The sequence below is a fragment of the Astyanax mexicanus genome, chromosome 15 (assembly GCF_023375975.1).
Source record: "Astyanax mexicanus isolate ESR-SI-001 chromosome 15, AstMex3_surface, whole genome shotgun sequence".
In the NCBI taxonomy this organism is placed as follows: Eukaryota; Metazoa; Chordata; class Actinopteri; order Characiformes; family Acestrorhamphidae; genus Astyanax; species Astyanax mexicanus.
In genome coordinates this window covers 18,274,594-18,562,951 of record NC_064422.1, presented here as the reverse complement: position 1 = coordinate 18,562,951, position 288,358 = coordinate 18,274,594, and the positions used below count along the sequence as shown (strand labels likewise).

At 39.3% G+C, this 288,358-nt stretch overlaps 4 protein-coding genes across 6 annotated transcripts; 3 read left to right on the top strand and 1 right to left on the bottom strand.

Moving 5' to 3' along the window:
- Positions 1-48,991: 48,991 nt before the first annotated feature.
- Positions 48,992-175,078, top strand: LOC103043993 (C-terminal-binding protein 2). 3 transcript variants are annotated; one of them, XM_022666037.2, is made up of 10 exons: positions 48,992-49,336; positions 114,870-115,055; positions 160,033-160,190; positions 163,612-163,756; positions 164,605-164,811; positions 165,707-165,921; positions 167,516-167,646; positions 168,831-168,958; positions 170,101-170,218; positions 172,665-175,078. In XM_022666037.2, exons 2-10 carry the CDS (start codon positions 114,998-115,000, stop codon positions 172,843-172,845), a joined length of 1,341 nt encoding a protein of 446 aa, XP_022521758.1. In that variant the 5' UTR covers positions 48,992-49,336; positions 114,870-114,997; the 3' UTR covers positions 172,846-175,078. The 3 variants fall into 3 exon arrangements, with proteins under 3 accessions (XP_022521758.1, XP_022521759.1, XP_022521760.1); XM_022666038.2 differs by lacking the exon at positions 48,992-49,336 and adding an exon at positions 107,621-107,871; XM_022666039.2 differs by lacking the exons at positions 48,992-49,336; positions 114,870-115,055 and adding an exon at positions 146,856-146,953.
- A 5,141-nt stretch (positions 175,079-180,219) lies between these two features.
- zranb1a (zinc finger, RAN-binding domain containing 1a) lies at positions 180,220-211,400 on the bottom strand. The gene is made up of 11 exons (XM_049464734.1): positions 211,100-211,400; positions 206,096-206,525; positions 204,547-204,992; positions 190,742-190,929; positions 189,756-189,909; positions 189,196-189,267; positions 187,042-187,240; positions 186,776-186,896; positions 185,938-186,067; positions 183,521-183,750; positions 180,220-182,557 (listed from the first exon to the last, which is right to left on the bottom strand). The coding sequence occupies exons 2-11, from the start codon at positions 206,467-206,469 to the stop codon at positions 182,339-182,341; spliced, it is 2,133 nt and encodes a 710-aa protein (XP_049320691.1). The 5' UTR covers positions 206,470-206,525; positions 211,100-211,400; the 3' UTR covers positions 180,220-182,338.
- A 2,743-nt stretch (positions 211,401-214,143) lies between these two features.
- Positions 214,144-219,775, top strand: hpdl (4-hydroxyphenylpyruvate dioxygenase-like). The gene is made up of 5 exons (XM_022666034.2): positions 214,144-214,790; positions 216,289-216,455; positions 217,859-218,010; positions 218,458-218,579; positions 219,350-219,775. The coding sequence occupies exons 1-5, from the start codon at positions 214,153-214,155 to the stop codon at positions 219,549-219,551; spliced, it is 1,281 nt and encodes a 426-aa protein (XP_022521755.2). The 5' UTR covers positions 214,144-214,152; the 3' UTR covers positions 219,552-219,775.
- A 15,053-nt stretch (positions 219,776-234,828) lies between these two features.
- fam53b (family with sequence similarity 53 member B) lies at positions 234,829-287,289 on the top strand. Its single transcript, XM_007238990.4, has 5 exons — positions 234,829-234,991; positions 264,999-265,235; positions 267,371-267,425; positions 275,231-275,937; positions 283,932-287,289. The coding sequence occupies exons 2-5, from the start codon at positions 265,143-265,145 to the stop codon at positions 284,253-284,255; spliced, it is 1,179 nt and encodes a 392-aa protein (XP_007239052.3). The 5' UTR covers positions 234,829-234,991; positions 264,999-265,142; the 3' UTR covers positions 284,256-287,289.
- The last annotated feature ends 1,069 nt before the right edge of the window (positions 287,290-288,358 follow it).

Sequence of the window (288,358 nt, the reverse complement as noted above, 5' to 3'; positions counted from 1 at the left end):
TGTAGGGGAGTATAGAGAGTGTAGGGTAGTATAGAGAGGAAATGGTAGTATTGGGGGGTGTAGGGGAGTATAGAGAGTGTAGGGTAGTATAGAGAGGAAATGGTAGTATTGGGGAGGGTAAAAAGTATAAAGAGTATAGGGTAGTATAGCGAGGCAATAGTAGTATTGGGGAGTGTAGAAAGTATAAAGCGTATAGGGTAGTATAGAGAGGAAATGATAGTATTAGGGAGTGTAGAAAGTATAAAGAGTATAGGGTAGTATACAGAGGAAATGATAGTATTAGGGAGTGTAGAAAGTATAAAAAGTTTAGGGTAGTATTGAGAGGAAATGGTAGTATATTGTGGTATAAAGAGGAAATGGTAGTATTGGGGAATCTGGGGCAGTGTAGAGGGGTATAGGGAGTAAAGGGTTGTAAAGAGTGAAAATGGTAGTACAGGGTAGAATAGAGAAGAAATGGTAGTATTGGGGAGTATGGGGGTATGTAGGGGAGTATAGAGAGTATAGGGTAGTATAGAGATGAAATGGTGGTATTGGGGAGTGTAGGGGAGTATAGAGAGTATAGGGTAGTATAGGTTAGTATAGAGAGAAAATAGTAGTATTGGGGAGTATGAGGAAGTGTTGGGGAATATGGAGAGCATAGGGTAGTATAAGGTAATAAAGAGAGGAAATGGTAGTATTGGGGAGTATGGGGCAGTGTAGGGGAGTATAGAGAGTATAGGGTAGTAAAGGGTAGTATTGAGAGGGTATAGTATAAAGAGGAAATGGTAGTACTGTGTAATATAGAGAGGAAATGGTTGCATTGGGAAGTGTAGGGGCAGTGTAGGGGAGTATAGAGAGGAAATTGGATATTGGGAGTATAGGGTAGTATAGGATAGTATAGAAAGTATAGGGCAGTAAAGGTTATCATAGAGAGGAAATTGTAGTATTAGGGAGTATGGGGGAGTGTAGGGGAGTATAGAGAGTATAGGGTAGTATAAAGAGGAAATGGTAGTATTAGGGAGTGTAGAGGAGTATAGAGAGGAAATGGTAGAATTGGGGAGTATTGAGTAGTATGAAGAGGAAATGATATTAGGTAGTGTAGGGGAGTATAGAGTATATGGTAGTATAGAGAGGAAATAGGGTATAGAGAGGAAATAGGGTATAGAGAGTATAGGATAGTATAGAGAGTATAGGGCAGTTAAGGTTATTATAGAGAGAAAATGGTAGTGTAGGGGAGTATAGAGAGTATAGGGTAGTATAGAGAGGAAATGGGGTATAGAGAGGAAATAGGGTATAGAGAGTATAGGATAGTATAGAGAGTATAGGGCAGTTAAGGTTATTATAGAGAGAAAATGGTAGTGTAGGAGAGTATAGAGAGTATAGGGTAGTATAGAGAGGAAATAGGGTATAGAGAGGAAATAGGGTATAGAGAGTATAGGATAGTATAGAGAGTATAGGGCAGTTAAGGTTATTATAGAGAGAAAATGGTAGTGTAGGAGAGTATAGAGAGTATAGGGTAGTATAGAGAGGAAATGGTAGTATTAGGGAGTGTAGGGGAGTATAGAGAGGAATTGGTAGAATTGGGGAGTATAGGGTAGTATAGAGGGGAAATTGTAGTATTAGGGAGTATAGGGGAGTATAGAAAGTAGGGATGTATAGGTTAGTATTTGTAGGTTAGTAGGGTTTTTTTATTTTATTTTGGTTTAGTGATTTTCTAACTTTTCCACCTCATTCTAGTGTAAGTTTTTTGTTTAATCATGGGTTTTATGTTTAGGTTTATGTTTAATTAAAAAATCGGATGGATGGTTAAACCTCAGCTTCTAAACATGGTGGAGATAGTATCACACCCAACAAGACCCTGCCCCCCAGCTGTATTTTGCCAAGACTTTTACCTTTTCATTTGTGGTAGATATGTAGTAATATTCTCAATTACTTCTATATTTTTTTTGTAAAAAAACAAACAAACAAACAAAAAATGTTCCTCTAATAATAATATGTAAATCACCTCCATGTTCCTGGAGTAGTGGTTCAGGTGTGATATAAATGCTAGTGTGAACACTGGGTCCAGTAAGAGTGCGATATAAGATCCTTGCGGTCTATTTAAGGGTTTCCATAACAACCGTTATAGAATTAAGAGTAGGGTAGTAATTTACATAATTAGCCTAATCAACTCATAAACAGTGTACGCTGTTAAATAATTCTTTTTCTCATTATAAGGCTACATTTTAATCACGTTCATATGTCACAGCAGACATCTTTTTAATTAAGTCTGTTTTTGATAACCATGCCGTGGCCGCTTCGTCCCCCGATGTATTCTTTCACTGCATCCGGTATGAATTCTCTGGGCTGTAAATTGCCGTGGTTTAAGTGTAATGTGCTATTTTGAGGGAAAGGCAATTTCATTGTTAGATACAGTGATGAGGAGGAGGAAAGGGGTAAGATGCTGGATACAGAGGAGGGGGAAGAATAGCCACTATATTTTAATATCCACAGTATTTTAAACTCTACATATTCACTAAATATTCTGATACATACTTTTCAACACATAACATCATGTTTATAAATATTAATGCTTTATTAATGTTACAAACATTAGGTATACAAACAGTTATAAAGGTACCACTTTAAAAGAAGACTACCTTTATAAAGGGTTTATAAATGGTTTACAATTAGTTTATTAATGGTTGCTAATTAGGTTGTAAATGCCTTAAAAATCATTAATAATCAGTTATAACACTTGAAGAAAAGGTAACAATATAGATGGCTGTGGGTTCACTATTTGGCAGACAACAGGTCATTGTTGCCCTTTCTATGTGTTATATGTGTTATAACTGGTTATTAATGATTTTAAGGCATTTACAACCTAAATAGTAACCATTAATAAACTAATTGTAAACCATTTATAAGCCCTTTATAAAGGTAGTCTTATTTTAAAATGGTACCATTATAAATATTTCACATCATATGAAATATGAAAAAGTAAGAGGAAATATTGCCTAAATTGACCAACTAAGACACATGACATCCTTTATTTGCATATTGGGTGTGTCCCCTCACCTCTAACTCAACATTTGCCTACCAGGGCTACCTTTCTTTGGTTAATCAGTTATATTGATGTCACTACACATGTACATTTAGAAAGTCTACCACTAGAATATTGAATTCACTTGTTCACACCCATACAAATACACCCTCACCACATAAATCGTGTTTATACCATTGCCTGCATTACTCTCTTATGTATGATCTTTTGTTTTGTTTTTTTGACTAAGGTTTTTGCCTATCCTCTGATAATTCCTGCTTGTGTTTGACCTCTGGTCTGAATCTGGTTTATGGTCTGTTTACTCTCCGTTGCTGCAGTATACTGGTGTTGACCCTGAATGCTTTGACTATACCCTGTACCACTACCTTCATTAATAAAACATCTTATTTGTGTCTGAGCCTGTCCAGCCATGCCAATATATAAAAAAAAACTTACTCTAAAAAGCTGTTATACTATTAAATTAATTTAGTAAATTTAGTAAACTACTATTTGTGTATATATATATATATACTGTTTGCAAACAATAAACAATATACATTTTACAGTATATATATGGTCAGTGCAACATTTATTAATTTAATTTCCTAGCTGTTTGAGAATAAATGCAAAAATAAACAAACTAGATGTAAAAACTCATTATTTCTTTTTTTTTAATGTAGTGCCGTGTACAAAAAATAAGTTTCTATCCATTATTCCAATTTAATTAAATTTCTTTTTTTTTTTCATTTCTGCCCAAATTCAAAACATTTCAAAAAGATTAATATTTTCTTTATTTTTTTAATTGTTACATTTTTGCAAGTTGAATTATACTATTGAATTTGTGTTACAATATACAAAAATGGACACATCTAAAAATTGAGAGAAGTTCCAACTTTTCATTTTTCTTGAAATTCGGTTTGCGAAAGGCTGAAATGAAAAAAAAAAAACATTTCTTCTTCATTTCAAATTTAGCTTGATTCAGTCAAAAAAATTTAACCAAACATTTTAGACACATGTCCAGATATGTTTTAGATATAATATTAATTTATTACATAAAATTAAATTGTGAATATTGGGTGGTGTCCCCCTGTTAGAGTACGTGTTGGAGGTGCGGTGGAGCGGAGGTGAGCAGTTTATTCAGAGGACAGACATCAGCTCTGTTTTTTCTTATCTTATTAAAATGAGCAGCGAGGCTTTTTAATTTACTGACTGAATTATTCCATTCTCTGCTGTAATGTTCTCTCTCTCTTCATCACTCTCTCTCTCGCTCTCTCTCTCTCTCTCTCTGTGGCTGCAGTTTTGGATATTAATGGTGCAATAACACAAGGCAAGTCAGAACACAGAATATTTTATTCACCTTTTCGAGCTACTGTGATGACTTCCTGCAGCAGCTGCAGTATTTCAGCTTTATACTTTTTTCTTATTTTCTTAGAACAAAAAAATAATAATAAAAAGGTGAGGATGGACCATATTGTTCATCAGTCTTCGAGTTGTGTTCAGTAGCTTATAAAATAGGTGTGTATTTCTGTGTGTGTGTGTGTGTATTTGTGTTCTGCTGCACAACTTGTTTCAGATCTGCTCACAGATGTTTAACTGTTTTCTAGGTTCGGGGACTGCGAGGATTTTTCTACTATTCTTGTTTACTTATCTAATATATTATTTGTTATTTAGTCTTATACATTTAATTGTTGTTTGCACTACTATATTGTTCAGCAGTGGTGTTTTTTAAATGTGCTCTGGAAATAATAATTTTTTTAATAAATGTATTTGAATTTTTTCTCCCATTTTCTCCTCAATTTACAAGGCAAATTACCCAATCCACTCATTAGAACTCCCCCTATCACTATTAATGCCGTAACACACCAGGAGGGTGAAGACTAGCACATGCCTCCTCCAATACATGTGAAGTCAGCCAATGTCTTTTTTTTTTTTTAACTACTGCTCATGCAGTATTGCCGAGTAGCATCACAGCGCACTCGGAGGAAAGCGCAGCAACTCGGTTTCCGATACATTAGCTCACAGATGCCCTGTGCTGATCGACATCACCCTTTGGAGAGATGAGGGCAGAGAATGCCATCTACTTACCCAGAGAAAGCCGATGGCAAGCTATATGAACAGGATTCGAACCAGCCACGGTGGATTTTTTTTTTTAGGTATGTTTCTAATCATTATCCTGTTGTGCTTCATGCAACATTGGCAATGCCACTGACTGCAACACAATCCGAAAACATGATGCTTCCACCCCCATGCTTCACACATTTGGCGAGGTGTTCTTTTCATGAAATGCAGTTTCTGTTAAATCTTTTAAACATGAACACGCCATGCAGAATGCAAAAATATGAAACCATTGTTTTTAATGGAGGTGTTCACACCAGCACTGTTAACTCACACTGCTTCTGTACAAGTTAATGATGTAACTTCCTGTTTGTATGAAACTCCATTGTGAATGATGGATAAGAAAGGAATGATTACCAAATTTTTCGCACAATCAGATTATAAGACGTACTATTAATGAACGTCTGTTTTCATATATAAGGCACACTGGATTATAAGGCGCATTATGTGACACTAGTAAGGAACAGGGGTTTTCCTTCTAATTTAGCCATGCTTTCCTTCTAATTTAGCTTGGCTTTAGCTAAGCTAAGTAAACAAAACAGTAATTCTTTAAAAAAAATATATATTATTGAGGGCTGGATGTTAATCTACACAGCTATTTCTCCTGAAAACTGTTTATTTGGGAGAGTAAAGACCTTCCGTTTATTTACAGTGAGCTTAGAGTTGCAGATTTCCACTAAGGCTAGCCACAGTTAGCAGCTAATGCCACCCGACAGCCCTACACTGAGGAACCCTGAGTGTTCCTGTAAGCCAGGGTGATATTAGCTAGCGGTTCGTCCCATGTAGCTTGTTTTAACATGGTTAATGCACAGAATATAGCCCAATATACTCGCCTCTGAATGGAGAAAGAGCTAACGCTTAGCACAGCAGCAGTGCTAGCCAGGGTTAACAGTAGGGCACAGGCCGATAATACACACCTCTGAACGTCAAAAGAGCTAGCGCTTAGCGCGGCCGGCGGGTAATGCTAATGCTGATCCAGCAGTGCTAGCTTGGGTTAGGAGCAGTCTACAGTCCTTTAGTTGCTTTAGTGTCTGTTTACATGGACAATTCTAGACAGACACTGCCGGTCACCATCATTACCACCTGGCCTTATCCTGAGTACACTGGCCGCACACTGGTGTTCAGCCTTACTCACAAGATATCACCTCACAACAAATACAGGAGTGCATCCGTAAGGAAACACCTACGTAAACATTTATATACGCAGTAAATAGAAATTCACCACTGGTCAAAAGTTTTTGAATATAGTAGTGTACAGTACCAATCAAAAGTCTGGACACACCTCTTTCTATTCACTTCTTATCATTGAATGTGTTTTCTTTCTTTTTATGATTTTTTAAGTTTAACACTGAAGACTATTTTAAAGCTATACAGGAATACATGCAGAAATATGAACAAAAAATGTTAAACAAACCAGAAACAGCGCAGTTTTATACTTTAGATTATTTTAAGTACCTCATTTATTTTTGAGAACAGATCTGCACACTCTTGATATTTTAATCTTTTTCTTATTATTTATTATTTTAATCTGTCTGTCTATATACAAACAGGAAACACACTAGAATTGGAAACACCTGGGGAAGGGGCGGAGCTACAAATGAGACACGTGGTGGAAAACTACTCACAAGAGACACAGAGGAGCACAGGTCACGTGGGAATAACACACAGAGACATGAGACAAGACCAGGACGTGACACTTCATGAGGGAGAGTCACCTGAAATAGTTTTTTTCAGCATCTTAAAGGAGTTCCTGGAGGTGCTGAGCAGGAGTTTCTGCTTGTTCTTCATGCTGTGAAGCTCCAGATCAGGAAACTGTGAGGAAAAGATCAGGAAACTGTGGAGGAAAAACACTTTTTTATTTTTACGTAATTCCATATGTGTCCCTTAATTGTTTTTGTGTTTTAATAAAAATCTCCAACGTAGAAAATACATTAAATACAGAAATAAAGAAGGAAAAACATTAAATAAGAAGGTGTGTTTAAACTTTTGACTGGAATTGTATGTTTGTGGGTTTATGTAAATAAGCTGTTTTCAGTAGTATTATTACTAAAGTCATGAAGTTGACTTTAATTAAAGGAATCAGGAACACTGAGCCTTAATTAAGGAATATTCATTGAGGCACTGTTCACAAAATCATGACATATGAGACACACACACACATACACACTCACACACACACACACTCGCACACACAGAGGTCTTGTATCGTCAACATAAAACACTTCCTGTGGCTGAAAGTGATGTGTCTGTCTCAGTTTTAAATCGATAAATTTTGCGAGGTTGGAGCTGAGTGTCAGGCCTCGCTTCACCACCTCCGCCCGTATCGATCCGCCGCATGAATCTGCCACACTATCGCAAAACAAATAGGCCCGGTTCCACGCTGACTGTCGCACGGTTTAAGGAGAGCCTCATTGATTTCTGGATAGCAGAGGTGCTTTGATCACTTTGAGAGAGAGAGAGAAAGAGAGAGAGGCACTTCAGACTAGGTCTAATGAACTGCTGTGGTGAAATGTGTGGTCGTGACTATAGGGAATAATTTAGCGAAATGGTCTAATCCTTTTGTTCACAGACTATTATTCTCTCTCTCTTTTTCTCTCGCTCGCCCTCCCTCCTCAACTTTGTCTCTCGCTAACTATGTTTATATGCAAACAGTCTATAGCCTGACAAACTTCTCATTGGACTCCACTGGATTTCCACTGCGTGTCTCAATGGTTACTAAGGTCGGACCATATACCGTTGCGTACTGTGCCCATTGGACCACTGGTTATGATTTTGTTTTCCTTTTACTGGTTGTTAAGCTCTGGAAAAAATTAAGAAACCACTTCAGTTTCTGAATCAGTTCCTCTGATTTTGCTTTTTATAGGTATATGTTTGAGTAAAATAAACATTGTTGTTTTATTCTATAAACTACTGTCCACTTTTCTCCCAAATTTCAAATAAAACTTGTCATTTGGAGCATTTATTTGCAGAAAATGAGAAATTACTGAAATAACAAAAAAAAGGCGCAGAGCTTTCAGACCTCAAATAATGCAAAGAAAACAAGTTCATATTCATAAAGTTCAGAAATCAATATTTGGTGGAATAACCCTGGTTTTCATGCATCTTGGCATGTCCTCCTCCACCAGTCTTACACACTGCTTTTGGATAACTTTATGCCACTCCTGGTGCAAAAAAATGATGGCTTGTAAGGTTTTCAATTTGGTAAAATCAAAGTAACACATTTTTAGGTGGTCATTTTAAAATAGCTTCTGCCCACGTGTCTGCATGACCCTTCTCCTGATTTTTTTTAAGGGTGTAATAATGAGTGTATTAGTAAAGTCGCTGGACAATCTAACCAATCAGATTCATGACTTTCACTCCGGTGGCGGGGCCATGGCTGTCTCTAACCCTCATGCAACTTCTCATGCAATGCTTGTTGTCATTGGATGTGAAGTGTCTCACGTTCTCTGATTTCATGATTAATTTTATTTATTTATTTATTTTTTTCTAATTTTTACCATTTTTTTCCCAATTTACACGGCCAATTACCCAACCCACTCGTTAGGACTCCCCCCCCATCACTAGTAATGCCCCAACACACCAAGAGGGTGAATGCTTCCTCTGATACATATGAAGTCAGCCACCGCTTCTTTTCGAGCTGCTGCTGATGCAGCATTGCTGAGCAGCATCACAGCACAGTCGGAGGAAAGAGCAGCGGCTCGGTTCTGATACATCAGCTCACAGACGCCCTGTGCTGTGAACATCACCCTAGGAGTGATGTGGGGAGAGAGCGCCATCTACCCACCTGGAGGGAGCAGGGGCAATTTTGTTCACTCTGAGCACCGGCAGCTTGATGGCAAAGCTGCATGAGCGGGGGTTTGAACCTGCGACCTCCCGCTCATAGTGGCAGTACTTTAGACCGCTGGACCACTCTGCGCCCATGAATAAATTTTTTAAGGGAAAATTGATGCAAACCAATTTAGCCCTGTGTGAAAAAGTGTTAATTGTGATTAATCACACTTTTTGAAAGCTGAGATTATTTCAGTCAGTGGCGCAGCTGTGTTTTTTCGCTGCCGAGATACGAACGCGCCAGAAATTTACCTGAACACACCTCACTTCCAGACCAACATGACGATCAGTGTATATATATTCCTAAACGTTATTTTAGCGGCAAAGGGCGTGAAAATAGACTGTTGACGGAGTGTGAGATAGGAATGAGCATCGCGACGCGTCTTGCTCAGGGTGTACGATAGAGCCTAGTGTGTTTATTCGCTTCAGTGGGTAAATCTGAGTACGGTGGCGCAAGCCGAGGAAACCGAGCCGTTAATTATTTGAGGTAAAAAACATCAAGGCGGTAAATTAGACGGACGTGCAATCAGGCCTGTTTTCTTATGCGCATCACGGCTTTGTTCAATTATGCATCTTGACCCGGGAGTGTCTGAATTTACGCCCGCTCCGTCAGCGCCAGGCTGGAGAGAGGCCACTGGGCGAGTCGGACCGGATGCCATTATTTCTTCATTAGAGGGGGTGATGTGTTAAGAGTTCTGTATGAAGGACGCGAGCTGCTTGATACCTTTTATGAACGATTAGCTGGAGAGAAACACTTAACTTATTAACAGCCGGTTCTCCAAACATTCTGGTTCAGTCCGGATCGGGTAATTGAATAGATTTACGCTGATATCTTCTTCACAGTGCTCTCTCTCTCTCTCTCTCTGTGTGGGCTCCATTTAATCCCCCCGCTCTCGTCTTTTATGGCGCCCCTCTTGTGGAGGAGAGTGATTTTGTTTAAAACAGACAATGACCTCAGTGGATCGCCGTAGTCGGCCACAAAGAAACGCGGCCATTTGCATGCAGGTGACGTCCTCTCCCACCAAGCCCAGAGAGAAAGGAAGAAAGGAAAGAAAAAAGAAAAGAAAGAGAGAGAGAGAGAGAGAGAGAGTGGGAGAATGAGAAGATGAATCAGAATGGGTTTCTCTAACACTATGACCTAATTATTCTAAACTTTCAGCCCTAGCCACCAGGGATGCACCAAATATTCAGGAACGAAAAATATTCAGCTGAAACGGCAAAAAAGTACTTTAAACTCTTTCCTATAGTTTATAAAGCTTCACACTCTTTGGAGTTAAATTAACACAAAACATTTAACACCTTGCCAGAGCTTGTTTTTAACTCACTTTTGTAATTGTTTAACTCCCTAAAATGTTATGCTACCACTGAAAAGAGTTAAAAAATTAAATTAGAAGAAGATTAGTCAATTGAGTGACTATTTATTAATTTATTTGAATTATTATTAAACATCCCTGCTTATGCCTTGCCAACACTTTGTCACAATTTACAACACAGACGATGGTAACTTGCTCTCATAGCCCACAACAAAATGGCTAGACAAACAATTATTATACACTACCCACCCAATGAAAGGTAGGTTAAATCTCTGTGAAGTCAGCCACCGCGTTTTTTTTTCAACTGCTGCTGATGCAGCATTGCCGAGTAGTATCACAACGAGCTCGGAGGAAAGCGCAGCGACTTGGTTCCGATACATCAGCTCACAGACGCCTTGTGCTGATTGACATCACCCTTTGGAGTGATGTGGGGAGAGAGTGCCATCTACCCACCCAGAGAGAGCAAGGCCAATTGTGCTCTCTCGGGGCTCCAGTAGCCGATGGCAAGTGACATGAACAGGATTCAAACAGGCAATCTTCTGATCATAGTGGCTGGACCACTCAGAGCCCTATCCTACGTAAGGACATTCTTCTTTGGCTTATTGGCGCCTCTCTCTTTAGAACATGGAATTGCATCCACCTTTAATCTGATCATCGCTCTGGGGCAAAGGACAGATGATTGACAGGACAGTGGCTCTTCGGGAGAGGAATGGGCAATCAGTTTTCAGCTGAGGCCAATGCCCATGTGGCCCCACCCCTAAAAGCACCAATGTGCTAAAATGTTGCTAAGGTGTTGCTACAGTGTTCTAAAGGTGTTGATAGGCATACGTGAAGCTTTCACTCTGGTATAGTAATTGCTTTGCTAAGGTGTTGTTAGGCAGATGGTAAGGCATTACTGAGGGGTTGCTATGGCGTGTTGGTTACTAAATGGCTGCCATTGTGTTGCTGTTGATTGTTAAGGGTTGTTAAGGTGTTGCTGCAGGTTACTAAGTTATTACCAGGTGGTTACAATGTCAACTATTGGTGGTTGCTAAGGTGTTGCACTGGGGGTTACTGTGAGTTTGCTAAGTGGTTGTTAAGGGGGTTTCTAAGTGATTGCTAATGAGAAGCTGCTGGTTGCTATGGACTTTGGACTAGGTAGTTTCAATGTGAACAAGGTACTGCACTGGTGGTTGTTTTGGCCTTGTTTAGTGCATGGTAAGGTGTTGCTAGGGTGTTGCAGTGGAAATGTATTGGCGGGGGTTCTGGTACGTTGTCCAGGTCGGAGGACGTTGTTCTAGGTGGTTCTGTATGTGTCTCAGGGCGGGCCGAGCTTTCCCCAGTAAATCACTCATCACAGATAACCTTCATCCAGCCGAGGAGAACATCAGGAGTGTCTGCGGATCGATCACAGAACATCATCTTCATCAGTTAACTGCGGAGTTTCGATTTCGCCTCAGCGACGGCTCGTACGTGCAGTAATTGTCTTCTGTACAGAATGATGTGTGTATCACATTACCAATGCCATATCCTGCACCCCCACCACCCCACCACGCCCCGCCACCCTCCAACACAACACAGGCAATCAGACAAACCCTGATAACAAAACATCATGAGCTACATATAGATCACACACACACACACACACACACACCTGACAGAGCTAAGACTATTACAGCACTGCACACTAGGGGTGGGAATCACAGGCTATATCACAAAATCCTATTATGAAGATATGTTGTCTATAATAACATTGATATCACAATACTGCTCTGAATAAAAAAGAGACCACTTTAGTTTCTCTGATTTTGCATCACAGTTTTTATGCATCTTGGCATCATGTTCTCCTCCACCAGTCTTACACACTGCTTTTGGATAACTTTATGCCTTCACTCCTGGTGCAAGAATTGAAGCAGTTCAGCTTGGTTTGATGGATTGTGATCTTCCATCTTCCTTTGATTATATTCCAGAGGTTTTCAATTTGGTAAAATCGAAAAAACAGCAGCGGTAAACCAGAGTTATAATAACACCTCAGTGTTCTATGCTTTGCCCAGTAATTCAGAGCTAAGAAACACATGGTTAGAATTTGTCTATGGAACATCACCAGCGAAGTACAATTGAGGTAGGTAGGTGTATTTTTAGAACAGTTCTGTTTACACTAGTTAAAAGGAAAAATACACCTCTATGTGTTTCCTTGCCACTGTGTCACCATAAAAATTGCCATCTCTGTGGTGCTGCTCATAAGAGGCATGGACCTGTTTTTCTCTGTAAAGCTGCTTTGTGACAACCTTTGTTTTGAAAAGCACTATATAAATAAAATTCAATTCAATTGAATTTACATATGTTTATATAGGATCTCCGGTGGATTTTGTGTTTTACAGACACTCTAAGACTCAGTGTGTCACGAATGACCCAGGCAGGGAGACGAGGAGGCGGACACAGGTGCAGGTAGGGCGAAATAAATAAATAATTTATTAAATAAATAACAAAGAAACACAAAGAAACAAGTAAACACGTAACAAAGATAATCAACCAAAACAACCGAGGGAGACTAGAGAACATAAACGAACAAGAGATAATAATAATAAAACAGGGAATATATATATATGAGAAGGACTAGAAATAAACAAGGAAATAAACAAGAAGCTAAACTAGACAAGGTGAAACTAAACTAAGCAGGGCAAGGGAAACAAGCTAGGAATAAACACGGAATAAGGGCTTTAGCAACACAGAAACGCAGAGAGACAGACAACAGTGGAAGGTGCAAAGACCGACAGAGACAAAGTGGCACAGGGGATCTATATAAGGAAACAAGAAACACTCTAGAATTGGAAACACCTGGGGAAGGGGCGGAGCTACAAATGAGACACAGGTGGAAATCTACTAAGACGGGAGACACAGGGGAGCACAGGTCACGTGGGGAAGACACACAGAGACACGAGACAGGGCTAAGACCTGACACAGTGGCTGAACTGACCTATGACATTGCAAAGACTGTTACTAGTGTAAAAATGTCTTTATTTTAAAACGTTTTTCACTGTCTTCCGTCTCGTTGGTATCGCAGTGCAGTGAGCCAATCAGAGGTGATATGTTTGCGTGTATGAATATTCATGAGCAAGAGCTGAAATCCTCTCACTTCTTCACCGGACTAAAGCAGGATCATACCGGATCACCTGAAAACTTTTTTTTTTTTTTTTTTTTTTTTTTTTACAAAAAACAGCTAGGCAAGGCAAGGCAAGTTTATTTATATAGCACCTTTCATACACAACAGTCATTCAAAGTGCTTTACAAATTAGAAAATACACAGAGAAGATGAAAAAACATGTAAAAGAATAACAGTAAAAATGGAAAATAAAAACTAAAATAAGAATAAAGCATGATTGATTCAAACATGATTAAAACAAAGAGAAGTAAAATTAAAAACATGTAAAAGAACAACAAGGAATTGGAAATAAAAAATATAAAATAATAATAAAGCATGAATAAAACACAATATAAAAGAGCCGTTACAGAATAATTAGACACCACAACTAGACATTTAAAAATAATTGTCAAAATTATGCAATAAGACCTTTAAGAAAAATATGCACAAGCTAAACTACTGATTAAAACAGTCAGTAGTACTTATTGACTGATAATACTAATTAAACTGAGGGTGAAATGCACCCTAGCTATGTCTTCACTCTGCCAGAGGAAAGTGGTGCAAGTTCAGATTGGGCGTCAGGTTGGGTTTAGAGAATTTAAACTCTACCTAGTATTGAGCTGTAGAAACTGTGCAGTGAAACTGTGATCTCTCAAATGATGGAGTTTTATCCAATACTTTTGGATGGGATGAGTTGAAATGGCAGATTTGATCATCCAACATCAGTACCTGACCTCCTGACCTATCTTGTAAGGCTGAATGCAATCAAATAGTCCCAGAAGAGTAGAGGCTTTTACTACAGTAAAGGTTTGAGGGAAAAAACTCCTCGTTAATCCCCTCGATTTCAGAAGAACTCTGGAGAGAAGGTGTCCACAGAGTGTTCTTTCTAATTTGGAAAGTAAAAATCAGAGTTTTCCCAGAATAAATCACAGTGGTGGGCAGGCAGCGTATATTTACTTCTATATATTTATATATACACATAATGGCCTATCCAGCTGCCACCCAACCTGCTGTCAGATGATTGACAGGATGACAGGTGGTTTCATTGGAAACGCAGCATGACGTCTTCACATTACGAGACATGCTAGAATAAGTCAAATAATTGCAGGGATGCTATTTCAGCACACGATTGGATTTTAAACATAGGGAAGGGTGCCAGCTCCTGATACAATGGGCGTGTATTACCTTTTTACCCTTTTCCCCCCAGGAGAACCGGTTCCTCCGAAGTTCCTTATGGTCAAGATTATAAGTATTAGCTGGTCGTTCATGCTTCTTTACTGCTGGGTGGTTGCTGTGGTGTTTTAGGCAGTTGTTGTAGGATGTTTGTGGGTTGTGAGAAACAACTCAAAAAGATGAAGTCTGTTTTACTCAAAATATCTCATTTATATTGGGTTACATGAACATTTGCGGCAACATACTCTAGTGAAAAAAAAAGTATATTAAAGTATACTTAGCCTATTATTATGCTGTAGTGCACTAAAGTGTTCTTGTGGCCACATTATAATTAATCAGTATATTTAAAGAGTGTTAGAATAGAACAACTTTTTCTGTACTTATAATACTTTAATATAGGGGTGGGAATCGTTTACTATCTCACGATTCGATTCGATTCCGATTTTGGGGGCCACGATTCGATTCAAAATCGATTTTTGATTCAAAACGATTTGATTTATAAAAATTTCTGCTTCTGGCTTATGAATCTTATTGAAAAAAGCCTCCAAAATATACACTGGTCCTGAAGCAGGTAATGTGTTACAAAAACAATAAAATGTGCAGGAATGTGGGTCCTCAGTGACAGAGGAATCACTGGGATATCACAATGACGTTAATGAACAATAAATAAATAATAAATAACACTGCTTTATTACCAGGCTACTAGCGGTGGTGTGTAGGTGACGCTGCTGGGCTGATGTGATGATAGCAGTGGAGCGCTAAAGTTCAGGAGCAGCTGCTGATTAACTAGTTAATTTAAGGTCGTTGTATTTCTTCAGAAAGGGAGCAGGAGGTGGAGAAATTAATTCATATTGTCCATTCCTTAATTCCTCTGTGATGAGGAGCTGAAATTAGCTCTGATTAGCTTATTGTTATTTTTCCGTTCCGCCTTAAATGCTGCAGCCCGCTGCCACCTGTAGCGTTATTTAAGGTGGAACTGGAAAGTTAGCTAGTTAGCTAACAGTTACTGAAACTAACTACTAGCGATCTTTTTTATGCTTGTTATGAAGCATTCTGCCATAAAACATTAAAACTACACGTTAATCTAATGTAATATAGTGCTTGTTCTGCCATCTTACCGGTGATTCTCAAACACCTACGCTCTGTGTGTGTCTGGAAGATCTCCGTTTGAAGGGACAAGCGCTATCCCCAGGGTTGCCAGGTCCAACAAAAATACCCAGCCCAAAATCAGTCTAAAACCCGCCCCTCAGAATCGATTTTGGGACATTTTAAATCGATTCTGAATCGTAGTAAATGAGAATCAAGATTCTTATGTGAATCGATTTTTTGGCACACCTCTACTTTAATAGTATTGTGGCATGGAAGAGGAAGGAAGACCCGTGAGACTCATGCTGAATGCTCAACAGCTCTTTTATTGAACAGGCTTGTCACTCGCTTCCAGTCTTTAACAAGACTAGGAGAGCTAAAACCATTACCCCACAGAGCTCAAACAGCCCAAAGGCCACCAACCCAGCTGTGTGTCTCCCAGATGGCAGATCCAGAGTGGTGCCCATCCTCGCTGCATAACCCCTCCCAAGGGAGATGCCCCACCCCTGTCATCCTCGCACACAGGAGAACAGAACCATGCCTACAGGCAACCACACATACAACCCAGAGCTGCCACATAGCCCCCCTCCCAAGGGTCAGCCGTCCCGGCGACCCCACCAACCCAACACAAACCCCGTGTACAACAAAACATTTTTTTTTTTTTTTTTTACAATCAGTCGCAAACAAAGTCATTAAGGCCTTCGTGCCCGCGGCAGCCTGGAGGGGCCGGGCACGGCACCGCCTGCCAGCGGCTCCGAAGAGCCAGAGTTCAGATCAGGCACGAGTGCAAGGCCGGCAGGTTCCGCACCACCGTCCACAGTGTCCGACAGTCTCGGCCTATAGGGGGCCAGCCTATCACGGTGCACAATCATAGTGCGTCTGCCCCACCGGATCTTATACACCACCTCCCCCAGCCTGGACAGCACCAAGCACGGACCCACCCAGGCCGACTGGAGCTTCGGGCACAGTCCCTTTTTCCGCTGAGGGTTATATAGCCAAACCCTCGCCCCCACCACCAACGGGTCCCCAAAGCAGCGCGTGTCGTACGCACGCTTCTGCTTCTGCCCGGCAGCCGACTGGTTGGAGCGAGCTAGATGGTGCGCTAATTCCAGCGAAGACATAAGGGCCGAGACGAAAGTGGGCGTGTCCGAAGCTTACCCGCCCCCGTCAGGAGGCGCCCCAAAAGCCAGGGAGACCGGCATCCTCAGTTCGCGCCCGAACATAAGCAGAGCCGGCGTGAATCCCGTCGTCTCCTGCACAGCGGAGCGACAGGCCAGCAGCACTACCGGCAGGTGCCTGTCCCAGTCACGCTGGTTCTTGTCCGACACCATGGCCAACTGCGCCGCCAGCGTGCGGTTAAAACGTTCCACCAGTCCGTCACTCTGCGGATGAAGGGGCGTCGTCCTGGTCTTATGGATTCCCAGGATGCGGCAGACCTCCGCCATGACCTCCGACTCGAAATTTCTCCCCTGCTCGCTGTGCAGTTCTTCCGGAAACCCGAATCTGCAAAAGAACTCCCGCACCAGGATATCCGCAGTAGTGACTGCCCCTTGGTCCGGCACCGCGTAGGCCTCCGGCCACTTCGTGAAATAGTCCATCGCCACCAGAACTAAGCGATTTCCAGTGTCCGTCACCGGAAAGGGGCCCAGCACGTCCACGGCCACCTGCTCCATCGGGCTGCCGCACTGGTAAGGGTGAAGTGGGGCGCGGGGCGCCCTCGAGGGGCCCTTCTTGGCAGCGCACATGTCACAGGCGGCTTTTTAGCTCCTCGAATGCCCGCTCCGCCTCATCAGACCAGCGGAATTTCACACTAGGCTTAGTCAGAGCATGAAGCGGCGCTGCCACGTCCGCGAACCCCCTAATAAACCGCCTGTAATACGAGGCGAGCCCCACGAAGCTGCGAACCATTTTTGGACCCTCTACCGTATCACGCACCGAATCACACACATTCCCTCCCACCAGTTCACTTACCCCTAAGCTCTACGGGGAGTCCAGTCACCAGCACCGAGCCCCGTGCACAGTCAATGATAGCTCCGACGTGTGAGAGCAGGTCCTTGCCCAGAATGCACGGGTCGTTGATGCGTCCTACCCAGAACTGTTGTTGAAAGGGCCCCTTGCCGACATCAATCGTCAACTCCGTTAATCCTAGGAGACCTATAGGCTCCCCAGTGACTGAAGAGAGAGCGATGCACTGGCTGTTGTCAGTCACGAACTCGCCCGCTACCTCTGTCGCGAGCTCGGGCCGTATCAGTGAGACTGATGAGCCCGTGTCCACCAGCGCGTTCACCGTCACTCCTTTCAATGTGCATCTCAGGAAGTAGCCGCTGAGTCCGGCAGTTCCGGAAGCAGATCCCGAGGGTAAGCATAGCATTCCTGGGGCCACCGTAACCCTCACTGGGTGGTCCCGGCTCCGTTTCCCGGCCGGCTGCAGTGCGCTCGCTTGTGGCCACGCCCCCCGCAGCGCCAGCACTCCAGTTGGGCATCCAGAGGCTTGAGAGGATGAGTTCGGACCGCTCCGCCACCTCCACCGCGGACTCCAGGGTCTGCGGGTCGGCCAGCCTCACGTGTTTGCGCAGCTCGCTCGGCTCGAGGGCGCGCAGAAAGTGATCCAATGTGAGCCTCCTCTGGGCCGCTCGCAGAAACGTTGGGTAAGCTTGGCGGGTTAGCAGGGCCATCTCCGATGCCAGCACGCCCAGTGTCTCTCCCTGCTGTCGGCGTCTGTCCGCCACTAGCATTTTGGCGGCTGAAACGTGTTCTCAGCACCCGCGTCAGTTCAGGCAGCTTGCAGCGGCACTCGGCGGGGAGCTCGATCAGTACCCTCAGCGCGTCGCCCTGCAGCGCCAGGCAGAGGTTGGCTGCCGTCTCGGCGTCCGTCCAGCCCGCACCGCCCGCCACAATCTCAAGCTGAGCTTCGAAGGCTGTCCAGTCAGCGCTGCCGTCGTAGGGGGTAAGGGTCTCCTTACCCCCTACGACGGGGTAGGGGGTAGGGTCTCCATCCCGGAGACTTGTGCCGCCATCATTGCGCCGTCCGTTCCGCGAGTCGGTGCCGCTGTCCTCGTGCCATCCGCTCCGTGAGCCAGCGCCGCCGTCCTCGCGCCATCCGCTCTGGGAGCCAGCGCCGCCGCCGTCCTCGCGCCATCCGCTCTGAGAGCCAGCGCCGCCGTGCTCGCGTCGTCCTCTCCCCGGCCACGACCTCCGAACAGCCCGCTGGCACCGTCAGGTCCGAGTCCACTCCGCTGGAGAGCCTTGCCTCTAGTCCGTTGATCCGCTGTCTTCCTCCTCAGCCGTTCGATTTCCCCTGCCAGCAGCTCAATATCTTCCAGCAGGGTCACTTCTGACACCAAACATGGCGTGGAAGAGGAAGGAAGACCCGTGAGACTCATGCTGAATGCTCAACAGCTCTTTTATTGAACAGGCTTGCCACTCACTTATAGTCTTTAACAAGACTAGGAGAGCTAAAACCATTACCCCACAGAGCTCAAACAGCCCAAAGGCCACCAACCCAGCTGTGTGTCTCCCAGATGGCAGATCCAGAGTGGTGCCCACCCTCTCTGCATAACCCCTCCCAAGGGAGATGCCCCACCCCTGTCATCCTCGCACACAGGAGAACAGAACCATGCCTACAGGCAACCACACACACAACCCAGAGCCGCCACAGTATAAAAAGTACTAAAGTCTTAGCACTTAAATTGTGCTAAATGTACTTAACTGTACTAAAATGGAACTATTTTAAATATACTTAAGTAACATTTAAACATACTACTTCATGTATGTAAACCCATATTTTATATATTTTATATAAGCTTGAGTATTATAACTGTAACACTATTATACACTGAGTATTATATATTAGAAATGTACTTATAATTGATGTTAAATATATGTGATCTATTTACATTAAAATATAAGTACAAATATGCTTCTTTTTCCTGTCTTTTGTAAGTAGAACACTTTTAGTATACTTCACTGGGTATAAAAATATATTTTAAAATGCTGTACTACAGTTTTTAGCGTTATAAATTTACATATTTTTTTTATTTGACATTTAAATGTTAGATAACACTGTATCCTATGATTTACTTATTTAAATATTTATATTTCCCTAATTATAATTACAGAGCATTGAAATACATTTTAACTGTTATATCAATGCAATACCTACACATATTTCTGAACTATTTTACCAATGTAGTAATTTAATTTACTTTCTAAAAGGTTACATGATACATTGTACTTAAAGTGAACTACTGTAGCAGCAATTATACTTAACATTTTAGGTTCTATTCAGAAATACTTACAACCAAGCTGAGATGTTTTTTAATGATTGCATTTTAATTGACACTACTAATATAAATATAATTATACCACAGTTAGTTCTGACCCTGCAATGTGATTGGCTGACAGGCATTTTATGAGTGACATTATCAGCAGGTAATGCACTGTAACCGAAGCTCTCCATGTATTACTCCGCCACATACAGGTAACCTAGCAACAATGCAGCATGTACTAGCTGTAAGAAACCAACCAGGAGTTTGGATGCAAATGCAGACAGGTTTATTAATCCAAATCAGAAGGCAAAAATCGTAGTCAAAACAGGCAAAGTTCAAAAAGACCAGAAAAGACACGCTAGGCAAAAATCGTAGTCAAGGGAAAGCGGTAGATCAAAAAACCAGGAAAAACAGTAACATTAATAACGCTCGATAAGACACAATGTGGCAATATCTCGCAACTAGGCAGTGCATGAGTCCAGTTTATATAGTCCTGTAGATGAGTGATCTCCCACAGGTGTGTGGGAGAGGAGGAGTCAGCCTCAATACTCAGGAGAGGTGGATCTTAAAGGTGTAGTGCGAGCAGGTGTGACACTAGCCAAACAGCGCAGCTACAAACAGAGCAGTAATGGAACTATTTTAACTTGTAGAGTTTTTATAACCAAACAGATCGTATTTTCTCGTTCTCTTCAACTCAAAATCTTTTAATAAACAGCGACGATGAAACTTGGGACGACCATAGCACAGCAGCACCAATATTACACTTTATAGCACTACCTCTTGTGTATTATTGCTTACATTCATTCTTTTATTTACATTTAAATATCCACTGTAAAAACTTGCGTCTTAAGAAGAATAAGCGTGATTAATCACATATATTAATAATAATATTGTTGTCATTAATCAGATCAAAAGTTTTGAGATTAACTACCTCACATCTGTGTTGTAGGCTGTAAGAGTTTTACACATCTAGATTTCTATGTGAAATTAAATCTATTTGAATAAAAAAAAAAAGTCTATTTTTTTCCCCTGACAATAAAATTCAGTGTAGATTTAATGTGCAAAGCGTTTGATATGGTAAAAAAGCTTAATAAGGTTAAATCAACTTACCGTTCAGGCATACTTCAGGCATTTCCTAAAACTTAAAAAAGTTAATATTTTACTTAATACTCTGCATTAGAGCTAGATAATAGACTTCTAATGACACTTTTTCCAATGGCACAAATTTATATTAGTGTGTGAGTGGCCTTTGTGGCCGTTAACCAGCACATAACCCACTTCCAACAGCAGAGAAACGGTTAACCTGTTCTTATACCCCTCAACTCTGACCCCATGTTGTCAAAGATTACAAAAAAATATATGCACATGCTGTATGAGAGGAGAGAGAGGAGAGCCCAGGGGTGCGACTACACACTGACAGTGAGTATCAGTGACAAGAGGACACACCCATTATGCAAATAGACGGTGCAAAGAGCCAAAGGGAAACTCTTTCCAGAGTTTAAGGAAAGATGGATGAGGCTAAATACAAGGCAATCCTGCAAGAAAACCTGTTAAATTTTGAAAAAGGCTATAAATTGGGAAGAGTAGTTTAGGAGAGGCACTGGGTGATGTATGGGTTTAGAGGCAGTGCAGAAAGGAGAGCTGATTGGCTGAGCTGTCTGATAGCGGTGAGACCCCAAAAATACCAAAGTACACAGACAAATCGTCCATTACCTATAGCACTGTTGAACCTGTGAGGGCACTGCAGAGGCTGAAATTACCACAATAAAAGCACTTTTTAAAGGTTAGGAAATGTTTATAAAAATTTAAGCAGGAATGGTATGTTTCATTTCTTCAAAGATACACATTTCAACTATCAACGGAAAAAAAATATGGTTTGGGCTTCAGTGGCGTTTTAAATGTTATAACAGTCTTTGCAATGTCATATGTTACTTTACAACATGTGCAACGCCCTGCTAAGAGCAGCTCAGCCACTGACCTAGTCTTAGAGTCTCTGTAAAACGCAAAATCCACCGGAGATCCTATGTAAACCTATAGTTTCACACAGCGGTGGGTGGTCCAAGTCCAGGAAGTAAAAATTCACCCTGGTATTTTGTTGGCTGAGCTGGAGCAGAGCCACCGAAGCAGTTGGAACAAAACCCTGGGGTGGATTTTATCTTCTAACTAGTGTAAACATGCACCTACCAATCTCAATTGTACTTCACTGGTGGTGTTCCACAGACAAATTCTAACCATTTGTTCCTTAGCGCTGAATTACTGGGCAAAGTATATAACAGTGATGTGATATTTGCACAAACAACACAGGAACGAATTGACACGGTCGCTGCCTGGCTTCAGCTCTGCTTGTGGGCGGTCGAGAGCCAAGGTGGGCGAGGCTATGAATGCTCATTCACGGGTTGACGTAGACACGGTGCTTTTCCTGAATGGCTCGTACTTCTGAATATTTACTTTTACCAGCTACTGCAGACAATGAAGGCTGAGGAAGAGTTTCATGTGCAGAATCCATATACAACTCAGAGAGACCTATAGTATTTCACAAAGAACAAGAAAAAGTAGATTTTAGCAGAAGTAGACCTTTAAGTTTGTGGTTGTAAGGTGACAAAATGTGAGAAAGTTCAAGCGGAAAGAATCCTTTTACAAGCCACTGCATTTATTGTACTGAGGCTGATTACCTGATAGATCATAATAGAGTAGTCTTGGGGACTTTTGAAGACTATTGCATGTATATGTGGGCGGAGCTAAAGACAGCTTTGCGTAATACTGGAAAACAAGCATTATCATTATTATAGATATTATAACGTGTTTAACAGAAAAACACTGTCCTACGTACTACTGTAGTCATTTTACAGGTGTTTGTTGAGCAGTCTGGTTGCTTCTTCTTTTTTAACTGTTTTTCACGCGTTTTTTTTCCATCTGGAAGCTCCGAGATAGAGAGTGACAGCTGGTTTCTATAGCCTGCAGGATTTGTTGGCTGTTTTTTCTCGGTATAAACCTGTTTCTCTTTTCATCGCTGACAGAAATATCACTCCTCTCCTCCTCCTCCTCCTCTTCCTCTGGCCGGCGGTGGCAATCTCTCCTGGCTGGAGCGTTCTCCGCAGGCTGAGGCGGCGGGTGACTGGAGGAGTTATCGCTCTCTCCATCCTGTTCTTTCTGCTCCGCAGAGCGTGTGCTTTCAGCCTGTGATGTCTCGCCCGCCACTCTTATCAAGCCCCGCCAAAAGACGCTCCGCCACCTTGAGGAACGGCCGGCACTGTCCGCGCTCTGTGACGGAGGGGAGTGGGGGAATAACGGCAAAAGGAGGAGAGGAAGTCATAAAGCAGCCATGCCTCAGCGGAACAGGAGGATGCGAGAGTAAGCTGCTGTGGTGTTGTACACTGTAAGCTTGGAAAAAGTAATGGGCAATGAAAACTTAGAACATCAAGTTTTTACAACTAAAGGGGAAGTTGATTTATTTGTAAGGTAGCTCAGGGTGAATCACTACACACTGATGAGTGTTAGTCAGAAACTATGCAAATAATTTGTGACAGAAGCCAATAGAAAAGAAGCTACCAATGGCAACAGAATAAACTCAATTATTTGGGTTAAGTTGGTTCAACTCAAAGATCTCAGTTTGAATGTATATCTGTGCCCACAAATGTTGGTGATGTAGTTTATTTAAAGCTCCACTAGGTAGGATTGAGATTTTGTGCTCGTGGGCTCCCCCTACATTTGTAGAGTGTAATAAATGTTTCAGGCAGATTAGTTTCTCTGTAAGGGGTCGGCCAGTGCTGCCAACGGCCAGCAGGGGGCGAGCACAAAAACCCCAGAATGCCAGAAGGTAATCAGTGCAAACGAGACACACCTGCTGGCACTGGTATATAAGACCAAGGAAAGCAGCACACTTTTGCCACACCTTTGTAGAGGGGTGACCGGTAACATAGGGTACTGAAGAAAATAAAAGAAAATAAAAAGAAAAGAAAAGGAAAAGAAAAGATCTCATAAAAAAGAGAGGAAAATAAGAGATCTGAAGAGAAAACAAACTTACAAAAGAAACAAAGAAACAAAGAAATAAAGAAATAAGAAATAAAGAAAGAAAGAAAGAAAGAAAGAAAGAAAGAAAGAAAAAGAAAAGAGCTCAAAAGAAATAGACTTCTTTTAGCAAGTCTGTCCTAAGTTTCCTTTTTAGTTTGTTTGCCTTTCCTTTGTTTGAGCAATGCCATGTGGCATCTCCTTTGTTTAGTTTTCCCGCCTTTTTCCCTCCTCAGTTAAGAGGGTGTTATTCCAACAGCTGCCTGTCCTTGCCAGTGGCGCAGGAGTAGAGTGTTGGCCCAGCACTGTCAAGGTTGGGAGTTCGAGCCCAGCATAAAGCAGTCCCTCTCACACCACTTCACATCCATAAATCCTTACATAATCCTTACACAAATATTACTTACCTCTTTGCACTTAGGTCCAGTCCTTAATAGTCCCGTGACATTCTCTTTCTCGTTTTCTGGCTTTCACAGACATATTCCGTCTCTTTCCAGCTTCTGCTAGAGTGTCTGTATGTTAGTTTGTAAAGAATGAACCAGTAGTCCTTGTAGAACTGTTGGAACTAAAGGTCGGAAAGCAGGTCGCAGTTCTCGTGAGCGTTGGTCGTGTGCACCTCAGAAAACTGAAAGTCTGGTTTGAGCTCAGAGGAGCTCCGGCACAGACACGAGAGCACTGCTATTCCTCCTATTACACCTTAATGAAGCGCTGCAGTGAGTTTCAAGCTGTAATTTTACTTCTTTAAAAAGATCAAAAATCAAGGAAATCCTACCTAGTGCTGCATTAAGTATGTTTAGTTATAGAAGTCTTTCATACAAAATTACTTTACAGTGAAGTAACATGAGTCAAATTATTATTAGGATATTAATCATGAAATAATTAAAGTTCTCTAATGTTATTTGAGAAAGTAGTGATGTTAAATTTTTTAAAGTGTGGGTAATATAATAATAACTAATGTAAGGTGGAAAAGATGCCGTAAAGCAGCCAGGCCTCGTTCCTACACGAGGATAAGCGGCAGTGGGGGGTAGAATATTAAAAAAGGAGGACACGGTAATGATAATGACGAAATTAGCCTCTCGGTGCGGTCAGTCATCGGAATGACCGGCCTGGTGCTGATTTGGCCGGATGGCCGTTATTGTGTCCTTCATTATCTTAGAGAGCGTAACCTCGTTATCTGGCCGCCGCAGACCGGACTGTTGTCAGAGCGAGGGTCCGGATCTATTACTGGCCTTTTCTTTAAAAACAAAAAAACAGAGAAAGACTTCTGAAAGTACCCTTTTTAAATACGTACAGATGACGCTAATAATGCTGTTATGAACCTTCGAAGATAAAGGCCTCTCAGACTGGTCTCTTCTGCTACTGTACTGCAGATCTGCACAGTATTATTTCTTTTTTTATAGACACACAATGCCCAACGTGACTCCTCTTCATTATGTCAGTGTTCTGTCTCTCTCTCTCTCTCGCTCTCTTTAATCTCGTAACAGTCATACAAGATCTTCCAAGTGCTCAAAGATCTTCATAGTTCTTTTGTGTGATTTTTTAGAAGAACCACTTTCGTTTCGTTTCGTTTAAAAGCTTCTATGGGTGTTTGCTAAAAAAAATGCAAATTTGGCATAAAAGAAGCAACATCACAGTGTTAGTACACTGAGTTTCATACACACCAGTGTTAATAAAATTTCGTAATTGAAAACTACAATGAAAAATCTTCATTGATGACTTTTTTTCGAGACGAAAACGAGACGAAAATGAAACAAAATAAATAATACTTAAAAAACTAAAACTACAAAATCATAGGTGGAAAAAGTACTGAAAATTTGTAGTTAAGTAAAAAAAGTACCTTTGCTAAAATTCTACTTAAGTAAAAGTAAAAGTACCCATCTAAAAATCTACTCGAGTAAAAGTAAAAAAGTACTCAATTTAAAATGTACTTTGAGTAAAAGTTAAATAGTTACTTTTAATTATTTGATGTAAAAAAAAGTACAACAAATCATAAATGAAATCGTTTTTTATTATACTATTTTTCCACATAATAATTTGGAACCTTTTTTTACCTCAGACAATTGTTTTTTTCCCCAGCTATTTATTTTTTACTCAGTAACGGTTACTTTTCCAATGTAGTGAAGCTAATTACTTGTGTCAAAATGTACTTGAGTAAAAGTAAAATTACCCTTTTTTAGAAACTACTTAAAAAATGACAAATTACTCATAAAATCTACTCAATTACAGTAATGTGAGTAAATGTAATTCATTACTTTCCACCTCTGGACAAAATGTATTACACTTTTTAACAAATAATGAAAACTAAACGAAAATGTCAAAGACTGACGAATGAGGAAAAGATTTCTAATAAATGACATTACTGAGCAGTGATCAGAACACAGCCGCTCTGCACAGCATCCTTATGACTGGTGTTCTGTCGAATTCAGCACCCCCGCCAGAAAAAGCACCCAGTCACGAGAGAAGCTTCAGGTGACATGATTATTTTTTTAAATAATTATTACGACTACTCAGCGTAGTTTAGAACAGCATCTTGGGTATTTTTGTATTTTCTAAGTCAATTTTAAGTCAAGAAGACGGTGTGAGCAGTGCTTTTCCAGGTGGGGGTGCTGAATTCGGCACAACACCGGTTTTAATGTTAGAATTATTTAAATGCAACAAAACTTAAAAGCTGTTATTTTAATAAACATTAGCAGTAAATAATCTCAAAATGAGAACATAAAGGAAAATTAGAAAAACAATAAAATTACGTTATACATACTTTTCATATATGACTAAAATTCATTAGACTAAAACTGATTTTAGTCTGAAAATGTAGTTTGTTTTAATCAACTAAAACTAGACTAGAACTAATAATATCCAAAAGACTAAAATGTGACTTAAACTATTATATATTTTAGTCAAAAGACTAAAACTAAATCTAAATCAAAATCACCTGTCAAAATTTTAATGGGCACTAGATGATGTATGGGTTTAGGGGCGGGGCAGGAGAGCAGTGAGAAGGGTTATGCTGAAGACTGGAGACCCAAATGGGCGAGGACTCGAGACATTAGCCTGTCAATCATGTTTTGCATCAAATAACCAATTAAATCACATTTTGCTTTGACCAGTTGCAGAGCAGAACAACCTTTTTTATCTTTTTTTTTTTGCATTAGCCAATCAAAATGTTGTTAGGTTAGTTTAGGTTCTCCCTGGATATTTTAATATAAACTAACCTAACAACCTGTAGATTGGCTGATGCGAAATAATAATAATAATCCCAGAGGCCATAATCAAAATATTTGGAGATCCCTGGTTTGAATCCTGGTCATGGAGCTTGCCATCAGCTGCCGGAGCCCTGAGAGAGTATAATGGCCGTGCTCTTTCTGGATGGGTAGATAGTGCTCTTTAACCTCATCACTCCAAAGGGTGATGGCGATCAGCTCAAGGCGTCTGTGAGCTGATGTATAGGAACTGAGTCACTGCGCTTTCCTCAACAACAAAAACTAAAAAATAATTAAAAAAAAGAAAATGACATGGTTTTGTTTGCTTTGTTAACTTTCATACACACTAAACTATTCTGTATCTGAACACGTGACACCATGAAGTTTCCTCAAATGTCCAAATCACTTCAAAAGCGTTCAATCTGAATTTGAATATAAGTGAAACATATGCACCCTGACCACATAAAAGGCCTGAAGATTATAAACCCGCCCCCCCCCACCCCCCTACTCAGCCCCTCCGCTCAGCCTGTTTGGTATGTATGAGCTGTGGAAGTGCAGGTTAAAGAAAAAATAACCTGAGGGAGACTCATAAATAACACTCCGCCATCCTTCAGCAGCGTCCAGAACATTCCAAATGCCAGGATCTGACTCTCTCTCTCTCTCTCTCTTTCTTTCTGTCTCTCTGTATCTCTTTCTCTCTCTCTCTCGTTCGCTCTCTACAGTGTTGGCACAAAAACTCATTTGCTCACACTGGCAGACATTTGATATTTTTTATCTTTATTTTGACATTTTGCATTTGGCTGGGAAAGTAAAGAAATATCCCATTAGCGGAATTCCTCTATCTGATATTTTATTATCACCACACGTGGAAATGAAACTCGCTCCGACAAAGACTGAGATGGATAGATGAATATAAATGCAAAACATTACACACACACACACACACACACATACATACAGAATATATACTGTAGGTCTTCCTCATGTGTCACAACAGCTCATCACTTATATCACAGTTTATATTAATATTCTCTGTTGCTATTCCACCAGGTACGAGGAATTGCGACACTAGATATTTTTGCTCATATTTAATCGTAGGTCGTAGGTATGAGGCAGATCAACACAGCAGTGCCGATATTACCTGTTATAGCACAAACTCTGAGTGTATTATTGCCAAGAGGACACGAAAATGTGATCTGTTTGGTTATAAACACTCTGCCTGTTAAAATAGTTCCATTGCTGCTCTGTTTGTAGCTGCGCTGTAAAGGCTGCATTGTTGCTAGGTTAGCGTGGTGGCCTCTATTTTCGGCCATTCCAGTCAAAAATGTGGAAACCTAAGCTAATTTTTTTAGGAGAGAAATCTGTGTAGATTAAAGTCCAGCGCTCGTTTGACTTTGAAAGAAAATGTTTTTTTAGGAATTAATGTTTTGTTTACTTCGGCGCCCCCCGGTGGAAAGACCTGCGGAATTACAAGAGTCTCCTATTTTACATTCAGCTTAAAATACTCTATATTAACTGGAAAATATATACACTTAAGCTTTAAGTTTAATAATAACCGCTCCTAACCTGAGATTGGTGGCTGATAATGTGTGTAATAATGTGTATCTTCGAGTAGCTGGGCTTATTTATTTGCGGGACCGCGTCTTTGTCTGTGCCGCCTATTGAAGACATGGAATTTGAATAATGGTGGTGTATAATGACATTGCACTTGGTTTGTATTTGGTTTGTAAGCGCTGCATGGTTGCTAGGTTACCTGTATGTGGTGGAGTAATACATGGAGAGCTTTGGTTACAGTGCATTACCAGCTAATAATGTCACTTATAAAAGGTTTCTCAGCCAATCACATTACAGGGTTGGAACTAACTGTGGTATAATACACCTTTTAGCATGAACCTAGAGTGTATTATTGCATAATTATACCACCGTTCCATTATAGCTCCATTATTATTAAAAGATTTTAAGTTAAAGAGGACAAGAAAATACGATCTGCGAGTTAAAATAGTTCCATTGCTGCACTGTTTGGTTTGTAAGAGCTGCATTGGTTGAATATCTTTGACAATAAAGCTAACAAGCAAATGTATCATTTGTTCTCATTTTTTATCAGTAGGCAAAACAAAAAAAAACTCTGTAACAGCAGCCAGAGACAGGCGAACTCAACAAAATTTGATATATTCTTTAGATGTTAAGTTAATATCTCTTAATAGAGGATGAAGCTGCCCTGCCCTGCTTGAAAATTAATTCTCAAGCTTACCAAGACATTTTGCAGGAAAATTTTGGACCATCTGTCTGCCAACTGAAGCTCAACAGAGGATGGATGATGCATCAGGACAACGACCCACAACACAGAAGTAAATCAACAACCGAACGGCTTCAACAGAAGAAAATACGCCTTCTGGAGAGTCCTGACCTCAACCCAACTGAGATGCTGAGGCATCATGACCTCAAGAAAGCGATTCACACCAGATATCCCAAGAATATTATAGCTGAACTGAAACAGTTTTGTTAAGAGGAATGATCCAAAATTCCTCCTGACTGTTGATCAGATCTAATTTGCAACTACAGGAAACGATTGGTTGAGGTTTTTGCTGCCAAAGGAGGATCAACCAGTTATTAAATTAACCAAATGTTCACATACTTTTTTCACCCCTCACTGTGAATGTTAACATGTTGTGTTCAATAAAACCATGCAAACATATAATTGTTTTGTGTGTGGTTTCAGTTTAAGCAGACTGTGTTTGTCTATTGTTGTGACTTAAATGAAGGTTATAATACATTTCATGACCAAATTCATGCAGAAATTCAAGTAATCCCAAAGAGTTCACATACTTTTTCTTGCAACTGTATATGATATGGAACAGAGCTAATTGACATATTAAAAAACACAAAAATATTATCAGATTTGTAACAGAAATCAATGATCCAAAATCTCCAGAAATAATACTAATACTAATAATTCACTCCATTAAATATCTCCACATATCCAGGATTAAAGTAAAATAAATGATACTGATCAGATATAATATTTTCTTTAGTAGATATATAATGGGAAATAAGAACAATGTGATTTTTTCTTTTGCTAAAAACAGCAAAAAAGTAGTACCCTGATGTATCAATTGGGGGTAGGATTCTATTCTGAACCTTTAAGAGCAGAAATCAGCCTGGACTCGTGTTCTAAGTAATACACGGAACGTCTTCAGAGCTTCTTAATCAGCGTCTCGTTTGTTTCCTCGTTAGCGTATTTTTGGCTGTCGAGGCGAGGGGGTTATTGGACCGTCGGCAGAAGACACAATTACCAACATTGTGTCCAGGAGTGTTTTTAATTTAATGGAGTGTTTTGTTTACGATTTAATCTGCTGGTGTGTCGCTCTGGTGGGAGACGGTTTAAAGCTTTGGTCCAAGCTTATCAGTGGTTTATTCTGAAAGGGCCAAAGATTCTGTAATAAAACAAATAATGAAATATACCATTTTACTTGACTTACTATCTTTATCTTTAACAGTGTTGTGTAAACTAAGATTTTTCAAATTGATGTTTAATTTCATGATGTCTCTTAATATTAAATTCCTTAATTACGGCAACTTTTAGACTCATTTGCCCTTTGTCTGTGCTAGATCTGCGCACTCTCTCCGCTTTTAGACTTTTTGGCCGTTTTTTTTTTTTGCGCTTAAAAATGCGCACTCTCTCCGCTTTTAGACTCTTTGGCCATTTTTTTGTGCTAGAAATGCACACCCTCTCCACTTTTAGACTCTTTGGCCCGTTTTTTTGTGCTAGAAATGCGCACCCTCTCCACTTTTAGACTCTTTGGTCCGTTATTCTGCGCTAGAAATGCACACTCTCTCCGCTTTTAGACTCTTTGGCCCGTTTCTGACACCTAGCGTTCAAACTTTGAATCTCACATTATAAGTTTGGACGAAGTTTGGACACCCCTGATTTAAGGTACTTTTGGTATTATGAGGATGCTAAAAATACACCTTGTGTAGATCAAATTAATTTTCTTTATTAATCATGGGTGTGTTTTGGTTGTAACATGGATTAAGCCAATTAAGCCAAACATCACAACACACCTTGCGCAGGGTGTAAGGTAGATATCATTGCGTATGGTAGAGATTTTTAGTACTTCAATAGAACTACACTCTTTAAATAGAGTGGTGCTTCTAAACATTTGTGATTTTGTTGTGATTTTAGCACACCAAGAAAAAATTAATTGTTTTAGTATAAATTAGTTTAGTCTTTAGTCTTTTTTTACTTATTTCCTGATCATCAAACGTTCTTTTATGCTTTTCAAATTTTTCATCCAACTACTTTCAGTTGCCAACAATTTGGTACATGCAAAACCTTTAAATGGGATGAGTTGGAGAGTTGGGGATGAGGTGGTGTGCTGATCATCCATCCAACATCCTCACCTCACTAACTCTGAGCTTTACTTGCTAAAAACAACCAAATTCTTACAGCAAATGTTCCAAAATCTGGTAGAGAACCTAAGAGACTCTTTTTAATACTCTTGATTTCTGAATAAAAAAATAAATAAGCAGGAGCCCCAGTACACTGCAGAAAATCCATTGGCAAAAACTAGACAAAATATATGCAATTATATATATATATATATATATATATATATATATATATATATATATATATATATATATATATATATATATATATATATATATATATTAAGCAAAAACATCTGCCAATGGGGTAAGCAACATTTTCTTAGTAAGATTTCTGACGAAAAGCGATGGCAAAGTCTCAAAATGAGTGAAGTAACACCCAAATCAAGCAAAAAAGTCCCTGTTTTTGGACACAAGAATCAGAATAACTCAATTGCTGCTTGATTGTGCTTATTTTGAGTTCAAATTATAAGTACAAATTTTAAGTAAGAATGGTTAAGATAATTGTCCCTAAAATAAGCTCTTATCAGAGAAGAGAATAAGATTTTTTGCCTTGAATTTAGAGAATTTCACTCGCTAAGATTTAGTTTTTTGCAGTGTACTTTTGTCTCTATAGTGTAATATGAATATATATATTGTTTATATAGTGTTTAATTAATCTTCTGATCTCTACATAGCTTCAGTGTAAGTGATTGTTCTCAGTATGGATGCTAGAGATACAGCAGAATTCCTTTAGCTCATCCCGTTTCGCGCTGGAATCTGGTGTATTTTCCCCCAACAGCTCTGCACATGTGGGACCTTCAGGAACATTTATTCATTGATTTGTGTCTCACAGTTTTCCCGCGGGAGTGTGTGCGACAGTGCTGTGTACTAAAACTAGCCAGACTGACCTGGTGCCATGACATAAGTGTCCACAGTTCAAATCTGCCGTCCTCAGAGGCTCCCTGACATTTACTCTCTCTGTCTTTTCCTCCTCCTGCTGCTTCAGTAATGAAGGAATCCCTTTCTCCTACTCCTGACCAATCAGAGAACACCTTACTGCCATGATCCGACCAGTACTGATTGGTTGATGGCCATGACTTACCATGACCAACCTGATCAACCAGTATGCGCAGCAAGACCAAGCATATTCAGCAAGACCAAGCTAGACCACCAGCGTAACTAAGCTGCTGACTGTACATGTTGGTGGATCCCCATAACCTACACAATTAAACTGGTGGACCACAATGAGCAGTGTGACCAAGCTGCTGGGGCAACATAACCTAGCATGAAGATGCTAGTGGACCAGCATGACCTATGTGACCAAGCAGGCTGAGCAGTACACCGAAAAAAAAAATGATGAGTAAATTTTACTTTTTAAAAAGTCAACTTTTTATTGAACTGGTGAACTGAACTTCAGTCAATCCTTTCTCTTAGTAAACTTTACTTAATTTATTTTTGCTTAATCATTTCTTTCTTTTAGTAACCTTTACTTAATTTCTGCATACTATATTACCTAATTACAATTACCTAGTTTATACAATATTGCTCAAATTATTTATGATTATATAATATATTATAATTCCTGAAATTTTAAGACATGGATTGTGTGTAACACATTCTTTTTAGTATATGTGTCTATGTAACATTAAATCTTGAAACCGAGTTGAAGTTACTTCAATTTATCTGAAATTAAATTTACTTAAAAAAAGCAAATGCAGAAAGTTGCAAAACCTTTTTAAAGTAAATTGACGCATATTTTTTTTAGTGTATGACCTAATTGACTAAGCTGGTCAACCAACATGACTAAGCAGGTTAAACAGCAAGACCAGTAAGACCAAGGTAGACCACCAGTATGACCTGCATGAACAAGATGGTCAACCGGCATGACCAAGATCAAATGCAGTATACTACTCTAGACTGCTGGCCAACTTCTGGATAGCCAGCAGTTGTGTTAGTTAGCTAGACCACCAGCAAAAGCGGCATGAAGAATCTGTAAAACCAAGCTAGACCACCAGAACAACTAAGCTGGTTGCCCAGAATGACCAGCATGACTATGCATAGAGTTGGTTGATCCCCTTGACCTATATGGTGGTTGACCACTGTGAGCAGTGTGACTAAGCTGGTGAAACAGCATGGCTAGAGTAAAGAGGCTAGTGGAACCAGCATGACCAAGCCATTGTTAGTCCACTAGCATAACCAAAACTGGTTAACCAGCATGACTAGCATGAATTAAGCTGGTAAACCGGCATGATAACAGGGAGACTGACCAGTGAGGCCAAGCTAGACCACCAGTTTGACCTGCAGGACCAGCATGAGGAATCTGGTGGACCAGAATGACTAGGAAAACCAAACTAAACCACCAACATAACTAAGATGGTTGCTTAGTACGACCAGAATGACTATACATGTTGGTTGATCCCCATGGCCTACATAATCAAACTGCTGGAACACATTTACCAGTGTGACTAAGCTGGGTAACAAGCATGACCAGGATGATTAAGCTGGTTAACCAGTATGACACCAGGGTGATTGACTAACGTGCCAAAGCAAGTTGACCAGTATGACCAGTAAGACCAAGCAGTATACTATAAAATACCCTATACTGGTACAGTTTACCAGTATAGGGTATTTTTTTAGCCTGAATATCCATATTTTCAGCCACCATGACCACCAGAGACCAGCTGAGACCATCTGAAACCAGATACCAGCAGAAACTGGTCTTGAGCAAGATTTGTTGGCATGGTAATGATGGGCTATGTAGGTCTCTGTAATGAACAGGTGTCAGAAAGTCAGAATACAAACCCCGGCTCCTGCTTCTGCTCAGTTTAAATGTGATCACAGATGGCTCGCTGTTCACCAGTCTGTAAACTGGTGTAATATCTGGCGCCCGTGCTGTACGTGTCTGTGGGTGGGCTGTCTCCTGGTGTATTTTGGGATTTAAGGATTGCATTGTGCTTCGTTATCTGAACAACGTCAGAGCCGAGCCGGTGTGTGTAGGACGCTGGATGTGATTTATTTCTGAAACACTGTCCAAAAAAAATCCGATCAGAGGAAGCAGAGGGAAAAAATGGAGAAAGCAGATGTTCTACAGAGACCTTCAGCTCTTCCCGTTTCCATTCAGGACCACTTGACCTTCTGTCCTGACCTTTCGACCCATAAAAGGTCAAGTGGGCCTGAAACACTTGCATTTTTCATCACTGAGAGTACGGCTGCTTAATGTGCGGCGTTCAAAGAACCCCCTGCTAAATTCCACCAGGAGCAGCTGCAGGCCGGGTATCTTCACGCCAATTTAACAGCCTTTTGCAGAGACCTCGTATCTCGTAACATAAAAATCTTCTTATCCTGTAGTGGACGTCAATGCAATAAGATTTAAGTCATTTTTGAGACGTTTCTATTGGTCCATTCATCATCAAATTCAAAAACAACTGTCAGATTCACATTATGGAGAAAATAAAAATATATTATTTAAAACTGATCAAGGCTTAATGGAGTTTTGCACTGTTACTACAAGGCTAATGTTGCTAACAGGTAATGGAAGCCTGTATACAACAATTAGCATCTCAGTTCTTGTATGGACAGATGAAGATGTAAAAAAAAAAACACTTAGTCTCAAATTTTACACTCTTTCTTAAGTAAAGATAAATTGATAAGTACAGTACTGTGCATACGTTTTAGGCATCAAAGCAAATTACACTAATCCATTTATCTCAGCAATATGAGTGTTTTTACCTGAAAAAAAGCACTACATATGATAATATGATAAAAAGTAACAAGGAAGTTTAGTTCCAGATTTCTCTTGGATGCTCTCAGCCAGCATGTGTATATTATGTTCAGTTCCGTCAGCAGCTCACCTGATTTACCAAATTTACCAATTTACCAAATCAGTTGTTGATATTACATTACATTTGGCAGACGCTGATATGATGAGAACTAGACTAGGAATAACTCTATTAAACTCAGATGAGGAGAGATCAGCAGATGTTTTGAGGAAAACTCGCAAAAAAAAATGCTGTTGTATTGTAATGCTAGTGTTTTACTGAGCTAATAAACACTTACTTTACAGATAAAAAGCTTTTTCTTTACCAGAATTCCCACAGGTGCCTAAAACCTTTGCACAATACTTAATATATCTTATTAGAACAACATTTATATTTATTTATTGTATATGTGTAAATCCTGCTATATGTACTATATAGACCTACATAGATTTACAGTTCCCTACAAAAGTATTGGAACAGTGAGTCCGATCCCATTATTTCTTCTGTAGACACAAAAAAATTATATGAGATAAAATATCAACATTTCGACTTTTATTTTCATTTGGTATTTACATTTGGATCTGATACACAGTTCAGAAGATGGCACCTTTTATCTGAACCCACCCAATTTTCTTGTGAGCAAAAGTATTGGAACAGATCAATGTAAAGTAAATTAAAGTGAATAAGACTTAATATTTATCTGCACATTTTTTTCTTGCAGTAACTGCATCATGCCTGTGACTCACTGACATCGCAAACCTTTTGCATTCTTCTTCTGTCAGTTTGGGTGCATCTTTCTTTAAATTCAGAGACTTCTGAGTTCATTGTACATCATTGAAAAGGTGAAAACGAGCCCAACCCAGAAGAAGCTATGCAAGCTTAAGCCATGACACTACCTCCACTGTGTTTCACAGATGAGCTGGTATGTTTGGGATCATAAGCGGATCCTTTCTTTCTCCACACTTTAGCCTTTCAATCTTATTGGTAAAGATTAATCTTTCCATCAAGCCATTATCAATCAATCGGCTTGTATATGTAACTTCCTATTCATCTTGTTAATTAGTGTTTTTATCTGATAGTGAAGCCTCTGTACTTTTGTTCATGAAGTCTTCTGTGAACAGTAGATTGTATTGCTTGTGATAGCCTCACTCCTGCCTTCTGGAGGTTGTTACTGATGTCAATTACAGTTGTTTTAGTCTTTAATTTTTGTCTTCACAGCACTTGCAACGTTTCTGTCATAAACTGCTGTGGATTTCCTTGATCTACCTGTTAAACATCTGTTGCCTAGTAAACCAGTGACGACTTTTTTCTTCAGGATCATTCCAAACAGTTGTGCTGGCTATGGACAATATTTGTGCTTGAATGGGTCTGATTGATTTTCCATCTTCTCTCAGCTTCACAGTTGCTAATTTTTTTTACCTATAGACAGCTCTTTGAATTTCATATTGGTTACTCCTCTCACTATAAAAACACCCAAAACCCAAATCCGAAACTCCAAAGGGTGATGTAGATCAGCACAAGGCGTCTGTGAGCTGATGTATCGGAACCTTAATGTTGCATCAGCAGCAGTTTAAAAAGAGGAGGTGACTGACTTTACATGTATCAAAAGAGGCATGTGCTAGTCTTCTTCCTCCTGGTGTTGTGGTGTCACTCTAGTGATAGGGGGAGTCCTAATGAGTGGGTTGGGTTATTGGCCTTGTAAATTGGGGGGTAAAAGGGATAAAAAAATTAAAGGTAAAAACAAAGGAAGTGCACACATGTTTAAACTGTGCACCGTGGCGCTCCTTCAGGCCGTCTGCAGTAATGTATGCTAATGTATGATCGGGGAGAGAGTATTTTGGAAGCATAAACATGTTTTTAATGTCAGAATAAAAAACTACACAACACAATTTAGAGCCGCGGAGAGTGTCGACACGGGTGCAGAGAGAACGCGGCGGATTAAGAAAAGTTCCCCCCGTGAGGAACGAGACGGAGATAAAAGCCCAGACGAGCTAACGAGGCCTTGTTTTCCTCTTCAGAGTTTAGTCATGTATTAAAAATCAGAGCCGTAAGCTGCCTGACAGACGCTAATGAAGCCCTGTTTACATTTCTGATTCACCGAATATACAAAGATAAGACAAGCAGTCTGTTAAAAAAAGACAAATAAATAAATATATAACGACGCAGCCAGCCGCAATCCAAACACATCCATTCAGTCCGTCACCTGAAGACATGACAGCTTCCTCCCGCCCTAACAACAAGAGCGGCCATTTGCATATTAATAAAAAAGGCAGAGGAAGGGGAGGGGTGGGGGCGGAGTCACGGCAGCTCACTGCTGGATGTTTTGGCACCTGCTGACAAAATCCTACAAATGGGCTCCTAATGACCTAAAGTGAGACACCATCGACATTGCCAGGCTCCAACAGCAACGATGGTTCAGCTACACTGATCATATACTGTAGTATAGGAGAAATTGTAGTTCTATAAACACAGACTGTAGTCCTGTACCTGTGTCTCTACATACCTTAATCTCCTCCTTTCACCCTGTTCTTCAGACACAGCAGTGCTGCTGGAGTTTTTAAACACTGTGAACCTTTGTTAGATGCTCCTGTCTAACTGTTTTCCATTGTAGATGTTGGAGAAATCGGAACTCAGAAGCTCTGAATCTGTTGCTTTACAATTTGTGTTGGTACAGACTAGTAGCTCTCCAGCCCAGAGGTTTGTTGAACCCAATTGCAGAACAGTTGATCTCAAAGCAGGTGAACCCAGGAAGAAAGGAAAAAATAAGTAAATAAACACACCGCTCCTCACGTGGTATGGAAGCCGAGTCTTCAGGGTCGTGGTCCAATACACTACCGCTGCCCCGACTAACACACCACCTGATCTGGACTCTGAACTACTCAAAGACTTCCCAGTTCCCAGCATGCATTCACACTGAACTTCCCTGACTCTGCTGATCACGTGGCGCTGTGGTGTTCTCGTTCCCCCAGTTACTGATTGTTTCCACCTGGCCTGTCCTTTTTAAACACCCCTCAGTTTGCTCTTTTCCTTGTTGAGTATTGAATATAGCTTCCGAGCTCTTCTACAACATGTTTCGTTTGTTCTTTGCTTTTTATTACAGTTTAGTTTTTGTTTTCAAATCTCGATTTTTGCCTTGCCCTCTCTATTGCTTATTCCTTTGCTGACCATTTTTGTATTTTTGACTCCTCTTTTGCCTTTTCCCTCTCCTTGCTGGATATACCATTTATGACCCTACCTGCCCCTAACTACTCCTATAAGCCTACCCTGTGGTGGTCCTGTGAAGTTCTGACCACTGATGAACATAGTAAAAGGAGGATAGTAAAGTATCCAGACAAGCAGAAGTGAGAGAGTGGACAAAGAGGTGGTCATAATGTTATGTCTGATTGGTGTATAATTTTTATGTATGAACAAAATCTCTTGTAGATAGTTGCACACAAAAAGGTTTGTTACATAAAATCCCCCCTTCCCCTCCGGTTTAGAGACAATACTCTCTCTCTCTCTTTTTCTCTGTAACAGGATGTATATCGCGAGCATCCCTGGAGTTGAGGAGTCAGGCATCACTGCAGCTGAAGGGTAAATACACGATTAGCGCTACAGTGCGCCGCAGCCCCAGCTAATCAGAGGGGACAGTTAACATCTGTTAAGAGCAGAGCGCTGTTCGCACCAACATCTCCACTGTCTCACACGCTAACAGCTAACAGGCTACCGTACGCTACCCATCAGCCGAGAACCCACCCGCTCTGTCACCCTGCAGCCATCCGCACTGTTTACAACCTGCTGTTAGAATTAAATATTCACTTCTGTTTACTGTAAACATCATTTCTTATAGACACAGCAGCAGCAGTGCTGGATTTCATCTGTGCAGTTATACACTCTCTCATAAACCCCGTCATTCTGAATTAAACATCTTAATTATTCAATAAGCTCAATAACTAAACACTAAACCCCAACAAAACACACATCCATGTTCTCCAACAAACACCATCATCAGTCTCCACCAAGCATCATTGTTCCTCAGTAAAAACATTTAACTTCATACATCAAGATTCTTTTATAAATAGCATCATTCTGTACTAAACATCATCATTCTCCAACAGATTCTAATTTACTCTACTAAACACCATTATTCTTCACTAAAAAAAACACCATTCTCCACCACAAAAACATAATTCACTAACAGACTTTAATCCACCAAACTCTATCAATCTCTACTAAACACTATCATTCTCCACCAAAAATCTCCATTTTCCACCAAAAACACCATTTACCAACAGACTCTGATTTACCAAACTCTATTATTCTCTACTAAAACACTATCATTCTCTTCCAAAAACCTTCATTCTCCACCAAAAAACACCATTCTCCACCAAAAACCTTCAGTCTCCACCAAAAAACTCCATTTTCCACCAAAAGCACCATTTACCAACAGACTCTAATTTACCAACTCCATCATTCTCTACTAAACACCATGATTATCCAACAGTCTCTAGTCCACCAAACTCCATAATTTCCCAGGTAGCACCATCATACTCCCCCAAACACCATCATTGTCCACAAGACTCTTATCCACCAAACACCATAATTTCCCAACAAACTCTAATCCACCTAACCCCATTATTTTCCACCAAACCCAATCATTCTCCACAAAGCACTATCATTCTCCACCAAACTCCATCATTCTTCACAAAAAAAAAATAATTCTCCAACAGACTCTAATGCACCAAACTTCATCATTCTTCACAAAAACCAATCATTCTCCAACAGACTCTAATCCACCAAACACCATTATTTTCCACCAAACACCATCATTCTCCAACAGATTCTAATCCACCAAACCCAATCATTCTCCACAGAGCACTATCATTCTCCACCAAACACCATCATTATTCAACATACTCTAATCCCCCAAACTCCATCATTCTTCACAAAAAAATTAATTCTCCAACAGACTCTAATCCACCAAACTCCATCATTCTTCTCAAAAAAACATAATTCTCCAACAGACTCTAATCCACCAAACTCCATCATTCTCCGCCAAACACTATCATTTTCCAAACGACTCTAATCCACCAAACTCCATCATTCTTCACCAAAAAACATCATTTTCCACCTAACACCATCATTATCCAACAAACTCCCATCCACCAAACACCATCATTTTCCACCAATCACTATCATTATCCAACAGATTCTAACCTACCAAACTTCATAATTTTTTTTTTACCAAACTCCATCATTCTCCACCAAACACCACAATTCACCAACAGACTGTAATCTACCAAACTCCATCATTCTCCAACAGCCACTAATCCACCAAACTTCATAATTCCCCAGGTAGCACCATCATTCTCTGCCAAACACCATCGTATTACAAAAGACTCTAATCCACCAAACACCATCGTTCTCCAACAAACCCTAATTCACCAAACTCCATCATTCCCCACGTAGCACCATCATTCTCCACCAAACACCATCATCACAATTTTTCTACTTAACACAATACTTCTCTAATATACTTTACTATTCTTCAGCAAACACCACCAATCTCTAATGGACATTAGATTATTTCCCAACAGACAGCTTTGCAATCATTCTTCACCAAACATCATCATCATGCTCTAGTAAACTGCACCATTCTACATCAAACACCATTATTTTTCAGTGGACTGCAGTGGCCTACTGTTATTCCCTCACTGACATCACTGTTCTCCACCTAATACCGTCATTCTCTAACATCTTTAACCAATCAAACCACACTATTCTCTATCAGTCACTATCATTCACCAACAAATTACGTATTTTCCCAACAAAGATGTTTGATCTTTACAAATCTAGTCAGTTCTGCTCTCTAATTACACTGTAAACATCTAACTACTGCTCTGAGCTTGAGTCCTTCAGTTTCCTCCTCACTGTGAAATCTGTCTGTGAGTGAAGAAGGTCATCATCACTTTCTTCAGATCTTCTCTGTGACTTTCGAGGAAGGAGGGAAAGCCCTCCGGAGCTTTTTTTTTTTTTTTTTTCCTCCACTTGACTGGTGGAAGCGTCTCCCCGACATAATCTTCCAGGCTGCCGTGCATGTCATTACTCTCCTAAATTACAAACATCATTAGCGGAATTGATTCCAGTCGGCCTCCTGGGGAACCAGCGCCGCAGCCGAGACTCCGGGGAGTTGGGCTCCGAGTACGTCCGTCCCCTTTCACAAGTTCAAGAACACTCTGCGGGGAACTCTGTTAAACACCCCCCCACCCTCGCACACACCACCACCACTATTACCACTATCATCACCACCCCCCTGAAACACCAGCGCCACCTCCAAACTCTGTTCTTCATCACAGATGAAAAAAGGAGACATACAGTTCCCAGTATTCCCAGTACCAGTGTATTATTGTATCAGTACTACTTTATGAGGTCACTGGGGCTTGATGCCACCTGTAGCTTATAACTACTCAGGAATATTAAAGCATTAAAATTAAAAAAACAATATACAACTATGGAAAAAATTCGGAGAGCACTTCAGTTTCTGAATGAGTTTCTCTAATTTTAATTTATTTATAGGTATGTGTTTGAGTAAAATTCCCTAATTCCAAATTTAGAGTCATTTCGAACATTTATTTGCATAAAATGAGAAATGGCTGAAATAACTAAAAAAGATGCAGAGCTTTCAGACCTCAAATAATGAAATAATGAAAATAAATAAATAAATAAATCATATTCATAAAGTTTTAAGAGTTCAGAAATCAATCAATATTTGGTGGAATAACCCTGGTTTTGCTAGTATTTCCCCACGCCCTTGACTGAAAGAGAAGATAAAGAAAAGATGAGTGAACTCAGATGATTGGGCAGGAGTTCGGGGCAGCTTCGCTGGAAAAGCATGAAGCTGAACCCCCCCCCCCCCCACACACACACACACACACACAAAGAGAAACAGGAGGAGAAAAGAAAAAAATTGAATGAGGAAGATGGGGAGGAGGTGGGTGCGAGGTTGTTCGACATGCAGGTAGAGAGGAAGTGGCGATTTATACAGGTCAGACAGTGGGAGGAGTAAGGGCGTGCATCAAACTCCCAAAATTAAGTTATATAACACAGATTTTAACTTTTAAACACAGATTTATGCATCGTGGCATGTTCTCCTCCACCAGTCTTACACACTGCTTTTTCAAATGCCACTTCCACTAAACTGCAATGTGAAACCAAAACTAACTGGACTAAATATACAGCATACAATGTAACAAACACATCAGCCCTGGTTTGTTCTTTCATCCGGCCTGAAACATGATCAAAGATGACGGAGAGACAACCTGAGAAAATGGGAGAAATAGAAGATTCGGATTCATGCATCGTGGCATGTTCTCCTCCACCAGTCTTACACACTGCTTTTGGATAACTTTATGCCACTTTTAGGAGACAGAATTAAGAGACCACTTCAGTTTCTGAATCTGTTTCTCTGATTTTGCTATTTATAGGTATATCTTTGAGTAAAATGAACATTGTTGTTTTATTCTATAAACTACAGACAACATTTCTCCCAAATTCCAAATAAAAATATTGTCATTTAGAGCATTTATTTGCAGAAATGAATAATGGCTGAAAGAACAAAAAAAGACACAAGTTCATATTCATAAAGTTTAGTTTAGTGTACAGAAATCAATATTTGGTGGAATAACCCTGTTTTTTAATCACTTTTTTCATGCATCTTGGCATGTTTTCCTCCACCAGTCTTACACACTGCTTTTGGATAACATTATGCCACTCCTGGTGCAGGACAATAACAATAACAATAACAATAACAGGACATACTGCACTCAAATGCCACTTCCACTAAACTGCAGTGTGAAACTGAGAAAATGGGAGAAATAGAAGAATGGAGAGAAGGGAAACAGTTATGTTTAATACAGCTCTGGAAAAAATTAAAAGACCACTTCGAAATAACAAAAAAGATGCAGAACTTTCAGACCTCAAATGATGCAAAGAAAAAAAAGTGTTCAGAAATCAATCAATATTTGGTAGAATAACCCTGGATTTTAATCACAGTTTTCATGCATCTTGGCATGTTCTCCTCCACCAGTCTTACACACTGCTTTTGGATAACTTTATGCCTTTACTCCTGGTGATTCAAGGAGTTCAGCTTGGTTTGATGGCTTTTGATCACCCATCTTCCTCTTGATTATATTCTAGAAGTTTTCAATTTGGTAAAATCTATGAAACTCGTCATTTTTAAGTGGTCTCTTTTTTGTTTTCAGAGCTGTATAAGAAATGTGAGTATTTGAGTATTGCATTCTGCATTTTTGTATATAACAAATGATACACTGTGCCTGTAACATGTTTATTTTCATTCCAGTACAGGCATTCCCATTTCTATAGCTGTCAATCAACTGCATTAGAGTGGTGGTGAATGCGGTTGGAGCCTATAGAACCTTGTTTTTATCATGCGACCGCGTTCTGAAAGGCTTTAGATTGCAGGTTTTTGTTGAGTGTCAGAACATCTTCTTCTATACATTCCCCCCCAGATCTATACCTGAACCTCGCCTCTATTCTCAGAGAACAAGAAGATCCTCCAGCGCACAGCCTCGGGGGGGGGGAGGAGTGCTCCATCCAGCCTTTCACTCTTAGATTGAAAGAGGTGGCTCTCAAGGGATCCGTCCGTGGTCTATATACGCTCGGCCTATATGCTCAATGTATGTGTGCACATTGTGAGCAGGGGTCCTTGGAGATGCTCTGTGAAGTCGGCTTGTGAATCTGAGACTATGGAGATGGAGGTCGGAGGTCACGCCGAGAGGGGCGCTCTGAGGCGGTCCGAGCCGAGGCCGGCCCTGACCTTATTTGCAGTAATATAATGAATTCCACCTACTAGATCTCAGCGGAACATTAGAAGCCCCCCACAGGGTCAGCCGGTTAGCATGTGTACAGGATGTAGTGTGGACCAGGAGAAAGGAGGCATCAGCTTCAACTTCAGCATCAACATCAGCACACTCCTTTTAGGCGTTTAGGCGTCCTGAGATCACAGCTGTGACGGGTGAGGAGATGGAGAGGATTATCACTGTTCCCTTCACAGTAGCACTATATAGAACACACCCTTTCATAGGTTAAACACACAGAAATAGTCCCCATATGACTGTTCTCGGCCTGGGGTGATTCTAGAATCAGTGGTTTAGGGGTCCAGTCCATCAAACCCTCAACTTAAAAAGCTCCACCTCTCCCCTTAAAAAAATTTGTGGCCTGTAAATGAAGTTCAGTTCACAGGAGAGTTCAGAGGAGGGGTGAGTGTGTCTTATTAAAAGAAATAAGATCATTTTTACCTTAAATATCATTTTAAAATATTTTTATCAAACAATCCTGGCACAATTGCATTCTCCATTATCTCGTCTAATGAAGTTGCATCATTTATTTTCACTTTATTCTCTTAGCTATCTAAAAAAAGGGCATGGACAACTCATCCTGGAGGTACCAAAAGAACCCAGAACAACATTTAAAGAGCTGCAGGTCTCACTTGCCTCAGTTAAGATCAGTATTAATGATGACCAAAAATAACACAATGGCCCATCTCACATTTACCAAAAAACATCTTGATGATCTCCAGGACTTTGGGTAAATATTCTTTGGACTGAAGAGACAAAAGTGGAGCTTTTTGAAAGGTGTGTGCCATTACATCTGCTGTAAAACCAGAAAAAGTACTGAAAAATTGTAAGTAAAAGTACCTTTACTTTGCTAAAATTTTACTCAAGTAAAAGTAAAAGTACCCATCTAAAAATCTACTCGAGTAAAAGTAAAAAGTACTTAATTTAAAATGTACTTTGAGTAAAAGTTACATAGTTACTTTTAATTATTTGATGCAAAAAAGTAAAAACAAATCATAAATTAAATTGTTTTTAATGAACTATTATTTCACATAATAATTTGGATCTTTCAGGCAGTATTTGTTTAGACCACCCCATAAAACATTTTCAAGAACAAGTGGCCCAGGTTTCTATGATCCATTTTTTTCTTTACTATTAAAAAGTTATGGTAATATAGGAGACTATAAACTGTTATTTTATAGTTTTACAGTTCATTGTTATTTTTTAACTTGCCATTGATATGCTTTAACTGCTATTTACATTTTTTTTAACATTCAAGCAGATTATTTAATGATAAAAATAATTACCACTACATGCTTTCACAGGTTTGATGTGGAAGTTTTGAAAGCTGAACAGCTCTGTCCGGTGGGGCACATTTTGCATTGCATGAGGACGTTATTGCCTCGTTATTCCACGCGCGAGCATCTGTGTTCTATCTATTTTTTTTTAATTCAGACAATTGTTTTTTTTCCTCAGCATTTTATTTTTTACTCAGTAATTGTGAGTTTTCCAGTGTAGCAAAGTAAATTACTTGTGTCAAAATGTAGTTGAGTAAAAGTAAAATTACCTATTTTAAAAACTACTTTAAAAATTACAAATTACTCATAAAATCTACTCAATTACAGTAACTTGAGTAAATGTAATTCATTACTTTCCACCTCTATGTAAAACCAACACATAATGTCAGAAAATAGAACATCATACTGAATGTAAAACATGGTGGTGGTAGTGTGATGGGCCTGGACAGCTTGCCAAAATAGTTGGAACCAGGAATTCTACTGTTTACCAGAAAATCCTGAAAGAGAAGGTCCGGCCATCTGTTTGTGACCTCAAGCTCAGGTGTACTTGGGTTCTGCAGCAGGACAATGATCCAAAGCACACAAACAAGTCCATCTCTGAATGGCTTTAAAAAACAAAAACTAAATAAAGGTTTTGGAGTGTCCTAGTCAAAGTCATGATCTTAAACAGGTGGTTTATGCTGGAAAATCCTCCAATGTGTCTGAATTAAAACAATTCTGTAAAGAAAAGTGGAGCAAAATTTATCTGTAAAGCTTGATTGCAGTGATTGATGAGTGACACAAACAAGTTATAGGTTTAGGGAGCAAATACTTTTTTATACAGCGCTAGATTGGTTGGGATAGTGTTTCTTTCCTATAATAAGCACCGTATACTATATATATATATATATATATATATACAGTATTGAAGAGTATCATACATAACAGGAATAGTCAATACTCAATCACTGATTCCTACATTGGTGCTATAAATAGAGCACTGTTATAAGGAACACTAACAGTTCCCTAATCACTGATCCTTATTTTGACCCACTATAATGTAGCTGTTCCTGTTCCTTTTATTGGATCAGTTCACTGTTCCCTACTTTTGAACACTATATTGATTAGGATTAGTCCTATAAAGAATTCCTTAATGTTATACATTTCAATCATTTTCTCACATTTGCTACAAACTGACGATCCTCTGACCATCATTGCTCCTCAAAGACTAAATCATGGTTATAATCACCTGTTCACATCACCTGTTTGAAATCGCATCATTATTTAGTTAATTTTTGACCTTATTACTAACCAAAGGCAAATAGCCAAATGTGATTATAGTTTACAAAGTATGCAATGCAATTACCGTCATGTACACTCAACTAATCACTGATTATTTGCATTTATTAATCAAACGTAACTGATGAATCGTGACAGCTGTAGTTTAGTGCTCTGTAGAACACTTGTGAATGATGCTTTACTAATGATTGACAATTATGTCATCGTTTGCATTCCGTTATAATGTAGGATCATTATGGGTATTTTGAGCGCGGCGAAGTCGGAGAATTAGCGGGCGACGCCCGGAGGATTCATCACAACACATTAGACGTTACAACAACATGTAAATCACCAGTTTAGGATGAAAGAGAAGATGGCGCGTGACACCCGGGCGATAAATAACATCATCTGCCGGAGTTTTTAATGAATAATTCACCAGAGTCTTCTGTCACTGTTAAACTTTAATGAAGACAGACATCAGCCTAATCCATATTTACACTCCTCCGGGCCTCGCGATAAACCCTCACTCACTCTCTCTCTCTCTCTCACTCACTTTCTCTCCCACTGTCTCTTTCTCTCTCTTTCTCTCTCTCTCTCTCTCTCGTTCTCATCGAACCGTATCGAACTTATGGAGCAGAACAAAACATAGGCTCGCTGTTTGTCCTATTGTCTGTCCTATTTTTTTTTATTCTTTGTTTACTTTAGAGCACATAAACTATTCAAGCATAAAAAAAAGAAATTGTGGAGGTTGGCTCTCAGAAGCTGAAGGTTGGAATAAGCTGAATACCTGTGCTGTGAGATGTTTGAAGCCCGTGTTTTTATACACTCAGAAATGCCATTATACCATGAGCACACTGAGCTCGTTGTGAATGGCTCGTCATCACTCAGCCTCTTTAGAGCCGTTCTAAAGCCTGCAGCTAAATTATTCACAGTCGGTGGTAAACGCTAATCGTTATGTACGCTAGCTGCTTTCTTAAAGACTACTCTCGCTGATGAACGAGTTACCGTGGGTCGCACGAGTGCGCTACGCTCCAGTGTACGTGACACACCGAGCTAGTGTACAGTAAATGTGTTTGTATTAGTGGTGTCAGTTGGTTAAAAAATTTAATCAGGGGTGCCGAGTGGTCCAGCGGTCTAAAGCACTGCCACTGTGAGCGGGAGGTCGCAGGTTCAAATCCCCGCTCATGCAGCTTTGCCATCAAGCTGCCGGCGCTCAGAGGGAGCAAAATTGGCCCTGCTCCCTCCGGGTGGGTAGATGGCGCTCTCTCCCCACATCTCTCCTAGGGTGATGTCCGCAGCACAGGACGTCTGTGAGCTGATGTATCAGAACCGAGCCGCTGCGCTTTAATCTGAGTGCGCTATGATGCTACTCAGCAATGCTGCAGCAGCTCAAAAAGAAGCGGTTGCAGACTTCACATGTATCGGAGAAAGCATGTGTTAGTCTTCACCCTCCTGGTGTGTTGGGGCATCACTAGTGATAGAGGGAGTCCTAATGAGTGGGTTGGGTAATTGGCCGTGTAAATGGGAAAAATTAGAAACAAAATTATTTTAAAAATGTAATCAGATCAATCATAACAATACTCTGTGATTAGCTGGGTTTGCATACTGTGTCATGGGTCTCCCAACAAGACAATGACCCCAAACATACTTCAAAAAGCACCCAGAGATGTATGAAAACAAAATGCTTCTGAAGTCAGAGTTCTGGAGTGGCCAAGCAATGAGACTGGATCTAAATCTCATTGAACGCATAAAGAGAGATCCTAAACTTGCTGGTGGGAGGAGGCATCCTTGAAATATGAGAGACTTCAAGCAGTTTGCAAAAGAAGAGTGGTCCAAAATTCCTGTTTAGATGGTATAAGAAGCTTGTTGCGATTGAAGCAGTTCATTTCCGTAATTTTTTTTCCAGTGGTTTTTTGTGTGTGTTTTTGTAGTATTGTGTGAAATTGTAAACATTTGTTTTTTTTTTTGTTTTTTTTTTGTTGTTCCAGTACAGTACAGTTTCTTCTTTAACTATGTAAAAACGTGTAAAACATCAAGATTTTCCATAAAAAAAGAGAAAAACATAATTTACGAGAAATAAAAATGAAGAAATAGGCAAGAACTGATCTATTGTTTGGCTTGGGGTCAAAGGTCAGGGTTGAGGGCAGCAGCATTTAGACAGTCATACAGAAACAACTGACAAAGATATGAATACACACCAGTGTGTGTGTGTGTGTGTGTGTGTGTAGTGGATATGGGAGGTGGGAGGTGGAGGGGGGGGGGGGCTGTTTCTTTGGGCTTTGTGTCATTGGTTTAGCAGAGCCAAGACCCCGCCTTGATAAAGAAAGGAAGAAGAGTGGAGAGAGAGAGAGAGAGAGAGAGAGAGAGAGAGAGAGAGAGAGAGAGACCAAAAAAAAAACACCACCCCTCTCCAACACTCTCCAACACTGCTACACTGTTTCCCTTCGGCTCGCGCGGCACGAAAACACGCGCGCATCGCCGTTTTCTCGTGATTTTCTTCGCTACAGATTTTCTTCGCCGCGCGCGCCCGCGGCCTCAGACTGGATACAAAGTATCGCGTTAAAGAAGCGAAAGAGGACAGTATCCCCCTCTCCAAAAAGAAGACTACTGTCCTCCTTCTGCCGAGCTGGGATGCTATCCCTGGACGCCTAAAAACATTAGGAGAAACTCCTTCACCGTAACTCGCGCTGACCGCTCTTCACGTTGAGGTACGCTCGCTGTTTCTGTGTTTTCGGATGCGTTTTTGAGGTCGGATATGTGACTGTTTGTGTTTTATTTAGCGTGTTTGGATTTGACCATGTGTTTACGGAGCTGAAGTTGGCTTCTGATTTTGGAATTCCTCCGTTCCACCTTAAATAGGGCAGCATTTCCATTCTGACTCCTTAAGCGCCAAAATGGAACTGCCGCACTGTTTAAGGTGGAACGGAAGAATTCCAAAATCAATTCCAACTTCATGTTTTCGCCTTTTTTGCCATACGAATCTTAACTTAACGGTAATTAGTAGAGGTGTGGACGCGTTACTGTGTTTATTTCGCTTTGACTATGGTCTTAAACCCCATTTTTATGTTTCATTCATCAAAAAAAGGTGGCGTGTACCATTATTTCTGAGGCAATGTTGATTTTCTCAATGTTGCAGAACCAACATATACCCATATATGGCTAGTAATGAATGATATATATAAAATGCTTGTGTGTATATATTATATTGTATTATTATATTATTATTGTATTATTAATATATATATAATATTATATTATATTGTATTATATTATATTTTGTATATATTTATATAATATAATATAGCTTTGAAAAAATTGATCACAAGCCATCAAACCAAGCTGAACTGCTTGAATTTTTGCAACAGCAGTGGCATAAAGTTATCCAAAAGCAGTGTGTAAGACTGGTGGAGGAGAGCATGCTGCCAAGATGCATGAAAACTGTGATTAAAAACCAGGGTTATTCCACCAAATATTGATTTCTAAATTTCCTAAAACTTTTAATATTAACTTGTTTTCTTTGCATTATTTGAGGACAGAAAGCTCTTCATCTTTTTTTGTTATTCTGAGCATTTCTCATTTTTTTCAATTAAATGCTCAACAATGTTTGTTTTACTCAAACATATACCTATAAATAGCAAAATCAGTAACTGAAGTGGTCCCTTCCAGAGCTGTATGTGGTCCCTTTATTTTTCCAGAGCTGTATATACAGTATGACTTATAAATATAATAATATTTATACAATTCGTCCACCTGCAAACCAAATGGTCCAAATGAATGGAGCCAAACGTGCAAAAATATCCCCCACCCCCTGAAAGTTACTTACTCAGATAAGGGGTTAAAAAAGCTTGTAATATATCTATACTGGTGTTTCGATTTATCTAACTGTAGTTTCTCCCAGATGTTAACCGTACATTTATATTTTATGGTTATATATTTTTTTAATGCTAATCTATGGCTATGACATTTACTTTTTTTTGACTATGATGACATATATACTAGTAGACATATTGCTATTTTTATGACCAATTGGTAATATCACAATTTTCATCATACTTTTTAATGCATACCAGGTTTACCATTCATCCACCTGCAAGTGCTTCAAATACCTCAAATGGGTGCAGTGTGTGCAGTAGTTACTATGTCCCATAAAACCTGTTGGTACATTTATTTTTTTCATATTTTGCTGTTTTATGCCCACCCTGAAACCAAGCAAAGAGACTAAATGGGGATTGATAGTAATAATAATAATAATAATAATAATAATAATAATAATAATAATAATAATAATAAAATAGAATCATAAGTGATCTTTTTTTATCTGGATGATATAGACATTTATTTTTCAATATATTTCTTCATTTCAGTCGATAAGTCGAAAGGCCACAGAAACTAACCAATTCATGTAATTCGCTGTAAATAATGTATATTTAAATATCAGAAATGTGTTGACATTGATTGAATGCCAACCCTAGCTTTTTTTCTTGTTATGTTGTGTTGTGGTGTAAGATACATACAAGATCACATCTCTAACAGGTATTTGTAACCTTATCTGGATCTCATTAGTAATCTATTAATTGGTAATGATGAAGAGGGATGGGTGGTTGAGGGGATGGATAGTGTGCTAATTGTTGTCCCAGTGGACCGCATGTCTAATTCTACACAGATCTTTAATCCTCACCCTGTGGTTGAGGGTCTTGTAGAGTGCCAGATCCTCTTACAGAGGGCAGGAATGTGGTTAATGTTGTTTTATCAGCTGGGTTTAATCAGTGTATATAGAGGAGTGCTAATAGAAGTGTTTTTTATGATTTGGACGTGATGCTCTTGGATATCGTGGTTCATTGTTGTAGGTTTTTTTTTTATTTGCTCTGGTTGTTAGATTTGTCAGAGGAATGGTGAGGGCTGTACATTTCTCAGAATTGCTCAAGTGTGTATACACAGTGTAGTGACATGTATTTGTATTTTGACATGTACACATAATATATACACATACATTTACAATAGATATTTATAATACATACCTAATAGGATACATTTAAGTTAAATGTATTTTTTGCACTATAAGATGCACCAGATTATAAGGCACATTATGCGCCCCTAGTAAGGAACAGGCATACCTGTCAAGTCTCCCGTTTTGGCCGGGAAACTACCGTATTTTACTCCTCTTTCCCGCCGTCCTCCCGTATTAGTATTTTACCGTAAATTTCCCGTATTATATTAAAATTAAAAAATATATATATTATTGAGGAGACAGGGAGCTGACTGCTCTGTGTCTCTTAACCAATCGTGGAACCGGTTCAAGGAGAAAGTCCCGCCTTTCAGGAGAAACAGCCAATCAGATGGCAAAGGAGGGTCAGTGTGGGGAAGCCCCCGTCGCTGTGAGTTCAGGCAGCTAGTCGGAGCTGCTGATGTTAAAACATATCTGGATATTCAGCGATTTTTCTAAAAGAAAGGTAATGGTAGGCGGCTAATCATGAAAACTGTGATAAGATTTTTCTGATAGCTGCTAAAAAACACTCGTCTCCGAAATAAAACACACAGATTAAACCTTTTAAAATAAAAAAATTACACCTTGTGACTCAGCTTAACTAGAAATGTGGAGAGGACCGAAATGAACTGAACTGATCAGGGGTGGAGTGATCAAAAGAAAGAAGTACTAACTAAAAATTATTAATTGTGTAGGCCACTTAGGACTAATTTTTACTGATGGAATATATCTGGTCCATGTCCTTTTAGTAAAAGCTCATGATACTATTTTAAGGTCACCTACAGTCATTTTGCAGAATTTGTGCACCCTTTGTTCAATTTTAAATCTATTAAATAAATAAAAAATATATTATATAAAAGAGTGCATTTATGCCAAAAAAGACATGAAATCTTAACTTTTCTTAAATATCTAGAAAAGGGTTTTTAATTTGGCTGTATTAAAAGAATGACATATGTAGGAATGTCCACAACATTTCAGATTCTGATAATCTAATTGTAGTGTGTAAGTGGTTCACATGTGGTTATTTTAGATTTTTTGTAAACTTGTCCTAAAATGTAAGGGATACTGAACCTTCGTTGGGCTGGTGGGACGACTTTAAGAGGACAGAGGAAAATATCCCTTATTTTTAAATCTAAAACTTGACAGGTATGAGGAACAGGGGTGTCGCTATTTTTTCCTTCTAATTCAGCAGATCTTGCCGCTGGGTGGTGGTGGGCGGTGGAACTAACTAAGTTAAGTAAAGCTAAGCAAACAAAACCGTAACACAGATTTTCCCCCTGAAAACTGTTTATTTGGGTGAGTAAAGTGCTTCTGTTTATTTCATCCTGCATCCCGTCCTATATACAGATATACTTGCCTCTGAACAGTGAAAGAGCTAGTGCTTAGTGCGGTTAGCGGCTAATGCTGCTCCAGCAGTGCTAGCCAGGGGGTAAGCAGTAGGCTAACAGCTGATATTTCTAAAATTCATACGTGAGGCAAACAGACGATTTTTGGCAAAATGAAAGGATTTTAAGTGTGCCTTATAGTGTGTGAAAAACAGCATATATATATGTGTGTGTGTGTGCGTGTGTGTGTGTGTGTTTATATGTATACACTGTATATGTATGTCCAATTAGCCATGGTAGCAGCTGTTTCGTGTAGACCCCATGAAGGCTTGGACCCAACCCAAGTTGTCAACATCCTTCAAGATGTCTTCTGTCCACTTGTTAGAATCACTTTGAGTTCTTGCATTTTGATTGGCTTAAAGTGAGTCCTACATGATACTACTCTCTGTAAATATTGGCATGTCAGTTGTACAACACCATAGAGACTAGATACAGCTCTGCACTGTATGATGGATGGATGGATAGATGGATTTGTAAACATGGTACAAAATAGTATATTTAATATATATATATATATATATTTTTTTTTACATTAAGGTTAATTGACGTTTCATTCAGGCTAACATGAGCTTTACAAAACAGCAAGAAATATGGGTATTCTACTTACCCATTCGTAAGTAGAATATGTTTATCTATAAATCTATCTAATAAACTCTAAAGATAATCAATATGTACCAAACAAACACTTTTTTTGTTTGCATCTTTTTGTATGTTCTGTGTGTTATCTGTAAAATTAACTGTGTGAGGGTAATAAAAACATTTAATTTAATTAGTATTTTTTTTTTCTATGTACTTTATGTTTAGTATATTAATTAAGCACATCAAAAAAGTTTCTGTGCTCCAAAAGTAAATACAAATGTTTTTCCTGTATTTTTACACTTTGAAACTGGGCAATTTTACTCGTAATATGACAACACAATTACGCTAAACAAATTCCCCAATTTTAATATTAAAGTCAAAATAAACCAGACGAACTCCAGACGAGAAAAGAAAAATCAAAAAGGAGATCTACTTAATATCTCTGTAGTTTTTTTTAGATAACAATGAGATCAAATAAAAATACTTTTAAGAGACTTTAGCATAAGTCTCCTGCTGCTCAAATTTGTCTCCTGACATAAAGAGCTCAGTATGGTCTCACGTGTGTCTCCTTTTGAGGTTCTCTATAGCTCTTGATGGCAGTGGTGGATCAGCAGTTGGATCAGTTCTTACAGTTGGGTCAGTAGTTACAGCACTGGGCTATTGATTACAAGGTTATGGGTTTGATACCCAGGTTGATACCCACCAACAAATCTCCCCTGTTCTACACACTAAGAAAAGTAAGTACAGATTTGTACTTAAAAGAGTACAAAGCTTGTCGCTGGGGCTGTACATTATACTGAGGTACAAATAATTACCTTTCATTAAAAGTCCTTTCTTTGTACCCATGTTTTTTATGCCAGTAAAAATGATAAAGATTATAAACATTATCATCATATAAATGACAATAAATAAATGTGTTAAGAACTTGATGATACAAAATTGTCTGGCTTTCAAATGTGAAAAAAATGTGCAATTAAAATTAGTTTATTAGTACAGTGATAAAGAATACTGAATTTACCTTTTGACTGGTTAAGTGGTAAAAATCTGTACTTATTTCTTTAAGGAATGAATTTGTACTTCAGAGAGAACACATCTGACCCTCTAAAAAAAATAGTATTCATTTGAGGGTACAGTTATGAAGAGTATACTTTTGAATACAAAAAAGTACTCATATCGTACTAGAGGTGTGCCATATCATATCGTATGCGATAGTATCGCCAACATTTTTTATATCGTGAACAATATTATACCCTGAAATATCGTGCCATTTCACTCACCCCTAATTATCACATCAGGGTACTACTTTTTTTGGCTGTTTTAAGCAAAACAAAAATTCACACTTACCACACATTTACCATTATACATCTACTATAGACAAATTATATCTGTTTAGTATCACTTATTTTACTTTAATCATGGATATATGGTGAAATATATATTAGGGGTGGGCGATATGGCTCTAAAATAATATCACAATATTTCAGGGCATTTTTGCGATAACGATATATACTTGGCGATATAGGAAAACTAAAATATGAGGAATATATAATGATATATATAATATAATAGGAATATAGTATAATAGTATAACAGAATCATAATGTGGCAAAATAAATAATGTAGCATAAAATAATATAATACAGCAAAGAATATTGCAGAATATTTAGTGCATGCATATAAACTGCAAACTAAAACAATTATACAATAAATACACTTAAAGCCTCACAGTGAATAATACTACTTTTAAGACAGAACAGCCCTATTATCACGATATGGATTTTTAATATCATTATATTTCTGTGTCACGATATATTGTATACGATATAATGTTGCCCGCCCCTAATATATATTTTTTATATTTATATTTTGTCATATCTGTTATCGCGATAATACTGTGATGTTAAAAATATCGTGATATTATTTTAGGGCCATATCACCCACCCCTATATCGTACGTTTTTTGTGTACTAGTGTACTATGTGTCTAAAACCACATTCTCAGTTTTGAACCCTTTAACCCCATAAGAAGTGTCTTATGTCTCATTTTTGTCTAATGCTTTTGTCTATTCCTTCTAAGCAATTTTAAAAGAAACCTATGAAACAATGAAACCTGTGAGAAAGTAAGGAAAACTAAATACATCTCCTGAGACATCAAAGTTCAACATTTGAGCAATACAACTTTCCTATGGGTCTGCACTGTTTAATTGTTTAGTTTTTAGTTTCACTGCAGTGTGTTGAGTGTGAAGCTGAGCTCACTGCTGGTCAGGTGACTCGAGCTGAAATGTTGGGACAGTGTTTGGTACAAGAGACCAGGACAAGGGACATAGGGACTTTATGATGAGCTGAGTGGGATAGAAAGTGTCTCTGAAGGAGATGATTGAAGATTGATTGATTGATTGATTGGAGCGAGCTGATTGGGGCTTGCTAAATGGGACCCAGCTTCACCAGCACACTCCAGCACCCGTCCCCGTACAGCAGCAGCAGGAGTGTGGTGTGTGGTGTGGAGGGGTTTAGTGGCAGGGGGGAGGGGTTAGTGGCCCAGGGCTGGACGGTGCTGAGCTACAGATGTGTGTGTTCTGTATTGTGGAGAACCGTAATATGTTGGACGGCTCACTGCAACAATAGAGGCCTTGTTAGAGCAGCCCATAAACAACCTTCAGCCACCAGCAGCAGAAATCTGCTTCCTCCCTTTTATTCCTTCCTCCCTTTTATTCCTTCCTCCCTATATTCATTCCTTTACTTTTTCCTCCCTGACTGCCTTCTGCACTTTCTTTCTTCCTAATCATTCTGTAATTCCTCTTGTTGTACTTCCTTCTGATTATTATTTTTTCCTTCAGGTCTCTTCCCATCTTTAGTCCTTTTCACTGTACTTCATTCCTTCCTTCCTTCGTATTGAGCATTGCAGTGAGGATTTGATGGCTTTTGGACATATAGTGTCTCAGTAGGGCTGGGTTTGAGGTTAAAATAACCTGTAAGAACTAAAAGAACCCACAGGGAGGTTACTTTTCTAAATCCTGAGAGTGCTTCCTCAGGCCTCGTCACGTTTTGCTTGCTTTGAGGCGTAAAGAAAGGTGGGTGGGGGTGGTATTGGCGGTGGAAGGGGGGGTCAATTTGAATGTGCGCTTTAATTGGTCTCTGTAGACCCTCTTCTACCTCCTCACACTTTCCTCGCTCTTCAAAAATGTCTGGAGCGCAACGGCGGCTGTCTCCTCCACACAAGCAGAGCTCCACGCTCATTAGCCGGCGGTTCAGCCGGGATTGATTGGATGGAGGCCGTGGCTAATCGCTGGTGACGCCTCTGCTAAACTGGGAGGTAAGGGAGTAAACTGGGGAAGACAGGCTGCCCTCAGGTTAGCCTTCTGCTAAACATGGAGCATGAAAGGGAGCGAGGGAAGGGAGGGTGGTGGGGGGCTTCACTGTCATCCTCTTTTATTCATTCTTTTTCTCGTTGCCTTTGATTTTCTCTCTTTATTCTAGAAATTTCTCTTTCACACACACACTGGCTCTCTGAACTCTGAGAGCTGTCAGTGTGTGTGTTAGTGTTCAGTGGTTCAACAGATCCTGAGCTACTCTGGTCTGTTGATGGCGGTATCTGATCTCTGTATGATCTCCGTTAGTGTCTGAGCTTCCTCTGTTGGTGCAGAGCAGAAGTTCGGAGGGTTTACTGAAGAAAACTGTCAATAAGCATCAATAAGAAGCTGAGCCGTGTCAAAAATTTTTATAGTTGGTAGACCAGATTGGCTCTTGGCCAATTTCTTCTTGTGAACCACCATGATCATACAGGTTGACTTTTTTCAATCTGGTTGCCCAGTTGCACACTAGTGAACTAGGCAATCTAGTTGGGCTGTTCACACTTGTTGGGTTGTTTGCTACAGCTGGAGAACCAGCAAGGTCTTACTGGTTAGTTTAGTTGGTCAATCTGCTGGTCAACCAATGAGATCAAGCGGGTTAAATAGTTTGATGAGATTTAAATAGAGAGAGAGATTGTGAGAGAATGAGAGAGAGGTGAGGTGTGAGGAAGTGAAAGAGAGGTGAAACATAGTGAAATATTGACTGAAAAAGATTTGAGAGATTGTAAGAGATTTGAGAATGAGAGAGAGAGGTGAGGTATAGTGAGAGAGAGGTGAAGTGAGAGTGAGTAAGGGATTGAGAATGTATGAGATATAACAAGATATAGAGAGAGATAGAGAGAAAGTGAGAGATTAAAGCTGTAGTGAAGGCAAGGTATTGCGAGAGAGAGAGAGGGGGCATGAGAGAGTGAATGAAAGTGAAAAAGTGACAGGATGTGAGAAAATAAGAGAGAGGGGTGAGATATAGTGAGCAGAAGACTGAGTGAGAGAGATGGAGAGAGAGAGAAAGTGAGAGATTAAAGATGTAGTGAAGGCAAGGTATTGCGAGAGAGAGAGAGAGAGGGGGCATGAGAGAGTGAATGAAAGTGAAAAAGTGACAGGATGTGAGAAAATAAGAGAGAGGGGTGAGATATAGTGAGCAGAAGACTGAGTGAGAGAGATGGAGAGAGAGAGAAAGTGAGAGATTTAAGATGTAGTAAAGTGAGTGAGTTATTGTGAGAGAGAGAGTGAGGGGGCACGAGAGTGCAAAAGAGACAGAGAATGTGAGAAAATAAGAGAGAGGTGAGATATAGTGAGGGAAAGATTAAGTGAGGGAGATGGAGAAAGAGAAAGTAAGAGAGATTTAAAATATAGTGAAAGCAAGTTACTGAGAGAGAGAGAGAGCGAGAGAGAGAGAGAGAGTGAGGGGACATGGGAGAGTAAAAAAGAGACAGAGAATGTAAGAAAATAAGAGAGAGGGGTAAGATATATAGTAAGAGAGAGTGAAAGAGACTGAGTGAGAGAGATGGAGAGAGATAGAGAAAGTGAGAGAGATTTAAGATGTAGTGAAAGCAGGTTATTGAGAGAGAGAAAGATTGAGGGGGCATGAGAGAGTGAAAAAGAGAGAGAATGTGAGAAATTAAGAAAAGGGGTAAGATATAGTGAGAAAGATTGAGAGATGACAAGAGAGAGAGAGATAGTGATAGAGATTTAAAATGTAGTGAAAGCGAGTTACTGAGAGAGAGAGAAAAAGTGAGGGGGCATGAGAGAGTGAAAAAGAGAGAGAATGTGAGAAAATACGTGAGAGAGGTAAGATATAGTGAGAGAGATGGAGAGAGAAAGTGAGAGAGATTTAAGATGTAGTGAAAGCGCGTTATTGAGAGAGAGAGAAAGAGTGAGGGGGCATGAGAGAGTGAGAGAGAGTGAAAAAGAGAGAGAATGTGGGAAAATACGTAAGAGGAGTAAGATATAGTGAGAGAGAGAGTAAAATAGAGTGAAAAAGAGACAGATAATGTGAGAAAATAAGAGAGGTCAGATAGTTAGAGAAATTTTGAATGAGAGAGATTGAGATAGAGAGAGACAGTGAGAGAGAAAGAGTGAGATTAAAAAATTGAAAGAGAGGGACAAAGTGAGAGTGAGGTTGAGAGACAGATTATGAGGAAAGAGAGAGTCTTTGAGAGAACAAGAGAGGTGAGGAGGAGTGAGTGAGATATAGTAAAAGCGAGGGAGTGAGCATTCAAAAGAAGAAGAGAGAGACAAAGTGAGATAATGGGAGTAAGATATAACAAGAGAGTGAAGGATGGCGAGTAAAAGGAAAGAAGACCAAGAGAGAGAGAGAGTGCAAGAGAGAAAGTGAGCGAGAGAGGTGAGGAGGGACGAGTAAGGGAAGAGTGATAGCAAGCGCCTCCGGATGTCTCTTTCATGGGAAGACGCTGAGGGCCGTGTAATCATGTTAAAAAACAGGCCTTCTAATCCAGCACCCTGTACCACACACACACACACACTGTAAAGAACAGCCCACGGACTGAATGGTTCACATCCACCAGCAGCTAATGAAACCTGGAGATGATTTAAAATTAGCACTGAGGCAGAATTGAGTGCGAGTGTGTGTTTGTGTTGTCACAATGCATCCCTGCTAGAAGTTATATGCAGGGCTTGGACAATGAAACTGAAACACCTGGTTTTAGACCACAATAATTTATTGTGGCGACGGACAGTTCTGGTGGAAACAGGAAAGTTGAGGTGCACATTGAATTCTGCCGTGATTTGATCAGCCGTGGTTTTATGTTTTTTGGATACAATCCGGGTTAGCACCCGAACATCCCTTTCAGACAGCTTCCTCTTACAGCGTCCACAGTTAATCCTGTTGGATGGGCTTGGTCCTTCTTGGTGGTATGCTGACATTACCCTGGATACCGTGGCTCTTGATACATCACAAAGTCTTGCTGTCTTGGTCACAGATGCGGCAGCAAGACGTGCACCAACAATTTGTCCTCATTTGATCTCTGGTATGTCACCCATAATGTTGTGTGCATTGCAATATTTTGAGCAAAACTGTGCTCTTACCCTGATAGTTGAACCTTCACACTCTGCTCTTACTGGTGCAATGTGCAATTTATGAAGATTGGCCACCAGGTTGGTCCAATTTAGCCATGAATCCTCCCACAATAAAATGACATGTGTTTCAGTTTCACTTACCTGTTCAGAAGGAAATTAGCAGCTCAGCATCCTGTCTTGTAGGGCTGCAACTAATGATTTTGGTAGTTGACTAATCTGATTATCATTTCGATTAGTTGATTAGTCAACGATTATTTCTGCCATTTCCTCTATCTGTCTGTCTGTCTGTCTATCTATCTATCTGTCTATCTGTTACAAATTAACGATTAGTCGACAATAAAAAATTGTAGTTGACAAACTTAAATAATCGACATTGTCGATTATATCAACTAATTGTTGCAGCCCTAGTGTCTTGTAGTCCTTCTGGGCTCTAAGCATTCTCCTTCCACAACAATTGGCGAAAGTTTATATTACTCCATCTCTGTTCATGGAGTTTTTTTTTTTTTCAAAGAATGTTGAGGCTGCAGGACCTGCTGCTGTGCCCCATACCTGGCAACCCAAGGTGTGAAAATAGGACTGGGAAAGGGGCAAGGCAGTGGGTGGAATCAGAGGCTTAAAAACAAACAGATTTCTGCATCATAACAGACAGACAATTCAAAAAAGGACATACTGGGGTCAGGAGATTATTGTTCTAAGGCTTTATGTGTTTACTTAATTATTGATAACACATCCACATCATTTATTCAGATTCTATATAAAATATAAAACAAACTGGCCCATACTCTGAGAGAGGAGCAGATCTGAAGACATATAAACAGGTGCAGAGGAGTGGGGGAGGAGCAGAGTGCTGGGTCATCACTCTGAGAGAGGGGGTGGTGCCCTGTGTGGGATAATAACTGCTGTTTTGTCTGTAATGGTGAAGTGGAGCTGATGTTATCACTGGGGAACACATCCAGCACAACACACACACACACTTTCAATGAAAGTGAAAAAGATTGTGGCCCAAGCAAGCATACTTTGGAGCATTTCTATTAGGACTGCACAATATATCGTTTAAGCATCGTCATCGCAATGTGTGCATGTGCAATAGTCACATCACAGGACGTGCTATGTCACTTAATTCAATTAAGTCAAACACGTAATGTTGCAATGTTTTGATATTTGACACAAAAAGTAGATACACAGCGCTGTCTCTGTGTCTGTGTAAGTGACAGGCTGCTGCTGCCTGAGAAGCTTGAAAGCTGTGCACCTCTGTCCAGCACAGTTTTGCACAGATATTTCCAGTAACAGCTGAATTCACACTTTTAATCCCAGAAAAATGCTCTTATTTACCTTTTAAAAAAAAACATTTAAATGCTTGATTAAAGGGCCGATTACTGTTGTATTGCTAATTTTTCTCGGATTTTGAGAGTCATTGCAGCCTTAATTTCTATAGGTCCATTCATCATGAGATTCTGATAAAGTATGAAGAATAACTGCTAGATTCATATTTGTATAATAATCTGCCACTGTTTCTGACATTGCCATAAGCAAAGCTTGTGTTTAAATTAAAATATTTATTTTTTTATTCCACATATTGATGCAATACCCCTAAAACAATACATTATATTTCAATAGGTGGACAGTATCTTGAGAATGACATATAATAAGACACTAATAAATCAAAGTCATGATTGTACAATATTCCTGACTTTTCTACTGTTGATGAGCAGGACAGCCATCTTGGATTTTAACTCTGGGCTGGTGAGGCTTTCCCAATTTTCCTAGTATGAAATGATTCCTACTTGTTGCAGAATTTCAGTAAAAGTTACTACTTGGATATAGGAAATTCAGATATCTGAGCTTGAACAGAACAGAGCATTAGTTGCTATGGTTCTTATGCTTTGAATGCTTTCACTGTTTTTCAATAATAACCATGCACAGCTGATGGTGGACTATCTAAGAGGGGAAAAACTACACCAGCTGACTTGTTGCAGCAGTGTCTACCTATTACAGTACCATTCTGGAGTATGGGTATGTAATATTGACTTAAAAAAAAACTGAAAATTATTTCTTTAATTTGGACGTAAAATAAACAATATCTAGCATTATTCAAAATTTGTTTGTAAGACTCTTATATTGTACTAGCCTGAGTTTCTTAAAGGATACTAATAATTGCTTAGTAAATATGTGAATATTTATATAGTATATCGGCAGTATACTGGTTCAGGGGGGAAATTGAAAACTGGTATGCATTTTTCACATACGCTCATGTGGCTAGAGACGCTGCAGTGTACTGTGTAGAACAGCACCACCACAGAAGCAGATACAGCTTGCTAAGTAATGCTAGCCTGTTAGCATAACAAGCTAACACGCTGGAGTAATGTGGAGCCAAACATTTCATCCTGCTTGGAGAGAAATGAGAACAGCACTTTATCTGAGGAGCTCCTTCTGCTGTTTTTCATTTTATAAGTGTTTTTTTATCTGAGTAAGATAGAAAAAACAATGATTCTGGGCTTTGAATCTTTGGGAATCCGACAATTCGATTCAGAATCGATTCTTGGGGTCACGATTAGATTTTTTTCAGATTCTTTAAAATCCAAATGATTCGATTCCAAAAAGGATAATTTTCTGATTAAAAAACGATTTTTCAACCTATTGCAATAGTGTAAACACACAAAGGTAAAGACAACAGGTCTGAACAGTTAAAAAGCTCAGCGGGACAGTTAAAAAGCTCCACACGACAGTAGCTAAGCTCCGCTATACAGTTAAAAAGCTGTGCGACAGTTGCACCCGCAAAAAAAAAAAGTTTTTTTGAAAATAAGAATCGATTCTGAGTCGTTCAATGTTGGAAATGTGATTCAAGCTCGAAACCATTTTTTCCTGCACCCCTAAATGATTTCCTCAAAAAAGTGATGAAGGAATTACGCAATCGCAAATGCAATTGATTCACAACTTGGAGAAATGTTTTTCTCATCCTCCAGAAGAGCCCAGAATCAGTCCTGGGTACAAAATCATTTATTCAGCACAAACTTCCTAAAACTCTGGATACTCTGGAAGATAAACTTCAAGTGCACTTTTAAATATATTAGCACAGTAGCTTAAAAATCATTTTTATTTACACTGAATTGAATTTACTTGTCGACTGGAGAACCAAAGGAGTTGCAACTGATAAACCGCTACATAAATATATTGATTCCTTTAAAGGCTTCAATAATAACGTATCTCAACGTAATTTGATACTGAACTTGTGTCTTACTTGTGCAATAGAACAAATTCTTGGGGCTAGGTTTTCTTAATGAATTAAGAGGTGTGTATAATGTCATTATTGTGACGGACTCAGGCATGATGTTTTAAGATGAGATTAATGTGGTGGAACTGTTGGTGTTGTTCTGGAGATGGTGGGACAGTTTGGAAGCCCCTTTCTTGCGCTAATCTGATGTAGCATGTGTGCTAATATCCTGTTAGAGCTGGTGGGTTGCTGGGATTGGGGGTTCTGGTTGCTGGGTGTCCAGTATTTCCTGTTTCTCTCTGAGATTACAGCCATTTTCTCCTTCCAGGCCGGAGCCGGTGGAGCTCCACTCGCTCCTTACATAACGTCTCTGAAATGTAGGGACAGGGGAAGTGGGGCGTGCCAAACCGTGTGGACGACCCCCCCCCTCCAACACCTCCACACCTCCACACACACACACACACACACACACACTCGTGTTCTCTTGGCCCCGTCGAGGCTGGACAGATGGTGCCCCGTGTTCCCAGCACGGTCAGAGCGCCCCTTGCTGAGGAGATGGGTGGGTGTGTGTGTGTGTGTGTGAGTGTGCTGAACCGTATCTGCAGAAACATCTCTTTCACAGTAGCGTTACACCTTCATCAGCTGCTCCTGAGCTGTGCAGTTTCTGTAGCTTCTCCAGGTGAGGGGAGGGGGGTTTGGGGTGAGGGGAGGGGGGGGGGGGGGGGGTTCGGTTATGATGGCACTTTGGAGTGGCTGAGGGTCTGTCTGAAGAAGTGGTGCCAACATTATACTTTGAGATTAAGGAACCAGAACCATAAGCGCTGACCTCATTCTCTTCTCACCTTATCTGAAGGAACATCTGTCCTATTTATGAATCTGAAGTGCTCTGGAGTGTTTGGTTGGGTATTTAATAAATATTAATAGGTATTAAAAGTATTAATAGGTATGGATGTGTGTAAAATGGGCACATTTTCAAAGATGATGGTTGGAATGTACCATATTTTTTCTACACTACAAGGCGCAATTAAAATCCTTACATTTTCCCAAAAATGGCCAGTGCATCTTATGTATGAATTCTACCAGTCAGGTTGTAGGGAGCAGTAAAGCCACTCTACTAAAGTACAGTGTAATACACGAGTTTCAGTTTAGTTCTCCAGCAGCATTAGCATTAGCTGCTAAAATCGCTAAATGCTAACTATTTCGCCGTTCAGAGGTGAGTATTATTGGCTTGTAGTCTGCATGTTTAGAGTGTTAAAACATGCTATGCAGAAAGAAGTGCTAGCTAATATCGCCCTGGTTTACTCAGGGTTCCTCAGAGTAGCGATGTCGGGTGGGATGTACCACGGCTAGTGCTGCAGTTAATGGCTAATGCTAATGCTGCTGCACCCAGGATATCTGGAAATCTAAGCTTACTGTAAATAAACAGAAGCACTCGCCCAAATGAACAGTTTCCAGCAGAGAAATCTGTGTAGATTACCAGCACTCATTTGACTTTTAAAAAAAATATATACATTTTTTTTTTTTTTAGAATTACAGTTTTGTTTATTAAGCTAAGCTTTACAGGTCTCGCCACCCAGCTGTGTTTCAAGTGTGAAAAAAATCTTTTCATTCATTTTCTGTGAGTCAATTGAAATAGACATAAAAGTGACAGAGCCCTTAAACGGCCCACTTTCTAAGGGGCTGAAACTGGCAAGAATAGTTTAGTTGGTGAATAGGTGAATGAGTTATCTTAATGTAAGAGTGATTTTGTGCAAAAAACTTCATAAACATATTTTCTATAGCCCATAGACCAGCGTTTCTCAACCTTTTTTCTATCACGACACCCTTTAAAAGTATGCAAAATCTCAAGGCACCCCAGTTTACAAATGGGGGGGGGGGGGGGGGATTGTTGGCGCAATACTTCAGGTGAGAACGAGGAGAGTTGCTGGCGGAATATTTTATTTCAGGTGAGAAGGGGGGGTGGGGGGGTTATTTACAATTAGCGCGAAACCTGCAGACTTTTGAAACGAGTGAAATACTCTGCTACACTCACTGCTGAACTACCACTGGATGAAGAAGTTAATGGCTCCGATTCAGAGTTATCTGAACCTGCAGTCTTCTTTTAAAAAAACGTTCCATGCGAGCTTGAGCGCTTCACACTACTCTCGCAGTGCATCGCGTGGGGGAAAAACTTTACAGTGTGTCCCAATTTAGGGGCCGCATCCTTCGGAGGCTGTATTCGAAGACAGATTGCGTCACAGCTGCGCAGTAATACACCGCCTATCTCTGTGGGTCGCATCCTCCAGAGTATGCTGCCTGTGAATTGGGACACACCCCGACACGCGCTGACTCTGGAAAGGAAATATGCAGGTGATGCAGGTGATGCCGCGGCACCCTGGTTGAGAAACACTGCCATAGACCTTATTCTAACTTTAATATGATTTAATATGTCCCCTTTCATGGGTATACTATTACTGGTTATGGATGGCATTAATGGTTGTAACCATACCCATACCCACGTTCACACAAATACATACACCCTCACCAATACAATTTAAAGAACCAATTTCACATGAGCTCCATGTTTTTGGACTATAGGAGGAAACCTACATGTATAAGTAGAACATGAATCTCTACCCAGAAAGGGACTTGAACCGAAGACCCATTGCTGGGAGGCATATGGATGTGCTGTGCTGAGGCATTGTATTAGCTGGTTGTATATAGGCATAATAATAATGAGTAGTGTGTATTATAGGTTATAAATTGGGCATGCGTATTTATGCATAAAGATAGATATATAGGTTTTCGTTTTGGGTTAAGATTTAATTGGGAATTTTTTGGTCCTTTGTTTTTGTTGTTGCTATATTGCACTGAACCTAAAGTTCATAAAACTCCTGTTTGATGTGGGTTTAGATCTTCACCACCTATTCAGGCTGTGGAGGAGGTGTGAGGGGCAAGAGGTCAGATACAGGAACAGGAACAGCAGAGTGAGCAGATGTCCTGGTTGCAGTGGACAGTGGTGGCGGTGGAGGCTACAGTGGGCAGTGATGAGGGATGTTTACGGCTGCAGCTCCATTAAACTGGCCTTTTTCCCGCTGATGCGTAATGGCGAGAGCTACCTGCGAGAGAGCTGGAGTCATCTCCCGCTAAATTACGGGTCATTTTCATCCAAACGAAGCCTAATTGTGCTCTACATTAGTGGGGAAGGGGGGTTTGGGAGGGGGGGGGGTGTTGTTGGTGTGACTTGGCAAGGTGACTGCAACAGGCTGGTATGATCATCATCTGTTAGTAAATGGGCCGGGCATGGTGCGGGGGCACTTTGTCTAATAAATGAAGAGGATCTGTGTCCAGCAGAAGGCCTTCCTTCTCCGCACTGACCGTAAACTGGCTACAGATGTCCGTCGCAGTTTGGACACTCCACTGTCCAAGCGCCATATCACACCCACTGTTTCTGAATCACCCTCAATCTGTTTTCTCCTCCACACACACTCCCCCTCCTCCAACAACACACACACACAAACACACTCCATACTGAACATTACAGCTACACACTCACCATCTTCAAGAGGAGAAAATAACATTATTAAAGCGGCATTTTATGCTACTGTTTACTGTGTAACTTACTTTCACTCCACCGCACTTCATACACATCACACTTCTAAAGTGACTTATCTACTTAGTCGGAGTTCATAACCAAATAATTTCTCTGGGTCAAGATGTTCTAGTGTTGGTTTCCTTCCACACAATGGAAAAAGCAGACATATGTTTGTTTGGGTGGATGTTTCCAATTGAACTGCTTCATTTACAGACTCAGCTCCTCTTCTTTGGAAGGTGGTGGATATAAGTTATATAGAGCTTCACTAGCAGTTGTTGTACAAACCTACAGCTACATCCTACAGAGGAGAAACACCCAAACTCCCTGTGAGTAAAAAGCCCAGTTTGGAAGACAGGAAAAAAAGCTTTGGATAGATTGTTGCAGACCTTTGGGAGAAATTGGGAAGAACATGTGGGAGATCCTGTGGGAGAACTGTAGGAGAAATTATGGAGAGTTTGTGGCAGACCTTTGAGAAAAATTAGGGAGAAATTGTATAAGAAGAATGGGAGCACTTGTGCGAGAAATTATAGAGAGTTTGTTGCAGATCTCTTTGAGAAATTGCAAAGAACTTGTGGGAGAACTGTACGAGAAACTACTGAGAATGTGTAGCAGACCTTTTGGGAGAAACTGGAAAGAACTTGTGGAAAGAACCTCTGTGAGAAATGTAGGAGACATTATGGAGAGTTTTGTTGCAGACCTTTAGGAGAAATCGGGAAGAACTTATAGGATAACTGTAGGAGAAATTATGGAGAGTTTGTGGCACTCCTTTAGGAGAAAATGGGAATAACTTGTGGGAGAACTGTAGGAGAAATTATGGAGAGTTTTTGGCAGTCCTTTTGGAGAAATTGGGAATAACTTGTGGGAGAACTGTAGGAGAAATTATGGAGTTTGTTGCAGACCTTTAGGGAAAATATGGGGAGAAATTGTAGTAGAACTGTGGAAGCACTTGTGGAAGAACTGTAGGAGACATTATGGAGAGTTTGTTGCAGACCTTCAGGAGAGATTAGAAAAAAATCCTATGGGAGAACTGTAGGAGACATTATAGAGAATATGTAGCAGACCTTTGTAAAAAAAAAAAAATGGGTAGAAATTGTAGAATAACTGTGGTTAAACTTGTAGGAGAACTGTGGGAGAAATTTTGGAGAATGTTTGGAGAACTGTAAGAGACACTTTGGGGGAGGGGCTTTGAGGCAGTAAGACATCTCCGGAAGAGGCTCTCTGAGAAAGGGCAGCTGCTGGACCCGTGTTTTTCGGAAACCACAGACAATGTGCCATCTGCACCCGGCGGGGATCCGCTGTGACACGGAGCTGAGCGCCGGGAGGAACCACGGCTGTGTTATTGGAGCAGCTCTGACACACGGACCACCATGTTACAGCCCATAGTACACCACCACACTAGAGAGAGGGAGAGAGAAAGAGAGAGAGAGAATGAAGGATGGAGTGATTGTTTGTGGGTGGTGTTGTAGGAAGTGCTGACCTGGTGATGTAGCAAGTTATACAGAACTCTACATCACCCCTCTCTCCTTTATCTGTCTTGTGTTCTGTTTGGAATTTATGTATATCTTTCTTTTTCTCATCTTCTATTTTCCTGACACATTTTAACTCTCTACGTATCTATCCATCTGTTTATCAGTTTGTGTTTTAGTATTCCAGGTGGTTGCTCTTGTATTGCTCTGTGGCTGCTATGGATTCTAATATGATTGTGATGGAATTTCAGGCAGTTACTATTGTATTGCTCAGTGGTGGTAACCGAGTTTTGGCTTCATAGGCCAGTGTGAATAAATACTGTTGCAGAACTAAGGATGCAACGATGTGGGAATTCTGGACATATGCTGAGATAATATTACACATATACAGCTTCATACAAGTTCATGTTCACAAAGATTTAAGAGTTCAGAAATCAATATTAGGTGGAAAAACCCTGGTTTTAAAATCACAGTTTTCATGCATCTTGGCATGTTCTCCTCCACCAGTCTTACACACTGCTTTTGGATAACATTATGGCACTCCTGTTGCACAAATTCAAGCAGTTCAGTTTGGTTTGATGGCTTATGATCATTCATATTCCTCTTTATATTCCAGAGGTTTTCATAATTTTTTTAAGTTTTTGCCAGAGTAGTATGTCTACAATTCTAACAACCTGGTATAATTTTGCAATTTCACAACTGAACAAAATGAAACATTTGTCCAAATACCTTTCTTTCATTCAATAATTCAAGAACATTTATTCATTATGCTGTTTTTGCAAAGTTCACCTTACTGGTTATGATTTGGACTAGTTGTGATTTTTGATTGTCATCTAAAAAAAAAATCATAATCTGGTATAAATGATTGTCTTATGGACTGAATCTTTTTATTTATTTATTTATAGTTACTGAGTGGCGGATTGCTGAGGGACAGATCCATATCTCTCTCTCTCTCTCACACACACACACACACACACACACAGGGTGTGAGAGTGAAATCCAGGCAGCAGTGAGGAAATGCAGCTTACCCATTCACACCATTAGTCCTCATTACCTTTCTTTCTGTCTCTCTTTCTCTCTCTCTCTTTCTCTCTGTCTCTCTGTCAATCATTAATAATCAGTTATAACACATACATAGAAAGGGCAACAATATAGATGGCTGTGGGTTCACTTTTTGGGAAACAACAGGTCATTGTTGCCCTTTCTATGTATGTGTTATAACTGATTATTAATGATTTGTAAGGCATTTACAACCTAATTAGTAACCATTAGTAAACGTATCGTAAACCATTTATAAACCCTTTATAAAGGTAGTCTAATTTTAAAGTGGTACCAAATATTGTATAGTGTGTATTGTAAAAATATTTTTAAATAATGTTTAATAAATATTAAATGTGACCATTTAACCTGGTCTCCATGTGTTTAGACACATTCTCTTTCTCTCTGTCTCTCTGTCTCTCTCTCTCTCTCTCTCTAGCGAGTCTAAGGTGTTTGTTGGGTTAGGCACAAAAAATATATATTTTGTCTCAAAATGTACAAAATGAAACATTCCAAATACCCTTTTTTCATTCATTTTTATTATTGACTTTTTTTAACCACCTGTAGTGTTGATAGTTATTGAGTGGTGGATTACTGAGAGAGAGATTCTCATCCCACACACACACAAACACACACACACACACACACACAGTTTAGGAATGCTGAATGTGTGAGGGAGAGTTAGTGGTGTGGTTAGCGGTTGTTCAGGCTAGCAGTGTGAGAGCACGGTTCATTAGGTGGGATCTGTAAGCAGTGATAATGAAGGTGTAGAGGATAATGATTCTGCATGTCGCTCGTTAACCATTACCACAACTCCCCACTGCAGCTCTGCTCACATCACCAGCTGCAGCCCTGAGAGCACTGAGAGCACGCTGTCATCATCTGATTCCCTCAATCTGACCTAATCTGAACTAGAATCTGATCACTGTAGCTACGCTGATTCTTACTCAGCATTCAGTGAGAGAGTCTATCTGTACACGACACGCTTTGGGCGTGTATGAACCAGACGCTGTTCGTTTTTATCGGCCGATGAACCCTGCTAAAACATCCAGTTCAGGACCGGCTGCTCCTCCGTCTCTGTTTTCTTACAAAGGAGTCTCTTAAAGCACAAAAAAAAATCCCTCCCTATATATATTTTTCATCATAATTCAAACAACCTCATGGGTCAGACGGGTCATAATTTGTGTTATGATTCAGTGCTATATCCTGTATGTGTGTATCTATATATATATATATATACATATACATAGAGAAAGACAGTATATACGTATGTGTGTATGTATATATATATATATATATATATATATATATATATATATATATATATATATATATATATATATATATATATATATATATATAAAAACACTGGCGACGGCCCGGACCTTGGACTGACCGAATTTTCTCCAACCCGACCGTACTGAATTGTAATTAAATACCCCTGGTATAGAGTATGTGAGCTCTTGAGGTGGCAGTAGGACGGCGTCGCTGGTATGTTGAGGACGGAGCTGTAGCGTTCCCGGCGTGGCGTTCCGTGTTTACCTCGAGGAATTGTGCTTGGCAGGTGTTCAGCTGCGGTAATGAATAACGCGTGGTTACAGAGTGTTGTGTATACATCTGAGTTGTTATGAAAACAGAACGCCTGCCAAAGAAAAGGATAGGAGGAAAGTCATGAAAACATCTGCAGCACGCTTCTCTCTTACACACACGCACACGCACACACACGCCGGTCCAGTTGGCTGCGTGGGACTCTGTGGACATGCGTGCTGTGGACAGTAACTCGTGTTTGTTTCAGATGCTCTCCCTCTCGAGTCCATCAGGGGCCACATGTCGGACATGGGTAACGGCACGTTAAATTACCCATAATTCCCCTCTCCTCCCGGACCTGCACCATCTGCCGTCTTCTGTTGAACTCCTTCTCTTTTCTGTTGAATTCTCCGTCCCTTCGAGACAGAGCTCTGACCGAGCCAAGCTGTGGACTCTGGCCTCGTCCCCTGCAGACGAACCTTCACGCACATTAACGCTCATTAAAGCGGTAGTTCAGCGCAAACCCAAATATGTGCATTTTGTTTGGAAAATCTGTTATATTATTATTAAGTAAATTGTGTGTGTTTGTGTTTTGACTCAGTTACACCTAAAAAGAAAAGTCAGCGCAGCTTAGTCTATTATAGTTTTTAATTATACGTTTATTTTCAGTGGAACCAGGCAGACACTGTGCAGTTTATTCCTGTTTTAAAGTGTGATATTTTTTTTTTGTTTTTTGTAGTTGAATAGGGTTAACTGATGACTATTTTAGTCGTCGATTTACCTGCCGATTGTTTGTTCGAATAGTCGCGATTTTATTTTTTGTCATGCCCTCAATTTGGGCTTCCTACTGATGAGAATAGTTAAACATTTGGGCCCCAAGACTAATTTTGCAGTACATTTTCATAGTTTTATGTACCTAAATTAAACAAAAAATTGCAAAGTATACTATAGGAAACACTTTTATGGCTCGCAGGATAAAGGTCCGACGGCTCAGAGCTTCTGCAAACCAACTTATCTTTTATTTTTTAAGAAGATTCTAGGATACTTGTATGTAATTTTTTAATTATTTCTTACTTTTTTACAAATAGATACCTCCCTAAATTATTGTCTAAGAAAATGAAGGTTTGTATTAAAGTCTGTAGTTGCTAAAACATATAACTTATTTTTAATGGATCCACTATTGCTCTGTTCTGATTGGATACTAATACATTGATACAATGCTGTCACCGATACAAGATCCAATATAAGAATTATTTTTTAATATGTTAATATTGATTATTTTAGGGCCTAAACATTATTTTGATAATTGATTAATCTGTCTTATATATTGATTAAATATTAAAAAGGAAGTAAAGCGAAGTTGATTTTCTACAAGGTCTATCACGAGAATTACATATTTGTACAATAAACGGACACAACCTCAGTAATATATGATAATTGTGATATTGTCTATTGTATTAATTTGTATTGTTTGTTCACATTTATACAAGTAAACAGTATTTTAGCAAGTTAGGCAATCATAAACCACTAAACCAATGTTTCAATAACTCCATACACATACACAAAATGTGATTGTCTTTGAAAAAGTAAACGCCCTTGTCATGCTGTTTTATTATCGTTATGTTTAATGGTCTTAAAATGATAAATAATGCATATCTGAATTATTTCTGGAACAATATATCATCCACAAATAAAATAGTATAATTACAGGCCTAATTTCCAGCGTTTGATTGACTACCGCAGTCCTGAGAGAGCACAATTGCTCTTTTTTCTCTCTCTGGGTGGGTAGATGGCACTATTTACCCTCATCACTCCTAGGGTGATGTCAGTCAGCACAAGGCTGCGTCTGTGAGCTGGAGTATCGGAACCGAGTCACTGCACTTTCCTCCGACTGCGCTGTGATGCTACTCTGTAATGCTATATCAGGCCGACCCAACCCGAACCAATAAAAATATAATAAAAAATATAATAAAAAAACAGATGCCTACATCTCAGACTATTTTCTGGAGCCCGACCCGACCCGGCCCGGGGAATGTGGTGGGAAATCTCGGCCCGAACCGACTCGATTCTAAGCTCTAATCTGGATCGAATCTCTTCACTTCACTTAACATGAATGTCTGTCTGAGAGTAGGCTGTGATGCTGATAGTAACAGAAGTGAACACAGCTAACATCATCATCACATCCCGCAGTGTTTCAGGAGAGATCTGTTACAGTCAACAGCCAGTCCTCGGCACTTCCGTTAAAAGCCACTCGTGTTTAATTAAACCAAATACGAGCAAAACTGTCTCACTTCACAGCCCTTCATTACCATAACAAACATGTGCATGCAGAATACACCAGCAAACAAATTACACCGGAAATCAGAGCAGCTAATACGCTCTCAGCCGTCTACACTGTTAAAAATAAAGCAGCTATATAAAGGATTTTTCAGCTGTGGCAATGAATAACCACTTTTGCTACTATACAGAAGTGTGCTCATGGGAAATATTATACATTTTATATTTTACACAATTAAGAACATGTCTATGTTTATGTTTATACAAAACATTCATGAAGTTCTTGGTAAAAAAAAATAAATTACTCTTACATAAAAAAACAACAACCAGCTATTCAATTCTTGCCAGTTTCAACCCCTTTTGGTATGGGACATTTAAGGGCTCTGTCACTTTTATGCAAATAAGCTGTTGCTTATGCTAAATGGCATAACATGAACAAGCTAGTTCATACTTAACTGCGATAGAAGCAGAAAATTCATTATTTGACAGTACTTACATCTCCGTCATATGCCGACTATACCATCACAGGCAGTTGTTACAGATCCCTCCATCAGATGAAGCATGACGAAGTGGCATTTCTTCAGCTGATCTAATGGGTGGGAGCTGTGGTGGTGGTTGTACTATGCAGATTTCAATTTTGTGATGTCACAATAAGAGTCATCACAATCTGACTCCCCCTAGTGTGCAAGCACATCATGTAGCAATGGCCACATGGCCCATGACGTCACTAGCCACGCCCCCATCACTCAAAACCTGAGGCAAACAGCAAAACAACAGTAATCGGCCCTTTAGTCAGGCATTTAAGTGGCTTTTTAAAGGATAAATCGGAGCATTTTTTTGGGGATTAGAAGCGTGAAATCAGCTGTAACTGGAAATATCTGTGCAAAACTGTGCTGGACTGAGCTGCACAGCTTTCGACACGTGCTCACGTTTACAAGCACGTGTGGGAAGCTGTGCAGCTCAGTCCAGCACAGTTTTGCAACCAACCATGTGGATGGAGGCCTTGCGGTTACCTCGTATTTACTCCTCCTGCCTTCCCCCTTGTGCTTCTCGCGCTTCTCAGGCAGCAGCAGCCTTTCACTCACACAGACACAGAGACAGCACTGTGTATCTACTTCTTGTTTCAAGAATTAAAAACAATGCAAAATGACATGTTTGATTTAATTGCGTCCTGTGATGTGACTATATTGTGCATACGCACATCACAATGACGATGTTTAAGCGATATATCGTGCAGCCCTATCGTTGGGGGGAGTTTTGACAGCTTTGTACATTTCTGCAGTGTGTATTTGCATCAGTCAGACATCCTTGAAAAGTCTTCAGCAAAGTTTCCAGAACAATCAGGGTTGTTTTCAGGACAGGGCGGCTCTCCGGCGCTCATCTCGCTTTACTCCAGGCCTCGGCGAGCGGAGAAGAAGAAAAAAAGTCTGCAGGTTAGTTCGCACACGCGGGACTGTCAGCAGCGCTTATGGAGAAAATTTGCTGAAAGCAGAATATTTTAACAAGCGCTCGTCCGTCTACCTCTCGGATTTTCTGGGGAGAGAAGAAGCAGAAAAAAGCCTGCCGTCCCCGGCCGTGAACTCCCCCAGGCTAGAGAACAGAGAGCTTTGCATATATATTTATTTTTATCTGGATCAGAACAAATCGGGAGTTGGCTGAGGAAGTGGAGCCGGACAAGTGGCTTTGGTAAAAATAACCTCGCCTCAGTATCAATATTCATCATAGCGGCTCACACTGAGCCACCTTCAATACCGCTCTCTCCCGTTACCGCGAGAGAAAACAAAAAGCGGCGAAAAAGAAAACTCCGCTCGGTCCCGCGCCGACGCCGCTCGGCTGGAGGAGACTCGGTTTTGACCTCGGGTTTCTCTGCCGAGCTGAATAGTCTCTGATTATGCCAGCCAAGTCCCTGTGTAGATGGAAAGATTTGAAATGGAAAACAAGAATTGGCTGCACTATCAAGAGAGCTGTTTTTCATTTTCACCCCTCGGTCAGACGCACCTCTTTCATAACAATGACTGGAGTGCTTTGTGGAGGAATAATGGGTTGGAACTGCGCTTATGGCTCGCAGGATAAAGGTCCGACGGCTCAGAGCTTCTGCAAACCAACTTATCTTTTGTTTTTTTATGTTTCCTCCCTGTCTTTTTGTTTATGAGCTCCGATCCGAGCACTTTGTTCTCCTTCACCGTGTATCTCTACATAATGAAGGAGCGCTGCCGGTGGTTTACAGGCAGCGTTGGACTGAAAAGTGCTCCAATAGCCAAGAGTATTTACTTTACCTTCACTGCAGTAAATGCAAATCATGCTTTGACAGCTGTACACATGCATTTCTGGACAAGCTGAGCGATCTGGCTCAGGATATGTAGTGCTAGGCCTGAAACAAAATACTCTATACGTGAAATGTAGGTTGTAACTGCAGCTCAAAACTTCTGCAGACCTATATATCTTTTGGTTTTTATGTTTTCTCGCTGTCTTTTTGTTTATGAGCTCCGATCCGAGCACGTTGTTCTCCTTCACTTTTTATATGTGCTTAATAAAGAAGGTCTACTGGAGGTTTACAGGCAGGGTTAGACTTGAAACTGGTCTTTTAACTAAGATTATTCACTTTTACTCCACTGCAGTAAATACAGATCATGCTTTGACAGCTGTAGACATGCATTTCTGGACAAGCTGAGCGATCTGGCTCAGGATATGTAGTGCTAGGCCTGAAACAAAATACTCTATACGTGAAACGTAGGTTGTAACTGCAGCTCAAAACTTCTGCAGACCTATATATCTTTTGTTTTTTATGTTTCCTCACTGTCTTTTTGTTTATGAGCTCTGATCCGAGCACTTTGTTCTCCTTCACCGTATATCTCTACATAATGAAGAAGAAGCACTACCGGAGGTTGACAGGCAGTGCTCCAATAGCCAAGATGATTTACTTTACCTTCACTGCAGTAAATACAGATCACACTTTGACAGCTGTAGACATGCATTTCTGGACAAGCTGAGTGATATGGCTCAGGATATGTAGTGCTAGGCCTGAAACAAAGTACTTTATACACGGAACGTAGGTTGGAACTGCAACTCAGAGCTTCTGCAGACCTATTTATCTTTTTTTATGTTTTTTCACTGTCTTTTTGTTTATGATCTCCAATCTGAGCACTTTGTTCTTCTTCTCTTTGTATATGTGCATAGTAAAGACGCTCCACTGTACGTTTTTAGAGGCAGATTTAGACTGGATATTGCTCTGTTAACCGAGATTATTCACTTTTACTCCACTGCAGTAAATACAAATCATGCTTTGACAGCTGTACACATGCATTTCTGGACAAGCTGAGCGATCTGGTTCGGGATATGTAGGGCTAGGCCTGAAACAAAATACTTGATAAATGGAAGCATAGATTGAAACGTCTTAAACAGCTTCGCCAGCAGCTCAAAGCTTCTGCAAACCAAATTATCTTTTATTTATGTTTCTGTGCTGTCGTTTTTAAGCTTTTTGTTTATATGTTCTCCTTCACTTTGTATATGTGCATAGTAAAGAGGCTCTACTGTGCATTTTTTAAAGGCAGATTTAGACTGAAAAATGCTCTGTTAACTGAGATTATTCACTTTTACTCCACTCTAGTAAATACAAATCATGCTTTGACAGCTGTACACATGCATTTCTGGACAAGCTGAGTCAAAAATAAGTCATGCATGGAAGCATAGGTTGGAACTTCTTAAACAGCTTCCCCAGCAGCTCAAAGCTTCTGCAAACCAACTTATCTTTTGTTTTTGTTTCTGTGCTGTCTTTTTCGTTTATAAGCTTTTTATTTAGGGAAATTGCTCTTTTAACTGAGATTATTCATTTTTACTCCACTGCAGTAAATACAAATCATGCTTTGACAGCTGTACACATTCATTTCTGGACAAGCTGAGTTATATGGTTCGAGATATGCAGAGCTAGGCCTGAAACATACTTCAATGGGTTGTAAATGCTCTTACAGCTTGCAGGATTAGGGTCCCACGGCCAACTATCTTTAGTTTTTTTTCTTATGTTTCTGTACTATCTTTGTTTATAAGATCAGATCTGAGCAATTTGTCCTTTTTTTGCCATGTATCTGAGGATAATGAAATAACTGTGCCCAAGGTTTAGTGAAAAGTGCTTCCTTAGCTGACAAATTAAAATGTTCTCCACTTCAATTAATACAAATCATGCTTTGTTTGAGCACACCTTTATGGACACCTTTTATCTTTTTTTTTATTGTTTCTGGACTCTCTTTTTTTTTTTGTTCATGAGCTCCAATCTGTGCACATTTTTCTCCTTTCTCCATTTTGTATATGTGTATAAAAAAGAAGGTCTACTAGAGGTTTAACCGAGATTATTCACTTTTACTCCACTGCAGTAAATACAAATCATTCTTTGACAGCTGTACACATGCATTTTTGGACAAGCTGAGAGATTTGAATAGGGTTATGTAGTGTTGGGCTGAAACAGATCTGAGATCTGCTGCGAATAAAGTTAGACTTCTGTTTTTGTTCTTGTTTTTATGCTCCTCTTTGTTTAAGAGCTTTGTTCTGAGCACTTTGTACCTCTTTGCTGCATATTTGTGCATAACGAAGAAGCGCTGCACAAGGTTTAGGGGCAGCGTTAGGCTGAAAATTGCACAGATAGCCAAGATGCATCTTTGTATTTATTGCGGCCTTACTTATTCATGAATGGTCTTGTGGGTTGGCCTGTTTCAGGGTTGCGTACAGTGAATGCAAGCGTAAGAGACTCTGTCTCTTGTTAGCAACGGTTCATTTGAAATGACATCAAAACCACTTTCTTAAGCAAACAAGAAAAAAGACTGTAGAAGAAACCTCCGAGATCAGATTCACAGTTAAAGACCGGTGGTAAACTCCCTCTGCGGGTTCTGCTGGTCCTTTGAGGAGAACTTCTCTTTGTTTCGTTGTAAATAAGAGATACTCCTATTTCTCTCTGAGAAAAAATCCATTATCTGGAAGTGGATCTTCCGTAAACATGTGGTTTATGTGCCTGGTCAGAGAATGGGGGCTGCAGCGGTGGGTTTCAGGATGTGTGGATTAGGAGAAACCACTTCCAGAAAGCTCTGGTGCTGAAAAGTGGCCAGGTTCCTGGGTATTCTCACAGTAATGGTTCAGTAGAACTTTGTGTTTTGGCCTAAAAACTGTGCTTTTGTAGTTCAGCCCAAATGTAGTAAATCAGCCAAGATATGGTTGAAGTCTGAAGTTTGCTGCTTTTTAGTTTGAAGCTCTACCAAATGTTGCAGACCCTGTGAAATAGAAACTAGTCGTTAGAACATTGCCATGAGAGTAATTTGATTGCACTTGGCCCTGGAAGTAAAGTTTGCATGTTGGATGACCTAGCTCTACTCTTCCTAAAAAGTAAACGAATGGAGCTCCATCATTACTCCAGAAAATGCAGTTTTATTTCTCAATATTTAAAATAATTTGTAACAATTGTCTAATAGTATACTGAACTTGTTTTGAGATTTAAGACACAGCTCACTAGCTAATGCTAGCTAGTTAGCATAACGAGCTAATACACCGGAGTAATGGTAGCTCAGCTCTGTGGAGTCAAACACTCATTCCTGCCTGGAGAGAAATGAGAACAGCATTTTATCTGAGGAGCTCCTGCTGCTGCTCCTCCTCACTTTATGACTGTCTGTTTTTTATCTGATTAAAATAGAAAAACAACAGCAAACAGCAATTATTCACTCAGAAAAAGAGATGCATGGAATTGCACAATCGATTCAGAGCTTGGAAAAAAGTTTCTCTCATCCCCCAGACGAGCTTAAAATCAATCTTAAGAACAGGATCATTTTTTCAGTGTGATTTTTAAGTGATAACTCTGTTTAAATATATTAAAACTGCAGCATGAAAGATCATTTTAATGCACAGTGAATTGAATTTACTTCTTAACAGGAGAAAAAGGGAATTGTGTTTGATTTTATGATTTTAATACTGTAAGGTGTCTAATGGCTTTAAGAATAACATTGTAAATTGATAATAAACTTCCGTCTTGTCTTGTCTTGTCCATTTTAAGTATTTTAGGACCATTTATTTTTGTGTTTAACATAGATTCCTTATATAAAGTTTTTGGCGTATCTCTTTTAAAGGTCTGTTTTTTTTTTATTCTTCAGCTACTAAAGTCTGATTTATTCATATATTGTGTCATTTTGTGGAACAAAGTAAAGCCAATAGTAATAAAAGCCTTAGTTTAAGGGCTTAGTGTTTTATATTGTATGTACTCCTAACATTAGAGTAAAGTCACAAACCAACATAAAAGCCCAGTCATGCAAAAATAAATAAAAAAATGAATTAATAAAATTAAATAAACTAAAAATACTTTGACATACAGTGAAACTGTCAGAATCTTGAAAAATACAGTGATATACATTTTTGGTCATACCATCCAGCACTAACTCCATGTATCCAGGACTAAAGAAAATTAAATGGTTGGTCCTTCTTGGTTTTATGCTGACATTACTGTGCTCTTACCCTGCAAATTGAACCGTCACACTCTTCACACTCTTGCTCTTACTGGTGCAATGTGCAATTAATGAAGATTGGCCACCAGGCTGCTCCAGTTTAGCCATGAAACCTCCCACAATAAAATGACAGGTGTTTTAGTTTCATTGTCCAACCCCTGTATAATGTCTCTAGTAAATATAATTATTTATGGTAAAAGAGGACAGGAAATGTTCCTTTTGCTACAAACAGCATGATGTTAAATACTCTGATCTAAAATATTGTTGCATACACTATGATATGGCACACCCCTAATACAATTCTCACAACAATGCTTTGTTACCACAGTTACTCTAACAAAAGCAAGAGAAACTTGATTTCAGAAGAAACGTTAGCTGTGTTTTATGAATAATTAAAACACTTCCATTAAAAACATAGAAAAAAAAGGTTGTGTTCCATCCACTACAGTTATGTGACAATAAGCCCTGTGATAGGATACATGCTTATTCATTAGCATTAGTTTCCTAATACCTTTGTTCAAATACTGTATTCTGATTGAAAGCTATCCACTCTAGAAACCCAGGATTAAAACAAAATGTATCTGAAGTTCTCTGGCTGAGCGAAAAATCCTGCTTCATCAGACAGACCGTGCGGCTGAGCTCTGGGGACTGGCATGGCAACTTGATCCAGTGCTGGGAGGAGTGGGACTGTGAAGGAAAGGACTTTGGCCTGTAAATAATGAGAATTTGCTAAATCTCTTGGACGTGAGGGAGTTGGCTTGGAATTTATTAAAAATGGATCAGCCGAGTGTACAATTGCAACACTAAGGCAACTACTAGAGCCGTGCAATTAATTTTCAGGAATTGTGAAATTGTGATTGTGCACTGCAGGCTGTGATTCCATCCACTCCCACATGTACACACACACACACACAGCGTAGAGTTTTTTTTAGTTCTTGCTCAAGAGCAAATCCTATGGAACAATGTGCATGTCAAAAGTTCACTTTTGGTCTTTGCTTCCTGGTGCACTTTGTCGGGGTTGCCGGGTTTTAGTTTTATTGCATATTTTGCTGGATGCCGGTGTATTTTATGATAATGCACAGATTAAATCGGCTTTAAGACACTTGGAGCATAGTTCCAATCCTCGGTCATGCTGCTTGTACATCAGCAGCCAGACTCTGAGATAGCACAATAGGAAATGCTCTCTCCAGGTGGGTAAATGATGCTCTCTGTTGTTCTTATTACCCTAATTTGATGAAGGGACATCTCTGGAATGAACAGTAAATGTTTATTTGTGTAGTAGGTAATATTGATTTATTAAAGTAGAAAATTCCAAAACGAAGTATCAAATATTGATTGACATGGAATTCCCGTCGTAGGGCAGAAACTAGCATTGGCTCCCATTACTTTTGCCATGTTCCATGAAAGCTAAAGAACGTTGCATTTGATCTTTGAAGTATGTGTTTGGTCTTCTGCATTGTATGTGGATGTGGTTTCTACCAGAGACACTTGCCTATTCATATGGACAATTTTAGCCAGACACCGCTGCTCACCATTATTGCTACCTACTGCACTGTGCTGTCCACTGTGGCTGGTAATACTAATACTGCCTTATACAATGTATTGCTGGTACACACGTTACACTGTGGATCAATGACTTCAGAACTAGAACGTCCCATTTGCATTTACCTTGGCCTTGCCATGAGCATGCTGACCAGTATTCAACCTCACTCACAAGAAAACACCTTACAACTTATACAGGTGTGGCCGTTCCCAAGCCACCCTTCTGAGACAAGACTTTGTTAAAAATTCACATATTGTTGTCCTATGCATACCGTTTGTCCCAGTTTTCTCAAATTCTCTGTATCTCATTCTATGATGACTGAAGGTTAGTTAATGGTTGTGATTTAGCTAATGGTTGAATGCATTCAATTCCCAGCAGAGCAGGAGAAAAAGGCCTTGAGTAATTTCTGGGATCACTAATAGCAGCAATACTCCCCTGCAATCTGGCGAGCTCTGAAGGTCAGTCAGCGATGGGGCCACCTTTTTCCGAGTCAACAGGTTTTGGAATGCATTGTCCATCAGGGGAAATTACCAGTGACCATTGAGCAACTCTCTGAAAAGAGCTCTGGTAACAAACTAGCCATGAATCCTAGTGTGTGTTTCTGAAAGCTCTTTGATCACCATTACTCTCGCTGAACCGTGCGAAAGGTATTGTGTTCAACATCGTTTACACAAACGCTGCTTGTCCAATTTTTTTACAAGAACGCCACAAAGCATCCTCTGTCTCTTTTTCATGTAACGTCTCTGTAGCGCTGTGATTCATTCGCCCTCTCCCGCAGGCCTCCTCACCAGCCTTATCCCTTATCTGCCGCTCCGATTACCGCACCGAGGCTGTGCTTTCGCTGCTCTGATCTCTCGACACAGCTCAAACATCTCTATCTGATCTGGAAGCATTGTTGCGTCGGATGTAAGACACGTCCATAGAGTGCCTCAAATGGCTGCAGACCCCCAACAGCGGTTAAGACGGACCGCAAGATCGACTCGTTGCCCCCAGATGCCGTGCAAGCAGCCAAGCATTTCAGAGAGTGTATCAAAAGTAATTGATTTCCAACTCTGGTGGAGAATGCGGGGAGCATACGATTTTATCTGGGAGCTTCTGCAGTGCTTTACAAGCCGCGAGATGAAGTGTTCATCTGTCCGTGATTTGAGTTACAAGTAATAAGAGTCTGCTTGACGGCAACTGTCTCCAGGGCTTAATCTCACGATGCCGGTTCTGTGTTTCGGGCTGTAATGAAGGGTCTGAACATAAGTTTGGCTTACCGTCATCTGTCACCGCATTCTGATGAGTTCCCAAGATGAATATGTATCTTTTTAGGCAGATTGGTCTCAAATAGCACACAACAGATTGCCTGATGAGGTGTCAGATATTCCCCGCGGGGTCTTGTTTGCAGAGATTCGGGTTTGTGCAGGCTGTGCCCCCCGGTCCCTGGAGATGAACCAGTTCTGTCAACAGTTCGGGGAACAGACTCTTCCTGCTCAGACTACACGGACTCACTCAAAACGAAAAGCCATAGACTGAGACGCCTCGAGTTTCCACCTCTATTAATTTTCCCAGCTGCCGGTCCCATCCGACGCTCCTTATTGTTTCTCCTCAGTAATCTACCGCTGGGAAATTGATTTGTTTGTTGGGCGCACACGCAGAGGCCTGTTCATGAAAAATGGATAAATGTCATCTTGTCGGCCTCCTGTAAAGATGAGGACAAATAAAGGAGCGCTGCTGCAGGCCTGGAAAAACCTGTGCTGTGTTTGTCAGCGAGAGCGAGGGACACTGAGACGGCATATCCGTTCTCGTCGAGCAAAACTGTCTTGAGCGGTGATCTCCTGAGAGCGGTGCCGTCACAGCCAGAGGTGGCAAAGCTAGGACCCTGTGACTTCCCATGATGCGAGTAGCACTGATGGAGCCATGGCTTTGAGGCATAATTTTATTTTATGTAGGGGAGCATCAAATATTTGGCAACTGTTTGTAGTTGAGACGAATAAGTAAAAAGGAAGAATACCTTATTTTCACTTGGACAGTGATCTCCTGACTAAAGTGCCTTCACAACCAAAGTTGCATATTCTGAGGGTAATTCTTGCACTTTCAGGCCCAATCCCCTTTCAACCCATTGGCTCTACCCCTCTGTTGTGCACATTTTTGTTTAGGGATGGGGTGTCCCGAAGTGTTGGGGCTACATCGCCCTTCAAATGGAGATTTTTCCATTTTCAGAGGCACACTAAAAACAGATGGGTTTCAGAATAACTGGCAAGGTCACAGGCAACCAAAGAAACAAATGATGATAACCACTATATTACCCATTTTCCAGTAGCCAAAAAAATCACTGCTAGTTTGTCTTGTATCTAGCTAGCTAGTTAGCACTCCTGGTCCAACCTAAATGGTGCAACTGTTTGAGACTGTTGAACTTAGAAGATGTGGATCAAGCCAACCATGCAATGAACTACTTCTTTGATCAGTGACATAAATAATTGTATTTTTTTTACCCAGTGTTCTCCACAATTTAGCTGACCAAAGAACCCACCCACTTCCTAAGACTCCTCAGTCACTGCATTGTTCCTGGCACTAGAAGGTTGAGGGTCTTACCTCAGAAGTTCTATTTCTCTCCTCTAACTGAAGAGATTTTCTGAACTGTATAAATGTTGCGCTATTTTGTAGTTCATCTGTTGTCCTTCTTTTTTATTATTTGTCATACTTTTAACCCACATTTGTGTCCTTATTGTTAATTTTGGTCATTTTGTCTTTCCCATTTTTTCTGTCCCTGTACCGATGAGAAAAATTGGAATTAGCCAGTTTGTTTGCATAGGATTTAAACATTTATTTTTTTTCAAGCTTGCCCCAGGAAAATAAAATTTAAGTTGCCCTGACATGTAAAAGGATAAGCAGACAGGAAGTTGTATTCTTTTAGGGACATAGAACTCCATTTGTATTTTTTTTAGAGTGGGGCAATCCCAATCCCAATTGTTTCCATTTTTGGGTTTTAACATAAAACCATATCAGCAAGTCAAATTATTTTCTTATGATTAATAGTGAGGTTAGCATTGACTGTAGAAATGTCAAAATTGACTGATGAAAATAATCAACATTTAGACCCCAAGCATGTCTTGAATAATCGTCTGCATTTGGGGTAAAAGGTGAAATTGTGTAAATCTGATTTTTTTTAAGGTGTGCAAATTTACACACTCCCCTCCTCCTCTTTGGGTTTCAGTGTTGTTTTAGCCATGCATCCATTACGGCCGCAAACCTCTGCACCATTTGCATAAAATCAACTTGGCCGCCTGTCAGTGCAGTTCTCTGTAATTAACCTCCGCAGGCCCAAAAAGCAGCCCTGTTTGAAAGCATTCATTAACCTGTAGTGGAGAGCGGCTGCCATTGTTCTCTTGCTTCTCTCAGCAGCCCAGCAAAATGCTTTCCCCCCTCCCACCTCCACCAACACCACCACCGCCTCCACCCCCCCCCCCCCCCCCCCCCCCCCAGGTAGACGAAGGGAGAAGCAGGGCTGGCACGGATGACGCCACGGCCAAAGGGCTGAGTGCTGCCGCGGGATAAAGTGGCTCCATATTCTCGCTCAGCTGGAGCATTGTTGACCTGACACAAGGTCGATGGGGGTGGGGTGAGGAGCTTCAAGGGGGCCAGAAATATCTCCTCTGCACCAAGTCATTGTCTTCAACCTGTCCAATTAGCCCGGCCACCCCCCTACACCCTGCCCCCTTTGACGAGGTCACTTGCTTGTCCTTTTAGCTGCGAGCTGCGGCGCGGCAGCCTGGGATCAGCACATTGTACGGACGCTGAAAGCCAACGCCGCTGTCTCCCGCCCGAGAGTTGTTGATTTAGTCACTGATGACTGACTGAACGAGACGTGACTGAGAGAGAGCGTGAGCGACAGTCAAGCCTCAGCGGTCTGTCACTCAGAGCCGAGCTGAGGGACCGCTGAGGCTAAACGCTAGCACTAACTGAACACCGCTAGACCCTGCGCTCTGCTTGGCTGGAGTTACGGCTCTTTCTGCAGAAGCGTTTTACTTAAAGTCATCGCCATCCATAATGTATGATTACTCGGCTGCTGCACTGGGAGTGAGTTGAATCGTTGTCATTTTAATGCTTTTCCTGAGAGATCTGGTGTTGTAGAGTATGCAGGTATAGGTCGTGTCATGCTATGGTTCGTCGTGTCCACACTGTGAATCTGAATGTTGCAGTTCTTGACAACCTAGAATAGCAAATTTGAACACCACACACCAAGCATAAAATGAATTAGTCCGGTAAACTCTGGTTTGATTCTGGCCTAAATGCTTGCATGCTCACATCTGGAGTGGTGATGCTTGTGCTAACACCTCAGTAGCCAAGCAATTCATTTCTAAATTGTTTTCCCCATTTTCTTCCCAGTTTACACTAATTAGGACTCCCCCTATCTCTAGTGATGCCCCAACCCCAGGAGCATGAAGACTAACACATGCCTTCTCCGATACTTCCGAAGTCAGACACTGCCTCTTTTTTTTTCGAACTGCTGCTGATGTAGCATTGCCGAGTAGCATTACAGCACGCTCAGAGGAAAGCACAGCAACTCAGTTTTGATACCTCAGCTCACAGATGCCTCGCGCTGATCGACGTCACCCTTTTGAGTGATGTGGGAAGAGGGAGCGCCATCTACCCACCCAAAGAGAGCAAAGCTAATTGTGCTCTCTCGGGGCTCCAGCAGCTGATGGCAAGCTGCATAAACGGGATTCGAACCAACAATCTCCCAATCATAATGGCAGCGTCTTAGTCCGCTGGAACACTCAGAGCCTGGTATCAGTTTGTAATTATTATATTAAATGTAGAGATTGGTGTCAGGCAGTGGTTCCTTTCATTTTATTGTTTCATTTTATTTAACATAGGATTGAGACTACTGACTGTTTTAGTAGTTGACCTATCTGCTGACAATTACTTTGATTAGTCAATTATTTATTTATTTATTTTTTTGTTCATCCTATTGTTGAAGGTTATGATCCAATGCATGCTTGTGCTCTATACAGATTTTTCGGGACATTTTAATAGGTGATAAACCTATATTAACCTAAAAATGACGAAACAAATCATAGGAGATGGATGTTGATATTTTAAGGAAAATCTTGTACACTTAATATTTACATTGATAATATTTATACGTTTTTAGACTACTTTTTATATTTACCATGACTGCCAAAAAGTGTCTATCTATCTAAAAAAAAAAAAAAAAACTAGAATTTCGGGGACCATCCATCTATCCATCCATCCATCCATCCATCCAGTGCAAATTGTTTAAAACGTCTGTGGCATCCTTAGATATTGGGCTACTTTAAGATTCTGAATGGTGTAGTTTAGACAAACTTTGGGTTGGATTTTTTTTTTTTTTTTTTTTTTTAACCGGACCTGGCAACCCTTTTTTCAGTGAACATCTCAGTTGGAGCTGCAGCTGATGGTTAACTAGCTCTCTGCTTTTCTCTATCATTTCAACCACAGCAGAAGCAAAATAAATGTTGGATTTAAACACTGCGAACATATTTAAATGTATAGTCAGCTGATACAGTGAGTACAGCTGTTATCTTGTCCCTTATCTGCTGAGTTAGATATTTTTTGGAACACACTTTTAATGTATGCTGGAAAACAACCAAGCAATGCTGGCCATGCTACTTTAAAAATCTATTGATTTAAGCTGATTTTTTGCTAGTTTTACAAGATCTATTGATGTATTTAATCTCTTGCAATGCACTGCAACCCTTTAGTACCTTTACTGCACATATATAATCATCATAGTCATTTATTACTCATCTGATTCATGTTTGTTCCAAATAATTTAGTTTTCTGAATGATTAGCAGTGGCATCACCACCGCAATGTAGACAAACAACCCCTGTACCGGTTGCAGCGCCAATGCTTTCAAACACAAATTCACATGAGTGCATCTAAAATGCAGAGTAGTGCTTTGAGAATATGATAATATTTTATTGTATCATAATACATTTGTTATTGTGATAAATGATACACATCTCTGAGTATATTGGTAGCGTGGTAGCTTTTATAAGTGCTTTAAATACACGCTTACACTTACCAAGTGCGCATTTCATTATACATAGTGTAATTAATGCTGTTTAATTGCATGCACAGTGCAGCACAGTTTAAATAGCAATCACTGCTATTTAAACAAAATAACTGTATACTGTTTAATTAGTGTTTTATTAAAGATTCTGACGCTAATGCATTTTGCCTGTGTGTGAGAATATGATGATGAATGTGATTTAAATATTATGATTATTTTTTTTTTCATCATATTGCCCAGCCCTAGCCTAGACTGAGTTCTTTCGAGTCACATTGTCATCTATTAAATATATATGTGATTAAACATATGGGAATGACCCAAATCAGAACTAAAAGTGTCAATCTGTGTTAATATGTTGACATCCTTTAATTAAATGAGCAGGTTTCCCATGCTTTTGGATTCTTAAATTATCCTTTTCCTAAAAGCCCAAGTGCAGCCGACATAAAGACAGACAGAGAGACACAGACATACAGAGCGATAGACAGATTGACAGACCAATCGACAGACAAACCGACCCATCCGACCGACCGTCAAACAGGCCCTCCGACCGACAGTCAGGCTGATAAACCCAGAAAGACCAACAGACAGACAGACAGGCAGGCAGACAGACAGACCAACCAATGGACTGACAGGCCCACAGACAGACAGACAGACCGACTGACCCACAGACAGAGCCACAGACAAACCAACCCATAGACAGACAGTCCCACCGACAGACATACAGACCAACCGACCATCAACCAGGTCGACCCGCCGACAGACCCACAAACTCAAAGACAGACAGACAGCCACAGACAAACCAACCCAAAGACAGACCCACCGACAGACAAACAGACCCACCGACCATCAACCAGGTCAACCCACAGACAGACAGACAAGCAGACTGACAGGCCCACTGACAGACAGACAGAACCACCGACCCACAGACAAACCGCCCCTGCGACCAACAACCGGGTTGACCCACCGACAGACCCGCAGACAGACCGACCCACAACAGACAGGCAGACAAACCCACTGACCAACCGACAGACAGACCCACCGACCGACAGTGAGACCCACAGACAGAGAGACAGATCCACCAACCAAAAGACAGACATACCCACCGAGTCACAGCCAGACCCACTGACCAACAGACAGACCAACCCACCAACAGACAGACACACAAACAGACAGACAGACAGACCCACCAACCCACAGACTAACAGACAGACCCACCGACTCACAACCATGGGTTTACCCAAGCAGATGATCAAACAAGTCCACTTGGCAATTATTTACCTGGGTTAAAGACTTACCCCACAGTAAACACAGTGAAAGAGCAGTGCATCATTCCTGTCCAAAGCTTTCTCTCATCTTATTTGTTTGCATGGACAATTCTAGCCAGATGCTGCCAGTCACCATCATTACCAACCACTGTTCACTGTGGATGGTAATGCCTTTTTTGATGTAGTTTTGCTATACATGTGACACTGTGAAACACGGTATGTTAAAATCCCACTCAACTTCAAAAATGGAATGTTTCATCCATCTGCACCCCCTATCAGTCCTAACTCCAACTCCCATAATTCACCTGGCCTTACCATATGCACACTGGCCAGTGTTTGTTCTCACTCACACAATAACAGCTCAAAACATATACAGGTGTGGCCGTTCCCAAGGCACCCTTTAAGCTAACACCTCATGATTAAATCAAATGATCAGTTTTCAGATTTTAATAATGGTTTGATATTGGGATCAGATCTGTATTCAGTGTTAATATGTTGATGTATTAAACAGCTCATGCTCGGGGTAATTGAGTATGCCTGTAGATGTACAGATTTTTTTTTAATCATTATGAAAAATTGAGGTCATGAGGATGCAGGTAATGTGTTTGATAATGAGTCTGTGGAGCCTGCAGTCTCTGATCATTAACGAGCTCATTTTACATTTCTTCATTTTCCTCATCCTGCTGATGCCTCCATTCATCTCCTCTGTTATCAGCTCTGTTTGTGCAGGAAGCTCCGGGTTTAACATATACAGAGTGAAAATGTTGATTATTACTGATCTGACATCGGTACTGAAGATCAGAATTTGAAACTGAAATTCAGAACAGTTCTGATAATACATGCATATTAATAATAATCATTCCAGAAATTTAATTCCAATTTTAGTGACATTCCAGCACCAATTACAGTAACACATTTCACTGTCAGGTTCAGTGTAACATTTTAGTACCAGGTTTTAGGACCAACTATTAAGCATCAGATTTTGAATATCAAATATCTGTTCCAAATTTCGGTAGTTTCAGTATTACATAGCATTTTATACCAGATATCAGCATAGAGTTTAAGTGTTCCATGTTTCAGTACCACATTTTATTTACAATTATCAAGGTCATATTTCAATGCCAGGTTGTATTTTTAAATGTCAGTACCACATTTTAAAACCATATATTATTATACAATTTCAGTACCAAATTTCAAATTCAGTTTTAAGGCCAGATTTCAGTACCAATTTTATTTAAAAAAAATTAGCCCCAAGTTTTTAGTATGAAATTTTTTGTACCAGAATTTCTATATGAAATTTTGGTACCCGAGTTTAGATATGAAATTTCAGTACCCGATTTTTATATAACATTTCCAAACTTCACCAAACTTCAGTATAGATGTAAGTGCAAAATTTTAATATTCAATTTCAGTACCAAGTTTTTAGATTACATTTCAGAATACTGCCATTTTAAATGAGTAGTGCCATATTAAAATCCAGTACTTTTTTAATTAAAAAAACAGTACCACGTATTTATCAAAAAATAGAGTACCGTGTTTTTAAATGAAAATTCAGTAAAAACATTTTATGTAATGTTTTTATATAAGAATTTAGTACTGTTTTTTATATAAAAATTCAGTACTACATTTTTCTATAATCGATATTTCTATATTTAGTACTACGTTTTTATATTACAATTTATTACTACGTTATTATATAAAAAAAATTCAGTATTACATTTTTTTATATTAAAATACAGTAATACATTTTTTTTATTTAGTACTGTTTATATTTAAAATTCAGTACTACGTTTTTATATTAAAATTCTGTTCCACGTTTTTATATAAAAATTCAGTACCACATTTTTATATTAATATTCAGTACAACTTTTTAATATTAAATTCAGTATGTTTTTATATAAAATTTTTGTATAAATTTTAGTGCCAAATTTCAGTACCAGATTTTCACTAAGAACATTCAGTATCAAACTTTAGTATTAAGTTTCCAAAGAAATTGCTGAAGTTCCAAACTTCACTAGGTATATCAAAACTAAGTTTCATTACCAAAAGTTGTTCTTAAATTCTAATAAAAATAAACAAGGAATGGCTACCATTACCTGTATACCTGTACCATTACCTCTAACCTCATTTCCTTCTTCCCCTCCTTCAGTTCTCTATCCTATTATTTCTTTTGACCTCCTTTAGGCCCTATCTGAAGATGTTTTACCTTTAACTTCGATTAATTTTTTACTTCACTACTGTAAGTCCCTTTGGACAAAAGCGTCTGCCACATGTAATGTATAGTGGATTAGCAGGAAGTGCGTATGATCTCATTTGTTATAAATTTAAACTGTTGGCCCTCAGTCTTCACCAAACTGTTGATAAATCAGAGTTTAGGGCAGTATGTCTGTAATGGATGTCCAACAAGCACACAGCCAGCAAGCGCATGTCTGAGTGCCTTAAAGTGTGTGAGGACAGTGTGAGGAGAGTGTGTCTGTGTGTGTATAATAGCGGGAGTATAGCGTGTGCTAGTCTTGTTTGTTGTCTGATTAGCCTGCGTTGGACGTGGTTAATCGTTGCGGGGATGTGTTGACTGTGTACACACAGTGACTAATGGCTGGAGTTTCTCTCTAATTGAATTCCTGTAGAACTGTAAACAGCTCCACGGCTACATTTGGGCTGCAGTATAATCCATTTTTCACTGTGATAAATGTGTTCCTCAGATCTGTGCTCATCTAGACATCAGAACCCTCTTTCTGACCTGCTGTTAGCCCCCTCAGCAGTGTACTGTACTCAGACCGTCACACTCATTTAAAGTATAACTGCTTTCTAATACTACTATTACTACTACTACTGCTGCTACAGCTGCTGCTAATGTTGCTGCTGTTTCTGGGCTCTGTACATGTAGTCATTAGCCTTCAATGTTTAGCCTTACACTTGTAGCTTATTGTTGAGAAAGTAGGGACTCTCGAAATTTTTTTTCAATTATTTGAACCTTTTTTTGTTATTTTTTTGTCAAAGAAACCTGCTGAAAAAGTAGAATTTGTAATTGATGTTTATAATTTTTTCATGATTATGGTCACTAAAAAAACAAAAAACAATTGTGATAATACAGTATTATTGTAAATCAAAGAGTTTTTCTGCCAGAAATATTTAGATAAATATTAGTGCTGCACGATATTGGAAAAATTTTACATTCCAAATCACTACATATATATCGCAATATTAAACAATGCAGGGCCCATGACGTCACCAGCCCCGCCCCCACTTGCGCTATGTCTTGTGTCTGGGCCAATGAAGGGCTGAGTCTGCACCGAGCACTCAAATCCCAAGGAAAACAGCAAAACAACAGTAATTTAAAAAGGTAAATAAGAGCTACAAAAATTCACTGGAAATATCTGTGCAAAACTGTGCTGGTCTGAGGTGCACAGCTTTCCACACGTATGTTTACAAGCACGTGCCCAACCATGTGGATGGAGTCCATGCGGTTACCTCGTGTTTACTCCTGCCCTCCTCCTCCTCATGCTTCTCAGGCAGCAGCAGCCTGTCACCTACACAGACACAGAGACAGCGCTGTGTATCTACTTCTTGTGTCAAGAATCAAAATATTGCAACATGACATGTTTTTATTTCATTGGCTTGATAAAGTGATATTGCACGACCTGCTATGTGACACTTGCATGTGCACATCGCGATGAGGATGCTTAAATGATATAGTTCAGCCCTAATGAATATAATAACATAATATACATTATGATACTAGATCCTGTCCCATGACTTGTGGCATGTCACTCTAGGCTAAAAATAAATGTGTGCAGTGGCACAGCAGCAAAAACAAGGGATCAGACAGAATACAGTGTATTTTAACATGCCTGGACCTGTCCCAATCTCTACTTTATGGCCAGGAATTTTCTGTCCTGTACTTTCTTTCCACTCCTACCTAGACAGGGGGTCTTTGTGAGGAGGGTGGGGGGGATGTCTTAGCAAATTATGATTTTTTTTTCCCTCCCTTTTTTTTCCTTGTTAAATAAATGATTAACCGAACGGCCTGCTCGGCCTGCCCATTTTCAAAGAGTCCCAAAGCTTTGATCTCCCGGACCCTTTGAACCGATGCATAGAGGGGAGGGGTCTCGGTGTGCATACATGCACAGATATGCCATCAGAGAAGGGCGGAGGAGACAGGTGGTGTCATGGCAACAATGAAGGCACTTGCTATAGCAACCAAGGATCACTTCCTGGATGATGTGATGGCGTGGGTTGTTGTTGAGTGCCACACAGGCGTATAGCGTTTTGGCGCGATTAGCCACCTTAACCCTCAGCGCAAGGAGAACAGAGAATTCATAGGGGTTGTCCTGTAATAAAATAATGCAGTTAAATGGGCCAATGAGGAAATATGGATATACCTATAAACCACCTCAATCCACAGTCATAACCTTTTCCATAGCCATTCCTGTATCCATACCACCAATAACTAATACATCCCTCCAAATCCATTACCATGTTCACCCAAATCATCCAAATCCATATCAATACTGAATACCCATACCAATCTATATCCATAGCCACCCATATCCATCCCCAACCACACCAACTATCTATGCATACTCAGCCTTAATTATTTCTTTAAAACCTTGCCTTAAATATGTCCACCCATGCCGTTATATATGTAGCCATTCATAGCCATAACTACACATATTTGTATTTGTACCCTTCCAAACCACACCCACATATGCCTATGTTCGTATTCACCCATGTCTTTCCAAACCCATTCTGTACTCTCTTATTAACATTCCCATTTCCACACAATTCACTCCATGTTCACTCCATCCCATCTCTATCCTCACCCCATCCTCCATACCTACCCATATCCATCCATACTCATTCTATACTAACTCATCCAAACCCCTATCTGACTTCCATCTCATTTCCAACACCATTCCCCTCCAATCCCTACCCCATTCCCATCCCTACCCTATTCCCATCCCTATATTCATTCTCAACATACTTATCCCCATTCCTACCCTGTTCCCATCAGCATATTCATTCTCATCTGCATCCCATGTCCATCCATACCCATTTTTCATACTTATCCCCATTCCCATCCCAATGGTCCATCCCCATTGCCACCCCATTCCATCCACATACTCATTCCCATACCCATCCTCATAATCATTCTTATCAAAACACATTCCCATCTCCATTCCCATCCCAATGGTCCATCCCCATTGCCACCTCATTCCCATCCCAATTTCTACCCAATTCCCATCCCCAGTTCCCATCCCCATCCCCATACTCTTTCCATCTCGTCCCCATCCTATCTCCATTCCAACCCCATCCTTCATATCCACCCATACCTACCCATACCTTTTCCCCCTTCATAATTCCCACTCATACCGACACATACCCAGGCCTGCATAATGTTTCCATTTCTCCTTCGTAAACAAGAGGGGAGTTGATTCGTGAATCCCATTTTGAGGCCTAAAAGAATCTTCATTTTGTCTTAAACTGGCCTGGTGTTTTATCCTCAGTCATGTCATATGTTTAAGCTGTCTGATATACTTACCATTAATATGGTGTTATGTGTCTGTCTTTCTGATTCTGAGCAGAACATAAGTAAGAATAACAAACTGGCTGGACCTGCAGAGGAGGGTGTAGTTAGTGATGCACGCTGGAAGACTTTCGGATTTGGATAAAAACATGCCAAGTAAATACTCGCCGAGTTTCCACTCCTGGCCTCTAATGAGTCCCTGTAGCTCTGGGCCTTTTCTCCTCGTCTTTTCCTAATTTGACATGCTTCGCTAGGGCTGGGGCTCTCTCGCTCGGCAGATCCAGATCCTTCACAGTGCTCCCTAATGAATGAGCGGCGAGAGGAAAGTAGAAAAAGAGTGAATACAAAACTTCACCTTGGGTTGCAATTAATCTCTGAAGCGTCAGTCAATCATCGCTGTTTACGGCAAACAGAGGCTCGGGATCAAGGCCTAAGTGCAGCGCTCTTATAGATCAAGCCTCTCTCTTTAAACAAGAGTCTGTTTAGACCCTCGTGTCAATTAGTTTACAAGCGTTTAGGGTAGAGGCTGGCCCATGTGCTGCCAGACGAGCGTGGATTGGTTTTGTGCTCTTAGACATGGTCGACTGAGTGAAGACTGATATGCTAAGCTAAAATTCTTTTGCCTCATAGGGAAGAGGCTTGCCCTATATGTTCAAAAAAGAAACATTCCTGTTTCTCTTCCCCATCCATATCCTATTCTCATACCCATTTCCATCTCTATTCCCACCAGTTCCCGTATATACCATTCATATCCCTGCTTTCTATCCATATCCAGTATCTATTCATAGTTTTAATCATCCCCACCCATCCCCATATATTTCGTTCTCAAAGCATTCCCGTTGCCTTCCCTGTTCCCACCCATTCCTATCTATTCCATCCATATCCATGACAACCCATGTCCATCCATTCTCATCCCCATTACCAGCTCTATTCCTGCTTCTTCCTATCCATACCCACCCTTATCCACATCACCTTTACCCGTTTTCACCCATGCCCATCCATATTCTTAATCATCTACAGATTTGAATTTTTCCTATCCTCTTTCCCATTCTTATCCCCATTTTCATCTCTGTTCTATACTCACCCATATCCAATCCTATCCAAGCTTTATAAACTGTCATTATGAGCCAGAACCCGATTTAAACCTGACATTTTTTGAGAGCGTTGAAACGGAGCTTTTTAAAAACATTTTTTTGGGCTGTTTAAATAAGTGAAATATGTTCACAATGATATTAATTGACATTGCAACACTGAAGAAGCATAGACCTATTAAGGAACGTGTTTATTTTATGATCAGCTAAACACAAAGCTGCAAGTCAAATTCTCCTCCAAAGTGGAGGAGCTCATGTTTGCACCCCAGCGAGGCATGATTATAACATTCTAGCTTATGCAGCTAAAAAAATTAAATATAGCATTAAAAAAAGACACCTACATCGCAGTTTTCTTGAGCCCGACTCAACCCGACCCAAGAAAAGTGGTGGGAAATCTCAACGGCTTTGGATTGGGTCGGGTTCAGGCAAAGAATCTAAGCTCTAAATCCTACCTATAGCCATCTATGCATATCTATGCATTTCTATACCCACCCATATATCTTAATACACTTAATCAACCCCACCCTTTTCCATATCTATCCACCCAAATCCCATCCCCATTCCTACCCATTCCTATCTAAACTCATCCATATGTTTGGCCACCCATTATTATACTCACACATACCCACCCAGAGATGCACCTCTGCAGCATATATTTTTCCCCAATATATACAGTATAATTATGTTGAGGGTGTTCAGGTTAGCTGGCCCACGTGACGCCAGGCGAGATTGGTTTTGCACTGTTAAACATGGCCAACTGAGAGGAGATGGATATGCTAAGCTACGGAGTCTATTATCCCATTGGCTTTACCATTAAACTGCAGAAATGAAATGAGCTCTTTGCTGTGAGCAGATGAGCCGGTGGGTAAAAAAAAAAAAAAAAGAAAAAAATCGTGTGCTTGTTTACGAGAGTAATAAATGTCTTCCCAAGCCTCACCTGACAGCTACTGTCCCGTTTGACCTAAGGGTCCATTTATTGGCCCAGTGGTCCACCTGCAGCCCTCGCTAATGGACCTGGCTGTTCCTACTGCTCGTCTACTGCTGGATATTTTTTTTTTCTTTTACTGAAGCACGGTTATGATCTCAATTTACAGCCCTTTTGTTTTCTTTCCTCACATGAGCCGTCCAGCCCCTCTGTCCCTCTGATGTCTCTGAGAGGTTATAAACACCCTGTAATTAAAATCCCCACTCAATTAGCCTGTATTCTTGACCTCTACTGGTGGGTAAAGTCACTCTATCTTAAAAGAATGTAATTACTGAGTGGCTGTTGTCCCCTATATGACTCCCCTTGCTGTACAAGGCAGTGGACCATGTGTACATTCTAAATAAAGTTTTTTTTTCGTGACAGTCCCTTTTACCATACATGTATCACACCATTATACATATGCATGGGGATATTTCTAAAGTTATAAAATGTTTGGTAATGATTTTATGATCTACATTGCCTCCAATATATCCAATATATGTCTTTCTTTTGCAAATTACTATTTCCCTTAAAGGTAAGAACATTTGGTGAACATTTGGTGAACATCTAAAAACAGGGATCCCTAATAGCAATGTATATAATAGTTTATTGACTGACTCTTGCTGCTGGACATTCTGGACATTTAGACTTTTTAATTTGGTCTAAAACCAAAATAGCTAGTTTTAAAGTACTTTGAACCAAAGGTACCATCAGGACCAAAGAGCTGAAATTTGGTCTGGTTCAAGATCAACAGAAACGTAATCTGGTTCTATCTCCTTATAAGGACGTTTTTTTTCCCCAGCCAAGTCCCAATTCCTTAGCCGGGTCAGTGGTACTGCGACCCTGACCGTATGGGTTCGATCCTGCGTGAGGAGTGGTATGTTTAATTTTTTTTTATTATTTATTTATTTATTTTCTCCTGGGTTTACCTGCTTTGAATTGAACTGTTCTGCAATTGGGTTCAACAACCCTCTGGGCTGGAGAGCTACTAGTCTGTAGAACTCCATCCTCTTTAACTCCTATCATTAGGACTCTCCCTATCACTAGTAATGCCCCAAAACACCAGGAGGATGAGGACTAACACATGCGTCCTCCGATACATATGAAGTCAGCCACCGCTTCTTTTTGAGCTGCTGCTGATGCAGCATTGCCTAGTAGCATCACAGCACACTCGGAGGAAAGCACAGCGACTTGATTCTGATACATCAGCTCACAGACGCCCTGTGCTATGGACATCACCCTTTAAGTGATGTGGGGAGAGAGCGCCCTCTACCCACCCGGAGGGAAGCAGGGCCAGTTTTACTCCCTTTGAGCGCTGATGGCAGCTGATGGCAAAGCTGCATGAGCAGGAATTCGAACCTGCAACCTCCTGCTCATAGTGGCAGATATTTGCCTTTTAAAATGGTGCAAGAACCCTGCCTTTATAGGCTCTGCTGTGGGTGAAGGCTTTATTTAGATTACAGTTCTTTCAGATAGGGACTATTAAAGGGACCCTTGCAGGTCCACTTCACTTTTTTGGGTGCGTTGATCTCAGAATTGGTGCTAGAAGTCTAGAGAAATGGAAGAATGCATCCCTGTGCATCCCCTCTCGTTCTCCGCCTGCTGTGGAGTCAGGATTACAGCAGGCTGCGAGGTGATTAATAATATTAATTGCATTACTGACATAACAGGCCTCGTTTAAAATGGCATCGTAGTGCACCATGTATCTTCACTCGCCCGCCCTGCCCGGCCTCACCAGCCACCCCGTATTATTGGGGAATAGTGCATTAACCACAGTCAGCAGTTTTCTCTGCTGCAATCTCATTACATTTACAGCAGAACGAGGGGATGGAGAGGAACGAACAAAAAAAAAAAAGGGTGGGAGGCGTTGGCCGGTGGGGACAGGAGCCGGGCCGGGGTGGGGCGGGATAAATCAGTGCGCCGGACGACAGCTTTATGTTCCTGGAGAGGCAAAAGTGGTTAACTTTAATGGGAGGAGATAGAAATGTTGAGTTACTTTATTTTCCTCCTTTACTTAGCCTGCGCACCCGAGCGGTACCGCCACCTCCACCCCTCCCCCATATCCACCCTGGACCTCCAGCCCCCTGAACTCTTTAGTCCCGCCTGTGATATATAGAGTTAATTCCATTCACTTGCGGGACGTAATTGATGCGTTTCATACGTGTAATGTGCGCTGGTGTGCCGAGTGCTGTGTGGAATTCTTAATGTTCTGCTGGAGATTGCAGGTTCCCTCAGCTGCTCGTCACCCTTTAGCCTCGTTCAAACCCTGCCCCCTCCATCGCTCCTCCTTTGCCCCATCCCCCCTACTTTGGCTCAATCTCTCTTTCTCTTTCTCTCTCTCTCTCTGCCACTTGTAATTTTTTCATTTCACTGTTGGTTAATCTGACTAAAACAAGCTGCAGTGCTCTTTAAAATAAAGGCACAGAAAAAAAGCAATGCGGTGCAAGTTTCTTTACTGATTCCATAAATTACCCTGATTTAAAAGAAAAAAAAACTTGCATGGGTAAAGAACCTTTTAAAGGTTATGGTTCTGTGCTAATTTAAAGGTGCTACACCTTCTAGTGCCCTTTGTAGCTTGTTCTAGAGTATACAGCTCTGGAAAACATCTAGACGAACTGCTTGGATTCTTGCACCAGAAGTGGCATAAAGTTATCCAAAAGCAGTGTGTAAGACTGGTGGAGGAGAACATGCCGAGATGCATGAAAACTGTGATTTAAAAAACATGGTTATTCCACCAAATATTGATTTCTGATCTCTTAAAACTTTATGAATATAAACTTGTTTTCTTTGCATTATTTGAGGTCTGGAAGCTCTGCATCTTTTTTGTTATTTCAGCCATTTCTCATTTTCTGCAAATAAAGGCTCTAAATTTGGGAGAAATGTTGTCTGCAGTTTATAGTATAAATCAATTGTTATTTTACTCAAACATATACCTATAAATAGCAAAATTAGATAAACTGTTTCAGGAACTGAAGTGGTCTCTTAATTTTTTTCCAGAATTGTATGTGTACAGTGTGAATCCTTGTTCTTATAAAGAGAAAATATCAATATAGTCCTTTAGAGATTTCCTCAATCCAACATTATTTTCAGTCAGGTTTTACTGAATCAGGATATATTTTATACATGTTTAACGCCCTAACCAGGAATACATCTTAGAAAGCACATATCAGGTGTGAATGAATGTGACTGAACCAATAAAAATGCTCCAAAGTGATGCAGAATAAAATCTTTTAATGTTTTTCTTCTCCGTTTCCATAATTCCATTTTTGGAGATGCTATTTTTTATGTTTAATCTCCTAGGACCTGGCGTCCACATGCGTGAACATCACATTTTGGGTTGTCTCTACAAGGGCCTGGTGTCCTCTTATGAGGCCATATGAAGAACCAGTTCCAATGAGCCAAATTGTTTAAAGGGGCACAATCAATGTTTCTACTTAAATAAATGTTTTGCAAATCGCTGTGTTCTATTGAAATATAAAACTAAAGTCCTCATATGTGGACATAATTTTTCTCAGAAACGACATCATATAAAAAGATAATTCTTTGTTTTTACGCTAATCAGGTGCAAATTAGCCCGAATAGAAAAGAAAGAAAAAATGCATGCCATGTAAGAGTTCAGGTTTTAGGAGGATAAGGTTGATGAACTGCAGTTCTGAGTAGATGACCGTGTCTGATGTCTGTATCTCGGCCGTGTCCCAGTGTCCCAGTATCAGCAGCTTGGTGCACTTATGAACGTCCTCATTTGTTGGACCGGAGCACAATAAAGCCTGTTGACCGGACGGCTTCTCCTCAGGTCACCGCGGCTCCTCGGACAATAGCCGGCCCCCGTGACCCCGACTTCACTGGGGTCAGAGGCAGTGAGCCACTCAGCCAGAGTGGAGTGCCATCTTTTATTTTGTCCTGCTTTTGTTGCGTGTTAAATCCTAACAGCCAATGTGGGTCTTTATTATTGCTAGCAATTATAATATTCCAAAGATTAATGTGGGAAGAGTTTTAAACAATGGGTGCGGATGTAAGAAAATAGCGATATATCAAAGAATTGCACTAGTAAGTTTTGCGATACAGTATCTGTGTTTTTGTTTCAGAAACACAAAATTAATTGTTCATAGTATTATTAGTGTCGATCTAAAGATTGGTGTCAGAAGGTGGTTTATTTAGTGTCGTGTTTAAACCCCGCCCAATAGATAACAGTGTTGTATTCTGTGTTGTTCAGATCCAATTGTTTTCATTTATCTAAAAAATTTTATGCACATTATGTCATGTTTATGCTTTTTAGACAGTTTACCAAAATAATGTCTTATAAAATATATTAAATCTCACCTTGTTTAAATTAATGCAATGTATGACAATCAGTTGAATTGTAATATTATTGATAGTGATGCTTGATATCTGCAAGCATGCCACAAACAGAGTCGCCTGAGGTGTGCAAAAGCACACCTCAGGCGACTCTGTTTGTGGGGTGCTTGCAGAAATGGCTTCTTTCACATCACTCTCCCATACAGCTTCTCCTTGTGCAAAGTGCGCTGTATTGTTGACCGATGCTAGATGATGCTGCAGCTCTTTGGAGGTGGAGCCCATGATGCCACTCTTCAGAGGAGATTCAAATAGGAGAACAACTTGCAATTGGCCACCTTAAATACCTTATCTCATGATTGGATACACCTGGCTATGAAGTTCAAAGCTCAATGAGGTTACCAAACCAGTTTTGTGCTTCAGTAAGTCAGTAAAAAGTAGTTAGGAGTATTCAAATCAATAAAATGATAAGGGTGCCCATACTTTTGCACCGGTCAAATTTTGGTTTAACGCATATTGCACATTTTCTGTTAGTACAATAAACCTCATTTCAATCCTGAAATATTACTGTGTCCATCAGTTATTAGATATATCAAACTGAAATGGCTGTTGCAAACACCCAAATATTTAGAACTAAAAATAATTAGGATTAATAGGGGTGCCCAAACTTTTTCATATGACTGTAAGTATTAAACTTAAATACTGACCATTAAATAGGATTTTGAAGTAAAGATAAGTCATACTCAAAAGCTAGGTACATCATAAACTACTACAGTGAAGACGTGAATGAAGTAAAGTAGGTAATTTTGATGTCTTTTGCATTTTATACAGTATAGAAAATAATGCAAATAAAGAAAAAAAAGAAGAAGTATAAAGTAGACAGGCAGTGTAGTGCTGTTACTCTTATACAAATAAGCATATATTGTTACTATTATTAAGATGACTATTTGCACTGGCGTACAATTAAATCTTAATTTAATTTTAAACTTGAACTGCAGTGTACCCTAATGACTAGGAACATCTAATTTGCTGGTAAAATATAGCTTACTATATAATTAGAGCCTGGGAAATGTTCTTAGTACTTTTTAGTAATAGTGCACAGTGTTGCTTAGAACTGTGAGCAATAAGTACACACTAATAGATTTGTTTTTTAATTATCGTGTTGAGGTTACAGAGCTCTTAAAAACCTGCCGTTATACTTGGCATTAAATGGTTAAGATTCCACAGTTCAGAAACCCTGCAGTTGCAAAGGGGATTAGCCTGTTAGAATATGAAAGCAGTACTGAACGCAGTGGTCAGTGTGGGCAAATCCGAAGTGGCAGAGCCATTACCATCACTTGTTCCTTTGTTCCGCTCGCGTCGGAGAACCCACATGCCGGCTCCGCTTGTGTTCTTTCTCCAGTCTCTCTCAGCAGGTCCAATTTGGCTCTTTATTTGGAGAGATACAAGCTGAGACGTTGTGACATCCCTGGTGGTGCTTGAACTCTGCAGACTTTTCAGAGAGAAGAGGAAGAGAGGGATGAGCTGAGTGCAGCGAGAGCGATGGCAGAGGAATAAAAGAGAGAGAAGAGTGGAAAACATTTCCCCTCGGGCTCGGAGCAGAGCTTTAGATTAAAATTGAATCTGTCACCTTGAGTCTACACAGAGCGTTTTCCCGCTTGTTCTTTTTAGCATCGCTCCAAACGTTATTTCTTTTCGTGACTCCAGGGGAGGTGAGTCCGGGGGCTTTTTTTTTTTTTTTTTTTAGGGAAGAATAGGAAAGAATGGTGGGGTGTCCTCTCAGGAGTGCACGGACGCGAGGCTGGCTTTGTGTCGGGAGACATTTTGTGCCAGGCAGGAGAAGCTGTGACGAGCCTTTTCACTGCTATAAAAGGCATGTTGACCCAGGCGACCCTCCAAGTTGAAATGGAGGCCACCACAGAGTGTGATGGTCCTGCTGACAAAAAAAAAGCAAGAGCAAGAGTGAAAGATTTCAGTGCCCAGTCCCATTTCTCATTTATACCCTATCTCTTGTTTTCAAATCTTACCCTTAGGACTTGGTTGGAATCCTCTATTAACCCTGCTTGCACGCTAGCAAGCCTCACAGCGAAAAGCAAAAAATCGACTTTATGCGTTTAACTTTCTGCAAATTAATTATTACATGGTGAAGCGTCTAATCTTTTTGGCCAAACAAATTCTTTAGACTAATCGCAGACAAAACAATCAGAGGTCTCCAGGTTTTCCTCTTTGTACTTTGTACTTTCTACCGTTCTTATTCCCTGAAGTGCAGTTCTAATGATTGAAAAAAGGCTCAGAAGTGCTGATTTTGTGTTCCCTTTTTTATTAGATTCATCTTTGCACAGAGACAGGGACAATTTGAAGACATTCTAAGCATAAGTAAGAGGCAACAGGTTCAATAGGTAGCTTGCTAGATTAGCCCATCCACAAGAGACAAACTTGTAAAGTCACGAGAGACTTGTCACCTGCCAGTAAATGTACGGTAAGAAAGTTCAAAAGCTGATACACCATCAAAATTAATAAACAAATAAATAAATGAACACTGTTTCAGTTGCAGCTACTAGTGGTGCTATGCCAGTCTGTTGTAATGCAGAGGAGGTAAGATTTAGTAGCCTAGCTGCTCAAATCCGGTCCCCCTACCCCTTTAGCCCAACAAGATTCGGGATAACTTAACCCTCTATCCCAACGAGAATTGGGAGAACCCAACCCCTCCATTATCCCTAAAAAAATTAAGAAAACCGTCCCTCTCTATCCTAAAAAGAATTAGAAAATCCCTACTACTCACGGGGCATCCCACTTTTCTATCCCAACAAGAATTGGGATAACCCTACTCCTCACTCTTAACAAAATTCACAACAATCCTATCTCTTCTTCCCAATGAGAATTAGGACCCCCTCTATCGCAACAAGAATTGGAACATCCCTACCCCTTTATCCCAACAGGAATTGGGACATCCCTAACCCTTTATCCCAACAAGAATTCGGACCCCCAACCCCTCTATCCCATTAAAAATCAGTATACCCTACCCCTCTATCCCAACAAGAATCAGTATACCCTACTCCTCCATCCCAATATGAATCTGCACACACTACCCCTCTATCGCAACAAGAGTCAATACACTTGATCCATCTATCAACAAGAATCATGACAACCCTACCCTTTATCCCAAGAATTGGGGCAACCCTACCCTCTATCCCAACAAGAATCAGTGTACCCTACCCCCAAAGTGAACATGCAAAGCAGAGGGCTATGGCTAAGTGGTGGGGGCGGGGGGGGGGGATGAAATGGGATTGGGTCCAACAAAAACCTGCTCACATGCTCTTGCAAACAATTCTAGAAGGATCTGCCAGAGAAAACAGAGCATATGATCCGTCGTGTTTTGGGTTGCAGCAGAGTGAAAAGGCAGTGTGTGGAGTGATGTAGCGGGGGGTGGGGGGGGTCTCCTCCTTGGTGGATTTGCACTTGGCATAGTCGGCAGGATTGACCTAAACCCCTAGGCCATTCCAGTGTTTGCAGTGGAGACAGAGTCTCGTGATTCATCTCGCTTTTCAGTGCCTTTCCTGCCCATAGTGTCCAGACAGTCCCTGTCCCGCTGCCACGCTCGCCCATGTGCTGGTCCTCTGCTAGCTGGAAACCACATTGTTGAGGGGCCTTGTGTGGGGGGAGCTTTACGGGATTCTGAGTGCTCTGCTTTTTGCTTTCCCTTGCACAAACTGGGCTATTATTGTTGCGCAGAATAAAGCAAGAGTTAGACTAAGGATCAAGTTTCAGTTTTTACACTCACACTTAATGAAGTTAACTTAAGAGCCAAGACATGTTTGGAGGGTGTGAACATCTTTAGTTCTGTAGATAATTTGCTGAAGTTTTATTCAAGCAATTTTTTTTAAATGCCTAAAACATCAATAAACATGTCTGCATTAAGACATTTCTTTTATTTCCAGAGCATCAACTTTACAGGAGCAGCAAAAAACCTTCTTAGCTTTTAATGGGAGTCAGTTTAACAAGATTTAATTCCAAGTTATTTTGGCGAATTTATATAGGTCCAATTATGATCAAATTCTGAGACAGTAAGTATAACAGCTGCCAGATTTACCTGATATCAAAAGTGAAACATGAGAGGACTTTTGACGGTGACAGCATAAATATATGTCAAACAAAGCATGATTGGTGTAATGGGTAAGCTTTGAGACTTGTCAGTGCTTGATTAATAGGCTTCCCAACATTTTTTGTCCATATAGTTCATTTATTTTTCGCAACCTTAAAAGGATCACTGTTGTCAAAATTTGAAGCCACACACTTTTCTGGTGTTCCATCTGTACCTCTTTCAAGTGGAATTATTTTATTTTGGCCGCACAAAACTGAATTTGCAAGGACCTGCAAATGGATATCATTTGTGAAAATGAGATTACAGGTTACATACTTAATCATCTTACAGAAATGGTCAAAGCTCAGCATTCATTTACTAAGTATTCTGCAGTTCTCTCCATGTCCTAGAGATATGTCTTAACCTTGGCATTGTCCCACCTCCCCTCTCCTCCCAAACTCATCCACTCGCCATCCTTCAGAGGGTTTATCCTCTTGCTAATCAATTTACGGAGTGGTGGTATTATCAATATAAGTGCCACCAGCTTCTCTCAGGGCAATAACTCAGGGAGGTGGTTTGAGCGGTATCTAAGTTTGATCCTGTGCCAGGGTGATGAATAGCTGTTTTTCTTCTTTTGTTGGTGATCAGCACTTTTATTCTGCAGTTAATCCACAAGGCTGCGCTCCGTTATGCCGCTGTAATTTTTCACCCCTTTTCCCCCCACCTCCCATCCTCCCGGTGTTGTACTGCATTATGTTTTAAAGGCACTGTTAAAGGAAATGGGCTCTCGTTCGCAGGAAGTCTCCCTCTCCGCCCTACAGAGGCTGATTTAAGGCCTGCGCTCTCAGCTCGGGCAGCAACGCTGACACCCCACGAACAGGCAGGCAGGATGGGGGTCGTATTTTAGCAGATTCTTCCAGCTGGGTGAAGAGCCACTGTTGGCGTCTCTGGCGTGTCTTGAAAGGATCGTGGTATAGTTGGAGATAACACAGTGCAGAACGTTATTTACTACGTACAGAACAGTATTGTGCAATGTGTTCTATCTTACCTGCTGGCAAATTAACCCCTTACTGCGTTCCTATCAATCACATTGGCTGACAAAGCAACATAGGTAGTGCAGAGGGGGAAAGCCGTGTGAGTAACTGCCATTAGTTAACCCTTTCATATCCTTATATGTTCATTTATAAGGAATGGCAGTAATGTGCCTAAGTCAGATTGACTATTTAACCATAAGTATTTTCTTTCCATTGCCTTTTCTTTATTTTTTTTACTGACTGGAAACGTCAAAACTCCATATATTCCCAGAAAACCTCTTAAATCACATCTTTTACTACTGCATTGTGTTACTACTGAAAAGTCATCTTTTAAAAAAAAATGCATTACCAATTTCCCTTAAAATGCTGATCCACAAAAGAGAGCCAATCCACGCATCATGGGATCATTTACAGACCACTAATGGTGGGATTGTTCAGGATCCGGGAATGGCACCAAACTAAAGCAGCTTTTTGAATGAACAGCTTTTTCCTGGCATGTGTCGGAGTGAAAGTGCATCTCAGCTTGGCCGCGGTTCTGCGTGTACAGGCAGTGGAACCGCCTCGTGGCACTGCTTCAGACCCTCCAGAGATGTGCTCCACATACGAGGGGGAACACGTCCATCCGAGACTTCCTTCATTTATCTCCAAGCTGCCAGGATGGGTTTGTGTGAATAGATGGTGTTTCTGTTCGGTGTTTGCGATGCCCCTGAGCTGGTGGAGTCATTCTTGGACAGATTGTGGATCTTCTGCTTGTTCTAATCCCCATCACTGTGTCACTGAATTTGTTCTCGTGATGAATTTAAAGAAATAGCTGCAATAACTTAAGAGAATACCAGCAAATTCAAACTGCGTTATGCATGTACAGCAACAGATGAAGCTCTTGCTGTAGACTGTGCTCACATGACATAATGAAGCTGGAGGCAGAGCGAGGTAAAGGAAGGCAGAGCAAGATAGAGTGAGGTAGATCATTTAGGGTCTTAATTTATTATGTTTAACATCAGGATATCAAACAGGGGGCTGAGAGGGTGTTGTTTGTCTGTCTGTCTGTCAATCAAGTAATCAGACGTAAGTGATTAAATCATGCTGTTGTGTCAGTCTCAGATTCTTGGACTCTCTGACTCTGCTGTTTGAGGCTCTGGGGCTCAACTGCTTTGGAGGTCTGGAGGTCGAGCTCATGAAAGGCAAAAAGAAGCTTATAGCTGTCATGTGACTGGAACTGGCTTGTGACTGGGTTTGTCTTGTCTGTGTTTGGTGAAAAAGGTAACTAGCTTGCGCAGTTTCTGGTATAAGTACAAAATTCTCAGAGTACAACTTTTGGTCTTGAGTCTTGAGTGGTTTATATTGTATTTTCTCCTTTAGAAGAACACTTTTGGATGTTATACTGAAGAACGGCTGCCAAACAAAAGGCTCAGAGCGAGAGTGAACAGTCTCTGTCTTTTGTCTTTCCTTCGCTGTGCCTCCCCGAGAGGTTTGCCTGGCACAGGATTTGTTGGCAGGCTGAGCAGATGTTACACAAGCTCTGCACGAGTCACTGTTAAAACAGACTGAACTCCTCGGACGGTGGACGTGGGTCGGCCTGCTTTTTCATTCTAATTGAGAATAAATATTTGGACGGGGGATTTCTGGTGCCCCGACTTTAGGGCTGGCGGACATTCTTGTTGCTCTTGCAGGATCTGGCGGCGGGAGTCAAAATTGCAGGCCAAAGGTCACTAATAGTTTGAAGGGGCCTCTAATATAATCCCCCATGGTCTCGGGGGGGGCTCTGTTTCCGAATGGTTTGTTAGATGCCAGACTGAACTAAACTCTGCTTTGTTTCTGCAGGGCCCCTTGTGTTTTTTGTGATATTTATTTTTTAATATTCACTTCTGAATAGTCTGACCTTGTTTTGACTTAGTTTCTTAAAATATCTACTTATAACTGCTTTTTTGAACTTTTGGACACATTGACTTTTTTGTTTTACTTTGTATATTGCAGAATCTTTATGGCATTCAAAGGTAAATGTTTCCTGTGGTCCATGAAATGGAATGTTGTTATTACTTATACATTTTGAGACAGAAAATCTGATTTTTTGGGGGGGATTTTTTAATAAAATTATACATTTTGAAATATTGAGTCAACATTTTGAGAAATAAAATTTTTAGTTTCTGACATTAAATTGGAACTTGCGTTGCTGTTTGGTGGGTGGTTCTGAGTGCAGCTGAATCCCCCCTCCCTTCTTTGTGCTCGTCCCTCAGCCCTGGACTTTATCAACACATTGTTGTGCTTGGCCCATTCCCAGGCTGGGCTGAAACGCGGTGAAAAATTGGCGGGCTCTTCCGTCAGGCCTGAGCTAAGGGGTGTGTGTGTGTGTTTGTGGGGGCACCGTGGGGAGTGGAGCCACCTCGTTCTCCTTTTTCTCCTGGATCAGGAAGTCGTGAATCATGCCTGGTTTTCCTGCAGAGGCCCGGAGGAACTGGTCTCCAGACCCGACCCACGCAGGCCTGGCCGCTGTCTGACACCAGCCTGGTAGGCAGATGCCAGAAAATCAATGTGTGCCTGTGTCTCTCGCTCTTTTCTTCTCTCTCTCTCTCTCGCTTTTTCTCTCTTCGTCCACCCCTTTTGTCCGTATTCTTTCCTCGTCCTTCTTTCTCTCGCTCCAGCTGTGCCGTACAATAGCGGACCCCGGCGCTGACTCCTCTCCAGTCGCCGGTTTGCTCTGTCAGGCGCAGTTTGATGGTGTAATGGTTCCTAATGGCTCTTATTTCACAGTTTAGAAGGGTTGATCTTTGTGTAAACAAACACAGCAGCTGAAAGACTGAGAACCATTTGGCGGGTAAATCAGCTTTCCACCATTTTCCTCTTACCACTAATTTACTCCAGCAGACAAGTAGCAAAAAGCACTTTCATCGGGAGGTTAAAAAGAAGAGAGAGCGGTTTTAGGAGCATCTCAAACTTGTGGAGGCCTGTTATGAAAGAATTACATTTTCTTTTAAAAACAACTTTAAAAAAAGTATCTAACCATTGTCAATAATTTGAAGAAACCTGAACTGTAATCTGAACTTTGATGTGATGTCTGAACATGGTGAGTTACTTTCTCAGTAACTTTGTTTAGTATACTTTTTTACTTTGTATTTGGAAATAATGACTTATATTTCCTCAATTTAAATAGATCTGGGAATACTCACTTATTTTAGACTTTGTCTGTGGACATAATTAATTATCTTCTTCATTTCTAGTTTTTTTTTATATCTTACCTTACTTATTGTTCATTTTTTAAGAAATCTTCTTATAAAGAAATTTAAAAAGAAACATCTCAAATGTCTTGTAATTGCATTTATTGAATTAAATAATTTCTAAAACCAATGACTTAGTTTCTACTTAGTTCTACATAGTTTATAAAATAATGCCTTTTTAAGGTTATGATATAATTTCTCAATCTCTTTATGTATATGTAGAAATTATGACTTAGTTGACTTACCTGTGGAAATAATTAATTCTCTACTTAGTTCTTACTTATCTTTTTAAAATATCTTATTTTCTCAGTTTGGATTATTCTCAAGTATGCAAAGTAATGAAAGCTTATGTAGCCCAATTAGCATGGTGCTAACTGCTGGCCTAAATCATCTCACACTCTCCTCACACTGTGCGGAGGTGTTCAGTAATCTCTAACAGACCTGCTGAAGTGTTTTCTGACACTTTACAGCTCTGTGTTCTCCGCGGTAAGTTTGGCGAATGCTCGGCTGTGGTTCACAGGGTGTTCCATTGTGTTTTTGTGTTGTGTTGTTAGAGCTACTCTTTCAGTCCCGCTCTGACGGACCGTTCCGCAGCTCACCTCCGCTGACCGGGACCTGAATGAAAGCGAGTGCAGGAGCTTCAAAGAACTGAGTGTACGAGCGTGGGTGAGGGGTGCGTTCCTAAGCGACGTTGCACAATGCCGCGAGTGACCCTCGTGTGCGAGTCAGCCCGTGCAGTCGCTCTTACAGTCGTAAGCGCTGGCTCATGGCCTTGACTCGTTTTGGGGAGCTCTGGGATCACACTGGTATTTTTAGGCCTTGATGCCAGACCTGCTCTACCTTCCTGTTTGCCTCGCTCGGATTTCTGTTTTGGCTCGCTGTTGAAAGAGTTACAGATGGAGAGGAGGGAGGGCAGGCCTGAATGTTCGCCTGCAGAAAAAGAAGCAGCTAGTGCTAACAATAACCAGTGGAGGAACTGAAGGAGGAACTGGTGGGAATGTGCTTATTATGCAGCAGGGGGAAGAATTGCTGTTTGGGATGAAACAAAGGATAAAATACTATAGTAAAGGTGGCAGCTAAAATCTTTTGTTTCTGATTAAATTTAATATTTTTGACGCACTTAATAATTTTGTGAAGCATCAAAAATATATTATTTCAGTAATGTACGAAAACCTTTTCATCCAGGATCTTACATGTGGATTTATTCTCCTCTCTTCCTTTTAATGGCTTTTTTCATATAGGTGTGAATGGGGGATTGTGTAGGTAGATGTACAGTATTGGTTATAGAAATGGATAGGATATGGATATGGAGTGGAATGGGAAGGGTGGTTGGCTATTGAGTATGGCCATATGTGGGGATGAGGTTGATGAATGGATAGGTATTGGATCTGGATAAGTTTTTGAGTTTTTGTTATGGGCATATATGGTGATGGGGTTGGTAGATGGGTATTGGGTATGGATGAGTCATGGGTATTGTTATGGAAATGGATGGGGATGTAGTTGGTAGATGGGTATGGGGTATGGATGAGTCATGGGTATTGTCATGGAAATGGTTAGGGATGGGGTTGGTGGATGGGTATTGAGTTTGAATGGGTTCTAGGTAAAAATATGGATGGTTTTATGTACAGATATCGAGGGGAATGGGATTGGTCGGTGGGTATTGTGCATAGATACAGATGGGATGAGGCTGATGGATGAATATTGGATGTGGATGGGTATTGGGTATAAATATATATAGGTAAGGATACAGTGAATGGATATTGGATGGGTATTGGGCATAGAATGTAGGTGGGGTAAGGCTGATGGAAGGATGGAGGGATATTGAGTGTGGATGGGTATTGGACATAGAATATTGGTGGGGTGAGGTTTATGGACAGATGAATGTTGGATATGGATTGCTATTAGGCATATATATATATATATATATATATATATATATATATATTGGGTATTGTGGTATAGTGTGGATGTTTACTATAGTGGAAATTTTTCACCTGTTGAGGAAGAATATAGCCCCAAGTTTAACACACACACACACACCACACACTCTTACATACACAGGTTGAATTGGAGAGTTGGAGAAGTCGTCACCTCCGCACAACAAGACCAGCTGTGCCTGCCAACCTTTAGGCTTTTGGCCTGAATGTCAGGAAATGAATAATTGATGTAAATCTGTGTGTGTGTGTGTGTGTGTGTGTGTGTTAGGTAAACCTGTGTTTTTGGGCTGTATTTTTGTTGTGCTGGTTCTAAATGATAAGCAGCTCATTTTCCCGCTGTCAGAGTCGAGCGTCCGCTATCGCAGCGTCGGAGCAGAATCACAGCATGCAGGTGGCCTGACCTTTTAAATTATTCAGACACAACCACACACACACGCACACTCTTCCTCATCTTTGAGAGATGACGAAGATCCAAAAAGCCTCAGATGAGTGGATGAGTGTTTGATGGTGTGTGTGTGTGTTTAAGTTAAAGGTCAGAGATCACTGGGATCTGATTTTGGGAAATCTGATGCTACAGCAGTAGCGTAGATATGTACACTTTAGAGTTTTTGAGTCACAGTGTGATGATTTAATAATTGCATATATATGTATGTATATTATGCATGTAACAAATATTAAAATAAATGTCCTGTATGCACATTTTTTAAATATTGTTCTAAATAATTAGACACTAGGTCACTACGGTCAAGTTCAATGCATGAATCAAGAGGAGAAAACAATCAGTAATGTGTGATTTAGAACTATTTGCGTAGTAGAAGCTGTAGTTTTGTGTGTGTGTGTGTGTGTGTGTGTGTGTGTTTGCTGCCTTTACTCCACTTCACGCCAAACTCAGCCCCATAATCAGCACCAGCCAATTACCCTCCCAAACCAGGGTTCTGTCCACTAACAGAACCAAATTAGGCCTCTTTCAGTTCAGAGAGGATAATTAATGACATCACAGCGCCTCGTTCTGCCGCTCGCTAACAGGCCGATGGATGACCCACTGCAGCCACATCTCCGCACCTGATCACATTACTGCCCACTTTACCACAGTAACTCAATCCCGGGTTTGGTCGCGGGCTTACAGGCAGCCTGTAAGAGCAGAGGGTGATAGACAGGGGGCGTAGTTTAGTCTGAATGGGAAAAAAATGCCATTAAGCCAATAATGCACTATCCAGTACCTCTCTAAAACACATTTTTTAAAATCCATAATGACTATAATGTTATATTAAAATGTTAATGTTGAAAAAAAAAAAAAATTGCACTGGGTTCCCTGTGTCAGCTCCATGTACTGTATGTCCATTGAAAATGTATGCACTTTAGTACAATGCAAATACATTAAAGTAGCTTAGTTCTTAGAAAATTTGGCTCGCTGGAGTGTGTTGTGACGTGTGCAGGTGTGATGCAGTATTAATAGTATAAACCAATATGGTTTACAGAGATATGTCCCGGGCTACACCAACGATTGTTGACATAGATGATGAGTCCCCCACCTTTGCTTTTCCCGCATGCTTTAGTGTCTCTGTCGGCTCTCACGGTAATGAATCCCCGCAGGTCCACGTTAGCATCCGGTACTAGCCGGGTTAGCCATGTCTCCGTAAACATAAACAAGCTGCTCTCGCGGTAAATCCGCTGGTTGTTCAGTGCAGACAGCTCGTCGATCTTGTTCGGCAGCGAGTTCACATTCCCCATGATAACGGAGGGAACAGATGGTTTGCAGCTCCGCCGATTGTCCGCTAGCTTAGCCTTTAGCTTAACCCCAGCCTTGGAGCCCCTGGGTCTCCGCTTCAGCTCCGCCGGGATGAGATGGCGTATCCCGGCTCGCCCCATTGTTCTCAGCGCCAGCAGCTCCTCTCTCAAATAAGAGAGAAAACTGACTTCTGGTTGCATCTTAGAGTTAAAAATATCCGTGGGATATGTATAAAACACAATATGTCTTCCTTAGAAGAGCAAGAAAGTAGAAAAAAAGTGCAGAAAAGAGGTTATAAAGTTACAAAACTACGGAGCTACTGGAGAGGCAGCCGTCTCTCACAGCGCCAGACTACTGAGCACTGTATGTGGTGTGTTGATGTGTTCAGTGTGTTATTGACGGGTCACTGCTCTCCTCTATTGACATCCTTATTGATTACACCCCACAGGCTTCTGGGAAGTTTGCAGGTATAAAGACAAACAAGCAACTTCTTATTATTATTGAAGGGAAACTTAATTTATACATTGTTAAAACATAAAGTTATGGAGTATTCTCTTCACTTGCGTCCAGTAGTTACAGTTAAAGAGAGAGGAATTGTGTGTGTGTGTGTGTGTGTGTGTGTGGGGTCTGTAAATAGACTTCACATCCCTCTGCTGGAGAGAATCTATCACTGCAGCTCAGTTTCTCTCACTATTAGCTTTAATTAGCTCTTTATTTACTGTATGACCTCACTACACTGCCAGCACTGTTTCCTGTTCTGCAACCAATCCTGGGACTTCCTTACACACTGAATCTGATCTGGACCACCTGGGGTCTCTTCTTCACATGTTCTTTTGGGTGGAAGCATTAATTAAGCACTATTATGGGAATGAACAGTGTAGGGGTTAAAAAGCTCCAGTGTTTGTTCTGGTAAACCTGGTGGTTGCTAGGGTATTGCTGTACAGTTGCTGTGGGGTTTTCCTTGATTTTTAAGAGGAAGATGGATGATCACAAGCCGTCAAACCTGGCTGAACTGCTTAAAGTTTTGCACCAGAAGTGCAGGCCTAAAAAGTTATCCAAAAGCAGTGTGTAAGACTGGTGAAGGAGAATATGCCGGTATGCGTGAACACTTAAAAAACAGGGTTATTCCAACAAATATTGATATCTGAACTCTTAAAACTTTATGAATATGAATTTGTTTTCTTTGCATTATTTAAGGTCTGAAAGCTGCATCTTTTTTGTTATTTCAGCCATTTCTCATTTTCTGCAAATAAATGCTCTAATATGCTCAATATTTTTATTTGGAATTTGGGAGAAATGTTGTTTGTAGTTTATAGAATAAAACAACAATGTTCATTTTACTCAAACATGTACCTATAAAAAGCAAAATCAGAGAAACTGATTTGGAAACCGAAGTGATCTCTTCATTTTTTTAGAGCTATATATAGATATAAAACATAATGTGTTACTATGCCTTTGATATGGCACTTGACTAGGCAGCAGCTAGGTTGGTGACTAAGGTGTTTCGGTGGTTGCCATGGTGGTTGCTATGGTGTTAATAGGTGTTTTTTTTATGGTAGTGGTTGCTAGAGATGCAGAGTTGCTGTGGTGTTAGAGGTGGTTGCTAAAATGTTACTTTGTGAGTGCTGTGGAGTTAGCAACAGTTGCTATGGTCATATTATGCAGCTGGTAGGTTGGTAGCTAAGGGTTTCTAGTTAGTCATGGTTGGTTCTTTGGTTTATAGTAATCATGGTGGTTTATGTGGTGTTGATGTCCAGTTGCTATAGGAGGTTTTAGGTTGCTGCTTAGGTGTTATTAATTGGCCCATGGGATAATCAGTATGGTTTATATGGTGTTATCCTGGGGAGCTGGTGGTCATCCTGGTTTGAATTTGTGTTACATGTGAAGCCGGTATGTGTCCTGTTTTGGTTGCTAAAATGTTCTCAGGTGGACTCTTATGGTGGTTGCTGTGGTGTTGCTAAAGTTGTTAAAGTTGTTAAAGTGTCTCTGTGCTATTGCTATAGCTACTGGGGATTGGTTGCCAAGGTGTTTCAGACAGGTTCATTGCAACAGGGGAGGCAAACCAAGCATTTGCCGCCAGACAACGACTCGTTATGAATGGAATGCAGCGACAAACTGTGTGAGAGGCCATTTAAATTCTGTGACATCAATGCAGGAAAATACAACAACACTGTTGTCAGAATCCCCCTCAAGGAGGCCCCTCTCACTTGTTGCTCACAGTAGAATATAACCAGACTGGAACATGTTCAGCAGTATCCGCGCTGAGCTTTTTAACTGTACCGCGGAGCTCATCTACTGTCGCGTGGAATCGTGACCCCAAGAATCGATTCTGAATCGAATTGTGGGATTCACAGATTCACAGCCCTAATGCACACTAGCTGTTCACTGTCTTTATCACACTAGAACGGATAAAGCTACTGATTAACATACATTAGTTTCACTTTCAATTTGTGGAAACAACCCACCAAAACCTCAACCTATCCTTTACATTTGACAATATCTTTTTAAGATATGGTGGTGCTGTTTGATTTAGCTGTTGAAATGTGATGCTAATAGTTATCCTGGTTTGAATCTGTGGGAAGTTGCCCTGTGCTGAGTGTGTAACAGGTGTGTTCTGTTTTGCAGGTGTTCTGTGGGGTTATGCCCCGTTTAGGGCGGACAGCGCTGTAACTGGAGCCTGAACCAAGCCTTAACCAGGACAGAGAGAGAGAGAGAGAGAGAGAGAGAGAGAGAAAGAGAGACTTTACCACACCATGGCTCTGACTGACAAACACAAAGTCAAGAGGCAGCGACTGGACAGAATCTGTGAAGGTAAGAGCTCAAAATCAGCACATTTACCTACAGTACTGTTTATCATCCTATTCAACTTACAGCAGTTTAGCCCCGCCCACTCACACTGCTGAAGTTTATAAGAAGCGTTCCAGCCTGTACTGCTTTATAAAGCAGGTTAAATAATACAGTGCAGCCAAACAGAACAGTTGTAAATTGGTGATTTTGTGACATTACAATACACAGTACATTCACTTCATTGTACTCAGCCTACAGCAGTTTAGCCCCGCCCCTTCACAATGCTGAAGTTATAAAAAGTGTTTCAGCCTGAACTGCTTTTTGAAGAAAGTAAAATATTACAGTTTAGCAAATTAAAACAGTGGAGTAAAATTAACATTTTTGTTTTATTCTATAAATCACGGACAACTTTTATCCCAAATTCCAATTAATAATAATGTCATTTATAGAGCATTTATTTGCAGAAAATGAGAAATGGCTGAAATAAAAAAACAGATGCAGAGCTTTCAGACCTCTAATAATTATATCCATAAAGTTTTAAGAGTTCAGAAATCAGTAGTTTTATTTTTTTTTGTTACAGTTTTCATGCATGTTCTGGCATTTTCTCCTCCACCAGTCTTACACACTGCTTTTGGATAACTTTATGGCACTTCTGGTGTAAAAATTTAAGCAGTTCAGTTTGGTTTGATGGCTTGTGATCAATCATCTTCCTCTTGATTATATTCCAGAGGATTTTAATTAGGTAAAATTAAAGAAACTCATCTTTTTTAAGTGGTGTCTTATTTTTTTCCAGAGCTGTGTATCGTCCTATTCAGCATACAGCCCTTTTAGCCCCGCCCACTCACACTGCTGAAGTTATAAGAAGTGTTTTAGCCCGGACTGATTTCTGCAGGGTGTTAAATAATACAGCGCAGTCAATCAAAACAGTTTTGAATTGCTAGTCTGGATGATCATAGTCATCATATTCAGTCTGTTTTTATTATATTAGTAGTGTCAATAAAACCAGTAAGTTTACACATATCATCCTATTTAGCATACAGCATTTTAGCCCCGCCCACTTACACTGCTGAAGTTATAAGAAGTGTTTCAGCATGAACTGCTTTTTGAATCCAAATACCACTATGCAGTATAAACAACCATAACAGCAGTGTTCTTCAGGATCGCTGCCCAGTGCCCTACACTTGATCCTGCAGTCTGACAAGCACTCCCACTGGTCTGGATTTAGCCCTGTGTTTGAGGGTGAGAGTCCTGAATAGAGAACATTAATCAGACTTTGGGATGCTGAGATCTCTGCAGGTGCAACACAGCCGTGTATTACTCTTAAATGCCTGTCAAACAGGGTCAACCCGCTTTACTGAAAGTTTAAAAGGTGGCAAGCATATCGTGTGTTGAGTTGTTTGATGTATGATGATGATGAATGCGTGATTGAGGTGAAAAATGGTCAGATGCTGAATCCATTGCCATGGATACTGAATCATTTGTATGAGATGCTGAGTTGTTTCATCCAGAGTATGTATTGCATCTTATAATTGATATTGTGTTCTTCAACTCAATCATTTAGGTAATAATGTACATGTAGGTACCTGGATCATTTAGCAGACACTATATTGCTCACAGTAGATTCATTCATAGTGCTGTTTTCTTATTTACAGTAAATGTAGTAGGCAACGAGTAATAAACAGTAGATGACGAATCATTTAAATAAAATACTACATCTTTCATATTTGACACTGAATGTTTTAGTAAGCCATGCACAGTATTTATTGTTCACAGTAGATGCTGAATTCTTTATAGTTTACATTTAGATGCTGAACTGTTTACAGTAGATGACGTGGAATCATCAATTTACAGTGGAGTCTGAATTCTATGAAGTGTATTATGAATAATTTACAATGAATCCTGAATTGTTTGGAGTAAATTCTGAATCTTTCACTAGTTCGCACTGAATAGTAGTGTTGTAGTACTCGAGTCGAGACCGGTCTTGAGACCAAAATCATTAGAAACTTTAGTTCCCTTCCATTAGTATTTTTACTCGCTCTTTGCTGTAGTTAGCAGCAGGCTAGCTAACTGTAGCAATGAGCTAACTAATATACTAATGCTCTCATGAAGAGAACTAAAGTTTGCAACAAGATAGTTAACCTTAGCTACGAGCTAACTAACCGTACCAACGAGCTAACTAAATTTCTAATGTCCCTGGGGAAAGAACTAAAGCTATCTTACTGATGAGCTAGCTAAAATACTAAAGTTACTTGGGATAGTACTAAAGCTAGTAACGAGCTTGCTAACACTAATGTTACTGGGAAGTAAACTGAAGCTAGTGAAGAGCTAGCTAACCTTAGGGATGAACTAGCTAACCTAAGTGACAAGCTAAATTACACACTCATTTTACCAGGAAGTGAACTAAAGCTAGCAACGAGCTAGCTAACCTTAGCGATGAACTAGCTGACCTTAATGATGAGCTTTTTGAGGGCAAATTGTAATTGTTTTTTTATATTTTAGAATAAAAATGAAAAGGAATTTGAATTTTTATTTTAAAATCTTAATCCGTTCTTGGACTTGGTCTCAGTTTCTCTTGGTCTTGGTCTTGACTCGGACTTGGCATGTCCTGGTTTTGGTCTTGACTCGGACTCTCTGCTCTAGCGGTCTTGACTAAAACACTACTGAACAGTTAACAGTAGATACTAAATAATTTTCAGTGGATGCTGAATTAATGACCATAGTTACATTCACAGCAGAAGCTGAAATATTTACAGTGAGTAGTGAATGCGGAGTTGTTCATAGTGGATGCTGAATCATTTGCAGTAGACAGTGCTGTGTTCAGTGGTTGTATTCACATGTGTTTTTATACTGTGAACACTGAATCATTTACAATAGATGCTGAATTGTTCACATTGGCTGCTGAATCATTCAGAGTAAATGTTGAATATAATGATAAATAACACACAAAAGTGGCTGTTAGAGTTCCAAGAATTTATTGTTGCAGTTATGCACTGATACAACCTCAAGCCCAGTAAAGAGAGAGAGTGTGTATGTGTGTGTGTGTGTGTTAGCAGGTGCAGAAAAAGCTTCTCTTTTGGTCCCTCAGAGACTAGTTAAGCTACTTAAGAATCCTGACCCTGACTTCACTGCCCTCACTACCCTCAGGCAGAGAGAGAGAGAGAGAGAGAGAGAGAGAGAGGGACTGATAGTGATGGACATCCTGAAAGAGCGGTAGAGACAGAGGTAGAGAGAGAGAGAGAGTGATAAAGAGAATAGATAGAGTAAAGGAGTGGAAAATGAAGCGAAACATGTCATAGTTCTCTCAGACTGTGTTTGTTTACTGTGTCACGTCGTTTTGGAGCATCGCAGCTGTGTGTGAAATGAATATCACATGCTATACACCCTGACCCCACACAGCGGGTTGCCATGCACACAGACACACAAACACACACACTAGGGCTGTGGGATAATGTGAGCAATATAAGTTTGTTTTTTTGTTTTTTTTACGATATTCACATCAAACCAGCTGCGATAATGCTTTGAATATGAGCAAACTAATACTGCATTACTTGTGTGCAGCAACAGAGGGAGCTCTTTACACTGCAGAATGAGCTCACAGGACGTTATGAAGCTGGAGGTAGAGTGAGGTAGAGCGAGATGAGTTGGGTAAAGCAAGGTAGAGTTTTTTATTTTTATTATTAACTTTCATTAGACAGAGCAAAAGCCATGGGACACAATACATCATAGGCATAGGAACCAGGGGGAATTGGTGGCACAATTCCCACCACAATTGGTCCCACCCAATATCAGATATAGGTGGATTTTTTTCCCCCTAAAAATGATACCGCAGAAAAAGCAAAAATTGTTTTGAAATAAATATTTATTTTGAAAGTGTGCTGAAATCTGCACTCCTTCCACTGCATTCTCGGCAGCACGTTTTTAATTAAAGTTAAATAAATTATTTAGCAGTGGTCACTAATAGGGGGACCACGGTCCGGGTCCAGACCCAGACGTTGTCCAATGCGGACCCAAACCAATAAACTACAGATAAGGATTTCCTTCTTTGTACATTTAAAACGGCGGAACTTTTCTTGGCTTTGCGGTAAATGTGCTTTGCGGCGCAGTAAACTCACAGACCACTCACGTGTGGTGTAAAATCAACAAACGCTCTCCTCTGCCAAACAGATCTGTGCAGACCGCTGCCCCAGCTAGTGAATTGGGATGCGGCCGGGAAAAACGCCTTAATAAAGAGATAGGGAGCCCGAGAACTGGCGGAAAAACGAGAACAGGTGGAAACTAAAGACAAGCCGAGCGAAAGAGAGACGGGGAAGGAATGTATGGCTAGAATTGACAAAATCAAGCTAGAGAGGCATTTTATTATTATTATTATATATTTTTATCATCATAGTTCAACAACTTAATGGGTCAGATGTTTATATATATATATATATATATATATATATATATATATATATATATATATATATATACTGTCATGGTATATATGGCGACGGTCCGGTCCTTGAACTGACGAAATTTTCTCCAACTGGACCAAACTGAATTCTAATTAAATACCCCTGTTATATAGCTTTTATCAAGGAGACTGTGCGTACGCGTGCATAATGGGGGTGCAGATTTATAACATTATCGTGGGTATTTCCATTTTCTAAGTAAAGTTAAGGCCAAGACGACGTAGGTACGCACTCCCGAGAGGGGGTGCTTTTCCTGGCGGGCGTGCTGAGTTCAGCACAACACCGGATTTACACGCGAGGTCCGTGATGAGAGCAATGAATCGCAACAACGACAATAAACTGCAAAAAAAAAAAACAGCTTTTGGGTAATATGTTGTTCTGCTAAAAGACTGGAAGGGTTTGGGTTATCTAACATTTATATTAACTGCTGCCAAATATCACAATGAAACATGAAAAATTATATTCTTTTAAGAAAAGAACACCCTTGTAAGAAGTGCTCTTAGTAGACAAAAAAAATTAAAACGCAGGACCCAACGCTACTGAGTAAAAAAAAAAAAAAAGAAGAGTGGAGAAAATGTAAACAGAATTTACATGACAATATGTAATATTTAATAATAAGAAAATAATAATAAAAAGAATAAAATCTGTTATTTTATTTTAAATAATAGGTGATAACTGATCATTATTTCGTTTTTTTTTGTGATTAAATGTAATTCTGCAAATGTTGTTCTAAGTCAATATAGGGTGGGCTTTGATTCATTTTAGCAATGTCAAACACATTTACTCTGCTTTACAGCATTTACTCTGCTTGGGGCTTTATGGTCCTCAAGCTCATGCCTGGCATTAGGCATGCTGCCAACAGGTCATAGCTCTAGGAAGTCCTATTATATTGGCAGTAATAAATAGTTGAGTAATTTTGGTGCACTTTTGGTAGGTATGTTTTATATATTATCTTGGCTGCACTGTAAATGATGGTTATTCTCAGGAAAAACTGATTGTTTGTTTGATTGTTGATGGTTGGTTAATAGATTGAAAGGTACTATTTTATGAAAAAGATTCTCTGTATCATCAGAAATGGTTCTTCAGAATATCAGTGTTATGCGAGGGGCTGTACTGCAGTGCTGGGTGCTGCAGATGTACTGCAGACTGGTTTGGCTGGTGTGGAGGCCGGCAGATGGCCCTCGGCGGTGGCGCTCCAGAACACCTTCCAGTGAACCATTGTGAATCTGAAGAAATAAAGACATGCACCTTGCCGCCTCGCTGATCTGTGCGTGGGCCAGAGACACGGGGGCCGGGTCTCCTGTAGCGCTGCTCCGAGCTCCTGCATGTGAAAGATACATTTCTTCTGCTGACAGTGTCATCAGGTTCTGTTTTCTAGAGCCAAAATTTTTTCAATATTTTTATTTTTAATCTAATTTCTGCATCTACAGTATTTAAATGACCAGTAGTAGTAGATGTGACTGGATTTTAACTATAGCTATGTCACTCTCACTCTCAGGATAGGTTAGCCTATGATTTTTAAAACTTGTACGAGTTGTGGTAATGAAATCGTGCCTGGTGACTTAACTTTCTCAATCCTGATTGGGGGTATTTTTTATTCTCTTTTTTTGGGAGGTTTTGGTGAAGTTTTGTTTTTTGATTTTTCAAGTACGGTGCAGTATTTGCAGTTTTTTTATTTGAAGGAATAGGACTACCCTCGCTCTCTGTAGAGTAGACCAGATAATGCTTTTGCCAAGTGGTTGATTTGAGTTGGCTCTTAATGTAGCGTGTAGTAAGATAAAATGGGCTACTTTTTGGTAAATATCTAATACCGAATAATATTTCTATACATTTTCATGGTTCTTTTAAATAATAACTTGTTTGGGAAATGTGAAAAGGTATAATTGTTTTGGAGTTGCAGGAGTTAGGGTATCAGTCAGTTCCCTTTCCCCCTATGGCACAAGATGCAGGTAAGCTGGGCCAGCTGTCCAGCTACAATGAGCTATTGAAATGTCCTTTATTCCCTCTCTCTATAATGGAAAGAAAACAAGATCGTATTCATAAAGTTTTAAGTGTTTTTAATCACAGTTTTCATGCATCTTGGCATGTTCTCTCCACCAGTCTTACACACTGCTTTTGGATAACTTTATGCCTTCACTCCTGGTGCAAAAATTCAAGCAGTTCAACTTGGTTTATGGCTTGGGATCATCCGTCTTCCTCTTGATTATATTTCAGAGGTTCTTAATTTGGTTAAATAAAAAAAAACTCTTAATTTTTAAGTGGTCTTTTTTTTCTAGAGCTGTATATGTTACTATGGTATTTCAAATGAACCTGCAGCCTATCTGATGGGTTGAGTAAAGTCTTTAAGCAGAGTCTTCAAGCTTCTTTTATTTTCCCCTGCTATCTTTTCATTACATGACTGGCTTTTTAGTGTCTGCTGTCACTCACTTTATATCAGTCACTTTTGGGTAATTGCTTGTATGTGAGAGATATTTGAGATGTTTGTGAAATGTTCCTCTTCCTGCAGCCAAGCAGGAATGAAGACATCGGCAGCTCTCAGACGCCTGGTTTAACTGTGGCTATGGAAACCCGTTGGCTATGTGACAGTGATGATTAAATCATTACGCTGGCTGATATGAATTTTGCATAATCTAGCCTCGCTGCATTAAGGTGTTGGAGGGCTGTTCTATCAAGAGCTGTTAGTTAAGATAATCAGAGCGACCGCAGGGAATGACTAGCAGTAGCTTAGCGCTGAGAAATGCGCACTCTCTTTGCTTTTGAACTCTTTGGACGTTTTTTTTGCACTAGAAATGCGCACCCTCTCCGCTTTTAGACTCTTTGGCCTGTCTCTGACACCTAGCGTTCAAATTTTTAATCTCACATTATAAAAACCTGCTTAACAGCGGGCCAACTTTCATTCTATTTCTAAAATACCGTAGTTTAGACACCCCTGCCGTAAACATACTGCATATACCCAGACACTGTGTTTGCTGCTTAAGCCCATTCCAGTAACAAATCAGTGCATCAGCCATATTGTATCAGGAAAAAAATGACTCGGGACAAGTACAAGTAAATGAAGGAACATGTTTAAAACATATTAATAAGTTGTTTTTTTATATTAAAGGGAATTTTGATCTATGTAGGCTATAAAAGAAAAGTTTAGATTCCATTTTATCCAACTATCTTGACAGTGAGAGACAATGATCCTAAAATAATTTCACAATATTTCAGGCTATTTTTGCAATAGTTCCATTTTTGTAGATATTAAAAAACATTGACTTTTTTAAATTAATTCAACAATATATTACTCAAGCAAAATAAATATTAAAGAAGGCATATTAAGCAAAACTGACTTTGTGTGCTTTTTTTATTTGCCCCTATTAAAAAATACATCTATCTGTTTTCTGTGAATCAGTTGAAAGAGTTTGGTGTCATATATGCTTCCATGAGCTGTTTTGATGACTCCCTTATTGTGACGTCAGGATAAGGACACATGCTTAGAATTGCCCTTGCACCACCCCTCACCCGTCAACTAGATCAGTAGAAGAAACACAGACTTCGTCCGACGGAGGGATCTGTACTTACTGTTTGTGGCAAGTTAAGGAGTTTTGTGCTTCTATCTCAGTTGAGTATGAACTAGCTTTTCCGTGTTTATCCATTCAGCACAAGCTAACACTAACGTGTGGAAATTGCTCAGCATATACATGGGGCATGTCTAGCAACAGCTTATTTGCATATAAGTGATGGAGCCCTTAAATGGCTCATTCTGAAAGAAACAGAAACTTAAAGAATAGAGCTGGTAAAAATCTCTTTATGTGAGAGTGATTGTGTGCAAAGAACTTAATGAAAATATTTTGCATAGCCCACATTCCTATTCTAAATTGTGTTAGTAAAAGTAAAATTGTCCCATTTAAACTTTTATTTTAAATAAAAGGAGTTTCATTCATTCAATACAAACAAAATACATCTATAAATGTTTTGGACTGTTCATAAACAGTAACTTACCAAGACCTTGATTTTGTATATAAAAAATAAAGTAACAAAATAAAAATAAAGATAAAATATTGTAACAAAAATCTACCACAAAACTGAAGTCTAGCATATTTAGTGCATGTAAACTGCAAACAAACATAAACGTTACTTTACATTAAAATTTAATACAGTGAATCCCAAAATAAGTACAAAGTAGACTGCTTTTAAGAACATTGCAATATCAGTATTTTTTTACTGTGACAGAATTTTTGGGAATATTTTTCAATTTATTACATCACTTTAAAAGTAAAGAACACGGGATTAAATTGTCCAAAAATGGAAAAAAAAAGTACTATTTTTTTATTATTCAATATGTAATACGTTGTGTTTGGGCACTTTTTTGAGACACAGACTAAGTTCAGAGAAAATTGTGTAAAAAAAAAAAAAAAGCCCGTTACCCATCTCCCATTGTGTTTGTGTCCCCAGCATGTTGCGTAATGTGGTGCAGTAACAAATTAACAATTAGTGGACATTGAAATTTGGAGTTGATGATCATTTTTTGACTAATCGACTGATTGACTAAGCCTTACACAACTTTCCAACTCATCCCATTCAGAAGTATTGAACAGAGCTCCATGATTCCAGAAAACATATTAATGGCATTAGATATGGTGGCAGTATGTTAATGTTAAGTCCTATTCCATTGGCAGTACCTCTGTAAACTTTAGGACGTTTAGTGTGTGTGTGTGTGTGTGTGTGTGAGAGTAGGGGTTTGCTGTTTCAGTTTATAGAAGTGAATCTGTCTTCAGTTAAAGTAAAATAAATTTGGTCTCTACAGGCAGCCTTCTGTAACTCTCTCTCTCTCCGCCCCCTCTCCTTCCTCCGTCTCCTCCTCTTCCTCATCTTTCTCTCTCTCTCTTTCTCTCTCTCTCTCTCCAAAAGCGTGGCACCTCTGCCTCGCCCTTCTGTTGTCCCATCTGTGTTTCAGCGTGGGCCACTGGCCTGGGAACGGCAGGCACACTTCACATGAGGAGGGGGAGAATAACACACACCGCACGACCAACTGAGCTCCACTGATCCCATCCAAGTATGAGATCAGACTCTGAGCGCTGGTCCAGAACTGCGTGTCGCTCTGAGGGCAGTCGCTTATGGGAATGATGGAAATTCCAGACATACTAAATTTAAGTTTGGAGAAAACAGCAGCTTTACAGGCTTAACAGAGCTAAATCTGACGTGTTAAACATTAATATGCATAATTAATGTGAATTTCTGAATATCTGCCATGGAAAATTTGTATTGTACCACCCTTATAATTATAATTATTTATGGAATATTGTGTGTGTTCATGCAACACCTTGACCTCTGATGCTCTTGTTGCTGAGTTCTATCAAATCCTCAAAGCCATTATTAAGGGTGCCTACCTACCTCTTTGTTCCAGACCATGGTTCACACTAGGGCTGCAGCTATCAATTATTTTAGTAATTGAGTACTCTAATGAAAAATTGATTCGATTACACAAGATAAAACAAGACATTTTACTTAATAATAATTGAAAAATTTGCCAATTTAACCAATAAATAAAAAACAAAATAGTCATAAATAAAGTATTTTTTTTTATTATTTACGTTTTACACTACTCAGATCTAATAAATTGACATAACAAAGACCAAATGACATAATACATATAAGTTCATGGCCGTGCATTCCAGCCAAAGTAACTTTAGCTCCGCTAACTTTAACATGTATTTATTTATAAACTTCACAGCGCTGTGTTTACTGATTACATAAAGCCTGGATTAAGTCTAGAACTTTATTAAGTCTTCGTTGTAATAAACTAACCTCACACACATACACATTAGACAGTATTCCTAAAAATAAGCACTCCACAGTGCTGTTGTTATGTTAAGGTACATTTAATGTTAATCTCATTGATTTATTATAAGTTAAATTACTTGATCTCTGCTCCAAAAACCTCTGCCCCCTCCACTTCCTGCTTCCTGTGCGTGGGTGATGTAATGCTAAGTGCGCTTTTTCACAATAAAAGTCAACGCTAAATTCCTTGCTCTGCGTTTTAAAATTATTTAAATGATTCCCCGAGGCACAGAAAATTAATCGATCATTTTTTTTATCGATTAACTCAAATTACTTGAGTAATCGTTTCACCCCTAGTTCACACCCCCTTTAACACCTGCTGCTTTGGTTCAGACCAAACTAAGAAGTCAAAAAGTCCAGAACAAACTAGGTAGGTGTGAAAGCACCCTAAAAGTCTGAATTCTGTTGAGGCATGGACTCCACAAGACCTCTGAAGGTGTACTGTGAGGTCAATGGTACCAAGACTAACATTCAAAGCAGATCCTTAAGGCTCTGTAAATTGTAAAGTGGGCGGAGCTTCCATGAACATCAATGAACCTCGAACGTCCAAGATCAAATTATATGTCCTTTCTTGGACGCTTTTGGTAGGTACTGACCAACGCAAACCTGCCTCGCAAGACCTCCCTGATGTTCTGGAGATGTTCTGACCCATTCATATAAAACATCACAGTTCAGTTCTTGTTCTATTTTCTCAGATTCTTACGCTTTAACACGCCTCAACTTTAAGAACTGACTTTTCTCCCTTGCTGCCTAATAAACACCTCCTCATTTCAGGTGACCATAGAACTGGCTCCTCGTTAATATTCCCCTGACCTCAATGGCGATGGTTTTAATGTTATGGCTAATCACTATGTGTTTCATTGTTGAAACAAAAGCTTTCTTTCAGACTGTAGAGATTCACAGGCTCAGAGCAGATATAGATGTAGAGGATCTCATCAGGACTGAATTAGAAGCATATGTCTCTCTCCAAGGACTCCTGTTAGCCTATAAAGAGCCCTGAGGCTTGTAAAAACTTTTTAATATACTGTACACTCGCTGTAATTGGCTGTAATTTCCAAGTTCCCAGTCATGGACTTTTAATTTACGAAGTCCTATGAAAGTTTAATTGCCCAACAGTTCTTCAGTCAAGGGTGCCTAAATCATCCCCCATGCTCCCCCAGCCGGTGCGCTTGCCAAGTACTGCCAGAAGCGTCCCTTGCCCTAGAAAAGTGGCCCAATTCATGGTTAGGCAACAGTACTATCAGTATTGTTTTCGGCGTGGTGTCAGGCCTGGTCTGTTAGACTCTTGCGGTGTGCAAATCTCTAGTAACTCTTATTTGATCTTTTCATGTTGCTCTTTTTTGCGGTATTCTGTCGCTCGATTGTGAATGCGAGACAGTGGGATGGACGGGTTTGAGTGTTGAGTCGGAGCTGAATAGAGCAGAGAGGTGCTGTACTGTTCCTGCCAGTGGTATCCAAGCAGATGGGCTGGCAAGATCATGTCAGAAAAAGGAGAATTAGCATTCGTCTGTTTTTGCGGTCTTTGTTTTCCTGTGTCGGTGCGTCTTGCCAGCACCTACCTCAGAGTGGGAGTGTTGCTCATGTCCTAAAACAGTGTTTGTGGACACCTCTTCTATTGAATTCATCGAGCCGAGCCCCTTTCACACATGCGCTTTTAAATAAGCCAGAATGTTTCTGGACATTACCTGTGGGAGCTTTAAGTATGAACACAAATGTATCAATATCAACTGTACTGGACATTACCCAGTCTTTATTTTGCAAAACTATGGCGTGTTTTAACATTTTTTGTGTGTAAATGAATTTCTTTTGAGCGCAAATGTGAAGTTTGCAAGCGAAAAAAAGGGAATTGTGTGTGCACTGAATAGAATATTACTCTCGAGCTTCATTTTCCTCCTCTTGGGTGTTTTTTTCCAGAATTCACTGTTCTCCTTGTGCGCTATACGAATTACCTGCGGCTACTGTTTTTGCTCAAGTGAGTTTTTTGCGCTTGAGTTTTGAAAGGGGTGGTTTTGACAGTTTGGGGTGGGGTCAGAGTCAACATCCCTTTCAGACAGCTTCCTCTTACAGCGTCCACAGTTAATCCTCTTGGATGTGGTTCTTCCTTCTTGGTGGTATGCTGACATTACCCTGGATATCGTGGCTCTTGCTACATCACAAAGACTTGCTGTCTTGGTCACAGAAGGACCAGCAAGACGTGCACCAACAATTTGTCCTCTTTTGAACTCTGTAATGTCACCCATAATGTTGTGTGCATTGCAATATTTTGAGCAAAACTGTTCTCTTACCCTGCTAATTGAACCTTCACAATCTTAATGTGCAATTAATGAAGATTGGCCACCAGGCTGCTCAAATTTAGCCATGTAACCTCCCACACTAAAATGACAGGTGTTTCAGTTTTATTGTCCAAGCCCTGTAGCTATGCTAACATCCAAACAACCGGCCGATGATAAAGTCTGATAATGTCTGAGAGAGCTCACTTTAATTAGAAAGGTGATGTCCCATTCCTAATATCCCATGTGTGCATGTGGCCAGCCAATCAGCCATTGATATTGGAATGTTTTTCCAAATAATTTTCAAATATTTTATATTCTTTTCTGCTGGGAAGATAAACAAGTAACTGAACTGTTCCTGTTCCCTGTACATAATTGTTTGTGTGTCTCACCCCTCATTGGGACTCCCCTCAATTTAATTTAATGTACTTTTTTGCAAGGAGCAGTGGTGCTGAGTTCATTGGGTTCTCATTGGGTGTTCCCCACTTAAACTCTGATCCTTGAATCCCCCCTGTGAGACTTGGATGCAACCCTGTGAGCAATTCCTGGTCCAGATTTGGCAACTCAGCAAATAAAAAAGAACTGTAACAGGTCTGCAACTGACGTGGAATGGTACAGCAAGGCCTAAGTAACCATTTTTTTATTTAAAGTCCTGCAGTGAAAAAGAGGTCTATGTTTTGTCGCCTGCACCCCAGTCTCATTGGTAACCCAGCGAGGGTTTGGATGTGGTGTTATTGTTGTCGTTTTCAGCTCCTGTTCTTTTCAAGTCCTCTGACTCATGAATAAAGCGGAGTGGTCTGTCGCTAGACTTCCCTCGCCCCGGGCTGATGGCGAACTGCTTAATGTGTCACTGCCGACCCCTGGAAGTGACCAGTCGGTTCCGATAATGGAACCCGAGAGAAGAAAGACTGCGAGAGGGCGGAAAATAACAGGGGCGCAGAGTGAACTGCGGGGCAGGTCTTGATGCAGCGCCTTGCTGAGGGTTTATGTGGTCCTGCCGTTTTTTTTTTTTATGTGAGACCCACTCAACCCACTCGGCGCGAGTGCCTCTCGCATTAGTCACTGACACATCTTAACTGCTTTTTAAAGCCAGTGCTATAAAGGGTACATATACTCCCTCTCATCTCTTATCCGTTTTATAAACTCCAGAAGAAGAAATGCTTTAAGAATTTTCCACAGATATAGTTCAGACATATCGTAGCTGATGCAGAATCATTACTGTTCTGTACAGGTTAGTGATATCTTCTGTTGGCTGTCAAGACCTTGAGACTTTTCCATCTCAATTTTTGTCATTTTCTAGTGTGAATCTGCCAGTATACTCTATGATGAATGGGCCAACAAGAATTCTCCAAAATGGCTTGGAATTAGGTCTTTTTGCATTGAGTTTCAATGAACTTTAAGAAGGTTTTCTTTCTCCTGTTTCTCCAGTATACAAGCTTTTTCTAAGACATAAAATTACACCCATATCACAGGTGAAGGGGAATTCCTATAAAGTGGCATCTGATTGTTGATGCAGTGCCACCTAAAAGTCATCCATAGTAACATATCGTCGCTGTCCAATGAAAAACAAGTATCTTCAAATAACCAAATAACTTTACAGTAGAGAAAAAAAAACTTCTGAACTTTCAATTGATGTCAATGTAAAAAGACTTTATTTCAGGTCATTTTTAAGTGTTTCAATTGGTCCGTTCATCAAGAAATTTTGGCACAGTGTAAGGGACAGATTGTCTGTTTAAACTGCATAGTAAACTACAAAACGACAAAAATGAAGGTACTTGTTTTCCATTGGACAGCGACGATATGCAAGTAAACTAGGGGTGAAAGATATGGACAAAAAATGCAATGTGTAACTAAGCTGTTGGATATCCTAATGTCTATATGAAACACAATAAATTAATGCTACTGAAATGTATACTACAAATTCCATTAGAAATGCTGCACAATTATTTTTCTTTATTTGATTTGCTTGTATAATCTTTTGTTTTTGATACAGTAAGAAGATTTATTTGGTGATTTACCACCTTTGTGTGCTTCACTTACCACCATTAATGAATGCACTGCGGTTAGAGAAACACTGTGCTAGATGGCTCGGTCAGAACATCTCCAGAACGTTAGACCAATCTTGTGGGTTGTTCTAAGCATGCAGTGGTCACGACTTACCAAAGGAGTCTGCAACTGGTACAATCTTTCAGATATTTGGTCTAAAAAAACAGATACCACAATGTAGGGGAATACCAGTTTAGACTTAGCTTGAAGATACAGCTCATGCTGTCTGTCGTCTGTCCTAAAAGGTGTTGATGGTGCACCAGGGGGCAGTGGTGGCTCAGCTGTTAGAGCACTGAGTTATTAATGACCGGGTTGTGGGTTCGATTCCCAGGTTCAACAAGCTTGAAAAGCTTTTACTTCTACAGTGATGACTACCAACTCACTATTTCACCAACAAGCAAACACGTTTACTAGCTTGTGTGTGGAATACAGGAATTTTTAACAGGTTTTTACCAAAAGTCAGTGACCCATTATTAGTATTTAAAATAATAATAAAAATGCCCACTGTTTTTAAGGATTTGTGTAAAATAAACAATATATAATCAATATATAATCTTGTAAGAGGGACCATTGAGAGCATCCTGAGCAGCTGCATCACTGCCTGGTTTGGGACCTGCACCGTCTCTGACCGCAAGACCCTCCAGCGTATTGTGAGGACAGCTGAGAGGATCATCGGCTTCTCTCTCCCCTCCATCACGGACATTTACACCACCCGCAGCATCCGCAAAGCAACCAGCATTGTGAATGACCCCACTCATCCCTCACACGAACTGTTCTCCCTCCTGCCTTCGGGAAGAAGGTACCGCAGCATCCGATCCAGCACGACCAGATTCTGCAACAGCTTCTACCCCCAAGCCATCAGACTCCTTAACTGCAGAGACTGAACTGATGGTTTTTCTGTACATGCACACACACTCTTACCCCACTTACCCCAGAAAATGGAAAGCACTAAAAACCCTACTACCTCACTGGACTCTATTGCACACTGTGTAATAGAGTAATTACTACCTCACCTGGTCCTTTTTGCACACTGCAAAATTTGCACACTGTCTTGTTATTTATTATTCTTTGTCTGTATTGTGTTGTATTGTCTGTCTGCACTTTTGTACTGTTGCACTATTGTTCTGTCTACACTGTGTTTATGTGCACCATGGTCCTTGGAGGAACGTTGTTTCGTTTCACTGTGTACTCTGTATATAGCTGAAATGACAATAAAAACCACTTTGACTTTGACTAAAGGCATATATAATCTAGTAGCCACTAAGTAGCTTGGCTAATGTCATGGGAAATGGCAAGGAAACCCTGTAGATTTTCCATTTTCAATGATGATGCACAAAAACCTTTGGTTTCATCTCAAAAGAAAGGACAATTCTGTCTCACCAGTGAGGTCTGTAAGATCTTGTCCCTGAACAGTGGACGCCTCCTCCTGTTTTTTTTTTTTTTTTAAGGCGACTGACCTGCTTGTTGTTGAAGCTGTTCTTGACCTACTGAACTGTTATTTTCTTCATGATTGAAAGTGTCCTTTGGTCTTTTATACAGCCTTACATGGTTTCTCAGTTCAACTTCTGAGCCTTTTATTTAGTCCGTTTTCACTTCTTCATAAGGACACAACAGTTGATTCCAAAACACCAGTAGAGACTGACCTATTGATTTTTTGGGCTTTGTGGGGGACGTGGGTTTTGTTTTATTTTTTTAGCAGCAAAATGTCCCTGAGAAATGAAAGGCTTCAGGTTGCGTTCCAAATATTGAGTCCCTAAGTCTAGACTAGGGTAGGGCAAGTCTTCAGTAGACTCTTTCTCAGTAGCCTGTTTGGAAAGCAAATTTATTTGTATAGCAGCTTTGATACACAGTGGGAAATTCAAAGTGATTTACATAAACAGTGATAAAATACAAATAAATAAAATGTACAACACAAGAACTGGTAGGGTTCCACTACTGCAAAGTACCAACTTCTAATAAACACATAAAATGCATAAATATATATATAAATATATACATAAAATATAGTGACTGTGTGTAGACCACACACAAAAAAATACACAGAAACAGTCTAACAAGTAGGGCTGCAACAACCAATCGATTAAAATAGCTTTTAAAATAATATTTTAAAAATAGTTTTTAAAATAGCTGACAACTATTATTTAATAATTGATTATTTGGGCTTACGTTATTCTACACATATGTACAGTTGCAACCCCCAAAATTCCACCTTAAATGTGACCGCTTGACCAGCAGTTCCAAAACAAGCCGTAGTTTTAAGTTAACGTTAGCGACAAGTTCTATTTTTTTATACTCAAAGTTCCTAGAGCCTGCTAGAGTAGTTAAACAAGATGCATCTCATTTTTAGTAAATGTATATCTCAGCGAATTTTCTGTTCCACTTTAAAAATAGTGGCAGTTACAGCCTTTTTTATGGTCTTTTCTAGGGGTGGGCGATATGGCTCTAAAATAATATCACAATATTTAATAGTATTTTCGCGATAAAGATACTCTTGGCAATATAAATAAATGATTTTTTTTTTCAAGAATACACTAAATCAAATCAAATCAAATTTATTTGTATAGTGATTTTAACAACTGGTGTTGGCACAAAGCAGCTTTACAGAAACATGATCACAGGACAAAGAATCAGACAAAACATTAAACATAGATAATACAGAATACAGAACCCCCAGTGAGCCCCCTACTGCAACAAAAATTTTATTTTATTATTGCATACGATTTATGTCACAGCACTACCTGAGATATAAAAAATACAAGAATTTGATCAGATTCGTAATAGAAGTCAATGATCCAGAATGTCATGATGCTAACAATAATGCACTCCAAATATCTCCATATATCCAGGATTAAAGTAAAATAAATGATACTGGACAGATATAATCTGTCTCTAGTAGATATATAATGGACAATGAGAACAGTGTAAATTTTTCTTTTGCTAAAAACATTAAAAAAAGAAAATAGTACCCTGAAGTGATAATTAGGGATAGGTGATGTGGCACGATGTTTTTAGGGTATTATATTGTTCACGATATTCAAAAATGTTGGTGATATTATCACGTACGATACGATATGGCACACCCCTAGTCTTTTCTGACTCTGGTGATGCATGGAAATGTTGGATAATCACAGCCAAGTCTATATGTATTCAAATTACACACACTTATTAAAAATGGTAATAATAAAATGAATGTAAATCTCTGGTTAATTCTTCATGTAAACACTAATATTTATATTAATAGTAAGTTGTTAATTACAATTACAGTTTGATTTATTAAATGAAATGCTGGAAATATTTTTTTTACTATTACTATGTTTTACCAATGAATAGTTAATTGATCAATTAATTGATTTATTGATTATCAAAATAATCAGTAGTTGCTATTAGCTACTAATGAGGCTCAGCAGACATCACCAGAAAGGTGTGGGGCATGCTCTCTTGGAATTGAAGCAGAAAATTAACATTTTAATTTAAGACAAACTTTGTTCTGCAGGCTTCCTTTTTCCTCCATTTACTTTGAATGTGCCCAAAGAGCTGTGAGTAACTGATGATCAGGAAGCATACATCTGTTGCATCTTTTAAATGACTCCTTTAAATGTAATCTGCATTTCTTTGCTGTGTATGAAGTGTGCTTCACTTTGGAGCAACGTCCTTTGACATAGTTCCAAGAAATTCAGTGTTACTCAGCTGCATCCTGTTTAAGTGTGAAACAAAACAAATTAGTCTTTAATTTAAATTAAACAACAAACAGCCAGGACATCTATGGTTACCCAGACTTTTAAAAGCATCAAAAGTACTAATAGCACAGTGGGTAAATAACAGTGGGTTATTGATGACAGATAACCAGTCTGTCATTATTGGGCACTTGAGCAAGGCCCTTAGTCCTCACTGCTCCCTAATGCCTACCTAGTGGCTGCCAACAATCCATGGACTTGAGTTCCCTGTCAACTGTATAAATAGGCTACAGGTGGAAGTCAAGTTCCATCAATGTCCAACACAAATGTGGAACTGTAGTCATTGTGGTCTTGATTTTATTTTTGTTTGTCTTTTGAAACTATTCTGTATGAGTGTCGTGACCTGACTCCGTCTCTGCGGTGCTCTAAAGCACTTCATACTCTCTTTGCGGCATAGATTGCAGGCCTGCGATCAGATCTCTCTGGTAACGAGTGTAACTACCTAGTGTAAACAGAGCAGGCCACACAGAGCAAGTGCATGTTGCACTCTCTCGCTCTCTCTGTGGTTCAAGTGATGTCACAGGAGGCAGTGAAGTTAAGCAGGTTTTATTTTGCCTAATCCCTCGCAGCAATGGCAAGGGCTAGTAAAATGGCCTTGCCAAAGAAAAGGATAAACCCCACTGGATTAGCGTGACCCCTCCTCCAGGCCTTTCATTCTCCCTCGTGTTAGTCCAACACTTTGTTCCACGCGACATACACGCGACAGCCGTATGTGGTAGTCCTAACTGTCTAGAGTATTATGGAATGGAGGCCTCGTAAGGTGCGTGTTGGGTTTTTGTGAGTGTGTAAACTGTGTGCTCGTGTCTGTGTGTTTTGTCTTGTCCCATTTTGCTACCCCCTGCATGCTTATGTTTCCAGGGCTGAATAATTTAGGGACCGCCTGCCAATATGTGGCCACATGATAGCATTGCCTGAGGGGAGGGTAAAAAAAAATGCCTGCTGGAGATCAGGTGAAATGATCCCTTATACTTCATCCCCTTTTTCTCCACCTGCTTCTTTGAAGCGAAACATGAGAGGTGTAATGGAACCCCTGACCTTTTTTTTCTTTCCACACCTCACACCCTCTTTTGTTGTCCCTCCTGTTCCTGAATTGCGTCCTGCTGTTGTAGTCGTTCTCTTGGCAAGGTCTGGTTGGGATGGATTGAGGGGTGGTGGGAGAAAGCTACCTGTCCTCACCACTCAGTCACCATTGCGGGACGAAGGAACTCGGTCTCCTTTGGGAGCGACGGCGAACTTTGGTTTGATCCTCTCCTGCCACCCTGCTCCCTTCTGAATCCTGGAATAGGGCACGATCAAGTGTCATTTGCCTGCCCGGAGGAGTTCTACAGCAGCCCCGAGAGGTATGGTGAATTTTCCTTGTGCGTAAGTCCTCTTCCTGACTTGAGCAACCACTACCTTGGGCAAGAAATGGCTGTGAGGGGCACCGTTCCTCCTCCTGATTACTACCCGTTTGACACTGCATTATCTGCCCAGCCGCCGGAAGATCTGCAGGGCTTTTATAGGGGGAGCCAGCACCTTCTTAACAGATCAGGCTCGCATTATGGGCTGGCTACAGGTGGGGTCAGGTCTGCCTGGGATCAAGGGCAAGCTAGAGCTCCGGCCCCTGCTCCTGCTCCTACGCCTGCCCCTGCTCCACCTCCCCCACCTCCTCCACCGCCTCCTCCTCCCCCTCCACCCCCGCCTCCCACAGCTCATGAGATGAGCCGTCTGTATAGGGATTCACTAGCTGTCAAGATGATCCCAGACAGTCAGCGTATTCGCAGTAGGGCTGCCTCTCCTGCCTGTTTTGGGATTGAGTCTGCCGTGTCCAGGTTTGCGGCCGATCAGGCCTCTCTAGCGAGCCATTCTGTTTACGGCGACATCAACGGCCTTCCTTTGGACCCCTGCCATCCTCCTTCCACCTGCATAGTAGTGGATCCTACAGCTCCTATTGTGGACGGAAGTGTACCCCGAGGTATGTCTGTCTACGGTACCGTGCCTGCTCAAAGGTTGCCCTATGATCCTGCCTACGATCCTGCCACTGCAACTATGTTACCAGCTGCACCAGCTCCACTTACAGCTGGAATCCCATCCCACCACCCTTCAGCAGCTGTTACGATGGACCCAAAGAGGACAGTGGACCTGGCATTCCTGACTCTTCTTCGTACAGAAGGCCTGTCTGAGAACACCATAACCCTGTTGTTGCAGCAAGGCTTTGACTCCACTGCCATGCTGGGCATGATGGAGGACCACGATATCCGCTCTGTGGCTCCCAACCTAGGCCAGGCCAGGGTTCTGTCCAGGGTTGTACTCAACTGCAAGACTGGAGCCACTGGTGCCACAGCAATGCGTACCCGCTCCAACAGCTTCAGCCACCGCAATGACCTCTACACCCAGCCTCAGGGTATAAACATGGATTCCCACCTCATGCAGCAGCCTGCAAGTGCACTGCAGGCCATCTCTCCAAGAATGGGCGAGTTCCTCGGCCGCCGACCGAGCAGTGCACCTTCTCAGCATCTCTTAGAAACTACTACTTATCCAGGAGTACGCCCACTTGGGGGGCTTCCGGTCAGTCCTGGAGCATACAACACTGCTCTGCCTCAACCACGACCACTAACCATGTACAACGCCCATACTGGTCTTGCCATGTCAGCTCTCCCCTTGCAGCAGCAGTCAGGAGTTCCGGGTACCACTGGTCCAGCACCTAAAACATTCTCGGGTACATACACGCCCATGGAGCTAATGAAGAGAGCACCCAGTCTCCCTCATCTGCCCCAATCTGCCCAAAGCCCTCACCACAGCCCCCAGCTGTTGCGGAAAGGAGCTGTCCCTGTGGAAAGTGCTGTCATGCCCGTGGCCTCCTCCACATTCCAGGCTCAGACCCTTAACCCGAATAATAAGATGACAAGACGTACAGGACCTCCGGTCATCGTTTCCACCATGGCTTCACCAGATACAAGTAAACAGCCCTTCCTCTCCTTCCTACTGTTCCATGCTTCTTTTCTGTCTCTGCTTTACCTTCTAGCTTGCACTTTTGTGTATGTTTTTGTTGCACTTTTGAGTGTGGTCCTCAAGGTTCTAGATCTAGGCCCTTCATGGCTAGATCTACGCTTTATGGTCCATCATTAATGCATTAATGCGTTCCCTGCTGTTCTGCCATGCATAAATTATGCCTTTAACATGAAATGGATCTCTTTGTTTGGAGGAGAGGCTTGGTGGGAGGCTTTTCCAATGTTTTTTGTGTTTATGTTTTACAGCGTTTAAAAAGTGACACTTGTGAAAGTCGTGCTAACGGCAAACGTTGAAGTTGGACGTGAAAAGCAGCTTTGCCTAAGAGCTCTGTTTTTAGACTTTAACTCTATTTATACACTCCGTGCAGTGTGAGTTTTGATCCGGGTGCCCTTGGGATTCTGGTTTTAGAGATCTCGGCTGAACTTCCTGAAATGCTTCAGCGGACTCGCTTTACAATTTTATTATGGAAATTGGAAAGCCCCTCTTTAGCGATGGACTGAATATATGTTTGAGTTTTCATCCCTCTTTGTTCATGCGAGTGTGTGTGTGTGAGCTCTATGTGTGTTTCATTTGCATTTGAATGAGAATATAAGAACAAGAAGATCCCGTTCATAGTTCGCGGTTCAGATCTGATGCAACATCTTAGGCCCATCTTCAAAGCTCTGGCAAGCGTATGCTGTTCTATCTTACATGATTTGATGTTTTGTTAATGGTGGAACCGTTTCAAAATGTTAATGTCTCACATTGACTGGAGATCTTTATAACTAATGATGTGCTGCAGCCCAGTATGTATAGAAGACAAGCTGTTGATTTAAGATAGTGTATTTTGTAAAAGCTGTGGCTCGTTATTGTTCAAGAAACTAGCAAAGCTCAATTCTTAGTTCTTGGCCTAATTGCTGCTCTTTTCAGGGCTTCCATGCAAACATTTCTCAGAATAATGCACAATTCTGAAATTTTGGCAGAAATAAAATCTGAAATAGATAATGTTTTCATCCATTGCAGTTTCACAAAGAATTTTAAGATAATGTAAAGTAGGCTAATGTGGTTAAGTGTGACAAAACAAGCAGAATGGAGAAATATATATCTCAGTTGGTCAAGTTGGTCCCTAAACATTTGAGATCGCAAGCAAACAATCACCTGTATTAAACAGTTTATTTAATTTTGCCATAATGAAACCAACCTCTAAAAGTCTTTTTGAGCTTTACACTGTGTGTTGTATAGGGGTTGTATCAGGCTGTAGCCTATGTAAAGAATAAGGACAGTATATAATAATATAGCAGCATAGAGTAGTAAAAGGAGTAGAAGGTAGTATCGGTTAGCACAGGGTTGTATAGGGAGTGTAGGTTAGTATAGTCTAGCATAGGGCAGTATTACGTAGTATTAGAAGTGGATAATATTTATAATTATAGTTAATGTAGGGGATTATAAGGTGATATGATTATGGAGTATAGGGTTGTATAGGAATTATATAACAGCGTAAAGGAGAATGTAAGAGCATAAGGTGATATAGTGGAGTATAAGTGAATTTAGGTATGTATAGGGAGTGTACAGGGTAATGTAGGGAGTATTGATTAGTATATGGTTAAATAGGATAGTATACGTTAATATACAGAGTATAGGGTAGTTAGAGGTGTATAGGGAATAAAGGGGAGTATGGGGTCTGAAATAGGCAGTCTAGGAAACTATAGTGGAGTATAAAGTACTATAAGGAATATTGGGAAGTATAAGGTGGTATAGGGTAGTATAGAGGAGTATAGGTAATATGGGGTAGGGGAGTAATGGACGTTTAGGGCAGTTTACAGAGATTAGGGTATATCATGGAATTTGGAGTACTATAAAGGAGACAAGGGCAGTTTATGGAATGTATGTGAGTTAGAATATAGGGGGAAAATAGGGGAGCATAGTGTATATTGGGGAATTTAGACTACTATAGGAAGTATAGGGAATTTAGGGATCTATATGGAAGTACAGGGTAGTATAAGGCTGTGTGTATCAGGGAATTTCACCTACTATAGGGGAGTATAGGGTAGTATATAGAATATGTATGAGAACTGTATGGGAGTATATAGGGAAGCATAGGGTATATCAAGGAATTTAGGCTTCTGCTGGGCAGTATAGGGACCTATATGGGAGTATATGGTAGTATAAGTGAGCATAGTGTATATCAGGGAATTTAGGCTACTATATGGAAGTTTAGGGAATTTGGAGAGTGCATTGGAGTATAGGGGAGTAAAGTGTAGTGTACACCAGGGAATGTAGGGGGTATAGGGAATATATGGAACTATAACTGTATGGGAGTATAGGGTAGTATAGGAAATTTAGGGAAGTAAAGGGTATGCTAGGGAATTTAGGCTACTATAGGGGAGTATAGGGTATATAGGGAAATATATTGGAGTAAAGGGTAGTATAGGAAATATAGGGAAGCTTAGGGTATGTAAGGGAGTGTAGGCTACTATATGGGAGTATATGGAACTATTTGTGAGTATAGGGAACTATATGGAAGTATAGGGTAGTATATGGAATATAGGGAAGCGTAGGGTATATCAAGAAATTTAGGCAGCTGTTAGGGACAATAAGGAACTGTATAAATGTATAGGGAATGTAGGGAAGCATAGGGTATATCAGGGAACTTAGGCTACAATATACTTAGGGTATATAAGTGACTTTTGGGTATTATATGGGAGTGTAGGAGGGGGGGTCTTTTGCTGTTGCAGAATTCCAATCCCCGCTGGAATTTTGTTTTTAAATATTGTTTTTGATTATGTCAAGCAAATGTTCTGCTTATCTAATTCCCTGACAGCGCAAAGCAAACATTTATGGATTAGAAGCTGTACGACTCTGCATTGTTAGGTCTAATATTAGATGTGTTTTTAGGGATTTGACTGGAGCACTGTCACTCTCTACTTTCCTCCTCTGCTGGCGTAATCAAGTCTTAAACCCTGAAATCCCATTACAGCTAATAGGATACAGAAGGCACTGGTTCTAGGCACAGGCACGTGGGTACACCAGCGCTTAAAGAAGGGAAAGTCTCAGGAAGTGCAGCGGATCTTCTGGGGATTAATGAGGGAAAGACAGATAAGATGTGTTTGGACTCTTAAGAGGTAGAATATATCATTGAAACTATTGGGGCTTTCCAACAAATGACCATATATCATCATTTTTTTTCTTTTGGGAGAAATCATTTCTTTATTATTGGAGGTCATTATTAGTGTCTTTATTAGTGAAGAAATATAAATTTAAATAAAGCACAGAACTTTTTACATTAAAAAACTAAAATGTGCTTTATGTGGATTTTTTTTTCTTATAAAGTAGGTAATACCTAATATGGAGAAATTTATGGTTGTTCATTGGACTGGCTTAAATTGCAACATATTTGGGCAAAATATTGACAGGGTTAAGTAAAACAGTTGTATGTGTTCATTTGCACATTTCTTTTTTTTTGTAATTATATGTTTTATTGTATTATTATATGTATTATTGACTTTTACAAACATTACAGTTGTATCAGAACCTATTTAAAATCTCTTGCCACATCAGTATTAAAGGAGGTTAACATAGTATTTAAACTGAAATAGATAAAAGACAAGTTTAATAAAAAATAATAGTAAGACAGGGCAAAAAAAAAAAAAATATATATATATATATATATACAGTTGTGGTCAAAAGTTTACATACACTTGTAAAAAAACATAATGTTATGGCTGTCTTGAGTTTTCAATAAGTTCTACAACTCTTATTTTTCTGTGATAGAGTGATCGGAACACATACATGTTTGTCACAAAAAACAGTCATAAAATTTGGTTCTTTCATAAATTTATTATGGGTCTGCTGAAAATGTCACCAAATCTGCTGGGTCAAAAATATACATACAGCAACATTAGTATTTGGTTACATGTCCCTTGGCCATTTTCACGGCAACTAGGCGCTTTTGGTAGCCATCCACAAGCTCCTGGCAAGCTTCAGGTCGAATGTTTGACCACTCTTCTTGACAGAATTGGTGCAGTTCAGCTAAATGTGATGGTTTTCTTGCATGAACCCGTTTCTTTAGCACTGTCCACATGTTCTCAATGGGGTTTAAGTCAGGACTTTGGGAAGGCCATTCTAAAACCTTAATTCTAGCCTGGTTTAGCCATTCCTTTACCACTTTTGATGTGTGTTTTGGGTCATTGTCTTGTTGGAACACCCAACTGCGCCCAAGACCCAACCTTCGGGCTGATGGTTTTAAGTTTTCCTGCAGAATTTGGAGGTAATCCTCCTTCTTCATTATCCCATTTACTTTCTGCAAAGAACCAGTTCCACTGGCAGCAAAACATCCCCAGAGCATAATACTACCACCACCATGCTTGACAGTAGGCATGGTGTTCCTGGGATTAAAGGCCTCACCTTTTCTCCTCCAAACATATTGCTGGGTGTTGTGGCCAAACAGCTCAATTTTTGTTTCGTCTGACCAGAGAACTTTCCTCCAGAAGGTTTTATCTTTGTCCATGTGATCAGCAGCAAACTTCAGCCGAGTCTTAAGGTGCCTTTTCTGGAGCAAGGGCTTCTTTCTTGCACGGCAGCCTCTCAGTCCATGGCGATGTAAAACACGCTTGACTGTGGAGACTGACACCTGTGTTCCATCAGCTTCCAAATCCTTGCAGACCTGCTTCTTGGTGATTCTTGGTTGACTCTTGACCATCCTGACCAATCTCCTCTCGGCAGCATGTGACAGCTTGCGTTTTCTTCCTGATTGTGGCAGTGACACAACTGTTCCATGCACTTTATACTTGCGTATAATTGTCTGCACAGTTGCTCTTGGGACCTGTAGCTGCTTTGAAATGGCTCCAAGTGACTTCCCTGACTTGTTCAAGTCAATAATTCGCTTTTTCAGATCCACACTGAGTTCCTTTGACTTTCCCATTGTAGCTTTTGTAGCTGAGTCTAATCACTGGGTCAAATGAGCCCTATTTAAATGGGCTCATGAGAAGTCAACAGCTGTAGTCAATCAGAATCACTTACAAGAAGTGAAGAGGCCATGACATGAAGCTAATTTGATTGACACAACTCGCTACATCACCAAAATTGACAATTTTTGTTGCTGTATGTATATTTTTGACCCAGCAGATTTGGTGACATTTTCAGCAGACCCATAATAAATTTATGAAAGAACCAAATTTTATGACTGTTTTTTGTGACAAACATGTATGTGTTCTGATCACTCTATCAGAGAAAAATAAGAGTTGTAGAACTTATTGAAAACTCAAGACAGCCATAACATTATGTTTTTTTACAAGTGTATGTAAACTTTTGACCACAACTGTATATATATATATATATATATATATATATATATATATATATATATATATATATATATATATCTGATATGATACTAAAGAAAGAATCACAAATTTTAGAGAATTATTTGTGTCTACTGTGGATTTAAAAAGTGAGTTTCTCCAATTGGAGAAAGTTTGATACCTGTCTCAGCCACACATTGAGTGAAGGAACATTTGTGCATTTCTACTTTGTTATAAATTACAGGCTAAAAATAGAAGTAGTTTGTTTGTTACAACAATAGGATCAACTCATAGGACTCTTTCTCCCAGTTCAAAACAAGCTATTATCCATATTTCCAGCTTGGAATTCAGAATTCCTTCAGCTGAATCTTCTCCAAGGAGAAATTGTGGTTTAGTGTTAATCTCTCACACATCATAGTGTTTCTTATTCTGCGTTCATTATGCATGCAGCAGCCGTGCTGAAGGTCAGTGTTCTTCGTCAGAAGAAGGGTGTTAATAATTGATTAGAGCAGTGTATTGTGGGATTGCTGTGTTGTTTTTGTGAGTCTGTTGGCCTGCTTGAAAGAGAGTCAATAGATTTAACAGACTAGTATAAGTATACAGTGATGTGGATAATGAATCATTGTGCTCCAGGTGATTATGGTACAAATAATTTATGTTTTTCTCCTTGGAGATGTTTTCCTTAAACTAGGGATGCGCTGAATACTTGGCAACCCAAAATATTGTAAAAGTAAGTTTAAAGACAGCATAATTTATATTGAACAGTAACATTAGTTTTTTTGTTTCAGCATTGGTTGCAGATGTTGTGTATCAGAGAGCCAACAAACAGCAGGTTTACAGTGGTATGAAAAAGTTTGGGCAACACTGATAATTATCTTTATAAATCATTGATTGTTCAGATCAGCAATTTTTTATATCATATAGCAGAAGAACACAGTGATATTTCAGAAGTGAAATGACGTTTATAGGATTTACAGAGAGTGTGCAATAATTATTTAAACAAAATCAGGCAGGTCCATAAATTTGGGCATCCTTTTCGTTTTATTGATTTGAATACCTTTAGCACTATTTATTGGAACACAAAATTTGTTTGGTAAGCTCAATGACCCTTGACCTACATACACAGTTAAATTCAATTATGAGAAAAGGAAAAGTTTTTCTCCTCTTTGCATCTTCTCTGAAGAGAAGTTTCCACTGTGAGGAACATAGTGAGGAAATGGAAGACCACAGGCACAGTTCTAGTTTAGACCCGAAGTGGCAGACCAAGAAAAATCTCAGATAATCAGAGAAGAAGGATGAAGAGAACAGTCATAGTCAATCCACAGAGCAGCACCAAAGACAAAGCATCACACTTTACACAAGGAGAGTTTGTATGGGAGAATAATGCAGAAGAAGCCTTTTCTGAGCACATGCCACAAACAGAGTCGCTTGAGGTATGCTAAAGCTAAAGCACATTTAGACAAGCCAGCTTCATTTTGGAATAAGGTTCTGTGTGTGGACTGATGAAGCTAAAATTTTGTTATTTGGAGAGTGGTTATTTATGCATGGTGGAAAAAGAACACAGCATTCCAACACAAACACTTTACTGCTCCCCACAATAAAATCTGGTGGTGGTTCATCATGCTGTGGGGCTGTGTGATCAGTGAATTCAATTCAATTCAATTCAATTTTATTTATATAGCGCTTTTTACAACAAAGGTTGTCACAAAAAAAAAAAACTCCCTTTAAGAGGAAGAAACCTTGGAAGGAACCAAGACTCAGTCCGAGGAACCCATCCTACTCGGGTTGACCCGCTCAGTACAAACAAATAACAAACAACAAACAAATAACAGAACAAAACAGTACAGAGATTTAATGTGAACTATGGGTAATATAACAGGTACTAATTTATGAATATAAGAATGTGATGGGCACAAACTATAGAGCTATGGCTAATACAGAAACAGATACTGAGTGTGTTAATGTTAATCAGTGCAGGGCTGCAGAGCCGGAGAACAACACAGCGGGCAGTGGAGAGCCAGGAAGGTACTGGGAATCTTGTTAAAGTTAAGGAGTCACATGGATTTCAGTCAATATCAGCAGATTCTTGAGAACAATGCTCAAGAATCAGTGAAAAAGTTGGGGCTGGATACTTCAACAAGACTACGACCCTAAACACTAAACACTCCTCATAATCTACTAAAGCATTCATGCAGAGGAACAAACAAGTACAACGTTCTGGAATGATCATCTCAGACCCCAGACCTGAATATTATTGAAAGTCTGTGGTGAGATTAAAAGCAGGCTGTTCATGATCAGAAACCATCAAACCTGACTGAACTGGTGATGTTTTGTAAAGAAGAATGATCCAAAATACCTTCAACCAGAAGCCAGACTCTCATTAGAAGCTATAGGAAGAGTTTAGAGGCTGTTATTTCTGCAAAAAGGATTATCTACTAAATATTGATGTAATGTTTCGGTTGAGATGCCCAAATTTACGCACCTGCCTAATTTTAGTTAAAGGATTATTGCACACTTTCTGTAAATCCTATAAACTTCATTTTACTTCTCAAATATCACTGTGTTGATCTGCTATATGATATATTCAACTGAAATTGCTGATCCGAACAACCAATGATTTATAAAGGAAAAACTGCTGTAGACTGAATGGGTGGAGATATGCAAATGTACTATTGTAACCACACAGAATCTAGAAAAAATTGCGGCATAATGTGAATAAATACGGATTGAGGAGTGAAGCTTTAACAGCGTTTTATGTCCCAATAAAAGAAAATACAGAATATTTTCGATATTCCTGGATTCTGCTCATATGCTTTAGCATTGTTAGCATGTGACCATTCCATTTCTGTTAAAGCCCCTTTCCCCTTATCCCCAGTTTCCCATTTCCCATTTCTTCAAGATAGAAGACATTCTTTCATCTCAACAAGCTCATTTGCATATAGCTGACATTTGTTGGTCGTGTACTTCCTGTCTGATAGTGGCGGACTGCTGCTCGCTTCCGTGCCACGCGTGATCCTTAATTGTGTGTTGCTAGGCAGCGAGGTGGTGTGTGTGTGTGTGTGTGTGTGTGTGTGTGTGTGTGAGAGAGAGGTGGGTGGGGGGTGTTGGGGGTGTTGGTTGTAATCAGATGGAGATAATGGGTCTGTTTAGAGACGGATCCGGGCCGAGAGCTGCGGACGCTGCTGGAGATTCTAGACCGTGTGTATGAACGAGTCTGATCTTTAAAGAAAACCTGGTAAAGAGCTGGAGTGTGATCTGTATCTCCCACTCAGTGTGTGTGTGTGTGTGTGTGTGTGTGTGTTTTTAAAAAAGGAGGAATAAAGGTGTGTAAGCAGGTCAGTGTCTCTGTATGTTTAATTTTTTGCACTGTGATTCTTCCTGGGGACTGGACAAAATATTGATATTGCAATACATCGTATCTTTTTTTTTTTTTTTTTGATTTGATACATTATTAATATGTGTCATCAAATATTGATGTTTTTTATTGAAACATAAATACTCAATGTTAAATTATTGACATTTTAAAGCCATTTTATGCTATTAATATAATGATAATCTAATAATTATGCAATTACAATTTATAGAGCAATATGTTTAGCCAATTTAGAGTATTCAGATTGGAAAAGAATAAAAAAAAAACTGTTTTTAAACTGTAATTACACCAGCTCATCCACATTAATTGGCTCTACTTGCAAATAAAAACATGATGGCCAATAACGATAAAATTATTGAGCTCATGTTTACATACTGTACGAAGTTGATAGGAGTAAATATTGTATTAGGCATAGTGATTACAGTAATAATTCATTTACTTTTAATACATATACATTAAAAGCACTTGAACATACACAATGTAGATCATGTGTGTTCTGATTGGCTAATGAGCAGTCTAATGAGTCGAAACATGCCTTATATCTTTGTTGGTTGCCTTCACCAAAACAAAAGCAGAATAGCAGCTGGTCATCTTCAGTGATGAGTCCCACTTTTTTTGTCTTCATAAAGACAATGGAGGAATCCGTGTATGGAGACTAGGGTTGCACGATATATCGCTTAAGCATCGTCATGGCAATTAAAACAAACAGGTCATGTTGCAATGTTTTGATTCGTAATACAAGAAGTTGATACACAGCGCTGTCTCTGTGTCTGTGTGAGTGACATACTGCTGCTGCCTGAGCTAGAAGCACGAGGAGGAGGAGTAAACATGAGGTAACTGTATGGCCTCCATCCACATGGTTGGGCACGTGCTTGTGAACACACGTGTCGAAAGCTGTGCACCTCAGTCTGGCATAGTTTTTGAGCAGATATTTCCAGTTACAGCTGAGTTCACGCTTTTAATCACTGAAAAATGCTCTTATTTACCTTTTAAAAGCCATTTAAATGCCTGATTAAAGCTCTGCACTGACTCTGACAGCTCTTGACTGGTCCCGACGAGAGAGAGCGCACAGGTGGGGGCAGGGCTGGTGACATCATGGAGCCTGCATTGTTTAACATTGTGATATATATAATCAAAAAAAGAACATTTGCAATGTAAATTGTTCCAAAATCGTGCAGCTCTAATGGAGACAGTGTGCCAGAGTCAAATTTGGGCTTTATTAAAGGTGCTTTAACAGCCTGGCATTTCGTTAATAAGGTCCTGCGGATCCAGTGGCCACTATTTCAGCAGGACAGTGCTTGTCCGCATGCTGCTTCCCTCAGCAGATACTATACTGTTGCCACCTGTATCTACAGACCTGTTCTCGATTGAAAATTTGTAGTGTATTGCTATTAGATGCACCATCAAAACTCCTCCCCTACCAGCAGCAACATTTTCAGGAACTGCATGAGATGGATAATCACAGAACACCATTAGAACATCATTAGGAGCTTCTACATCTCCATGCTGAGATGTTTGGCATGTCTTGTTACAAATAGGTTTACACACATTTTTAATGATAAGTGTGTTTGTATGTATGTGAATGCGTGTCTTGTTTCTACAGCAGGTTTTATTACATTATTAACAACACTTAAGGAGGCAAAGGGCAGCGTTACCACGGAAATGCAGCAGTGTGTGTGTGCGTGTGTGTGTAAGGACAGAGTGGGCGGGGCTAGCAGCCTCTGCTGGATTGTCTTGGTTGGCTAAATCTGTAAGTAGGGTATTAACAAAACCGTTAAATGGTCCGAGCTCTGGAGCTCAGCGCCTCACAGCCCTCTACCTGTTCTAAAGAGCACACACACACACTTAGACAGACACACACACACACACACACTCGCAGAGAGAGAGAGAGAGAGGGAGAGACACGCCCACACAAGCTATGGAATTGTCAATCGCTCGGATGGAAAGCGCTGCAGGTCTGTATCACGTGTTTTGTGTGTGTGTGTGTGTGTGTTTGTGTCTATTTGTGTATGTGTGTGTCAGGTGTAAGGGTTCTGATGACACGTGAGATGCTGGATAATCTGAAGGTATGTCCTTAAACTCCTCTCTGGAGAAGATTTAGAGAAGAGAGGGATGAGCGAGCAGGAGAGAGAAAGAGGGAGAGAGAGAGCGAGATTGCCCCTGCAGGTTTGCAAGGCATGCTGGAAAGCCGGTAGTGTGTGTGGGCGGAGCTAATCAGCTTGTTTGCTGGTCTGGGATAAGGTTTGGGTTTATAGAGTGTTTTATTGATCTGTGTACAGAGCTCCTTTAGCTAAGTGTGTGTGTGTGTGTGTGTGTGTGTTATATAAGCTGTAGGAGATCCTAAAGACTCTCAGTAAGAGGTGTGTGTGTGTGGAGTTCAGCCAATGAGAGGCTCTGAGAGGGTCAGTGCCGGTCCAGACGTTCAGCTATGTGGCTGCTCTTAGCCATTCCACACACTGTCAAAGGCTTTTTTTAGATGCAGTTAGCATCATGCTAATTGGATGGTAATGCACAGTCTTCCCTAATTAGCCTTACAGATGCTCTAACTAAAACTCAATTTGAATGAAGGTCATGCTGTGGATGGTGATGCTAAAGCTATTCAACACAATTTTTTGTGCTGAGATCTGCCCCTGTACCCTCCCATACCCATTTATAATCTTCTATACCTATGTCTACATAAACACACACACACATACATGCCCATACTCCATTCATACCCATACCCATCTGTACAGTGGTTTCCATACCCACCATACACATTACCACTCATGGTACTATAGGCCCAAGGTACACAAACCTGGTCTAGTGCCTCTGCTGGCTGGTTACAGTATGCTGTATAGCTCCACCCATCCCCACTCATGTCATTTGCACATCTAAAATGTATTTCCAGTGTCTAATTCCTACAGTTTGTTTACTCTGTGCTAATATTATCAAACGTTTTTACACCTCATTCTATTAAAGAATGTTTTTTGTAATTTAAAAAAAAGAAAAAATGCTCCGGTGATCCGGTATAACCGTGCTTTAGTCCGGTGGAGGATTGACCAGGAAGAAACAGTAGGATTTTGTCTCTTGCTCATGAATATTCGTCATGCAAACATATCTCTTCTGATTGGCTAACAGCACTGACAGACAACAGTTAGAACCATCTTAATATAAAGATATTTTTTACACTAACAACAGTCTTTGCAATGTCAAAGGTTACTTTACAACATGTGTAATGCCCTAGTAATTATCTAGTCTTAGAGTCTCTGTAAAATGTGAAATCCACTGGAGATCCTATGTAAACCAATGTGAACACACAGAGGTGGGAAGTCCAGGTCTAGAAAGTAAAAATCCACCCTGGGGTTTTGTTGACTGAGATGCAGTAGAGCTGCCCAGGCAGTTGATTTTTACTTTTAACTAGTGTAAACAGAACTGTTCTAAAAATACACCTACCTATTTCAATCGTACTTCGCTGGTGGTGTTCCACAGACAAATTCTAACCATTTGTTCCTTAGCTCTGAATTATTGAGCAAAGCATATGACACTGATGTGTAATTTGCACAAATTACACAGGAACGAACTGCCACGCTGTTCCTAACGCTGTTACCTTCTGTCTGTCGAGATGACGTTGCTACATGGCTTCTGCTCTGACTGTGGAAGGTCGTGAGCCAAGGTGGGCGAGGCCATGAATACTAATTTACGAGTTAATGTAGACATGGGTGATTTTCCTGATTGAATCGTTTATATGAATTTTTTTTTTTTTTTTTATTCTAGCTACTGCAGACATTGGAGGCTAAGGAACAGTTTCATATGCAGCATTCATATACAACTCAGAGAGACCTATAGTATTTCACAAAGAAAAGAACATGAAAAAGTGGATTTTAGCAGAACGACACCTTAAGGATTTAAGTTATTGACATTCTTGGCTGAACAGACCCTCTGTATTACATGGAGTAGCTGAGTTGTAGTCGAGCTGTCAGATAGCTAACTAGGTAGTTAACCATACTATTATTGATCATGTGGGGGTGTTATTATGCTATGAGTCACATTCACTGATGCTCTGTATAAAGCTCTTTGTATTTTTTTTTGGCAAGTTTTATGTTAGCATACATTAGTATGCTGCTTGCATGTTAAACTGGTCAGGTACTGTAATTTGATGTAAAGGTAAATGGTTTGGTGATAAAAAAAAAACTGTGCTTTTACTCTTGAAATTACCGGTCAAACTGGGTATACTTGGGGGAAAAAATTACTTTGATACCACATCATCCACCATTTGCATGGGTTAGAGCTAAGTACGCCACAATCTACAAGCTGATGGATACAGTGATGCTGGTGGCAGCCACACCTCCAGTAGATATTATACTGAGAAATCCCCTTAGCAGTAAGGAAAACGCATTTAATATACCAGGTATGAAAAGATGGGTAAAGTTGGTAACCATTTGTGCCTCTAGTCTTGGCTGTGACAGCCAATTTGACAATCTGGCAAACATTTTTCGGGCTTATGTCTATAGAAGAGAAGAGAAGGTTACCATGCCATCCATGCTTATATACACACACAGTTCTAATCAGCTGGAGAAAGTGATATGGAATACTGTTTCCTGTTTCTGTTTATATCAAACCAAAATAAGTATTTTCTCTTGAATTCCTGATTCTGAGAAGATGACTTGAAACAGAATGTTGGTATATAAAATGAGCTGATGCTCTTGTTCAATGTTGTTCCTGTCTTCTGATTGAATTTCTGTGAAAAATATTGTTGGGTATTATTCTCATTATCTCTCGCTGTGCCGTTTTGAATCACTGCTCTTTAGAGTTCGGATCTGTTGATCAGCGCCGAGTTTCAGTAAAAGCAGGCCAGACTCTCTGCGCTAACTGCGCTGATTGGACTGTTGTGTTCTGGAGTGCGGTTCGTTTATTAGCCCATTAGTGAATCTGTAACTCCTCCCCCTCGCTGTTTACGGCCTGTGTTCCAGTTAACGAGAGGCTTTCTTCTTATCCTGGTGGTGCTGTGTCTAAAAGAGTGAGGGAGCGTGTATAAAGTTACGACTTTTAAACAGAAGCAGGAAATGCTGGAATTCATTGAGCTAAGTGGCTTTCAGACGAGCCTGACTGCTTCTGCATTTTGGTGGTCTGTGATCACTGTGGTCTGCATGTGGCTAACAGAGTGAGGAGTTCTTCTTTTACCAGGCCCCTAAATGTGAGTTTGAATATCATTTCTGTTAAATACCTGGTTTACACTGTAAATCTGCTGCATACTGGGGCCTACTGAATCTCTGCTGCATTCTGGGGCCCACAAAGTTCTGTTAAATACCTGGTTTACACTGTAAATCTGCTGCATACTGGGGCCTACTGAATCTCTGCTGCATTCTGGGGCCCACAAAGTTCTGTTAAATATGTGGTTTACACTGTAAATCTGCTGCTTACTGGGGTCTGCTAAATCTCTGCTGCATTCTGGGGCCCACAAAGTTCTGCTGCATACTGGAGTTTAATGTAAATCTACTGCATGCTAGGGTACACTAGGGTACAAGGCATTTATTGCATGCAGTTCACTATAACTTTATACCCGTGACTTCTGGATACTGGAGTAAACTGTGGTTTAGCTGTACTGTACTGTATCTCTATAGTTGTAGAGTTTTGTCTGCATGCTTGGGCTTATTTTATCTGTATGGCAAGGATTCCTTGTTGTAGTTCTGCATACTGGCGCCCACTGTATTTCAGCTGCATACTGGGACTTACTGTGTCTTTTGGACAAAGCCTGCTGCATACTGGGGACCACTTTGTTCCAATGTAGCTCTGCTGCATGCTGGGATATTATATAGCTCTTGGGTTGTTATGCTGTAGTGTCTCTGCCAGGTCAGATGGATTGTGTCCCACAGTAGAGGCGGAGAGAGAGCCAGGAGTGTAGAACACTGCACATCTGGAGCCCACCTGCAGCTGGACCTCTGTTATCCTCTTTCTTTCTCTCTCTCTCTTTCTCTCTCTCTTTCTCTGTCTGTATGTAATATATCACAGATTTTTTGATGGTGACGATATACATACATTTATGCATACATACGCTGAGGTGACAAAGGTCATGGGAAAACAGTATGTCAATTAATCATGAAGACTTACCCCAGGGTAGGACTGCAACGATTAGTCGATATAATCGACAATGTCAACTACAAATTTAACTGTCGACTAATAGGGCTGTAAAGATTAGTCGTTATAATCGACAATATCAACTACAAATTTAACTGTCGACTAATAGGGCTGTAACCATTGGTCGATATAAACGAGAGTGTCAACTACAAATTTAACTGTCGACTAATAGGGCTGTAAAGATTAGTCGTTATAATCGACAATATCAACTACAAATTTAACTGTCGACTAATAGGGCTGTAACCATTAGTCGATATAATCGACAATGTCAACTAAAAATTTAACTGTCAACTAATAGGGCTGCAACGATTAGTCGATATAATCGACAATGTCAACTACAAATTTAACTGTCGACTAATAGGGCTGCAATGATTAGTCATTATATTTGACAATATCAACTACAAATTTAACTGTCGACTAATAGGGCTGTAACCATTGGTCGATATAAACGAGAGTGTCAACTACAAATTTAACTGTCGACTAATAGGGCTGTAAAGATTAGTCGTTATAATCGACAATATCAACTACAAATTTAACTGTCAACTAATAGGGCTGCAACGATTAGTCGATATAATCGACAATGTCAACTACAAATTTAACTGTCGACTAATAGGGCTGCAGCGATTAGTCGTTATAATCGACAATGACTACTACTAATTTAACTGTCGACTAATAGGGCTGTAACGATTGGTCGATATAAACGAGAGTGTCAACTACAAATTTAACTGTCGACTAATAGGGCTGTAACGATTGGTCGATATAAACGAGAGTGTCAACTACAAATTATCTGTCGACTAATAGGGCTGTAACGATTAGTCGTTATATTCGACAATGTCAATTATAAAAAAGCTAGAAACAGGAGCCATAACCACAGCAAGCAGAGATAGAGGACATAGCAAAAATAATAACTGAATAATCGGAAAACTAATCGACAGATTAGTCGACTACCAAAATAATCATTAGTTGCAGTGCTATCGACTAATCATTACTTTGTAACAGTACCACATTACACAAAGTGCTGGGGACATAAACACAATAGGAGATGGGTAAATAAATCACTCAATCACTGAGTGTCTCCAAAAGTGCACAAACTCAACAGATTACATATTTAATCACTAAATATTAGTACTTTCCATGTTTAAACAATATCTAGACATTTAAATGCCTTTTAAATCTCATGTTCAGCTGTTTCTATTGTTTTTATTGATGGAGGACATGGCAGAAAAATAATAAAATAAATAAAATAAAAAAAATAATCATCAGATTAGTCGACTACCCAAATGATCATTAGTTGCAGCCCCACCCTAGAGGATGCCCACATCTGTATATGTTGTGAGGTGTTCTCTTGTGAGTGAGTTGAATTATGGGTGTTAGAGTGAGGACTGATAGTGGGTACAGATGAATGGGATGTAATGATGCATGGTACCCCTACACATGACCATCTAGTTACCTGTAAAGTTCTAAAAGGAAACCAGTGGGTTAGCTCTTGACTCATACTTACCTGGGTGAGTTCATCCTCTGTAGAAGGGGAGGGGTCTAAAGAACATGAAAGAAAGGAAAGGGAACATGTGCATTATTAATTGTGTATATGTGCTAATGTACTAATGAGGTTTTGTAGAACATTTGGAATTTGTTTGATTTTACCTTTGCCCATATTCTTTGTTAATTGTAGCTTTTTTGTGTGTTTTCTCATTATATAACTTACCTGTTGTCAATCATTGTAGATTTGGGGGAGGGGCTTAGAGTAGGAATACTTACCTAAAATAGAGGTTGGGAGAGCTTAAGATTTTTTATGGCTTTTATGACTTTTTTTAGTCTTATACCTTTGATGAGAGGCTCTTTGTTTTCTTTTGTTTGTTTGTTTGTTTGTTTTTCTTGCACTGGTGAAAATATAAATTTAAAACTCAAAAGGATTTCCCTGCCTTCACGCATTTTTCTTTTTTAAGGTCATTTGTCCAAAACTACCCATATAGTTTGTTTTTTTTTGTGTGTGTTTTTTTCTGGAGATCTCTCAGTATTGATAAGGGGCACTTCATCACATGGGACATCTCATTCCTGAAGTTGTGTGGGTATTTTTCATATAGAGAGGGATGTCTACTAGACTTTGGTCTAGATCATTGCTATGAGGATTTGATTCAATTTGGCAACAAGTGTCAGGTCAGGGTGTTGGATGATCACAATTCCATCTCATTCCATCCAAAAGTATTAGCATGAGCTTCATTATTCCAGAGAAAACAGTTCCACTGCTCCACAGATCGATGCTGGGAGCCTGACGTAAGTAAGCACGGTGTCAATAGGCTCATATTGTTGCTCATATCTGTTTCAGTGTCCTATTCTGTTGGCAGTATTTCTCTGAAGGGACTATACACAAGCTGTGTGTTTATTTTTTATGCTAATTCACACATCTGTATCAGCAATGGTACAACTATCTGCTTTTTAGCTGTACTTCAGTCCACAGCGCCCCCTAGTTGACTGACTACATTCTCTCACTAATTCTGAAACCCCAACTATGAGTACACTGGGAGGGAGATGCCGACTAAGTGGTGAGGGGTCCCTGAGGACCAGTTAGAGACACACCAGAGTACACTGTGCTAACCCTAACACACACACACACACACACTCACACACATGCTGCTCAGAACATTTTAACATCTGTTTGCACTCTGGCTCTGTGTAAGTGTCACTGTGTGTGTCTTTGTGTGTGTGTGTGTGTGTGTGTGTGTGTGTGTGTTTGTGTGTGTGTGTTTGTGTGTGTGTGTTTGTGTGTGTGTGTTTGTGTGTTTGTGTGTGTGTGTGTGTGTGTGTGTGTGTTTGTGTGTGTGTGTGTGTGTTAAAGGAAGGATTATCTGCATTGTGAGTTAATGGTGAGAAGAAAGTGAGTGCATGAGCAGAAGGAGTAAGTAAATCTTGACAGAGTTTGTAGAGACAAATATTAAACGATTTGTAGGTGCAAGAATGTATATAATTGATAATTAAGCAATTTGTTATTATGACTATTCCATAGTTCTATTAACGCTGTTCATTAAAAGTTTTTGAGTTAAAGAGAATGAGAGAGAGCATTATTTTGTTTGAATGTAAACACTGCGCAAGTTAAAGTTCCATTGCTGCACTGTTTGGCTTGTAAGCGCTGCCTTGTTGCCTGGTTACCTGTATGTAGAGAAGTAATACATGTAGAGCTTCAGTTACAGTGCATAACCTGCTGATAATGGCACTTATAGAATGCCTCTCAGCCAATCACATTACAGGGTCTTAGCCTCAAGCCCATTTCTATTAACATTAAGCCATGATTGCGTTGTATGTATTTTAAACATCTGTATTTATCTATTTGATGGGGTCCTGTATGTGTTTTATGGAGCAGTGTTTGCAATTTTGAAGTCCTGGGTATGAGGTTATGGATTCATTTAATGCCCTGTATGCATTTTAATCAGTCCAGTATGTGTTTATTTCACTTAGTTGAATTGTGTCTAAGCTATTGAGCTACACTTTAACCCTTTAATTTAGGAAATAATAACCCTTTAATTTAGGAAATTTAATATACACTGAGCTTTATTATATAATTTAGACATGTTAACATTTATGTCATTAGGAAGGGCAAATATGGTCTTACTGTTTGGTTGTGTGGTTAACATGTGGTTAATATGTTTATACTAGATCATGTAGCAAGTTGCGTAATAAGTGAGCCATTAATTAACTATTATTTAGTTTATATGTTTTTAATCAGAGTTTATTTTATAGCAGTGGTTAATGTGGTAGTGCTGGTTGGCGTGGCAACTGCATCCCTGGCCAACCTGTTATCATGGATAGTCACCGGGCAACTGTGGCTTGTAGTTGCTAGGTAACCTGAGACAGCTGTTACAAGAAAGAAAAAACTGGATACGTGGTGTAGGACTGTGTGTGTGTGTGTGTTTTTGTATGTTTGTGTGTGTATTTCTTAACCTTCACTTTTGTTATTTTTATGAGTAGTAATTTTATTAGAAGTAGCAATAGTAGTGGTAGTAGTAGCAGTAATTATTTAATATGTTCTGTAATTGTGTGTAAAATATATTGAAATTCTAAGGAAAGTGTGTGTTGGGCGCTAGATGTTGGGCACTGCTTATTTGCCACAGAATGTCGGACGCTGGATATTGGGCGCTAGAGGTTAGGTCCTGCATGTTTGATGTTTCGTGTTGAAATCTGGGTATTTGGCGCTGGGTGTTGGGAACTGGATGTTTGGCACTGGATGTTTGGCACTGGGTGTTGAGCGCTGGGTGTCTGGCGCTGGGTGTCGGGCGCTGGGTGTCGGGCGCTGGGTGTCGGGCGCTGGGTGTCGGGCGCTGGGTGTCGGGCGCTGGGTGTCGGGCGCTGGATGTCAGGCGGTGGATGTCAGGCGCTAGAGGTAATGTCCTGCGTGTTTGCCACTGCGTGTTTGGTGCTGGATGATGGATGCTGGAGGTTAAGTCCAGCTTGTTGGGCGCTGGAGGTAGGGTGCTTGATGTAGGGTGCTTTGTGTTGGGTGCTGGAAGTTAAGTCAAGCGTGTTGGGCACTGTGTGTTGGGCACTAATTGGTTAAAAAACTAGGTACTGGACAGAAACTGGGAACACTGGCCTTCATCCAGGAGAGCTAACACCTGCACAGGTGTTGGGTGCTGCGTGTTGGGTGCTGATTTGTTAAACTAGATGCTAGGTTCGTGTAGTTTGCCATCAGCTACTGGAGCCCTAAGAGAGCACAATTGGCCTTGCTCTCTCTAGGAGGGTAGATGGCGCTCTCTCCCCATATCACTCCAAAGGGTGATGTAGATCAGCACAATGCGTCTGTGAGCTGATGTATCAGAACCAAGTCACTGCGCTTTTCTCAGAGTGCACTGTGATAGTACTCGGCAATGCTGCATCAGCAACAGTTAGAAAAGAGGCGATAACTGACGATCACTAGTGATGGGGAAAGAGAGAAAAATTGGGATAAAAGAGATAGTGGGCAGTTACTGGGAACACATCTTCATCCAAAGAGCGCTCACGTGCACAGCAATCTCAGTGTGTTGTTTAGTTGTTTATTTGTATGTATGATAGTACACTGGTGAATATACCAATTGTGCACAGCTGTCGACATGCTGGGGCTTCCCAGTAGGAGAGAGAGATGTTTCCATATTACTGGAGTTAAACACTGTTACAGGCTAATTACTGCAGAATAAAAACAATCCCGGTGCACATCTGTACACACACCTGTACACACTCCTGTACACATACACACCTGTACACACATCTGTACACATACACTAGTACACATACATCTGTACACACACATACACCTGTACACATATCTGTACACATACACACCTGTACATACATCTGTACACATACACACCTGTACATTCATCTGTACACATACATCTGTACACACATATTTGCAACAACAAACAGCTCACTGAGTGTGTGTGTGTGTGGTTGTGTTAAACCCACATCATTACAATTAAAGCTGCACTCGTTTCACTCTGAATGAAACTCAAACAGTAATAGACTCTATCGTTGTCTGTCACTCGTTTTCTCTCATGTTCTTTCTCTCTGTCTTTTGCACTCATTCGCTTAGTCTTGTGGTTTCTGGGTTTCTGTGGAATGATGGGTTAATTTTGGAGTCTGTTTCATCACAGTACTATGTGTGGTGGTGGTATTATGTGTGTTTTATGTTTTATGTGAACTAATTCTAGGGTAGCAGTATGAAGTGAACTGATCCTCGAATGACTATATGGAGTGAACTGATCCTAGAGTACCTTTATACTGTGAACTGATCTTAAAATGACTTTATGAAGTAAACTGATCCTAGAGTGCCTTTATGCTGCGTATTCATCTTAAATTAAATACGGAGTGAAAATGTCCTAGAGTGCCTTCATACTGTACTGTGTGTGTGTGTGTGTGTGTGTGTGTGTGTGTGTGTGTTGCATAGCATTTATTGATTCACTCTGACTTATTCATTGACTTACTGAGTGAAGGGATTTTCTCTCTCTCACTCTCTCTCTCTCTCTCTCTCTCTCTCTCTCTCTCTCTCTCTCTTTCTCTCTCTCTCTGTCTCTCTCTCTCTCCTTTTCTCCCTCCCTTATGAATGAAGTATACTTAAGAGCATGTAAAGTATGTTCAAATTAGGTAAAAAAAAATACTACAAATACATTTTCAATTTAATATGCTTTATCAAAATACACATTAAATATACTTTGTCTGTATTTTCATAAAATGTACTATTGTAAAATGTATTAAACAATATGCTTTAAATGAAACGTTGTGTTGATAGAGAATATATATAGTCTTTAAAGTTGTTCCAAAACAGTACATTCAGTATGTATTTAGGTACATATTAATTATAGTTGAAAGTTTGTATTTTTCATGTTAAGTATACTTTAAAATATATATATGTGACTGCACTTGATTTTGCATCGATTTTGCATCCTGCTGTGATTTTACTGTGACTGTATTGATGTTTAAAAACACAGTATCAATATTTAATTATTAGTTTAGATTTCTTTCACTCAGATTTTATAAACAGTTTTTTTTTCTAAAATTTTCTTTATAGAAAAACAATAAATCACCTTGCGTACAGTATCATAATGTATTGTAACATATTGAAACATAACTCCTGTATTGTGAGACATATCTTATTATCAAGTTATTGCTAGTGCACAGCCCTAGGACTCGAGCAGATATTCTTTTTTTTTTTTTTTTTTTTTTTCGTTTTTAATTATAGTCTGTAGTGTTTGGATATCCAGTGTGAACAGAAAAATAGCTCAACACATGTTTCACTTTATTATTTGATGTAGGACTGCATACTATTTAGTTTTTAGCATTGTAAGTTTAGCTCTTTTGCTGCTATATAACCAAACCAGAGACATACTATATCTACCCTGTTTCATTGATCATTTATTTTACTTTAGTCTTGGAAACATGGAGAGTATTTTAATAAAATAAAAGGACATGTTGGATCATTGTGTACTGTTAAAAAATCCTGTTTCTTTTAATTTTGCAATATATGTTGCAGTAAAATGTACATTGCAGTGGCAGTTTCTTCTAATACTCTTCAGCCATAATCTAATGTTTTATAATGACTGGATGTATGAAACTTCAAGATAAAAAAAATCTCTAAAGAACTTTAGAACCTTTAGAACCTCATTCTGATCATCACCTACACGAGCAGAATCTCCCTGTACTGCACACTGATTGGCTTGTAGAATGTTGTCAGTTCAGGGATATGCCTTTTCAGGTGTTGTACCGAATAAGTCGGCAGAATAAGTGCAACACACTTTCCTCCGATTTATCTTATTACTGTGTAAAAATAAAAGAGTTAATCTACAGTTACAGTAGATACAGGAATCAGTCATGATTGTAATCTGTTGTACCCATATTGCTGAATGGCACACTTGCATGGTAAGGCAAATCTCAGTTTGGCACAACATCGCACACATACTTTTTCTTCTTCTGTTGTTTAATGGGTTAAGATAGACTGCCTCAAATTCCTGGAATTTGATTGAAATTAAATAAAACCCATCCAAAAAGGTGTTTTCACGCTGCAAATGAATGATCATGGTTCAGTTAATCTGGATAAAGACCACCTCTTTTGATCAGACCAAATGTAGTCTAAGGGCGCTTTCACGCGTACCTTCTGTGGATTTGGACTTCAGACTTTTCAGCAGAGGTGGGCGATATGGCCCTAAAATAAAATTACGATATTTCATGAAACTTTTGCGATAACGATACTCTTAACGATATGACAAAACACCATTTTTTTTTTTTTAAAGAATACACTACTGCAGCAAAATGAAACTTGTTATTGCATGTTATTATAACATACAGTATGATATGGCACAGCCCAAACTGAGATATTAAAAAATACAAGAATTTTATCAGAGTTTTTACAGAATGTCATGATACTAATAATGCACTCCAAATATCTCTTCATATATCCAGGATTAAAGTAAAATAAATTATTCTTGACAGATATAATCTGTGTCTAGTAGATATATAATGAGATATGAAAACAGTGTGATTTTTTTCTGTAGCTAAAAACAGCAAAAAAGTAGTACCCTGGTGTGACAATTAGGGGTGGGTGATATGGCACGATATTTCAGGGTATAATATCATTCACAGTATTAAAACAGTTTATGTTTTAATATTGTGATATGATATGGCACACCCCTACTTTTTAGCTTGGTCCAAATCAAAATAGTAGATGTGAAAGGGCCTGCTAACCATGGTCTGGTCCAAAGGACCAGAGTTTGTTCCCACCAAAAGAGGTGCTCTCAGTAAGGATCTATTGATAGGTCCAGTTTCTCTACGGTGTAAAAGCACTTTTCTAAATGGTTCAGATTTTTAGACCAGTTACAGGAAGTTGAGTCATTCTTTAAACAAACTAGAGGGTAAAAAAAATTGGTGTTGTGCTGATTGGTGTTGTCCCCTTGGCGTTCGTACACCAACACTTAGACTGGGAATTAATTTACTAACTATAACAGTAGATTAATCCTTATTTATAAATAGAGATCAAAGGAATCTGAGAATCTTTTACACTCATGTTACTGTGGAGCACATCTGTAAGCGAAGGGGAGTCGGATTCTGCCAGAGAGCTAGAAATCGTCACAACACCCCTTGAAATTAATATTAAGTTTAGAGAAACTTTGCCCATGTAGCTACTTACAACAGGATGCAGTAAAGTTTTTTAGACCGCTCACTCAACTCCAGTGGAACCAAATCTAATCAACCTGATCAAATATATACAACGTAACAAAGACACGTGTTAAAAAAAAAAAAAAACACCCTAAAAGTCTTGATCAAACAAGAAAAGGTGTAAAAGAACTATTACATTTTCTAACTATTGCAGATTCCCCAATCCTCATATCTACCAGTGCCCTGAATTAATGATCTGATTAATAATTTTCTTCCTCTCTTCCTTTCTCTGTCTCTGCAGGTATCAGGCCTCAGATCATGAACGGCCCCTCGTTGCACCCTCGCCCCCTGGTGGCGCTGTTGGACGGCCGCGACTGTACAGTGGAGATGCCCATCCTGAAGGATCTGGCAACCGTGGCGTTCTGCGACGCTCAGTCCACACAGGAGATTCACGAAAAGGTACACTCACACTAAGCACTAAGATAAAGACAATTATGATAATTGAATTAAAGATCCTCATTAGTCAGTGTAATGTTTATCAGATTAATTCATCTGACTGTTTGAGGCTAAATTTAAACATAGGAAATTTGGTGTAAACTAAATAGTTTAATAGTTTTTTTTTTTCATTTAGTACAGTAGTACAGTTTTGTATTATGCTATTTACAGCCTGAATTTAAGGACAAATAAATAAATTAATTAATAGTTACCCAATTATTTGATGTGTTCTTGTAATAGAAGTGGATGGATTGTACCCTCAGATATACCACTGTACTACAATGCTATATCTAGGAAGCTAAAGATAAAGCTATAGATTGGTTCTTTTAGTTAAAGGTTGGTTCTTTTAGTTGACAGCTGGGGCTTTATCTATAAACTGACACTATGCTGAGCATTTTAAGTGAAAGCTCAAGTTTTACACCCAATTTTATTTTATTTTTTTATTTATCCTCAAACAGCCCCCCAAAAAAACAACAAAAAAAAAACAGAACTATTAAAAGTTGCACTGATCCTTTACTTAATATAGTTATAAAGTTAATTTGTTGTTTTGTTTTGTTTTTTTTAAATAAAGAAAAAAAAAATTGCACCTTAAGGCACACTATAAATGAACGTCTATTTTCTTGTGTATTTTCTGGTAATACATAAGTTGCACAGGATTATAAGGCACATTATGGGACACTGTTACGTTAACTAAAGCTAAGCTAAATAAACATAACTGTAATTCTTTAAAAAAAACACTTTTTTTCAAAGTGTTTGGCACTGGATGTTAATCTACACAGATTTCTCTCCTGAAAACTGTTTATTTGGGTGAGTAAAGTGCTTCTGTTTATTTACAGTAAGCTTAGATTCCCGAGTTTCTCCAGCACTAGGATTGGACATTAGCATTAGTGGCTAATCGCTAGCGCTTAGCATGGTTAGTGGGTAATGCTAATTCTGCTCCAGGAGGGCTAGTCAGGGTTAGCAGCAGGCTACAGACGAATGATACTCACCTCTGAATGGCAAAAGAGCTAGCGCTAAGCAACTAATGCTAATGCTACTCCAGCCCTGATTCTGGAGAACTAAACTAAAACTCCTGTATAACTATGTACTTCAGCAAAGTGATTTTACTGCTCCTTACAACCTGACTGGTAAATATCACACATAAGGCACAGCGGATTATAAGACGCACTGATGATTTTTGGCAAAATTAAAGGATTTTAAGTATGCCTTATAGTGCGAAAAATACAGTAACCATGTCTATTGCCCAGAGAAGACTAGAGTTCTGAGGATTTGATTTCACTGAGCAAACATATTGGATAGAACACAATTGTATTATTACACTATTAAATTGTGTATACATGAATTAGATAGTTTTCTGTTTACAAATTACAAATAGTATTTTATTTTTATTTATTTATTTATTTATTTATTTGGGATTTAAATATTTTTTATATTGCAGTTCCAGTGTCTGAATATTCCTCTTCCTCTTTATTGCTCTTTAACAGTAATGTATAAATATATAAATTACAGCTATTATATTTTCATTATATTATTGGCATGAAATGCAATTATTTCTGGAACAATATATTGCCCCCACTCAATGCTGGGGGGATTTATATCCCTCTAGACCATCACTGTTGTGAACCACTGGTCTGTGGCATCACTCAGAGAACCGGTACTGCAGCAGGTTTATTTGTAAGAGTGTAAATGCTGATTGTTTCTTTGCTCTCTGAAGTGATTTTAATACAAGAGCGTCTGCTCCTCCTCTGATGGAGGGCGGCTCGGTCTGGCGCGTGGTGCTGTAATTATCTAGCTATAGCGTTAGCATCAGCAGCGCTGTGTTATTGCTCAAAATGCAGTCAGACGCAGGGTCATCGGGAGCGAATGGAGGACAAAGAGATGCTAACTGCTAACCGCTAACTGTTAACTGCACTGATGCTGTTGATATCAGGACCCTGTCCTCGTCTCCGTGTTATTAAACCGTCCCAAATTAAACCAGGCCGTCATAAAGAGGCGTGAGGATGGAGCAAGGGCGAGATAGAGAGATAGAAAGAGAGAGATAGGGATGATGGGATGGAGCAGGCGAGCGAGACGCGAGAGTAATATTTACCAGAGTAATAGCTGCTGGATTTAGATTGGAAAATATGGATAGGTGGGGTGTGTCTGTTTCTGTGTGTGTGTTTTATTAGGCTGCTGATTTTATGAAGGGCTAAATGTCCTCACACTGATGGGCCAACATGGTAATGGTGATATGGGCAACAACTGTGTGCTGGTATCATTAAAATTTGACCGTAACACATAAACAATTAAAAACTTAGAATTAGAATTCTTAGATGGTGTGTCCTTCTGATGTGAAGGACACACCATTCACATCAGAAACCCGTCAAACTTCACTGGAAAGAGAGTTGTGTGTAAAAAAAATAAATAAATAAAAAATACATCTGCTGGAGTTTTTTGCAGTGCATTTGGAAAGCAACAGTAGTGACTGAGGGTTATGATTTATATGATGATGATGATGATATTATTGTGCCTCTCGCAAAATATGCATGTATTAATATGTATTATTTTAATATAATACTAATATATTATTAATATATTACTTTTTTAAGTAGTTGACTAGGAACTATGAAAACTATTAAATTTACTCGGCCAATGAGATCCAGCGGCTCCCAGTGGTGTACATTGACATCGCATTTGGTTTGTATGCGCTGCATCTTTGCTAGGTTACCTGTATGTGGTGGAGTAAAACATGGAGAGCTTTGGTTACAGTGCATTATCAGCTAATAATGTCACTCATAAAACGCCTTTCAGCCAATCACATTGTCAGAACTAACTGTGGTATAATTGTGATTAATCACAGTAATTTATACAGTTCCAGACAAACGTTAAGACACAGCCCTCTCACTGAATGTTTTTTCTTACTTTTATTTATTCTCTACAATGTAGATTAATATTGAAATCCCCAAAACTATGAAGGGAACCTTATGCAATTATTAAGTATATAAAAATATGTTTTTTTTTACTTTAGATTCTTCAAAGTAGCTCCTTTTGCTTTGATTCCAACTTTATCCACTATTGGCTGATTCTTTCAGTCAACTTCATAAGGTAGAAGCTGGAATGGTACTCCAACTGCTTTAAAGGAGTTCTAGAGGTGCTGATCCCTTCTTCACTGCTTTTCCTTCACTCTTGTGTCAGGTGTTTGTGAAGGCCAAACACTTTTTTTGTAGTTTCTAGTACAAATAAAGAGCAAATATTAATGAGAACATATGTTCAAATGTATATACAAACATACTTACAAAATTGGAAAGTTGGTTAAGCTGCTGGGATGATGGAAGGCCTGTAAAAAAAAATCAGCTGTAATAACCAGTTCTGTGTGGTTCTAAGTGTGTGGGGTCTGTGTTTGCAGGTGCTGAATGAAGCAGTCGGAGCCATGATGTATCACACCATCACCCTGACCCGGGAAGACCTGGAGAAGTTCAAAGCCCTACGTATCATCATCCGCATCGGCAGCGGCTACGACAACATCGACATCAAAGCAGCAGGAGAACTCGGTACGACTTCTCACTGTCTGCACTTATCAGAAAAGACCTTCTACTAAATTCTGTTAGAAAGCATTGCTGTAGGGATTTGATTAGATTTAGTGAGGTCAGGAAGTTGGATGATCACCACCCTACCTTATCCCAAACTCCTCAAATCCATCCCATCCAAAAGAACTTAACGAAACTCCATCATTTCAGAGATCACAGTTCCACTGCTCCAGGGCGTTATGCCCCTCTAGCCCACATCTGGCAGTAGAGTTTAGGGTACCAGTAGGTTTATGTTTGTTTATCTGCTTTAGAGAGTTCTATTCTTATGGCAGTTCTTCTCTACAGCGACTATAAACAAGCTGTGTGGGTACAGCTGTTCCAAAATAAAAATTCAAATTCTAATCTAATTTCTCAACAGATACAACACAGAACAAATAGAGTAGCGTAAAAAAATGACTAACGCTGCATATATAAACCCCATTTTATAGAGAGCTTGTTCATGTGGGCTTCCATTTATTATGAAGTTAAAGATAAATCTATAAATCTCCAAAAACTCTTTAGACTGCAGGAGTGCCTTTTTATTGCTTCCTATAAAGTGAAGCATATTAGTTGTCTAGAATTTTAAATCCTGCCACATAATAATAGTAAAAACTGCCACATTTTATTATTTAAAACGACATTATAGTGACACATGAACACATGAACATTGTGGAGCAACCCCACACTGTATGTAATGTATTACAGTCTGTCAGATTGAGTGTGTGAATTATATCAACATTATAGGGCATTGTAGAGCGCCCCCTACCTTTGCATAATAATTGGCTTTGTTGCTTGTTCTCTAATTCATAACTGTGTGTGTGTTTGTGTTACAGGTATTGCAGTGTGTAATATTCCATCAGCGGCGGTGGAGGAGACGGCGGACTCAACACTGTGTCACATCCTGAACCTGTACCGCCGGAACACATGGCTGTACCAGGCTCTCCGGGAGGGCACGCGGGTCCAGAGCGTGGAGCAAATCAGAGAGGTGGCATCAGGAGCCGCAAGGATCAGAGGAGAAACACTCGGACTGATTGGCTTCGGTCAGAACATACAGATACACACACACACACACACACACATACAAACAGGGGTACTGGTTAATTTTAGTAACAGCCTCTACTCTTCTGTCTTTACACTAGTGATTGACCAATATGGGTTTTTTCATGGCCAATGCCGATATTTAGACATCAGTAGTGGCCAATGGCTGATCTGTAAAGCTGCACACACACACTCGCGCCTGCACACACGAACACTCGCATGGGCGAAGGGGGATGAGAGAGGGATGAAAGACAGAGAGAGGAGGTAATGCAGAATCTAAAAGCCACTAAAGTTTATTTCCTAACTCGCGCTGCCTCTGGATTCCTGGGAGAGTTAGCCTTAGCCAGCGCGTCCGACTGGACATACTAAATAATGCTGGGTATCTAGGAGATACGTTCTGTCATTACTAGCCCAACACAAACCATAGGCTTAATATGACTGGTTGTGGTTTGCACTTATTGTTTGCACTATATAAGACCTAGAAAAGTTTTATTTTTATTTTTTATTCTTATTCTTATTTCTATTTCTTATAAAATCTATGTGTAAGAGAAACCAGTCTGTTAAGTTTGTGTTATATGATTTTGTCAAATAAAACTCACAAAAAAAACATTGATTTAACACAGTGATTTAACTTTTGTATAATCTCCCAAATGTAAATTATTATAATTGTAGTATTATTTTGTTAGCAGTGTTTGTGCACGCTGTGGGTCTTTGGTGAAATTATTAATATTTACTCCTCCCCTATTCCCATCATTATAATATAAATGTACACATATTCATTATACATTTGAAATATTAATTTTCCTTCCATGCATTCACACAGTATAAGTAAAGAAATAATGTATAATAAAAGTGAGGGCAACATTGTAATTGCTTGTGTTATGTTGTGGATGTCAGGGCGGTCCGGGCAGGCGGTGGCGGTCCGGGCGAAGGTGTTCGGGTTCAACGTGCTGTTCTATGACCCGTACCTGCAGGACGGGCTGGAGCGCTCGCTCGGCGTACAGAGGGTTTACACCCTGCAGGACCTGCTGTACCAGAGCGACTGCGTGTCCCTACACTGCAACCTAAACGAACACAACCACCACCTGATCAACGACTTTACCATAAAACAGGTATACTCACACATTTACACACATCAGTGTGCATTAATAATGTTAATGAATCCAAATGAATACATTTGGTATTAATCAGGTTAAAATGTAAGTATAAAAGCAGTTAATATTTGATGTTTTTCCAGTTTAAGCATGTTAATAAATTCACATTAATGATAAGTTCATTAATGTTAATTTGTTTACATGCTTAAAATGATAACAAATTAACTGTTCTAATCTCAAATATTAATATTTAACCATTAATGAAGTCACTTAGTGGAAATTAATAAAGCAAATGAATAAGTACTGTAAAAGTGAGTAAAGACTTATGCTGTGAGCTAGGCTTACCATATTTTTCAGACTATAAGGGCATTTAATTTAAAATCTTTTCGCCATGTGTATTAATTCTGGTTGTGCTTTCTTATTTAAAATGAAATTTTATGGGGCACACGGCACTCAAAAGTGTTTGTTTGTTTTGTTTTTTTAAAGAAAAAGAGTTTTGGTTACTTAGACGCCACCCACACAAGGTTTCTCTATCTCTCTTTCTCTCTCTCTCTCTCTCTCTATGTCTCTCTCTCTCTGCGTAAGTGTGTGTATGTGTGTGTGTGTGTGTGTGTGTGTGTGTGTGTGTGTGTGTGAGAGAGAGAGAGAGAGAGAGAGAGAGAGAGAGAGAGGGAGAGAGAGAGAGAGAGAGAGAGAGAGATTCTGTATCTTAAGCTCAGTAAATCTGGAAACAAATTCACTCCTTTGCTCTGTCAAATACAATTAGCACCAGCCCACGGGTACAGCTAACACACACACTCAGAGCACAGCAGGGAGCCGTGTGTGTGTGTGTGTGTGTGTGTGTGTGTGTGTGTGTGTGTGTGTGTGTGTGTCTCTTAGTCTGGGAGAGAAAGCCAGTGATGTGGAATCCTTCTTTCAGCTGCTAGCCTGCACTGCCCCCTATAGGTGATGGAGAAGAACTGCATTATTAATATTATTCATTATAGTCTCTTGCAGGGAGGGGTATTTAGATACATCATGTTTTCATTTTGTTTCATTTGTTTTCGTTTATTAAATAAAAAGGCGTCCTGTGACTTTTGACTCTCCTGGTATATTAAAATCTCGTTATCTAGTATCTAGGCAGTAGGTGTTTATTTACTGAGTAAAAACAAATTTTAGGAGAAAAACTAATAAAATCCAAATAAAATGTGAGTCTTTTCACCACTGTGTTAATTAAAATATTTCTACATCTCTCCTCGTGGAAATACTTCTCGTCATATCAGCACCTGTAGCTCAGTGGATGGTTGGAAATGCCCGCATCTGTGTACGTTGTGAGGAGTTATCTTGTGAGTGAGGCAGAACACTGGCCAGCATGCTCTTGGCAAGGCCAGGTGAATTAAGGTAGTTGGAACTGGGCATTATATTTCTGCAATTGCACAGGTATTTAATATTCCTAGATCAACAGGGTCAGGATCGTACCAGGAATACATCACAGAAGGCATTACCTTCCACAGTGGACAGCTTCCAAATGCCATGAGACATGATACTAGTTTCTGATCAATGACCTTTGACATGTTGGTGAATATTTATGCAGTGCTGAAGTAAAAAGGTGTGTAAAATTGTGTGTGTGTAGATGCGGCAGGGGGCGTTCCTGGTGAACACAGCTCGAGGAGGGCTGGTGGATGAGAAGGCGTTGGCTCAGGCTCTGAAGGAGGGAAGAATACGTGGAGCTGCGCTCGACGTCCACGAGACAGAACCTTTCAGGTTGGTTTTACACTCGCTTACACGTACACACAAGTTCAGAACATAGCACCCGAAAAAAACTTTGTGACCCAAAAAAATTGGGACCCGAAAAAACTTTGTCTCCAAAAATTTTCATACCCGAAAAAATTTTGTCACCAAAAAAAATTGGGACCCGAAAAAACTTGGTCTCCAAACATTTTGGTACCCGAAAAGATTTTTTCACCAACAAATTTGGTACCCGAAAAACTTCGTCTCCAAAAATTTTCGGACCCAAAAAATTTTTGTCACCAAAAAAATTTGGGACCCGAAAAAACTTCAAAAATGTTGGTATCCGAAATGTTTCTAAGGGCATTTTCACACCTGTGGTTGGTTTCTATGGTCCGGATCAGTTGATGATGTCATTTACTTTATGTCATTAAGCGTTTTCTCCCTGTGTTTGGTTTAGTTTCACACAGGCACAAACCTAAACACAGCAAAATGCGCACCAATAAACCACGCGAGCACACACTCTCCTCTGATTGGTCAGAGCTGTCTAACACAGGAGCAAGAAAGTAAATATAGCGAGAAGATTCTGTGTTTCAGGGCTTTCAAGCACAGTGTTTTTACAGTGAACGCAGCACAGACCGGGCGTGTAAACAGCATGGACCGCAGAGAGAGCGTTTGTTTATAGCTGTGGTAATTAGTGATATATGGCTAAAATATCAGATTAAACTGTGTCTTGTCAGCAGTTTAGCTCAAATACATGCAATATATATGATAGCTGGGTCAGATTGAGACCGGATCACATTCTCACCACAAGCAAACCGCTCCAGAGTTTGTCTCTATTTGATTGTTTTGATCCGCACCCGAATGCAATTACTGCTTTCACACCTACTTAGTTTAACCGCATTAGGGGACTAAAATGAACCAGAGCCCGTTTTAACCAGACCAAATAATGCTGGTATGAAAACGCCCTAAAACAGCTCTGACTCCACAAGATCTCTGAAGGTCTTCTGTGGTATCTGTGGAGCCTAGAACTCATGTACTTGTTTCACCTTTTTTTGTCACATAAATAATTTATAATAAATAATTTATAAATTAGCATTAAAACAAACTCTGCTCTGGAATTTTTGTTTTCAGTAGTAATTTCCGCCAATTATACATTATATATATATAATTATACATTATAGTGTATTGTGTTATAACATGTGTGTTTGTGTGTGTAGTTTTGCGCAGGGTCCTCTGAAGGATGCCCCTAATCTGATCTGTACACCACACACAGCCTGGTACAGCGAGCAGGCGTCTCTGGAGATGAGAGAAGCAGCAGCTACAGAGATCCGCAGAGCTATCACTGGTATACACACACACACACACACTCTCTCTCTCACACTAGGGTTGCAATGGTATGAGATTTTCACTAGATGATTTTATGACTGAAATTTCAACTACTTTTAATTACTTCAGTAGTCACAGCCTGATATGCATTCACTGGATGGCTGCTATGCAGTTAAACTGGTAGTTCATTTTTTTCTGTAAAATAGTGTATTTTAGCTGTTTTCCTGAGCAGGATTATTTAGTGATAGTTGTTTATTGTTAGATAGAGTAAGCTTTGGTATTTGCTGTGACATGTACATTATATGCAGGTCTGCAGATGGTTATTCTGAACCTGTGTTATAAAGTCTAGAATAGCGGGTTAGCCCCGATGCTAACAGCCAGACTCATTTGATTACAAATAAATAAATAAATAAAAACCAATGCTATCGGACACAGCAGCTGGCCTTTACAATGTGTTTGTTGCTACGCTAACAACTGGCCTGCAAGCTGATGTGCAAACTGTTTTTCTAAGCTAGATTACTCACTGATAGTTCATGATTGGTTGATAATAAGCAAAACCAGTTACCACTCAAGCTTTAACTCTCACATACACTTTGTTCCAAATTATAATTATATTTTCTCAGATTTTCCTGACAGTCAGTACAATTTCCAAGTCATGACTCCTTGAGTATATATCCAATTTTATTGAACAAACCTCCCAATGATAACTGTTTTTTTTTTTTCAAATTTAAAATTTAAAATGCACTGTTCACAAATCTCTTCACAGTATAATGATCACACTTATACACAGTTTTTGTGAAATATCTAATGTTTTCATAACTTTTCCATGCTTTTTATAGCAGCAGAGAGATATTTTTTTCTTTCCCATATTGCTGAAAACCTGTGGCCTGCATAATAATGTAAAATTGTTATTACTGTTATTATTGGGAGGTTTGTTCAATAAAATTGGATTCCTACTTAACGACTCCTGACTTAAGAAATTAAACTTGCACAATAATTTTCAATGCGTTGTTGAATGCTCCCCACTTACTATTTATTATTTTATTAAGAATATATTAATAAAATATATTTTTTAAAATTATATTAATACTTTTAGACACTTTGAGTAATAGACAATAATAAACCTGTTTCTCTCTCTCTTTTTCTCTCTGTCTCTCATAGGCCGGATCCCGGACAGTCTAAGAAACTGTGTGAATAAGGAGTTTTTTGTTACGACAGCAGCCTGGGGCGTGATGGACCAGCCAGGTGTTCACCCCGAGCTTAATGGTGCCGCCTACAGGTAAACCACTTCTAAACAACATCCACCCACAAACTCTCTAACCTCCACGGAAACATGCGTAACCTTGGCTGCCGCTTTTCTTTTGCATAACATTTTCATCTCAGCATGATGTTTTACAGCTGTGTTTATTATAACTCTGTGTTTATCGTTATAATTATTGTAAGTCTGTGTTTTAATGCTTGTTTGTTGTGCATCACCTCATTCCCTCAATGTTAGAGATTTGTTCAGTCCCAGAATTGCCACAGTCTTTTTTTTTTTTTTTTACATATGTACAGGCTCCAGTTCTGATATTTAAAGGGACAGTATGTACTAAATGACATCAAGAATTCAAAACACTGGAGAGAGTTGTGTGCCCCACCTCCTCCTTCCTTACAAAACAGGAAGCTTAGGCAGGGTTGCCAGGTTGAGGTTTTTGTAAACCTGCATAAATGAGCGCAAAATTAGAATTAGAAAGTTAGAATTATAGCAATGAAAGCATATTAACTGAGAACATACAGAAGAGTGGTTCTCAAAATTCTTTAGTTGGAGACCCTCTTTATGAATTGTTAGGGCCACTGCATCCCCCCCATGGCCCCCAGTCCCTACCCGTTCCCTACCAGTTGATAGCTCTGCATCCGTCTTGTAGTCCTCCTGGGCTCTAGGCTCTCTCAATTTATGAAACCATTTGGTCAAATGATTGTGAAATCCAATTTTTAGCCAGTATGCAGAAAACCTTAGCAACCACATTACCAACAACTTACATCTTATTAACCAACAAGCAGCTTTTACAAATACAATGAATAAATAACAGATAAAGTATAACAACACATTAGCGATCAACTAGCAACTCCTTAGGAACCAGTATTTATACTACTACAACACCTTAGCAACCACCAATGTAAATTTAGGGGTCTATTATTAAGTATATGAATATATATATATATATATATATATATATATATATATATATACTGTGTATATATATATATATATATATATATATATATATATATATATATATATATATATATAATGTTTCGAAGAAGCTGTAACTGTAATCCACAATAAGATCAGTGACCCAGACCCAACCCCCCCCCACCTCTGATTCTCTCTCTCAGCCAAGTGAACCAGACCATGCAGGCCATCACTACTGGTGCCCACCCTGACAAAATCAATGCCTAAATCAGCAGCAGGTAAATACTGTTAAACACGGTCAAACTGTCCACTTAGACCCCTCTCACTGTCGATCACACTCTCTCTGACCCTTCCTTATCTTCCTCTAGAGCTATACACCAAACAATAATGTGTGTATAGGTTTATTTAACCCTATACAGAGTTATAGACCTATCACTAATAATCCCATAGAGCTATATTCCAGGTACCATATACATTATTGTATTATATATAATACTCAGCTTTCCGTTTTCCTTTTATTATTTATCATTTCTTCATGTCTATCTGCTCTTTGTTCTGCATGTCTGCTTTGATTTCTTTGTCTGTGGAGGCACTTTGATGTTATATACAGTCGATTCCCATTAAAAAACTTGCCCACAGAATTGAGCAGAATTCCTTAGAGGTTAGCCAACAGCAGTTTAGCTCCACACATTCATCCTACAGAAAGTTTGCTCCACCCGTTCATCCTACAGCAAACCGCTTAGCCCCACCTGTTCATCAATCAGCACTTTAGCTCCACCCATTCATCCTACAGCACTTGGTTTCGCCACGGCAATTCATTATTCAACTTTTTAGTCCCATCAATTTATCCTGCAGCTTTCTGTTTAGCCCCATCCATTCATCATACAGCAATGTAGCTCCACCCATTCATCCTAAAGCTTTCTGTTTAGCCCCACCCATTAGTATAACAGCAGTTTAGCCCCACCCATTCATCCTTAAGCAATCTGTACATTCAGCATGTTAGCTCCACCCATTTATCCTACAGCACTTTGTTTCAACCCAGCCATTCATGAATCAGCAGTTTAGTCACACCAATTTATCCTACTGCTCTCCGTTTAGCCCCACCCATTCATCACACAGCACTTTAGCTCCACCCATTTATCCTACAGCCCTTTGTTTTGCCCCACTCATTCATCATACAGTACTTTACAAAGAGTCTAAAAGCGGAGAGAGTGCACATTTCTAGCGCAGAAAAACGGGCCAAAGAATCTAAAAGCTACAGCAGTGTTGCTCCACCCATTCATCCTAAAGCCCTCCCTTTAGCCACACCCATTAATAATACAGCAGTTTAGCCCCAGCCATTTATCCTTCAGCAGTGTAGCCCCGCCCATTCACCCTAAAATTTAGCCACACCCATTTAGCCTACAGCAATTGTGTAGCCCCACCCATTTAACCTACAGCAATCAGTGTAGCCCCAGCCATTCAGCTTACAGAAGTTTAGCCCCGCCCATTTAGACTACTTATATGTTCCACTCTGAACATCTCTAATTTTGATGGATCTTTGTTTGTTTAGGTTTCCACCAGGCATGGTTGGGGTGGCGCCGGGGGGTCTCCCAGGAGCGCTAGAGGGCATGGTGCCGGGTGGGGTCCCTGTACCCCACACACTACCATCGGGAACACACCCCTCCCAAGCCCCCTCCCCCAACCAACCATCCAAACATGGAGAGAGCAGAGAACACCTCACCGAGCAATAGCATCTCACACACACACACACACTTACACACATACATATAGGGTCTAATACACATATCTACACACTCATGTAGCACACACACACACACACACACACATCCATAGACAAGTGCACAACCACACACCCACACATCTATACAAACGCACAAACTTACAAACACTTACTGGCAGCCGAATATCCTAGCATCCTTCCAATGAAATCAACAACCTTCTGGGACCAAGAGACTATGATACACACATCTGCATACACACACACACACACACATCTACACACACACACACATCTGCATACACACACACTGCAGCTCATCTCTCGGGACTGCTTCAAAGAAAACTTTATACTCAACTTTTGTCTTTTTTTCCTTTTACTTTATTTTAAAATGTAGTGGTGGGAAATGGGTGTGGCCGGGACATGTTTGGAAGAAACAAAGCCCCACCCCCAACCCACGCCGCATTGGACGACCCGTTTGTCCATCCTCAAGTGCGAGAGCTCTGAGAAACTCAAACTCAAATATGACTTGATATCTCAACTCGATTACTGGATTACCACCCCTCTTTTTCCCCAAAGCCACCCCCCCTTCATAAACCACACCCACTTTCTCCTTAGTTCTCTGTTAGTTTGAAGTGTTTTGTTTTTTGTTTGTTTGAATTTTTTTTTTTTTTTTACTCTAATTCTTATTTTAGGCCCTTTTTCTTCAGAGTGACCGAATGAAATGAAGTGAGACGTGGTTATAAACATATCTATATTATATATATATATATATATTTATCGGACGAGGAAAAAAAATGGAGGACAACACAGATGACGAATCAGCGATCGATCCTGACCACACCCATCCACTTATCCATCCATTTATCCATTTAACCCGTCGAATCTGGCTAAGGAGTGAACGCCCAGGCTGGAGGTTAACATGGGGTGTGTGGTGGCCAAATATTGACCAAAAAAAAAACTTAACCTGGAAATATCCACAGCCTGACCGTATCGCACCAGCTCTCGGACAGAGTGAAGACGTGATGGTCGGATGCTCTTCCTGATCAGCAGTACCGCAGTACTTCTGAACTGTTCTGGACTCTTCAGTTAACCCTGAAGATACGAAGCAGACAGCTCTGGAGATCCTCCTCGTGTTGTGATGCTCCATCAGAAGATTTCCAAAGCTTTTTCTTCATTAATGGACTCGTTAGTGGGGCGTCTTTAAGTGCTTAGTGTGCAGCAAATCAGCCGGGAATTGACCTGTTGACCTTCACAACGATTCCAGGACTGTTAAATCAACTTCCATTGAATTTTTGAACAAAAAAACAAGGACATTTCTTCAGTTCTGCTGGACGTTGGTTTGTTTCACCCACTGTTTTTTTTTTTTTTTGCTTTGTTTTTTTAGTGCTTGTTTTCAGACACATTTTAGTTTTTTGTTTTATTTTAGTCCTTTTTTTCCTTTGTTTTTTTTTTTGTCTTTTTTTTTAGTTTGTTAATTCAGATTGTTGTGGGTTGTTTGTTGATTTTTTTCCACCGTTGGACATGAGAACGAAGAACAGGAAAGGGTTAAAGTGTTAAATGCTAACTTCATTCCACAATGACTCAGGAAAAAAAAAACACACTTTTTTGCAGACAATGTTTTCTTTTTCTTTTTTTCCCTGAAATTTTGTGTGCGAAAAAAAAAAAACATGGAAAAAAAATGTTTTAAAGAAAAAAAGTAAAGATGAATTGAGGTAGTCTGACTGTTTACTCTCCTCCTCTTCCTCATCCCTTCCTACTCCTCTTCCTCTCTTCCCCATTGTGGTATTTTTATAATGCAGACATCACAGTTTTGGGTGTTTGGATAAAAAAAATAAGAATATTAAGAGTTTTTGCAGTCCTGGTAGATTTGTATGGCCTAGCTGATCGTTCCTCCTCCTCCCGTAGTCTGATGTAATTCTCCAGCCTTTCTTTTACTCCTTCCTTCCTTTCTCTCTCTCTCTCTCTTTCTCACTCTCTGCTCTTTCTCTGTTCTGTTCTGTTGTTTGTTGGGGTGATGATGAAGGTCAGGGTTCTGAGAGACAGCAGCAGCAGCAGAACTGCCGTTAGAGCGACGCTAGTGCAGAACCGGTCACCGGTCAACAGTATGACTCTTATTTTGTTTGTTTGTTTGTTTCTTGGTTTTGTTTTTGTTTGTTTTTAGCGTGAGTATTTGTATTTGTTTCTTGTACAAGGTGAACATTTAGCAGTCAGTGCAGTTCAAAATAAAAGATTCAGTTCTGAAATCCTGTGTGCTCATTTCATCTGGTTTATTTATTCAAAGGGTATTTAATCATTTATTATGAGGAATATTTTTTTTAAGTGATAAACAAACACAAGGTATTGCATAAGTGTGAAATGGAATGAAAATGATACATGGTTTTCAAAAATTTTATCAAATAAAAATTTAAAAAAGGTGCAAAAGTATTCAACCTAAAACCTCTAAATAAAATCCAGTGCAGTCAACTGCTTTTAGAAGTCACTTAATCAGTTAATAGAATCCAGCTGTGTGTAATTTAGTCTCAGTATAAATACAGCTGTTCTGTATCGACCTCAGTGGTTTGTTAGAGACGACTAGTGAACAAACAGCATCACCAAGGACAAAGGAACTCACATGACAGGTCAAAAATAAAGTTGTAAAGAAGAAGTTTATAGCAGGGTTAAGTTACTAAAAACATACCCCAAGTTTTCAGCATCCCAAGGATCAATATCCATCATCCAAAAATAGAAAAAGTATTCTACAACTGCTTCTATAAATCTACCAAGACATGGCCAAAGTCCACCTAAACTAAAAGACCAAGCAAGGAGAGCACCAGTCAGAAAAGCAGCCAAGAGGCCCATGGTCAATCTGGAGGAGTTGCAGAAATCCACAGCTCAGGTGGGAGAATCTGTATACAGGACAACTATCATAAGTCATGCTCTCCACAAATATGGCCTTTATGGAAGATAGTCGACAAGAAATCCACTGTTTAAAGAAACAAATGGATTCTTCTTTGCAGTTGCAGCAAACATGTGGAAGAAGTTGCTGTGGTCAGATGAGACCAGTGTTGCTCTTGAACTGCTCATCACCCTGAACACACCATCCCCACTGTGAAACATGGTGGTGGCAGCATCATGCTGTGAGGATGCTTTTCTTTAGCAGGGACAGAGAAGCTGAAAAGCTGGTCAGAGTTAATAGGAAGATGCATGGAGTTAACACACATACAGGGGAATTCTGTAAAAAAAAACCTGTTGAAGGCAACAACAGACTTGAGACTGGGAAGGAGTTTCACCTTCCAACAAGACAATGACCCTAAACATACAGCGCTACAGAGCTACAGTGGAATGGTTTAGATCAGAGAATATTATATTGAATGAAGAATATTAGAATGGCACAGTCTTAAATCGGATTGAGCTTCTGTGGCAAGACATGAAAATTGCTGGTCACAGACACCCTCCATCCAATTTGGCAGAGCTTGAGCTGATTTATAAAGAAGAATGGGGTAAAAATCTCAGTCTCTAGATGTGAAAGCTGGTGGAGACAAACCCCAAAGCAATTACAGCTGTAATTGCAGCGAGTGGTGGCTCTACTAAGTATTAAGATATACTTTTCAGATATTTATTATCATTTTCATTCCACTTCACACTTATGCAGTACTTTGTGCACTTTGTTTCACTTAAAATCTCAAAAAATAGTAGTTCAAGGGATGAATACTATTGCAAGCCACTGTATTTCTATAATTACAGACTTCTTCAATGGGCAGGACCCAACAGGACCACCACAGAGCAGGTAATAGTTGGGCGGTGGGTTCAGCATTCTCAGCAGTGCAGCAACACTGACATGGTGGTGGATTAGTGTGTTTGTATATGTTGTGCAGCCATTAATAAATTAGGTACAGCAGTGCTGAGTTTTTAAACACTTTAGTCTTGGGCAGCATCTTGTGGGCACTGACGAAGGACTAGAGGATGACCAACACAAACTGGAGCAACAGATGAGCTTCTACAACAGGGGTGTCTAAACTTTTCTTGTTGGGGGCCAGAAGGAGAAATAAATGTGCAGTCACTGGCCACAGACTATATAATAAAACAAATAATGAAATATACCACTCATAATAATATATTTTCTTGAGTACTATCATTTACACATCATTTTACTTCTACTATTTTTGACTGTATTGTGTAAACTAAGATTTTTCAAACTGATGTTTCATTTCATTATGTTTTCCTAAACGCTCAGGAACATTAATGTAGGCAGGGTTGCCAGATCCAACAAAAATATCCAGCCCAAAGTCAGTCTAAAACCCGCCCTTCAGAAGCTTAAACTTGCCCAAAATGTATGTCTATCACTTGTTTGAAGCAAATGGCAAAACAACTATGAGTGTAAGTACTATGACTTAGTATTTTGTTTATTGGGGATTTATTATCAACACTGATATTTATATTAAATTAATAATATTGTAACATTAGTGTTTTATTAGTTCTTTTCATAACAGTTTTATATACCAGTCAAAATATTTAATAGTAACACAATTAGAAAATAAACCTGACTTTTGCCTGACTGTTCTTGTCCCGCCTGAACTCCCTCCTCTCCTCTTTTAACATCTTTAACATTTTTCATCATTTTTCACCCACCCTGAATTTTTGCCCAGACTGGATTTTCAAACAAGCCCAATTTGGCGGAAAAAAACGCAAACCTGGCAACTGTTTTTAGATTGGGTTTATGTGGTAGCGACACCTAGCCTTTAAACTTTAAATCTCATCTCGCCTGTAATAAACACAAACGGCCACAAGGCGGTGCATCAGACTGCTAATCCCCTCAGAAACTAATGGTTGAATCCTAAATTTTTTTAACTAAATCGTAAGGGATAAGGGAACGTTCCAGATCTGTTTCAAAATCGTATAAAGAAAGTCGACCATAATATTAGAACCACTGCCAATAATGAGGTGAAGTGAAACACTCATTATCGGGGTGGAATCTATTTAGGTAGCAAGGGAACAGTCAATTATTTAAGTTGAAGTGTTAGAGCAGAAAAAAACAAACAAGAAGAACCAAACTGTGATGTTTTAGACTACTGGGTCAGAACATCTTCAGACCATCAGGCAGATCTTGTGGGATGTTCCTGCAATGCAGTGGACAGTATCTACCAAAAGTGTCCAAGAAAACAAAACCAGTGACCAGTCTGACAACTCAGCTACACATTGTAATCCACACGACTAATCTGTTCCAACACTTCTTCCTAAGTGTAAAACCGCCTTCTTACAATACCGCAGAATCAGGAGTAAAGCTGTCTTTTCTCTGCTGTGGTGTGCCGGGGAGGAAGCATAAAGAAGAGGGACGAGACAAGCTTCTGGACGAGCTGGTCAGGCGTGCGGGGTCCGTGGTTATGGTGGCAGAGAGGAGGACACTGCACAACTTCTCTCCATCTTGGATGATGATGGTCACCCACTGCATTCCACCATCATGGATAATAGGAGCAGTTTCAGTGGCACGTTCTTGTCACAGAGCGGCTCTACAGACAGACTCAGGAGATCCTTTGTTCCGAGAGCCACCAGACTCTTCGACTCCTCCCAGTGGAGCCGGAAGAGAGAAGACAAGTCTCATATGCTTTTTTAAATCACAGCCTATTTTTGTTTGTACTGTAATCATACTTTGTAACATGTACATCTACACCCGGGGACTCTACTGACATTTTACTGTACATCCTGTATATTCACACCTGTGGACACTACACTACTCACTTAACTTAGTAGATTTTTTTTTTGATATGTTAAGTAAAGAAATATAAAATGTTTATGTCTTCAAACTTATACATAATAATTGAAGAATATATTTTGCTTATGTAAATTAATTGAGATTATCTAATTGTGATTAATTTCAATACCCTACATTGGTTAAATTAGAATTATACTGATAGAACAACTGTGTTGTGTGAAAAAAAATCAATAAATATAGTATATATAAAGAATTTATAAAAAAAATCCTGCAAAAATAAACTTCAAGAAACTCAAAAAACATACAAATAAATCAGCAAAAAAAGGGAAAAGTGGACCTAACCTACCCAGGGCCTAAGTACGGAGAGGAGCCCATGAAAATCCTGATCATTTTTCTCTCATGTTCCTTGTGTACTGGCGTGGATAGGGGCCCACTGACACCGACAGTGTACAGGACCCTCAATTTGCTGATACACCCCTGCTCCTCTCTCCCTGGCTCCTCCCCCCTCGTGCTTCTCTCCCGTGTGTTTGAATCGTTTCCCACCCATTTTCATTTTCCAACTGTTTCCGTTTCACCCGTTTTCGAACCCACTTGCTTTGAGATCTACTGTTCTGCAAGCTTTTTCATCAACCTTCTGGGCTGGAGAGCAGCTTGTCTGTAGCACTCCACATGGGCGTGGTAGAGGGGGAAAAGACTCTCCAGGGCCAGAGAAGAAGAGGGGCTCATGAAAAATCCTAACTTTTTATTTTATTTTATTTTTTTTTTATGCTCACGTTTCTTGTGTACTGGCCTGGATAGAAGCCCACTGACATTAAGAGTGTACAGGGCCCAGAATTTGCTGCTACACCCCTGCCTCTCTGTATATGGCAACACTATAATCCTATTTTCAGCGGCTGTTTTTGGGAGGGCCAATTAGATCCAATTAGCTCAACATTTAATTTTTTTTTTTTTTTTCCTATAGAGAACGTCAGACCTTATCTAAATAAAATCTAGATATTCCAAAATCAGATTAGATTTCTTTTTTTTTTTTTTTTTTTTTTTTTGCTGTGCAGACTACAAACATCTAATCTGGATAATCTGGAAACAGGTATGTGCAGGCAGTCTGAACACAGTCTTTGACTGCATTCACCTCATCAGACTTAAGTGATTCAAATCTGACTTTCTGCCTCAGTGTTGCATAAACCTGATTTATTCAGGGCTGTGTGGACTTTGCAAATCCAGTCTTTTCAAATCTGATTCAAGTCACTTTTAATCCGATTTATAGGCGCGTAACAGGAATGTGAACGGTCAGATCACGAAACCTATTTAATATGTCTATTTTTCTGTATGCATGTGCTTTGTGCCAGATCATCTTCCCCATATTCCACCACAGTTTTCTCTCACTTTTATAGAACATGACAAAAAAAGTAATGAGACACAAAACTGGTTCCTGTCCAATGACGTGCATATCAGCAGTGTACATTATCACTTTTACACCACAAATGTGAATCTGTCGGTTGTTCTTTATATTGTTTCAGAATATGATGGTGAATATACCAGTAGAAATGCCCGAAAATTACTTAAAATAAAATAGTTTTACCTTGTCTTCCACTGAAAGTAGAAAAAAAAAATAATGTTTTTGGTTTGTTAAAAAAACCTTAAGAAAGTGAACTCGGCAGTACAGGATGTAACAGAGAGAGTCGGACACTGGGAGAAGTGTGTGTGTGTGTGTGTAGTTTAATGTTTAGCACACTCTGTAGTAGCTGTGTGTATCAGCCATCCCATCCTGGCCCTGCCCCTCCCACAGAGAAGCACCTAAAGTTGTAACATCAAAAATGAGGTACTAGATAAATCACACATTATACAGGTCAGTACATTTATACAGGAGGGCCGAGGAGGGGGGGGGGGCTCTCACCCCAACAGCAAGAACACACACCTCCGTGCAAAGAAACAGGGGGAGAGGGAGAGAGAGCGAATAAGTATGAGATAGATAGAAGGGAGAGAGTGAAAGAAAAAAAAACAAGTGAGAAATAATAAAAAATAAAACAAAAGAAAGACAGAAGAAGTTTAGGTACGTAAAAGAAAAAAAAAAGAGACAAAAAGAGAAAGTGAAAGGGAAAGGGGTGTAAAATAATTCATACAATCGCACTCCTAAACAAATAAATACAGTCAGTCTTTAAAAACGAAACAAACAGAAACACAACCTAAAGGATGAGCGAGGGATGAGAGAGGTGCAAGAAAATAGTGGAAAAAAAAGTCAAAACAAAAAACACTCACAAGAAAAGTCCCACTTCTGTCCTTTCTAACGTTCTTCAGGTATATTTATATGTATGTATGTATGTATGTGTTTATGTATGTATGTATGTATGTATGTATGTGTGTGTGTGTGCTGTTGTATAACAAAACAGCATGCTGTAAATACACGGTTCTCTTTCTCTCTCTTTCTTTCTCAACCAAACCTTCATCACGGCTCCTCCTCTCCTTCTTCCTCCCTGAACTGAATCCGATAAAACTCTAAATCGCAATCAAAGAAAAACAAACAAAAGCCTTACTATGATTATTAATATGAATTAATATTCATTTCGTTTTTAGAACAAACATTATTTGTAAAGTGTGCTTCTGTAAGTGCCGATAACAAACCTATAGAAACGTCCGGCCCGTCTAAACGCTGCTGCTGATGCTGGTATTTGTCATTTTTTCTTCTTTTTTGTCCTCTTATTTATTAGACACCGCCCTAGGAACCGCATGCATCACACCTGCACTGAAGGGTTTTATATATATATATATATGTATATATATTTTTTCGCACTATTTATATATTTATATATGTATATATTTATATAGAAATCACTCTTTTTTTTTCTTTTTTTTGTTTGGAGAGAAAAGGGAAGAAAACGTGTAAATTATAATAAACATGTTTTTTTTCTTCTAACTTCTTCTGCTTGGCAGTTGAAAAACATCCTGGGATAGATTTTAACTTTCTGGAACTGGATGACCAATTTCTTCTCGATCATGGAGGTGCTTTAAAGGTTCTTTCAGCAACAATAGAAGGGGCATAAAGAAGGGGCATAAAGGGGCACGTTAGTAATAGTAGGAAGAGTAAGATTGAGTGTGAGCATAAAAAAAAAATATATCTTTATATGTTCCTAATCAAAATAAAGCTTCTTCACACTCTCATATCACTTTTACAGTCATGATTCGTGCACAGCATTACTCAAAGGAACCACTGTTGGTTCCTTTAAAAAAAGGTGTATTGAGTGCTATAGAAGAACCCTGATTTAAAGGTTCCTTACGAAACACACCTCTATTACAAACATGGTTCCTTTGTAGTATTGCTCAGAAGAACCCCTATTGGTTCCTTTAAAAAAAAAAGTGTTTATTGGAGTGTTGAGGGTTGAGGGTAATTAAAGCTCTTCATACTTCCATGAAATGTTTAAATATATATGGTTATTCTATGGCATTGCTCAAAAGAACCACTTTTTAAAAGGGATCAATAGTGGTTATTTGAGCAAACCTACGCTCATCTCTCCTTCAAATTGTGGTTCTTTTTTTAATGTCATTATTATTTGAAAACCTTCTGAAGCGCCTTCATGTTTAAGAGTGCGTGGTCTCTACTGTTGTGTTATAAGAAATGAAAAGGGGGGGGTGTAGAAATGTTCTTTAATAAAAAACTACTCTTCTTGTGTGTCTGCGTGTGTGTATGTACGTGTGTGTGTGTTTGTTTGAGTGAAATGGCTAAAGGCCTGTCCCTCCCTGATGTGAAAATAAAACTGTTTGAGTGTTTCTGTCCCAACAGTCCATCATCTCCTCCTCCTCCATCTCCTCCTCCTCTTCCTCACTCGTCTTCCTCGTCCTCCTCCTCCTCTCCGTCGGACAGCGTGGGGCAGGGGCGGATCTGCCTGTACCCGTCCAGCCACTTCTCCACCATCTGAGTGACCAGAGGGTGGTTCCTCCTCCTGCAGCTCTTCTGCATGGCGGCCAGCATCCCCCCGTCCGTCACACAGCAGTCCAGCCACTCCCTCAACAGCTTCTCCTGCTGCTCCTCATTCCCCATCTGCCGAACACCACCACACACATATATACACACACTTATTTACCCATATATACTTAAGATATATCATATTTATATACATTTATATACACCCACAAACATTTAATAAACCCACATTCACTCACATATATCAATATACACTCATAAGTCACATTTACTCATATATGCTAATTTTTACACGCATACTCATATATATACATATAAAACTCAGGTACTTTATTATTTATTTATTTAGCGATATATACTAATATAGACATAAAAATCTATATATACTAACATATACACTTCCATGATTTAATATTGTCCCATATTTCTTCCCATTTTTAGCCATATATACTAACATTTACATATAAATCTGGGAAAATATTATTTCATGGGAGTGTATGTTAGTATATATGGCTAAAAATGATTATATATATATATATATATATATATATATATACACTCCCATGAATCAATATTTTCCCAGATTTACTTATAAATATAACCACATACAATTTTTTTCAATAATATTTAATATTCAACAAATAATAATATCTGAATTTGATTGAATAATTCTAAACATTTTTAAAATTATGATTTTTATTATTAACTCCAGGCTCTACATGTGACAAAATCACTAATAATTACACTGTTATATGTAATAATGCAATATAAATACTTTGTTGTCAATGTTTTCATTCAGCATTTAGTTTTATTATAAATGAGGAAAAAATGGTTATCAATATGACATAACGCTCTACATGTGACAAAATCACTAATAATTACACTGTTATATGTAATAATGCAATATAAATACTTTGTTGTCAATGTTTTCATTCAGCATTTAGTTTTATTATAAATGAGGAAAAAATGGTTATCAATATGACATAACGGAGCTCCAAGTCTGTATTAATATAATATAGTGATAAGATTATAATAAATAAATCTAAACGTATGTAAATGCAAATGAGCGTGCTTCTTTACCTCTTGTGCTGACAGGAAGTGAATGTGGAGCAGCTTCCTCTCGCTGTCGACCAATGGGAGGAAGGTTACCGTGACGTCGTCGTCTGTGTTAAGATTGGCGCCTGCGCCGCGATTGTCGTAGCCGTCGGTCTCCATGGCGACCAGCGCAGAGAAGTGACCCCTCGTGTAACCAAGAGCGATAGGGCTTTTCCAGCAAAAGCTCTGTTCCCATAGCAACGGCAAGTAAACACCTACAGGACACACAAACAAGTACATACAGGATACAAAATTACAAATTAGAGCAGTGGATGCTGCCAAAGTAAAACAAAATGAGATTATAATTCATACCTTTAGTATGAATTTTTGTACTTTATTATATGATCAGTGAGTGGAAGCACAGGGAAGGTAGGTGTTTCTATTAAAGTGTCCAGTGAGTGGAAGCACAGGGAAGGAAGGTGTTTCTATTAAAGTGGCCAGTGAGTGGAAGCACAGGGGAGGTAGGTGTTTCTAATAAAGTGTCCAGTGAGTGGAAGCACAGGGAAGGTAGGTGTTTCTATTAAAGTGGCCAGTGAGTGGAAGCACAGGGAAGGAAGGTGTTCTTATTAAAGGAGCCAATAGTATACTATTATAACTGGTCAACTTCAAGATCAAGATACAATTATTCAGGAATAATAAAATAAAAGTTCAATTAAATTAAACTGAAATCAAATGAAACATCTAATTTATTTCAGCACGTCTTCAAATATGTAATTTAATACACTTTAATTTTGTAGGTTAATATTTTTGGACATACATGTTTTTTCAGACTTGCCCTCAATTTTTATTTTCCTCTAATTTAAAAGTAATTTTAATTAATTTATTAATTATTTCCTACTTCTACATCATACACAGAATACAGTTTACATTTACAGTTAGGGCTGGGCAATAGGGGGTTAACAATTATCTGCTGAACCTTATCCAGTTAAACAGGACTAATCACACTGAAGAGTGCAGTGTTCTTTAAGCCCTGATGATATACACAATATATTCAGAAAATACATAGTGTACCGCACTAATTACACCAATTATTACATGATGAAGGATTTATAGTGCCCACCTTTTACCCACAGCCAAAAAACTGTCAATTATAGAAAGGGTAACTTTGTTTGGTAAAGTTTAGATACCAAAAAACAAATATTTTATATATTGTATTACATTTTATTTATTTACAGTTACAAATCAACTAATGTTCACCCAAATCACATCTTTTAACAGTGTAAAACTATCAAGAATAGTTTTTTTTTGGTTTTTTTTGGAACAGAAATCTGGCATCTGTTCCCATTGATTCCTTATGCCTCTCTCTTCCTTTCTTTCTTCCCCTGTTTCTCTTCCATTCTCTCATCCACCTTTCATGTAGTAATCTGATCTGAGCAGAATGGTGCTCCCTCTCTAACCACACGCCACAGTGAAAGCTGAGCGTTCATTCAGCAGCTCCCGGTCCATCTCTTGAGTGGTGAATGAACTGATATTGATCACACTGACGTAAGAGAAAGCAGCAGAGTGGATGACCGGATGGTAAGATAATCAGCGATCTGCAGGGCTGACTCATCAGTAGCTTACCGACTTCAGAGACCTGCAGTTGTTTGTTAAATACTGCCTGAAAAAGTGCTTCAAAATGAGCCTTCAATTTATTAACAGTTACATTACATATTCTGTATTTAGGTCTATTTTGGCTGTTATGCTGTTTTTTTCTTCTTTTTTTAGGAATCCGACATTAAACTACGCAACGTAATGCAGCACCACCGGCTTGGCTGGCATACTCATGTAAGCATTTTAGGGTAATTTTGCATTTTTTGTCAATGTAATTATTTCCAGAATGCTGCTGGATAAGAAAAGGTAGTGTTGGTATCGTGTTGGTTTTAGTTGAATGTAAATCCTGCATGATGCAGCATGGAATGATGACTAATAGAACAGTGAGTGCACGAAGATCTTGAGCACTGGCACCAGTGTGCATACCTCAGTTAAAAGCAGATTTATATCTTTATATTAACCCAAGAACCATTACAATGTTTAAAATTGTGGACTGAATATTTTGTGGACCCTGAAGCAATCCTATATGCTTGGATGGCAGCCAGCCAACACTGAACCTGAGGGGCCTTTGCTTCAATGGAGATATCCAAGCGGACAGATAAAGTGTGTCCTATTATCTAAAAACTATTATCCTAAGTTTTATGTGCTATTATTCAGGGATACGGAGATCCAAGCAGCGCATGGAAAGGATCCAAAAAGACGAGGAGGCTGGCCAGTGTAAAGTTTAGTCCACAGCTAGCCTACACGGTTCTCAAACATGCTTCAGTATTCTTTCCTATGACATCCTTTGACCGCAGGTTCCTGTCACAGAACCTCATTACTGAGACGAAGAAGCCTGAAGGGTAAAGCAGTACAGAAAAGAAGCTCACCTTGAAAGCGAGTGTATCCTAACGTTTCTCCACGGAAACTCTTGTAATACTTCACTCCGTAGACTATGATTGGTCTACGGAGAATGTGTGCAAGAACGAATATATGAGTCTGCTCCAAACTCGCCCCAGGCTGGAGGGAAAAGGAGAGGGAGAGGGGGAGAGGGAGAGAAAGAAAAATTGAAGAGGAGTTAGAAAATGTCAGCATTCAGAATGATCTAAAATCTGTAGAAAAATAAGAGATCACTTAAAATTGATGAGTTTCTTAGATTTTACCAAATTGAAAACCTCTGGAAAATAATCAAGAGGAAGATGGATGATCACAAGCCATCAAACCAAACTGAACTACTTGAATTTTTGAGCCAGGAGTGGCATAAAGTTATCCAAAAGCAGTGTGTAAGACTGGTGGAGGAGCACATGCCAAGATGCATGAAAACCGTGACTAAAAACCAGGGTTATTCTACCTAATATTGATTTTTGAACTCCTAAAACTTTATGAATATGAACTTGTTTTCTTTGCATTATTTGAGGTCTGAAAGCTCTGCATCTTTTTTGTTATTTCAGCCATTTCTCATTTTCTGCAAATAAATGACAATTTTTTTTGTAATTTGTGAGAAATGGTGTCCGTAGTTCATAGAATAAACCAACAATGTTCATTTTACTCAAACATATACCTAAACACATCAAAATCATAGAAACTGATTTTGAAACTAAAGTGGTCTCTTATTTTTTTTTCCACAGCTGTGTATAATAGTAATTAATAAAGATAAGTGTTCAGTGGCCAAGCACAAGGTGGTAGGTGTTTCTAATAGTGTGTGTGTGTGTGGGGGGGGGGGTTTACCTGGCTGGCGAGGGACAGGATGAAGGCCCAGTCTTCCTGCCACTGCTCCTCTCTGAGAGAGAAATGGAGGCCAAAACTCTGCGAATACCACGACTCCCATTCCTTCCACCGAGTATAGAACCTACAAACCACACACATTTAAAGCTGTTGTGTATCTCAGCAATGTCTACCTGCAATTAACTCTATAAAACATTACAATAAACACATATACAAACATAAACCAAGTGTTTTTGTGTGTGAGAGAGGTATTGTTTGTGTTTTCTGACCAGTGTGAACAGTCGTGCAGGCTGTCGTGCAAGGTTTTCCGGAGGACCGAGTCTTTGTCGTAGATTCCCCAGGTGGCCTGTAGAACCGAGTCCAGCAGGCAGTCTCCGGCCGTTCGATTCCACAGAGCGTACAGACGACTGTCCAGACGAGTGCCTAGTTCCAGAGACCAGTTTATGACCGCAGACTCCTCCTCCAGCTCTGCAAAACACACATACATACACATACATGTTAAATGTTATAAATTCTTTATAACTCTACCTAAAAACCTGAGAGCACCAATTTTCTCACAGATCTCACCGACTGGATCATGCCACAAAATTTGTACCACGGTGTAATTTTGTTTTCCATTTAGTTAAACATAAAATAAGAAGATTTTTATTGGGTTTCTCTGGCTACAGTACCAGCATCAAATTACTTAATTACCAGCATGACAGAGGGGGGTGTTTGTAGCACTGGGCTCTACCTCTTCCACTCCATTGTAGCATAGTAAGCTGTAAGTCACCTGTAAGCTTTCTATTGCTCTGGAGGTTTAGCTAGGTGTGTCACGATTCTCTAAATCCTCGATTATATTTCCGATTTTAGGGTCAAGATTCGATTCGATTCTCGATTTTCTTTTTTCTTTTTTTTTTTTACAGCAGAGAGGCCTATGCCAGTTTTAGATTAGTCTATGGTCAGTCATTGGTTTGATTCATCAAATTTACAATATCTTATTTCAAAAGATGGGTTTGATATAAGTGATGCAAAGTGATACAAGTGATCTGTAATACACCACATTAGGCTCTAATGGTCAAATTTAAATAATTTAATTAAGATATATATGTGAGATCATCTAGTGGCTTTTTTTGGTAGCAGCAGTGTGCACTATTAAAACAGCAATGTGCAACATAACAAAATAAATTAAAAAAATACTGAAACAGTCATGTACAAAATAATAGAACAATTAGAGCCTTAACAAACTGAACTCTACTATAACAGTTAAACATGAAAAATAAGACTCAGTCCCTGAGAATGACAAGTTTTTTTCTTTAACAAAGATATATTATTAACTTTATCTGAGAGACAGATGTTCCTTAAGGTACCAAAACTATTAACATATTTGAGGCTAGACAAAACAACTGTTATTTTTATATTTTTAAGTTTTTCTTTAAGAAGATGAGAATGTCCACATTCTCTGGAGAAAGGGCTGCTCTTTGAGCAGTCACAATGTCCGCGGCCTCAGCTACAGGGTGCTGCACCATTTGCGTAGCATGCGTGTGCTTGCGTAGCTTAGAGGGAGGGATCGTCGATCATCTTTCTGACTTCAAGGCTCGAGACCATGACATAATTTCGATCGATTTCGATAAAATATCGAAATCGTGACACCCCTAGTGTTTAGGGGTGTAGAAGATGCCTTGGATAATTCTGGACAATTTTGTTCCATTTATAAAGATATGACACACCCTTAATACTGAACTGTGCACACAAGGTTGGCTCTCAGTCTGGTCTCCGGCACACTCAGCCGTAGCCGCTGTAAACGTATTGCTGTGTTGAATGTTTGCCACGGTCGTATGGATTTCTCGTGCCATAGTTGTTTATACTGTAGCCATTATTATGTGTTAAAGTGAAGCCTAAATGCTCTCATATGTGATTTGAATTGCAGAGTTCATCCTTAATTTAGCAGCCATTATTCAGCTAGCTGCTCGAAACATGCTCAATGCAGCTCTGAATCCAGACATAGATAATTAGCACTTTAACTATATAGTAATTTCACTTTTTAACTTAATATTAATATGTAAATAGCTGGCAATGTATTATATATATATATATATATATATATATATATATATATATATATATATATATATATATATATATATATATATATATATATATATATTCTTACACCCCTTATTACAGCTGGATTGCTTTTAAAATATGATAAATATCCAACAAGAATTATATAGGATGTGTTCTACTGTTTTTGTAATTCGGATTTTTTAGGAAGGGCAAAAAAATTAAGAAATATAAATACATTGCTAAAATACACTGATCAGTAGCATTGCATTCAGTAGAGTATTGTGTGTGTCAGTGCTGTAAACACTGGTTGTTATAGGTGTTGTCAAGTCCAGGTTGTTAGGTTTGATTAATAAGGTCATATTCGGTTGCCAGGTTACCTTTCTGCACATCACGGTCGAGAACTTCATCAAACAGCTTCTCCTGAACTGCAGGAGGCAAGTCTTCAATATCTGAAACAGAAAACAAACAAAAAAAAATAATCTAAATGTTTTTAAACATTTCTGAAAGTGCTGTAAATAATGCATATTTTCCATTTCAACAGGAGTTAAAAGTATAATATGGAAATATTCTCTCTCTTTTTTCCCCATTTTGTCTTTTTTTCTCCATAACAGTCTATCTAACAGAATCTAACAGTAATCTTTACATTTTGTCAGAATTTCAAAATGAATGGATCAATAAAAATAAGATATTTATACACTAACTTCCAGAGCTGGGTGATAAATTGATTTTATCTATTAATTATAATCTACACTTAAGGATGTGTGTTTTTATGAAATTCTATCTATCGTTTTAAATTCCGCCAACTACGCTACCTTTGGGCTTCTGTAGTTAAGAGTGACCCTCCTCCCACACACAACAACAACACAGAGATTAGAGGAAAGCCAGAGCTTGTGTGAATAAAGTAAAAACACAAGTGTTTGTGTGCGTCTGTGAGTACCTGCTGGTAGAGTGAAGGTGACGAGATCGGTGAGAAAGTAACAGGCGAAGTCTCCTTTGCGCTGGTGCAATGAGGCAGCGATTTCCCTGCGGATCTGTTCCGTCAGCTCGGGACACACCATCGCCGGGATACACTTCACTGCCTGCTGAGAAACCTGCCAGAACAGGAGAGAGCAAGAGGGTCAAACACAGTGTTTGGAGAGACCGTACATAAACAATACATATTTAAAGTATATACACAAATTTCCAAATGCTTCTAATAAGATCAAATAAAATCCAATCACCAATTTAAATAAAAATCTTAGTTCTAAATAGCCCGGAGATTACTTAAATGCCTGTGGTGTTTGAGCTCTAAAGGTCAACACAAAGATATTACTAGATATGTTCTTCATTATTATTAGAAACACAAATATTTATTTAGCACAAATAAATCTATAATGCTTCATTTTTGGGTGACACCATAATCACTTTTTTCATGCAGTGGGTGTGTGTGTGTGTGTGTGTGTGTGTTTAATCAGAGTGCATCTCTTGAATCGCTTATATTAGCTCACAGCTAGTAAGCGTCAGACCTCGACCAATCAGAGCTCAGCAGTGCACTAATCCAGTCATGTAATCCTTCATTGACTGTCCAGAGGCCACTCTGCACATGCCCATATGCCTCAGAGAGAGAGAGCAAGAGCGAGAGGGACACACACACACACACACACACACAAATAAATAAACAAACACCAACAGTACTTCACTGTATAATAAATATACAGTGAAATAGAACACGCCAGTATCTAGGAGTGATGTGGGGAGAGAGCGCCATCTACCCACCCGGAGGGAGCAGGGCCAATTGTGCTCCCTCTAAACGCCAGCAGCTTGATGGCAAACCTGCATGAGCGGGGGTTTGAACCGGCGACCTCCCGCTCATAGTGGCAGCGCTTTAGACCGCTGGACCGCTCGGTGCCCCAGTGTACAGTATTGCGGTATTACTGTGGATACCTCAGTCAGCAGGATGGCGAGCATGTCCTGGCGCTGGAAGCGGATGGCGAGGTGGACGAGCGTGAAACCTTCGTCAAAGGCAGACGCTCGGTTCAGCAGACGAACTTCGTCAGCTGTCAGCTGCCGGGCGATGTCTCCACCTGAAGACTTGTAGGCCTCTACCGCCGCCAGATCGCCCTCCACCACACCTGCAGGAAGAGAGAGAGAGAGAAAGAGAGACAGAGAGAGAGAGACATTAACCATCTTAAGATCACAGGTAGGCTTGGCATTGTAAATCTTATCTAATCTAAGGGCATTGTACTCTTGTCCACAATTGCAGATTTCAATTCCAAGAGAGTCCAATTCTGGCAGGGAAACCTTTAAGAAGGCTCTCCTTTCTACAAACCAGTCAGTATCAAGTAAAGGGAAACTGTGCACACATATAAGATGAAATGATCTAGTAAAGTTCTTCAATGTGCTAATCACTAACTAAACTGCAGTGTGAAACCACAACTAACTGGACTAAGGCCCAGTCCAATTTCACCTCATCAGGTTGCAGGGGGAAGTGTTAGGGCTACATGGTCCTTCAAACTTTTTGAGAGGCACTCTTTAAACAGAGGGCAATGAGAATCACTGGCAAGATGGCGAAACAAGCGACCAAAGAAACACATAAATTTGATTGGAATAACCACTGCCATAACCACCATCTTACCATAGTTTATGTGTAATTTCAATGTTTTATGGCCATTTTGTCATAACAAGCATTAAAAAAAAAAAAAAAAAAATCACTAGTAGTTTGGCTCAACAGCTAGCGGGCTAGCTAACGAACCTTCCCATTCCACCTTAAATGGAGCAACAGAGGGCAGAGGCTGCAGCATTTAAGGTGGAACAAAAAACTAAAATAAAAGCTAATAAAAGCACATTTCAGTTCCCCATAACAGCGGAGTAAAGGAATGGGCAATAGTAATTAATTGCTGCACCACCTGCCCCATTTCTGCAAAACATACAAAGTCCTAAAGCTAACTAGTTAACCAGCATCTAGGTAGCTGAATTTTTGAGCGCCACTGCTATATATCTGTATCTTGGAGGGTTGAAGGGTTGTCCCAATTCTTAGGGGAGAGAGGGTTACATTTGAAAACAAGGGGTAGGGATACCAAAGAAAAATGGGATTGGATCTTAATATTAATATAATTTACAATGACCCGAACATTAATATACAATGTAGCAAACATACGAAGATTGGTATTGGCCTGTGACGATATATGTTGTCCTAGAAATTATTGAGATAAATGATATTGTTTGCCTTTAAAGACCCTTAAATGGCACTAATATGATAACATTATATCATAGCAAAGGAATTACACCCTTTTGGAGATCATAAATTACTACACACATATATGGGTCGGCCCCACACCATGACAAATAGCCCCGGACTGCCCCAGCTGGCACACGTTGGACCAGCATAATGAACCTGCCTCAGGCTTCACTCGAGAGATACACTGACAGTTAATTTACTTCCTGTGCCATGGTGGCCACACACACAGTCACAATACATGTATGTGTATTTTATAAGTGCAATTACAATGCCTGATATCATGATTATTAAAATGAGTGTCTAAGAAATCATGTCTATTTATTGAACGATAAGTCGATAATGTAGTTATTGGCCTAGATTGTTATGGACATTAGTCAAGACTTTTTGGTGTTAAAATGCCTTCTAACTAAGCACACAATCTAAACACTAAATCCTGTGTAAAGCAGACTTTTGGAGAAACAATGACTTCAAAATCAGGCATTTTTGAGGATGGGTCTGGTACTTAAAGCTCTGCCTGTACAGCATTTACTGCAGCGAGATCTGGAAAAGTGTTTCTAAAGTCATGACTTCAGATTAAGGATTTATTGTCTTTCCTGTTTGTGTGTGACAAGTTAAACAACCAAACAGATGCACTCTCTTCAGTCTTACAGAGACTGTACTGGATCCAAACCTCCACCCCGCTCGTCCACTGAGATTTACTCAGTGTACTCCACCCACACTAAAGGCAGAGCTCATCACTCTGAAGTGTGAAGGGTCTGATTTCAGGCGAACACTGGAGCGCCGGGTCTCAGACAGCCCTGCATGATTGAGCAATCTGAAGCTTGTGGCCCACGGGTGGAGTTAGAACCCACAAACTGCAGCTGTTCTGACTGAGGGTGTGATTAGACCTGCCATTAACATGCATTTTATATCTGGATAGTATCTAGATCTACTTTGACCAGATTCTGTTTTCACTTGTCATTAAAAAACATCCTCAGTGTAAATCAGATGAAACCTGATATTTGGGCTGCAACACTAATCGTTATGTTACGTAACGTTACGATGGGTTTGCGGTCCAGCACAAACAGCGGACTAGAATCTGGATCAGTTAGTGGATCTGCCTTGTTCATTAGATATCTGATACGTTATTCACGTGATTATTGGACTCAATATCGATATTGGACTGAGGAGACTTGGAGGCAGCTCGTGGCATACTCATGGCAAGCTACATAAACAGGATTTGAACCAGCCATCTCCCAATCAGGGATCTGGCAGCTCATGGCAAGCTACATGAACGGGATTCAAACCAGCGACCACTTGGAGCCCTATAAAACGAACACACTGGTAATGAAAGGTGTGAACCAATGGGTATAAACATTTATGGGAGCTGTAGAGTTTCCAGACCTGTTTAAAGAACACAAAAAACATAACACCAGACTTGTTGTGAAGGTTCTACTACTTTACAAATCACATCCATTTTTTATGTCCTAAAAAAAGGGGCCATTACTTTGTAAAAGCACTATTAAACTTTGGAATATAATATTGTTTATCATAACTATTTATTAGGGCTGGACCCGAATATTCGGGTATTCGGATATTCGTTCGTTGAGTAGGTATTCGGTTTTTAATTTTGGTATTCGGATATTCGTTTTTTTTCTCCTTTCCAGAGTTCCACCTCAGTCTAACCACTTCTGTTCTCGCGGGTCCCGTCAGAATATCTTGCGCGCGGGACAGAACTGAACTGTTATTGGCTGGAGCGGGAGTTTAATCCAGATGATGCGGGAGCAAATTAATAAATAGTTAAGAAAACTGTAATAATTGTAAAAAAAAAAAAAAACCTAAAGAAAACTCTCAACGCGCAGGATGGACCGACACACACGCACACACCGATGGTGTTTGGACTGGGGTAAGGAACGGGACCGCACTATTCAGCGCTGCTGTTTTAATAAATATATAAGTAAATTTGAAGCATTAAATGTAGTTTATTTAATTTATATTAGGAACGTGGGGCGGGAGCGGCAGAAATGTTTATGTGGCGGGCGGGCGCGGGATTAAAAGAAGCAATTTTTTTGCGGAGCGGTAACGAGACAGAAACGCGGGAGCGTGGAAGAGTGGGTTTAAAAATCAGTCTCGCGCAGACCTCTATTATACATGATAAAAAAAACGAAACTGATTTATATCAGTAGGGGCTAAATCGGTTACAAAAGCCTGGCCTACAAAAATGATGTCTGAACGAATTTCCTCTTATCTAATATAATTTAAAATGGTTTAAAAATATAAAATAATTTCTAAGCAAACGAAATATTTAATATTGAGCTTATAGCCCAAGTGCAAAAATACAAAATCAGTAATACGGCTATGCCCTGCACAATCCTTAAACCGAAATAGACCAAGTACAATAACGTCATTAACAATGACTTTCCTCTACTCTAATATAATTTAACATGGTTTAAAAATATAAAATAATTTCTAAACAAACGAAATATTTAATATTGAGCTTATAGCCCAAGTGCAAAAATACAAAATCAGTAATATGCCCTGCACAATCCTTTAACCGAAATAGACCAAGTACAGTTTACAATGACTGTCCTCTAATATAATTAACAATGTTTAAGAATATAAAATACTTCCTGAACAAACGTTTTTTTTGTTTGTTTTTTTAAGCAAATGGCCTAAGTGTGAAAACACAAACAGCAATTTACTGGGCTGGCTTGCGCAGCGGAGAAACCGTGCAGCAGCAGCCTCCTAGCCTGCTTACGCAGCGGATAAGCCGCGGTGTGGGGCAGCAGAAATTCCGGGATGAAAACACAAAGAAATCTGGGCTAAAAACACAGAAAAAATATGGGGTGAAAACACAAAAATCCGGGATAAAAACACCAAAAATCCGGGTGAATATGTCTCGTCGGTCAGAGCAAATTGAACATTTTTCAGTGGATTAAAGGGGCCGTGATTTCCTTTTTTTTTTTTTTTTACCTCTTTTTTTAAAAAAGAATATTCGAATATTCGCTTCGAATCAGTGCCGAATATCCGGAGCTCAAAAAACGCTATTCGGGCCAGCCCTACTATTTATATATCTTAAACTGGTTTTTGTAACAGTTAAAGTGTTACAATTTGCGAATAAACAGTAATTCTCACAGTATGAAGCTGTCGGGTGGCTTTAGCCGCTAACCGTGGCTAGCACTAGTGCTTAGCTGCTAATGTAAGTGCTGCACCCAGCCTTAGTTTAAATCTGTAAATCTAAGCTTACTCTAAATAAACGGAAGCAGTTTACTCACCAAAATAATCAATTTTTAGCAGAGAAACCTTTGTAGATTAACATCCAGGGCTCACTTAATTATTTATTTATTTAGCTTTACAGGTCTCGCCACCCAGTGGTGACACCTGCTGAATTAGAAGCAGAACATGGCGACACCCCTGTGCCTTACCAATGTCACATAATGCGCTTTATACCTTAAAATCCGGTACCCTACAGTGCGAAAAATGCGGTTGTACCTTTAGCTCACTTCAATAAACACAGAACTCCTGGGCCCCTGGGGGTTAGCCATGGGTCAAAAACACAGTAATGAAACTACCTGAGCTTTGACAGGTGCTCAACTGCTCAACCCCAAACTGCACTGCTCTACCTTGACCTCCTGCTCTGTTTGACAGATGTCATAGGTGAGAAGCGGGCATGCTGTCAGACAAGGTTCAGCTGGTTCAGCTTACGACAGGCCTGTGGAGTTTGGTATCTGACCCCCTGGGCAGGTACATTCTTTTCAAAAACGCAGACAATTTAGTCATCATCTTAGAGCTTTACACAGGCGTATTCCAGCAGGTAAAACAGGTACGCATTGGTTCTGCCCAAGTCTCTGTATCTGTGTGTGTGTGTGTGTGTGTGTGTGTGTATAAACACAAGTGGTGCTGGGGAAAGATCCAAGGAAGTGTTATTAGAGCTGGGGCGGAAGATGCCTTAGTCAGGACGTCCCGTACCCTTCACACCCAGCAGATTCGCAGTGAATTGCTGCTGGAGACTGTCCAGGCCTCTGTGCTGCAGGCCTGTGTTGTTAAATGTCAATAATAAGAAAACATAGTCCCACTGTTCTTATGAGCTAAAGAACCTTTCTACAGTACTTTATATAACTTTTCGTATAAATTGCATGAAAATGATGTATTTGTTGTATTTTACTTTATGCATGTGCATGCCAAAAAAGTAGGTTTAATAGTGTTTCCCCTGCTAAAAACACTCTCAGACACTAATTCTGGGTAGTGTACCTCTTGGTGAGAGAACACAGACTGCTTGACCTGCCACTACAACGCACTCAAAGGTGTTCTGCCCAGCTGACAGACTTTTAACTTTTTTTTTTTTTGTCGGTAAGTAGAACTCTTTTTGGCAGGAATAACCGCAAAAATTATATTCTTTATGTATTGTGTATTTTACTATATTTATAATTCATTACTATTTATATGCATTTCTTTGTTTATATACACTGTATGTAGAGCTGGGCGATAAATCGATTTTATCGATTAATTCGAATTTACAGTTAAGGACAACATGTTTTTACGAAACGCGATTTTCTCTGAGTTTTTATTTTCACCACCGATGCTTCCATGTTGGCTCCTGTACTTCAGAATACAGGCTTAGCCCCGCCCCTCTCTCCCACACACACCCCTGCCCCTCTCCCTCCCTCCCTCATTCCCGTGAACACCCCTCGCAAAAAAAGTCTTTGCTTAATAGCATATTAAATTGTACTTGTTTTCTATTTCGTAAGTTTTATCAAAAAGGGCACCATTTTATTTCTTTCTATTCGTTTTTTGAGGGTGGGTTTATTTATTTATTTTTTAAGTTTGAGGGTGCATAGTACCTAAACTATGTTGGGGAAAGCCTTCTAAAAGTTACTAGATGTTCTCACTGTTTACAATAGTTTTTTTGCTTGTTTCTGGTTGCAGTTTAACCACAAAGGGGACATTTAAGTGAAAACTAAATAAATAAAAACTAGTTTTTAACCATTTCTTTATCATCTTTAATTTGATTTTTAGTAGTAATGGAAATCAGATATTTATTTTTTTTAATCGAAGATTTTTTTTTTTTGGGCCATATCGCCCAGCTCTAACTGTATGTTTAATTTTCTTCAAATAGTAAAAACGTCAAAGTAAAGCAATTTAATTGGACAGGAGCTTCTCTTGTCCCTGCTGCAGCAAGGTTGTGGTGTCCTGTTGTTCCTGTCGTCACTAGTAACATAGAGGAGCAGAAGGCTGAAGTAGCTTAATGCATTAGAGTGTCAGCACTCAGACCCAGGCCTGCCAGCAGCAGCAGTAATAATCAGCTATAATCTGATACTGCAACTGCCATTAAACCATTAGACTAGAGCCGTACCACTACAGGAGCAATGTGACAGCCTACAGCTCCGGACAGTTCTGGGTATGGGTATGGATGGGTTTAGAAAATTATGTATTTATGAATGTATAAGACTGATTATGAATACTGGTGGATATGAGATGGTTATAGATTTGCGTATGTTATGGATTTAAATGGGTTGTATGACAATGGGTATGGATTTAAATATGTAAAGGCATAATTATGAATGGGTATGAGGATATGAGGATGGACATGATTGGGACAGCAGAGTTGTCCTGCGTGGTTAGATTCAACTGTTTTGATTGGACAAAAATTAAAAAAAATAAAAAATTATTTAAATTTAAACAAATTTCCTATTACAATGTAGTTCCACCTCATGTACCACATGTGATGCGAATGACAAAGCCTATGTTCAAATTACCAGGCTGAAGTGACTCAAATGTGATTTTTTTTTGCTTAATGTGGATCAGATCTGATTTTTTCATGGCTGTGTAAACGTGCCAAATCTGATTTTTTTCTAATCAGGTTTGAGTCACTTTTATATGTGGTCCTAAATCGGATACGTATCTGATCCATGGACATGCAACATGAATGTGAACGGTCAAATCGAAATTCATGCATCTTTTCTTTCTTTTACGCATGCGCTACGAGCTTCTCTTTCTCGTACACACACACACACACACACACACACACACACACACACACACATACACACACACACACATTCTACCTCTTGTTGCAGCTGTGCAGCTATAGCTGCAAAAACAGCAAAAGCAAACCGCCTGTCCTTTTTCACCTCCATGACCTGAACATGTACTTCAGACCAGCTGTTTGCTCTCCACTCCAGCAAAAGATGCTCCGCATATGAGCTGTTTTTTAAAGCTACGAGTCGTCTCACAAATATAACGTTTTTTTTTTGTTGTTGGTGAAGAAGGCAACATTTATACACGTATCAATGTGCGCATGTGAGGCGTTTCAGGGACAGATTTGTTCACATTACAAACCGATACAGGCCACTTACTTTTGTGAATGGGAACCATCAAGATTTGAGCAATGTGGCTTGTAATGTGAATCTAGCCAAAGTCTCCTAGACTACTTGAATACTTCAAAAAACAAATCACAATAGATCACCTTGCATACAGTATTGCAGTATATTGCAATAAACTGAATCATAACGCCTGTATCGGCAAGTTCTTGACTATACACAGCCCTGTGTTTTTATTAAAAATATATATATAGTATATGTACACAGCTTAATCAAAAATATAGAGGGGTATGATGACAGATATGGATGAGTGAGGATAAACACTGCACAGCGTGCTCATGGTAAGACCAGGTGAATTATTGGATTTGGACTAAGGCCTGATGGTGGGTGCAGATAGAGAAGACATTTAATTTCTGTTCAAGTTCAAGATCAGGTGCAGGTATGTAATATTCCTCCATCCACAGTGTTACATGTGCATCAAGAATACCTCCATAGAAGACATTACCACCCACAGTATACAGTGCAGTGAAACGACAAGTAAGCTCAAGAGAGCCCACACACATATCCCACAGGTCAGTGCAGCAGTCTTTAGCTTCCATGGGACATGACACCAGTTCTTGTCCCATGACTTTACGCATGCCAGTGTGTTACATGTTTCAGACACAAGGTGAAACTCTTCGTCTGCATGCATGTAATCATGTGACCGTCTACAGGCACATGTACCCTCAGGTCTGTAAAGGTCTGACTGTTTACAAGCTGGTGGTTATTTTTTGGTGAGGGGCACATGCCCCACTTATTTATAGCCTCTGTAGGGCAAAGCAGAACAGCTCCCTCCATACACACACACACACACACACACACACACACACACAGCTCAGTTTACTGTCATAATAAATGAATGAGGGTCATTAATGTAACAGCAGGTAGTGCTCTGGTATAAATGAACTGAATGGAGTGTACTAATGTAACTGGAACCATTTCAGTACTGCACCACCAACAGAACCTGACCCACTACACGCTTATATTTACCACACTAAAAAAGATCCTTGTGTCCATAGTACCTTACCCTTATACCTGCAATAGTGCATCACATTTACACCAGTATAACACAACAACAGGTTTAAAATAAGCACACAATCCTAACCTCATCCTCAACTTCACTAACATTGCCTTTTAGGCATTTCCACACTTGAAAGTCCAGACCAGAGTCCAACAAAGTTGATTTGTTGGTTAAATACATATAAGGAAGTATAGGAAAGAGTGTAGAGCATAGCTATCACAATGTGGGCATTTGCAATAGTCACATCACAAGATGCGCAAGATCAGGTAAGGCAAAATTTAATGCTATTCAAATGCTACAACTTTTTTGATATATATATATATATATATATATATATTTATATACTGTTCTTTTCACAGTATATTGGGCACTTAAAATCCTTTAATTTTCCCACAAATCGTCAGTGCTCCTTATAATCCAGTGCAGCTTATGTATGCATTTTTCCTGTCAGGTTGTAAGAAGCAGTAAAGCCACTCCACGGATGTACTGCATTATACAGGAGTTTCAGTTTATTTACAATATTAGCATTAGCAGCTAACCACGCTAAGAGCTTACTCTTTAGCTGTTGAGAGGTGAGTATTAATCGGCCTGTAGCCTGCCGCTAATCCTGGCTAGCACTGCTGGAGCAGCATTAGCATTCGCAGATAACCACGCTAAGGGCTAGCTCTTTAGCCATTCAGAGGTGAGTGTATCAGACAGTAGTCTGCGTGTTTACTGTGTTAAAACAAGCTACGTGGGACAAACCACTTTACTCATTTACAGCACCTTGCACAAGCTATTATCATTCTGACCCAACTAAAAAGCCTAAAGAGTTCAAGCTCAAGAAAGCAAGTGTGAAAGTACCCTAAAGTTACAGTAATACACAGTAAGACTTCCATCTACAGTACGATAGGTAAACATCTCCCATAAAAAACACTGTGAAAGCTGGTTAAGAATCGATTAAGTGAAGAAAAAACACTGCACTGACTTAGGACTTGATAGAACACAGTGGACCAACACCAGCAGATGCAAATTTTGCATTTCATTTGTAAATCAAGGGACCAGAGTCTGGAGGAAGAGTGAAGAGACACACAGTCCAATCTGCTTGAGGTCTAGTGTGAAGTTTCCACAATCAGTGATGGTTTGGAAAGGCCTTGTTGGTAAATACTTTTTTCTTGTGTATGGAGTCACAGTTATTGTAACATGACTGGCTAAAATACTGTTCACTATTATATACAGGTGTTGGACAATGAAACTGAAACACCTGGTTTTAGACCACAATAATTTATTGTCCCGACAGACAGTTCTGGTGGAAACAGGGGAGTTGAGGTGCACATTGAATTCTGCCGTGATTTGGTCAGCCGTGGTTTTATGTTTTTTGGATACAATCCGGTTTAACACCCGAACATCCCTTTCAGACAGCTTCCTCTTGCGTCCACAGTTAATCCTGTTGAATGTGGCTCATCCTTCTTGGTGGTATGCTGACATTACCCTGAACACCGAGGCTCTTGACACATCACAAAGACTTGCTGTCTTGGTCACAGATGCGCCAGCAAGACGTGCACCAACAATCTGTCCTCTTTTGAACTCTGGTATGTCACCCATTATGTTGTGTGCATTGCAATATTTTGAGCAAAACTGTGCTCTTACCCTGCTAACTGAACCTTCACACTCTGCTCTTACTGGTGCAATGTGCAATTACTGAAGATTGGCCACCAGACGGCTCCAATTTAGCCATGAAACCTCCCACGCTAAAATGACAGGTGTTTCAGTTTCATTGTCCAACAAGACGGTTAACAATTATTGATATCCAATAATTGTTCAATAAGTCGATCATGTTAAAATTATCGTGACAAATATGTGTCTAGTTTATTATCTTTTCAACTAACTTTTCAACTTTAATACTAATAAATGATCGATCATTATTGGCCAAAAACAAAAACAATGAATCAGCCAAACAATAACTGATATATATTTATATCAGTTCAGTGTGTGAAAATCATCACAATAATATAAATGTATGTACATTATTAAACTACTTTTTTTTTTTAAATGAAAAAAATCTGTTCAATCCCACACAAAGCTGAAAACATTGTGCTGAACAGACAAGTGAGCAATGTGAGCCCAGACCAAATGTGTGATTTCATCTGGTCAGGACATCCCAGGCTGGTACACTCATACAGAGTCTTCATTCAGACAAGGCTGACAAGCCCGCGGACCAGCACCACACCAGATTACTGATTACAGCAAGAATTCCACCCACAACACACAACAAACAACAGAACACAATGAGCCTGGATCTAAATGAGCCTGGAACAAAAACAACATTAATAAAGCTGGCAGATTCTGTTGGTAAACGCTGAACATATCATTTCCTTTATTAGAACATACCTGCTATCGAGCATGGTGATATTAGGGTCATGTGATCATGGCTGCTTCAGAGTGTCAAATTCGATTGGTCAGTGCTTTTCTATAGAGATTCTTCAAGGTGTGTGTCTAAAGGATTATGGACACACAGGCTGTATTTACTGGGCTACTATTATAAATATATATAAATTAATCCACACTGGTCAAAAACATAAAATAACACACACTGTCACTGTGGAAGAAGAGACAATAAGAGTTCTGTGTATGTCACTGACTGAGAGAGAGAGTGTGGTTATGCTCCAGTCATAGAATAGCACTCACAACATTACATCACACAAAACAGTGCGAGAGAGTGAGGCCTAACAATACTGGAGCTGTTAAACTGATCCATTCACACCAGCTATCACTCCTATTCACACCAACACTGACTGAACTTGGCTAATAAAAGCTGACAATGAAAATCCCATGGTCATCATTTTAGTGGGTTCAGATAAAAAAGGATGCGAACAGATGAACTACAATCTCTATGGCTACATTTATATTAAAACAACATTGCTCAAATTCGATTTTTTTCGACCTCGCACACATTGATACGTGTATAAACGTTGCCTTTTTCACAAACAACAAAAAAAAAAACATATTTGAGAGACGACTCGTAGCTTTATAAAAGGTAAAATGGGTGTGTTAGCAGCTCATATGTGGAGCATCTTTTGCTGGAGTGGAGAGTAAACAGCTGATCTAAACATGCTCAGGTCGAGGAGGTGAAAAAAGGCCAGGCGGTTTGCTTTTGCTGTTTTTTTAGCTATAGCTGCACAGCTGCACCAAGAAATGTGTGGGTACAAGAGTGAAGCACGTAGCGCATGCGTAAAAGCTCAAAGATGCATGAATTGCGATTTGACCGTTCACATTCATGTTGCATAGTCCATAGATCGACTTTGTATCAGATTAAGGACCACATATTGAAGTGGCTTAGATATGATTTGAAAAAATCGAATTTGACACGTTCACACAGCCATGAAAAAACCTAGCCTACCAATGAGAAGTTTTATATCCAAATTAGGGGTGTGCCATATCGTATAGTATGCAATTATATTCCCAACATTTTTGAATATCGTGAACAATATTATACCCTGAAATATTGTGCTATATCACCCATCTCTAATTATTACATAATTTTTTAGCAAAAGAAAAATTCACACTTTTTTATTTTCCATTATATATGTACTAGAAACAAGAGATAACATCTGTCCAGTATTAGTCATTTTACTTCTGGTACAAATCTGTTAACATGTTAAAATTCTCAGTTAGGAGTGTGCCATATCATATTGTATGCAATAATAAAAAAAAATAATAATAATTTTGTTGCAGTAGTGTATAATCGGAAATAATAAAATTAACTCAGTGTTTTGTCATTTTGCAAAAAGTATTATCATGAAAATATCATGAAATATCGTGATATAATTTTTGGGCCATATTGCCCATCCCTAATCCAATCCAATTATTGTTATTATTAGTTACTAACAATTATTGTTAGTTGCAGACCTAGTACTAGAGGTGTGCTATATTATAATTTCAGAGTATCACAATATTTTTTAACTATAAAAAAATAGCATTATTTTGTCTGTGCATGCACTAAATATTCTGCACGTTTAAGCACTAGAATTTCTGTCTTTTTAAACACAGTTGCAGCATTAGTTAGTGGTGTGGTGACATTGTAACAATCAGTACAGTACACCACAAATGACGCAGCATGTTGTCAGCTGCAGAGAGCTGTGCACACACACACACTTACTGTCTTCACCTGTGGAGCTGTGTCTCTGAATTCTGAGTTTGAGTTTAGATCTGATTTTAAAAAGTTAAAAGTAACATGATGCATCCAAGAGTGTGTTTACTCTCCCATGACATGAGGCATTAAGCCCAGTCTCAATTCACGCCCTCTTTTCATATGTAGTGCAGTCTATAGATCATGAAATAACACCACGTTCACCTTGGTTAATGATGTTTTCAAGCAAGCCAACATACATGTGTAGGGAATATATGGAAACCTAATAAGTGGTACTGCTTTACAGTGATGGAGATGAACATGCACCACCCTGCTCTGTTCCAGTCGGTGATCGTCACGTCTCTTCACTTCTAATTTGCATCAAGATAAGTCTTCTGTCACTGACTCCACCTACTTCATGTTTCACTGGAAATCGCTACTGAAAACCGGCCGCTTTCTCGTTTCAAGTCAGAAATGACTGGTTACTATAAAATACAGGGTTTATACATGTTTTAACCAAATTTCCATTATTTTGTCATGTCTTATCCATGCCTTCAAGGCAATTTTTTAATGATCATAGAAGTTTTAAAAACATCAGTGTAGACATGGATAATAAAACCAAAAATCAACTAAAACTATAATTAACACTGATACAATATAGTAGGTCTGAAATTAATCAGATAAAATGTTGGCACACAATCTTTAATAATAAAATGTGTGTCAAATCCTGAGAGCACAACTGTGTAGGGCTAAATTACGGAATTAACTCTGAGCTGATGTATTTTTTAGCTCAAAAAAGATTTTCTCCATTGATAAACTGAAACACAAATATTTGTAGACCAAATTTCCATGACTTTTACAAAACTTTCTGGGTATTTTCACTTTCTGGGTATTTTTCAAAATTTATCCAGGCCTGGGACTTGCTATTTTAAAATTCCATGAAATCTTCAGGTTTTTCATGACCATACCATCTCTGAAAATGGCCAGTGTGTTTTTTATGTACAGTATGTGTGCACTAAGAATTGTTCTAAAACAAACACTCACCTGCACAGGCGTTAAGGAACAGCCAGTCACTCTTCCTCATGCGGTTCTTGATTTGTTTGAGCTTTTTAAAGTCCATCTCCAGCTCCTCCTTGCTGCCCTGAGCTCCGGCAGCCAGTTCGATACACTGTATGTCCTGAATCTGCACCTCTGAGTCTCGTTTCGGCATGGGCGGAGACCGCCGCTGGCCCACAGGTCCACACACGCCTCCGGCCCGTGGGGGGTGCACATGGTCCTGCTCGTTAATGACCGGCGACAGCACGTCCGGCTCAGTCAGCTGGATGGCGTCGTTGGGCCGGGGGTGGTCACACACCACACAGCGAGGGGTCTTAGGCCAGTTCTCGTACGTGCAGGCCGCACAACACCACCGCTGAGCGCGCGTGTTCAGTCGGTTCCTGTCGTTGTATTCCTCACAGGGGTCCACAGGGGGCACCGGTCCGGACCTTAATCTGAAAAGTATAGAACTGGAATTATAGAAAGCTTCAACACGCTCCCAGGAGACTGCTAATCTGTGCAGTAAGGGTTGGTTCATACACTGTTTAACCAATACATTTTCATGACTTTTTCATGCTTTTGCGGCAAATTTGAATGACCATGCAATCTTTAAAACATCAGTACATACATGGAAAGAAACAAAAAACTAAAAATTCATGTCAGAACCGGTTATAGTAGGTCTATATTTACCTAAAATTAATTTAAAACACTTTGAAATGTCAAGTTTTACTAGCTGAATGACATTTATAAATCATAACAATATTTTGCATGTATCTGCCTTATATATGTGTCTGAATGAGGCTAGACAACATTTAATCAGCATTTTCTCTCACTGAATTAATTTACAGTTATAGTTCAAGCGGAAACTCCAGTCTGAATAGGACCCGCGTAGACAGCTAGCTAATGCGAAGAGATGTGGCAATAAAGGGAAACCTATTTTTTTATTCAAAACTTTCTGGGTATTTTTCTTTGACAAAATGTATTCCAGGTTTTTAATGACTGTACAAACCCTGTATACAACAGCCTTACTAACAGCCTCAACACACTCTAAGGAGACTGCTAAGCTGCATAGTAACCGTGGAATGTACACAGGTATTTACTGAGATACTGGTATATAAACAGGATTTCTAACAACACACTCAGAGGAAACTGATAAGCTGTATAGTAATTGTAGAAGGTATACAGATATTTACTGGAAAACAGGTATAAAACGATATAACTGACAGCCTCAACACACTTAGAGGAGACTGTGGGAGGTACACTGGTATTTACAGGGATGCTGGTACACTAACAGCCTTACTAACAGCCTTACTAACAGCCTCAACACACTCAGAGGAGACTGCTAAGCTGCATAGTTATGGTAGGAGATATACTGGTAAATACTGATTTACTACTACATATTCTAATATACTGGTCATCAACAGCATTACTGAAATGTTCAACACAATCAGAGTGGACTGCTTACAGTAGTTGTACAGTAATAGCAGGAGGTATACCAGCACATAAACAGCATTACTAAGGAGATTAGTCAAAAATGCCACAGTATAAATCTGAGTACCTGAGGCCCGAGCCGGAGGTCTGGGGTGTTTCGGTGGGGCTGCAGGCGCGCTGCCTCTGGCACAGACACTGCGTACACCGGACAGCGCGAGGCCAGTTCAAGTAGGTGCACATGTGGCAGGACCACTTCCCGCTGGTCTCGGTGGTCTGAGCCTGGCGGACGCGGGGCCTGGCGCTGGAGTCCGGGCAGATCAGGAGGTTACTGCTGCCCAAATCGCTGTGCGGGGGATCCAGTATTGAGCTGCTCTTGAACGGTTCCTCCGTGATGATGGTGGCGCTGGGCCTCTGAGCGCGACACATGGTGCATTTGATAGCAGACGGCCAGTTCTCGTAGGTGCAGTACTCACAGGCCCATTTCACACCCAACTCCGTCATGGTCTCACACTCACACACACGCTCACGTCACCTACAGAGAGCAGGCAGGCAACAAACTGCAGAAAAAAAGAGAAAAATACAAACAAACAAAGCCGTTAATAACACTCAAAAATATGAGAATAGAAACATAACTGTACTTCTGTAATTTTTTCAGTTTTCCCTTAATAAATCACTGACTGAGTCATTTACTAAAATATAACTAGAAATGTTTGTAGAACAGCATCAGTGTGTAAAAAAAACAGCAAGTAAACCTGAAAGTTTAAATTAGAACCTAATTTTTTGAGTTTGATAAGGTTTTGTATATATAATGTATGTCAAATATCACAATACAGAGGTTATAATTCAACATGTATTACCCTCTGATGGTTGGAGTTTAACACAGAACAAAATGAACCACTGTCTAACATCAATCTTTACATGTAAACTGACAATAAAATGATACTGTGTTTTTGTAAATTGATACACTATCACCAAACAAAATACTGTGATACTTTGATATATCAACATTTGTTTATACCCCTAATGGATACATCAGTCAGTTTCCCCGTCAAAGATTAAGGTCCAATTCTATTATACCCTGTAGCTGTACCACTTAGCCGTACCCCTCTGTTTTTCGTGTGCACATCAAGGGGTAGGATGTCCCGAAGCTTGTTAGGTTGCAGAGGAAGGGGGAAGTGTTATGGCTACATGGCCCTTCAAACTCAAACAGAGGCACACTCAAAACAGAGGGGCTGAGAATAACTGGCAAGATAGTGGCAAAAGAGACTAAAGAAACCCACTGCCTCCATTATGCCCACCAAGTTAACTAGTTAACCTTCAGACAGGTTGCTGAACTTGCTCCAGGTTGCTCCAAAGCAATCACATCCGACCGGCAGGGTTGCCTACAGGTTCCAAGGGAAAAGGTTCCATAGGGATAGGGAAGGGAAAAACATAGGGATAGGGTATATGTGTGAACCAAGACTAGTTGAATTCCCTGTCTAGAAAAATGACCCAAAAAGAGTTTAAAAGAGCTTTATAACCAGCATTTTACCATTTACCATTTTACCAGCATACACATGATAGGTCTGTTTTTGACGACGAGCCAAAAGTCACTTTGACACCAGTGAGTAAACAGAGTGATATAGAGCAAGTGTTTGTGTGTGTGTAAACTTGTAACAGGTCCCATCACTTTTGCCATACCTAATGGAAGCTAAAGAAAGTTTCACCAATCTGTGGCATGTGTGGAGTTTCCTGTATTGATTGTGGATGGAGTTTTGCAGGTCACACTCATTACGACTTACTGTGCTGTGTTGTCCACTGTGGGTGGTAATGCTTGCTATGGTGTAATCCTGTTTCACACCTGACACTGTTTTTTTATTTTGAGAAACGTCAAACACCCAAACTTCAGAAATGAAACAGCCCATCCACTTCTCAATAAAATTACATACTGCTGTACAAAGATATCTTGCATGTCTGTATATATACACATCTACTCAGCTGAGCTCGCAGTGAGGCAGGTGGGGGGGGGCTGTAATCCTATATATGTTGTCCTCTGTCTGTTCTCTGGAAAACTGACACCGGAAAGCCAGCGTTGGCCTTCACACAGCAACTGTAGATACAGAACCCGACCACAGGAGCCCAGAGGGACAGAGGTTCTTAATCAGACACAAACAGGGAAACCCAACAGGAGTCCAGCACAGTCTGGGGGTTTCCCTGCTGAAATCTGTACTGAAAGTTATTAATAGCTATATCCAGGTTCTGGATTTTAGCATAGTATTGCAGATATTGTGCTTAATTAGAGTTGGGGTGACTCGTCAACGTAAACATCATAAATTGCGTCTTATAGATGGGCGCTCTCCAAATGAAAATGGGGTTGTGTCCCAAATCGGACACTTCCACAATAAACAGTGTGTTAAAAATAGTCTGCCACCATCAGAATGCGTTTATTTAGTTTATTTAGTGAGTAAAGTATGGAAGTGTATGTTTTGGGATGCAGGAAATAGCTATGTAAAGCTATCTCGTGTGGACAACATGCTCACAACACAAGTATTCGTACATAGCAGCTGCCTAGCAGTAACTAACAGCGTCAGTGCTGTGTTAGTGATGCGTCTTTTATGAATTCATGGGATACATTCTCGTATAAATATACAATATACAATATTGACTTGGTATCATGAATGAATGACTTATTTTCTAGCGATAATGTCAAGTCTGTGTACAGGTACACAGCGTAAAAAAAGTAACATTCCTCCTCGGCAATGCAATAGACAACAAAGTGCAAACGTGTAAATATTGCTGATAAGGATAGAGACATTTCAGTCTCGGAGTGTGTTTGTGTTTTGAAATATTAAGATCAAATCGTATTATCAGTATCAGATATCAGCTCTTCACGCAGCAAACTGTGCTCACATGACATAAATAGGCTGGAGGCAGAGCGAGGCAGAGGTTCACACTCAATGCTCACACCAAAACACTTCTTATGCTAAGAAAAAAATGAGTGCAGCCAAACCAAGTGCTGAAAAAACCTTCAACAAGCTTAAAGTAGTTTTATTCTTTTCACATCGAAATCTGAATATCTAATACAAAGTTTATCCAATAGTTTCATTGAAATACTTGAAACTGACTTGGTATCAAGAATTTACACTTATTTATCATATTGCCAATACCAAACTGTGACAATTATGTAAATATAAAAAGTCCCCATAAACACCGACATTTGTACCTACAAATTTCTGAAAAACAATTCTGCCAATTCATGTAATGCTCCCATGTAAAAAACATTAGTCAGTAACAGATGCTGTAAATAAAGTATACTAAATTATCTAGGTTTAAAAATAATATCACCTATATTACCTTTTTTAATTTTTAAACATCATGTGACACATGCAGATATAATTTTTAATTAAGTATTTTTTGTAATAATATTAAACATATAATAAATGAAATACTTTATAATAATAATAATAATAATAAGAAGAAGAAGAAGAAGAAGAAGAAGAAGAAGAAGAAGAAGAAGAAGAAGAAGAAGAAGAAGAAGAAGAATTTCATGTGTATAAAATATTAACTCTGACATGAACAATGTATTTTTTCTTTTTAATTTTTTTTCACAACTGTGTTAATAAATAATTAACAGTTGTGATACTCAGCCGACTTCCTTTAGTGTTTTATAATACTGCCTGGTCTTCTCATACTGTACCATAATAATAAGTACGTTTATGAAATACTGACTTAAGATCATTAACTAGTGACTTTTTAGTAACAGAATTGTGACTGCTATAAAGATTTTTTTCTAAGTTTTAGCCAGCTTTGTGTAAGTAAGTTTCTTACTTAAAGACTCAATATTTATTGTGTTTCATAATAATGACTTCCACAGTTTCCTCGTAATATAACTTGTGTTAATGAAATACTGACTGAATTAATTTGATACTGGGTGTTTTTTAAACTTAATTATTATTAGAATAGGACCCATGTTTATGAAATACTAACCAGTTTTCAAGAAATAATTACTTATATTCTCTGCCTTCTGACTATTAACTTTTAATGCATACAGCTTTGAAAACCAGAGACCACTTCAGTTTCTAAATCAGTTCCTCTAATTTTGCTTTTTATAGGTATATGTTTGAGAAAAAATAATATTGTTGTTTTATTCTATAAAATACGGACATTTCTCCCACATTCCAAATAAAATAGTGTCATTTAGAGCTTTTATTTACAGAAATGAGAAACTGACCTTTAAATTATATTAATTGTATTTCATAACGACTTGTATTCGCCTGTTTTCTCGTAATATAACTCGTGTTAATGAAATACTGACTGAATTAATTATTTATTTTCTTATAATTATACCAATGTTTATAAATTACTGACCTGTTCTCACGAAAAAAAATCTTATTTTCTTTGAATTATGGCTATTATTAACAGCTGTGACGCTCAGCTGACTTCTCACACATTTGTTAAAGATTAAATCAATGTTTTTTTCAAAGTTTTGAGAAGAACATGTTTTTCCCAACTCTCTCTCACACAGAGACTAATTAGATTATTAGAAATATATAATTAATCTACGCAATTATATACGTAAAGTTGGGTTTATATATATATATATATATATATATATATATATATATATATATATATATATATATATATATTAGTTTATTAGTTTATATAGCTAGTAACTAGTTAGCTACTCTAGCTAAGTGGTTAGGTGTATTCTGCGCTGTCCTGCTGTTAGCATTAGCTAGCCACAGTGTGTCCACCAAAACAAGCCACTGAGGTAAACAAACCTGGGCTAAAGGCTAGCTAGACAACACAGACAGCTCACTAATTCACTATATTCGCTTATAATAAGAGAAAGTGATGATAAATAAACTTTTAGACTGTGTGTTTATGAATAAATAATGGTGGTAACAGTGTTGGAAATATAACTGCCTCTGCTTTTCTCTACAATTACCTCAGCTAGCTAACCTAGCGTTACCGTGATTAGCATGGCTGCTAGTAGCAGTAGCTGCAGTGCAGGACGGGTTTAATCCCGCTGATCCTTTAAAACGGTCAGAATTAAAACTCACAGCCCTGTTAGACTCTAACTTATGTTATCCAGATAACACTGGATATCTCTCTAAAAACACAAAAAAACAAGAGTAAAACCGCTCACCTTCTCCTGCTCGCCCTCCTCAGTGCTGTTCGCTAGTCTTTCTCTCTCTCTCCCCGAGTCTCCACAGCCGCTCTTCCACCTTTTACCCGATCTTACATTTTATATCCTGATCGATAAACCCCCTCTCTGACTAATCAGAACTGATCACCTGCTGCCCCCCTTAGCCCTAAACACATCTCCGGACCCGCCGCTCCGCAGCTTTAGTGTTATTTAGTGTCCAGTCTTTAATGGCGGAGAGATACGGGAAGCTAAAATAGAGCCTCAGAGGAGGCGAAGCTCAGCGACATGCAGTCATCTGACACACACACACACAATCACACACACACACACACACACACACAATCACACACAGACACACGCTGAGCGGTATACAGTACACACAGCAATACACTGGTAAGGTTGTAGAATAGTACAGTAACATTGAACACAGATTTACAGCAGTGCATCAGTAGAACTGTATACCTATATATATATATATATATATATATATATATATATATATATATATATATATATATATATATATATACATATTAGGGGTGGGCAATATGGCCCTAAAATAGTATCACGATATTTCATGGTATTTTCCCGATACCGATACTCTTGGCGATATGACAGAACACTGAATAGAAAAAATACACTACTGCAACAAAATGAAAATTACACTTTATTATTGCAAACGATATGATATATAATATGGCACACCCCTAACTGAAATATTAAAAAATACAAGAATTTTATAAGATTTGTGACAGAAGTCAATGATCTAGAATGTCATGATACTAATAATAATGCACTCCATATACCTCCATATATCCAGGGTAAAGTAAAATAAATGATACTGGACAGAGGAAATGAGAACAGAGTGAATTTTTCTTTTGCTAAAATCTGCAAAACAAGTAGTACCCTGATGTGATATTTAGTCATGGGTGATATGGCACAATATGTCAGGGTCTAATATTGTTACCATAATAAAAAAATGTTGGTGATATTATTGCGTACGATATGATGTGGCACATCCCTAATATATATATATGAAAGGGTAAATGGGTGGATGAATAAATTAATAAATGAGTAGCTTTATGGATGCATGGAAGGACGCTAAACAGATGAAGGAATGACTAAACAAAGGGGTGGAAAAATGACTGAACTGCAGGAAACTCTGGGAGGGAGTAGAAAGTTTGGTGTATGGTCAGATAGGGTGGAAGTGTGAGTGAATGAATTAATCAGTCAGACTCTAATCTTTACATGAGCAAGACCAAAGAGTTTTCTAAGGATGTCAGGGACAAGATCATAGACCTGGACAAGGCTGAAATGGGCTACAAAACCATAAGTAACACGCTGGGTGAGAAGGAGATAACTGTTATAAAAAGAAAATAGAAGAAATACAAAATGACTGTCAATCGACATCGACCTTAGGCTCCAGGCACCTCACCTCATGGGGTATCCTTGATCATGAGGAAGGTGAGATCAGCCTAAAACTAAATGGGGGAACTTGTTAATGTTCTCAAGGCAGCTGGGACCACAGTCAGCAAGAAAACCATTGGTAGCACATGACGCCGTAATGGAATAAAATCCTGCAGTGCCTGCAAGGTCCCTCTGCTTAAGAAGGCAGATGTGTAGGCTCATCTGAAGTTAGCCAATGAACACCTGGATTATTCTGAGAGTGATTGAAAGAAGGTGCTGGAGAAAGAGAAATGCTGACTATGACCCAAAGAACACTGCCCGCACTGTCAAACATGGAGGTGGAAACATTATGGGTTTTAAGGTTGTTTCTCTGCTAATCCTGTAGCACTACTGTTAAGCACACAGCAATACAGTAGTACAATAATATAATGCTCTCAGCCTTAAATAACTATAACGTAGCTGTATAGCACACAATAGTTAAGTTATATGTAACGCACCATAGTGCTGTAGTACTGTAATATATATCACACACAGCCGTATTACAGTATTACAGCTGTTCATGTTGGATAGATAAGTAAAAGGGCGGGTCGATATATGGAGGAATGAATGGGTATATATGTATAGGTGATATGACATGGGACAAAAAAAGGGTTGGTTGGGTATATGAACTGGTGCAGGGGTTGTTGGACAGATAGACCAAGCAGATATCATTCCCGGATGGACAGATGAATAAATGCATTAAAAGATTGTGGATAGTAGTCTGATAAATGGATGGATGGATGGACGGCTGGATGGATGATTAAATTAATAAAGGAGTAGATTTATGGACGCATGGATGGACAATGAACTGATGAATAATGAGTTAAGATGATGGACGAACAAACAGATGAATGACTAAACAGAGGGATGAGAGATGACTGAACTGATGGACTGACAGGGCAGAAAACTCTGGGATGGAGTAGAAGGGTTGGTGTATGGTTCAATAGGGTGGAAGTTTGGGTGAATGAATGAATGAATAAATAACAGAATGAATGGATGGGTACTGTATATGGTTGGGTTGGATCTGTTGGTTCTGGTTCAGCTCTTGGACCACTCTCCTTTAGATAAATATCCGTTCTAAGTTCCCAGATGCCAAAAGCTGTTGCTAAGATCTTGCTGATTGTTTTTTTTTTTTTTTTGTGGTGTTTTCAGAGAGTTTTTATAATGTTGCTAGGCGGTTTTTATGATGTTTCAGATAGGCTTTACACTAGATGGTGGAACATTGGTGTAAGGATTTGACTGCATTTAGCCAAGAGAGTGAGAGCATCTGTTGATGCTATGGTATTCCAGATAGTTGCTAGGTTGTTGCTAAGATATTCATGACACCAACGTGGTCATTTTGAACTGGTCATTCTGGTCAAGCTCAGTCATACTGGTTGTCTTTTTCAGGTTAATGATGCTTGTTGACCAGCTAAACCATCAAACTCCAACATACTGGTTTGAGAGCTAAGCTGGAGAGTCATAGTTAGTCATAGTTATCTCTCGGTATTGTTTAAATAAATATCAAACACCCAGATAAGTTGTCCTAATGTTTTGGCTTCTGTTTGTTGTCGGCGGGGCGGGGCCCATTCATCGCCCCGCCCCGCCTCTTCGTTACGTCACCAATCATGGCTGCGCGCGTGTGCCGGCTCCATCACGTCTCCCTGCACGTGTCTAACGCTGTACGTGTGGCCGGTGCGCTCGCCTCGCGCTTCCAGTTCGTGGCGGTGGGCGCGCGGGTCACGGCCCGCTCGCGGCAGCTCGCGCTGAGGAAGGGCTCGGCCGTGTTCGTCGTGAACGAGCGGCGCGACACCGGCGTGACCTGGACGGAGGCGGAGGAGAACGGGCAAGGGTACCTGTACGACGTGCGGCCGTGCTACGCGGTGGACAGCGCGTGCAACGTGTGCTTTGAGGTGGAGGATGTGACCGAGTCGTGCGCGCGACTGAGCGACCGGGGCTGCGACGTGCTCGTACCCCCGACGGAGGTGTGCGACCCCGATGGGGGCGGCTCCGTCACCTACTCCGTGATTCGGTCGGTGGTGGGAAACGTGTGCCACACGCTGCTGGACCGGAGCCGTTACCAGGACCAGGGCGGGTTTCTGCCGGGGTTCCAGCGGGTCGGGGACGGAACCGACTCGGAACCGGACTCTCGATGCCCGGTGACTCACTTCGACCACGTGACGTTCGCCTGTCCGAGACGCAGCACCGGAGAGGTGATGAAGTGGTACCAGGAGAACTTTGGGTTCCAGAGGTTCTTCATCGGCAGGTCTGAACCTCAGAATCTCCTGCTGATGCAGGACATGCTGCTAAGATATTGCTTGGTGGTTGCCAAGGTGTAATTAGTGGTTGCTATAGTATTGCTAGGTCATTCCTATGGTGTTTTTGGTGGTTGCATACTTAAAGAGGTAATAGACAGTTAGGTTGTTGCTAGGCTTAAATATTGCAAGGTGGTTGCTATGGCGTTTTAGAGAGGTAAGTTGTTGCTATGCAGTTGCTATGGTATTCTAGGTAGTTGCTGTGGTGCTGCTAGGTAGCTTGCAGGTGTTAAGGTATTAGGCTGGACAATTGCTACAGTGTTGCTATGGTGTACTTGGTGGATGCTAGGGGTATTTCAGATGCTAGCCACCACCGATACTCTCATTGTCTCGGCTGAATACAGTCAAATTCAATGTTCCACCATCTAGATTAAAGCCTGAAAATATTACAGAAACACTCACACAACAGCATAAAACCGGTATTGAAGCACCATAGAAGCCATTCAGCAGGATCTCAGCAACCAACCGGTCCAAGAGCTGAACCAGAACCAACAGTCCAGAGGTTCTTCATCAGCAGGTCAGAACCTCCTGTGGAGACTCTACTCTAGATGTTGAATATGTCATGCAGTTGCTATGGTATTCAAGGTAATTGCTAGGGCGTTGCTAGGATGCTGTTAGGTGTTTATTAAGGTATTTGCTATGGTACTGCTAGGAAGCTGGTAAGTGTTTAGATATTAGGTTTAGCCAGATATTGGTTAATGATTGGCGAGGTGTTTAGATATTGCTACAGGTTTTTCAGATTTCAGTTGCTAGGGCATGTCCAAGTAGCTATTAGGTGGTTTCTATGGCGTTTTAGACATTTGTTGGGGTGTTGCTGGGACATTGGTATGGTGTATTTAGTTTTTTTGTTGTTTATAGGTATATGTTTGAGTAAAATGAACATTTAATATTTTTTTTTTTTTTTTTTTTTTTACAAACTACGGACAACATTTGTCCCATATTCCAAATAATAATATTGTTATTTAAAGCATCTATTTGCAGAAAATGAGAAATAGCTGAAATAAACAAGATGCAAGATGCTTTCAGACCTCAAATAATGCAAAGAAAACAAGTTTATATTCATTAAGTTTTAAAGGTTTAAAAATCAATATTTGGTGGAATAACCCCTGGTTTTCTCCTTCACCAGTCTTACACACTGCTTTTGGATAACTTTATGCCACTCCTGGTGCAAAAATTCAAGCAGTTCAGTTTGGTTTGATGGCTTGTGATCATCCATCTTCCTCTGAATTATGTTTCAGAGGTTTTCAATTTGGTAAAATCAAAGAAACTCATTGTTAAGCAATCTCTTATTTTTTTTCCAGAGATGTATCATATAAAATATTTCATTTTTTTCCAATATGATAAATTCAGTAAATTAATAGTATATTAACAGTTGTATAGTTTTGGGGAGCTGACCGTGCATTCTAACTATTTATTAAAAGTTGTGTGTGTGTTTGTTTATTGGAGCAGTAATGAGGACGTGGATGAGGGCTATGTTCTGAATCAGGATGGGATCGGACTGCGTCTGACGGCGATGGAGTACTGGAAATGCAGTGAAATTGGACTTAGCATTCCATTTAAAGACTCTCAGACGCCGGACTGCAAATTCGTTATTGCAGAATCTCTCCCAGAAAAGGGTATGGCCCACTTCTCCCAGCGCAGATCTTTCTGAATGGTTTCTCTGGTACTTCAGACAGTTGCTAGAGTGTTGCTATATTACAGCACCAACGTTTTCATAAATAGTCATATGAAAAAGTTTGGGCACCCCTATTAATGTTAATTATTTTTAGTTCTAAATATTTGGGTGTTTGCAATAGTCATGTCAGTTTGATATATCTTATAACTGATGGACACAGTAATATGTGCAAAAGCACACCTCAGGCGACTCTGTTTGTGGCGTGCTTGCAGAAATGGCTTCTTTCGCATCACTCTCCCATACAGCTCCTCCTTGTGCAAAGTGCGCTGTATTGTTGACCAATGCATAGTGACACCATCTGCAGCAAGGTGATGCGGCAGCTCTTTGAAAGTGGTCTGTGGATTGTCCTTGACTGTTCTCACCATTCTTCTTCTCTGTCTTTCTGATATTTTTCTTGGCCTGCCACTTCTGGGCTTAACAAGAGCTGTCCCTGTGGTCTTCCATTTCCTTACTATGTTCCTCACAGTGGAAACTGACAGGTTAAATCTCTGAGACAACTTTTTGTATCCTTCCCCTGAACAACTATGTTGAACAATCTTTGTTTTTAGATCATTTGAGAGTTGTTTTGATGAGCCCATGATGCCACTCTTCAGAGGAGATTCAAATAGGAGAACAACTTGCAATTGGCCACCTTAAATATCTTTTCTCATGATTGGATACACCTGGCTATGAATTGTTCAAAGCTCAATGAGGTTACCAAACCAATTTTGTGCTTCAGTAAGTCAGTAAAAAGTAGTTAGGAGTATTCAAATCAATAAAATAAGGGTGCCCATACTTTTGCACCGGTCAAATGTTGGTTTGATGCATATTGCACATTTTCTGTTAGTACAATAAACCTCATTTCGATCCTGAAATATTACTGTGTCCATCAGTTATTAGATATATCAAACTGAAATGGCTGTTGCAAACACCCAAATATTTAGAACTAAAAATGATTAAGATTAATAGGGGTGCCCAAACTTTTTCATATTACTGTATGTTATGGATATTAGGGGTATTGATTTTAAATTATTAGTGAAAAAAATTGGTGTCAGAAGTGGTTAATTTAGTGATGTGTTCAAAACCAAACCACTAGAAAGCAGTGTTGAACTGTCATTAGATTCCACTGTTCTAAACGACAATTTTACTCAGATTTTTCCAAACATTTGATTTAAATAATAGCAGTTGCCCGGCTTTGAATGTCACAGTACATTGCGATATGTTGAATCATAACCACTGTATTGTGAAACATATTGTATCGCAAAGTTCTTGCCAATACACAGCCCTAATACATATGTTGGCGAAAATGAAGTAGGCTAGGCATATCATATTATTGACATTGTGTTTGTGTTGTTTATGGATTAGGTCAAAACCAAGTGGACACGTTTCTGAAGCAGCACAGGGGTCCAGGGATCCAGCACATTGGCCTCTCCACTCAGAACATTGTCTCCACTGCCGAGACGATGGCTCAAGCTGGGGTGGAGTTCTTCACTCCTCCTCCTGCCTACTACACTGAGGTGTTGAGAATATACTAATCAGAATAATTAACTATGTTATCTGCTTGCAACTGAACTCTCAGCCGAATATAAACGATTCATAGCGCTTATGCTGACCTGCAGATGTTTGTGAAATAGCTACAAGAGTCCAATTTCTAAACACTGGATAGAGTTTTTTGCTACACCCATTCTTCCACATACTTGAAGCACACATGGGTGCTTCTGGTGTTGGGGCATCACTAGTGATAGGGGGAGCCCTAATAAGTGGGTTGGGTAATTGGCCTTGCAAATTGGGGAGAAAATGGAATAAAAATTAGAAATAAAAAAAACAAGAACAATTAATATGTTGGAAATATTAATTATTAATGATTAATATTTAGTATTAACTGGAGGCTGAATCGTTCAGGTGCGGGCCTGTGATGATCACATCTCATCTCATCTCATTTTGTGATTCTCTTGGTCTGTTAGGTGGGAAAGCAGCAGGAGATCTTGGAGGCGGGGCATCATCCAAAAGAGCTGAAGCAGCATGGCATCTTACTGGATACTGACCTACGGAACCATGAAGACAGTTCAACTATGCCTAATGGGAGGTAGTGTATAAACCGATTATGTCTTTAAAATTTAGCCCTTTAAAAATTAGTGAATAAATTTAGTTGAATGTTGTTTTAGAACATTTTTATTGGTCCATTGATTGTTTTTTTTTTTTTTTTTTTTTTTTTTGCAAAACAATGACAATATAAAAAACAGTAGTTGTGCATTAAATATGGAAAAACCTATTTGCCTATGCAAAAGTTATGGGAAACCTTCTTATGCGAGTTTCTTCTGAAATTAAACGAATTAAGAATTTTTGAAGGAGCAGGTGTCCCAGTACTTATAAAATATAGTGTACAGCAAAGATTTATTAAGGTACTTTATAGGGTCAAGTAATGTAGCAGCACATAAATGTTTTTTTTTTTAAACGACTCGGCGACTCGGTTCCAATACAACAGCTCACAGATGCCTTGTGCTGATCAACATCACCCTAGGAGTGGTGAGGGTAAAGAGCAATGTCTACCCACCCAGAGAGAGCAAGGCCAATTCTGCTCTTTCAGGGCTCCGGCAGCTGATGGCAAGCTGCATGACTGGGATTCAAACCAGCAATCTCCCGACCATAGTGGCAGCACCTTAGACTGCTGGACCACTCGCTGCCCGAAGTTAAGGTATTATACTCGTGTAGTAAAGTAAAATTGGAAGTAGAAGAAGAAAAAATACTCCAGTAGATACAGATAGAGTATTTTACTACTTAAGTACAGTAGTGAAATAGTTATATGCTGGTATACAGTATTCTGAGCTCTTGCTGTGTGTGCTCTGTGTTGAACAGGTACCTGCTGCAGGTGTTCACTAAGCCCTTATTCTCTGAGGACACGTTCTTCCTGGAGCTGATCGAGCGCAGGGGGGCCACCGGGTTCGGCGAGGGGAACATCCGGGCCCTGTGGAGGTCTGTTCAGTCTTATATGGAGAAAGAGTCCTGCGAACAGAGACTGGACTCAGAGGTCAAAACCAAGCAGACTAGACAGCACTGATGACTAGTCACATGACCTGACATTCAGTTGTACTGTATTACTGTACTGTATTTATCCTCACTGATTTAATTCATTGTGTACTAACACTCCTGACATGCCTGCCTGCGTGTGTGTGTGATGAACTGCGGTATGTGTGTGAGCGGGTGTGAGAAAGGCTTATGTCATGTGTGTATAATATTGAGGAGTAATTAATTAATGATTAAAATCATTGTAAACCAGCATAACTGTGTGTGTTTACACGAATTACTCCCCAGTCCCTTTCATTTGAACCCCTGCAGCGCCCCCTGCTGGGGCAGCTGGTATCTGCAGGAGTAACTGCTGCTATAGGACGGCATATCCTTGACCTCGTTTTATTTTTGGGGAAGTATAATAGATGTGGGCCTCATTTACATATCACACCCAATACTAATGAGGACAAGAAGACCTGATCTTATTTCAGCCATCTATAATAGAACACAAATTATATTATCACTAGCCTGAAGAGGAAACTGATGATAATGACATCACCATTACTTTATCATACAAATACATCAGTGGTGATAACAACTGAATTCATGGACTTATGGAACGTATATATTCAGATTAATGAAAATTATCATTATTATTTTTTTAAATAGATTTTTTCCAAAAGCAAATTTATCCAATTCAAGTTCATAACACATTTTTTTATTTTAATTGTAATAATAATTGTAAAAATACCCTAATAAATATATTAATAAGTGTATTAAGTCAAGGAAAATTTGATAAAACTATCTAATATTCATAGTCAATTTTTTATTTCACCTTTTAAGCATTTTATTAAGCACAGTAGGTAAAGTGACCTTATTAAGATGTGCATAAAGGAGTTGTGTTTGGTACCCAGTGATTGACTGCCATCTTGACCAAGGGGTATTCCTGCCTTTCACCTAATGTTTCCGAGTGTGCTCTGGACGTATGACAGAAATCAATAAAAAAAAAATGGATGGATTTCATGCTGCCAAATTTTGCAACTTTAAATGTGGCTCATTTCATTTTAGGGTATCTAGCAGACTTCTCTTACCCAGAGTGACTTACAAAAGTGCTTTGTTTAGGGCTGCAGCTATCGATTATTTTAGTAATCGACTACTTTACTGAAAAATCGATTCGATTTAATCGAGTAATCGGATAAAACATATTTGTTTGCTTAAAGAGTAATTAAAAATACCCAAGAGTAAACAAGACATTTCACTTAATAATGAATGACCAATTGATTTCCTTTTTTAGATAAGTTATATCTTTAAATTCACAACATACATTTTCAAACTGCAAACACAAATAAAAATAAATAAAGGAATAACAATAATTTAATAATTAGTACTTAAATTAAGTTTAATTATTTTCAACAAGGATTTCTTGTAAGTATTAAAACTATAGGGAATTAATCATTAAAAAAAGGCATAAACATTTGCATTATGTTCTGCATCTTAGTTTCTGAACAGCAGAGCTGTTGCCTCGGCTGAGACGTTGCAGCAGTTTTTTCCCCTCGGTGCCTCAAAATACTTCCTTCTTAACTAAAATCTACGCCGCCTCCTCCTTCTTCCTAAGTGCTAAGTGCGTTGTCACATTAAAAGCGTGAATTACAGCACGCTGAGTTTTTCAATTAAATAAACGATTACTCGAGGCACAGAAAATTACTAATTTTTTTTTAATCGAGTAACTCGAATTACTCTAGTAATCGTTTCACCACTAGCTTTGTTGTTTAATTTAAATATCAATTTCTAGTTTGTAGAGACCAGAATTAAGAGATACACCAAGCTTTGATCGTGTTAGGAACCCTTGAATTGATTTATTTAATTTTTTTATTTAGATTAGTTCAAGAATTTATTGAATAGATGAGTCTTCAGTCAGCGAGTGACTCTCAGAGCTGTTCTGAAACCCAGTGGAAGTTCGTTTCACCACCTTGGTCCTCCAGCACAGAAAAGAGTCGATGTTTGTTTTCTGTGGGTTTTGAGGGATAGTGGTTCGTGCCGAGCCATACTGGAAGCTCTAAGAGCTCTTGGTGCAGATCGGGCTTTGACCATTGCCATCAATTATAAAGAGCTGGTCCGTTTTTGGCTTTGTAGGCCAGCGTCAGAGTTTTGAATTTGATGCGGGCAGTTGGAAAGCCAGTGGAAGGAACGCAGCAAAGAATTCACATGAATGAACTTTCGAAGATTGAAGACAAGTTGTGCTGCCACATTCTAAACTAGTTTCAGGGTTTTGGTGGCTCACAGTGAAAGATCATCCAGCAGAGAGTTGCTGTAGTCAAGTCTTGAGATGACAAAAGACTGCACAAGCACCTGAGTGGCTTCCTGAGAGAGAACCAGTCACATTCTCTGTATGTTATAAAGGAGAAAAATCTGCATAATGGATTCAGATTTGCAAACATGGTTTGAGAATGATAACTGGTGGTCATTCATTGCTACGCCAAGGCTTCACTCTTCTGCAGTTGAACTGACCACTGATTTCTCGAAGGAGATGAAGAGATTGATGAACAGTAGGTCAGTCTGGCAATCTTTACTTAAACTCGGAGTACATTGAGGGTGGCCCTCCTTTACAATGTAGCCGAGCAATTATATAGGGAAGGGACTGAAAAAAAAATGTAAATAGAAAAAAATAAGTAAAAAAAAAAACAGCATTTTAATAAGATATGTAAGATAATTATTAAATAATGATAATAATTTAAAAATATTAAGATATAAAACAAAAAAAGGTAAAAATAAGAATTCAAGAGTAGGAATTATAAAATCACAGGTAAAAAATTCAAAGGAAATAGAACTAATAAAAATTAAACTACAGATGAATAAATAAAACTAAACACAAAGTAAAATATAAATAAGCAATAACTAAAAATAATAAAATAAAAGAAAAAAAGTAAAAAAAAAAAAAAAACAGCAAAAACAAACCAACATTAAAAACTAAAAAGTTACTAAAAAATAAGAAGTGTCATAAAAAGTGCAATAAAAACATACCAAAAATCATAATAAACTAAAATCAGCTAAGACTGTGGCAGGCTGTCTGAAGGTGGCTAGAGACTAGGAGTTTAAAATGATTGCGTGACATCAGCAAGCTGAGCTTTAAAGTTTATTTTTGTAATGAATTTCAACTCACTAGACATCCTATTAAGTGCTATAGATGCGATATAGTTTATATTCCTCACAGGAAATAGAATATAGAATATAGCACATTTCACCTAGGCCAAACAATCAAAACAAGTAAACAAAATACACAGACATGCCCAACGGTCATGGGAAATGAGACAAGTTCCTGTTCCATGACTTTTGCCATGCCAGTGAAATGAGCTATTTAAAGGTTCTAGTTAGAAAAATAAGATTATTCCAGATTTAATGGTACAAGAAAGATGCACAAAGACACAATATGGCACTTGCTTAAAGCACAGATAACTCTTCACTCCGCTCCGTCCGCAATGGGATCAACAGTACCGTCCACTCCAGACAGCCTCGGGGGATTGAGCAGGACTGGACAGTGTTCTGACAGGAGGTGTAGTCATCATCAGAGAGGTCCAGTTTTCCTCTTCAGAACAGATCAGCTTTCACTGGAGGCTCTCGGGAAGCTGGCAGGTGGGCTCTGATTAGAGCGGTCCAGGCTTTGGGTTCTGGCCTTTATCAACAGCCGGCCCTTTGATACACTTTCTCTTTCTATTATATTCCCAAACACACACAAGGGTAAAATTTCTTACGTCCTTAAACTATTCCAAAAATCACTCTTCTCATCTTCTTCTCGTCACAGGTCAGTTCAGGTCAGGTTAAATTTATTTAAAGCTCACATACAAATAGTAATCACTGCTAATACCCAGTTAAAGCTAGAAAATAAAATAAACAAAATAAACAAAAACATAGTTTGACTATTTACTATATTCATTAAAATTTAACAAGAGCAATACATTATTCAAAATATTTAACTGATCTGAGCAACATATATTGAGCTACCTAAGGTTAGGTTACTTAGGTTCCTAATGGTGTCCTGTGAAAGTCCATACCACACAGATCAAATATTCTCACACAGTTTGTGCTGATAAAGTGTTTTTTTTTATCCTTTAATTTCTATTTTATTCATTTCAATTACCCAATCCACTCAGGACTCTCCCTATCACTAATGATACCACAACACCAGGAGGGTGAAGACTAGCACATGCCTCCTCCGATGCGTGTGAAGCCAGCCACCAGCTTTTTTCGAGCAGCCAGCAGGTTCGGAGGAAAACGCAACGACTCGTTTCCGATACGTCAGCTCACAGATACCTTGTGATGCGGACATCACCCTTCGGATTAATGGGGAAAAGAGCTCCATCTACACACCCAGAGAGAGCAAGGCTAATTGTGCTCTCTCAGGGCTCCGGTAGCCGATGACAAGCAACCTTCTGATCATGACTTTTGAGATGGCAGCAGTGTGTGGACAAGCAGTGTCCTGTTGTCCTGCAGGACCTCATTAACGTAATGTTGGGCTGTCAATGTGCATATAAAAACACACACATGGATTCGTTGATCGTCTCCACCAAGACAGTGGTGGGATTCGTCACTGAAGATTATTATCAGTAATAACTGCAGTGTGAGGTGTGTAAACCTCCTCTGCCCAGGTCAGCAGGAGTTTGTGTGAGTACTGTGTGTGTGTCTGTGTGTGTGTGGCTGAACCTGTTTGGGCCTGCTGTCTGGGTTTCAGTGAATAATGATGTTGAACAGTATCAGAGCAGAGTGACTGACTGTGTTTGTTCTGGATAAACTTGATGGACCTCTCTGACTCTGACGTTGTTGATGATCAGATTAACTTAAATAGAGAAGTGTCCTTCGGTTTGACTGCCAGCGTCCAATCAGCTTTGAAGTAAGAGACTCATGACTGTAACTGAGGCTTCAGTACTAAATCTAATAATCAACAACAAGGAAGATTAAAAAAGTGCATTTCAGCAGCTTTTTTTATATATTAATATGACTAGCAACTCTTGTAGGTAGGGATGCACCAAATATTCAGTTACCAAAATTAAATAAGTAAAAAGACCAAATGATTCACAATGAACAATGGCTAATTTAATCACAAGTCATACTGTGTTTTGTTGGTGTGTCTGCTGGGATGTTTAATATGTTTTTTTTTTTAAATAACTATCTGTCTGTGTCTGGCCTTTATACATTACATAAACATTTGTGCCTGCCCATCTTTGTCTGTACCACTTTAAAACAAGACTACCCTTATAAAGGGTTGATAAACGGTTTATAAATTAGATTATTAAGTATTGTTGATTAGGTTATAAATGCCTTAAAACCATTGATAAGCATTAATTGAAAAGACAACAGTGATCCATTGTTTGCTCAGTCATTTAATTCAACTGAGTCATTTAATTTAAAGTAAATAGTTAAATATACTTAGCAATATATTAATATGACCGGTTAATGCTGATCGATGGAAACCACAAAGTATGATCAGTATCTAGAAAGATCTGAGGTTTGACAGTAGAAATGAGTGTGGAATCACTACTTTTTTACATTTTTTAACTAACTGTTGTCATTTCTATCTATATTGTTATTTATTTATTAACTGCTTATTAATGCGTTTTAAAGTATTTGCAGCCTAAGTAATAACCATTAATAATCTCCTTTATAAACAATTTATAACCCCTTTATAAAGTGGTACCACTTTGTCTTTGTAAAAGAAGCAGCCAATCATAACGGAGCTTATTTACATGCACTTGTTTACATGCTTAAATGGCACAATAACATAAAGAAACTGTTAAATTCTAATGTATAAACAAAGGGTGGAATATGTTTAATCAGAAATGATGCAAGCTATGGGGTTTTTAAGTCATCAGTCAGTAAAGCACAGAACATGCAGTGAACCCATGTGGCCAGTAGGTGATGGTAAATTAGCTGTTTAGACTTGGTGATGAGAGATTTCCAGCTTGTCAGAGATGTAGATCTAAACATTGGACTTTTCCACAGAACCTGTAGACCACTGCCCACCACTGTCTATTATCCCATCTCCCCACAGCCATAGTTAGCGCAAATAGCTGTATCAATATCTGAGTGAAAAAAAAGGAAATGCATTTGCTTTTAAAATATGATAATTACATTAAAGTATACATGTCACATAAATAAAAAAGAAATACACAAAATCCAAATAAGGTACACAGATTTATGATACATTTAAAATACATCACAGAACACTGCACCAATGATAAACCAATCCATGTGCAAAATATATGCATATATAAAAGTTATAATTCATAAGTAAAAATCACATCTTGAGGTAGAAAATGTGACAAGATGTCCAATGATAAGTGGAATATACTGTATAAATAAATGATTGCATTAGAACATGCATTCTTCTTGTAGAGCTTGTATATTATATATATTTAGCAAATCAGTTTCTTTAATTTTGCTATTTATAGGTATATGTTTGAGTAAAATAAACATTGTTGTTTTATTCTATAAACTACAAACAACATTCCTATAACATTCCAAATAAAAATATTGTCATTTAGAGCATTTATTTGCAGAAAATGAGAAATGTCTGAAATAACAAAAAAGACGCAGAGCTTTCACACCTCAAATGATGCAAAGCAAAATCAGTATTTGGTGGATTAACCCTGTTTTTTAATCACAGTTTTCATGTATCTGTTCTCCTCCACCAGTCTTTCATACTGCTTTTGGATAACTGTATGTCACTCCTGGTGCTCCTTGTGATCATCCATCTTCCTCTTGATTTTATTCCAGAGGTTTTCAATTTGGTAAAATCAAAGAAACTCATCATTTTAAGTGGTGTCCTTTTTTTTTTTTCTTTTTTTTTTTTTACAGATTTTATTCAAAGCATTGTACACTGGATTTTGTACTACTTCCAGTTTTTGAAGGCACACATACCAAGCCTCATTCCATTACAACAATTTATTTGTGTCATATTTTTTGTCAAAATATATACATGCATACAAAGTAGCATGTTCAGTAAATGGTTGCTGAGTTCAGCATGTATCAGACAGTGTACCGGATATCTCTTGGTCTTTGGCCAGACTTCACCCTCGGCTGACCGCTAAAGCTGCAGTGTTGTTTACACGGCCTGTATACTGATACAGCTATGATATAAGCCTGAGTTAATTAAGCCTGATGAGTGGGTGAGTCAGATCCCATGATGCTCTTAGTGTGCTCAACAGCCCTTCAGCACGCTATCCCAAACCACCTGATCCTCACAGTCACTTCCGCTCACTGCTGCATGCGGCGTCTCTGTGTTACCAGGCCACTGATTCAACTGATCAAGTCTCAAGTCAAGTCCCAAAGTGCAGTGAAGTTTTAAACTACAAATCTTAGTAAAGTCATCAGATGTGAAGCTTTTTTTTAAATATTTAACACCAATAAAGTAACAATAATGTATTAACCCTTTCAGACCCTGCATCCCTTGCAATGCACATCATGTATTTTCTTTATTTTTAAATGTTTTGTTGAACATAACACTATATAAAAGCTGCTGTCTATCAGAATAGACCATGAACTAATGAAACAGTAGCTTGGTCCTATCCAGTGCACTGAAAAAACAGTAGTACTAGAGCCATTGAGGCAAAGTACCAGCTAATTTTTACTAATTTAACTTTACTTAAATTCGTGACTTGAGTGGGACTTAAATGCAAGTAATGGGAATATAGTCTGTACTTAAAGATATTTGTGTGTAGTAAACAATCGATAACAATCTTATTTTTTGTCTCTGATTACAGAGTCAATTCACTACAACAAGAACATGCTCATAATGAAGAGCTAAAAAAGAGCTAAAAAATTTCTGATTTCCTAAAATCTCTCTGAGATTTGCCCCAAATATGTGACCTCTGCTAGAGCTGCCCCAGTCAAACGTAAATGCAATTACTGTGAAACTGAAGGGCCTAGAAGCAACAAAACCTCAGACACAAAGCAGTGGACCACTCACAGGGTAGGAAAGGTCATGTCTGGCATAGAGCAAAAGCTGGTAAAGTGACATTTTGCTATGCTAGAAAAATAATTGTTTTAATTTAGTCAAACCAAGTCAAAAGTAAGACGAGTCAAACTCAAATCCACAAGTCTGGTATATAGTCTATGCCTCTGTGTCACAAGCGGATGGATGAGAGGATAGACGTAAAAGCAGAAATATACATTTAATATAAAGGAACAAGTAACCAAAACAGAAAATGAACACCAGAAATGCAAAATACACAAAAAATAAAATAAACTGGGAAATGAAATAACTAAGACCAGCACAAAAATCAGAACCAAGAAAACACTAATACTTAAATCAAAAACAAATCCTGAAGTATACACAGCAAAGTGGCACAACCCAGTAAGCATGGAGGTATATAAGAAAGGACTTTACTTGTTCAGTTTCAATTTGTTGGGTATTTGGTGGTCCTTCAGAAGTGGTATATATATATGGTGATATATATTTTTTTTACAGTTTCAAATACGTAAACCCAGCATGAGTCTCACTCTCTGTCTGCAAGCAGTCATGCAGATTACCCCCCCCCCCTTTACAGCAGATGCTTCAGTTAGATTAATACACTGCCTACCATATCATACACACACACACACACACAGCAGGAGGCTGCACACACTCTTAAAGCTGTTGAGTCATCAGTATTGTGTTGTATAATTGCTGTTATATTGACCTTGATAACAATCTAATTATTCAATAGTCATTTCACTCCACTAATAAACGTCTCATTCTGAAAAAACTCAGTTTTTAAAAGCTCCCTGTGAGATTTGCCATTAATATGTGACATCAGCTAGAGCTGCCCCAGCCAACCGTAAGTGAAAATACTGCAAAAATTAAAGTGTAACAACAGCTCAGCCACAAAGCAATGGACCACTCAAAGAGATGAACAGGTCATGCCTGACATATAGGGAGAGCTGATGAAGTGACAGGGTGCTAGGCTAAAAGTTAACCATATTAAATGCCACAAATGTCTTCAACTAGCTTTATGCACACTGCACTACTAACCGGTAAGACTCAGAAATAAAAAAAAACCCCACTGTGTTTATGTTAAAAGCTATGCAAGGCTAAGATAGGCTATATAATGTCACATTGACATAAAGCAGTCAATAAAAGCAAAGCTTATCCACGTATAAAGAAAATACTTACCATGTAAAATACTTTGTCATTTGCTAACCCAATGACATGAACCATCTAATCAAAGCAAATTAGTGTGATTAATTCACAGTGTGTTAAAGATGTGCTATGCTAGACTATACTAGAAATCAAGAAATGTTAACACAGTAGAAGGGACAGTTAGTTTGATAAAAATAATGTATTAATCTAGAAATTGACAAAATTTTATATACTTGTCATTGGACAGCGACAATATGCAGTAAATGCCTGGTTGTGTTCCCTAAATGGCTTCATATTTATACAATGAACAACAATTTAAATACTCAATACATGCATTTTGAGACACTTTTTTAGCTATTGGCTGAATAAGCATGTCTCTGAAAGTACAAGAGGTTGTCATGTACCTTTCTATCTCTCTTTTCTATATGTCAGTGCTTGGTTTCCATTTAAAACAATGAAAGACAGCTGTAAACATGAAGGGGAACCCCATGATTTACGCTACTTTCAGTCTCAGAATAAGAACTAAAAACTTTCCAGCATTGTTATTGTTCTCGGAGAGTCCCAAAATATCGCAAACATTCAGTAAACCAGCCAAGAGCCTGTTACCTGCTGTTAAACCTGAGGCTTTTCTGGAACTGAAACCATAACACTGACACTTACTGACAGTTAGTAGTTCAATGATTATTAAAGTTGTAATTAGAAAAAAGACAAATAACAACATGTCCCCAGGACTCACTAAACTAATATATCCATTAAAACCACTGTGCAACTAAATGCAACATATACGTTTGGAATAATTTAGCAGGTAAATGCTAATGCTAGCTTACCAGAGCAGGGCTAACTGTTTGAGTAACCAGTTAACTGGTGAGCAAGTACTAGCTAGGTGCTAGGCTAAAAACAAACCCTAGCTGACCAATACAAACTATTTACCTAAAAAAAATTGATTTTAACATTTTAATATTTTAAATAGAACAATTAATGCTACTTAAAAAAGGTAAAAAAAAATGTAATATATATATTAATATATTTTTCTTTATATTAAACAAACTAGACACTTGCTAAGTTAGCTTTAGCTAGAGTTTAAGGTTGTTTGTTAAGTTCTAAAATAGGAGTGAGCCATATTGTATATATATTGCCAACATTTTTATATATCGTAAACGATATTATACCCTGAAATATCATGCCATATCACCCACCCCTAATAATCACATCAGGGTACTATTTTTATTTTTTATTTTTTGCTGTTTTTATCAATTCACACTGTGCTTATTTACCGTTATACATCTACTAAAGACAGATTATATCTGTCAAGTATCATTTATTTAAATTTAATCCTGTGTATATGGAGATATATGGAGTGCATTATTAGTATCATGACATTCTGGATCACTGACATCTGTTAAAAATCTAAAAAAAATAATTGTATTTTTTAAATATCTCAGTTAGAGGTGTGTCATATCATATCATATGCAAAAATAAAATAAAATTTTCATATATATATTATATTATATATATATATATAGTTTTGTTATCGTGAAAATACAATGAAAAATTGTGATATTATTTTAGGGCCATATCGCCCACCCCTATTCTTAAACACACCATTACTAATCCATACAAATAATTAAGCAGTATATTATATTAATAGGGTGTAATTCTTAATTTATTTAATTGTGATGTATCAAAAACACAATAATACATTGATTTAATAACAAAGATGATAAGGTCTATATTTCTTTTCAGTGTTTCAGTGTACAGAAATTCAGCTCCACTCAAAATGCTAGACTTGAATTTTAACTTGGATATAAGATTTAGATTATATACTTATAGAATGGATTATATACAATGTAATAGCATATGGATATACTGCATAAACTATAGGATAATAAAGATTATACATAATATAATATATAATGTAATATAAAAAGGTATTGATTATATACTAGTTGGATAGGATACAAGTTATATAGTTATAGTAGAGTTAGGTTTAGACTAACAGAACATTATATCAATTATATGCTAGAATGGAATGTCTAGATTCTTGATTATATACTATTATGATATAATCATAAAATATGTTTTGTGCTAACAGATGTCTGTAAAGCTGATTTCTGTGACAACAGTTGTAAGGAGCTATATAAATAATTTTTTTTTAATATTATTTTAATAATGTTCGCTATAGGTTAGGTTAAAGATTATATTCAGATTCTAAAAGATTGCATGATATTAAATCATACATATCAGTTTATTATAAGAGTGTTTAGTCCAGCAGGTGAACAAGAGGGCGGGGATGATGTAAAGTCACTGAGGAGATAACTGCTCTACAGCCTGAGGCTCGGCCTCCAGCACTCCCATACACTCGTCTCAGTATCAGATAAAACCTGATAGGTGTGACAGCAGCCGGTGAGTCAGAGCCGTTACACCTCCCCGATCAGCTCTGTTATCCTCCCCGAATACGAGCCGCAGCCCAGTGTCATCCTCAGGCACCCTACACCCATCACTGACATGATATCTGACATCTACACGGGCAGGGACAGGCGATGCCGTGTGGGCCAGGTAACTGAGAATTTCACATGCTGCTCTGTGGTCGGCACAGTCAGCAGTGCGATGCTTGGTGACTCAGCGATTAAACCCATGCCAAAATTCAACGGAATTTTACACTATGCTACAGAACACAACGGAAATCATCTCATTTTAAAGAGTTAAATTGTTTCACATAACATTTAAGCTGCATGTATAATTCAGGAGGTAATTTATTCATATTTTAAAACATACACCTGTTTTTTATTGGTTTACCAGCTAAAAGATACAAGCTGTACAGGGCTAGGATAGTAATGCTAGCAGCACTGAGCCTTTGTAATGTAAATTTTAATAAACAGGTGATCTACTGTGGATTAAATTGTCTGTATATGGCTTTAATTCAATGTAATACTGAAATGTGGCTGCTGTTAAAGATTTTCACACATACAGAGGAACAAATATATTTTAAACTGTGAACCATAGCTTCAGAACTATTTATGGTGGAATTTTTTTATTCTGTTAGCCAGAAAAGAGTATCAACTTCTGTTTTTGTACCAACACAGTGCTTCCCTTTACTATGATATTTTAAACAAAAGCCCTATCCGGACAGGATTGGTTTCTCAGGGGAACGTCTGCAAAAAATATTTCACACTTCTACTCAGTGATAAAACTCTTCCATCTGAAAATGAAAAAACAGGAGAACCCGTGAGATATTTGGTTTTCTTAGTCACATGGTATTACGTTCAGTAGCTCCTCCATTTATTTATTTTTTATCACATTTTCTCCCAATTTACACAGGACTCCCCCTATTTCTAGTGCTGGCACAACACAAGGAAAGTGAAGAACAGCACATGCCTCCTCCAACACATGTGAAGTCAGCCATCGCCTCTTGCCGATGCAGCATTACTGAGTAGCATCACAGCGCACTCGGAGGAAAGCTTAGCGACTCGGTTCTGATACATCAGCTCACAGAGGCCTTGTGCTAAACGACATTACCCTTTGGAGTGATGTGGGGAGAGAGCGCCATCTACTCACCCAGAGAGATCCAGTAGCTGATGGCAAGCTACATAAACAGGATTTGGACCGGCGATCTCCTGATCATAGTGGCAGCATCTCAGTCTGCTGGACCACTCAGAGCCCCACCCACTATTGTGTTTACATGGATCTCTGTGGAAAGCATGCCCAAAGTGTAATTATGGTGCATGGCAGTGGACAAAAGTAGGCAAAATTCTTACTGGGTGACTTTCATAAAAATATATATGGGACCTTTAATAAAATAATAAAAAACATAATTTGAGTCTGGTTTTGATATGAGACGATATTATAAGTAGTAGTAACAGTCATTAGTGTGGTCAGTACTGTTTAATGATTAATGAGTTATGTGGAAGCGATCACGTCATTGTATCAGTGCTGGCAGGCTGCTGATACACAGCTCACCATTATACAGTCATTTACTTTCATATTATGCAATGTGTTATCATAGCCAGTCACAGTTATCATGCACATTTATTATCTTATAGTGTACGCTGGTTAACTGTTGTTTTCCAATCTACAGAGAATAAGGCCATGAGGGGCCAATTGTCTACAGCTGATTACTTTAATAAGCTGTGTCAGAGTATGCTGAAGCACGTGCAACAGTACTGATTAGCCCAGAGTGATTTTTACAACCTAAGGAGCAACATTTTTGGTGGTATGGTGGTATATATATTATCCAAAAGCAGTGTGTAAGACTGTTGGAGGAGAACATGCCAAGATGCATGAAAACTATGATTAAAAACCAGTTTTTTTCCACCAAATATTGATTTCTGAACTTGTAAAACTTTATGAATATTAACTTGTTTTCTTTACATTATTTGAGGTTCAAAAGCTCTGCATATTTTTGTTATTTCAGTCATTTCCCATTTTCTGCAAATAAATGCTCTAAATGACAATATTTTTATTTGGAATTTGGGAGAAATGTTGTCCGTAGTTTATAGAATAAAACAACAATGTTCATTTTACTCAAACATATACCTATAAATAGCAACATCAGAGAAACTGATTCAGAAACTGAAGTGGGCTCTTAATTTTTTTATTTTTAGATTTAAGATTTAAATATGAGCTTAAAAGCTTATTAAATGCGCATATTATATATTAAATCTTTAAATAAAAGTTTTTTAGCTTGTATTTTAAAATGGAATAATTTTGTTAAGAATTATGTTATGGTTTTTATTACACATCATACTTTATATATTATATTTAAACATTTAAATTTGACCAATTTTAGCTTGTATTAAAATACAAAGATTTAAACATCTCAAGTTAAAGTGTGCCATCACTTTTCCAGCTCTTCCCCTCTTCAGGCCAGCTATACCACTTTAAGAGGGGTGTGTGTAAATTAGGTCTGGTAGTGAACAAAGTACAGCACAAAAAAAACTGAAGAAATGTTGTTTAACTTAAGTTATGAGACGAGTTTTATTCATTGTAACAATAAATAGTATTAGTTTTTAATTATTTCTAGTGTAAACAGGCCGGCCCTTGACCCCCATATACTGGAATGGTTTTGTTCAGAGTGCAGCGTGCACAACGATAGGCAGGCATTCCGGCTCGGTTCAGTGAGTCAAATCAATCGAATCATCTTTTCAAACGGAGGCGACTCTTTTGGCTCTCAAACGACTCTTCATTTATTTAGACATTATTAATTATTAAAATTAATTACAATTATTAATACATTTAATGTTCTAACGTTTATTTGTAGTATAACACAGCAAGGCACAGAATTGAATCTCATTCTGTTGTATGGTGGAGGCCTGTGGTGTACTAAATGCTATGCTATCTATATCCAGGCGTATACAACCAGCCATATAAAACATAAAGAATCACAAACAGAAATGTAGAAAATGCCTATATTTTGCCTATGTTGCAATAAAAATGATAAAAACCCAACTCATTATCAGTCTCCCATAAAGTAGAAAACAAGAAATTAGCATAGCATTTAGTAGCTATGCTAATTTACAAAGTTTTAGCTTTCAAACTTTGCAAACTTATATTATGAAAGCTGTTGAAATATTAGCTACAAAAATACATTGATCCAATATCAAATCTCGGGCGACATTTTAAATAGCTTTGCTTTTTGCTTCTGCATTTAGTATTTAAATAAACATCTTCTTAAATTAATGACCAGTTTCAAAATGTAACAAATGTGTTTTATGTTTTAAGACTCCTAAAATTCGAGTAAATATGCTATTCAAATAAGCTAATATTATATTTAAAATCTATAAAGATTAAGTTTTTAGTTTGAATGCTACGACGAAAAGATTAACGGTTTAAAACGCTAACTTAACGCGCATATTATATTTAAATCTTTAAATAAAAGACTAAATTTAAGCTCATATTTTAAAATTAAACAATTCAAGATTTAAATATGAGCTTAAAAATATATTTTTTCTTTTATTTTTTTTAATGTATTATATTAACTACATATTATATATTATATATTATATTTTAACGTTAAAATATACCTGGTTCGCTTGTGTTCTGTAGATTTAAAGATGTAAAGTTTAATAATGAGCTATAAAAAAGCTAGCTACTGAAATACGCAAACTATTCAATTGGAGGAGTTGACTCGAGGAGTCGATTCGGTCGCGTGCGGCACATCAACTGGTGTTCACTCACTTACTCACAGGAAAAGAGTAAGAAACACACGCGCGCGCGCGTGCGTACACACACACACACACACACACACACACACACTCACTCACTCACACCGACCCCGTGTAGCAGAACACACACACACGCACACACGGGGTAGGGGGGAAACATGCAGCATCAGGACGGAGCTTTCTGAAGAGGAGCCGAGTCGCCAGGATGCTGTGAGAAAAGTTAGTACTGAACTTTGTTTACTCTTGTTTTCTTCTGTTGTTGTTTGTTTTTGTTGATACAGCAGCAGCAGTAGTAGGAGCTCGTGCGTAGAAGTTAGTTAACTAAGCTACAGCTCTTCTGAACTCATGTCACTCTAAACAGCGGCGCGAGCTGCACGTTTATATGGATGAATATCTGATCTACACTCTTGTTTTAAAGTTTATATGAATCAGTCCCCTGTTTGTGCTGCTCTGTAGCAGCTTTAGCAGCAGCATTGAGCTAAGGAAACAGGGCTGTGGGTGAGAGACTATGACTTACTGCTGTGTGTCTGTAAGAGAGTGAGAGACAGAGCGAGAGAGAGGCTCAGGCTAGCAGGGCTAGCTATTGTTTGTCAGGGCATGTTTTTATGATGAACTCCAGTGTTTACAGCAGTTTATTGGCCTAAAATCTCATCTATAATCTCCGACCTGACTCTGTAAACCCTAATCCTTCTGAAAGTTCTGATAATCTCAGTTTTAACACTTTTACTCGAGGCTGAGCTTGAGTGTGTTAACTAGCTACCAGAAATGAGGCATGAGGAGCTGGAAAAGTTAACTTAGTTGGAGCAGCTCAGACCTCATGAGCTTCATGGAAGTGGCTGAGATTAGTGTGTTTTTATCTTTAATGAGAGAGATTTAATATTAAATTTACTTAGATTAGTTTACTAGATTTCATGCTGGACTCTTTATCTATATCTAGTTTTAACAGTGTCTACCAATCAAGAGCAATGCAGTTCTAAAGGCTGTTGGGGGTTGGGTGATGATTATAGATAAATAGCTTAATTATAAATTATTCTATAATATATATAATAATTATATAATAATTCTGGTTAGTTCTAATTATCTCAGTTTTTATACTTTAAGTCGAGGCTAAGATTAGTGTATTAGCTGCCAGAAATGAGGCATGAGGAGCTGGAAAAGTTAACTTAGTTGGAGCAGCAGCTCAGACCTCAGAGAGATAGATTAGATTGGAGGTTTTGTGTTTTAATCTGGGAAAGAAAGAGATTTTATATGCAGTTTAGTTTTAGATTGACTAGATTTTCTGTGATACTTAATAAACTCTTAATTTACCAGTGTCTACCAATAAGAGGCAATGCAGTTATATGGCTAGAGCTGTTGGGGGTTGGGAGATGATTATAGATAAATAGATGAATTATGAATTATATGATGTGCTGATGTTTTTTCAGCATTCTGGTGTGTTCTGATAATCTCAGTTTTAATACTTTTACTTTAAAGTTGGGGTAAGCTTAGCTAGACAAGTTAGTTGGAGCTACATTGCAGATCAGATCAGAATTAATGGTCTTCGTGGACTCAGTGGAAGTGGTTGAGACAAGATATTTGGATGTTCTTAGCTTACGAAGAGAGAGAGAGATACTTTTATGTTTACATTTGTTTTAGATTAGATAGGTTTTTTTTGTAGATACTTGGCAAACTCTACCAATAAGGGGTAATGCTGTTAGATAGCTTTAGGGTTGGGTGATGATTATAGATAAATAAATTTGTGATATATTGTGACTCAACTAGGGTAATAAAATAAAGTACATGTTGAATTCTAATATCGTTGTGAAATGCAGTAAATGAAGATCTAAATTTGCATGCCTGCACGAATTTTTCCCATCATAAGAAGTAGTTGGGTGTGTGCTTTCACTGTGGACCTCTGACTCGCTCTACTTTGGTCTGTTCTGCTCTGTCTTGCTCTAACTCCAACCTCATTATTTCATGTAAGCTCAGTTTTTCACAAGAGATAACAAATATATGTAGCCCTAATTAGAACCAGGGGGAGGGGTATGAGTCTGAGAGCAAACCTGGTGGTGAGTTGGACCAATAACAGGCAAAAGAAGGGGTCACAAAACCAACCAGTCTGTGATTAGTCCCAATCACAACCAGGGAAAGGAGTCTCAGAACAAACCATATGGAAATTGGGATTAATCACAGCCAAGAGGAAAAAAGAAATGAGTAAATTATTCAAACCAATCATAGTTAGGCCAAGGCCAGTCGTGATTAAGAGACTGTTTATGAGCTGGTGCATACTGAAATAATGAAGTAATGTAAAAAAGTGTAAAAAGACACATGAATTCCGATTTGACTGATCACATTCCTGTTGCACGTCCATGGATCAGATGCATGAAAGAATCAGATTTGGCACGTTTATACAGCCACGAAAAAGTCAGCTCTGAGCCACATTGAGCAAAAAATCTGGTTTGAGTCACTTTAGCCTGGTAATGTAAACGTAGCTTTAGTTACATAAAGAATTTACCTAAAGTAGTTTTTAAGTGTTATTACAGCTCTACCTTTGTCTAAAATAAGCTTTTTTTAAAAATCTTACAAATTTTATGAATCGAAATCAGATCATTCACATGAAGAATGAAAAAAAAAAAATGCTTAGCAGGCTACAGCCTTTCAGTTCTTTCAGCTTTTCAGACTCTACAACTCTTCCCCCACCCACATGTTCTCTCTCTCTCTTTCTCTCTCTCTCTCTCTCTCTCTCTCTCTCTCTCTCTCTCTCTCTCTCACACACACACACTCCAGGCCAGGAACTCCTCAGCATTAACCCCGTAAACCCCATCCTTTCTTTTGTTTAGTACTCCAGTACTTCCAGTTTGTTCTAATTACTCAGTACCTGTTAATATTCAATAATGTGTAGGTGTTCAGTACCTACTAATTAATCGGTACCTACTAAGTATTTAATGAGTGGGTATTATTTAGTCTTTCCTCATGATTTAATAAGTAGCAAATATCAATAACCATTTATTAATTTATTTAGTGCAGTTTAATTACTTTGTTATTATTATTAAGTACATTAATGGTGTAGAACCTAATACCTAATGTTTTAATTGGTACCTACTTATTAAACACTAAGTGCTGATGATTCAGAATCTTCCATAAAACTAATATGTATTTAATATTAGGTGTAATGGGTATTTATGTATTTAGAGTGCAATTAGCTAATCAGGTATAAATAGTTTTTAAATCCACTTTTAGGTTCGACTCCAGATTAGTGAGTCTGAAATGTTAAGTGTATTAATAATTATTACATTATGTAATCAGAAGCCGTGCAGTTATATGATAGTTAAAAAATATATATATATATGTTTATTTTGCTGCTGAAAGGCATATTTTACTGATACAGCTGAACCTGTTGTCAGTACTGGCCGATATTATCAACTAACTGTTTTATTGTTCTTTTATACTGACACTGTAAGCAAAACTGGCTGGTGCATTGCTACGTGCCCATGTGACCATATATGTGGTACCAGATAGGCTGCTGCCTTGCTTACTTACTGTTATCACTGCACTATAGTATTAGACCACACAGATGGCATCTAATTGACTGGTGCATCAATGGATGCCCAGGTGACTACATACTGTATTTTTCAAACTAAGGCGCACTTTTTCTTAGCGTCAGTGAGCCTTATAATCTGGTGCACGCTATGTATGACTTTTACCGAATTTTTCAGGTTGTAGGAAGTAGTAAAGACACTCCGCTGAACTATACTGTTAAACAGGAGTTTCAGTTTAGATCTCCAGCACCGAGACTGGAGCAGTATTAGCATTAGCTGCTAACCATGCTAAGCGCTAACTCTTTCACTTTTCAGAGATAAGTATTATTGGATTGTAGCCTGCTACTAACTCTGGCTAGCACTGCTGGAGTTGCATTAGCATTACCCGGTAACTGCACTAAGCATGAGCTCTTTCACCATAGGCAAGTAAATTGGACTGTAGCCTGCTCTTTTTCCATGTTAATACAAGCTACGTGGGACAAACCGCTACCTAAAATCACCCTGGCTTATCGTAACACCCAGGGTTTCTCAATGTAGCTCTGTCAGGCGGCATTAGCCACTAACCTTTGCTAGCGTTTAGCTGTTAATGCTAATGCTACTGTACTCAGCTTTAGTGGAAATCTGGAAATCTAAGCTTACTGTAAATAAACAGAAGCAATTTACTCACCCAAATACACAGTTTTCAAGAGAGAAATCTGTGTAGACAATTTTGTTTACACAACTTACAAAAGGAAACCGTGGCGACACCCTGTTCCTTACTAGTGTCGAATATTGCTTCTTATGATCCATATGATTTATAGGGAGAAAAAATATGATACATGCCACCTAATTGACTGGTGAATTGGTGAATTGCTTATTGACTGCAAGGAGCATGCACTGCCATTTTTGTGTGTGGCATCATGAACAGCGTACACTGTAGATAAAAATGATTCAAGCTTTTTGCCAGGTCATCATTTATGGGTACGGATGTTGAGTAAAGCTGTGGGTAGAGTCTGTGTGGGCCTAATGTAGAATAGTTCCTTTTGTGGCTTTATGAAGGACAGCTGTACTCAAGTTACCTCATATTAAAATCACTGTGAAGCAGTTGAGTTCCACTTTGAGTATTTTTTGTTGGCGCAAGTTGAATATGCCAAGCTCCTTACTTGACCAGGGGCCCCAGTTGCCCAATTTGTTGCTTACAATTGAGTTGCTTACTCCTGTTAAAATGCCCTCAGATTAAAAAGACGGCACCCAGTCCAAATTGTCTTCGGTAGGGGTTGTGCTAAATCATATTGTATGCAATAATATTATCAACATTTTTGATTAGAAAAAAAATCCATATTGTGATATAGTGCTGTGCGATATGACGGTAAATATTGTGGGGACGATAGAAAAGTGTCTATCGTGCTACCTACCTTGTATTGTCCCTATCGTTTCTACAGTAATTTCACCAATTATTCATGCAAATGTATATTGCCATGGTCACTTTGCATAAACTCGGTTTATGTAAGTTATAATAATGTAATCTTTGCAAAGAAAGCTTCATAATGTGTTTTTTTCTCGGACATGACGCTGTTTTACGTTATTTGACGGACACTTTAAAAAAATGTTAATTGTGTTTATTTTAATAACTCAATTTAAATACCTGTTTATTTTTTTTTTTAATTAGCTACTGCATCTACCTCATCTGTTTTTATTTGATACATATATGTTGCTGCACTAAAACATAATAATTCTCATTTGTGAAAGTTTGGTTTAATTTCATTTTGAAATAAAGTTGGAAAAAAGGAAGCAATGATATTACTTTTTCATATTTTTCGAAGAGTAACTGAAAACATACTCAAATGTGGTATATCATGATATATATCGTTATTGTGATATAAAAAAAATCCATATCATGATATAAGATTTTTCCCATATCGCCCAACACTATTGTGATAGCTCAATATTCTTGAAAGAAGTCTATTTGGTATTTGGTTAGCTATTTATTGTATTTACTTTTGATTGTTTTTTGTGCAGTCTATATACATTGACTAAATATACTGCATGTTGGTTTTGTGGCCCATTTTTGATGTCACATTATTTTTGTTACATTATTTTGTCATAATTTTTTTTTATGTTTTATTCAAAATCAGTATTGGTAAGTTAATGTTTGCAAATAAGGCAAAGACAAGTGTTTTATAGATTTTTGTTTCTACTAAATGTATAAATCTGTTATATTTATAGAAATTAAAACATGCAAATCGCAAATACATTTTGGCAGCAATTAGTAGCAGCATAACAACCACTTAGCAACAAACAAACAAATCTAAAACTGAAGCAACACCTTTTTCACCAACAGCTAAACTGTAGCAACACTCTTGTAACCACCAGCTGTCCCACAGCAATACTAATTTAGCAACCACCTAGCAACACCTCTATAATCAATGTCTGCCTTTGCAAAACTGATCAACTGCCGTCACACTCACAGTTTCTGCAGAAACGTCACTCTCCAGTTACTACTGTTGAGTCCATATCAATATAATGTGTCTTTTTGTTTTCGCAAAGTTTCAAACAAACACTGTGTAATAATACAGTATTTAACATTTATTCTGAATGAACACATTGTTACACATATAGAGGAGTGTTAATCTTCACCTTAAATAATTTTCCTACATCTTACACATGATGATGATGTATGCAGTACTGTGAAAAGGTATTTGCCCTGCTAAAGATTTCTCTTGTTTATAAAAAGCACCTCCTAGATAAGTTGTCCCTGCCCTTTTGGAGTAATTTCGTTCCATGTAAAGCTTTCCTTGTTATCTCCATTTGTATATAGTAGTCCCAATGCTTTAGAAATTACTTTGTAACTTCTTACAGACTGATGGATGTCAACTACTTTGTTTTCTTGTCTGAATTTCTTTAGATTGGTGTATAATGTGTTGCTTTTTGAGATCCTTTAGCTGCTTCATGTTGTTAGACAGGTTCTATTTAAGTAATTTATTGATTCTACAGGACTGGCAGTAATTAGGCCTGGTTGTGGCTTATAATATTACTTTTTCACATGTTTTAAATGAAAGTATGACTAAAAAGCAAAAACAAAAGTAGCATGGTCAGTGTTTTCCAGCATACTACAAATATTGTTACACAGCAAATATTGGATTAAATTATTGTTCAAATCAGCTGACTGCGATATTAAAAAAAAAAAAACCTTTGTTATCAGTGACATCACAAACAAAGAATAATATTAACTTTACTTCATATAGGCTATTTCATATTCCTCAGAGCTTAAACTGCTCACCTTATCCTGGTAAAAAAACACTGTAAATAAATAGTTTAAGAAAAGAAAAATGTATGTTATAAGTATATGGTAAAACAGAACAAGGTCCCCATGACTCATATTCAGTATGTCTGCAGCTGTAGGTCAACCACTTGTCTATCAAATCCACATTTTTGGACAGATACATGCAATTAAAGTAAATAGTGATTAAGCAGGAAAATAAGATTTCTGTGTAGTCTGAAGTAAATAAATAGTCAAAAGATATTTTTTTTTTATTTTAAATAACATGGTATTTTGATATTGACCCAAATATTGTTCTCCAAACTAGTTCAGTGTGTTTTGTGTTCGTGACTCAGAGCGGCACCAGTTGCTGTTGTTTGTTTTGTTGATGTTGGTGCATGACGCTGTCGAGGATGTTGCGTTAGAGGTTTTTCTCTCAGGGCAAAAACGCTGATTACTCTCGTCTGAGTGGAACTCGAACCCGTAGCCCCCCACCCTGCACAACCTGGCCTCTCTCTGCAGACTTCCCTCTCTCTGAGCGTTCTGGCAAGGCCCTGTGCTGGTGTGTTTGTGAGGTTAGCTGGGCGTAACTGTGTAATAGGCCTAATTTCTGTAGGTCAGAGCACACAGAACAGGTTTGGCGTCGAGTAACTGCTGTTTATATGAAATACGAGCTAATAACATTTTCCCTGCTGCCACGAGACCAGGTGACCTCTACACGAACGCTCAGCTGAAGGTTTTCCCCTCCGTATTGTTTGAAGGGGCTGTCTCCGGTTTAGGCCGTGATTCATCCAGTCATGGGTTGTAGTTCTGATTTATCTCCACTGGGACGGTATTATGAGGTTTGGACCATTTTAGGTCTGTAAAATTGGATCAGTTATAATACATCTGCCTTCTTGTTAGCTGAAATTTGAACCTTTTATACATTGTTGAAATCACCTTAATTCTGTTCATTTGAATTATTTTAAATTCTTTATTGTATCCTAAAGGCCCAATGCTCTTAGTACAACTGAAACTGGTGGTTCTGGTGGAAACAGGAGAGTTGAGGTGCACATTGAAATCTGCCGTGATTTGAGCAGCCGTGGTTTTATGTTTTTTGGATACAATCCGGGTTAGCACCCTAACATCCCTTTCAGACAGCTTCCTCTTACAGCGTCCACAGTTAATCCTGTTGGATGTGGTTCTCCTTCTTGGTGGTATGCTGACATTACCCTGGATACTGCGGATCTTGATACATCACAAGACTTGATGTCTTGGTCACAGAAGCGCTAGCAAGACATGCACCAACAATTTGTCCTCTTTTGAACTCTGGTATATCACCCATAATGTTGTGTACATTGAAATATTTTGAGCAAAACTGTGCTCTTACCCTGCTAATTGAACCTTCACACTCTTACTGCTCTTACTGGTGTAATGTGCAATTAATGATTAAAGATTGACCACCAGGCTGCTCCAATTTAACCATGAAACCTCCCACACTAAAATGACAGGTGTTTCAGGTTCATTGTCCAACCCCTGTAATAATTGCGCAACAGTGATGCACGGAATATGCGTGTTCCTTCAGATTTAAGTCAGTATTCGACTTTAGAGTCAAGTATTTGACTGCCAAATGTAAATACATGTTTTTTTTTATTATTATTATTGTCTACGTTGTGAACCTACATAATTCCATATGTGTTCCTTACAGTCATGATGTCTTCTGTATTCATCTATAATGTAAAAACACTACACAAAATCCACTGAATGAGAAGGGGTGTCCAAAATTTTGACTGGTACTAGGTCTGTTGCGATAATTGCATTATCAGCTCTGGTGATACATAGACATCTGTTCAAATACGAGACAAACCGATGTTTTGTGGCAAAACACTTCTTTATATCGTAAAAATAATTGGATCCATCACTCCTTATTTTAAAAAAGTGTGTTTTTATTTTTTTGTATGAGCATAATTTTTCTAATTATTCAAATCCCCCTGTGGGATTAATATGTAGTGAATATATTAGGGCTGGGAGTTTAATTAAATTAATTTGGGATAATGGAAATTGTACATCTGTACATATAGAAGACGTTTGCTTCTGTAAAGGTCTCTGTAAAGAAACCTGTAAAGGACAACTCTTATGTAGCAGTGATTTTCATTTACTTTACCCTTTTTATTAACTTAAATATAAGGAGGTTATGTTTTTACACTGTTTTTTTTTTTTTTTTTTTTGTAAAAGCTGCGTGTAAGGTTGAAGGGCTGCTTACTATTTGTAAAAAATAAATAAATAAATAAATAAGAAATATTAAATGTAAGAGAAATTAAACAAAGCTGCATGTTTACAAATAAAAAACTGATGTTATTTTAGAACTAAAAATCGTTATCGAGATTCGCTCATATGTTTGAAGAATCTCAAGGTTTCTTTTTTTTTTTTTTAAACAATATTGCCCAGCCCTAGTGTATGCATATGTGTATATATTCTCAATCAGTGGCATTAAATGACATTAATTTTGTTTATTGTCATTTTCCTGGGACAATACTGTGTATGGTTCATTTAAACAGTAACTGTTACAGGTCTAACTGGTGCTGTATGAAGTGAAAGCAGAACATTTGAATTTTAACAGTAGGATGAGGATATGGTTCACTGTATTTGGTCAGAGACAGATCACTGTTCTTTTCATTTGAAATATATCTGATTATTAGTAATATTAAGGTGTTTAATAAACCCCCTTAGTATTAATAATTAAGTTATTCCTCATCCTTTACAATTGTAGACTTACTTCTGGGTGGTATCGGGGTGGTATCATGGTGTTATCTGGGTGGTGTATAGTAAGTGCAGAAGCTCAATATTTCTCATTATGTCAACTTGTTTAAGCCCCGCCCCCCACGCGCTGTATTGTACAGATTAAAAAGCGGCGAGCGCTCCAGACAGAGTGGGTTATCAGACGTTCACACATGGTTGAGCAGGTCTTATTAAGTTTCTGATCGACTGTACAGGCCTTTGTACTTTGGATGCTTTGGGAGGCCTCGTGCTGCCGCACACGGCTCCATTGTTTTATAGCGCTCGTTTTACCATTAACTAGGTCACTTAATCTGTTTAACCCCCCCCCCCCCCCCCCCCCCCCCTTAACATCCCCACCCACAGTGGAAGTTCCTATATTGGGTCACATGGTCAGCAGAGCCAGTTTTATTGCCTCATTTGCAGTGAGGGTGATCATCCACAGCCACCAGAGGAGACACTTCTGCTTTTCCAGATCCGTCATCTCTCTCAGGAGCACGAGTACAGACTCACAAAAGTGGAAGTGTCGCTTTTGGGTGTGTTCACAAATGCTCTCGCACACTTTAGGCTCCAAATTTCTCATCACTCTGACAGAGTGACATACTATGTTACACTGATCAAGCATAACATCATGGCCACCTCCTTGTTTCTACACCCATTATCCATTTTTTCAGCTACATTGAGCATATAGGAGACATTGTAGTTGCATAATTACATATGGTAGCGGATCTGTATGTTTCTCTGAGTACTTTATTTTCATGCTTTTACCCTGCTATTCAATGATAAGGACCATAGAGAGCAGCTGTTATTTGAGTGGTGGGTCCAGCATTCTCAGCACTGCAGTGACACTGGCATGGTGGTGGATTAATGTTTTAGTAGTGTGTGTTGTGCTAGTACACGTGGATTAGAAACAGCAGTGCTGCTGGAGTTTTAAACGCCGCATTGTCAGTGCTGGACTGAGAATATAGTCCACCAAGAGCATCCTGTGGGCAATTTTCTGCCCGCAGCTTCCTGTGCCCACTGATTAAGGACTGGAGGAGATTCAATTTTTTTAGAACATTTAAAAGTTTTGGCCATTTAAGCTCTTCAAGTCCAGTGATTTAAACTAAAATCAAACAAATGTCCCATGGCTTTTAAAGAAACAAAAAGGACTAAACATTATTTATTGTTAAAAAATGAGTGGTGAAAGTTCTTGGTTAACAACTTATACCTGGTGGTATGGTGGCAATGGAAACAAATATAAATTGAAGCAAAAAAATGACTGTCAAATTTACACAAAATGTATCTGCAGTAAAGCAAAAATGGTTGATTGATTGAGTGACTGATTGAGCTACTGTACTCTCTACTGCAGCATTTACACACTTATACGCAGCACATTCACACTTTCAACTACTGTATTTTTCGCACTATAAGGCACACTTAAAATTCTTTCATTTTTCCAAAAATTGTTAGGGCGCCTCATAATCCGATGCACCATATGTATGAATTTAACTGAATTACCAGTCAAGTTGTAAGGAGCAGTAAAGTCACTCCACTGAAGTACAGCATTATACAGGAGTTTCAGTTTAGTTCTCCAGGAGTATTAGCATTAGCTGCTAACCGCATGAAGCGCTAGCTGTTGGCCGTTCAGAGGTAAATAGTATAAACCTGTACCTTTCTGCTAACCCCAGTTAACACTGCTTAAGCAGTATTAGCATTAGCCGCTAACCGTGCTGAGCGCTAGCTTTTTTGGCTGTTCAGAGGGGAGTATTATCGGCCTGTACCCTGCTGCTAACCCCAGCTAGCACTGCTAGAGCAGCAGTAGCATTAGCCACTAACCACAGCACTAGCTCTTTTGCTGTTCACAGGTGAGTATGTTGGACTGTAGTCTGCAAGTTTATCATGTTAAAATGAACCGCTAGCTAATATCACCCTGGATTACCAGAACTCTCAGGGTTCCTCACTAGCAGTTAGCCGCTAATGCTAATGCTCTAGCTTTAGTGGAAATCTGTAAATCTAAGCTCACTGTAAATAAACGTAAAGTGCTTTACTCACCCAAATAAACAGATTTCAGGAGAGAAATCTGTGTAGATTAACATTCAGTGCTCTTTTGACTTGTCTGACTCTTCTGAAATGTTTTTTAGTTTATTTTCAAGAAGTACAGTTTTGTTTTCTTATCTTAGCTTTATAGGTGCTAAATTTAGAAGGAAAGCAGGGTGAAACCCCTGTTTCTACTACTAGTTACTAGTGTCGCATAAAATGTACCTTTTTTTTAAATGTATGAAAATGGACCAAAAAATAGATGTTTATTGCACCATATAGTGCGAAAAATATTGTAGAATTAGTAAAAGACACATAAACACAAAGATTTCTGTCATTAAAAATATAAGTATTTTCTTTAGACAAATTACAGATGAAGCCAGAGAGCAGTGAGTCTTATTTCCTACATATGTAAAAAGAAACTCTTGGAAACTGAAAAAACTGGTACAGAAAAATGGGCTAACCCACAGGGCAATGTCTTTCGTTTAGCTTAACATTAGAAAAAAAATAAAAAAGCAGCTTGTCTGGGATATACAGCACTGCCGCTGGACTACAAAAAAAAAATAGATGTACTCTAAAAACTGTGAATATATTATACATAATTTTATCTGCGTAACACTTGATTTGTAAAACCACAAATAATTTTATTAGATTTATTAAATGTTTGTTTGTTAAATAAATCCTGATTTAGACACCAACTGATGCACACCCTTTTACAAGCCAATCAGTGTCAAGTAAGGGAGACTCTGCCCATGCAGGTGATGATTACTGGTAATAGAAAGTTTTTTTTAATGAGCACAGTCAATAAACTGCAGTCTAAAACCGAAATTAATAGGACTAAATGTACAAAATGAATTTCATGCCCACTGTGGAACAGACTTTCAGGTGTGAGAACACAATGACTCTTTATTGATCAAGCAAGACAAATAAGCTACTAATTTGTGCTGATTTAATTAGTATTAGTTTAATCAGTGTTTATTTATTACAGTTCATCTTATTTAGTGTTTTAAAGCAGGTTTTAAACTTGGACTGTAATAAGCTCATCATCTCCAGGCCTGCAGAGTGAATACGACCCTAATTAGACCAGACATTTAAATTGCTGCCACATTTGGAAGAGCTTTGATGCGTTGTTTTTCTCTCACCGCGTCTGTCACTTTGCGTGACTTTGCAGTGCCAACAAGAGGAAATGTGTAAATTCCCACCGAGCGCGTTCACCTCACAGCTGTTTAATGAAACTGACGGCTAGTGCAGTTCTCATTAACTGAAGACAGATTTACTCTTCAGTTAGACAGCACCAGTCCATCTGATGTAACAAGAGATAATTCCATCCGACATCTGAGGCTTCACAACAGTTTCCTATAGAGGAACATGCATGTACTGTGCCTGTACTCATATATTATTGTAATTTAAGATGGTATAATGGCATAATAAAGCAAATTACAGGTGCATCTTAGGTCCACTGTGTTGCATCAAGTTCAATGTCAGCAAAGTGTGTAACATAATTATTTCTCTATAAGGCGCACTGCATTATAAGGTGCACTATCAATAAACGTCTATTTTCTGGATTATAAGACGCATTATGTGACACTAGTTAGGAACAGGGGTGTCACCATGTTTTCCTTCCAATTTAGCAGGTCTCACCGCTGGTTGTTGGTGGTGGGGCTAACTAAGTTAAGTAAAGCTAAGCTAAGTAAACAAAACTGTAATTCTGTAAACTAAAAAAAAAACATTTTCTTTCAAAGTCAATCGAGCGCTGGATGTTAATCTACCTTGATTTCTCTCCTGAAAACTGTTTATTTGGCTGAGTAAAAACTTCCATTTATTAACAGTAAGCTTAAATTTCCAGATCTCCACTAAGGCAGCAGCATTAGCATTAGCAGCTAAGCGCTAGTGCTAGCCGCAGCGCTACACTGAAGAGTCCTGAGTGTTCTGGTAAGCCAAGCCAGGGCGATATTAGCTTGCAGTTTGTCCCACGTAGCTTATTTTAACACAGTAAACACTTAAGCTACAGTCCGATATACTCGCCTCTGAACGATGCAAGAGCTAGTACATAGCGCGGTTAGCTGGTTATGCTAATGCTGCTCCAGCAGTGCCAACTGGGGTTAGAAGCAGGCAACACGCTGATAATACTCACCTCTGAGTAGCGCTAAGCTAATAATTAAATTGATATAATATATTAGATTCACTTTTTAAATTGAGTAAAACTTTTAAATAATATTTTACTTTGTTAGATGCGCCTGTACTCCCTGGAACTGAAATTTAGGTAATTACGCTCTAACAGAGCTGGGTGATATGGTTTAAATATAATATTATATCACAATATTAAAAGACTTGTTGATGATAAATACTGTCTATTACATATATCACAACAGCAGGAGCATTTAAAACTGATATACAGATACTAGGGCTGCAGCTTATGATCATTTTGGTAGTTGACTAATCTGATGAGTAGTACAGTTGGGTCTGTGTTCTTTGATCACTGATGACTTCCTTAAATTTAATGTACTTTAAGTATATTCATCACAATACATTAAAGTTTAGCTTATTGCACAGCTCTAGTACTAATAACCGAACTGAGTTGATGAATTGAATCATATAGCTAACCAATAGTATTACAGTTCCAATCTAAGGTTGATGGAAGAGTATTGTACTGGAGTTCTAGGTGCTGACCCGGTTCCTCCAGGTGCAGGTATGTGGGCTGGGTGAATGTGGGGAGCTGTTAATTAAAAGGCATTCTCTCTCTCTTGCCTGCCCCCCCATAAAGAATAGGGGGTCTCAGGCCCCCCGCTCTGGGATGCTCAGGCTCGCAGGGCTTTTGTGTTTATGGTAAGTGATGGGGCAGCTGTGTGCTTATGAAACCGTGCCCGGGCGCCGTGCACCCTCTACACACCCCCCCCCCCCCCCTTCCACACCGCTCGCTACTTTGCCCCGGGTATTGTGTGCAAGCAGAACCAGATCAGTTTGGCACATCTGCCAGCGGTCGCTTTCACACACTCTCAAACACTGCAGACTCCCTCGAAGGACTGGCGTCCACTGCCAGGCTGGCGTGACGGGGTTGTAAAGTTGAAGTTTTTAAATGTAGTTGGCTACGGGGGCTCCGTAGGTGTTGTCCCAGGATTTATGGCTTCGTTCCACTGTTTAAAAAAAAAAGTGACGTTCTCTGCTGACCTCCTAAAAACACCGGCACCGCCCCCCCCTCCCCTCCCGCTCGGTAATTCTGGGGTTTGGTTTGGCGCTGGAGGCTGCAGCTTGGAGAGAAGGCCTATGACTAATTGATTTGATGCAACCTCCCGGCTATGAAACTCTCGCTATTAACCAACCCGGACTCTGAATAGAGCCTAATGGAGGGTTGTAGTCTCTCTCTTCTCTAATAAAAGGTTTTTCTGTTTCTCTTGGGTCTTGCATTGAAGTTCAATGTGTTGAGAGGGTGCCTCAGCAAGGATTGAAGGCAGATATCCTGGATTATTTTTATTCATTGACAAAAAACGTACAACAGCAAGATGTTGATAGTTCTTAAGGAATGAAGCTTTATATGTCCAAGGATAAGTTTATTGGGGAAAACCTTAAAATTGAAGAAAAAAAAAGGCTTTAGTACACTAGCACCAGGTTGAGATCCTTTACTCTGGATACAAAATGGAATCCTGTGGTACTTTTTCCCACAGATGTTGCAGCTTGTTCTGTAGAACCTATATACTAGTTGGTCGCAGGCATAGCAGCTGGTTCTATAAATGTGCGATAGGTGATAAATCTTGTGATTGGGCAAGGGAGTGTTCTTGGAAAACCCTTGCTAAAAGCCTTCATACTCAGATTCAAATACAGCTCTGAAAAAAGATCACCGAAGACACCACTTAAAAATGATGAGCTTTTCTGATTTTACCAAATTGAATTATTTTGGAATATAATTAAGAAAAAGATGGATAATCTCAAGCTATCAAACCGAACTGTGAACTGCCTAAATTTTTGTACCAGGAATGGCATAAATTTATTTAAAAAGCAGTATGTAAGACTGGTGGGGGAGAACATGCCAAAATGCATGAAAACTGTGACAAAACAAAACAGGGTTATTCCACCAAATATTGATTTCTGAACTCTTAAAACTTTGTTTTCTTTGTATTATTTGAGGTCTGAAAGCTCTGCAATTTTTTTGTCATTTCAGCCATTTCTCATTTTTTGCAAATAAATGCTCTAAATGACACAATATTTTTATTTGGAATTTAGAAGTAAGTTCGTCTGTATAAATGGCAAAATCAGAGAAACTGATTCAGAAACTGAAGTGGTCTCTTAATTTTTTCCAGAGCTGTATACGTGCTAAAAATAATTATGAGCTTTGAAAGTTCAGACTAAGCCCACCTGGGCCAGCATTACAGAGAAATATAACAAATATAATATAATATAAGTGCTGTTTTTATTAAAGAACATATGAAGGGCTAATGTGAGATTGATGAGCAGAGCTCGAGGCTCGATCGAAAAGACTAAATTTCTTTAAGGCCTAGAGGGATCTGCAATATTGCTTTGCTTGGTTGTGTTCGGAACACTATTCCAAAAACTGAGCTGTTAAAGACCTCTAAACTGTGTGCTTTTACTGGGATAGCTCCTCATGTTCATGTAAAATCTGTGTCAAGTAAACTACTAAGTAAAAACCATACCTCTGCATGGCAAGAGTGAACTACAGCATCCTGCTGCAAAGAATCATTTGGTTGTGTGTAAAGATCTGTGCATAAATTGATAAAACATTTTGTAGTACCAAAAAGTTTTGTTACCAATCAAAGAACATGCTTTACAGTAAATTTGAGAACTGTTCTGTTTTGCATGATGCATAAGGCATTATTAACATTTAAAGACAAACATCTTTAGCTTTGGAAATCCTGATCTGATTCATTGTATTGGATATTGTAATGGATTTGTTATGATCTATTTAAAAACTGATCCACAGATGATTCTTTGTATTTTCTGCTCTGTTCTAGCTAGAGCTGGACCTGAATATTCGGGTATTCGGATATTTGTTCGTTGAGTAGGTATTCGGTTTTTAATTTTGGTATTCGGATTTTCTTTTTCTTTTTTCCTTTTCTTAGCTCCACCTCGCGCTAACATCACACTTCCGTTCAGGTTAATGGTGGTATAAGAGAGACAAAATGCTGAGAAGCTCAGATATTATATATACAAATATATATATTTTTGAAAATCAACTCTCTGCCATCTTCCATGTCTGCCCCTATTGTAGGACCTTTATTTTGTAGAGTGTACAGTCACGCTCCATTACCTGCCTTTTCTAACTGCACAGCACCAACATCTCCATCTCCACCAGCAATCAGCTCCTCCTCTGACCTTCAGCAAAAAACTGCTGAGACTGCAGCCATAGAAAATCCTTAACCGTCCTCCTCTAATCTCTTCTAAAGTGAAGCCAAGCTTCTCAAACCTCCCCCTAACATCAGACCTCACACACTGATCTGATTCCAAGTGTAAACAAGGCCAGTGCATAAACGAGTTTTTTTTTAAACTACTCCTTTAATCTTTCCAAGTAGTTTTAGAAAGATTTAATCATTTTTGTGTAAGATGTTACCGTTTTTTTTCTATGTACGTATTATAGCCATGGCTTGCTGCTGAGAAATGATTTCTGCTACTAGAGAATTTTATAAAATGACACAGATGCTTTTAATTTGAAATTGATATCTAAACAGACAAATGCTAAGAAGCTGCTACAAACTCTGCCCAGCCTGGCTGTTAGCACTGAGTCTAACCCTTGCTGAGGCCGAATGGTGTGTCTGTTAGCAATGATGCGTCTTTGACCATGCTAAGCCTGGTTGTTAGCACTATGGCAAAACAACCTTAACTTAGCATTCTAAGAACAGTGGTTAATTTTTAGCGCGTTTCCACCAAAAAAAACTCTGCTTTTTGATCCAGTTCCGTTCATGCTTATAAGAACCGTGGCTTATAAGAACTTGCATTTCCTCCAGCTTTAGTGGAACTGTCAAAACTTCAAAACTTATTACGAAATTAGGTACCGTATTTTATCACACTATAAGGTGCATTTAAAATCCTTTAATTTTCCCCAAAAAACAACATATTCCGGTGCCCCTTATGTATAAATTTTACAGTTACCAATTTATAAGAAGCTGTTAAGCTTCTTGCAGTGAATTTTAGGCATGAGCAGTATTAGCATTAGCTGCTAACCAAAGCGCTAGCCCTTTCGCTGTTCAGAGGTGAGTATATTGGACTGTAGTCTGCTTGTTTACAGTGTTAAATTATGCTACGTGGGACAAACTACTAGCTGTTAGCGCCCTGGGTTACCAGAACACTCAGGCTTTCTAAGTTTTGCGCTATTGCTACTGCTAACCGTTCTAAAATACTGGAAATATAAGCTTACTGGAAGTAAACGAAAGCATTTTACTCATCCAAAGAAGCAGTTTTCAGAAGAGAAATCTGTGTAGATTAACATACAGCGCTCGTTTTTTAAAATTTATTTATTTATTTTTTTTATTACAGTTTTGTTAGCGGAGAGACCTGCAAAAATTAGAAAACATGGCAACACCTCTTCTTACTATTGTCACTTAAAATGCGTCTTATAATTCAATGCACCTTATGTATGAAAATAGATAAATTCCGGTGTGCCTTATAGTCCGTAAAATACGGTAATATATTGTCTTGCTTGCAGTAAATCGAATCATCGTTCCTGCACTGTAAAACAAATTGTATCGACCAATACTCAGCCCTAATATATGCAGGTTTTATTTTCTTATAGTTATATGTTATAATTTTTACAGTTTTACATGTAGCAGTGAAGCAGGTCTCAGACAGCAACACAGTCCTGGCCTTGGGACGAATAAGGCAGGCTGGCTCTGGTTCCCCGCAGGACTGAATTCCTCCTTGTGGTGAAGTGCTTGAGCACATTCTTTACTGGCGCTCCTCTCAACGGCTGTAACGGCGGAGGTTTGAACCCCGGGGCTGAGTGTCAGCTCCCTCAGTGCTGCAGGTTTCAGGTGCCAGGCAGCACCGGGCTCCGGACCAGGGACTGTCCTGCTCATTGTGCCCAGCCTTTCCAGCAGGGCATGTCCTCGGTGAACTGGGGGCCGTGGGTTGTTGGACCTGCTGTGTTGGCGAAAAGTGAGGCCTGGTTTCTTTTAGTGTTCGCACGAAGCAGGAAAAATGTAGCATTTTCTCACTGACTGAGAGTCGTTATTGAATTTCTGTAGGCAACAGAACCAGCATTGCACATGTTACAGACTAAAACAAGTCTGAGACTGAGCTTCAGACTGCACTTAAGATTATATGACATTTACTGTTTCACACCTGAACCAAAGTTCATTTGTATTGTTTAGTTAAGCTCACCATACTTCACACTAATTGTTTTGTTGAAGGTCGTCATTTCAGCAAGTGGCCTTTCCAGGTGTTGTGCTGAATTCTGCTTCCCTGCCAGAATCGGACTCCCTCTGAATGCAGGTGCATCCTGAAGCAGAAAAAGCCCGAAAGATTCTACTCTGATTTCTCTTGTTTCTGCTTATAACTAAATGATAGGAGGAATCACCAGTGTTATCAGTGATCTTTTGTACCCATAATGATTTTGGCACAATACCACTTCTTTTTTTGTCTTCTTTTGTTTAACGAGTGACGATAGTCTGCCTCAACTTCTTGTAACTTGTCTGAAAATCTAAGCTGTCTAAAAAAGAAAAAAAAGGGCTATGTTTGGTGCTTCTATTTTAGTTTTATACTGAAGTTGTAATGCTAACATAGCTAGCAAGTAATGGAAGCTTAGGTACACCAGTTAGCATGATGGTAACTGCAGGCCTAAATCAATACACAGTCCGCCCATGCTGTGTGGAGGGGTTTAGTAATGTCTAATTGACAGAATTATGCAGTTTCTGACTCTATTTACAGGGGTTGGACAATGAAACTAAAACACCTGGTTTTAGACCACAATAATTTATTGTCTCGGCGGACACTTCTGGTGGAAACAGGAGAGTTGAGGTGCGCATTGAATTCTGCCGTGATTTGAGCAGCCGTGGTTTTATGTTTTTTTGGATACAATCCAGGTTCTCACCCAAACATCCCTTTCAGACAGCTTCCTCTTGCGTCCACAGTTAATCCTGTTGGATGTGTTTCGTTCTTCTTGGTGGTATGCTGACATTGCCCTGGCCACCAGGCTGGTCCAATTTAGCCATGAATCCTCCCACACTAAAATGACCGGTGTTTCAGTTTCATTGTCCAATCCCTCTGTATCCAAAGGTTTTTGTTGACACCCCTTCTGATGAATGCGTTAAGATACTTTAGGTTGCACCTGTTGCTGACATAGATGTGCAAATGCATGCAAACATCTTGTATAGTCTTGTGCTGCCAATAGAATAGGACTATCTGGGGTATAAAAACAAATATGAACCTATTGGCCTTATGTCAGGCTTGTGCTAGAGGGGTATAAAGTCCCCAGCATTGAGCTGTGGAGCAGTGGAACTGTGTTGATCATGCTAAGCCTGTGATAGATCTCCATCTAATACTTTTAGATAGAATGGGTTGTGGAGGTGGGGTGAAGTTGGTCTAACATACTGACCAGAATCTAGTAAATTGCTTTTATTACCCTTGATTTCAGAAGAAACCGTAGGATGAATGAACAAGTGTCCCAATACATATTTTGTACATTTATTGTAGAAACAGGGACTGAAGTACTGACTCAGATCAGGCTTCAGATCGCAGCTGCTGTGTTTTTGGCTCTATTTTTAGGTTTTTACGAGTCTGAATTAAACACCAGTATTATGTCTGACCCAGTCTGTGGTTCTACACGGTTCTTCTGCTCGGTGTTGAATCTGCTGAGCAAAGTGCAGGATCCAGTATCATCATCTGACCTCAGATTGTTTAATCACATGCTTACATAAATTGCAGTAAACATGCAGTCGCTATCTGGCAGTGCTGGTGCTGCAGTGGAATGGGCGCAGTCGAGCAGCGACAGTCCGTCGTGAGCCGTCAGATAAAAAGCAGATGAGCCAGCCAGAACCGCCTGAACTCTGTGACTCTTTGATCTTGAAACCGCGATGAGCGAATGTTTACTCGAGGGCTGATGTCGCAGTCATATGTTTATGTTGCGTTTAACTAGTGCACGGATTTTCTGAGAAAAAAAAAAAGTTGATTTAGGTGAAGCTTGAAAGGTTTGCAAAGTGATTTCCAAAACTTTAGAAAATCACCTACAGTCTACAGTAAGGCAAAAAAATAAAAAATACAAATGGAGACAAATTGGGACTGTGGCTGCTCTGTCATGAAGTGGGCACCTAGTCAATATTACCCCAAGAGCACAGCACCTGCTCATCAATGAGGTGAAGAAACATCCCTGAGTGACAGACACAAAGATTTGAAGGTGCCATTGGCACAGGCTAACATCTGTGTTTGTGACTATACAGTTTGTAAAACCTTGAACAAGCAGGGTTTCTATGGCAGGACGCCACAAAGAAAGCCTCAGCTTATAAAAAGAACATTGGTGCACACCTGAAGTTTGTGAAAGAGCACACTGTACAATGCTACTAATAAATCTGCCATTAAAAAGCCACTGCACATCAGAGCTAAAACAGAGCTAAAACATCATCCCTACTGTAAAGCACAGTGGAGGAAATGTCAAAATGTGTACCTGCTTTGCTGCATCAAGGCCTAGCCAGCTTACAGTCATTAAGGGGAAGATGAATTTTCAAGTGTATCAAACATTTATATCCGATAATATGAGAGTCACTGTATGTCAGCTGAAACTAGAAGTTGGGTGATGCAACAGGACAATGACTCAAAACACTGGAGCAAGTCCACAAAAAAAATGGCTTAAGAAACACAAAATTCCTTTTGGAGTGGCCAAGTCAGAGTTCAGATCTCTTAGGTACCCGAATTTCTTCAGCATTAAGCCTGGAGCATTAGCATTAGCAGCTAACTGTTAGCGGTTAGCGGCTAATGCCGCCCGTTAACGCTACACTGAGTAACCCTGAGTGTTTTAGTAAGCCAGGGTGATATTACCTAGCGGTTTGTCCCACATAGCTTCTTGTAACATGGTAAATGTGCAAACTACAGTCCAATATTCCTGCTTTGAACGGTGAAAAAGCTAGCACACTTAATGGGTAATGCTAATGCTGCTCCAGCAATGCTAGCCGGAATAAGGAGGAGGCCACAGGCCGAAAAAACTCAACTCTAAGCAGGGACATGGTTAGCGTGGCTAGCGTATAATGCTACTGTTGCCTCAGCAGTGCTATCAGGGGTTAAGCAGAGCAGGCTACAGGCGGATAATACTGAGCTCTGAGCAAGGAAATAGCGGTTAGCGGGTAATGCTAATGCTACTTCAGCCCCAGTGCTGAAGAAATAAACTAAAACTCCTGTATAACTCTGCACTTTTTACAACCTGACCAGTAAAATACGTACACAAGACGTAATGGATTGAAAGGCACACTGATGATTTGGGGGAAAATTTAAGGATTTTAAGCACGCCTTACACAGCGAAATACACAGTATATATTTATTAAATCCTTTTTTATTATCTTAATTGAATATGAAGCAGCAGGACAGTAGTAACTCGTTACTAAAGAGACGAGTGTTGAGCTTCTGAGTATCTGAGAACAGCAGGAGCTGAAAGGAGTTTGAAGGGAGTAAGCTGTAATGAGGAGATTTGAATGGTACAGAGCCGATGTGAATTTGACTCCAGCTGACGGACGGGCTCTTCGTGCTCTTCAGCTGATAACGGAGTGTCGTTGGTGGAGGGTGCCAGTCTGAGATGGCAGATAACAGCCTGTGGTTTTGGGGGAAGCCGTTGCTCAGCAGTTTTTGGCTGGAGATGCAAAGCAGTGAGTGCTGTGCCCCAGTTTAATCAGCCTTCAGCTGCTTTCACCTCGCGTTACACTGCAGTACAGTAGCGCTGTAAGATAAATCGTATTTATATCTTTCTCCTGACAATAATGCTTTACAATAAACATATTGAAAGAGCTGCAATAACAGAAACATTAAAATGCTCTTCATACTGCGAGCTGTGCCCATGTGACATAATGAAGCTGGAGGCAGAGTGAGGCAAAGTAAGTAGAGGTCCACGGTGTTTACACACACACACACACACACTGAACTGCTTCTTTTTCTGGGTTTGCACAATTTTCTTTGGTGCTCCAATTTACAAATAAATTCAGTTTAGTGTTCATTAATATTATCCTTCACCCTACAGTATTCATTTATTTAAAAGGGCTATAGTTACTCATATTGCAAGGAGCAGCAGCAGCAGAAGCTCCAGGAGTGCTGTTCTCATGCTTCTCCAGGCAGGACAGCGTGAGGCTCCACACAACTAAGCTACCATTATGCTAACTGGCTAGCGTTAGCTAGAAGGATCTTGTAGTGTGTTTTTCTTTGCCGGTGCTGTTCTACAAAACAGAAAAGTCCCTTTAAATCTTTAGAAGGTTTCTTGCACTCAAAAAAAAATCTTTGTAGAACTAAAAGTGGTTCTTTAGTGGAATCTGTAAACTACAGACAACATTTCTCCCAAATTCCAGAGCATTTATTTGCAGAAAATGGGAAATGGCTATCATAACAAAAAAGATACAGCGCTTTGAGACCTTAAATAATGCAAAGAAAACAAGTTCATATTCATAACGTTTTCAGAAATCAATATTTGGTTGAATAACCCTGGTTTTTAATCACAGTTTTCATGCATCTTGGCATCATGTTTTCTTCTCCACCAGTCTTACACACTGCTTTTGGATAACTTTATGCCTGCACTCCTGGTGCAAAAAATCAAGCAGTTCAGTTTGGTTTGATGGCTTGTGATCATCCATCTTCCTCTTGATTATATTCCAGAGGAATATTTAGTAAAATCAAAAGAAGCTCATTATTTATTTTTAAGTGATCTCTTATATATTTTTTCCAGAGCTATTTATAGTGTATCCAGTCTAAAACTGGTTTGTTCAGATTAAAATGCAACAGATTCAGGCTTTTTTTGGGCCGGACCATCAGCGTAGTGCTGCGTCGATGCTGTAACTCGAGCGTAGCATTGTGCTGCCCACGGCTCTGGTGTGGTTGGGTGCAGACGGTCAGAGTGTCGAGGAAAAGCCTGCTGTGTTTACCCAACGACCTCGTTCCTGCATGAGAAAGTCCCGCTTCTGCCAAAGAGCTGCCAGCCCGCGCCAGCTCGTTTTTCACAGCGACAGCGACACGTTTCCATTCAGCGCCGCGGGCCTCGTCCTGCCAGGGGTTTCCAAAACACTGCTTTCTTTAATTCTCTGGACGATTGTTCGTGTCAGCAGGCCTCTCCACACCACGCTGAGGCTGTAAACATCTTACAGTGTCCAATATTTATCAGAGTTTCATCAGTCATTTGTGTGTAACAAAAAAAATAAAAAGATTAAAACATATGTTCATTCATTGAGTCATTGTTTAGTGAGACTGTTTACCTGTAATTAACTCTATATAACATTAGAATACTTAACCCAAATAAACATATAAACAAAGTCAGTGGTCAGTGAAAAAGTCTACCTATAATTAGCTCTTGGGTTTAGTATTCAAATCTTATATAAAGTCAGTGTTCAGTGAGAGTGTCTACCTGTAATTAACTCTATATAACATTAGAATACTAAACCCAAATAAACATAATAGTCAGTGTTCAGTGAAAAAGTCTACCTATAATTAACTCTGTTTATTTGGGTTTAGTATTAAAATCTTATATAAAGTCAGTGATCAGTGAGAGTCTTTACCTGTAATTAAATCTATATCTATATAACATTTAGAATTCTCAACCCAAATAAACATAATAAAGTAATTGTTCAGTGAGAGTGTCTACCTGTAATTAACTCTGTATAACATTAGAATACTAAACCCAAATTAACAATATAAAGTAATTGGTCAATGAGAGTGTCTACCTGTAATTAACTCTATATAACATTAGAATACTAAACTCAAATAAACATAAAGTCAGTGATCAGTCAGAGTGTCTACTTGATATTAACTCTATATGACATTAGAATACTAAACCCAAATAAACAACATAAAGTCAGTGAGAGTGTCTACCTGTAGCTTTTATTTTTAACATCATCTTTTTACATTGACTTTGTAATTTTTTTTTTTAAATATACGTTTCTGGGTGTGATGTAAGTTTCCAAGGCAAATTATCTAAAAAAAGAGCCTGTGCTCTTTTAACTCCAGTGGAAAGCTAAAAAAGTGATCTTCCAGACAGATCTTAGTTGAATAACTACGTTTAGAGTTGAGGGGGGGTGGTGTAGTGCGTATATTAGATTTTTTTGCTAAATTTGGTTTATGTAATTGGTTTGTAGGCTAGATTGCGTTTTTCTCTTACACGAGCGTTAGACGTCAGTGCTGTTTGATGTTAATAAGGCCGGCGGTGGCGGCGGGTCAGCCCGGTTAGGTGGTCTGCACTAGGGAATTATCAGTGATGTATAAATGCCCTCCAGCAGGTCAGGAATGTTCCTGGTTCTCCATGACTGGAGGGGGAATGTGGAGTTTTTCTTTTTCTTTTTTTTCCCTCCACTTGTTCTTTCTTTACGACTATACCAGGCTTCCATGTTCTCTATCAAACTGCCAATAAAGGAAACGCCAATGACGAATCTGTTCGCATCCCTTTCTTATGTTCTGAAACAGCTGGGGTTCTCCAAACTATCCAGTTTTATAGTAAAAGTGGACCCAAATTATTCAATTGTTCCAAAAATAAGCATGTTTATATAGCAATAACCAACTTTGTAATTGTAGAACCACATTTAGTTCAAAAGTAAAGCATTTTGTCCTAAAAAAAAGTATGTGTTTAATATAAGAACCAATTTTTGTTCTAAAATAAAGCATATTTGTGATTGAAGAACCAGTTTTTGTATCAAAAAGAAGCATGTTTGTGTCAGAAGAAGCACTTTTGGTTCTACAAAAAAAGCATTGTTTGATAGAACAACCAGTTTAGGTGAATTTGTTTATTCTGCCACAATCTTGATTCTTTGTGGAACCAAAACTGGTTTCTTCCATTGTAAACATGCTTCTTTTTGGAACCAGTGTTCGTTTGAAACATTTTTTTCCCCAAGAATAAAGCATGTTAATATACAAAGAACCAACTTTGTTTCCCTAAAGAGGCATGTTTGTAATTGTAGAACCACATTTGATTCTACACATAAGTATTTTTTTTAAATAGAAGAAATCCTTTTGCCATGCTCGAACTCATGTTAACTGTTCAGGATCTGGAAATTGTTTTTCATGCTTTTATCACATCATGTCTAGACTATTGCAACTCTCTTTATCTGGTTATCAACCAATCAGCTCTGTCACATTTTTGTTTCCACATTGTTCTCCATGCAGTCAAAGTTGGTTCTTCTGTTTTTCAAACAAGATTATTCCCTGATTTCGAAAAGAACCATTTTTTTAATTGAAGAGCCACATCTGGGTCCACAAGAAACCAGTTTGGGTTACAAAAAGCCAATTTTTATCCATAGAACCACTTTTATTTTCCCTTTGTATTACCTTTTGTATTGTGAGAGTGGTCTGGCAGATGTTACAGCATGGTGTTGATCTGTAAGCTCCTCCACTCTGCCTGAGGGTGTTTGTTCTCAGTAAACTAAAGGCAGAACCGTGTTTACTGTGTTCTGCTGACAGCTGTTGTTCAGAGTAATGGAAATCCATCTGAGAATCCATACGGGCCTGTCTACAACTCCTGACGCTTCTGCTGTTTCAAATCAAACATACAGACAAGCGTGATCATCTCAACACAAAAAAGCAGTGAAACATAGCTATTCAAAAGACATGCTTTATAATGCTTTAAAATCCCTTATAATGTTAGTTTGCTGCTACTCCTATTAAGCATGATTAAAAGAGTTAAAAAAGATTCTGTTCTGTAACAGCATAATGCCTTTTGATGTCCTAAAACTAGGGGTGGGTGATATGGCCATGAAATAATATCACAATATTTCATGGTATTTTTGCGATAACGATACTCTTGACGATATGACAAAACACTGAATATTTTTTTTGTTCAAGAATACACTACTGCACAATACTAATAATGCACTCTGCATATCTCCATATATATTCAGTGCTGCAGTAAAATAAATGATACTGGGCAGATATAACCTGATATAATCTGTCACTAGTAGATATTTATTGAGAAATAAGAAAAGTGTGAATTTTTCTTTTGCTAAAAACAGCAAAAAAGATAATATTATTCACGATATAAAAAAATGTTGCTGACATTATCACATACGATATGATATGGCACACTTCTACCTAAAACCATCTTCTGATTTTTGATAGACATCATGCAACAGTGGGTGGGGCCAAATACCATCACTTCCTCCAACTCTTATAAAGAGAAAATGCCAACTTTTAAATTGTCACGTAGGCAGGCAGACAGAATGAAAGAGAAACAGACAAACAGATACATTAGATATATCGTATTGCTTCATTTATTGATATACTGCATAAAAAAAAAAATATGCAGTATATATTGTGTTATTAAGAAATACAGGAATGTTCACCAGTAGTCAGTGCTTCAAGAAGACGTGATATTAATAATACACTTAATTTTTCAATTATTTTAGTCAGATAAATTATACTCTGGTAGATATATATTATGGAATCTCAGAAAAAAGTATATATTTTTTATTTTTAACAAGCAAACTTTTAAAACACTGTATTGCATGCACAGGATGCTTTTAGAAGGATGCTGTTGTTGGATCTCTCTTTTCAGACCTGCAGTGACACTTTAGCCCTATCCGGATGGGATTAGTTTCTCAGGGGGTCCTAGGGTAGTTTTCACTATTTTTGGCGGCACTCTGTGATTTTATTTCCGTCCGGAACAAAGATGTATGTGTTTTTCTCAGACATCCTCTAAAAAAAATTACAGGCAGAATTATCTACTGTTTTTCACTGATCTCCGAGGTCCTTCTGTAATTTTTAATCCCGTTCAGATGCACATCTCTGAGTTTTGTCACCTCGCGTTTAATAAAATATCTATTTGTCCACTGCCACGCACCGAAATCGAACTTTGGCCGCATGTTTCCACAGAGATCCACGTAAACACAATAGCGAAAATGGAGGAGCTACTGAACACGTTAACATCTGACCGAGAAAGCCAAAAAAAACTTCTGGTCCTCCTGTTTTTTCAATTGCAGTCTGGATGCAGGAGTTTTATCACTGAGCAGAGGTGTGAAATATTTTTGCACAGACGCCCCCCTGAAAAACTAATCTCGTCCGGATAGGGCTTAAGTGTTTAAAAGCTCAATCAGCACTGCTGTTTCTGATCCACTCATAGCCTCACAATGCTCACTAGGGGTGGGCGATATGGCACTAAAATAGTATCACGATATTTCTTGGTATTTTCGTGATAACGATACTATTGGCGATATGATAAAACTCTGAATTATTCTAGGAACACACTACTGCAACAAAATGAAAATTAAATGTTCTTATTGCATTCAATATGAAATGGCACACCCCTAACTGCGATATTAAAAAATACTCATTTTAAGAATCAGATTTGTAACAGAAGTCAATAATCCAGAATGCCATGATACTAATAATGCACTCCAAATATCTACATATATTCAGGATTAAAGTAAAATAAATGATACTGGTCAGTTATAATCTCTATTCGATATATCTCTATATAGTCTCTAGTAGATATATAATGGGAAATAAGAACCATTAGATTTTTTCTATTGCTAAAAACAGCAAAAAAGTAGTACATTGATGTGATAATAATAATTAGGGTGATATGGTAAAAGAAGGAGGATTAATAAAGTATGCAGAGAAACAGAGACACAGGACTACAGTCTGTAATTATAGAACTACAAAGTCTCCTATATGATCAGTGGAGCTGAAAAAATTAAGTAATTTGAGTTTGGCTGAACTTTACTGTAACTGTATTACATCTAAGCTCAGTATTGAGTAATGGTTTCTGATTAGATTTTACAGGATTGTAATTGGGCGATGGGAGATGATTGACAGTTCTGGCAGTGGGTGGGTGAATGGAGTGATTGTATCGAGGGCTGTAGTCGTACATGTGGCTCCAATCAGCTGGTTTACAGTGCGAGGCGTGCCACTTAAAGCTGAAGGAAGGGCTGTATGTTTTGATAACCGCGAGGTCAATGCTATTCTCAGCCTGTCTGGACGAGCAGATTACAGCACTGCACTGTAACCTCTGGACACCAGTTCAGTCTGAAGGTCCTCCATGAAGTAACGAAGGAACCCGACCTCTCTTGCTCGGTGTTGAACTGTCCTGCCAGGTCTCTTGGGGAGAAGTCAGTTATGTTATATTCTGTAGTGTTATAAAGCCTGTTATTGTCACAAAGTTAAGTCTTAATTAGGGTTTGTGTATTTAGGGCTGCAGCAGATGTATTTTTCTATATAATGTGATTCTGAGGCTTTTCTGTACAGAGCTCTAAGGAGCACAGTGTGCCTTTGTTAGCTTCATGCTGTAGAGTGGGCATGGACTGCAGCATGATTGCCAGATGTGTATCTACCTGTTTGTCATATATAAAATACTAAACTGCAGACTAGAGCAGACCCTTACCTATTTTTCAGGTCTAATCTTTGTGTGTATTATGTACATAATACATTTCGCTGTTCTGTCAAATAAATGAAAAGACTGAATCAATTATACAGGACAATGAAGTATTGTTTTCTTTGAAAAGCAAGACAAACATATATTTATGCTATTTACTTTATGCAGTGATGAAAAAAGTGAGAAAAGTAGGAATGTACAAGCATATCGGTATTATCAGTATCAATATGTCCAATATTTCTAACCAATACTGCTACAATTGCCCAAACTGGTCTTGCTACTTAAAAATCCATTGAGTGAAGGTATTTTTATTAGTTATAAATAAGTTAAGATATAACAAGTGCTATAAAATATAATAATGTAACCTTGAGTGTATTATTCAATATTATAAGATTTTGAGTTAAAGAGGATGGAAAAAAATACGATCTGTTTGGTTATAAACACTTTGCGAGGTCAAATAGTTCCATTGCTGCTCCGTTTGTAGCTGCAATGTTTTGGCTTGTAAGTGCCAAATTCATTGTCATTGGTTTGATTCATCAAATTTAAGTAACAGTAAGTAACATCAAGTTTTTAGTTACATTTTATATAATGAGATATTTTGGACTGATGTATTTAGTTTAGTAGTGATTTTTTTTTATTATTATATTTATAGTGTATTTAACATAATTTATGTATGGATGACTGCCTGAGTATGGCTGGTATGAAGGGGCATAAAAGGCTATGCATGGGTGTGGATGACAACCTGGGGGAGCTGATATGGTCTATATAATGAAATTAGTGGCGTTCTGACAAGTTTTATTTAGGGTAAACATAATAGTTTCATAATGCTATCATGATATATCAAAATCATACTGATATTCTGATGTGGATATCTCAATATGGAGTATTTTATCACCTCAAAATTACAATAGGATATGGCACACCCTTAATGACGAGGTTGTTTTAGGTTTGTACACAGCTTATTTGAAAGTGTCGTAGTAATTAAATAAGAGATCAGTAGGAAATAAGGCATTGTGCTCTCTCTGGAACACCAGATTGTGCACGAGTTTTCCTGTCCTGCTGGACACAAAGTCCACTTCAGTATTCCCAAGAAGTTCCACTTACAAAGTTCCAGACTTGGCTGGACAGGGCTGCAGTCTCCTCCGTCCACTGCTGGTATTGTTGTTTTACGACGGTGTGGGAGGCCAAGGACTGACCCGTCTCTTTCTTTTGTGTCTGCAGGGTCGAGAGGGCGACCGAGGAACATTCCAGAAGTAACGAGGGGGCCTGGCGTGAATGGGAGCGTGTACTGGACTCGGCCGGCACTGCAAGTGCGAAGATGGACCCTGCTAGATCTTCCATGTACTGGAATGGGCTGCAGCGAAGATGTGTGTTGCGATGGTGATTATTCACACTAAAACACTGGAAAAAAAGAAGGGTGTCGATGATGTAACGTCCAAAGAGTCAACCTTGGAGCTGGTAAGATGGGGTTGATTTTCTAATTGATTGTTTTGGAAATGGGACAATAGCGTATCTGAGCACGTTGCCGTTTCCCCATTACTTCCTGTCGATGCCGACTCCGTGAATGAGGCGGTTTTCCCGGAATGAGCGGATATGATATGACAAAGGATTCCTTCCCAGTTTACAGAACACAACTAATAGAGTTTACTTTCCACCAGTTCAGCTAGCTGGAAAACCACAGGCATTGTTGTCTCAGTTCACAGGAAGTGATGTCACGGTCGTTTGTTTACATTACACATCATCACGGGACTGGCAAACAAGATGTTTTTGTTGAAGTTCGCTCTGATTGTGCTTTAATAGCTGATACTGCTGCTGTAAGGGCGTCATGTGACTTGAAATCATCTTGTCTTTTGGCTTGGCCAGTGGGAATCAGTCAGTCATCATTTTTACAGAATAAATGGCTTATATTCTGAATTTATATCCTAAAATCCTTGCTTGCATTAATCCATGACAAATTTTCTTTATAGTTTCACAAACACTAGATGGTAAATATAAAATTGTGCATCACAGTTTTTTATTGTTGTAATGAACATGACAATTGCAATCTTTGTGCTTTTTAGCTGACTTAAACTGCACTTAAAGAATTACAACTTCACTATGAAATCTCCAAAAATACAGTTAAGATACTGTATTATGTTGATTGCCATCTCTCCAGAAACAAAACTATTTTCTCCAACAGATCCGTAAACATAATTTTTTGGTACACAGATGGCAGAATTGCATAATATTATTTGTTTATTCCCTTAAAGCTCCACTATGTAGGATTGAGATTTTGTGCTCGTAGGCTCCTCCTACAGTTGTAGAGTGTAAAAATGTTTCAGGCGGGTTAGTTTCTCTTTCTCGTTTTCCGGCTTTCACAGACATATTCAGTCTCTTTCCAGATTCTGCCAGAGTGTCTGTATGTTAGTTTGTAAAGAATGAACCAGTAGTCCTTGTAGAACTGTTAGAACTAAAGGTCGGAAAGCAGGTCGCAGTTCTCGCGAGCGTTGGTTGCGGCTGCCTCGGAAAACTGTCTGATTTGAGTCTGGTTTGAGTTCAGAGGAGCCCAGCACAGACACGAGAGCACCGCTATTTGAGTTTCAAGCTGTAATTTCACTTCTTTAAAAAGATCAAAAATCAAGGAAATCCTACCTAGTGCTGCTTTAACAGGCAAGGATTTTTGTCACTTTTCTGCCTGACATTACACTTCTAAATCTTGAAGATTTCTATTCAAGCATTAAATAAAAAGGTTTCATGTTTGATAAGGACTGTTACTGAAAATCGCAATTGTAATTGTAATACAAAGTACATAAAAAGTCAAGTAAAGCTGCATCTGTCAAAATATAATGATAAATATTAAATCATAAAATTGGCTCTTTTTCTGAACTTTTCTGAACATTTTGAAATCAATACAAATCCTGAATACAAATCAAACAGTTCATGACCTCCAAACCTTTCGTTTCATTATGGTTGTCTATTTTCTACGTCTATTTTTAATTATGAAGAATTTGTGTTGATTCCTGTTACTAATCTGGAATTATTAAGTGAAGTAGAGAGAAAACAGACAGCTTCTCCAAGTGTTCTATAGGAGATTCCAAAGCCCTCAATGCTTTGAGTGTAAATAACTTTTTACTGGAGCCCGTATATGGGTAAAGACATGTTAATGGGTTAAAATTATTGCAAATATATTGTTATTTAAAATATATTGCCCAGTCCTATTAAGAACATGCTCTTGTAACACAAGGAAACACTTTCCTCCAGGCAGACATTTCCTGGTTACCCCTAAACTCAGTTCTGAGGCCAGATTGTAGCTTTCTCAGCGAACAGTTCAAGTCTAGCACATCTAGGCCTAGCGAGCGTTTCACTAGGCCTCGCATCTGCTCTCCCTGCACCAGTTTCCACAGGCTGACAGATGACTGTGGTTGGCCTGACCTCGCCACACTGGTTGTGCGTTTGTTTGAACACTGGGTGGGTGGGAGCCTGGGGTTTCCGGTCTCATTCTGTACAAACTACGAGTAGAGTAGCGGGGCTGGCTCGATTTTCCTAACCCGGTACCCTCGTCCCTTTTACCGATGCCTCCCCTTTTTGACATATTTATCTGTCTGTTTCCACAGCGCCAGCCGTCAACCATGAGCCAGGGAACGGCCCTCTTCTCCTGCGGAATCATGGGTATGTGTGTATATATATATAATTTTTATCTTTTTTTGTTGTTGTTTTTGTAGAAAATGTAAGCTGCTCCATATAGTTCTATTCTATTGGCAGTACTTTTCTACAGAGGCTAGATAAGCTGTGTGTGCATGTGCATTTATTTGCACATTAGTATCATCAGCAATGGTTTCAACTTAAAGTAGCTGCATGAAGAATTTATAAGAAGAGGTGTCCGCAAATATTTGGTCATAAACCGATCAAGCATACCGTTATGACCACTTCCTTGCTTCTGCTTGGGTGGTGGATCATTTTCAGCACTGCAGTTATACGCTAAACTGTCATGTTGATGGTGGTGTATTAGAGTATATTGGGCTGGTACCAGTGGATCAGACACAGCAGTGCTGCTAGAGTTTTTAAACACTGAGTGTCCACTCTATTGGACAGTCCTACCTAGCTGCTCTACCTCATCTGTTGACCAACAGTTTGTGTTTTTATCATACTGAGTTGGCCAGTGTCACTGTAGTCCTGAGAATGGCATCTGTATTGGTCCAGTGATGTCCTGACCATTGAAGAACAGAACTACAGTGTCCTTTATGATTAGTGGAGATTAAAAAAAAAAAAAAAGGACAATGGCCCAATCCCATTTCCCATTTCATCCCTTACCTCTACCCCTTTGTTTTGCGTGTGCACGACAAATAGTAGGGGTGTCCCAAATCCTTGTTAGGCTGGAAGGGAAGGGGGAAGGAATAGGGCTTGTTAGCTCTTCATACAATAAGTCCTGAAACAGGGAGGTGGTCAAAATATTATGCTTCCAACGGTGTATACCAATGCATGCAAGCAGGTGCTAATAGTAGTATTTGTTGGAACAGCCTTGTCAGGTCAGGGATGGTAGAGTGGTCAGATCTCTGAAAAGAGTGAAACAAAAGTTGTCAGTGTCGTTCGCCTCCCTCCACACCTGGCCTGCTTTCTCCAGGGAGGTCTGACACCTGATAGCACTTGGCCGTAGCAACGTGATGCCACAAATGCCCCACTTTTGACAAGTGCACCTGAGGTAAAAGCCTGATTCGGTGCAATATTTATGCCATTGGTCATATTTCTTTTGTTAGTCTAGCCACTGCTGCCTACAGGACATAAGCCTCACTAATACTGCATGCACAGCCTCATGTGCCTTGATTAATATTTATTTGTACTTTGTTTACTTAGCTTTGTTAGGTGCTGCGACCCATAAGGCCTCAGGCACCTCCTTTATGCTATAAACAAATGTTGCTATCCTAGCTGCCATGGACACCCTGATACCGTCTGTTACTAACTGCCTTGGTTGTGTTAGCATAGCTGTAGCTGGTGCTACATATAAAGATTGAGGAACCTTTATGGTATATACTGTATGGTGTATCGATTTTTTTTTTATTACCTTAGATTTTTAAACATGCTTACACAAAGCCTCAAGCATTCTAATAGTAGTTTGTGTAGAATTAGCTTTGTTAGCATAAGTTGCTACTATTTATAAGGTCTCCGATGTCTGATATTTGTCTGCAATGCTCGCTTTGCTTTGCTTTGCTTTGCTTTGGTTAGCCTAGCTGCTACTGACAGAAAGATCTTGGTTGCTAATCTTGATTAGCATTGGTTAATAGTTAATTTTGCTGCACATCACCGTGATGGTGTTTGTCTGTAAATTGTCATCTTAACTTTGTTAGCCTAGCTGCTAAAGGCCTCAGCCTCCTCAAAAATATTTGTCTATAATGCTGTGCCCTTTGTTTTGTTAGCCTAGCTGCTAAATAGAGACTTCACAGTAATATTTGTCTATGATTGTGTTGCCTTTGTTTTGATAGCCTAGCTGCTACCACCCACAAAGCCTCAACTGCCTCAGTAGTATTTGAATATAATTCTGTTTGTATAACTTTGTTTTGTTAGCTTTCTTAGCCTAGCTCCTAAATGCCCCAGGCATTTAAAAAATATTTGTCTACATTTCTGTTGCCCTTGTATTGTTAGCCTAGCTGCTAATACTTACAAGACCTCAGGCACTGTATTTGGTTGTATTTGTCTATAATGTTGGTGCCATTGTTTTGTTAGCATAGCTGTTAAATGCAGGCTTCTCAGTAATTTATCTATAATTGTACTACCTTAAGTTTTGTTAGCCTAGCTGCTAATACTTACAAGGTCTTGGGTACCTCAGTGCTTTTGTCTGTGTTGCCTTTGTTTTTTAGCCTAGCTGTTAAAAACAGGCTTCTCAATAATATTTGTCTATAATTGTACTACCTTAAGTTTGGTTAGCCTAGCTGCTAACTCTTATGGGGTGTCAGGCACTGTAAGTATTGTTTGCTTGTAACTATGTAAAAAACAAAGGCAACACAGACAAAAACACTGAGGTACCCAATGCCTTGTGAGTATTAGCATCTAGGCTAACAAAATGCCTTAATTTTTTTAGCCTAGATGCTAATACTCACAAGGCATTGGGTACCTCAATGTTTTTGTCTGTGTTGCCTTTGTTTTTTAGCCTTGCTGCCTAGCTTCCCTTAATTTTGATAGCGTGGATGCTAAATGCCTCAGGTTTCTCAGTAATATTTGTCTATAATATTGTTGCCATAGTTTTGCTAGCCTAGATGCTAATACTCACAAGGTATTGGGTACCTCAGTGCTTTTGTCTGTGTTGCCTTTGTTTTTTAGCCTAGCTGCTAAATGCAGGCCCCTCAGTAACTCAAAATTATAGAAACATATTACTGTTGCCATTGTTTAATTTTTAGCCTAGCTTTAAAAACAGGCTTCTCTTAATATTTGTCTATAATTGAGCTACCTTAGTTTTTTAGCCTAGCTGCTAATTCTCACAGGCCTCAGACATTGTCAATATTGTTTGTCTGTAATTTTGTTGCCTTAGTTTTGCTAGCCTAGCAGCTAATACTCGCCAGCTCTTGGGTACTTAGTGCTTTTGTCTGTGTTGCCATTGTTTTTTTTTAGCCCAGCTGTTAAATGTAGGCTTCTCAATAATATTTGTCTATAATTATACTACCTTAGTTTTGTTAGCCTAGCTGCTAATTCTTATGGGGCCTCAGGCACGGTCAATATTGTTTGCCCATAACTTTGTTGCCTTAGTTTTGCTAGCCTAGCTGCTTATACTGATAAGGTCCTGAGTACCTCATTGTTTTTGTCTGTGTTGCCTTTATTTTTTTAGCCTAGCTGCTAAATGTAGTTTTCTCAGTGACTTACTAATGTTTGTCTATATTTTTTTTCTCAGTAGCCTTTTTTCATAATTCTGTTATTTTAATGTTGTCAGCCTGGATGCTAAATACCTCAGGTTTCTCAGTAATGTGTGTCTTTAATTCTGGTGCCTTTGTTTTGCTAGCCTAGCTGCTAATACTCACTAGGCCTCAGGTGTCTCAGTAGTATTTTTCTATAATTTCGTTCCCTTAGTTTTGTTAGCGTTGATGCTAAATGCCTCAGGTTTCTCAGTAATATTTATCTATAATTTTGGTGCCTGTGTTTGGCTAGCCTAGCTGCTATCACCCCCGAGGCCCCAAGCGCTGCTATTGTTTGTGTAAAGGCAGATTGTCTTCACTCTATCGGGACGTGGAGAGCAGAGGTGGGACAATAATGCCTCTAGTCTTTGGGTTGAATAAACAAACAGGAGTTCAGCTCCCAAAATGAGATCAATAGGTTTTTGTGCTAGCGTTAGCCTGGCCGTTGCTGGCACATAACCGTGATGCCCACCATGATGTGTTGCACTGAGGCTGGCTTTTGTTTACCGTGCCCTGTGACAGGGGCATTTTTGTTTGTTGACTTCAGAAAAATCCCCCCCGTGTCCCGAGCTGCGCTGCTGTCGCTATCAAGGTCAAGCACGGGCTATTCTCGCTCCGCTTGTAGATGTGGGCACTCCTCCAGGAAACAGAGACTGGGTTGGGGCGGCCCAAACAGGAAGCTGAAGATGGACCCATTCACCTGACGTTATCTTTGATGACTGTGCTGGAAGCAGTGTGAAGAAATAGATAGCGCTCTTAGCTTTGTGCTAGTTCTTGGAGTTTTAACCCCTTACTCACTTTCAAAACTGCTGAATTGAAAGCTTAGTCCCTGAAATGTTAATTTCAGTGCATCCCTTATTATTTTTATTATAGTTACACATTTTACTTTAGTTTCATCATGTGACTTATCCTGCAGTTTACAATCAGCAGTTTATAGTCTTATTTTTTGCGGTTTTGTTCCTTATAAGAATGATTGGGGTGCAAAAGTTTGCCACTCATTGTATGTCACAATGATACAAATGTACTTGGGTTACCAAAGCATCCATTTGATAGCCATTGAAACCACCTTATATATCATAGCAACTACCCAGCTACCACTAATGAAGACGAAACCATCTGCCTGAAATACCACTCCAAGCATCAAGCAAGCAAATATCAACATCATATTAACTACCATATAGCAACTCGTAGAAACACCATAATATAATTCGGGGTAGCATAGCAAACAAGCTAGCAACGCCATAGAAACCACCTGCACTGCCACTGCCTACAGTCAAATATGCGTTCGGAAGATTTTTTCTGATTTAGCTCTTCCTGAGAGCTGATTACATCATATTAGGGAGCTAAGGATTACAGCAGCTCTGTGAGTAACATTATCAAGTCTCATCTCCCGTACCAAGCTAATGTTCATCGTTCCAATTCTAAATGGAACATAAATAACTTGGGAACAGTTTGGCCACTAACCGGATACTCCTTTTGAGAGTGCTTCTTTTGGTCCATCTGTCAGCAGCTTTTAGCACAGCAACAAAGCAGAGCTATTGAACACAAGTAAACATACAAAACCAGCAAACGCTGCAGACCACATTCTACTCCCACTAAAAGTACAGCAACAACAGTCGCAAAGATAAAGAAATCACAGTCAAAATATTGTTTTAGCACTAAATAATCTGCTCTTTTTGGTTGTGTTTATATTCTGAGCACCAAAGTGTGATTCTGTAGGCAATTAATACACAGTACATTATAAAAGCCCTGTAAGATTATGTATTAGCTAGCTAATAAAAGCCTGGCAAGGGTAGAACACTGTTTGTATGGTCCATTTCTAGGGAAGAGTGTATAATATAAGAGGTCAAAGCAGCAGCCCTGGGCCCTCCTGGCACAGAACCCTGACCTAGATAACAACGTGTCCTCAGAACATCATCAAAGTACAAACAGCAGATGTGCTCTGTAGTTAAAAGTTGCACTTAATCTATCTGGTGCTCATCAACTCATATTCCTTTTGCACATCAGATTACACATGTAATAGCCCCCCCTATCCTGGTATTATGCACCCCAGTCATTGGCTGGTATTCCTGGCCATGATGCACTAGACTGCAGGTTCTGTGGGTTGATGGAAAAGGCTTGGTTTTCTTGCTGTTCTGAGCTCCTATTATCTCAGTTTGTTCATGAGAACCTGATGACACAAAGATGGAGCGATACCCTTTAAAAGTCTGTTTCAAGCAATCAGCATTCCACACATTCTGACAGCAGAAACCAGACTGTGGCTCAGTCTTTAGCTAAATTTAGATTATATACACTGTGTCCAAGTGTTAGTGGTAATGTTAGCTACTTTAAGTTGCACCCATTGCAAGTTACACACACAATATGTGCAAATGCATGCACACAGCTTTTCTAATTCCTGTGAAAAAATACTTGTAGAAGAGGACTGTGATGACTCAGGAATGATGGTGCTCCATTCAGAACTTTTGGGATAAGTTGTGTGTGAGCCCTTGTTGCTGAATGCAATCAAATCCTCACAACAATGTTTCACACTGAAGTGTTCCCTAGAAGCCTACTCTAGTAGATATTTCCAACAATAAAAGCAGGATAAACTCTAAGACTACTTTTTCCTTTTTTCTCTCCAATTTACACGGCCAATTACCCAACCCATTCACTAGGACATCCCCTATCACTAGCAATGCCCCAACACACCAGGAGGGTGAAGACTAACACATGCTTCCTCTGATACAAGTGAAGTCAGCCACCGCTTCTTTTCGAGCTGCTGCTGCAGTATAGCCGAGCAGCCAGCGCGTAGGAAAGTGCAGCGATTCGGTTTTGATACATCAGCTCACAGAAGCCCTGTGCTGCAGACATCACCCTAGGAGTGATGTGGGGAGAGAGCGCCATCTACCCACCCGGAGGGAGAAGGGCCAAGTGTGCTCCCTCTGAGTGCAGGCAGCTTGATGGCAGAGCTGCATGAGTGGGGGTTTAAACCTGCGACCTCCCGCTCATAGTCGGCGTCCCCCCTGCAAAGTGCATTGTAGAGGTATGGTTAGCAGCCAACAAGCTCTCATCAAGAGGTGCACTACCCCAAAGGATCTTCAGCGTGTCTTTTTATAGAACAGTGGGACAAGCACTTATCCCTGTAATTTGCAACATTTGGGTGTTATAATTTTTTAAAGAGTGTATTTCAATAGTAATAGCAGTTACAATAAAACTGCTGTCATTAAATCTGTGGGGCATTATAGAAACATATATGGTATATTTTTTATATTTAGATTTAAACTGTTGCTGTTGTGCATATTATGGCTAATATTCATAATTATGATGTGCCATAAAAACATATATAAAATATTATTGGAAAAAAATATGTAATCGCTTCAGTGTTTGAATATGATTCATATGTTCCGCAAAGCAAAACACCATTGCATGCCTGAGGTGGAAGATAAGCAGTAAAACTCAATATAATTGCAGCACAAGCTGGAACAAATATCCCAAAGCACCAAGGAACACGGGGACTTTCAGAAAGAGACAGACCATTCTGGTGTTCATCCTTATGCTCATCACTGTTACCTATTTCCAGTATAAATCTCTTTTAGTGTGAGTAGATTTTATCTTGTGACTTTCATTAAATGTTGTACGATTTATTAACTGTGGATTTTCACTATCTATTAACAGTTTGTATTGTGTACATTTGTATTGTAATAATAGTAATCATGGAATTGTAGTTCAGTATGAATCTCCAGTGAGGGTAATTATTACATTCTAATAGCTGTGGATTTATTTATATTCCAGTATGAATTTGCTGTATGTATTCATTACAGTCTGATAATAGTAATAGTAAGAGTGATGATAATCCAGTATGAATTTGCTCTATGTATTCATTACAGTCTGATAATAGTAATAGTGGAGTGATAATATTCCAGTTTGAATCTGTCGTATGTATTCGTTACAGTCTAATGGTGGTAAATTTCTAGTGATTTTAAACCAGTATGAATAGGGCTTTGGGTATTGATTTAAAATTTTACCAATACCGACAGGGTGCCTTGAATTTTAAGTAGAATGTAAGAAAGTATCTTTTTCTAAATTGCAACAACAACAAAAAAAGCATAAAAAGTATTCTCACAACAGATTTATTTAACAACCAACATGAGTAATTTCATTATTTTACTGTCACCATAAGAGACTCCATCTTTTTGGATTTTGTTGGAACAAACAAACAATGAGCATGTTTTTGGCACTTTATTAAGAATAAATGATTTTTTTAAATAATTTATTTATTTTTTAGACCTTTGGTACTCTGTAGTACTCAATCAGTGCCATTTTAGTTTTATTATTATTTTAATAATAAGAATTTTTAATACCCATACCTCAGTATGAATATATAAAGTTTTTTATTTTATTTTTCTACAGTCTGCAAGTAACTGTACAATTATTGTAATCCAGATGAATGGTAATATTTGTAGAGTAGATAAATCTGCAGGTGCAGATTAATAAGTGTGCACTGATTTAATCCAGTATGAATATGCTGTGTGTAGTAAAGTATTTGATAAAATAAATTCAACTCGTACAGCATTACCATAGTTTAATGTACTGGTTTTTATTTTCTTGTTGTTCCAGAGGCGGGCCGGTGGCCGGATGTTAGCCGTAGCTTTGGGGTCCGACAGAGGCCGGTGGGCTCTAGTCTGGAGAGCCTGTGGGATGTCCTGCCGGAAGCCGGTGCGGCAGGGAACATCAGCGGCCTGCTGCGGGACCTCAGCCTCAGCGAAACGGCGAACGCCACCACCGCACCGCCCAGCAAGCGGCAGTGCAGGTCCCTCTCCTGCTCGGACGAGCCGGCCTGCCGGTCTCCGTGGCGACCGCAGGGTTCTCGGGTGTGGACGACAGTGGAGAAGCGGCGCTGCCACAGCGGGGGCAGCGTCCAGCGCGGGTCCACCTTGTCTTCGTCCGCGTTCACTCAGAGCGGCTTCGCCGGCATGCAGCGCAGCTCCAGCTTCAGCCTCCCCACCCGCTCTGACCTGCTGGAGCTGCCGGCTTTTGGCACCCTCCAGCGGCAGGCTTTCACTCCGTTCTCCACCGCAGTCTCCGAAACCCCCCACTACCTCTCTCACGAACAGATCTGCCTGGCTGAGCCCAGCGGAGGACCCTCCGAGGCCAGTTCCCCAGAATCCACCCCGGAGCTGGACCGCCGGGCCGGGCAGGGTGGGCTCTCCCGCAGCCGCTCTCAGCCTTGCGTCCTCAACGACAAGAAAATCGGAGTGAAACGCCGCAGACCTGCCGACTCACACAAACACAGGCCCTCTCTGGACCTGGCTAAGATGACCCAGGTAAGATCATTTGATCATTGAGATTGAAATTGGGTGTTGCTTTTAGTTGCTGTAAGTTGTTTGCACTCACTGTAGTCGGATGCCAGTCAGCTTGGCTCAAGCTGAGCATAGTCTGGGATGGTTTTAAACAGGTTTCTAAATGACTAAAAACTTGGCTTTACAGAAACAATACCATCTGCCAGCAGGAGAACATTACTCTTTTCTTTGGTTATAAACTAGCACTGAACTAAGCCACCACTGCAACAAGTCAGCTGGTGAGCGGAAATGTGTTTGCCAACCACTTCTGGTCAGATCACCCAGGACACATGATAATGCCAGGCAAGAATGGGGCCAATCTGCGGTTTCCTGCTGTTAAACCGGCAATGGGGGACCAAATCCACATTAATGTCTCATGTAAAACTAATGTAGACCATTTAACTTGCTATACTCTGGTCAGCTGCATTCTGTCAGAGCTGTGTGCTACATACTACACAGCTCTGGGGAAAAATGTACAGACCACTTCAGTTCCTGAATCAGTTTCTCTGATTTTGCTTTTTATAAGTATATGTTAGAGTAAAAGGATCATTGTTGTTTTATTCTATAAACTATAGACAACTACAGACATTTCTCCAAAATTCCAAATAAAAAAAAGTTATTTAGAGCATTTCTTTGCAGAAAATAAGAAATGCCTAAAATAACAAAAAAGATTGTGTTATTTCAGCCATCTCCAAATTGGTGAGAGTGGAAGGGTGTGGGCTTCTCTGGAAGAGCAGTGAATGGAGTGAGTCACAGTGGGAGAGGTGTGGAACAACACTGTGGTTTAACACCATTTCACACCTTTTATCAGATCTGAGTTTTCAACCTTCACAAGCTTACAGATATGACTGTCACCAAGGTACTTACCCAGCAAACATGGAGTTTAGAAAAGGTTCCCAGGCATCTAACATTATGGAAATGTTTGATTAAAGTTGCACTCAGATATTTGGCAAATGAATATGACAAAAAAGGCTGAAGCATTTAGAGTAGGGGTGGGCGATATGATATAATATATATGGTAAATATATATTATATAATAATATATGATTTTCGCGATAACTTCCTGATATGACAAAACACTGAACTAAAAAAAATATATTTCAAGAATACACTACTGCAACAAAATGAAAATTAAATTTTATTATTGCATATGATATATATGTCACAAGTGAGATAACAAATACAAGATTTTTATCAGATTTTTAACAGAAGAATGATTCAGAATGTCATGATACTAATAACACTAATAATGCACTCCAAATATCTCCATATAGTCAAGATTAAAGTAAACGTAAAGTGAATATTACTGTGCACATATAATCTGTCTCTAGTTGATATATAAAAGGAAATGAGAACAGTGTGAATATTCCTTTTGTTAAAAAAATAAAAACAAAATAGTACCCTAATTCGATAATTATGGGTGAGTGATATGGCACAATATTTCAGAGTATAATATGGTCACAATATTACAAATCATTTTTGGCAATATTATTGCGCACAATATGATATAATACGATATGCCACACCCCTAATTTATAGTGATTAGGCTTGTTTTCAGCAGCGACGGCACAAAACAGAGTCACAAAGATTAAAAATGACATGAGGCTCTCACAGGAACTGTGAACAGTCTGGAACAGGAACAGTCTGTCATCAAATCTGCGAGTAATCCAGTTCAGAAAAACAGTTAGAATTGTGGTTTAAACATGCACTGACTCCAGGAGACAATATTAGGCTGGTAGTTTTAATTTTAAGTTATGGCCGATCAGTGTCTAAAAGCAAACCCAGTTATTTCAGTATGGGTGTGTCCAGGCATACTTTCCCCTTATGGGCTGCACCCACGCGCCCAGGTGAAAGACAGTAAATAAGAGAGCGACAGTTTCCATGCACTGATTAAAATGGTCATTTTTACAGTTTTTAGCAATGCTGGAATCGTTACACCCTCACTGCTGGGATTATGTTGGTGGAAACTGGTTGTAGATCAGAGTCCAGACTATTCCTCTATGATCACAGTCCCCGGTGTAGAGGCAGGGGAAGCAGATGGCCCATCTGGACAATACTGTATGTCAGTAGGCCGACCCTGGTGCTGACCCTGTCTGGAAATATACACTTCTAGATATATCCTCTCACAATAGATTAAGGTATTTTTGGTACATAATTCACATTAGAGGTCTGGTACGTTTATGTAGGTTTATGTTCTCCTCAGGTCGTGTGTAAAAGCGAGTGTTCTGTAGATGTCGTAAGAGTTGGAGGTGGATGATATATTGTGTGTTAACATCACATTTAGAAAGTAAGCTGTCAGCCATATCAGAACAATAATCTGTTTTTACTTTCAGTTACAGAACCACTTCACACAACAGCTGTACACCGAGTTCAAATGAGGTGTTTTTGGGGTTTCTAAGAGTGCGTCACAGTTCTGTACTAATTTCTGTCACTAACTAGTGTTTGAGTATGTAGTACAGATAAAAACCCAGACACATCCAATGGCCTCAACCTTCAGATAATTGTTAAGAGAACCTAGGGACATGTTTAACCCTTAGAACCCTAGGCTGTTTTGGTGTGTGTTTTCTTTGTTTTTGTCAGTTCCTCTTTCAGGTCTTAAAACACAGTAATTATATCAGACAGCCTCATTCCCTGATCTCTTTTACTCCAGAAGACAAACGGCTGCTCAAAAATATAATCATTTAAAATGTGAAAGGAAGCAAAATTGATATTTTCCTGGAACTGATCATGTTTTGGTCAAAAATTTACCAAGTGACCCATTTTTGAATGTATAGACTATAAATATATTCACACCTAAGATATATTTTCAAAAATGTTCTACAGAGAGACTAGAGTGTTTATGAGTTGAAAGCATAAGAATATTGATGAGTTTATTACTTTGAAAAAATACATGGAGAAACAGCATCAGGTGCTTTTATTTTTCTTGATAATCACACCTCTAGGATACATGTATATTACTAAAAACCACCTGACACTCAGGGCAGCCTATGCCTTTCAGTATTTTAATCAGGACCAATATGACCAATATTCCAACTAATAACAAAACTAAATACTATACTACATGTTTATTTTCAGCTGCAACAAATATAATAAAAAATATAACAAAGAGTTATTCCTCTAAATAATGAGAAACACTTTTATTTAGGACACACAATGAAAACTATATACCAAAATGTAAACCTTTTAGTCTAAATAATTACAAATGTTTAGTGCACAATAACTACTTAGTTAAAATTTGCAATAAAATAAAAACTATATAAAGTAGTGGGCACACCATACCTAGCTTTAGTTTGAGTAAAGCAGGTAGTTTCACACTTTTTCTGTGGAAACATTTGAGTCATTTACTGATATTATTTAGTTTGAAACATTATATAAATATGTTTGAAGCACTAGAAAAAATATTATTGGTTGGGGAAAAGCAAATTGCTCGTTTTGTTTTGTAGTGGGGAAAGTCCCTTTGAGGAATCAGTGCTAATGATGAAATAATGCAATTTATCCAGAGACCTGAAAGTGAATGTAAACACAACTGACTGTGTTTTGAGCAAATAAATATAGTTATAATGTTATAGGTTCTAAATCCATTTAATTTAGCTTACAATTAAGTTGAATTCAGTATAGTTCAGACTGAGGAACCCTGAGTGTTCATCCCACGTAAATAGTCTCTGCATACACATCCCATCATCCGAGTGAACACCTGAGATACTGTGGCGGCCATATTATAGCAACACCCTTGCAACCATCAGATATGGCATGGAAACTGGCTCACAGCAACTTGCCCTGCTGTTTATCTTACAACTGCCTAGTAACATCTCCTGGCAACCACCTTTACCCTTTACAGCATACCAACTCCTTCACAATAGCTTACTAACCACTATATTTACATGAAACAATGCCCGGAGCATAATCAAAACAAGAGCTGTTACACTGGTTTTACAGTTTTTTTTATTTTTTTATTTTATGTAAATTTATTTTTATCCCATTTTCTCCCCAATTTACAAGGCCAGTTACCCAACCCACTCATTAGGACACAAGGAGGGTGAAAACAAGGACATGCCTCCTTTGATACATGAAGTCAGCCACTGCCTCCTTAAAAACTGCTGCTAATGCAGCATTGCCGAGCAGCATCACAGTGCACTCGGAGGGAAGTGCAGCGACTCGGTTTCAATACATCAGCTCACAGATGCCTTATGCTGATCAACATCACCCTTTGAAGTGATAAGGGGGGAAGCACGCCATCTACCCACCCAGAGAGAGCAAGGCCAATCGTGCTGATGGCAAGCTACATAAATAGGATTCGAACCAGCGAACTCCCGATCAAAGTGGCAGCTCTTAGCCTGCTGGACCACTCAGAGCTCTGGTTTTACCCTTTTTATATGTATTTATTACTCATACACTCCTGACTGAGCAAAACAAAGCTAGCAAATGTAGATTTTAGCAGTGACCATTAGCAGGAACATACATTTAGAGAGCTAGAGATGCGGTGAGAACATCATAAAGGTCTTTTTAACAAGGATTTATTCCTGTTTCTATAATGATGTTGTGTGTGTCTGTGTGTGTTTAGGTCATTCTCTCTTGCTCTTTCTCTCTCCTCCTACGCTGGTTTAGTGGGTGTGTGGAATGTCGCTCTGCTGGGGGAAGGGGTACTGGGACTAAACATCATGCTTTTCTGTTCAGACATGATTTTAGCAAGTGCCACACACATGCACACACACACAAGCTCTGAACCTAGTCCTTGTTCTGTTTGTACTATAATACTATAATTATGGAGCATGGGGAATGATGTTCCACAGGTAGGAGAATGCAGGTATTGAAGTCTAACCAAAGAACTCTTGCTGCTGAAGAGTGGTGGGTCCTGAACCGTAGTCTGCCGTGAGGAGGACGGTGATGTTACCCACTACAACAAACAAACAATAGAGCTGGGTATCGTTAAAAAAAAGTTTGGTACCGATACTCATACAGTACTTTGAATTCGATATCGATACATTTTTCTAAATTGTAACCAAAAATACAAACAAAAAAAAAGTAAATATTCTCAAACAGCTTCAATTAGTAATCTCATACTGTAATCAGACATCAGAGATGCTACCATACTTTTGGATCTTGTTGGAACAAACAAACCATGAGCATGTTTGTTAATGGTACTCTATTAAGAACAAAAACAATAGTGTCAGTATTACGGCTTAAACTACAAATATTTTCACTAAGCTTATTACTGGAAACATTTCAGTTTTTAATAGTTATTTGTAGGAAATATCAGCATAAGATTCTCAAAATTAAAATGAAAATAAATTATATTTATTCAAGCGACGTCAATCAGTTTAAAATGTATTATAATATTCAGTGGTGTGCGGTGAGGCCCTTCTAACCCTTCAGAGAAGAGGTGACAATAGGTGCATGTAAATCATTACATAATATTTAATAAGGAAATATATATTATAGTTATTGTAACTATAAGCTTAAATTTTATAAATTAACTAAAAAAAAAAAAACAGCAACTAATTCAAATAATCTGACTGACAGCGGTTCTAACCAATCAAAACTGCTTTTTAACATGGGTTCTGCCCCCATGTGTGTGACTGCCCCTTCTGCTGATTTTAAGAAGGGTGTAGTAATGAGTCTGTTAGCAAAATCATAGGACAATCTAACCAATTAGATTCATGATTTTCACTACGGGGGTGGAGCCATGGCTGTGTAACCCCTTCTCGGCGTTCCAGTGAAGGTGCTGCACTTTGATTAGTCGTAACATGGAGCGCATGCTGGATTAGTTCTATAGTTAGCTAACTATCATGGATTATAGATTAGTGAATGAGAGATGGAGCGATTAAAGAGAGAGAGGGAGACTGAGAATGAGAGCAAACGAGAGACAGACAGCGCGAGTGACAGAATGAGCACCTGAGAGATTTCAGCACAACGGCAGTGTGTGGACGGTGTTTCTGTGCACGCTCTCCATTTATGTGCGTTTCCTGTAAAGTACCAAAAACAGGCACCATTTTTTTTGACCTACTCTGTAGTACCAAACATTTCAGTCGGTGCTTTTTGGGTATCAAATTATTTGAATTATATAGAATTTTAGTGTTCTTTGGTGTAGTTGTAGCTGATGTACCGGGGTTAAACAATGGACCTGGTTTTAGACCACAATAATTTATTGTCCCGACGAACAGTTCTGGTGGAAACAGGAGAGTTGAGGTGCACATTGAATTCTGACGTGATTTGGGCAGCCGTGGTTTTGTGTTTTTGGATAAAATCCGGGTTAGCACCCGAACATCCCTTTCAGACAGCTTCCTCCACAGTTGCATCCACAGTTAATCCTGTTGGATGTGGTTGGTCCTTCTTGGTGGTATGCTGACATTACCCTGGATACCGTGGCTCTTGATACATCACAAAGACTTGCTGTCTTGGTCACAGATGCGCCAGCAAGACGTGCACCCATAATGTTGTGTGCATTGCAATTTTTTGAGCAAAACTTTGCTCTTACCCTGCTAGCTTCTATGGCGTCATTCACTGAAAACACGTGACCCTGTAGATCGAGGAATGTTAAATACCTGCAAAACCTCAGAAATGGAACAACCCATCCATCTGCACACACTATCAGGCCTTAGGCCAACTCCCATCATTTACCTGCTTTTATCATGAGCATGCTGTCTGGTGTTAAACCTCACTCGCACTATAAGATTGCACCTCAAGACCTTTACAGATGTGGGTGTTTCTGAGCTGTCTCCTGAGGTAACACCTCAACACGTCTGTGCTATTGTGTGTATGTATGTGTGTGTGTGATCTCAGCACCCTGTGGAAAAACAAGACTTGATTTACAAACCAAATATTCAGTCTCTCTAGCAACCATGCCAAACTGTGGCTAACGCAACGCCTAGGCCTATGTTAGAAGTGTGTGTGAGGGAAAGAGTGAGGGGGATTCCCCTATAACGTGTGTTCAGACACACCGTTTCACGAAATGATAAAGTATATATCCTGTCCAATTATATTTGGAAGGGGAGGGGTCTATTCTAGAGAGAGAGTGCCACTTTAAGGCACACCGTATTATATAAGGTGCACTATCAATAAACATCTATTTTCCGGTGTATTTTCATACATAAGGTGCACCGGATTATAAGGCGCATTATTTTTAAAGTCAAACAATCGCTATATGTTCGTCTACACAGATTTTCCTCCTTGAAACTGATTATTTGGGTTAGTAAAGCACTTCCATTTATTTACAGTAAGCGTAGATTTCCAGAGTGTTCCGGTAAGCCAGGGCGACATTAGCTAGCGGTTCGTCCCACATAGCTTGTTTTAACACGGCAAACTGGAAGGCTACAGTACGATATACTCACCTCTGAACAGCAAAAGAGAGCTAACTAGCACTTAGCATGGTTAGCAGGTAATGCTAAGGCTGCTACAGCAGTGTTAACTGGGGTTAGCAGATAACTACAGTCTGATATACTTGCCTCTGAATGGCGAAAAAGGTAACTAGCGCATAGTGTGGTTAGAGAGTAATGCTAATGCTGCTCCAGCAGTGCTAGCCGGGGGAAGGAGCAGGCTACAGTTCTACATACTCACCTCTGAAAAATAAAAAGTGACAGAGCTAACTAGCATTTAGCACGGTTCACGGGAAATGCTAATGCTGCTCCAGCAGTGCTAGCTAGTGCTAGTTGTCAAACGGGAAGGCTAATATACCCACCTCTGAACAGCGAAAGAGCGAAGTAGAGCTTGGAGCAGTTGGTAGGTAATGCTAATGCTGCTCCAGCAGTGATAGCCGGAGTTAGCAGCAGGCTACAGTCTGATGTACTCACTTCTAAACGGCAAAGATCTAACTAGTGCGGTTAGCGAGTAATGCTAATGCTGCTCCAGCAGTGCTGTCTTTTTCTGTCATAATAAAGTAAAGGGGAAGAGGCTTATACTATAGTATAATATAAAGTCTGATTTTTTTGTCTGCAGTAAAATGTAACGCCTGTTTTTTTTCTGTTTATTTGTTTTCCCCACAGAAACAGAATTTCCAGAGCCTCAGCTGTCCTGGCTTTACCGGTGACGACTGCTGCCAATCAAGCCAAACCCCACCCTCAGTCAGGAGCCCTGCCCACCAGAACGACATCCCGCCCACTTCCTCTGCGTGTGACCAGGGGGTGGAACCTCGGCACAGCCCCAAAGAGGCCTCAACTGTCATCGACGAATCAGATGGAGGCATCTCTGGGTGCGTGGACTGGACGGCCAACGGGAAGGAATTGGAGCCTCCATGGGCGGGGCTTTGCGGACTGAGGAGGGACGTGCTGGGCGGAGAGCTCGATATCGAGCAGATTGAGAGAAACTGAGAGAAAATTAAACGGACCAGATAGAAACTGCAAGAAATTAGATATTCAAGTGAAAGTCTGTTAAACAGTGGATAATATATCTAATATTCAAAATATTGTATGATTATTTTAATTGTTTATGTATTTTTGTGGGTTTTTTCATTTAGTTACTGAATAACAAGCCTTAGGAAACTTGCACACACAGATACCAAGGAGTTAAATTAGATGTCTCTAAAAAAAAGTCTAAAAGTAAGTTAAATGATAATCTTCTTGAATTCTTATAGTACGAAATATTAAATATGTTACCCACATCTAAGCTAATTTCACTTGTCAACATCTACACTTCTTGCAGTGTTGTTGGTTCCAATGCTCTTTGAAGACGTCTCCTCTCCTGGCATTGTCTTGTCAGTAGCGCTGGTCTAATGGCCTGGATTTGGATTTTTGTTGATCCAGTGATTTTCCTGTTTTGCGCTGTTGGATCAGAGGGGAGTACCAGGGTTGACGTATTTTCGGAGTTTTGGAGCGAGACTCAGGAGAAACGAACGCTTATGCAAGTTGCAAGTGGAACTGTGGGACATTAGGACGACTCAGGTTGAAACTTAAAGCGATAGTTAAGCAGAAAAATCGGATTTACACAATACGGATTTCCCATTTAAGTGCAGTCGATCAGCTGAGACGACGTGGAGTATGTTTGTGTGGAGTTCAATTCTATATATGTTTGCACTGGAGCTACGAGGCTGCTGCAGTTCATTAAGGAAATATAAACACTAAGTATGTACATTCATTTTACATCAGTTGAGTGCATCTTCAGCTCACAGAGATAAGTCTGGGGCTTCTAACCAGAGATTCTATACATTTATACATACATTATCTGAACTGATAATACATTCACAGCACATATAGCAGTTCTAATAGCCTGTGCTATTACAATCTAATGGAACATATGTAGCCTATTTTCTTGAAATGTTGTATTGTGTTATGTGTAGAGAAGATATATCAATATGGATAAGTGTAGATGGGTATGGATGAAGGTTTGTGTAGAGATGGATATGAGAAAGTATGAGTATGGTTAAGGATATACAGCTCTGGGGGAAAAAAAAAATAAGAGACCACTTCAGTTTCTGAATCAGTTTCTTTGAAAATTTTGCTATTTATAGGTAAATGTTTGAGTAAAATTAACATAATTGTTTTGTTCTATAAACTACAGACAACAGTAGAGCATTAGAACAGTAGAGTAATTTAGAGCATTTATTTGCATGAAATGAGAAATGGCTGAAATAAAAAAAAAAGATGCAGAGCTTTCAGACCTCAAATAATGCAAAGGAATATTTGGTAGAATAAACCTGATTTTAATCACAGTTTTCATGCATCTTGGCATCATGTTCTCCTCCACCAGTCTTACACACTGCTTTTGAATAACTTTATGCCTTTACTCCTGGTGCAAAAATTCAAACAGTTCAGCTCGGTTTGATGGCTTGTGATCGTCCATTTTCATTTTGATTATATTCCAGAGGTTTTCAATTTGGTAAAATCAAAGAAACTCATAATTATTAAGTGTTCTTTTATATTTTTTTTCCAGAGCTGTATATAAGTATGGGAGAGTATAGGTGAATTTGGATAGGAAATAAGGAAAGTGAGTATGTATGAGTATAGTGGAGTTAGTAGTATGGGATAGTATTGTGAGTGGATGGCTATAAATGAGTATGGATATAGGAGCATTGGTAGGTATAGGGGTATGAGGAAAAAACTATAGTATGATTGAGTATGGCTGGGTTTGACTGAGTATTGGTAAGTATGTATGGTTATAGGGTGAGTTTGTATAGATATAGGAGAGTATGCTTATGGATGGGCATAGATGATTAGCTGTTTTTAAGAACTTTATACAAGATAATGTTAATGTGCTGTATATTATAAAGTAATAAAGAACAAATACTGGATCAGTATCAGCCAATACTCAGAAAACTACTGTTGGGGTGAGTTCTGGAGGTGGTCATCCAACATCTTCCTAACCTTACTAACATTTTTCTTGCTGAAAGCAATCAAATACTTGCAGCAGAGCTCCAAAGTCTAATAAAAAAGCCTTCTCTGTAGAGATGAGACAGTTACTCCAACAAAAGCTGAATTAACTGATTTTTTTTTAATATCCTAAAACTATTCATAAGCTTGTGTTCCAATACTTGTTAATTTCATCCATATAGTGTATATTAGCCTCGCAGCTCCAGTGCAAATCTTAAGAAGTAAACTTCAGGACATGACTATGCTGATGGACTGTACTGTAGTTGATGTACAAGGATAAACTGTACTGTAAATTTGATTCTTTCTGCCAAACTTGAAGGACTTTCGGAACGTCAGTTTTTTTTTTTTTTTTTTAGAAACAGAGCGTAACGTGGCAGAAACGTCTGTGGTAGATGCTCTGGATCACAGCTACACTCTGATCGGTTGGACTGGCGGACTGGCGGATGGAGATTTTGTAGCTTTTTTTGTTTTTTCTTCGTAGAGAACGTGGAGCGTATAAGCGCAGCACTGCGTTCTCAGAGCGTTACATGTAGCCTGACTGCCTGTCTGTGCTGTATGAGGAGTGAACGGATGACGTTTTTTTTTTTTTTTTTTTTTTTTCTCTTTTAGGGCTGTACACATTCTCTACTCCGTTCATTCCGAGAGTACATGGCATCACCGCATCACGAGAAAATAAAGATAAAGGACTTTGAGAACTGCGTGCAGAGGCTGTGCACTCCTACGATGGAGTTGGACTTACTATTGAACTCTTACACACACACACACACACACATTCACACTGCATCTCACGTACACACACACATGCGTACACACACACACTCACACTCTCACCCTGCACGCACACATGCGCTTCGTGAAAGCGTAAAGCTTAAAGGGCTTCAGGTTTTAACACTGAATGGTCATTTCAGTCGACTGAGTTCCCCCTCCCTCTTCCAGCTAATAGAGTTTAATTCTGTTTTTACGACGTGTAACTACGAAAGGTGAAGCAAAATGTACTTATTTCTATACAAATAAACACTGTTTAAAATGTGTTTTTAAACCGGCTTCTGACTCGTGTATCGTCAAGCTGTGCACAGTGCTAACCCTTAGAAGTCACAGGTATTTATACAGGTGTTTAAGATCTTTGGATTTAAACTTCTTCAGTCTGTGACCTTAAGGCTGTGTCTCAATTCAGGGGCTGCATCCTTCGAAGGACTCATTTGAAGGCCGATTACATCACCGCGGTGCGACTAGGCTGTCCCATTTCGAAGACTCCTTCGAATGCGGCCAACGAATGCAGCCTTCTTTTCCTCGGAAACGAAGGATGCACCGGGTTTATCCTTCACAGCCTACAGTATCCCAAGATTCATTGCGTGCCGGCTTATTTCAGCGCGAAAAGTGCGTTGTCAGCAGCGGAGTCGGCTGTATTATGTAGTTTATATAGATATATATTTATATATTTATATAATATATAAATTATATAATATATAAATAATATTTATAATATATATAAGTATTTATATATTATATATTTATAGATATATGTGTATAAGTATTATTTAGTTTATATATGTAGTATCATGTTTAGTTTATAGATATAAAAATACATATATTTATTTACATAAACTAAATAATATGTGTGTATGTCTTAATGTATTATTTAGTTTATTTATGAGTATTGTTTAGTTTATATATATAGTATATATAGTATATATATATATAAAACTAAATAATACTTTATTCTAATTAATTCGCTTTTTTCCACCCATTCACATTTAAATTATTTAAGTAGCTGCACAGTTAATTAACCTGGACTTAATTAATTTGGTATTTTGTGGTCTGAAGCAAAACTAGATCAAAATCTGTGGCTCATTTCTCAGCTCTGATTTTGGTTGTGGCGGGAAGAATCTCAAACAGGAAACAGGAAATACTCCGTAGGGTAGACTGTCCCATTTCAGTAGAGCCGCTGCAGCTCACCCATCCTTCAAAGGACACACCTTCGTAGACGGCGTCCTTCGAAGGATGCAGCCCCTGAATTGAGACACAGCCTAAGTATACTGTATTTTTCATTATACAGGAGTTTCTCAAGCACCGGGGTGGGGGTAGTTTTAGCATTAGCTGCTAACTGC

What these genes read in the sequence shown, in the direction of transcription:
- LOC103043993 (XM_022666037.2), top strand. Translation starts at nt 114,998, where the DNA reads ATGGCTCTGACTGACAAACACAAAGTCAAGAGGCAGCGACTGGACAGA. An exon ending in ACTGGACAGAATCTGTGAAG is followed by an intron (nt 115,056 to 160,032) that starts GTAAGAGCTCAA and finishes CTGTCTCTGCAG; the next exon opens with GTATCAGGCCTCAGATCATG. An exon ending in CAAAGCAGCAGGAGAACTCG is followed by an intron (nt 163,757 to 164,604) that starts GTACGACTTCTC and finishes TTTGTGTTACAG; the next exon opens with GTATTGCAGTGTGTAATATT.
- zranb1a (XM_049464734.1), bottom strand. Translation starts at nt 206,469, where the DNA reads ATGACGGAGTTGGGTGTGAAATGGGCCTGTGAGTACTGCACCTACGAG. An exon ending in CGACCGTGATGTGCAGAAAG is followed by an intron (nt 187,241 to 189,195) that starts GTAACCTGGCAA and finishes TGTGTTTTGCAG; the next exon opens with AGCTGGAGGAGGAGTCTGCG. An exon ending in AGGATACACTCGCTTTCAAG is followed by an intron (nt 183,751 to 185,937) that starts GTGAGCTTCTTT and finishes TGTGTCCTGTAG; the next exon opens with GTGTTTACTTGCCGTTGCTA.
- hpdl (XM_022666034.2), top strand. Translation starts at nt 214,153, where the DNA reads ATGGCTGCGCGCGTGTGCCGGCTCCATCACGTCTCCCTGCACGTGTCT. An exon ending in AGAATCTCTCCCAGAAAAGG is followed by an intron (nt 216,456 to 217,858) that starts GTATGGCCCACT and finishes TTTATGGATTAG; the next exon opens with GTCAAAACCAAGTGGACACG. An exon ending in TCAACTATGCCTAATGGGAG is followed by an intron (nt 218,580 to 219,349) that starts GTAGTGTATAAA and finishes TGTGTTGAACAG; the next exon opens with GTACCTGCTGCAGGTGTTCA.
- fam53b (XM_007238990.4), top strand. Translation starts at nt 265,143, where the DNA reads ATGTGTGTTGCGATGGTGATTATTCACACTAAAACACTGGAAAAAAAG. An exon ending in CTTCTCCTGCGGAATCATGG is followed by an intron (nt 267,426 to 275,230) that starts GTATGTGTGTAT and finishes TTGTTGTTCCAG; the next exon opens with AGGCGGGCCGGTGGCCGGAT. An exon ending in ACCTGGCTAAGATGACCCAG is followed by an intron (nt 275,938 to 283,931) that starts GTAAGATCATTT and finishes TTTTCCCCACAG; the next exon opens with AAACAGAATTTCCAGAGCCT.